This window comes from Petromyzon marinus, chromosome 54 (genome assembly GCF_048934315.1).
Source record: "Petromyzon marinus isolate PM22_M1 ecotype Great Lakes invasive population chromosome 54, UKy_Petmar_22M1.pri1.0, whole genome shotgun sequence".
In the NCBI taxonomy this organism is placed as follows: domain Eukaryota; kingdom Metazoa; phylum Chordata; class Hyperoartia; order Petromyzontiformes; family Petromyzontidae; genus Petromyzon; species Petromyzon marinus.
This window is the reverse complement of record NC_133720.1, coordinates 4,511,485-4,744,783: the sequence shown is the minus strand read 5'-3', so window position 1 is coordinate 4,744,783 and position 233,299 is coordinate 4,511,485. Positions and strand designations below refer to the sequence as shown.

Genomic DNA, 233,299 nt, shown 5'->3' with positions numbered 1-233,299 from the left:
TTATTTATTTATAAATAGCCTTGATGTTTGGTCATTTAGTAGGTTGTTGAGCTCCAGTTTTATCCCGTCTATTTATTTTAAGATTTCTGCGGAAGGTGAGGTCTTAAAGTTTATGTGAAGCCTGGTCAGTCTCCTCCAATTGCTGCTGTCTTTCCTGGATTTTCGTTTGTATGCGGGACCCTTCTCTATCAAGTCCCCTGAAGTATCCCCTTAGAGCATCCCACAATATCTGGGGGTAAGAAGGAGGTGTCGGGGCCATATTATTTTCAAAGAAATCCTCAAGTTCCCTGATGAACGGATCTTCCTCCAGGAGTCGTCTGTCCAAAAACCAGAGGCAGTTCTCGATCTCGTCCGGATTCAAGACGAGTTGCATTATCACTAAGGCGTGATCAAAGAGTTTCACGTATAAGATCGTGGTGAGGTGTGTTTATAAAGGTCTGAAAATGAGAAAATAATCTCGAGTGTCTTGTGTGCCCTGGAGATGTGAGTGAAGTCCCTTTCCATTGGGTGAAGGCTAACTTTGTTGTCTTTTCTAAATATCTCAACCTCCTTTCATTCAACCTTTGAGAACCTCTTTGAACCTATTCAAATAATCAGTGAGGCCCATAATTGAGTTACTCAGCAGGCAATGGGGCCTCTCTTCAATCAGATACCAAACTGTAATAACGTTACCCATGATGCAATGTCAGCAACCTTTGATTACTTTACTTTCAATACAAATTAATTTTTGCGTAACGTTCTTTTATATTTTGAAGGGTTTGTCTGTTATTTAACATCTACTAATGGGTAATGGCATACACCAATGTAAGACTGTTCACCTGGAAACATTCTTAATTTTAGGTCAGGGCCCTTGTGGTGTCTAATTCAGTCCAACTATTTTTTTTCTGTCTCTCTATACACGACCAGCGTCCAATGGAGTATATGATAAACAGTTTTAAACATAAACTAAGTGGTTGACATTAACACATATTTACCAAGGTAACTGAGGTAATATCTGATAGCTGCTGTTCTCTTGAAATCATTGCCAAAGTCTTGTCAATAAAAACAAGACAACACTTATTATTCCAAAAAAGTTAAACTTGTTTTGTTTCATGAAACTGCAAATTAAATGTACCACGTGTCACAACCGAAATTAATAATTGTAAAGTGACTGGTGGATATAACTGCGGGTGTGTCCAGAGCAATCTCACACGCACTTCAAGTTTTAAGATTCGAGAGACTTTAATCACGTAGCCCTCCCAACAATACCCAGCAGCCAAAAAATTAAATAGTTTTACCAACAATACTTATAAACAACAATAATCAAGAGTGCCACAACAACACATTTCAAGTGGAGTGTATATTATCCCCAGTATATTTCCCCCCCGCTCTGACAGTGTCTTCCCACCGGTATGCGAGTATATTTTCCCCTTAAAGCAGCACAACCAAATCAGACGGTACACATTTCTCAACGAAAAATCGGAGCCTCGATGGACCCTCAGGGGGACGTGTAGCGACCCAAAAAGAGAACGCTTCCGTTGCGGTTGTCACGAATGAGGAAGACGAATGGGTGATCGGCGCAAAATGTAAAGGGTGGCTGCGTGGGCATGGCACACATCAGCATTACGGATATTGTGGTGGCGGCAGCCGCCTCGGTCCCTTCTTCATTCACTTCGACAAAGGCGCGATGGGCCACGTGCGAAACGAACAGGTCACGGTTTCCGTCCATGCCTGACAAATCGGCAGTGAGCGGCGAGAAGAGGTCTCCCATGCCGAGGCTCGACAGTGGCTCGTTGAGGGTGTAGCTTTGCTCCAGGCGGAAGCGTGGGAGGTGCAGCAAAACGTCCCCAGAGCGCATCGTCGTGGGCGATGTCCACGTTTGAAGGTTCAGAAGGTTCAGCTCCCTCTCCAGCTGGTCCGTTAATTGCGAGAACAACGAAAAGACGCGATTAAAGCACAAGTGACCACCAAGCGGACAATGCCCAGGTGAACCATTAGGGAGAAGGCAACAACTCCTGTGCTCACACACGAAACTGGAATGTGAATGTGCAGCCCTGCAGCATTGCTTGCTCCTACCACTGGTGGAAGAAGGGCCTGCACTGTGTAGTTATGTTGACCTTCTTTCTCATTGTACATAGCCAACCGTGCTAATACAAAGAATAATAGACTGCAATTATAGTGTACGACACGTGATGTCAGTCAGCATGTTATTGTTGTAAGTTAATACAATAAATATATAGGTTCATTGGTATACTATTATACAATGCAATTGGTGGCTTTCAAGGATTCAATACATTGAGAACTGATGCCATCAGCATACTAATGTGAGTACACTTGAATTAAAACGTCTTCAACACGTGGATATTCTATTGGACATGTTAGAATGTGCAAATGTGTAACGTGAAATACCTTTTCCAAACCAGTAGTTTCATCTTCGATGGCAGCTGGCAGCAGAATAATCATGCTTAGTTCATTTCCCACATATGGAAGCTCAAGCACTTTTAAATTCATGTGCGGGACAAATCCATGTCTAAATTTTTTCTCTTGGAACATCATCTGCACTGGCTTCGTCTCTCGCTGTGCAAGAAAAATGAAACATCACTGGTTATTCCCCATTGTGCATACAGAACTCCTCTTATCCAAGGCCCCCCCCCCCACCCCCCTTATCCGCGACTCCTATTATATGCGTCAGCTGTAGGGTTTGTGAATTTTTTAGATTATCCTCAGGGCCCTATTCCCATTGTTTGTCATTATCCGCAACTTTTTCCCACGCCTTCACCACCATGCACAATTTATCCCGCACTGTGTGCGGACGCACGTGGTTGCAGTTACCTTGCTAAGGTAAAACGTTGTCTGGGCGGTATTTTGAAGGTTGAATGGTGTGGTCCACTTCCCTTTGAAGTAAACAGCATTCACGACAACGAGCCGGGTCGTGGAGCCCACAGTGCCCTCGGCCAAGATATCTTTTATTTTGCCTAGAAGAGAAAAAACACGTAGAATTCAGTTAAATAGAAATACGTAAAAAAACTCATTCAGTATCAAGATTTTTAATCAGTGCAGTTTTGCAATGGGGCTATTTGGACACTTCCATTGAGGTATATCATATGCGGGAAGAGATGGAATACTGCATACATGTCAACCGCTTATCAGTGCCTACCTCATTACAGACCAATTCAGACCTTATTGGTCACCCCGTGCCCTTATAAATCTCAACGTTCACCCTACAAAGTCCCTTCACCAAGGGAGAAACAAAAAAAATTACATTTTAAAAAAAATTTTCCCCGTACAAGAATACGGGTAAACCGTGTTTGGTTGACAGGCATGATACTACACCTGGAGAAAACCCACCCACGTGCAAAGGAATAATATTCAGAGGTCTGCATAGGCAAGTGGAGACCCCATGTACTGCACCATGCTGCCACCTCCCGTATTGTCTCAACATGTGAAAAAACAAATACTTTACCCTGAGACAAGAGAAAATATATCATTCACCTTCAGTGTTTCCTTCGACCCACGAGTTGATTTCCTTCCGTACATCATTAAATGCTCCGGTGAAGTCCACAGCAGCCAACTCGGCCTCATAAAACTTCTCAGTCATATCTAGAAACTCCTAAAGCAGAGAGCCATGGGCAACACGTTATACATTTTCCAGCAATAAAACATGCCAAATGTTTAAGTTTAAAATCGAGAGTGAAAACGTATTTCTTTACAACTGCTTTGTGCTTAGTTTGTTGTCCTTCCCCCGCACACTCCGATTAGCACGGTTGGCTACGTACGGTGCGAAAGAAGGGCAACATACGTACATACATCACATTTTTCTACATTGGCTTAAACATTCCCCTTTCCGATCACCTTGAGGAAGCCGAAGGTCTTCTCGCCGTAGAGACGGTTGGCAAGGCGAAGGACGCAGCCCGCTCCGGGAGATTTCAAAGTGCCGAGCAGGCTCTTGAAGGCTTCGTGAACATCGCTCACTCCTTCATAGCAAAGCACCTACGACACATTTAGCACAGGAAAAACAAGATGCACATATGTAATATTTTCACGCCTTCCTGTAAGAGTCCAACGCATGGACTTCGCCCCATGGCTCACAGCAGCCTGTGCAGAGGCTGCGTGTGGCTGTGACGGGCATTCTGATGAGCAGGCAAGTATTGAGTCACACCAAAAGCGATTGGATGTGGATTGTTGTGATTCAAGGTCTTGAAATGATGCATGAGAGTATCATTGCCTGCACTTTTATGTTGTTGTTGTTGTTGAATGTGTCCAGGTTTTTCACCCCACTCAAGAATTGTTTTTATCGTAAAAGGGAGCTGACATCGTGCTGCTCACAGCAGACATCGCAGCTATCGCGATTTTCACCTGAAGACGAACGCTTGTGTTGCGTTCGAAACGTCGCCATTTATTTAATTTAATTTCTACGCCTACGCGACTTTACCGAAAGAACCAAAAAGTATCGTAAAGTATCTCCGCCGTCAGGCAGCCAAAGGCCTATTTCGGCTTGTTATTTTAAATGAGCATGCTGCGTAAAGTGTACGGTCATCTGTGAATGATTGCTTCGTATCGTGACTGCAAGACGAGAGGAAATGTTGAGTTTCGGCAGCTATCAAATGTGGCTGTGTCACAAGCGGCGGCGTGGTGTGGTTGGCATGGGCCCTGGGAGGGCCGCAACTCTTGGGGGGGAGGGGGGGGGCCCAGTCGGTCACAAGGGGAGCTCGAATCAACAAATAAACAAGTGAGAATCGTTAAGAATTTTGTTTTCATTAATTTTTTTAATCCATACAAAAATTACTTGCGGTCTACAACGGACCAAGCCCAATAAACGCATCTGGCTTTCATATCAATAGAGCAGCAGCATCAAGCAGAGCAATCCACTCCCATCGAGAAAATCCTACACCGGTGGGGCCTGCATGAAAACAAGACGCACATTAATATTCTTAGTTCTTTCGGTAAAGTCACGTTGAAGGGAAACAATAAAATAATAAAATATATATAAAACAATAAAAATTCTCACGACGTTTCGACCATAACACAAACGGTCGTCATCAGGTGTTTTGTGTTATGGTCGAAACGTCGTGAGAATTTTTATTTTTTATATATATTTTATTATTTTATTGTTTCCCTTCAACGTGACTTTACCGAAAGAACTAAGAATATGAATTACTGCAGTCACGAAAGCTTTAAATCAAAATTTAAGACGCACATTACTTAATTGTCAGTATTGTTACCTTTAAATATTTTTGTATTAATACCTGTCAATTTGAGACTGTCTTTCCTCTATAAACCCAAAACGGTAAAGCGTTAATGCCGACGTTATTGTACACGGGTTAAAAAAAAAAACATCCTTTATTTCAGTAAGAGCGAGTCGAGATAAAGGAGTGGGGGGGGGGGCACAGTCGTAACTTGCGTTGCCCCCCCTATCGAATTAGGTCGTTGCGTCTCTGGTGCAAGGAATGCAATCAAGGCCCCTACCGGCCTTTCGTCTCATTGCAGCTCAGCACGTGGGCACCACCAGCCCGTGGGCCCTGGTGCAGTTGCAACGCCTGCACACTGGATAGCAATGCCTGCACACTGGATAGCAACGCCTGCACACTGGATAGCAATGCCTGCACACTGGATAGCAACGCCTGCACACTGGATAGCAATGCCTGCACACTGGATAGCAACGCCTGCACACTGGATAGCAATGCCTGCACACTGGATAGCAATGCCTGCACACTGGATAGCAACGCCTGCACACTGGATAGCAACGCCTGCACTCTGGATAGCAACGCCTGCACACTGGATAGCAACGCCTGCACACTGGATAGCAACGCCTGCACACTGGATAGCAACGCCTGCACACTGGATAGCAACGCCTGCACACTGGATAGCAACGCCTGCACACTGGATAGCAACGCCTGCACACTGGATAGCAACGCCTGCACACTGGATAGCAACGCCTGCACACTGGATAGCAACGCCTGCACACTGGATAGCAATGCCTGCACACTGGATAGCAACGCCTGCACACTGGATAGCAACGCCTGCACACTGGATAGCAACGCCTGCACACTGGATAGCAACGCCTGCACACTGGATAGCAATGCCTGCACACTGGATAGCAATGCCTGCACACTGGATAGCAATGCCTGCACACTGGATAGCAATGCCTGCACACTGGATAGCAATGCCTGCACACTGGATAGCAATGCCTGCACACTGGATAGCAACGCCTGCACACTGGATAGCAATGCCTGCACGCTGGATAGCTATGCCTGCACACTGGATAGCAATGCCTGCACACTGGATAGCAATGCCTGCACACTGGATAGCAATGCCTGCACACTTTGGATAGCAATGCCTGCACGCTGGATAGCTATGCCTGCACACTGGATATCAATGCCTGCACACTGGATAGCAATGCCTGCACACTGGATAGCAACGCCTGCACACTGGATAGCAACGCCTGCACCCTGGATAGCAATGCCTGCACAGTGGATAGCAATGCCACTGGCACGGCCACTTTCCATTTTTTTAATCAAGTATCATTGCGGAGCTGGTTAATGCAACACCGTTGCAATTGATGAATGGGATTGGGATATTCATTGGCAGCTGTGGGGCTAAAGAGAAGGCGTCCAGAGGTTTGGAGTCTGTGAGCTTCACGAGTATCGTGGTAGCAATTCACACAATAGGATATGTACTCGTTTTATTGGAGTATTAAAATGTGGACCTGCAAGATACATGCCGTGTACTCGTTTTCTTGAACAGGCAACCTTTGGACGTGACCATCCATCCTTCCAAGCCAGCTAGCCAGTCAGCAAAAATGTAATTGATATCGGAGCCCTGTCGCTCTCCACTTATCTCTTGCATTCTCTGTCCTGTATATCGCGATTTGTCGCTGCATCTTTGTTTACATCCGTTTATCAATTCCTCTCTCCATGCTTCACTGTATCTCACCCACTTCCCTCCCACGATCTCTCTCCCCCGTTTACTCTCTCACCTGTCACCTCTCACCGTCGCTCTCCTTATTCCCACCTCTCTCTCTTTCCCGTCTCAATGTCTCTTGCCTCTCACTAACCCTCTCTCTCCCGCTGCTCGTCACGTTCCATCGCTGTCCCCTTTCCGTTTTGCTCTTCCTTTCCTCTCCATTTCATGCCCTTTCCCTCTCTCCCCAGCACTCTCTGTCTCTTCCTCTCCGCTCCATCTCCTTGACTTCACCTCCCCCCTCTGTATGGTAAGCATGAGTGTGATAGTGAGAGTACGATGATGATGATGATATGATTTCGCATGATAAGAGTATGCCGCGCATTTGTGTGCGGAAACTCGTCCGTGGTGGGGTGAGGCGTGACACGAGTCCACAAGACGTCACCACGCACGAGCAATCGTGAGCGCGGCAGCCAGGCAGACAGGAATCCACTCAGGTTATCCGGCCAAACAAAACAATGTTAATTGTAAAATGTTGTGTGTTTTACTCTCCAACACACCGGGGTGCTGAACTAGTAACTCATTGGCATGTTTTGTTTACGTGACAAGCCTCACTAATTGGCTGTGTGTCGGGTGGTGGCGGGTTTAACGACACATGTATATGTTTACGCGATGAAACACCGAATAAAAAACCCCGTCTATTATGGACCGAAACCCCTAATTTTTTTTTTCACCGTCATAGAGTGCCGTGAAATGTTTAGCTAGACCTTGGGGGGCCGTCCATACATGACGTCACGCGATTTTGGACGATTTTTTTTACCCCCCCTCGTCACAAAAAGTCAGACCCCCCTCAAATATGACGTCACAAAGCTCTGCCCCCCCCCCAAACCATTTTTCCATTTTGAAAATAAAACATGCTTCAAATCGCTTTAAACTATTGTCATTGTAGTGCGTATTTAAACGTGGCGCTGCACTCTGATGTTGTAGGAGTGTTGTTATAACAATTAGTGTTGTTATATTTATTTAAAGTTGCGCATTTTGATGTGACGTCACATTTCTCAAACCCCCCCCCCCCCCCTCGTCACACATCGTCACAAATGTCTGACCCCCCCCCCCCCCCAGGTGCGTGACGTCATTTATGGATGGCCCCTTGTGTAAAGTGCAGTGTACATGTTCTGTAGAGTGGGGTGCGGTTGCACGCATCATAAAGCAATGCTGACACTCCCCACCATGAGCAGTGCCTCAAACGTGGCCTGCGGAATGCAGAGCAGCGAAATCGGTTCGCTGGTCTTTCATAATAATCCATCATAAAGGTTTTTGGGTTAGATCGCGTCATTTATAGGTTTCGTAACCCTCCACCACCCGGGCACGGCCAATCAGCAAAAAAAGTGTCACGTTGACAAAAGACAAAATAGTTCACTACTTTAGCCCCACGCCGGTGTGTGTGGAAGAGTGAATCCACAACATTTACAGTTTTTGAGTACGACGTTTCGCTGGCAATTACATCTCCCAGCATCATCATTGGGCAATTCGCCAGAATGGTGAAGCCCTCTCCACTTGCTCCCGGTCTTAAATAGAGCAGCAGCAGCAGCAGCAAGGTGACGTCATAATTTAATTAGTCTGCGTGCGTTTATTGAGAATGATCGAAGCCGCATCATGAATTGGCATTGGCAAAATATACAACGGACTATTTAAATTCATGTTATGGGTTACACAACAAAAAAACTGCTTTTGTCTTAGACGTTTCGTCGAAACAAATGTTGTCATTTTCTGTTGTTGTTTTTTTTAATCAAATGCCAGCGAAGCCCTTGGGATATGCGTTAAGGGTGTAACGGGAGAAATTGCGTTCGACGATTGTGGCATCACTTCTAAAAAATAAAAGCATGAATACTCTGCCCTGATTGATAACACGACGACGTTCTGGGCAACGTGCCTTCCGTCGCAGCACACAGCATGCTACTGTACTATTTTAATCGTTCGAAATGTGTGTCCCCGTCGAGTACATCTCGTCAGTGTACCAGCAACTCAACAGCCGTGCACTCAAACATTCGCGAATGAAACGCCGACAAAATAAACTGCACAGGTGGTCCAGATGTCTCGTGACCCCTCGATTGATGCGGGGTGGGGTTTTTTTGTCTCCCCCCTTTTGCACATCCATTTCTGTCTTAAATAAACCTTACTTTTAAAACGACACGTTTTAAAAGTTTTAAAACGACACGTTTTAAAAGTAAGATTTATTTAAGTTTTAGAGAATTAATTGGGAGGGGAGGGGCGGGGTGGGGTGGGTCACAAGACATATGGACCCCCCCCCCCCCCTGTACAGTACACGTTCAAGTCGTGGCACATGCTGTCGGGCTGGATTCGTGAGCGATTTTTATTTGCTGCTGCTGCTGCTGTTTATTTGTTGTTGTTGTCGTTGTTACCTTGGACATTTGCTCAGACGTTTGTCCCTTGGCGCCGAGCAGCACCATGGCCAGCGCCGCGGAGATGCTGAGCGGCGAGAAGAAGACATTGCCACCGACCTCCCGTGCACCCAGAGTCTTGAAGACGTCGATGGCGAACTCTGCGTTGGCGGCCACCACATTCTCCATCGCTGCCTCGGGGTCTCGCCCTCGAAGACTTTCACGTGAACGGAGAGACAAGAGAGGGAGAGAGAAAGAGAGAGAGGCAGTCCGTCAGGATGAACTCGTTTCTCTGCTCTGGGTTTGTTTGGCTGGACAACGCCTTTAAGTTGGTCGCCCTTCCTGCTACCACCACCACCACTCAGGGCGTTCGTCGAGTGTGGGGAGGGTGGTGGGGGTGGGTAGGGGAGGGTGGTGGGGTGGGTGGGGGGTGGGGAGGGTGGGGGGTGGGGAGGGTGGTGGGTAGGGGGAAGAGGGGAGGGAGGGTGGGGTGGGTAGGGAAAGGTAGGGGGAGGGAGGGAGGGTGGGGTGGTGGGTGGGTGGGTTGGGTTGGGGTGTGGGTAGGGTGGGGGGGTGTAGGTTAGTGTGGGGGGAGGGTGGGGGGCGTGAGTGGATCGACACAGCACGGCGTAAATGTCATTGGTGGGGAGTCTTCATGAGGTTGCTGAGCCAATGGCAGTGGAATTACTGCGCCGAATGACTTCTTATCAGGTGCTGCTGGGTAGGCTCCAGCTCGTTGTTGCTGGCACGTTTTGTTTAGCACCGTACGTAGCCAACTGTGCTAATTGGAGGTGCGGGGGAAGGACAACAAGCTAAACACACAAAAGCAGTTCTAAAGAAATTAGTTTTCAGTCCAGATTATCTAAAGGTGCATAGTTCCAGTGGCTTCCAAATATTGGAAGGAAGAGCGTTCCAGACGGCCGCAGAAACGCACCTGAAACCTCGAGATGCGGTGACCACCGACTGCGTGATGATGGTTTGTGCTCCTTGACAGAATGCAGCTGCTTGATTCCTTACGCCCACACAATTTCGCAAGCACACGTGTCATTCCCCCGCACCTCTGATTAGCAGGGTTCACTTATCATCACGCCTGCTCGTCTTTCTTGTGTTTTTGCACTGCCCATACCAGTCAAGTATCGAGTGGACTAATGATATCCCTCCTGCTCAACTTTGAAGGCTCTCTCAATGGGCTCTCCCCAGAATATTTATGGGAATCGATGTCCATGTTCATACTCCGGCGAGGTCGCTGATATCTTCAGATGGCCGTCTTCTGAGTACTCCCGGGGTCACGGCTCATTTCCTGGGGTGATCGGGATTTTTTTTTTGCCAGTGCAGCTCCCAGGCCAGTGTTCTCTAATTTTCAGATGAGGGGCCGGCGGCACTTTCGCGAATGAGGCATCACCAGCGTGAGAGCCGCCATACATTATTTGAAACCATTGTTGGGTTTGACAGCAGCACGATGATGATGATGATGGGGAGGGGGTGAGTGTCACGTGTTGTGTATTGTTAGGGGCTGCACTTCAGGGGTCGCGCTAAAGGCCACCAGGGGCTGCCAGTGGCCCGGGGGCATTGCGATGAAGAACGCTGTCCCAGACTGTGGTAACAACACAATCAAGAGTCGTTAAGACCTCGTTCAGTTTGTCTTTCAAACCCGCCTCTTTAAATGAGCCTATACCTCCTAGTTCTGGCCGTTTACCCTGCAGGTTCTGTTGATTTCCTGCTTTCCGTACACGGTGGCACATTGACATCTGCTATATTAGCACCCAGCATTTTTAGATCTAAAGAATCAGATGCGATATGATGTACAGTACATTGCGGTTAGCGTGGGGAGGTGGTGGAACATTCCGCACGGATGCCTTTGCGTGACTCAACCGCACAAATATTTTTTTTTTTATGGAATCGAGTATTCACGAAACTTTCGAGCAGCTTTAGATGCTACGGACTTTGTAGCAAGCGATGGAAGGAAGCCAGCCACACAGGCACATTAAGAAGATGGCAGTGACGATGATAAATCAGTTAAAAGACAATGAACATTGTTGAAAATCGTGACTGCAACGATGATTGCATGACGATGGCATGTGCGTATGTATGCTGAACTTCTTTCGCGCCGTACGTAGCCAATCGTGCTAATTGGAGGTGCGGTGATGCCTCGATTTGTCTTTCTGGATTGCTGACAATATCATTTCGCGTACTTTTGTTCACGTTACAACTTTGTTTTACTGTGTCGGGTGGAGCAGGGTGTACGACAACAATTGGCTTTACACTTAGGGGCCGTCCATAAATGACGTCACGCACCTAGGGGGGGGTCAGACATTTGTGACGATGTGTGATTAGGGGGGGGGGTTGAGAAATGTGACGTCACATCAAAATGCGCAACGTTAAATAAATATAGACAACACGTTCTACTTAATTAAATAGACTTTTTGATAAATGTTTTCTCCTACAACATCAGAGTGCAGCGCCACATTAAATACGCACTACAATGACAATAATTTAAAGCGATTTGAAGCATGTTTTATTTTGGGGGAGGGGGCAGAGCTTTGTGACGTCATATTTGAGGGGGGGGGGTCTGACTTTTTGTGACGCCGTGTGACGAAGGGGGGGGGGGTCAAAAATCGTCCAAAATCGCGTGACGTCATTTATGGACGGTCCCTTACACAACCTAAAAAAAAAACATCGATTCTGAATCATGATCATGTAGACATTGCTATCACCACCGTTGCTGTTGCTAGTGTTGCTCCTTTTGCTGATGATGGTGAAGGTGATGATGACGCAGAAGGGGCACGTGTTTCAAGAGGACCTCACCGAACACAAGTTTGTATTTTTCTTCCCCCAGATGGTGGCTGAAGAGGCCGGGATAGGAACGTGGAGTTGGCGGTGGTCGAGGCAGCAACAAAGAGAACTGATTCAATGGACCTCCCTTGCCACTATCGAAGTATAAGAATAGGTTTTACCCTTTCTGCCAATAAAACGGGTGTTAGGAATCATGTCTGGAAGGAATCATGTCTGCATTAACCACATATACTTGTGGCGAACATGCTGTTCGCCACAAGTATATATTGTGCTTCATAATAAAGGTTTTTGGGTTAGATCGCGTAAGTATAAATGTGTCGGGATTTGCCCGATGATGCTGGATGTAATTACCAGCAAAACGTCCTACTACTCAAATTGTAAATGTTGTGTATTTACTCTCAAACACACCAGTGGGCTGAAGTAGTAACTAATTGGCGTTTTGTTTACGTGACAAATCCCTTTACTAATTGGCTGTGTCGGGTGGTGGAGGGTTACGACACATTTATACTTACACGATCTCACCCAAAAAACATGTATTATTAATAATAATATTGGTCGCGAAGGCCTACGTGTTAAACATATATTGTGCTGTTCGCCTTTTGGCATCCTCTGGTCTAACACTGTTTGAGACTAGGCTCTAAAGAAAGCTGTCCTCTGGTGTGGATCGATCAATATAAAAGACAATGCCATATATTATCAGAAAATGTTGTTTTGCATGTTCACCACAAGTACGCGTTGTTAATGCAGACAGGATTCCTTGCAAAAGGTTTATGTTTGGTGTTTTAACATTTTAACGCCGCCTGTTCTATTGCCAGAAAGGGTAAAACCGAATTATTATGAGAGCTCAGCTGAACGTGTCTCAGCTAAGCGCGTGACCGCCCTCTGCTGCCTACCGTGGACATTTTCACGTTTGAATGTATTAAATTTGTGGGGGAATTTTGTGTTCTTATATTGCACCCAGTTTAGTGTATTGGTGTTTGTGTCAGTGAGAGTTGGTATTACGCTTGTTCATCCAGGGAAGCGTCAATTGAGTCGAAACACTTCAGGGTGCCACAGTGGCTAGGAGATGTTGACTACATCGCCTGGCATACACGAGGTCGTGGGTTCGATCTCGAACCTGACGCCTGCTGCTGCTGTAGTTTTGGAGTTTGCGTGTTCACCCCGTGGTCACGTGGATTGTTCTCCGGGTCCTCCGGCCCCCCCCCCCCCCCCACACACATTTAGAATCAACATCACACATTTAGAGCATTTGGCTGCTATTTCCACACAATGATGATGATGAGCCACTTCGTTGGGCTATCATTTGTGGCCAGGCCTTTTTTTTTAAAAGGCTACATAGCTCAGTGGGTCTTACCTGGTAAAATAAAAAAAATAGTTCAATAGTCAGATGGGTCCTCCCCCCCGCCTCACACATCACCTGAAATAAGTTAGCAGGACGGATGGGTCGGCTGACCGAGGCTAAGGAGCAGTGTGACTCTGCATGAGTCACAGGAGTCACAGGAGTGACTCATGCAGCCAGCTATGGCTGCAAAGTTTGGTCGTACATGTTATGTATATCGTTTATTGTTAAATTTCAATCACAGTTCCTATGATCACTGTTACATTGTTTTTATAGCTTTATTTTGGTGATTTTGAAAACGTTTTGGTATAGCCATGTTTGTTTGTTGTAGTACAGAGTTAGACAGATAACTTTAATTTACATTGTATTATGGTTGTTATTGTTTGACTTGCATTCGCTGGGTTTTTTTGCACACAGCGTTGAAATACGGTGGGTTTTTTTTCTGGAAGACCTTTGCTGTTTTTTCCTGGATTTTTCTGTTGCGTGTAGTCACTGATGATCGTCCTGATGACGATCGCTTGTGCTGTGATCGAAACGTCTACGTGACTTTACCGAAAGACCAAAGGAACATAAATTCCTGCAGCCACGAAAGCTTTAAGTCAAGAAAAAACAATGCTCATTTAAGTCCCCTCTTATATATATATGGGTTGGTTCATGGGCGGAGTTTGCGGGGGGGGGGGGGGGCACGGGGGGGGGGTGCAACGCCCCGGCCCCAAACTGGACACCAATATCATCCATAGCAGGTTTATTTTTGGTTAGATCGCGTAAATATGTAAACTAGTAAGTGTTGTCACGTAAACAGAACGTGGTCAATTCGTTACTCGCACAGCACGCCGGTGTGTTGGGGAGCAAAGCCACAACATTTACAATCTGTACTCTTTGGTTATTTCGGTAAAGTCACGTAGACAGCAGTTCTCCTGCTGCGTTTGTCTCACCTGATGACGGATGCTTGTGTTGCGATCGAAACGTCGTGATCTATTAATGTTCTACCTACGTGACTTTACCGAAAGAACCAAAGAGTATGGATTCCTGCAGTCACGAAAGCTTCAAATCAAGATTTACAATCTGAGCACGACACATATAAACGCGATCTAACCCACCCCCCCCCCCCCTCCGCTAGATTATGGAAAATAAGTCAATGCAATAGTTTAACAGTTTAACAAATATCACGCGAGTTAATAGAGCACCGCCACAACCTCACAGCTCGAGTTGGTGTCTGGTGGCATCGCAGAGATGAAGGGGGCCACTTCACTCCACCCGGCGAATGCCACCGCATGTGCCAGCTGTTTGGCGTGCAGGGGAGATGTCTGCAGCAGCAGCAGCAGGGCTCTATTGTTATCCTCTAATGCCCTCAAAGAAGAAGGAGAAGGATCCCCGCCCCCCGTGTAGCATCAACAGACTGTTGGGGCAAGTGGCGTTAGCGAGCAGCGCCTCTTAAGGACGGCACGACACACGAAAGGGGTGGATGGCCAGCACCACGCCCGGCCGCCGATGTTTCACACAACGCACCGGGTACTCAATTTTACGCCTGAGTCGACCCATATGAAGCCCAGGACGGGTTTCAGATGATCGTCACTGGCGTTGGCGTAAGCGGGAATGGAACTCTGGAGGGGGAGTCGAACTCTGGTGGCCCCAGGCGCAGCACGCTAGCCGCTGCCCTACCGCTCCCTCCCCCAAATTGCAAATTCGCTCGCTTGCCTGCGAATTCCCCCTTGGGGTGCAGAGAATCATTTCCACCGGATTATAGACCTCGTGATAATTCCTACAGTCCCATGATGGTGATGAGAATAACGACGGTGGCGGTGGTGGTGGTGGCGGCGGCTCTTGGACCTGGGGAAAAGAGGCTCAATCACACGCGTCCCGACAAAGGTTTGACTGCGCGTCAAAGACGGACAACCTCACAGACACCTCGGGAGGGGGGGTCCCACACTTCTCCCAGGCTCTGCAATAGATTCCACCCCACCACCAGCCACCTCGACCGCCCCCAACCCAACCCAGCCGCCGCCTCCCCCCCCCCCCACACACACCTGATCAGACCTCCCCACCGCCCCCCTCCCTTCACCATGGCTCCATAAAACACCAGCACCACCAACCCCCCCCCCCCCCCCAATTGCACGCGAGAATCCGAGAGGCAGCGCCCTTGCGCAAAAAAAACTGCCCGCCACTCGCCAGCCGTCCGGCATCGCAGTGTTTGTCGCCAGTGCAGGGACATCTCTCCCTCCTCCCCCCGAGCGCACACTGGTAAGTGACGTTCAGAAAACTCGCGGCTCCAAACAACGTAAGTATGTATATATATAACACGGAGTAGGCGCGACCAATGTCATCCGTTATATAGGGTTTTTATTTTTTCTCATGGGGTTCGATCGCGTAAATAACAATGTGTCTTTAAACCCGCCACCACCCGACACAGCCAATTAGTAATGTTTGTCACGTATACAAAATATGCCAATTCGGTACTGGTACAGCACACGGATGTGTTGTAAATGTTGTGGATTTACTCTCCAACACATGTTCTGTTAACGTGACAAACCTTGCAAATTGGCTGTGTCGGGTGGTGGCTGGTTTAACGACACATTTATATTTACGTGATCTCACCCAAAAAAACTTCTATTATGGACGTGAGTATGTATATAGTAGTGTGGCTTTCGCGACCGATATTATTATCCGTAATGTTTAATTTTTGTTGTTGGGGTTAGATCGCGTACATTTTTTGACGTGTCGTTACTCCTGCACCACCACCACGTGCCAGACACAGCCTAATTAGTAATGGTTCGTCACGTAAACAAAACGTGCCAATTCGTTGCTCCATCAGAACCACCACCACCCCGTTTGTGTCGTGAGAGTAAACCCACAACATTTGCAATTCAAGCACCGTGGCGTTCCGCTGGCGATTGCGACAGCCGACTTCGTCAGGCGGTTCGCCAGAATTGGTGAGAAAAAAGCCCCCTTGATTGTGGGACAAACTCGCTTTTCGGCTGCGGCATGCAGACATCACCAGAGTCGGTTTCGTTTAGTATCTCTCCCTATCAGCAGGCATTCTTTTTAGCTACTGCAGTTGCATTGCGAGGATGATGATGATGGAGGATGAGGATCAGGAGGAGCGGTGGGTCAGTGGTTAGCGCGCCGTAACATGAAGTGCAGTCCGCCAGAGTTGGTTCGAGTCCAGGGTCACGGCTCTAACAGTGGCCAATTAGATCTGAAATAATAGAACACAGCAGGAAAATGTGAATTATAGGAATTGGCAAATGATATAAAAAGTTTAAAAACTAAGCAGGCCAATGTTATTTATACGGCTTAGCAGACTACATAAAACTACAGTACAGTATATCCCCTTTGGTAATGTCTTTGAAAACTATACATGTGTATATTTTAATCATGTATCGTTATGAACTTACAATTGCGGGGTAGCACCCGTGGCACGTGCACATGCATAAGTTGCCGTGTACCATTGTTTGCGTTGTGTATGAATGGGCATGCGTGTCTTACTCATTGTATGAATGGGCATGCGTGTCTTACTCATTGTATGAATGGGCATGGCGTGTCTTACTGATTGTATGAATGGGCATGCGTGTCTTACTGATTGTATGAATGGGCATGCGTGTCTTACTGATTGTATGAATGGGCATTCGTGTCTTACTGATTGTATGAATGGGCATGCGTGTCTTACTGATTGTATGAATGGGCATGCGTGTCTTACTCATTGTATGAATGGGCATGCGTGTCTTACTCATTGTATGAATGGGCATGCGTGTCTTACTGATTGTATGAATGGGCATGGTGTGTCTTACTCATTGTATGAATGGGCATGCGTGTCTTACTGATTGTATGAATGGGCATGCGTGTCTTACTCATTGTATGAATGGGCATGCGTGTCTTACTCATTGTATGAATGGGCATGCGTGTCTTACTGATTGTATGAATGGGCATGGTGTGTCTTACTCATTGTATGAATGGGCATGCGTGTCTTACTGATTGTATGAATGGGCATGCGTGTCTTACTGATGCATGAATGGGCATGCGTGTCTTACTGATTGTATGAATGGACATGCGTGTCTTATTCAAAGTACGAATGGGCATGCGTGTCTTACTAATTGTATGAATGGGCATGGTGTGTCTTACTCAAAGTATGAATGGGCATGGTGTGTCTTACTCAAAGTATGAATGGGCATGCGTGTCTTACTCATTGTATGAATGGGCATGGTGTGTCTTACTCATTGTATCAATGGGCATGCGTGTCTTACTCATTGCATGAATGGGCATGGTGTGTCTTACTCATTGTATGAATGGGCATGCGTGTCTTACTCATTGTATGAATGGGCATGGTGTGTCTTACTCATTGTATGAATGGGCATGCATGTCTTACTGATTGTATGAATGGGCATGCGTGTCTTACTCATTGTATGAATGGGCATGGTGTGTCTTACTCAAAGTATGAATGGGCATGGTGTGTCTTACTCAAAGTATGAATGGGCATGGTGTGTCTTACTCAAAGTATGAATGGGCATGCGTGTCTTACTCATTGTATGAATGGGCATGGTGTGTCTTACTCAAAGTATGAATGGGCATGGTGTGTCTTACTCAAAGTATGAATGGGCATGCGTGTCTTACTCATTGTATGAATGGGCATGGTGTGTCTTACTCATTGTATCAATGGGCATGCGTGTCTTACTCATTGTATGAATGGGCATGGTGTGTCTTACTCATTGTATCAATGGGCATGCGTGTCTTACTCATTGTATGAATGGGCATGCGTGTCTTACTCATTGTATGAATGGGCATGCGTGTCTTACTCATCTTATGAATGGGCATGGTGTGTCTTACTCATTGTATCAATGGGCATGCATGTCTTACTCATTGTGCGTGTCTTACTCATTGGAGCCACAGTGCAGGGACGAAATATTCGCGTTGCAGGCTCGCTTCGTTTGAAGCACGTCACGGCAGCGGTAAGGAATGCGGTAACAGTGATCGAGGACATTGAAGAGCGTTATCTAGTGAAGCTGTTGCCGTTGCGTTTGACAGAGACGCCCAGGCACAACAAAAAAAAACACTCAACACATTCGTCAACGACACTGCCTTCAATTATATTTATATCCTGTAATAGGTGACGTTTCGGGCAATGACCCTTCTTCACATCACATGCAGACCCGTTGGCCCCGTAACGTCACCTGTTGTACACATGTGCTTGCTGTATTTTCCTTTCAAGGCAGTGTTGTTGACGAACCTTTTGAGTGTTATATTCTTGGTTCTTTCGGTAAAGTCACGTTGAAGGGAAACAATAAAAAAAATATATAAAACAATATATAAAACAATTGTTTTATATATAAAGTCACGTTGAAGGGAAACAATAAAATAATAAAATATATAAAACAATATATAAAACAATTGTTATATATATTTTATTATTTTATTGTTTCCCTTCAACGTCACTTTACCGAAAGAACCAAGAATATGAATCACTGCAGTCACGAAAGCTTTTGAGTGTTGTTGCGTTTGTACATATTAGGAGTCTGAAGAGTGACGCTTCGCCTGGTCTTCAGGAACATTTTACAGCAATGTAATGGTTGTTATGCACTTCTTTTTGAACGGAAGATGAAAGACGTGAGCCGCAGCTGCACGGTTGTGGCCACGCAAACTAAAATTACGGCCCGTTTAGTAAACCCACAGTGGTCGGAGGAGGAGAAGGAACAGCGACACGACGCGAACTCTCTCACTCTGCTCAAGCCCTCTCCTCGTCGTGGCCAGCAGCAGGCCTTGGGCATCGGCACGTAGCTCCTGAACCACATTGCCGTACACGCAAGGGATAGAGATACATCGAGACACATAAAGACACAGAGAGATACATAGAGACCCAGAGATGTATGCAGACCAACAGAGACCCATAGGGGCACGTTAGGGACACGCGATCGTGGATCCATGCAACCCAAACTAAGGACCATAAAGTAAACCCACTGTCGTCTCAATGTGAGCAGCTACAACATGGGAGGACCTTTCTTGGCAGTAATATGTTAAGAGACCGAACGGATATATTTATTTTTATTTGTTATTTTTAATCTATTTTCTCTGTAATGATATTTTTTTCTTGTTATGTGTATATGTCCCCCCCCCCCCCACCCGTTAATTATGCATTAATTGTTTTAGTTTTGATTTGCTAAGTGTAGGTTTTGTTTTTGTATCGTCTGTGTCACGGACTGGCGAATTGATACTCTTTGGTTCCGTTCGGAACCAAAGAGTATGGATCCTTGCAGTCACGAAAGCTTCAAATCTAGAATTGGCGAATTGATGTCGCAGCGTTGTGGGATGGCAATTGCATGAATGACGCTAAATAAAATGTCATTATTATTCTTATTATCATTACCATGCGCACGGCGAGCGGAGAAGGCGATCTCGCGCGATCTGACCCGGCGACCCCCGCTTGCTTGCGGGTGACATTGGCGGCGCAAGCCTCCCACGTTGTCGAAACCGATCAGCGTCGAAACGCGTTTTCCTCGTGCTCGTCGAGACGCGCCACATCGACGGACGTGGCACGCGCCGCGGTGCCACAAGACTCCCCCCCCCCCCCCCCCTCGAGCGTCTTCGAAGCTTCGTTTGACCTCCCGTCGGGAACGTCGCCGTTCGCGACCTCCGTCAGGGCCACGCTCGCGATCGACGGCTGCGTTGGAAGCGGGGGAGGTCTACGGCCCGCGACTCTGTCGGCAGCGTGGGGTCGTTCAGATGGCGCCGACTCACGGCCCTGCAGTTGGCGGGTTCAATGTTCTACGCCGGCGTTTCTTCAATCATTTTCAGAGTTGGGGTGGTGGTGGGGGTGGAGGGGGGGGGGGACCACTTTCGCCGATAAGACATCGTCAGTGAGTGAGGGTCGCCACGCATCGTTTGACACCATTGGGGGTTTGATGGCAGGACGATAATGATGATGATGGGAAGGGCGGAGAGGGGGGGGGGGGTTCTCACTCTCTGTTTATTGTCGGCGGCTCCCCGCACGTCAGGGGGCGCATTAAAAGGACACGGGGGGTGGGGGTTGGGGTGGTGGGGGGGGGCAGGTGAAGAACCCCTCGCTCATGCGAACAGCGGCCCTTTCTCCAGAGACGCGGGGATCAAACAAACAATGCGGCACACTGCTACTGGGTGGCTGCACGAGGTCACAACGCTTGGCGCGACGCACCCCCTACCCCCCCCCCCACCACTTCGATCTTCTTCACCGCAGTCGCCTCCTGTCCGACCTCGACGGGACGTCTTTTCCCGATACTCCGCACCGAGGCCACCGCTTCTGGCGCCTGCCGTTGGCGACAGTGCGAGGGAGTGTCGCTGCGGTGGTGCAGGGCCCATCCCAGGAGATGTTCCGACGCGGTGCGCTTCGACTGACAGGCGCATTGGTCGGCTGTGTAGAAGCCCTCTCCTGCCCCCTTCCCCCCGCCCCCTTCACCCCCCTCCACACCCCCCCCCCCCCCCGCTCTCTTCCCCCCCCGCCCCCTCCCCATGATTTCCAGAGAGAGTTGCGTCTGCCGAGAGCCACTCACTCCACGCTCGTGTCGAGGCTCCGCCGTGTGAGCCCTTTGGATTTGGAGCCAGACGCGAGCTCCTCCGCTGGGGGGGGGAGCGATTCCTCGCCGGCTCCAATTCAGCGTGACGCTTGATCGCTTGATTGGTTGTGTGGCACGTGGAGGTTGACGGTGTGGCCGGACAGCCAATTACCCGCTCACCACAGTGGAGGCTGACATCGAAGGTGGTGCCCCTGCAATTGTGGAAGAAGAAGAAGAAGACACAATCACGGAACTTGACCGCGGAAAGACCACGACTAAGAGGGAGCGCGCTAGGGAACCCCGTTATCAAGGGTATATTGGCCTACTCTTCCACGCTGAGCAGAAGACGTCTTTGTAAGAGGTGGGAGTACCCACAGTTTAATCAACCACTTTAACAAACCTGAGCGATTGACGTCTAACTCTTTTGACACCGCGAGATGTTAACTACCTCTCCTGGTATACAGGAAGGTCGTGGGTTCGATCCCGACCCTGACGCCTGCTGCTGCTGTGTATTTGGAGTTTACGGCGTCTCTCTCTCGTCCGAGTTTTCCCCTCCACATTTAGAAACACGCGTTTAGAGCATTTGGCCGCTATAAATGTCCACGTGATAAGCCGCTTAGTCGAGCTACCATTCGTGGCCAGGTCGCTTCCGCAAAAAAAAGTGCTCTATAGCTCAGTGGACCTTACCTGCTAAAATAATAGGAGTAGATTTAAGAAGCTTTCACCATCCTTTCAACTTGAAGAGCAAATGAAGAGCAACGTGAATGAAACGACTCACCTCGTCACGACTGGATTGTCACGATTCGGATTCTAATTATAATCAATCGATTTTTGTCTCATTTTCACCGTCTCTTGTGTATTGTTTACATGCTCTTGTCTCTCTCCGTGGGCTGATCGAATCATGCGCTTAGAGCATTTGGGTGCTGTGAATTCCCACATGATAAGGCTACTTCGTTGGGCCGTAATTTGTGGCCAGGTGGCTTTTGAAAACGAGCTAAGTAGCTCAGTGAACGTTCCCACTTCACCATCCCCGAGTGCCGGGTTCATCGCACGGCGTGCGAGCCACTGTGTGCCGCCCCTCCATCCCACTGTGCACGGAATGCTGTACATGAGACGTATAACTCGGCTCTTCTGTCAAGGTATTTGGTCCAAAAAGGGACATCCGATAGGCGCGGTTGGCTAACGTACGGTGCGAAAGAAGTTCAACGTAGTACTTCACCCCAGTGTCATAATCAAGGGAGTCAAGAAGCAAGCCTTCGGTGGCAGGAGGCTCGAGACACCGTGTTAGTGAATGTCAATGAGTAGAATTCGCAACGCCCTTGCAGCCTCCCAATGCGTCGTGCAATTCGGTGACTTAATATTTGGAAGCGACCTGCCGACTCACGTGAGACGAACCCGAGAGAGACAGATGATTTCTACGACTTGCCAAGTGCCTGTGCTTTTCCAAGGGAGATTTGGGGGTTTTCAATCAGCTGTCGGTCCCAATCCGATTTTCACCGGCAAGCGATACATCAATTGGAATCGTCAGTTCATCCCCCGCCCCCCCTACAATCTGGTGATTGCGCTGCCACTCTGCAGGAAAGCCTCGATAGGAAATGCATGGGTGTGACACTGGTGTGAGGTTTGTTTTTTTCCAATCAATTGAGATTTCCTCAAAAATAAAGTCGGTAACTTTGTGGCCCTCATTCACGTGTTGTTTAGTGCATGAAACAAACTCTATAGTCGCTCCTTTTCAGAAGCGACCTGGTCGCAAATGATAGCCAAACGAAGTGGCTTATCATCGTGTGGACATTTATGGCAGCCGAACAGTCTAAACGCGCGTTTCTAAATGTGGAGGGAAACCCCGGAAGAACTGGAGAAAAATCCACGCGACCACGGGGAGAGAGAGAGACACGCAAACTCCAAATATACAGCAGCAGGCGTCAGGGTCGTGATCGAACGAACGACCTCCTGCATGCCAGGCGAGGTAGTTAACATCTCCTAGCCACCGTGATGATAATGATGATGAGAGAGAGAGACACGCAAACTCCAAATATACAGCAGCAGGCGTCAGGGTCGTGATTGAACGAACGACCTCCTGCATACCAGGCGAGGTAGTTAACATCTCGCCACGTGTAAATCTGAGTCCTTGGCGACACAACGGGCGATTCTGTTTTTTGCCTCTTTTCATCAGTTTTATAAAACGCAAACATTGGCAAGATACATCTTTTGACGAATTTGCTGGTGAAATATGCCATTGTTACGCGGAAAATCCCATTTGCCCAGCCAACAGCCAGCCAGAACAGTCGAGGAATAAACTATTTGATTAGTCATAAATAATACATGGTGGGTTAGATTGCATAAGTATAAATGTGTCGTAACCCTCCACCACCCAACACAGCCAGTAAGGTTTGTCACGTAAACAACGCGCCAATTAGTTGCAACTTCACCCCACCGGTGTTGTTGGAGAGTAAATCCACAACATTTACAATTTGAGTAGTACGACGTTTCGCTGGTAATTACATCAACCAACATCATCGGGCGATTTGCCATAAAAGTGACGCCATCCACCTGCTTCCGGTCTTAAATAAAGCAAGGTGACGTCATCACTGAACCCATCAGGTGCAGAGGTCAGAGAAGGAGAGGGGGGTATTGTAATTATATGATAGATTAGCAATGAGTTAATTAGTACGTGTTTCCCCTATGAGGAATTGTAATTGTAAGATGTATTTCTTAATAATACGCTTCCAGGCCGCACTAAGCCTGTAGCTGTCCGGGCGGTTACAATTATTAGTATTTATCTCAATTTCAATGGCTTGTCGAAATAGTCTCGGCCAGTAATAATTAGTTTACCACAACACTGCAACGTTATCAACATAAATTGAGTGTCCTTGTTGGCAAGCCTATTCTGCCGCTGCCGACAGTTGTGTTTGAGAGTATTTAATGTCTTTACTCTTTGGTTATTTCGGTAAAGTCACGTAGGTAGAAAAATAAATATTTATTCGGTGTTCTTTTAGTCTTACGCTGATGTCACGTCCCGTCTGTCCAATATAGCATCTGCCACACAAGAAATTGCCAGCGAAACGTCGTATTCAAATTGTAAATGTTGTGGATTTACTCTCCAACACACCGGTGGGCTGAAGTAGTAACTAATTGGCGCGTTGTTTACGTGACAAACCTTACCGGCTGTGTTGGGTGGTAGAGGGTTACGATGCATTAATACTTACACGATCTAACCCAACAACCTTTATTATGAATAATATTGGTCGCGTAAGCCTGTGTGTTAAACCATTTGAATAGTAGTAGTATGAGTCTATATGTGTGTTTAACAATGTTTTAATGTACGAGCAAAATCTGTATGAAAGTAAAATGCTTTACCGCTTTTGTTATTCAGGGAACGATATTGAATTTAACATCTTTAATACATCAGTGGGATATGCTACTTCCATAACCTCTGAGCAGCATATCAAAAGCAATTGGGGATATGATTTACATGTGTCACATCTCATCGGGGGGGGGGGGGGGGGGGAATGAGAGTCTTTGTTTATATAAATCATATAAATCAAGAAAAGTAAAGCGGTCAAGGCACACTTCTCGTGAGACGTGAACGGAAATTGGTTGCGAATGAGATACCAGTTATTCTGGATTTACCGACGTGAAAGAGCTCAGACAAGTGGCGGCGCGCCGAGTGAACAGCGGGGACAACTAAAACTCAATTGAGATTGTAATTTGGATAACAGAATTGAGAGGCGATCGAGTCGAATGCCTCTGAGAAATTCACTGCAACATCCTGGATGCACGCCGGGTTCTGGGTCTCCCCTAGGTCGGCTCAGCCTGAAACGAGTAACTGGCGCGGTGTGATAAAACATTGACACGAGGGAGACGAAGCGAGGCCGGGCGTGGTGTTGGCCGCCCCACGACCTCATGTGCCGTGCCGGTCTTCATAGGCGCTTGCTAACAGCACTTGCCCCAACAGTCTGTTACAGGACATACGGGGGGATGTCTCTGTGTTGTGGCCTGCAGCGTGATGGTTGAACGCAGCGTGATGGTTAAACGCACGCACTGTGATGGTTAAACGCACGCACTGTGATGGTTAAACGCACGCACTGTGATGGTTGAACGCAGCGTGATGGTTGAACGCAGCGTGATGGATGAGACGACAAAAGAGAGTGTCTGGTAGACCGAGTCCTTGACATGGGTAGAGGAATTCACGCGTGACGCTCACGGGAGCAGTCACTAAGGTAGTAGCCACAGAAGGGTGACACGGAAGCTTCTGACCACCGGTGAGCAAAGTGACTTTGATTAACCAATGGCTGCTTCCCGTTGAATTCTATCAAGTCAAGGACGGAACACATTCTCCTGCGGAGGGAGCTGGTAGGAACGTTGGGTTGCTCGGTCAATGGCCAGGGTCAACGGCGGCACCACGTGGTGTATTCCGCAAATATGCCCGACTGTGAGGGCGGGCACAAGCCGGCGTGAGTAGGTTAAACGTTGAGTTTTATAAGGGCACCACGGGGTGACCAGCCCCTCCCCACCCAGCCCCACCCCACCCAGCCCCACCCCTCCCACCCCCCACCCAGCCCCCCACCCTCCCCTCCCCACCCAGCCCCCCACCCTCCCCTCCCCACCCAGCCCCTCCCTACCCTCCCCTCTCCACCCAGCCCCACCCCTCCCACGTGGACAGACATCCACAGACATACACAATTAATCCCCTGCCTCCTGTGAATTAATCCCGGTTGGGCTTCCAGTCCACTACGTTTCCTACCAGTATTATCCTCGTAGCAAAAGAAGCTACATATGTCACGGGCTCCACACTTTCAAGGGCCCCGCTGCTAAATGCTTTCAAGCTATCAATTCCAGTTCAGTGATTCTGCACTTGCTCTATTACTAAAGTACTACACTGCCTTCAACTTTTATGAACGACTGGGTGTTTAAGGTCAGAGATTTGTATTATCTGGCTGTATAGCAAATGAAAAAATACAATTACTTTACTATGCAAGTTAAACATTTGTGTTTTAATATTTACGTGTTTTTTTAATTATTATTTAGGGCCCTTTTATAACATATGCTACAGGTCCCGCACTACCTTAATCCAGCACTTATCAAGTACCTACACTGGTCATGCTATTCGGTCAACAGCAATGCCCCTTGTGTAACAAGTAAAACATATATAACAGTCGTAGTTTCTGAGCTGAGATCATGGTTCTACATCGCAAAGGTAGCAGCGACTAAGTTCGATACGTTAGAAAAGGGGAAACTGGGGGCCTTACCTGGCAAAAAAGAAAATAACATTGTTGTAGTAAGTGAGTTAGAATGAACAAATGCGTTAGCTGAGACCGACAACTATGAAAGTAGTGTAGGAGGTCAGACAGGGAGTCAAAGATTGATGGTGAGTAGTAGTAGCAAATAAGCACAGCTAAGAGCCCACTTCAGTGTTATCTCGTGTTAAAGAGAAACGGTCTATCAAATTCCTTTATGATAACTTTTTTTTCTTTCTATATTTTAAAAAGAAATCTAATTTAGCACCATTGGTTATTGCCCAAATTTGAGAATTGAGATAAATGCCATCACACACAATCGCCGCGTATATTCCAGCAGGTTTTTCTCCGCACGGCCCGTAATCTCTGCCACTTATACCCGGCAGTGGCAGTAATGGCACACAGTCCCCTCCACCTGTAATGCTGTACACCAGCCGGGCCATTTATACGTCTCGCTTGTCCGTATGACTTCCACATTCATCCACCTCTGCCACACAATTTAAACATTGCTGCGAGCGACAATGCATTCGCAGTCTCGCGCTTTATTCTTTTACGTATTTATTTATTGGCAGAAAATGTATTTCGCCAGATTTACGACATTCATCCCACGAAGGCGTAGGCAGTAGCCAATGTATGTAGTATGTTGAACTTCTTTCGCACCGTACGTAGCCGACCGTGCTAATCGGAGGTGCGGGGGAAGGACAACAAGCTAAGCACCAACAGCAGTTCTCGAGAAATGAGTGTTTAATGTAGATGATTTTAAAGTGCAACGCTCCAGCTGAGTGGTGTCAGCGGTGAGTGATATCATCCTAACATCGGAAGAGCGTTCCAGACGGTCGCAGAAGCGCATCTGAAAGCGCGCGATGCGGTGACCCGTCTTTGTTCGATGGCCCAGCCAAAAGCCGCCGCTGTGAGGATGACCGGAGTTCCTTGACGAGATCAGCGAGGTATTGTGGTTCATTTGTGGCGAGCACTTTGTGTGTAATGAGTGGGACCTTAGTATAATGTACAATATTTGTCGGCGACCGGAAGCCAAGGCATCTTGAGAGAGTTAAAATGGCTTTGTCCACACGTGTCACACGACGTTCTGGCCACTTGCAACCCACGATCCTGTTTCAAATGAGTGCGTAACTACACGTTCAAAACTGTGCAGTAATACCGCGGATGGGTATCCAAATGTATTCAACGCATAGGCTTGTCACGTGAACAACCGCGACAATGTTGGAGTTATATCATTCTTTGGAATTCGCCGTAGAGTTATCGGTCATTTTAAAAACAACGGTTACGTGGGCCAGACAATCAAATGCAACTGAAAAGCGTTATGGAGAGTTTAGGGAGTTGTTTTTGTTAATAGTATATATATTCATGTTTTATTTCATAGTAGTTTTTTTTAAATTCACACTTAAATGCACGTTTTTGTTTTTTTCCCCACAGAATTTTGCGAGCAGAGTCGCAATGTCCCTCCGGAACTCCTGGCCATTCATATTCATCTCAACGTTCCTTCTGGTGTGTGGCACAGTGTCAAGTCTACCCTACGTCCGTACGTATTCACACCCCGCCGTACGCATTCACACTCACGCACGCGTGCGTGCGAATGTGTCCACACGCACAAACGTGAAACGACCAGAGCCGGAAGACCTCAGGCCTCTTCGGACGCTGTTGCCCGGGCGGACGCATCGACAGATCACGCCAGAGTCCCTGCGCGCGATCGTCGGCGGCCTCCCACGGGGCAGGAGGCGCAACCCGAGCCTGACGTGGTCACGCGCGATCTCAGGGGCCGATCTTCCACACCACGGCATTGGCTTGCATTCAGCGTGGCGGCGAGGGCGGGACAGGGTTGCCTGGTGGCGGCTCTTGGGGACTGCTACGCGCCCCGAGGGGCAATGCACGTGATGATGATGATGACACGCACAAAGACAAAGGTCCCCCGTGTAGCCTTTAATAGACTGTTGGGACAAGTGCTGTTCGCGAGTTGCACCCACGAATGCCAGCACGGCACACGAGGGGGTGTGGGGTGGGTGGGCGACCAACACCACGCCCGACCGCCTTTGTCTCCCCAGTGCTGATGTTTGCACGCCGCACCAGGTACTCATTTGAGGCCGAGTCGACATACCGGGAGGCCCAGGATCGGGGCAAACATTCGCCACTGTTATTGGTCGTAAGCGGGAATCGAACTCGGGGTCGCATTGAGGACATTGGGGAGGTTTTTGATAATTTGAATAATTTTTCGAGATTGCTGAATTCATACCTTTATGCATAACGATCGATGAGTTTCAAATCATCGGAGTTGTTTCAGGCAATGTGGATCATTGTAAAACCTGTTTCATAGTCAATGTAATTTTGTATTGCATGAACAACTTACACACGTCACATCCTGCTGAATATACTAAAGTTGTTTGTGAGTATCGTTCTTCAAATAGCCGGTGATTGGGCCCAAAACGTGATTGAAGTTAATTTCTTTTGGCGATGTTGGGTGGTGGAGGGTCTTGCGACACATATCTGGCCACATCGTTACGTGGCCTAACGCAAAGATAATTAAATGAATCATGCTGGGAAAATCGATGCTTGTCCATCCATCAGTATATATATCTTTCGCCCACCAATGGCATTTGTACGTTTGTATGTTGAAATTATTTTACACTGCATGTAGCCAACTGTGCTAATTGGAGGTGCGGGGAAGGACAACACATTAAACAACATTTCACAGAGTCGCTCGTAGGGAAAGGAGCAGAGGAGAGTCTTGAGCCTGGAATTGGAGATGGGCAGGGGAGTGGACAGCACACATGGCTGGGGTAGGAAATTGACCTTCGTATATTGGTTGTGCCCACTGCTGTACGCCCACTGAAGTCGTTCTGTAGGTCAGCGCTCTTCACTCATTTTCAGAATGGGTGACCACTTTCGCCGAAAGGACATCGCCAGTGTGAGGACCCGCCACGCATTTTTAACCATTTGGGGTTCGACAGCAGCACGCAGATGACGATGGGAGGATGTTGTCACCGTTTGTGTTTTATCGGGGGTGGGGGGGCACTAAAGGCCACCAGGGGCTGCCCGTGACCCGCGGGGGCCTTGCAATGAAGAGTCACTCTGCTCAGGCTCCGCAGACGGCTGCGATGTCATCACAGTCTTGCGCTCGCCCGTCAGGACGCTGTTCTCCGTGCGTGTCTGCCGCTCGCAGATGGAGGGCAGCAGCAGCAGCAAGGCTGCTGTAAGCTGCTGCCCCCGTTGCTGCCCCCGCTGCTGCCCCGTACCGTGCAGGCTCTGTGCCGGGAGCTCTCCTTTTTGCTCTCTCCAGGGCACTGCCGGCGCTCGCCAAGGGCAGCCCGGTTCGGAAAACGCGGTGAGCTCAGTCTCAGTCTCCCTGTGTGGTGTACACGTGGCTCTCTTTCAGTCTCAGTCTCCCTGTGTGGTGTACACGTGGCTCTCTTTCAGTCTCAGTCTCCCTGTGTGGTGTACACGTGGCTCTCTCTCAGTCTCAGTGTCAGTCTCCCTGTGTGGTGTACACGTGGCTCTCTCTCAGTCTCAGTCTCCCTGTGTGGTGTACACGTGGCTCTCTCTCAGTCTCAGTGTCAGTCTCCCTGTGTGGTGTACACGTGGCTCTCTCTCAGTCTCAGTCTCCCTGTGTGGTGTACACGTGGCTCTCTTTCAGTCTCAGTCTCCCTGTGTGGTGTACACGTGGCTCTCTTTCAGTCTCAGTCTCCCTGTGTGGTGTACACGTGGCTCTCTCTCAGTCTCAGTCTCCCTGTGTGGTGTACACGTGGCTCTCTTTCAGTCTCAGTCTCCCTGTGTGGTGTACACGTGGCTCTCTCTCAGTCTCAGTCTCCCTGTGTGGTGTACACGTGGCTCTCTCTCAGTCTCAGTCTCAGTCTCCCTGTGTGGTGTACACGTGGCTCTCTTTCAGTCTCCCTGTGCGATGTCCACGTGGCTCCCTGTGTGGTGTACACGTGGCTCTCTCTCAGTCTCAGTCTCAGCCTCCCTGTGTGGTGTACACGTGGCTCTCTCTGTCTCAGTCTCCCTGTGTGGTGTACACGTGGCTCTCTCTCAGTCTCCCTGTGTGGTGTACATGTGGCTCTCTCTCAGTCTCAGCCTCCCTGTGTGGTGTACACGTGGCTCTCTCTCAGTCTCCCTGTGCGATGTCCACGTGGCTCCCTGTGCTAGATGAAGCTAGTTGTAGATGAAGCCAGTTAGTTGCAAGCTCGTTGTAAATTACTGGCGAAACGTCGTACTCAGATTGTAAATGTTGTGGCTTGGCTCTCCAACACACCGGTTAGTGCTGTACTAGTGACGAATTGGCCACGTTCTGTTTACGTGACAACCCTCACTAGTTCGCTGTGTCGGGTGGTGGCGTGTTGTAACGACACATTTATATATTTACGCGATATAACCCAAAGACCTCTATTATGGATGATATTGGTCGCGAAAGCCTCCTACGTGTGAAACTAATAATCATGTTGATCCAGCCAAACACACCACACTTAGGCATACGGTGGAAGCGCATGCCGGCCACATGGAACTTAGTCCATGGTGTTCTCGTGTTTTTGTTTGCAATTGTGAGTTCCTCACACATTTCAGCCTGGGTCAATTCCTCGTAGATTTCAGGCAGCCAGCCTAAACATGTTAAGCTAGCATAGCTACATACCAGGTGAGATAGTTAACTATTAAAAAAAAAACTATTTTTTTTTATTTTACGAAGATAGGGGCCATCCATTGAGTAGGTACGCAAAAATCTGTCAAAACTTGACCCCTCCACCCGTCCCTGTACGCACGCGGACTTTTTACACCACCCTCAACCTGCGTACGTACGCCTGACGCACCCCCCCCCCCCCCCCCCGAATCCTATAGAACGGCCGATATTTAATCCACGCAGAAACGATCAAGGATTAATAATATGAACGTGTTTAAGCAAACAGATAGTCCACCGCCGGACTATCTAGCTCATTTGAAGGCAAATGTAGACAAATTATTATCGAGGCTTCACCCCCCCCCACCCGTTTCCTATGCGTACATTGTCAGTAGACCCCCCCCCCCCTATACGCACGCGTACGAATTTGGGTTAACTCCCCCTCCCCCCTCCATGCGGACGTACTCAATGTATGGCCTCCTTAAGCCCCACGGAGCTATGTAGCTCTTTTTCAGAAGCGACCTGGCTATCAATAAATGATAGCTCAACGAAGTGGCTCATCATCACGTGGACATTTATAGCAGGCAAATACTCTAAAGGCGTGTTTCTAAATGTGGGGGGGGGGGGGGGGGGGGGGAACCGGAGGACCCCGATACATCAGGGCCTCAAGGGGAGAACATGCAGTAGGCGTCAGGATCGGGATCGAATCCACGACCTCCTGTATACCAGGCGAGGTAATTAACATCTCCTAACCACCGTGGCGTCCCTGCCAAATCGTCCAAATGTAGGTTTTTCATTTTATTTTTTCTCGCAGGGAGATTTAATTTCCACGTAATAAGTGTTTTTTTTTAGGTTTTATATATTTTTTAAGAATGAAGTATAACGATTTCTCCTGGCCTTTGTTTCAGGTCAGCCGCACTTCCCAAGATTTGGATGAAGATGGGACTTCTCCGCACACTGTCCTGGGTACTCACACGGCTTAGAAAATCAAAATACTCGGGACCACTGCGTCACTCTTACAATGCGTTTTTTTGGAGGGGAGAACAAATACAAATACGTACATGTGAGTCTATTGATAATGACTTTATTTTTATAGTTGGTACAGTCAGTAAAGTCTGTCCAATGGCAGTGTGATTTTAAGACATCTGATATGGCATCTAGCACTTCATAAGTGGACTGCTCCTGTAAATATTACAAATAAAAACCTGGAAAATAAATTCACCAACTTGGCATTCGTGGCCATATCGAGCATGTTAGAAGAGCTGTCGCAAGTTGATTGTTGCGTGGTGACATATCTGAATAAAATCCTTTGAACGTCCGGTTGACGTGTTAAGAACAATTACAACAAAATTAACTTGTTTTTTTTCTTTCTTTCTTATGTAGATATATTTTCATTTGAAAATGTGTCGGGCATGGCTGACTGCAAAACGTCTTAATAAAGCATTGCAAGTGCAACACAAGTTTGAAATTGGAAACCTCAAGCTTCGACTGTCCCAAGAAGGGCATTATTGCAGCTTTCATCAGGGGAATGAACAATATATAAAGTAACAATAAATAATGTGCTTGTATAGTGGCCCCTGTTTTAAAAAAAAATTGTCTTATTAAAGAATATACTTGGCTTGAGAATGAAATTGCCTCTGATGATGCCAATGGTGATGCCAATGACGTTGATGATTATCTCCGCCGCCTGCGTTTTGGGATTACCTTCACTTGCGAGTTTATCCAAGATCAATGTGATTGGCCATCGATGCCTTAATAGGCAAACAAACGGAGCACATTTGTCAACAGCACTGCCTTTAAAGAAGACGCAAATAATAAAATGTCTCGATAAATACATGTGTACCATCTCAAAAGGCAGTGACCGGGTCGAGTGGAGGAGGCATCCGAGAATGGTGACCTGATTAAGGATGTCCCGCTGCCTGCCGTGTGGAGCAGCCACAGCTGATGTTAGGATGAGGAAATCTCTTGACAGTGCCAATGCCCTCTCCTCGTTGCGCTCGCAATGCTCCTCGCAACCAATCGGCGCTTGTTTGTAAACACACGTGTACATGTGGTTTAAACAAAAAAAAACAACCCTACCACAAGCCCATGCGTTCATTGCCATTTTAAGGATCGAGAGTTGATGATGTGTTGTCTCTCTCTCTTAACCAATCAGGCATAGGCAGAGTTTGACTTCTATAGTTGGGGGGGGGGGGGGGGCACCGCCCGTGCCCCCCCCCTCCCCTCCAAACTCTGCCCTAGCAAACAGACAGACCGCATCGCGACGTGATGCTGCACTCCCGCTACTTTTCATTTTACTGCAATGTTCAGACTTTACCCAGGCAACGTCCACCATAAAAGCTCAAGAAACGTTTTGTTAAAAAAAAAATATGTTTTTTATTCGTGTCACGGAGCGTAAAGCGGGGTTATTCCACGCCAAACCAATCAAAAACGAGGGTTAAATTGACCTCGTCTTCATAGATGTATTTTTGTGATACTTGAGTCTGAGTTTTGTGTGTTGGTGGCAGGGTTACCACCCAAACGTGAGGGCAATCTGACCTCCTTGTTCCCCAGATACAGGCCATCATCAATGTTTCACCTGTGCAACTTCGCTCGATGGCCTCGTAGGCATTGTAAACCTACCTGGCGGTTCACATAGTCTGGTGTCATTTTTGCATGAAGCTGTGTGAGGAACGAGGATCATAACTCCCAAAGTAATGGAGTGTCACATTTTAAAACTTAAGAGAGATTATTGCCATGTGGTATACGCTATGTTTGCATTTTGAAGAAAATCTGAGATAGTCTTTTGAGCACATTTTTGCCTACCATTCTCTTTGTTGTTGATAGAATGAGAATGATGCATATATGATGAACTTCTTTCGCACAGTACGTAGCCAACCGCGATAATCGGAGGTGCGATAATGCTAAACATAGCGACGGATCAACAGCTTTAAAAGGACACCAGACTCACTTTACTTAATCAACCATGAGGGAAGATACAATCCATGCAAGGTCACCAAGTTGCTTTTGTGAGGTCAAGTTTCCGTGACCTATATCTGGGGAACGGCAGTTCGGATTGACCTAACGTATGGGTCGTAGCCTTCTTTGGCAGATCCAAAGCTGCCCACTATATTAAACCAAAATTGGGGTTTTGGTCAAATATATATTCTTGATTAATTTTGCACGGAATAACCCAACAGAGAGAAGACAAAGCTCACGATAGCGGGAAGGATACTGTGCATCTCAAAAATGTAAACAATTCAGAAATGTAATCGTATGCTGATATGACCTTTAAAGTTATTAAAACGGCGAGAATATATACGGTTAACTTCTGAAACGAATAAAGGCAAAGCATCCGTTGTCATGTACGGGGACCATATGAGTCCACAATATTTGTGCTGCGATGGCCCAAAAATCCATGCCCAGGGGCATGGGTTTGAATCCACAGTTTGCTGTCCAGCAAATTGATGTGAACTGGTGATGGGGCAATCACAAGGGATGTTACGGAACGAAAATAAAAAAAACCCGCATGTGATTGTGAAAATTGTGATTAATTTGCTTGCTTTCAGATTATACGTTATTAAAAGGCATGTGACAATTCGTGCATTTGTAGATTAAACGCTGATTATTACGCTTACAATAGATCGAATCATGTGCATCAGAAATGATTGTTCCCGATTCGCGCCAATTAAATTTTGCATTTCAGCCAATTACGTGAACAACACTTTGTAAACAAGACAATGTATACAATATGCAAATGAGACATAGGCGGATTTTAAAACGTCCCAAGATTGGGGTCAAAGGATTGGGGGGGGGTCCCAAAATTCTCAAGCTTTTTAAATCGGGCCTTACAAATAAACTTAACATTTTATAACTGTGTTTTTTAAAACAGGTAAAGCCCACTGAACTCCTAGCTCTTTTTCAGAGGCGATATGGCCACGTCATGATAGCTCATCATCGAAGTCGTTTATACATCATTATCAACACACGTGGGACATTTATAGCAGGAGGAGCTAAATCATCTCCACGAGCTTTGTTAATATAAATGCGGATGGAGTCGGGCCAAAAACGGAGGAACGCGGAGGTGAAAAAATCCACGTGACCACCACGTGGAGAGAGAGAGAGCACACGCGGACTCCAAATATACAACAGCAGGCATCGCCAGGGTCCAGGATCGAACCCACGGCCCTCCTTGCATAGCAGGCTAGGGAGATAACATCACCTCGTCACTGAGGCGCCAACAATAATAATACAACATTCAACGTCTTTATTCTGGTAAGCATCAACATAATACCAGTGTTTGGGGTCTCCCACCGCCCTCCCCCACAGCAATTAGGGGCCGTCCATAAATGACGTCACGCACCTGGGGGGGGGGGGGGGTTGAGAAATGTGACGTCACATCAAAATGCGCAACGTTAAATAAATAAAGACAACACGTTCTACTTAATTAAATAGACTTTTTAATAAATGTTTTCTGCTACAACATCGGAGTGCAGCACCACATTAAATACGCACTACAATGACAATAGTTTAAAGCGATTTGAAGCATGTTTTATTTGGAGGGGGGGGGGGGTGCAGAGCTTTGTGACGTCATATTTGAGGGGGGGGGTCTGACTTTTTGTGACGCGGTGACGAGGGGGGGGGGTCAAAAATCGTCCAAAATCGCGTGACGTCATTTATGGACGGCCCCTTAGATCAGCGTAGTAGTAGTAAATCGTGATGGGCCAAGTTCCATTGTGCACCCACCTCTTCAAGGCTTTGCTCTGTAGATCAGCGGTGACCGCCCGCCTGCCCCCCCCCCCACCCCACCGGTTGGGAGGTTGAGGTTAGGGGTCAAGTTCACAGCGCCTGGGCCACTTTACAAAGACGGCTTGCGGCCACGCGCGCGCCCTGGAAGCACGCCGCCTGCCTAGACCCCCTCCTACCCACCCCAGAAAGGCAAAGCCACGAGGCTTGCGAGCGGTGGCGATGCGTGACCGACAGTCGACGTTCACAGCCGTAAGTCACGGGGGGCACGCGCGCACCGCACCTCCGGTGAGCACGGTTGGCTGCGTACGGTGCAAAAGAAGTTCAACGCACATACACTATACACTACTGTGCACTACGCTATACACTACCGTATACTGCACTATACACTACGTGATACAATACCGCACACTACACTATACTAGATTGAAAACCAATTTCTTGAAAACTACTTTTTTTTTAGTTTGTTGTCCTTCCCCCGCACCTCCGATAAGCACGGGCGACTACGTACGGTGCGAAAGAAGTTCAACGTACTTACGTCCATCTCGGGGAGAAATGGTCTCGCCTCGTGCGCGGCGAGGCTCGCGCGAAAGCTGGCTGGCGGACAGAGATTCGAGGAAAGTCGGAGATTCGTTATTCTGTAATGGACCTCGCGAAATTGGTCACCTGACACGTTGTAATACCTGGAGAGCAGAAGCCGTGACCGTATTATTCACGAACTTGCCGTCCGCGATTTTGGCCATCGGCGAATCACATCTGCAACTCCGCACGACTGCTGCATCGAGAGAGAGAAAGTGACGAGATAAAGTGGTGAGAGATAAAGTGATGAGATAAAATTGCACGAAATAAAGTGATGAGAGTGATGAAAGAGAATGTGATGAATAAGAAAGTGATGTGAGATGAGAAAGTAACGAGAGATAAAGTGATGGGATAAAGTGGAGAGATGAAGTGAGGAGACAAAGAGATGAGAGATAGATAACTTCTTGAAGCTTTAGAAACATCTGCAGACGTTGAACGTACGATATAGAATTTATTTACGTATTTAATGCAATTCATTACAAGATTATCGTCGGCCAATATCATTATCCTCGAAATTTGCCTATTCACGAGCATCTCCGGAACGTATCCCTCGCGAATAACGAGGGAATGCTGTATACATCGGCGATTGCGGTCAATAAACCCTCTACAATTCATTCGGATGCGTACGGGTTAAGGCAAGAGACTGGTCAGGAGGTTCAGAAGCAGCATGCGACATTCGCCCGAGTACAAGGTGTTACCCTTCTTTAGCTGCACGCACCATTTGTGGGTTTACCCACGCAACGTACACCTTGGAACAAGCCATCCAAAACACTTCACACCTTGGCGAATTGTGCGCTACCGTCGCTCGTCAACGGAGACGTTGCTTCAATTTTGCTGAAAATTAAAACGACAAAGAAAATGACCATTGGCATTGGCCAAGATGAGAATCTGGCGTTTTTAAATTTGATGCGCAGCTCACAATTATGTGGAATCCACTAATCTACATTTACTGTGTATCGTCATGGCACAGCGAAGAGCATAGGTCGTGCACTGGCCAGCAATCCCAGTCCAGTCACGGCACCTGGGTCTGTCCCGTACCCTAGGACACCACAGTGGCGAGACGTTAACTCCCTCGCCCGGTATACAGGAGTGTGTGGGTTCGATCCCAACTCTGACGCCTATGTATTTGGAGTTTGCGTGTCTCTTCCCCGTGGTTGCGTGGATTTTTCTCCGGATCCTCCGGTTTTCCCCTCCACATTTAGAATCAACACGCATTTAGTATGTTAGGATGCTATACATTTCCACATGATAAGCCACGTCGTTGAGCTATCATTTGTGACCAGGTCGCTTCTTAATAGCTGCATAGCTCAGTGGGCTTTAGCTGGTAAAATAGTTTAGTTAGTATCTGTCAGCAGTGAGCATTCCACACTGGGTTTTAAGGCGCACCTAGCCTTGGCACAATCTTCGTAGGGACGTTGCCGCCCCTGAGAAGAGGATTGATGACTGATGATCATGGTGATTATCAAGAGTAATCAATCCTCACAATACACTGACGGAGCTTTTAACAACCCAAACACTGGACTTGTCACAAGTGTTATTGGCACACTACAAATATGCGGTTAGTGTCAAAGTTGGTATACGCTTTGCTGAAAGTTCACGAATACTGAGCACAGCTTGACAATAAGAACGTGCTCAGCTACTGTTTGCCAGCCCTGGGCAATTTGCGGAAATTCCATTTTCCCATGGCCAGCCTATCCGAAGGACAATCACTGTTGACTTCGCCACAACGTGTTGCTTATTTTATCAACCCGAGAGGGATGATGATGGCGTTCTCGATTATCCACTTAACCAGGATTGCGAGCCCCCCACCCTCCCGCCGGGCTGCCTGGGGTGGGGGGCATCGTAGACCCCCCCCACCCACCGATGGACCTGGGTGGTTAAATTATGCCGGGTCCCAGAAATTGAAGCAACAGAGCAGAGTCATTGAAGGTTTACGTGACCAATGGACCACACTCTTCACGCAAGACTGGCAAAGAATACAGAAGAATGGCACAGAGGTACGTATTTACCACAACACTGCACACATCCCGGCCAGTGCTAATTTACCATGACCATACTTCACCACGCTCGTCAATGGGGGGGGGGGGATGTTCGAGCCGAGTACAGAGATAGAGGGCGGTGAGGATGGCACCATGGCCTGGGCCACCAAGAGATCTAAGCTACAAAATAAATCGGCAGATATTACATCTACTTCACAGATCACACACATGGCAGGACAGCATATCGTTTTAATGCTACAAATAGCACTCCCATCACAAAAAATTATAGCCACATGCTGTTTAGGCATTTTGCTTCTTCCATCAGAGGGCTTTTGGGTTACATCGCGTAAATGTGTTGTTAAACCCGCCACCACCCGACACAGGCAATTAGTAAGGTTCGTCACGTAAAGAAAACGTGCCACTTCCTTACTCGTACAGCACACCGGTGTGTTGGAGAGTAAACCCACAAAATGTACAATTTGAGCATTGGATTTACTGTCCAACACAGCGGAGTTGCTATATTAATAAATAATTGCGATGTTTTGTATACATGACAAAGCTTACAAATTGGCTGTGTCGGGTGCTGGTGGGTTTAAACGACACATTATATATTTACGCGAACCACAAAAAAAACCTAGATTATGGACGATATTGGTCGCGAAAGCCCACATACTTGTTAAATGTTGCTTCCCTAATTCACCACACGAATTATTTCACTGCGTAAATCCCAATTGCGTTAAAGGGCAGATCATGTTTAAAATCGGTGCACGCGACGTCCATCGCATCACTTCCAAAGCTCCCCGTGGTGACGAGGGCTCGTGCCGGTCCCGGTCGTAAGCACAACGCGGTGAAATTTGGTTTGGATTAATTGTACAGTGAACGCAACAACGTTCTTTATTTCACAGTGAGCGTCCCAAAAACAAATAACATTCTTAGTTTAGAAAGGGATACATAGAAATCCATTAATACAACTTAATTTGTGCAAATTTTGGGAGAACGTGAGAATGTTTATGAACTCTATCCACAGAAAATAATTTAGTCCAACGGCCTTACAATCTGCTTTCTAGATCAACACGTCTCAGCAGCATTTTGCCTAAGCAGGGAAAACTCTAGTCAGTTTGTATATATTCTGATTCTCATCAACAGTTAGGTTTGTTCAATAAATACTGCTGGATTGGCCAGGTTTTTTGATGCAGCAGCCTATAACGTCTGCTACATAATTTGGCAATTTCTGCTGCAAAGCATTGGGTCCTAGGGCCTACAAGCCAGTGACTAAAAGTTTCTTCAAAGTGAACGGATTCCTATCTGCTTATTACTAAAAAGCATGTTGGAATATGGAAACTGTTTTTTCTATAGAACTAATTTAGTTGCGAGGTATCGTTCAGATGCGATTCTTGGAATGACATTCCACGTGCTCTTTTAATGTCCAACTTGAAAGCAGGCAATGTGCATTGATAATTTCACTCGTAAATTATGATCAGTCGTCGGAATTAAGCAAACGCCAGGCTCTGATGCAAATGTTTTCAGGTGGTGGCAGGTATCAAGGAAAGGAAATTGAAAAATGTTATTAAAAAATTACATAATTCAGCACATGCCATACCTTCGATTGTTGAAACGTAGCATGTCATACCAATGTAATTGCTGTAACAGTGAACTATTACAGCAAAAGCAAATATACATGTTTTAATTCAGCAGTAATTACCTTAGCACAATGCAATGGAGGAAATTTTAAGATACAGGAATGTGAGTATCGTCTCGTAAAATTACTTACAAACAGTACTAAACCACAAGTATTACACTGAGTTACACAATCCAGTTCGAATGCCCAAAGTATTGGCAAAGCACGCTTTGCCAATATTTTTCTAAACGTTAATTCCGTGTTAATCTGGTAATAGCGATTGTGGATTATATAGGGTTACTTTTCCTTATTTTATTTCAATTACGTGCGATCAACAAAAAAACATTCATCCTGATAATAGAGTGATAAATGGTCACCCTAACAGCTTAGCTTAATCCTGATCATCTGATTCAATTTGAGAGGGGGGGGGGGAATCATTAACGTTCATTGAAAGAACAGCCTGCAAATTATTTTAGATTAGTTTTCTCGCAGCTATTTGTAACGCTTTAAAATTAGTTTTTAATAAATTCATGCAATTGTCAATGTATCCGCCGCTTGACGCGCGAGTCAAATACACACTGCTCATCTAAAAATACGGTGACGTACAGACTACATGGCAAAACCAACTCCACGACACTTTCTGTAAAAATGGCGAGAAACTCGTTAAGACAAAGAGACAATGTGTGGTGCAGGCTGGAAACAAGAGTAATGTTACATGCACGAGGTGTGATTTTACAGGCAGAACAAAAACATTCACAATAAAACATGGACAAAAAAACATTTCCATTACGATAAGATACCAAAGTAACGAGAACCACGCACGAGAGGACACGCACTCTGGCAAAGGTCCTGCTGACGGCAGCATCCAAATTACCTTCAATTTTGAAATGTGCGAGTCCGACTAATCAACCGCGTACTTTATTTTTTGCAAAAACAAAACAGCAAACGGGATGATGCACGACAACAGCTCGGTATATACGAGTGAAATTATTTTCGACGTGAACGCTGTAATGCGAAGGGGGTTTTTCAATCTATTTGGGACAAATTTCAATACTACAGCATACAAACTGGCCATGCCTTGCGCTTGGGACTCTGTGGCGATTCTTCACGTGGGCCCGATTCTGAATATCTAACGGGAAAAGCTCGTTCCACACGAGCTTTGGGTCCCCCATCGGTGATGCACGTTGCAACACCGGAGAATCGTTCAGGCCGTTTGAGGTTCAGGACAACGTGCGCACGCCCGCCGCTGTTATTGCACACACTCCGGCACCCGTCGCCCCCCCCCCCCCCCCCCGCCCGTAATGATCGTCGGCCTCTCATCGCTGCGACTCGGTCGAAGTCAAAAAGAGCCTCCCGTGCCTGTCGAAGACCCGCCGCTCCCCGGCGTGCGTGCCGCACTCCCATGCCCTGGCCAGCTCCGCGCGGTCGTCCTTGCCCAGCGCCGCGCTGCACAGGCGCAGCTCCCCCAGGAGGCCCGCGGCCTCGTCCAGCTCTCGCAGACGCCCCCCGAGCGGCCCGGCCACGTGGCACCCTGGGGGCGCGGCCAGAGAAGACAGCGGAAGCGGCGGCGGCAGTGGCGCAGCGACGACGATGAGCGACAACGCACGTGGGGCACGTGGGGCACGCGGGGCACGAGGGCGGCGAACGATGGCCCCCCGCGCAACCCGTGTCGTGATCAGACTCGCGGGAATAATGATCACAATTTGTATTTCGTGAGGCGCATTTCACCCTGGGGCACGGCCAGAGGCGACAGCAGAAGCGGTGCAGGCAGCGACGATGAGCGACAACGCACGCGGGGCCCGAGGGCGGCGAACGATGGCCCCCACCGCAACCCGTGTCGTGATCAGACTCGCGGGAATAATGTTCACAATCATAATGATTTGCATTTGTCGAGCGGCGCATTTCATCCATTTCAGAACCCAATGTGCCACCGTGTATGGAAATCCGAGAAATATAGAGAATCAGGGTAAATGGGCACAACTAGCGGGGAGGTGAAGGCCAGTTTAAAGAGATACCAGTAAGTTTGCAAGACAGATATGTAACGATTCTGATTTGTCTGATGAGCAAAAGGGTTCCCAAGCTCGGGAGCTGCACCGGCAAAAAGCCCCCCACCACCCCAGGGAATGAGTCTTGACCTCCAGGGTACTCAGAAGAAGGCGATCTGAAGATCTCAGGGACCCCGTTGGAGTGTATAAATGGATCAGTTCCTGCAAATATTGTGGGGTTAAACCATCGAGTGCCTTGTGTAATTTTCCAAATGACAAGTCCACTGAAATTAAGAGGCAACAAATCACGTCGCTTGCAAAAGTTAACAGAGAATCGGTGAGAGTGTTCAAGGCACTGCAAGGTAGGTTTTAGCCGTTACGCTGTTTATAACTTCTTCGGGAACCGAATCAGTTCCTTGCGATCGCGAAAAAACATCAGAGCAATAAAGTACCAAGGCCTTACCCCTTAATAATACTCACCATTGGTTTCAGATATAATTGTGTCAATTGAAACTTGTAAGTGGAACAAGCGGATAGAAAAGTGACATTTCAACTTGCGATTGTTTAACACAATTGAAATACTGTATCTCAATAAAGTAATTACATATTACCTGTATCTCATATTCAGTTGTCGGAAAAATGACACTCAATAATGTCCCGGCCGCTTTAATACAAGAAGGCAAATGTTTGGACAGTGTGAAAATATAATATGACCTAAGCCCAATTTGTATCTTCGTAAGATTACATTTAATTGACGGGCAGCAACACCGTGCATAATGCGGCGTGGAAAATGTGACAAGGTGTGTTAAAACTGGATGATTAAATATTGACGTTGCATTAGTGCGGTTCTTCCTTCCACGTGGCCGCATGAGAAACACGATGAAGGCCTGCTTAACTCGAATGCCCATCAAACCCCACGATATCGCTTGAAATATTTGGAAAACCTTGATGTGGGTCTTTTTTTCCCCTTACCAATCACTGACTGTATGAATACGTGAACAAATTACGAAAATTTTTGTCTCAATTTGGAGACGCGGTTACACACTTTCGTTGCAAATTTGGGCCAGTTTCGCCCTCTTTCGTAATTCGGATGCTCTCATTAAATCGGTTTGCGCTCAACAGAGGCGGCGTTATATACCAAGCTCACAACGCCGTACGGAGAGGGCTAAAGGCAAAAAACCACGCGACACAACCTTCAAACCGATCAAAATGTGACTGTTGCACAAAAACCACGGTCACCACGGTTTGTGGAAAATATCTCCCGCATTGAGTACACCCGTGCCCATCGGTCTCACACGTAAACTATTGCTACTCTTTCCCGCAGCCGACCCCGATCGTCGGGATGCCCCTCAAGATGACTCCACCTCGACACCAGCAGCCTTGGGGACTCATGGAGTTCTTATTCCGGGTAGCGATGCGCTCTGGGGGTCCACACTTTAAAAAGTCGTCTTGAAAAAAAAAGCGTACGTTTGAGCAAAAAGAAATAGAAACAATGTTGTGGATAGTACTGCTGTTTCATCTTAAAAGTGCACATTGCAGAGAGCAAAAATATTTTCTTTGACTAAACAGTGGGGATGATAAACGATTCAAATGTTTTCAGATTGCCAGATGTACTTGGAATATGTATAGCTGAAGGGTACATTAAGTGCGTAAATGCAATAAGTATCGGTCTCAGGAGTGTGTTTACTGGTCTAAACCAAGTGTATTTCAAGTATAAAATGCCTCTTATCCATCATTTTATTTGCTCACAAAGCTAGTTGCTCGCAGGGACCAAAACTGCCTCGATTTGTTAATCGCAGATTCCTATAGATTTACTAATACGTTTTGGGACTGACAAAACATCATCAGAATTGGAGGAATCTGATGAGCAATGAAGCTCTTTTTCACAGATGTCCAGTAGGGGCGGGTCAGAAAGTTACACCAACAAACAATACAAAAAAAATACAGGAGTGCAAAGTATGGGAAAGGTAAACAAATCACTAAAAATATATTTTAAAAATGTATATAAAATGTTTTATAAATAAATTATTTTATTTTCTAAACTAAATTATTTTACAAAAATATTATTTCTATTTTATCAGGTAAAGCAAACTGAGCTATTACAGTGAGGGAAAAAAAGTATTTGATCCCCTGCTGATTTTGTATGTTTGCCCACTGACAAAGAAATGATCAGTCTATAATTTTAATGGTAGGTTTATTTGAACAGTGAGAGACAGAATAATAACAACAAAAATCCAGAAAAACGCATGTCAAAAATGGTATAAATTGATTTGCATTTTAATGAGGGAAATAAGTATTTGACCCCTCTGCAAAATATGACATAGTACTTGGTGGCAAAACCCTTGTTGGCAATCACAGAGGTCAGACGTTTCTTGTAGTTGGCCACCAGGTTTGCACACATCTCAGGAGGGTTTTGTCCTACTCCTCTTTGCAGATCTTCTCCAAGTCATTAAGGTTTCGAGGCTGACGTTTGGCAACTCGAACCTTCAGCTCCCTCCACAGATTGTCTATGGGATTAAGGTCTGGAGACTGGCTAGGCCACTCAAGGACCTTAATGTGCTTCTTCTTGAGCCACTCCTTTGTTGCCTTGGCCGTGTGTTTTGGGTCATTGTCATGCTGGAATACCCATCCACGACCCATTTTCATTGCCCTGGCTGAGGGAAGGAGGTTCTCACTCAAGATTTGACGGTACATGGCCCCGTCCATCGTCCCTTTGATGCGGTGAAGTTGTCCTGTCCCCTTAGCAGAAAAACACCCCCAAAGCATAATGTTTCGACCTCCATGTTTGACGGTAGGGATGGTGTTCTTGGGGTCATAGGCAGCATTCCTACTCCTCCAAACACGGCGAGTTGAGTTGATTCCAAAGAGCTCCATTTTGGTCTCATCTGACCACAACACTTTCCCCCAGTTGTCCTCTGAATCATTCAGATGTTCATTGGCAAACTTCAGACGGGCATGTATATGTGCTTTCTTGAGCAGGGGGACCTTGCGGGCGCTGCAGGATTTCAGTCCTTCACGGCGTAGTGTGTTACCAATTGTTTTCTTGGTGACTATGGTCCCAGCTGCCTTGAGATCATTGACAAGATCCTCCCGTGTAGTTCTGGGCTGATTCCTCACCGTTCTCATGATCATTGCAACTCCACGAGGTGAGATCTTGCATGGAGCCCCAGGCCGAGGGAGATTGACAGTTCTTTTGTGTTTCTTCCATTTGCGAATAATCGCACCAACTGTTGTCACCTTCTCACCAAGCTGCTTGGCAATGGTCTTGTAGCCCATTCTAGCCTTGTGTAGGTCTACAATCTTGTCCCTGACATCCTTGGAGAGCTCTTTGGTCGTGGCCATGGTGGAGAGTTTGGAATCTAATTGACTGAGTGCTTCTGTGGACAGGTGTCTTTTATACAGGTAACAAGCTGAGATTAGGAGCACTCCCTTTAAGAGTGTGCTCCTAATCTCAGCTCGTTACCTGTATAAAAGACACCTGGGAGCCAGAAATCTTTCTGATTCAGAGGGGGTCAAATACTTATTTTCCTCATTAAAATGCAAATCAATTTCTAACATTTTTGACATGCGTTTTTCTGGATTTTGTTGTTGTTATTCTGTCTCTCACTGCAGCTTATTTTTCAGACGCGACCTGACCGCAAATGATAGCTCAACGAAGTGGCCAATTGCGTAACGAAGTGGCTTATCACGTGATAATAATACTAAGGAACTACATCGACCACAGGGTAAACAAGCAAAACAAAACGATGAATCATCATTCCAAAAAGTCACCGTGACCATGGCGCTTATCTCATGTTTACAGCGCTGAGCCAGTGGTGGAAATTCCCCATTCTGATGGCGGGGTCTGAGTCCATCCAAAGGAGAACCACTGTTGACTTCCCCCCCCCCAGTTACATCGCCTGTGGGGTCACGTGTGGAAGATAAAAAGCTCACGGAGCCACTGTACATTGCTGGTCATCAATAGGGTATCTCCTGTGTAGAGCCCAGACGTCGCTGCAATAAGGATGAAGGCGATGCTCTCCGGGCACAAAACACGGCTTGAATTTCTTGCAATGCATGAGGAGTGCCTTATATTAAAATGTTCTCTCATTCATTCCCATATCCGCCCACGTTTTGATAACAGAAGCTAATTTCCACTGAAAAGAGTATTTATTTATGAATGGGGGGGGGGGGGGGGGGAGAAGGAAAGAAACCTATTTCACCATTTTCTCATCAATTTGTAATTAAAAATAAACACAAACTCTTGAGCGTTTTGTCTCAAAAAGCAATGCCCCCCTATTTGCCAATTCCTCTTGTCAGACAATCCCGACGTCAAAACTGCCCGAATTTTTTTGTTTTCAACAAAAATCAATTCATGTCCGCCATCTAAACCGGGGGGGGGGGGTGTCACGTACTTACATTTTTCGGCCAAATTGAGCCACGTCCTGTAAAAAATGTGCCCTTTGTAACGTGGCTTTATTTCGGAACCTCGAAAAGCTTTGTTAATGTATGCAATTGTGCACAAAGAGGTTTTGTCAAAACACAAACATGGAATTGATACACAGAATCAGAATATTTATACTGGAGGAATCCGATGAACTATGAAGCTCTTTTTCACAGATGTCCAGGTATGGCATCGCCCAGGAAATGGATCAGGTTACATAACTAAGGTCACGCAATTGTGAGCCAACGTTCTTGGTTTTGTGATAAAGATCTGTAGTCCAGATTGATAAGCTAATCCATACTCTCAGGTTCTTTCTAGCTAATCCAATTTAATCCGTTTATGTTACAGTTTTGCTCACGATGCAATATCTGCCGAAACGAAAAACTGTTCACGTCAACTCGAAATCATGCAAAGTCCACTGTGCTCAGATGCTCCAGTGTTCGAGGCACCACACTCTAAAGGCAAGGTTTCAAGTTGATTTAGTTTGACCGGGTGAGAAATCAAGAGACCAGGACAAGCCTCGTTTTCAAGGGTGACCTGGGGCATTCGTCTGACAGTAAAGGGGAGGGGGGGGGGGGCGATGATTTCTGCGCATAATCCCAATATAAACATTCGCGGGTGAATTTTGCATTGGGAAGATGTGGACACTGACGCCGGCACACTATGGCTTGCTCTTGTGAATGACGTCACGGGGATATTTTCAACGTCCACTGTGAAGCTGACGCCGTGTAGAACAGTCACGGCTGTTACACAGGCGCAGTATTAACCAGGGCAGCCGCCAAAATTCGCACCGTGAAACTCTGCGATTTAGCAGCGAAGACGCTACTGTTAGGCCGCATCAACCACCCTTGATCTCGAGCAATGACATGACGTAAGTTGTAATGATACGTCAATTCGCTGATAAATACTGAGACTTAAGCTCAAGACACTGGCAACGAATCACGGAGCAAAAATCGATGGCAATTGATTTGTGTCACATTGCCCCTACAGATACTAAAGGGCATAACAATTCACCACAACGTAAAAAAAAACAATCTACTGATGTCAATCAATCGTTGTGCTCAAGGACTGTTGCAAAAACACCAGAGCCTACTATATAATTGTCTGTTGTAAAGTGGCATTCATGATTAAAGTTGTTATTTTATTTTGTACAAAAAAATCCAATAATTATCCAACTGAATGTTTATCGTTGTCGAATGGGAGATTATTGTCCTATTTTAAAAACAACATAAGAGCTTGTGAATGAAATATATTTTAACAAAAACAGTAAAGTTAGAAGAAAAAATTACGTGTACAGCACCTATTAAATTAACCAGTGATGTGATGAGATAAAAAATTTGCAATTTACTGAATATAATGGCAGAAATACAAAAATTACATCCATCAAATAGGCTAAGCAACAATACGAACACAAAAATTACTACTTATTAAAAAAAAACATTTCCAGCGTATATGCGACACCTACAATTCTCATTCGCTTCCTTTAATCTTCCAACCTCTACGGATGTACTATCCGATGATAAAAAAAAACATTTTTTAGAACCGCATTGATTGTCATCAACTTGACTGCACAGCGCGTGGCTATTTCACTGACAGTAAATTAAAGGCACGCAAATGTTATGTGTGTGCATGCGCGTGTTCCCCTACGTGCGTGTGACTTTTAATAAAGTGACGCGTGTTTGCACATGATGATTTGTGTCGGTGTCCGTGAATACAGAGTTGTGCATTTACCCGTGTGTAAAAACCGGTCTCTGTACGAGGCTCGCATTTCGAGGGCCCGTTGTAAATTCAGTTTCTAAGAATGCACGGGATTCCGTGAGTTGGTGCTGTCAATAAAAAAGCATAGATTCCTGCTATATTCTCAACCGATACGGAGTCTCCCTGTAATTATTTAATTATAATGTCATGCCAACGTGATGACCAATCACGGCAGAGCATATACTAAAACTAAATTAACAAACTTTACAAATTTTAATTTATTTTACCACGTAAGACCCACTGAGCTACATAGCTCTTTTTCACAAATGATTGCCCAACGAAGTGGCTTAATCGAGTGGATATTCATAGCAGCCAATTGCCCTAACAGCATCTTTTAAAATGTGGAGGGAAGAGCCGGAGAACCCGGAGAAAAATCCACGCTACCACGGGGAGAGAGAACATGCCAAACTCCAAATGCACAGGCGTCAGCGTCGGGGTCGAACCCGTAACCCCCTGTATACCAGAGGTTAGCTCACATCTCGAAACTGTGGCACCCTCTATGCAGTCACGGCACAGCGGCTTCGCACGCAGTGTTATTAAACTCGTTCACGCAAGTTCAATCCCCTCTAATGGCTAACGGCGACGGCGAGTGATACATCTTCAACCGGCCCGCGGGCACCTCCGTTGCCAGCCTGCTCTGACCGGCGTGGTGAATTATGGCCAAAACAACCGCCGTGACCAAAACACCTGGGGAGGCCTTCACCCAGTACGGGATTGTTAAATGGCTAGGCGGTGCAACGAACGGCCACTTGGCAGATCGGTGAATATTACCCCGCCACGAGTTAACTATTTGATAAACCCACTAATTTCAAACGATTACGACACAAATTGCTCATATCTAAATAACTATATATGTCTTCTTTGGTTCTTTCGGTAAAGTCACGTAGAATGAGAATAAAATAATAAATTGATAAAATAAAATAACACAATAATATTCTCACGACGTTTCGGCCACAACACAAGCGGCCTTCATCAGGTGAAGGGACGAGACTGTCTGGTAGGACAGCGCTGTCCTACCAGACAGTCTCGTCCCTTCTGTCTGGTAGGACAGCGCTGTCCTACTAGACAGTCTCGTCCCTTCACCTGATGAAGGCCGCTTGTGTTGTGGCCGAAACGTCGTGAGAATTTTATTGTGTTATTTTATTATTTTATTCTCATTCTACGTGACTTTACCGAAAGAACCAAAGAAGATGAATCCTTGCAGTCACAAAAGCTTTAAATCGAAACTATATATGTGTTGGGACCGCTAAAGTTACGCTACGGCAGGCGGTACACGGGCAAGCGAAACACCTTGCTCTGCGCTCACGGACTATTCGTCTTTGAGTGTGTGTGTGTGTGTACGTCGGTAGACTAGTTTTGCGTGCATCTGCATACCGGTGAGGTTGAGGAATTCGAGCCCCTTAGCCCGCTCACGTAACGCTCCCAGGAGGATGTCGAGCCCGCAGCAGGTGACGTCCGGGTTTCCAGACAGGTCCAGCCAGGTGAGAGACTTGTTCTGCACCAATGTCCTGTAGGGAATGGACCGAGGGTGAGTAAAAGTAAAAAAAAGCAAAGCAACAGGGGCCAAACCACCTTACAGTCGCACAGCGCGCATTCGTACAGCGCCTAAACGTTGCCGCATCCCTGTACGGCTATCTCTCGTTTTACGCGGGGGTTGTGTTGTTGAATAATGGCGCGTAGCGCAAAAGACACGTACAGTAAGCATAATTTCCCCACAAAAAGTAAAGGTAATGGTTGGGGTTCGGGAGAGCAAGCTATCGAACCTCATTCTTACTTGATTTGGAACTTTGTGCCTATGTGTGTGTCTCTCTGTCTCTCTCTCTGCTTATGTGTCTGTCTGTGTGTCTCCGTGTCTGTGTTTTGTCTCTCTCTCAAATTTAGCAATCTTTGGAAGAACGTTAATCAACCAGGTAGAGTGTTGACTGTTATGTTAACCGACTCTCTGTGTTGTATTGCATTGTATTTCTAAGTTTACTCGGTTTGTTTTCTCTTTCATTTGTACCTGATGATGATTGCTTGTGTTGCAATCGAAACGTCGTATGCTATTATTTAATTTATGTTTTCTTTCTATGTGACTTTACCGAAGGAACCAAAGAGTAACCCATTCTTACGTCTACATATTTCACCGGTTACAGTACACATTTACAATACTACCACACACGTATTAAAGACAGTAACAGCCTATTTGAAGGAAGAAAATGAAAAAAATTCAGCAAAAGAAAAATATTTCGAATGCGTAGTGAGATGTATATTGGGAAGACAAATGTGTGCACAAGACAAAGGTCACGTGGACAAGATCTTCAAAATGTTGTGCGAGAATGAGCAGCTGATGTTGTGGTTGTTGTACTGCTGCACCTCGGGTAGCATCGCGACTGAACTTTGTAGCCTGACTAACCTACATCAGTCATAGAACGTTCATCACAAAATTAATTGTAAATTAATCTATCGCGCTCTTTCTAAATCACGTTACTCCGCTGGTGAGCCAGCGGAGTTAAAATGGTGGGGGAGGGGAGGGGGCATTGAAAAGCAAAACCTCTTCTACAAATTAATATAAATATAATTTACATGTGTTATTATTTTATTAATGATCTATGGGGGGGCTGCTGCCATACCTGGCCTGCTCCCCCGGTCTCTGGGGGGCTGTTGCCATCTCCGGCCATTTTGCGGAGTAAAAAAGTTCAAATAAACGTCAGAGCCTTCATTGAAAAGATCAATTCGGAGGTAAGACTTCGGCTATGACACGAACAAACTTTTGCGCACGCAAACGACTTGGTTTTGAAACGGGCAAAAGCGCACGTTCTTAAGCAACGGTGAAAGAGCGAACATGTACAGCGACGCGCCAACGTTCCGCGGAGAAGGCTGGCACCCAGGGCGCGAGAACTCGACATTTCTGTTTTTAAACGTCGTGATAATTTTTATTGTTTTATATATATTTTATTATTTTGTTGTTTCCCTTCAACGTGACTTTACCGAAAGAACTAAGAATATGAATTACTGCAGTCACGAAAGCTTTAAATCAAAATTTCTGTTTTTGCGAAATAATGTCGTAATTTTACGTTTTATAATTACATGGGGTACAAAACAACATTTTCAAATGGAAATACGAAAACTCGTGGAAAGTAGGTTAAGTTATGCGACATTTTCAGAGGCTGCCAGGTGGCAAAGAGGTCATGGCGCTGAGCTGGCAAAGCTGAGGTCGTGGTTTCGAATCCAGGCAGCCACCCGCAATTAAACTGGGTTCTCGAGTGTTGTGAGTTGGAGGTCTCTGCCTGGTTACCAATGACCGTCCAATAAACCATCATTTAAAATGTTGTTCTGAAATTAATTTGGATACATTCCACCTCCGAGAACTACAATCAACTGTTTGGTCTTTTATGCGATAAACATTACTCTCGTGCAGTGAGGGTAGGTAAGTGATGATCCTAGGTGAGGACCAGACGTTAATTTCAAGGGATTTCAGAAGTGCTTCTTTGATATATGCTTCTGTGGGCCATTTTCTAATGTAGAAAGGGGAGGGGGGGGGTTGTACAGCTCTGCACGAGTTTCCAAGTGGATTCCCCGCCTTACAGAGTTAGACTGATAACTTTAATCTAAATTGTCTTATGGTTGTTATTGTTTGATTGCATCCCACTGTGATATTTGCCCTGGATTCTTCTGTTGCGCGTAGTCACTTTAAGATGTTTTCTTGTTCACGTTTTTGTTTGTTGCGGTTGCACCCGATTCAAGAGCCGCATGGCTCACAGGGCTATACCTAATACATGAAACTGAACTGATGACATTACTTCGATGACGCAATCGTGATACGACTGGGGAAAAGACTGACAAGACTTCCGTGTACAATTTTCACACACTGGCTAAAAAGACTCAACGGAGATAATTGCCACCCTTAACCAAGTTCGCCAAGCTCTAAAACACTCAACGTTTATATCGCCGATGAGTGAAGCTGATCTTCGCCTTGGTGTAATTTCAATGCCGAGTGGATCGGCCTTGAAATTGTCCACATTGCCGAGCCAATAGCCGAGAGAGATTCGTGTGTCCATATTAGCAAACAAACATCCTTCCCCTTTGTCAACAAAGCGTATTGTGGAGAAACCTGTCTGTACTTTTTTTTGCTAGACATAAGCTTCCCTCTTGTTTATATATAATTTGTTGAGGAAGTCCATCATCAGCATCATCAACCGGAACGTACTTATAAGATTAATTAGAAACGCTACACGCGCATGTTAGCACTCTATATTAGCAAATACTTGACCTTTCTCGGAATATAATTGTCATCTTCACGTCTATCAAATTCACCCGTACACTCATCGTGTGCGCCATCGTCACTAAAAGCACTCCGCTCCCTTTGTATTGCGGAGGGAAGATGACGCCATACACAGTCACGGGTGTGCATGGATAACGCAGATGCGTTACCCATGGTGCCAAATGCCTAATGCCTTTTCTACGAATGCCTGAGAGCCCAAACGTTCGAACACGGGTGCTCGCAACGGCCGGCGCCAATGCACCACAGCTTGCTTGGCAATGTGCTTCTTTTGTTTACAGACATCATGGAGGTCGCATTAAAATCGTACATTACCATCATTTAGAGCGTTGTAAGTGCATTGCAAGGCACAGGCACTGCCCCAAAAGTACACAGAAACGTTTACGAACGCAGCCACTGGTGCGCCATCACGAAACAAGATAATTACTAAATCCGGCAAAATGTTGGGATTGTGGTCTGGGGTATGGAGACCGAACGGATTTATTTATTTTAAATCTTGATTTGAAGCTTTCGTGACTGCAGGAATCCATACTCTTAAGATTCTTTCGGTAAAGTCACGTCGGTATAAAATAAAATAAATCACGACGTTTCGGGCGCAACACAAGCGTCCATCATCAGGTGGGAAAGCGTGGCCTGCTGCTGATGCAGACTGTTTAAATGTTCGAAATGGGTGGCTACAATAGCTACGCTCATTTCAAACCTTTAAACAGTCTGCATCAGCAGCAGACCAAGCTTTCCCACCTGATGATGGACGCTTGTGTTGAGCCCGAAACGTCGTGATTTATTTTATTTTATACCTACTACGTGACTTTACCGAAAGAACCAAAGAGTAATTATTTTCATTTATTTTCTCTGTGATTATTTTTTAGTTTTTTATTTGCTAAGTAGCGAGGTTTGTTTTTGTATTATCTCTGTGTACGGAACTGGATCATTGATGTGCAGCATTGTGGGATGCAATTGCATGACGCTATAGAAAATTGAATGATTATTACATCAATTGCTGGTGTGCTCTTAACCACTGTTGACTTCTGGAAAAAAAACAGTAATCATTTCATTGACTGCGAACCACTGACAGATTGAATTCACCCCCCAGCCAAGATGTAAACATCACACTTTTCCAAATGATTTTTGCCTTACGCCATCAAACAACAGCACAAGCAAGAAGGATACAACTGTACAATGTTTACAATGTTCAACACGCAACATTTTAAGTGGACTCAATGAGCTAATGTTGCGACCCTTTTAACATTAAACATAGATGTTATCTTATTCTTAGTTTTTTCGGTAAAGTCACGTTGAAGAGAAACAACAAAATAATAAAATATATATAAAACAATAAAAAAATTCTCACGACGTTTCGACCATAACTCAAACGGTCATCTTCAGGTGTGTTGGTTTGCATAAATTTATTTTTAAACGGCGCATTTATTTATTTATAAAAAAACGTTAGCGCCACGCGCAGCGATTTGGCAGTTTACCCAGGACTAGTCCATCTATATTCTGAAAAGAGGAGGGGGGAGACGATTTTTTTTATAATGTATGCTGTCTGAAAGCCACTGTAAGCGTGAACAATCAATTAAGAACTGAAATGGTTTATCAAATCTTTCCAATGATTGCTAAGATAGAATCCATCTTCTCGGTTGAAATTGTCTCTGTGCTTGTATATGTGGATAGCCTAGACAATTTCAACCGAGAAGATGGATTCTATCTTAGCAATCATTGGAAAGATTTGATAAACCATTTCAGTTCTTAATTGATTGTTCACGCTTACAGTGGCTTTCAGACAGCATACATTATAAAAAATTTCGTCTCCCCCCTCCTCTTTTCAGAATATAGATAGTCCTGGGTAAACTGCCAAATCGCTGCGCGTGGCGCTAACGTTTTTTTATAAATAAATAAATGCGCCGTTTAAAAATAAATTTATGCAAACCAACACACCTGAAGATGACCGTTTGAGTTATGGTCGAAACGTCGTGAGAATTTTTTTATTGTTTTATATATATTTTATTATTTTGTTGTTTCTCTTCAACGTGACTTTACCGAAAAAACTAAGAATATGAATTACTGCAGTCACGAAAGCTTTAAATCTAAAAATAGATGTTATCTGTTTAAGAGTTAGGAATATATTATTACTATCGTGTTCGTACATTTATAAAATATATGGTGACATGTGACCAATGTGTAAATGGCAGTGCCGAAAAGCATTTGCTTTATCGGTTCCATAAGAAAAACGCAATATGCCATGCGCAGACGCTGCAACGCAACAAACTCGTGCACTCCCCGTCTTCAAGCTCACGCTCACCGACTGAGTTCCCGGAGCGAGGCATCGTTGAGGTTGTTGGAGGAGATGTCCAGGTGAGTTAATGCACACGACTCCTAGGTGAGATAATACCAACGTTGACATCCATTCATTTGTATAACGGCTGCTTAACGCTAATTAATTAAGAAATACGGTTTCCCAAAAAGCACTGCGTCATGTTGTGGCAAATAACACTTCTTTATAATAAAATGTATAAAAAAAGCAGAGCGATCCATATCTGTTTTCGACGTGGGCCAGGTGGCTGATTTATGCCAAAATTCTCACCATTGATTAGCATTTAATCAATACATTGGCACGTATGAATACCGTCTTTGTCATCGTGACAATTCTGTCAGGGTGGTGGAGGGATAATGGCAAGAAATTTGTCATAAACCTATCCACGTGGCCCATGCCAAAAAACGATGTGGATCATTGAATTGACGACGGTAAAGTCAAAAAGCAGCATACCATTGGTGCCTGCACAGTGCCAGCTATGACGTACGGATCGGAGACAATGGACGTTAACGAAGAGAATGGAGCAAAAGCTGAAACATCTGCAAATAAGTATGGAGAGATCTACGGTTGGAATTGATTGTTGACATACGAGTACAACAGTGACCCCACATATCTGTTTAATGTTCTTGTACGTGTCCTAAACATAACCTAACCGAGCCGACTTGCCGCTACACGGAATCTATCAATATTTTTTTTTTATTTGCTAAACTTTATTTTGTTTGTTTTGCTTTTGCCATTTTGGTGGCCCACCCAGGTCACCGACGCGAATCAGTGTATCCTTAAACTCGAGAGTTCTGACCTGGTCAAACAAAACTAACTTGTAAGAATTGTTTTCACCCTTTCTGGCAATATAACAGGTGTTAAGACCTTCTTGGTTCTTTCGGTAAAGTCACGCAGAAGATGAATCCCTGCAGTCACCGAGGTGACGACGGTAAAGTCAAAAAGCAGCATACCATTGGTGACTGCAGGTGTTAAGATGTTAAAACTCCAAACAGAAACCCCTTGTAGGGAATCATGTCTGCACTAACCACACGTGCTGCTTGGTGAACATGCAAAAAGAACATGCTCTGGTAGTATATGGGCACTGTCTTTGAAACTGATTGGTCCACACCAGAAACAGCTTTCTTTAGAGCATATTATGGATATTGACACATTTAATAAAACACTGCAGAGACACGAAGAGAACATACAAAACACCACTCAAGCTCAACACCGAATACTCACTTTCAGATTAAGCCACTAACCTTCAAAATATAAAAAATATATATTTTTATTGAGCAGCAGGGCAACGTGGGAAAGTAACTTCAGGTTCACCCTCATATGGGGACCTGCACTCCACTAGGATCCTGCTATCCTCCTGCCACTGATCGTGGCTCGTGATGGATAAACTTGGAACGTCCAGGGGTGGAATGTAAAGAAATATGATTTCCCCCTTTTCGTTTGGATTTCATAGCAGCAGCAGCACCTTGGGACAACTCTTTTTAAAGGCCGGATGCCAGCATTATTTCATTATTATTAGGAGCATTGATTTCCGTCACGGGATTAACAATTGCAACAGGAACTCTCGCAGTGAATATTGTATCACGCCTCTTGTTTGCAAACTCGACATTCAGTCATGCAGCAAATGTTTCGCCAAGTTCATGCGGTGGTAACAAAGCGTATGGAGTTTGTTTTTGTTGCTCTTGCCGCTGGAATATAATCAATTGTTATTTTTGTTTCTTTGTGCTAAACATGTTGAATACACAGCATTCATTATTAAGGGTAATGGGCGAACCTGTTCGAAATGATGGTAGAATGTTTTTCTCCTTCAAAAACTCACGGGATTACGCTCAAATGAATACAGTCACATGTGAGCGAACATCTATTTTTCACATTATTGCCTCTGGTAGATACTGGATTATGCAATAGGTTAGACCTTGAGAATGAGGCACCGCTGGGAGGGCCCATGGGAGATACAGGATAAAGGGACTTAAGATTCAAGAATGGCACCTTTTGATGGATATTTTATTAGCTGTTAAATTACACGCCAACTTTTGGACAAATCTGACCCATGCTGATATCGAGCGGTGGTGTTTTTATATGTAAAACATTGCCCAACATGTCATACCTGTCGACCGATTTGTTTGTTGAATACAAATTCAAATGCATTTTAAAATGAAAAGAATACGAAATAATACAATTCTTTAAACAAATCACACGAAAGCAGGGCAATATGTGCCATTGAATGTATTCCTTTACGTCAGCGCATACATCTGCAATATGGCCACGAAACTGAGAAAAAGTCAAACAAAAAATAGTGAGTGGTTGCCTGCTCATATGAGCATTGAGGCATTGGTGCTGACTTCCTGTTTCCAGCCCTGAGCTAGCGGTGGAAATTCAACGATCGCCGAGCCACAGGCATGTGGCTCAAGCGGTCGAGTTTAATAATGCTGCAGCTCAACGCCGTGTGTTAACATCACGTTGGGGTGCAGTACGTGCATCGCTATTTGTGCACTTCATTTACATTATTTACGGGCAGTGGCGGTCTAATTTCTCTATGAATTGCGCTGTTGCTTTAACAATCCAAATGAGATTTATCTATTTATTTTTGCTAAGAACACCACTGGTAATTTATGAAAATAACACAAATTGTATGTTAGCCTCCTGTGGGACTCCAGGTTATGCACGCTACATACAGTTTGTGAATACCAGAGGGACAAAGATGGCAATGTGTTTATGAACTGCACTTGCCCAACAGCAGTGTAAGGACTCTTTGTTTTTGCTATTCGTATACATACTTTCACTGAAGAGTCCAACAAAACCTTACATTTCATAAATTGAATATTAATGTATTTCAGGAATAATTGTTTTTTTCCAAAGAGTGGTTGGACACAAATGCAAACCTCTCCAGCTCAAGGGGTAATTGCTGAAATATCCAATAGCGGACTCAAGTCGTATTCTGTTCTAAGTCACCGTTATGAAAGGTGGTGAGGTTTTGGCTTTTGCAAGCCGGGTAAGGCTCTGCATGGAATGACTCACAATTTAATTTTCAGTGGCTTCACATCGCATTCTGCAGGTGTGGTGTTTGATTACCTGCCCCCTGCACACCCACCCCACCCCCACGGCGATTAGATGGATTGTCACGATCCACAGCTGTGATGTGATTCAAGAATTAATTTGTATATTTGTGTCATTTTATATCCCTTCTCGCATTTTGTGCACTTTTGTTGTTTGCTCTCCGTCCGGTGAGAAGTGAAACGCCAGCGTATCGCTCGAGTTTAATTTGCCAAAAAGAACGTTTCAAAAACATGATTTCCTTTCACATGAAAGCGGGTGCATGTATCGTGGGAATCAATATTGGTTGATGAATCAATGCATAGTGTTAACCCCTACTGGATTTCCACATTCCACTCAATTAATTCTAATTGACAAATATGAACAACTTAAGTGAGGAGAGGGGGGGGGTAGCAATTCTTCAGTTGCTTTGGGATAATTAACCTATGACAAACGTGCACTAAAAATACAATTTCAAGCTTAACACGTTAATATAATTTATCTGCGGTTCATGCACTTGTGCAGAGAAATGTATATTATTATTATGGTTGAGTAATACTGAGTCTTGTGACCACCACAACCAACTTCAATGAGTTGTTGTTGATGATGATAACAATGAGTGTGGGTTGTATACACGCTGACGATCCAAGCATTTACAGGCAGCATTGTGCTGGGTCTCCACATCATTGCTGTGGAAATTCCAAACCCGATGCGCTGCAGTGGTCAGAAGATGACAGTGAAGCAAAATTAGTTCGTGTCCTGTCTGTGTTAAGATTGAGACGGGAAAACATGGAGAGAGCTAATTGTAGCTTATGTCCCATAGGGGATGAATAGGAGCAGGTAAGTGACTATTACCTATTGTTAGGTGTGGGATTTAAAGTGTTGTCTCAGTTAATAACATAGATTAATCTCTAGATTTGGTTAATTTCTTAATAGCCCAGGAACAATCATAATAACAATTGGATACAAATATTTATCAAAGTACTGATGTTCTACGCATTTCCACCAGTCACTGGAACACACCGCCCAATCGCCAGATTAATCCGCAGATGTAAACAGTCAATAAGTACTAGAACAGATGGCAGGATTTCATGTGCAACAGTCAAATGCTATGGACCGCTGAATACGAATTTCCTAGACATTGTTTATTATTCATGTCATTGCCCGACTTAAAACCGCAGCCATAGTAAAATATGTTTTCTTACAATTACTGAACCAACTGGTTTATTCATACAAATGTATTTATGAAAAGAGTAGAGCAAGGCTAGCCAGGATGGGCAGAGACATGGCCCCGCTTTTCACCCAGGCAAGCAGAGAGCCCAGACTTATTTTTTTTACTTATCCTGAAAACAACAAATGACATATTTAAAAATGCATAAGTTAAACAAAAAAAAATCCGAATACACATTTTTATATCAGGCAATGGCACATGGCACTCCATCAAAGGACAGCTTCAGAAATAAAGTTACGCAAGACATTTTTGGAAATCACATATGCGAAGCTGCAATTCGGTGCAGCTTCAGAAATATAATTACGATAAATGCCTTAGGATTTGCCAAGGCTCTAAAGGGAGGAATATTCCCTGTCGTAAATTCCCAATCAGTTTGAGCATGCCCATCTCATTATCATCAAGCCAACAAAGACCTTTGTCAAGAAACCATACGGCTATGTGGTGACGCTCGACGTGCTCATAACTAATCCATCGATATCATCCCTTGCAGACTAATACGTGAAAAAAGGATTGTTTCCTGCTATATCAATACAGTCGCAGCAGATATTTATATGATCAATAATGATGAGGAATAATACCATTGCTATTTATACGTGCATGTTTATTACAATAATCACAATTTTTAGCGCATGTTCAATCCACTGCTCGATGGAAGCCTCTGTACATCGTGTCTTTCATTTAGGTTATATGGTCATACATCATCATGCTATTCACTGTGAATCGGTGAAGATAAAAAAAGTATTTTTTTTTATTGGTTGAAGTTTCAATAATCTTTTGATTGAAGGGAAGCAAGCCAACAGGAAAAAACACTTGGGGTTTGTTCGGAGGGTTGAGAGATTGCTTCTACCCGATCAGAGCCAAGATCCTACCTGCTTTGACCCTCTTAGAATAAATTTCGTGAAAGGTAGTCCCACCTACTCACTTGTAGTGGCATGTTCACAATGCGCAGGTCACTTAACGTGTTTTCTTGTATGTATGTTGAACTCCTTTCGCACCGTACATAGCCAAACGTGCTCATCGGAGGTGCAGGGGGAAGGACAACAAACTAAACACAAAAAGCGGTTCTAAAAAAATAAATTTTAAATCTATATTTAAAAGTCCATAGCTCGAGTGGCTTCCGAATATCGGAAGAGCGTTACAGACGGCCGCAGAATGGCATCTGAAAGCGCGCGATGCAGTGACTGCCTTTGTTCGATGGTTAGCCAAAAGCTGCTGCGAGGATGACCGGAGTTTGTGTGACGATTAATATGCGCCTTGACGAAACCTTTTTCATAAGCAACCCAGTGTGAAAGACTCGCCTCTACTCTATTGCCCATTCTCTTCCTCTTCTCTCCCCTCCACTCCTTCCTGTCTCTCCCCTTCCCCTTTCGTGCTCCCCAAGTACCCCTCCATCTCTGTCAACACATTTCAATCGCACGCACCCACTGCCAACCGCACACCATTCCATTGCGCGTCGTCGTTTTTGCAAGCTGCGGTCAAAGAGACCCGAGTTGAGGGGCGCCCTACTACGTGAAACGCAAACGAGGTTGGGTGAAGCAGCGCAACGCGTGGCCACCTGGTGAAGGATCTTGCAGATGGGATCGAGGGCAAGGCGGTCGCCGGGGCCGACCGTCACGGCGGACACCTCGAGCCGAGCGAGGCGCTGGCTCGGCGCGCTCCGCACGAACAGATCGACGCCGCTCGAGCCCAGCGCGTTGTGGGACAACACCACGCTCCGGAGTCGATTCACACCTAGCGAGGCATGAAATAAAAACAAAATCAACATTTTTTGCACGGGGAGATTTTTTTGTTTGTTTGCCATTGCACGCAGACGGGAGTTTAAAACAAGCGGTTTTCCTTTCTTAAATGGGCCGCAGCAATGCAAACATTACTTCCGCATTTCGGAATCTTTATTTATACTGAAGGAGGAATCCTATGGGCTCTTTTTCACAGATGTCCAGTCGGGGGGGGGGGTCAGAATGTTACAACAACGAACAATGCAAAAACACGATGGGAGTGCAAGCTAAAGGAAATGTTAACATTTTCATTTCCAGGTAAGTATTTACTGAGATAAAAGTCTCTTTTGAGAGACCGTGGTTGAACACAAAGATAACTTACAAAACAAAAGTATTTTCATTTAAAGCTTTCGTGACTGCACGGATTCATATTCTTGGTTCTTTCGGTAAAGTCACGTAGAAGGGAAACAATAACATTTTCTTGCTGTGGTTTTCACACCTGATGATGATTGCTTGTGTTGCAGTTGAAACGTGAGAATTGTATCGTTTTATATTGTTATTATTTTATTCTTCTTTGGTTCTTTCGGTAAAGTCACGTAGAATGAGAATAAAATAATAAATTGATAAAATAAAATAACACAATAATATTCTCATGACGTTTCGGCCACAACACAAGCGGCCTTCATCAGGTGAAGGGACGAGACTGTCTGGTAGGACAGCGCTTGTGTTGTGGAAGAAACGTCATGAGAATATTATCGTGTTATTTTATTTTATCAATTTATTATTTTATTCTCATTCTACGTGACTTTACCGAAAGAACCAAAGAAGATGAATCCTTGCAGTCACGAAAGCTTTAAATCGAAATGTTATTTTATTGTTTCCCTTCTACGTTATTTTACCGAAAGAACCAAGAATGAAAAAAAACCCACCAAAATTGCAAATGCTTTGTACATTTACCAACTTATTCCCGGAATTCCATAAAAGAGCGGAGCAAAATTCTACATGAATCACACCCGAGGACTCACAATATTGTGCAGTGGAAGCCTGACTCTGCTAATGAGACATTGAATGTCCAAACTGGTTCAAAAGTTCGCTTCTATCGAACCAAGGTTGTCGAAAAAGATGCACTCCCAGAAAGCTGTGTGGCTAAAGATATGTGTGAAGACGTTATTTTTTTTACGTGTACAAACAGCAATATGTGAAGGAGGTCTACTTACTATCTGCTTATTTATTTTGCATTGACACAAGTGACAAAAATGTGGTTTATGCCTTGTGAAGAAAAATTTACCGGTGCTAATTTCCTTCTAAAGTGCCAAATGGATGAAACCAGAAAAAAGAAAAAAAAACCCGTCAAGACTGAGAATGATGGATTGAAAGACTTTTGGCCCTGGGATTTAAACATAATGTGGAATGTAAAATTAGGTCGAAGCCCCCTTTAGATTATAATTGGAGTGAATGTATATAAAATGTCAAAGTAATCAATAGGTGGCATGAAAGTTAATGAGATGATCTGTGTGCAGATGGCTGCAAGGCTGTAACAGCTGCCTCTTACGACGAAAGAGGCATGGTGACAACCGTCGCCACATTCGCAACACAAAGCTGGTAAAGGCCAAACAATCGAACGGTGAAAGAAAAATTACCCGCAAATTACTCGATGGGGATTGCACACAGCATCATCGCCCCCTCCTCCTCCTCCTTACTGCAAGAAACCTGGCAGTAACCCTCGTGCAAAAAAAAAAGTTTTGAGATTCAGCGAGGCTTTCCTGGCTAAACAAGCGGGACAAGAACAACAGAGGCTTGTGACCTGCGCAGTGTGTGCCATGCCCTTCAGGAGTTGTGTTTGTAAGCCGGCCGCTTGGTGTTTATTTTCACAAGATTTTCCACAACCTTGCCCAATTCAAGAACCGCATTTTTGTTGTCCTTCCCCCACACCTCCGAAGAGCACGGTTGGCTACGTACGGTGCCAGAGAAGACGTTTAACATACATACATACAATATAAGGATATTATCAGAGCATGTTTGTTCGCATGTTTTGCTACAAGTATGTGCGGTTAATGCAGACGTGATGCCTTTCAAAAGATATATATTTGGTGTTTGAACATCTTAACACCTGTTTTATTGCCAGAAAGGCTAAAACCTATTCTTATTTTTTCATCATGTTTGATACTGGCAAAAAGGTCCCATAGGTATACATACATACATGCCCCCCTATCTGTGACGCCTTTGATTTGCAGCCGTTTTGGGCCAATGGGCCACTCGGCATTTTAGGGGGGAGGGGGGGGTTATCCTGTGGCCCAGCAATCGTTAAAACGTGACTCATGACCCCCCCCCCCCCCCATACTCAATGGCTGAATTCATTAGGTCCCCTATCTCAGCACTGGAGCACCTGAGCTATAAGCTCCGAGACAAGGAAGAAGAACACAGCACGTGCATGGGGTCCATTCCTAAACCTTAGAACAGTCTTAAATACCTGAGCCCAGAACGGCAATGACCTGGCCAACCATCCCCCTTCTCCAAAGAAAATCCCTCCCCCCGCCCCATGCCTGCTCTGACGAGTCCGGTGTGCCTGATGCCATCGATGCCCCTGGCAATGTCGCCCAGAATGTCAGAATGTTGCAATGTACGATTTGAGGGAGGATGTGGAATAAAAAGATTTTATATATATATAAAAAAAACACGACTCACCATGCAGCGCGTTCTCCAGCAGGCCGCGGTGATGCTGCACCAGGTGCGCCGTGAAGCCGCACGCTTGCAGGCGGAGAGAGGTGAGCGAGGGGCAACAGGAGAGCAGCTCAGCGAGTGGCTGGCAGCTCCCGTCTCCCAGCGGGTTCAGGGACAGGTCGAGCTCCTCCAGGCTCTGCGGAGCAGCGCACGCGGATGGTAACAGGACAAAACGAGAGCTTTCATTTTGAGAGAGCGAGAGAGTGCCTCTCCATGCTCAAATGTGCATCAGAGCAGCACTTGTCTCTCTTGGTGGGTCTTACTCCCCGCGGTGGTCGCTTCGTTGAGCAATCATTTGTGGTAGCCAAGTCGCTTCTGAAAAAAGAGCTGTATAGCTCATTGGGCCTTACCTGGTAAAAAAAAATACAGTTACATTTTTGCTTCACACCACCACCCCTTGCCAGCCTCCTGTATACTCCTCCCACATAATACTATCCTTCCTATTGCCCGCATCTCAGGTGCTTGGCGCAGCGCAGCAATGTAGCTATATCGAGAGCGCAATTGTACCAACTTCCAACTGCGCTCTCGACAGCTACACCACTGTGCTTGACGCAAGCACAGCGGTGTAGCTGCCATCTAAAGCAGCGGAGTGGTGTAGCAAACGAGCACAGTGGTGCAGTAGCGATCGAGCACGGTGGTGAAGCCATCGAAAGTGTAGTTGGTGCTAACTGCAATGTGGTCCAAACGCCAGTGGCCCAAATGTCCAGCTACGAAGAAGGGGTGGACACTGAACAGAGGAACCCATTTCATTCTTTGCACAAGGGCCCACTGCCAACCGCACTACGCTTACCTCCGGGTCACTTGCCCATGCCCATTGGCTTTCCCATCTTAAAATGTGGGTTCCGTGGTAAGATTAGAGAAATACGAAGCCAAAGTTAAACGATTGCATTGCACTGGCACACTTCACATTTTACGGCGTCGACCATTTGATTTGTCTGAGAAAAGCACGTTAAATAATCTACAGATACTAATTACGATAACGCTACGTTTCAATGACATTCATAATCCTCCTTTCTTTCTGCATGACGTTCTAAATTTAGCATGCTGTATGACAAACCAATAGGTTATTCCCGTCTGCCATGGTTTTCATTAACAATGTGAATAACCTATTAGCCTATCCATAAATATACTGTTTATATCGAACATTACCAATTAAGATGTATGGATTTCATTCATAATATAACACCTATGACGTTAGACGTAAATACGCAGATGCAAACGGCCATGACCCTCCAAAAGTATGAATATAGATTCGTGAATGTTGTCACGTGTATACTACTCGGTAGTTTTCTGCGCCTATGGCTGCTCTTGATATTGACTTCATGAGTCTTGGGCATTAACAAATTAATGCTAAAGGTACCTTTTTTCTGGTTCCTGCTGTAAATGGTTAGAACAATGGACCTGTAATCCAGAGGTCATCAGTTCAATCCCCCAGCACGGCAGTTGAAACAAACGGTGCATTATTATTTTTTTGTATCCTCCCCGCCTCTGTTCACCCAGCAGTATAAATGGGAACACCCAAATTCACAATATTAATAACCTATTCGTTTGTTGTCCTTCCACCGCGCCTCCGATTAGCCGGTCGGTTACATCCGGTGCGAAAGAAGTTCAACATAGACATACGTAAGTAAGTGCGTGCCATTCAGCATGTACAAAAAAAGGCACGTGTAAAAAAAAAAAAAAGACACGAGCGAGCGAGCGAGCGAGCACCTGAAACGCGAGCACTCCTCCTACGACCTCCTGCGAGCCCAGGGCCTCCGCGAGCCGGCGCAGGCCCTCGTGGGTGACGGCGTTCGAGGAGAGGTCGAGACGGGCGAGTGCGGGTAAGGTGGACGCGGCGGCAGCCAGCTCGCCCAGCAGGTCGTCGCCCACGCGGTTCGAGGGCAGCGCGAGCTCCCGGACGGACGGCTGCAGCTTGAGGGCTCGGAGCACTGGCAGCAGCTTCTCGAAGCCCAGCGCCAGCGGGGGCAGCCGGAAAGCGCCCCCCCGTGCCTCCGTGTCCTGGGCTTCCAGCGCACGCTGCACCCGCTGGTCTACCGCTGCACATAATGACAAAGACCCCCCCCCCACACACCCACCGCCACGTATATAGCCTTTAACGTAATGTTGGGGTGAGTGTTGTCGGGGAGATGCACCCTGTGAAGGCCGGAATGGTAGACGAGGGGGTGGGTGTCCAGCACCAAACATCATATCTTTGCCATTCACGATTTGTAAACAATACCCATACATTCAAGGTGCCTTATCGGAAGCAGTTAATATGGAATGTATCTGATGTTTCATCAGGCTGATTAATAAATACGATGCAGGCCTACTAACGATATCAGCCTTAATTTATGTCATCACAATAAGACCATTGTTAGCCTCTTGAAAACATTTATAATTTGTCACACTCAGATTTATTAACCTTGAGGCAGCTGTCATCATCATCATCCAAACTAGCCATTCTCACTCAACCTCTCAATCGCCTCCAACAACATTGTGAACATAGCCCCACACATCTCTACGACAGTTTAAATAACGGGCAGTCAAACGCACATTTGCGACGTCTCGGGCACATTAACGATGATGAACATTAATACTCAACGAGAACGCGATTTGTCAGGGCATATATACCGCGCTAGCACCGGAATGATTCCATGCCCTGGCGATTCGGTGCATTGCACCGATGTGAGGAGTTGGGGGAGAGAGTCGGCGCTCGAATCAAAATCGCTTCTCCCATTGGAGTCAATGAGAGCGAATGTTTTTAATGGTTCATTTTATGACACTGTTAATCATGACAAATGAACAATGCGAAATAAACTAGATTGCCCTGCCGTTGCATTTGCGACAAAAAAGAATGTTACCATTGTTGTTCAACTTCTTTGGCACTGTACGTCGCCAACCATTCTAATCGGAGGTGCGGAGAAAGGACAACAAACTAAACACTAAAATTATAAAAACAAGAATAGATTTTTACCCTTTCTGGAAATAAAACAGGTGTTAAGATGTTCAAACACCAAATAGAAACATTTTGTGCAAGGCATCGGGTCTGCATTAGCCACGCATACTCGTGGCAAAACATGTAAACATGCTCTGATAATATATGCAGTGAAGGATTTGTTTCATGTCCATAAAAAAAACCACTGAGCATAAGATCACATGCACAGCCAGAGCACTTACCCTGCCCGAGGCTGTCGCAGGCCTTGCGGTATCGTTCAGAGAGAGGCGGCAGGTCCCACGATAGCACATCTGCTAGGACCTACACCGCACATCAACAGTGCACGCGTTACATACTCCTAGAAGGAATGACAGCCATCTATGAAAATAGTAAATTTCCAATGCCCAAAATCCAAAGGGACTTTGTAAAGCAGTGGTGTCCAACCACAAACAAAAGAACCTAACCTAATTTGTCATAATAACGCTGCCGTATAACAGATATGTATTATGTAAAGAACATGTGGGGGAGTGGTGGTGCAGTGATGGGCGCATTGCGCTACCAACCCGGCGACCCAAGCTCATTACCAATAACAGTGGTGAATATCTGAACTCGTCCTGCGTCTTCCCTAGGTGGACTCAGCCATAAATGAGTTCCTGGTGAAGTATGCAATAAGCACTGGGGAGACAAAGACGGCTGGCTGTAGTGTTAGCCACACATTTCCTCGTGTGCCGTGCTAGCCTTAATAGGTGCTCACTAACAACACTTGTCCCAACAGTATATTAAAGGCTATATGGAGGTTCTTTGTATTTTTGTCTTTATTTTCCTGGGATTAATTACCATTGCCAGGGAAAGGAATTGAACTGTCACACATTTCGTACCTGCGATTAGCACGGTCTGCTACGTACAGTGCGAAACAAGTTCTACACGCATACATTCCTGCGGCGGATAAGTCTGAGAAATAACGGTGCGGACAGCTCACGTTCTCTCGATCTATAGCGGAGAGAGTGAGAGCTGCTCAATTCGGTTCTTGGAGAAGTATACGCGATGCGAGATGTCAGATATCGAGCAAGACAACATGCGGTACAACCCAAATACAGAGGAGCTAATAAAGGAGAGGCTGACAGTTCAACTTGGTTGAAATCCACAAAAAACCTTTCTCTAGATTGTATTGTCCGGTTGGTCTGCCAATTTCCCTCATTCACCCCCTATATTCTTGGAAAAAGGTGTTGGCAAATTACCAGCTTACCTCTTCATTCTTGGAACAATTGGTGAAATACGAGATTAGCTCTTCATGATTGGAACACGATGTTAATAATGACGAGAATACCTCTTCATTGTTGGAACAAGGTGTTGCAATGACCATATTACCTCTTCATTATTGAAGAGGTAATCTAGTCTAGATTACCTCTTCATTACTGTAGCCAACTTTGCTACTTCTTCAATAATCTAGTCTAAGATTACCTCTTCATTATTGAAGCGGTAATCTAGTCCATTACACTTTTAAATCTAGATTGAAAACTAGTCTCTTTAGAACGGCTCTCTGTGTTTGGTTTGTTGTCCGCACCTCCGATTAGCACGGTTGGCTACGCACGGTGGTGCCAAACAAGCACGTACGTACAAGAACGGCGAGATTACCTCTTCGTTATTGAACAGAGTGTTGGTGATGAGATCCTCCGTGGAGAGCTGGGCACCCTCCTGCTTCAGCTGCAGCCGCGGCCTAAGCCCCGACTCCGAGTAGTAGCGAGTGCTCGCCTGCTCCGCGAGCCACGCCACTGTACGCACTGACTGCTCGCTGCGGCGAAACCACACGGAAACTATAAAACTAAAAAAATATATATATATAATTTTTTTTGGCATTTTACCAGGTGTAAGGCCTGCACTGACCTATATAGAGCTCTTTTTCAGAAGCTCACATGGCCATCGCAAACGATAGGTCAACGAAGTGGCTTATTGTCATCACGTATACATTTTATTGCATCGGCCAAATACTCTTGAACGCGCGACGTTAATTCTAGATGTGGGGGGAAAAACCGGAGGACCCGGAGAAAAATCCACGCAACCACGGGGAGAGAGAGAGAGAGAGACAGACACACGGAAACTCCAAATACACAACAGGTGTCAGGGTCGGAACCGAATCCACAACATCCTCAATACCTGGCGAGGTAGTTAACATATCGCCACGGTGGCGCCCCCACTAACGCACGAATGGGTTGGATGAATGCTCGTGTACCTGTAAGGAAGGGGAATGAGGAAAACCTTGTCCTGAACTCTAACACGTATCCTCATTGGTGGCATGGTACATCCCACGTAGGATGGCGGAATTGCCTGGGACTGAACCATCAGTGCTGGTGCCTGAAAGTTGATATCACAAGCACACAAAGCACATGTTTTTTTAAAATTTCATATCAACCGTTCATTGTTGCAAGTTTCACTGCTTAAAACACATTTGTAATTACAGCATTCCTCGTTATTCACGATCTTGCAGTCCGCAATTTCGGCTAACTACTGCATCGAGAGAGAGCGAGAAAGTGATGAGATAAAGTGATAATGTGCAGCATCATCATCATCATTTAAGGTACATTCATTTATAATTGATTATCTAATACTTTCATATTTAATTTTATTCACTTTGTTTACGATAATAATTTTTTGTTGTGTTATGATAATTATCACATATTTAATAGCTTATTAATGTATTTATTTAAGGTAATTCATTAAAGAAGATAGGTTTTTGACTTAAAACTTTCGTGACTGCAGGAATTCATATTCTTGGTTCTTTCGCTAAAGTCACGTAGATAGAAAACAAAAAACAAAAAAAAATACAAATAAAATACAAAATAATACCTTGAAAATAATAAAAGCAAAAAAACCCACAATAAAAATAGTAAAATAAATGTAAAAATTAAAATAAATAGAAAATACTAAAACTAGCCTTTTGCCCGTCCAAGGACAGGTATATTTCAGTAAATCTGAAACTTGCAAGCGAAAAGCAGACCGCGACGTGATATTCATTGCATCCATTCGTGTGCAAATTGTAAGGCCGCGGTGACACAGACCTATTTCATTTAAAGGTCATATAATCCCTTGTTCATCACGACGTCCTTTTTACTTTGATGTCTCAACAGCGTTACGGAGATCGCGTGACGTGAGGGTTCTGCCTTTGTAGTGAGGGTTGTAAGTTGACGCTGAGGAGGGGGGGGAGGCGCCCCGCCCCCCCATGTGGAGTGACATCACCCGCTAATTATTATTGAAGGGGGGTGCTACATGTGGAGTGACGTCACCCGTTCATGATTATTAATGAGGGGGGGGGGGTCCATGTGTAGGACGTCACCTGTTCATGAGTATTAATGAGGGGGGCTGGCCGACGTAGAGTGACGTCACGCGCGGGACACACAGACAGTCTTGGCTCATTATAGTAGTAAATACGCAAACAATACGCAAAAATACAATATTTTTAAAATGTCATACTTTGATACTGGGAAAAAAGGTCCCGTTTTGTAGCTGCTCACCCAGAGCTATAAGTGCTCTGATAGGGCACTGTCATTGTGCTGTTCCCCTTTTGGCGTTCTGTGGTCTGACACTGGTGAGACGAGGATCAAAAAAAGGCTGTCTCTGGTGTAGACCAGTCAGTTTCAAGACAATGAATATATTATGAGAGCATGTTTGTTTTCATGTTTACCACAAGTACGTGTGGTTAATGCAGACATGATTCCTTGCAAAAGGATTCTATTCAGTGTTTGAACATCTGAACACCTGCCAACAGAGCAGTATCACTAAGTAATTTGTTCAACTGAATGCTGATCAACTCTGGCAACAAAGTTATATCTATATAGTTTGCTTCAAATGTAATTAATCAACCTAAAACAATTAAACCATCACGCTTAGCATCTGCTACGTGAAGGCATTGTTTGTAATCTGAAAGGCTGCAGTCTACCATTGTTATTTTTGACTTAAAGCTTTCACGACTGCAGGAATTCATATTCTTTGGGTCTTTCGGTAAAGTCACGTAGAAAAAATAATAAAAAACATTATTTTTGATTTTTTTATAAAAAAAAATTTCTATCTACGTGACTTTAAAAAATAAAATGTTATTTCTATCTACGTGACTTTACCGAAATACCCAAAGAATATAATTGTTATTTTACCAAGTAAGGTCCACTGAGCAACACAGCTCTTTTTAAGAAGCGACCTGGCCACAAATGAAGTGGCTTATCACATCGACATGTATAGCAGTCAAATACTCTAAACACACGTTTTCTAAATGTGGAGGGAAAAACCGGAACACCCGGAGAAAAATCCACGCGACCACGGGGAGAACATGCAAACGACAAATGTACAGGCGTCAGGGTCAGGGCAAAACCCACGACCTCCTGCATACCAGGCTAGGGAGTTAACATCTCACCACGGCGGCGTCATGTGCAATGCTGCGTGCTGTAAGAAAATCATTCATTAGCATGTTTGGCTACGTACGGTGCGAAAGAAGTTCAACATTACGGACATACACGTGTACATTCTGCAGAGGCACTGCACGTTCGTCAACGCCGCGCATTCTCACCGGGTGCGGGTGGGGTGCGAGCGAGGTGCCGGCTGCCTGCCGCTCCTCGCACGTCAACTCGCGGTTGAACGCGAGATCCGTTTCGGATCCAGGAGATGAGCACCTCTCGCTGTCAGAGTCATCACGAATCTGCAGGTTCAATAAACCCCAAGATGCATTTTGGCGAGGCGAAACATTTGTGGAGCAGCACAATGACGAGTCAGAAATAAGAGCAAGGGTCTTTATACCTAACAGACATTAAACAACGGAATGCAGACAGAACCATGAGCATGTTCTTGTCAAGCAAAATCAAAATCTACAGATATATGTGTAATAGCTTTTTCGGGTGTTCTTTTTACCAATCTGTATTTTTGGACATTTTAATAATCTAGATTGAAAGCACATTTCTTGAAAAGTACTTTTTGTGTTTAGTTTGTTGTCCTTCCCCCGCACCTCCGATTGGTGCGGTTGGCTATGTACGGTGCAAAAGTTCAACATACATCCGTACATTTCGATACAAGAAAATACATTGGTGACCTTCGCATTGTGAACGTGCCACTGCAAGTGAGTAGGTGGGACTAGCCTTAACGAAATGCATTCTAAAAGGGTCAAAGCCGAAAGGCTCTTGGCTCTGAGCTGGTAGAAGTAATATCTCAACATCGAGGGATCTCTCAACGTACATACATCTATGGCTTTTGATCATCCCCTTGGTCACTAATCCTCTGGGTGCCACTCTCTCAGGCCTGTCTTGGTAACCTACCCACCTCTATCCTACAGATCAGCCTCAAACATCACTGAACCTCTTTTTGCATGCATATGCAATGCTTTCATGTCACATTCTATTCCAAACTTTTAAGTGTTTATATAATCCTGCTAATGAATTCAGAGCATCCTCTGCATGCAATTAAGAGTGCAAAGGTCAGACTATCGCTGTGGCTGCTTTGTTATTCTGCTGCTTTCTGGCCCACATGGTGGCAAAGAATGCTTCTGCCTCAAAAATGCAACTCTTGGCACTGCCCTTATAGTGGTTTTTAAGTGGATCAAAACCTGTACTGTTTACACAATATAACTCTTGACTTTTCTCTACCTACTGCATTATTCAACACTGTAATATAATCACGCAGACTCCTCTTCTAGCTCCACATTCTCACTTCCGACTGAACAGAGGTGGGCCACCCTGCAAGAATCTATTTGATTTCTACAATTCCACGATGGACACGCTCATGAGTAGGACGATTAGAGCGATGCAGAAATCCTCTGCAGATTCTTCTGTAGATGTTTTAATTCTGTTAATATATATACCCCTCTACGTGAGCGAGCACAATGTGTATTTATAGCGACGAGGGTAAGCACGCAACCACGGCACTTTGACTGACTGGTATCGCGGGTCGCTTCAGCCCAAGTGGTCCTTCCCCGGTAACAAATAAACGTAAGTTTTAGTTAATTAAAAAAATATATATACCTGGTTGTGCGTGCGTCCCACCACTCTGCGCTCCACCAGGTGCGTCAGACGCTGCTGCCTGGGCGGCCTGCGGCTCTGCCGGGGCCTGGCGGCGGAGCTCCCGGGGCGGCCTCCTCCGCCACCGCCGGCGAGGCCGCCAGCGGCGCTCCGCGGGGGACTCCGGCCCCCGCCGCCGCCCCCGCGGCACAAGGGCGGCTCGGTGCGCGCCCGCTTGTGCGGCGGCCGCTGCTGTTGCCCCAGGTCGTCGATCAGCCACTCGGAGTCCGACACGTAACGCTCTGCCGCGATGAGCGCCGGGCTGGGAGACGCCGCCGTCGGAACTGTGTCGCCGTACTGCGTGGAGCTCGCCGCGGGATGTCCCATGAGGAGCCTGCAAACGACAATCGCCGGCCACGGTCAATACCCACTGCTGGATGAATGCCTCTCCAAGCCGATTTCATCGCTCCGAGGGCGTCGCAACGGACACGTTCCATTTCTTGGTTGCCGCTCCATTATCACTGTCGGCCATCGCCTTTTCTAGCTAAGTGTCCTGTCCGAGCCCTCTGACTTTGTTCACACGTTAGAATGTTGTCATTCGCCTGCATATGTTCTCTAATCCGCGTATTATAACGGCAAACAGCCATTCCAATAAAACCTTTATGAAGATGTTATAAACATGTCTTAACTTCAACCATGACTATATTTCACAAAACAACTGCACTTCATAAATTTTAAATTAGCTGCAGTGACCTAGCCGTTGTTGTTATTATTATAATGCTGTAATAATGTCCAATTTATACTCACGCCCAGCATTTGTCCAGTGAGGCGCTAACACAAGTCGGAAAAGTTTTATATGAAGGACAAAAAAAAGCACAAGTGACAGGCACACGGTGATGAATATGGTAATTGTGGTAGCATTAATACAACAAAAGCACATCTTCTGCTGTACAAAAAAAACTAAGAAGATAATGTTTAACACAACCGGCCCAAAAGCAACAACTATGAAACATTATTTCATGTTCAGAAAATGCAGAACTGCTTGATAATATGGGTGTAAAAAAGGTAATATTTGGGGATTAGGCCTTATAATATGTTGTGCGTAAACTGAATAATCTGAGTGACAAAGCACAAATACGAAGAAATTGATGGGTTGATGAAAAAAATTGAAGATAATTCACTTCCATAACACTGAATATAGAAAAAGGATTTTATTTTTTTGCACATTAATAATCAGTCATCACATTCTTGATCCCAAGGGACCTCGATATAACTGAGGGAAAATGTATTTCAAAATGGAATGTGAGATGATTTGTCCATTCTTCGAATGTACACGCAGTTAATATTTATGGACCTACCTACACGATACGTACCCACATATACTGATCAAGACAACTCATTACTGCTTATGTCAATTTGTGATGAGGTGCAATCATTTCAAGTAAAACGTATTTTTTGATTTGCCTTTGGCCTTTGGCGACAGTGACCAAGCGATAGGAATCATTGATGTCTCTTATCAGGCACCAGTGTGCCCAGATGTCTGTGAATCTCAACGGCGAATTGATTACAGCTGACACAATATAAAAACCCTCCAATAGTAACTGTACCAACAGGCTCTACAATGCACCTACTAAAATTCAGGTCCGCACTCCTAACGTTCAAAAGGTTATTTTCACACTCACATTTTATTTCTGCAAGCTGTGTTTACGATTTACATTTCTATTAGGTATCGTATGATGACAGTCAAAGTATGCATACTCCAAATATTGCATTTCTGTAAAAGCCATAGCAGCAGAGTGAATGAGAAATCCACAAAACAATCAATGGGCATTTCCAGTGAGATGATGGGACCTTTATACAATTCAAAGCCAAATTGGCTCTCTGATCAAATGAGGAAATGCAATTCTTGCTTGGCAGCCCACAGCCAGTGGCAGAAATGTCATTAATCCTATGACAGGGGGGCAGTCTCTACACATGATAACCACTGTTGACTGCTGATAAATTGGTTCTTATTTTAGCGACCCCAGAGAAATGATAGGCCGAGTTATCTCCTAACAGGGCTTTGAAGTTGAAACCTCTAAAGGTCTTGCTGGGACAGCGCGGTGCCAACAGAGTATGTGTATTTTATGACTCTTATTTTGGAACAATGCTCACCTACGTTACCAGAAACACAGTCTCAGAAAAAAGGGAGGAAGGTTAAAAGTACAGGCGGCAGAAATTTGGCCATTTAAGAACCACTGCGGGAAAACCTAGAAGGGACCGAGTGAAAATGTTGAGAAGTGCTGGCAATTGAAGAAAATCTATATATAGGAGGGGATATATTGATGAAAAGGTATGGGCAGGTATGGGGTGGTCGCCCTGGTTATTGCTGTGGGTATACTAATATATTATTAAAAAGTTTTGCTAGCTGGCTGGCTGGCTGGTACGCAGCTAGGAAAGCATGCGGTGGTGACGTCAGCACGTACATATGCGTGGTGACATCACACGCATCCCGCAGCGCTCTTTCTCTCTTCTTGCTCCCCTTCACTGGAACAAACTTCCCCTCCACATGAAGCAGTCACCTTCGCTCACTAGTTTCCACTCCTCACTCACAACTCACTTATTCTTCTCTCGCTCACCCCACAACCTCCTTAATCTCCCCCTCATAACCACCACCACCACCATTCCTGTTCCCTCTTGATAATCTATCTCTGTGGCTATCACTCATTTCCCATCTACCTAATTGATTCATAATCATTTACGCTCATATATTTTGCTTTAACCGAATTCACGCATCACAGATTCGTCCATTTGCGTTCTCTCAATTATTTTATTCACCTCATCTCCGCCGTTACATTCATACGCACCGTTGTCAATTCTCTGTAAAGTGCCTTAACCAAGGCGCTTTATAAATTACGTTAAGATAAGATCACGCCCCCCCCCCCAACCCACTCTCCACTGGTTCCTGCACAAATGGGCGGGAAGTGCTCGCATTGACCACAAAATACACACCGTCTGCTTCACAGTGGAAGAAAAATAATATCCTGTGGCGTCATTCGCAAGAGCAGGCCATTCGGGTGCTGGCGTCAGGGTAAAAAAAGTGCCACATTTGAAAACTTACCCGCAAATTACTCCATTGGGATTATATCGTACATACCAAACATCGCTCCCAACCACGAGACATATGGCTGGACCCTCCCGAAAAATAGTCGTAAGACACGGCGGGGCTTCCCCGGGATAATCAATTGTAAAAAATAATTAATACAATCTGTGGAATTTTCAGCGAAAAAAATACCGAGAGGCTCAGAAAATGGGAGTGAAATTTTATATTTTAAGAGGTAATTCTGAAAATGAAATATGTAGCTGTATAAACAACGATAATAAAAATAATGCCCCCGTAATTGTCCTGGAAAGTCTTGACGTTGATGCCTGGGCAATTTCATAAGTGTTTTGTTCTATAACATGCAACTGGGGCGACGTGGTGCCAAAATGTTATCTCCCTCTCCTGCGATGCGGGAAGTCGTGGGTTGGAACCCGGACCCTGACGATGCCTTTTGTACATTTGGAGTCCGTGTGTTCTCTCTCTCTCCCGTGGTGATCGAGTGTTTTTTTTCTGGGTTCCTCTGGTTTTGCCCAACATACATTTAGATGATTTTGCTGCTTCTGTAAATTCATGACGTGTGGCCGGTTTGCCTCTGAAAAATATCTCAGAGTTCAGTTAGCTTTACCTGATAAAATATTGTATTTTTTATCTTCAGAAATTATGTCTGTCTAAAATAAAAATGTTTTTTTACCTGATTACTATTCATGTTAATGAAGTACAATTTGTTACTAAATAAATAAAGAATACGTATATAACAGTAAACATTCTATGTTGTGGATTTGTAAACATTCTATGTTGTGGATTTGCTCTCCAATACACCAATGTGCTGTACTGGTAACGAATTGGCATGTTCTGTTTACGTGACAAACCTTACTAAATGGCTGTGTCGGTCGGTGGCGGGCTTAACGACACATTTATATTTACGCGATCCAACCCAAAAAAACCTATATTATGGATTCTATTATTGTAAAATAAAAATGTTTTTCACATAGTCAAGCATAAAAGAAAATGGAAATAAAACTTGCATGACTATGTATTTTGATGAAGTGTTGCCATATCACTTCAGTAAATTATTATCAATAACACAACGAAAAAAGGGGGCCTTCAAAGTGTGATAATGCAAGCACTATTCAATCAGTCCATTTAAAATCCATCAGTCTACTTTATTGAGGCCCAGCATCAGAGACCAACCTCAAAAGTGACACTTTAGCATCAACAAAAAACAACGGTTTTGAATAAATTTTTTGTTCAATCGCCAGCCACGCGAAGAGTAAAATTTATCCCATGCGCTGCCAGATACCTCCTGCTACGAGACAGGCAGCTAAAAAAAAAGCCGACGTCAATTTCCACCTCATTGTTACCCCACCTACAGAGAGGGAAAAAGTATTTGATCCCCTGCTGATTTTGTACGTTTGCCCACTAACAAAGAAATGATCAGTCTATAATTTAAATGGTAGGTTTATTTGAACAATGAGAGACAGAATAACAACAACAAAATCCAGAAAAACGCACGTCAAAAATGTTATAAATTGATTTGCATTTTAATGAGGGAAATAAGTATTTGACCCCTCTGCAAAACATGACTTAGTACTTGGTGGAAAAATCCTTGTTGGCAATCACAGAGGTCAGACGTTTCTTGTAGCTGGCCACCAGGTTTGCACACATCTCAGGAGGGATTTTGTTCCAATCCTCTTTGCAGATCTTCTCCAAGTCATTAAGGTTTCGAGGCTGACGTTTGGCAACTTGAACCTTCAGCTCCCTCCACAGATTGTCTATGGGATTAAGGTCTGGAGACTGGCTAGGCCACTCCAGGACCTTAATATGCTTCTTCTTGAGCCACTTCTTTGTTGCCTTGGCCTTGTGTTTTGGGTCATTGTCATGCTGGAATACCCATCCACGAACCATTTGCAATGCCCTGGCCGAGGGAAGGAGGTTCTCACCCAAGATTTGACGGTACATGGCCCCGTCCATCGTCCCTTTGATGCGGTGAAGTTGTCCTGTCCCCTTAGCAGAAAAACACCCCCAAAGCATAATGTTTCCACCTTCATGTTTGACTGTGGGGATGGTGTTCTTGGGGTCATAGGCAGCATTCTTCCTCCTCCTCCTCCAAACACGGCGAGTTGAGTTGATGCCAAAGAGCTCCATTTTGGTCTCATCTGACCACAACACTTTCACCCAGTTGTCCTCTGAATCATTCAGATGTTCATTGGCAAACTTCAGACAGGCATGTATATGTGCTTTCTTGAGCAGGGGGACCTTGCGGGCGCTGCAGGATTTCAGTCCTTCATGGCGTAGTGTGTTACCAATTGTTTTCTTGGTGACTATGGTCCCAGCTGCCAGGGAGATTGACAGTTCTTGTGTTTCTTCCATTTGCAAATAATCACACCAACTGTTGTCACCTTATTCTTAGTTTTTTCGGTAAAGTCACGTTGAAGGGAAACAACGTGACTTTACCGAAAAAACTAAGAATATGTTGTCACCTTCTCACCAAGCTGCTTGGCAATGGTCTTGTAGCCCATTCCAGCCTTGTGTAGGTCTACAATCTTGTCCCTGACATCCTTGGAGAGCTCTTTGGTCTTGGCCATGGTGGAGAGTTTGGAATCTGATTGATTGATTGCTTCTGTGGACAGGTGTCTTTTATACAGGTAACAAGCTGAGATTAGGATCACTCCCTTTAAGAGTGTGCTCCTAATCTCAGCTCGTTACCTGTATAAAAGACACCTGGGAGCCAGAAATCTTTCTGATTGAGAGGGGGTCAAATACGTATTTCCCTCATTAAAATGCAAATCAATGTATAACATTTTTGACATGCGTTTTTCTGGATTTTTTTGTTGTTATTCTGTCTCTCACTGTTCAAATAAACCTACCATTAAAATTATAGACTGATCATTTCTTTGTCAGTGGGCAAACGTACAAAATCAGCAGGGGATCAAATACTTTTTCCCTCACTGTATCTACGCTGCTGCATTTCATCTATCTTGTATTTCTGGATATTTATTTACACTGGAGGAATCCGATGAGCTATAAAGCTCTTTTCCACAGATGTCCAGTGGCGTTATGCCTTGCACAGAATGAACCGTCGTCACACCTTTATTTCAAGTCTGACACTAAAAAACATGACACGCGTGAAACTGTGAGATGATGAAAAAAAGAATAATCATTCAGTATTACGTGAAAATCCTTTTTTTTTAAGTTTTAAGTTTTCGTAGCAGGCTCATCAATTAAACCCCTGCTGCAACCAAATAAGCCCCTTTCTTCGGCCCCTTGGGAAATCCCTATCGCCAAGCACCAGCACCAGCCGTTTCTTTAGGCACGTTTAATTCGTCTTTTGAGAAGATGATGTGCGGAGAGGAGTTACAGGAGCAGTTATTGTCGAAACAAAAATTCGTTCCGGAGCTTGTGGGACGGTGTACATGGATGAGTAATACTCCATTGCTGTGAAATACAGGCCACGAAGGCTCATTTAACCTCTGAACAATCCCCCTCCGTATTGCTCGGTTATTTATGGTGCAGTGTCCAAGGATGCAACGGCGAGACAATGAGCAACAAAGCAAGCCACCTTTTCAGATGCCGCTGGGGAAAGAAAGTAAGTAAATGGGTCCCGCGACATACAAAATGCCCAAAAGAATGTGTGTTGTCAGCGTAACCAATCACCTGGAAAACGAATTAACCAAACGCGAAGAACAATTGCATGCACTTTGCAAGGATTTTCACAGGAGATTGTTCCCAATGTTCCTATCCGTAATCTATTATTTCACAGCCTTCCAGACCAAGCGCCCCCGCCCCCCCCCCCCCCCCGCCTCTTGAGTTTAAGTAAAATCGCAGGGAAATGGGGTTTTTCGGGGATATCGACTCAAGCTGGGGAACTCACTCCCCAAAATGTCGTTTAGTTTTACATATACTGTACATGCAGCGTCGTCGTTCATGCAAATTGCAGCTCACGATCGCCAGAGGAACCACAGGAGGCAGCTGGAAGGCAGCGAAGAGCCAGCGCTGCCAACAGTTGTGCAGAGTCGATGGTCTCGGACACGTCACCAATTTCTCCACATAAATGCCCATCGGATTATGTATGTTGAACTTCTTTTGCACCATACGTACCAAGCGGTGCTAATCTGTGGGGTCCTGGGTGTCTCCATGGGTGTCTCCATGGGTGTCTCTATGGGTCCGGGTGTCTGTGGGTCTCTGTGTATGTACTATGTTGAACTTTTTTCGCAACGTACGTAGCCAGCCAACCGCGCAAATCGTGTCAGAATTTATTTCTTCTAGGAATAATCAGCACAATTTAGACCAAACACAAGCTGATGATGGACAAGTTTACCGAGTGATCGATTAATTATTTTGCATAATTCAATAGCATTTTTTTGTAAACTACTTCATTTAAAAAGTTGTCCATGAAGATTTTTTAACACACTGCAAAAACATAGAAAATTACACTTTTGCCATCTTTGTCTTATGGAATGCACGTTACATCTGGAATTTGTGTTGTAGTTTCGTAATTAACAACATTAATCAACGTACCGCATTAACGTACCATGCGCGCACCGGACGATTGACGTGGGGTAGTAGCGCGGGAACACACCCCACTCTAAGCGCCTCTTACCGGTTCCTCGTGCTGCCCAGATCCCTGATTGCCTCGCGGTACGCAGACGCTCCACATTTAGGCGCGTCCACGCTTCGCGCTTCCTCCCGAAACGCCGGCGGCACCGCCACCTTGTCGTCACCATCCTCGCTGTCGGTGGCCGAGAGCTCGTCACCGTCTCCTCCGTTGCGTAGGTTCGTGCCTCTAAGTGACCGCCGCAAGTTGTCGCCACTCCGCGACCTGGAACCATCACACACCAGCCATGCCACGGTGGAGAGATGTTGTTAACCACCTCGCCTGGTGTACACGAGGTCGTGGATTCGATTTTGTATGAAAAAGTTTTTCTTTTTTAATAAAGGTGCATAAAATGTGAAACTCAAATGAGCTCCTCTATTTAATGAAATATTCTATAAATACATGGTCTGGAGGAAGATGTATTCAGCATTCCAATAATTGACATCTCAATGCAAATTCTACTCGAGTCGAATCCAAACCGTAGACTTCTATTCACATCCCCCTTACTCCGAGTGGTACAGCGATTTATTTCTACTGCACATTACAATACATAAATTCTCATTCATCGGAAGAGTAACATTTTATGTACAAATGAATACGTTATCATCTTCAACACCATTATATATACAGTGAGGGGAAAAAGTCATTGATCCCCTGCTGATTTTGAACGTTTGCCCACTGACAAATTATCAGTCTATCATTTTAATGGTATGTTTATTTGAACAGTGAGAGACAGAATAACAACAAGAAAATCCGGAAAAACGCATGTCAAAAATGTTATAAATTGATTTGCATTTTAATGAGGGAAATACGTATTTGACCCCCTCTCAATCAGAAAGATTTCTGGTTCCCAGGTGTCTTTTATACAGGTAACGAGCTGAGATTAGGAGCACACTCTTAAAGGGAGTGCTCCTAATCTCCCTTTAAGAGTGTGCTCCTAATCTCAGCTTGTTACCTGTATAAAGGACACCTGTCCACAGAAGCAATCAATCAATCAGATTCCAAACTCTCCACCATGGCCAAGACGAAAGAGCTCTCCAAGGATGTCAGGGACAAGATTGTAGACCTACACAAGGCTGGAATGGGCTACAAGACCATTGCCAAGCAGCTTGGTGAGAAGGTGACAACAGTTGGTGCGATTATTCGCAAATGGAAGAAACACAAAAGAACTGTCAATCTCTTTCGGCCTGGGGCTCCATGCAAGATCTCACCTCGTGGAGTTGCAATGATCATGAAAACGGTGAGGAATCAGCCCAGAACTACACGGGAGGATCTTGTCAATGATCTCAAGGCAGCTGGGACCATAGTCACCAAAATGGAGCTCTTTGGCATCAACTCAACTCGCCGTGTTTGGAGGGGGAATGCTGCCTATGACCCCAAGAACACCATCCCCACCGTCAAACATGGAGGTGGAAACATTATGCTTTGGGGGTGTTTTTCTGCTAAGGGGACAGGACAACTTCACCGCATCAAAGGGACGATGGACGGGGCCATGTACCGTCAAATCTTGGGTGAGAACCTGCTTCCCTCAGCCAGGGCATTGAAAATGGGTCGTGGATGGGTATTCCAGCATGACAATGACCCAAAACACAAGGCCAAGGCAACAAAGGAGTGGCTCATGAAGAAGCATATTAAGGTCCTGGAGTGGCCTAGCCAGTCTCCAGACCTTAATCCCATAGAAAATCTGTGGAGGGAGCTGAAGGTTCGAGTTGCCAAACGTCTGCCTCGAAACCTTAATGACTTGGAGAAGATCTGCAAAGAGGAGTGGGACAAAATCCCTCCTGAGATGTGTGCAAACCTGGTGGCCAACTACAAGAAACGTCTGACCTCTGTGATTGCCAACAAGGATTTTTCCACCAAGTACTAAGTCATGTTTTGCAGAGGGGTCAAATACTTATTTCCCTCATTACAATGCAAATCAATTGATAATATTTTTGACGTGCGTTTTTCTGTATTATTTTGTTGTTATTCTGTCTCTCACTGTTCAAATAAACCTACCAATAAAATTTTAGACTGATCATTTCTTTGTCAGTGGGCAAACGTACAAAATCAGCAGGGGATCAAATACTTTTTTCCCTCATTGTATGTACAGTAAAACCTTGGATTGCGAGCATAATTCTTTCCGGAAACGTGTTTGTAATCCAAAGCACTCGTATATCAAAGCACTCGTATATCAGTTGTGATCACGTCACGCTCGGCAGACAAAGCGTATACGTACTACTCGTATTGCAAGACCTCGCTCGTTAACCAAATTAATATTTATTTAAAAAATTTGCTCGTCTTGCAAAACACTTGCAGACCAAGTTACTCGCAATCCAAGGTTTTACTGTATGTTGAAATTATTTTGCACTGTACGTAGCCCAACCGTGCTAATCGGAAGTTCGGGGGAAGGACAACAAACCTAAACACAAAAATCAGTTGTAAAGAAATGAGTTTTCAATCTAGATGATTTAAAAGCACATAGCTCCCAGTAGCTTCAAAATATCGGAAGGAAGAGCGTTCCATAGAGCCGCAGACGCGTAACTGAAAGCACGCGATGCAGTGACCAGCTTTGTTCGATGGTTATCCAAAAAGCCGCTGTGAGAAATAGATAGAAACAATAGATATAGAAAAACAATATTCCTTAACAAGGCCAGATTGGTTTGTTCTTCAAGTCACGAGCTTCTCCCTCATCATTTCAACAGCGTTGTTGTTGTTGTCGTTAAACCTGGGCCTCTCATCTGGTTCTGAAGCGAAGGGAGATGACTGATTAAACCAATCTCTTGACCATTTCACTACGATCCTCCTCTGCGTCAAGCAGCAACTCGCCAATAAATCATTGGCCCGCCGGGGTAATGAAGTCGAGTGTGTCTACCGCGTGACGAATGAGTCGGCGGGGGTGGGGGGCGAGTACGAGGAGCTGGGTCAGAATGGGAGGCTGGGATTGGGATCACCTGGACATTGTGGGACCAGGGGAACACTGTGGCGCCTTGGTTAGGCGTGTACCATACACGCATCACAACAAAGGCGGTCACCGGCATCGCGCACTTTCAGATGCGCTTCTGCGGCCATCTGGAATGCTTTTCCGTCCCATATTAGGAAGCCACTGGGAACTATGCATTTTAAAATATCAATTGGAAACTCATTTATATAATCAACGACATTTTTTGCAGTGGCCCTAATACATAGCATTTCAATATTAATTTCATTATTACCACAATTTGTTTACTCAGAAATACCTAATTGAGTCTCGTGACTCGTTTTCAGGAGGGTCCTGCCAAGTTTCCGCAATTGACTACGATGGTTGCTATGTGTGAGCACGATGGCTGCTATGTACAAGCACGATGGATGCTATGTATTTCCATCCTTGCAGCGGCTTTTGAATAGCCATCGAACAAAGACGGTCACCGCATCGCGCGCTTTCAGATGCGCTTCTGCGGCCGTCTGGAACGCTCTTCCTTTCGACATGAGGAAACCACTGGAGCTATGCACTTTTAAATCTAGATTGAAACCTCAATTGTTTCGCACTGCTTTCTGTGTTTAGTTTGTTGTCCTTCCCCCACGATGTACGGTGCAAAAGAACTTCAACACATTCCATTCCCAAACACAAGGCACTCGCAGTGCCTTCCTGACGCGATCGCAGCACAACGAGCGCAAATCTACGGTTGCTGTGAGTCACGCCGGTGCCTCGTAATGCATTGCACGCGCGTGCGCGCCACGGAGATCGTTTATTGCGGGCAATCCCCATGGCATGGCAGGCTGCGTGCACGGCCTGGCAAGGCGCGTGCCGCTTGACGCAAAGTTAACGTCACCCCGGAGCGGTTCAATCCCGCGGTCTGAAAGCGAGCTTTCTGAGCGTAAGCATGCATCTAGATTGGGCAGAGAATACAGGCGAGAGATAAGGCAGGGAGTGAGCCCTAGTTCCGAAATACTTTATTTATGTATTTATTTTATTTACGAGGAGATCCCGCCACCCCCCCACCACCTCCACCACCGTCACATTCTGTGTGAGACCAGTGCAGACGTCACCGAGTTAAGCTCAAAGGTGCCGTGGTTCTGGTAATTATAGGCTGTGCATCATTGACGAAATACAATTTGTAATTTAGCCCTTTGCCAAGTATCACTGCTGAAGTCTTTTCCACACCTGTAATTACGACAATGACGCCTCTTGTGCACAACTCTGTTTCTAGATGCCACCGCAGACCAGAGTGTGAAGCAAACAGCCACGCTCCCCAGTGCTTAAAAAGCTCCATGACTGTGACGTAATCAAGAGAGAAAGGTTTCTAAATATTACTTCAATGTTCAATTAAATGTAATTCTCACATTTTGAAGACATTATATGCATCGCGATGGAAAGATGTTTTCTCCCTGACCTGGTATACTGGAGGTCGTGGGTTCGATCCTGAACCCGAAGCCAGGATATTTAGAGTTTGCATGTTCTCCCCGTGGTCGTGTGGATTTTTCTTTGGGTCCTCCGATTTTTCCCTCCATATTTATAAAAAAACATCAAGCGTTTAAGAGTATTTTACTGCGATAAATTTCCACGTGATAAGCCGCTTCGTTGACTTATCATTTGTGACCACTTTGCATCTGAAAAGAGCAGTATAGCTCAAGTGGGCCTTACTTAGTTTAACACATAGGCTTTTGCGAACAATATAATCCATAATACAGGTTTTTTTGGGTGAGATCGCGAAAATATGAGTGTCGTTAATCCAGCCACCACCCAACACAGCCAATTATTAAGGTTTGTCACGTAAATAGAACATGCCAATTCGTTACTAGTACAGCACACCGGTGTGTTGGAGAGTCAAGCCACAACATTTACAATCCGAGTACGAAATTTCGCCAGTAATTACACCTAGCTTCATCAGGCAAGAGCCAGATTTGTGGAGAAGTCCTCCTGTTTCATTCCTTAAATAGAGGGGTAGATGTGATGACAACACTTGTACGCTCTTATTGTGCCAAGTGGGGGGGGGGAGGGGATTAATGACTGCCTTACTTGCTAAAATAAAAAAAAATGTTTTTAGTTTAAATGCCTCAGAGCCACCTCTGACCTTGATCTGTGATGAGTCCTAGGATGATTCGGGGCTGGTTTGGAGAATTCGGGAGCAGCGTGCAAGGGAAGGCCAGCGCTGCGGCCGTCTGCTCCTGCCTTCCGTGCTTTGGGTGCTCTCTCCTGACGACGCTGAGCCGCGGGGAGCTCCTCCTGCTCCTCCTCCGTGTCGAACAGAGAATCGCCGAGGCCACCCCAAACGGCAGCGGGCTGCGCCGCGGTGCTTGCTGAACACACACAAACATCGATGGGGGAAAAAAAAAGGAATGGCTTTTACCCTTTCTGGCAATAAAACAACATGCTCTGATAATTATGCACTGTCTCTGAAACCGATTGGCCTACACCAGAGACAGCTTTCTTGATGGCGTAGTCTCACCTGTGTTGAGACCAGAGAACGCCAAAAGGCGAGCAGTACAAAGACGATGCAAGTATCAGAAAACGTATTATTCGGGTCGAGCAGTTAAATCTGCGGGACCTTTTTGGTAGTGTCCAAGATGATGAAAAGATAATAGGTTTTACCCTTTCTGGAAAACATCGATGCGCATTCAGCGACGAGCATTCGCGAATGCGGGGGCGGCGACATGACCTCGCGGCAGCGCTTTCGACGCTTGTTGCAGGGGTTCGTGGTTCAAATCCAGCAGCCAACCTGGTTAATACTGCGGGTGCATTAACCGTAAGAATACATGTCGTGTGCTTCAGAGTGGACGTTAAAGATACGATGGCGTCATGAGCAAGCGTAGGCCGTTGTGTGCCAGTGTCACGGCCCAAATTTGAAAAAATTGCCCGCAAATTACTCAATTTGGGATGACGTATGTATGTTAAACTTCTTTTGCACCGTACGTAGCCAACCGTGCTAATCGGGAGGTGCGGGGGAAGGACAACAAACTAAACACAGAAAGCAGCGCGAAACAATTGCGTTTTCAATCTAGATTTAAAAGTGCATAGCTCCAGTGGTTTCCTAACATCGAAAGGAAGAGCGTTCCAGACGGCCGCAGAAGCGCATCTGAAAGCGCGCGATGCGGTGACCGTCTTTGTTCAATGGCTATCCAAAAGCCGCTGTAAGGATGGAAATACATAGCATCCATCGTGCTTATACATAGCATAACCATCGTGCTCAGATATAGCAACCATCATAGTCTATTTAGGAAACTTGGCAGGACCCTCCTGAAAACGAGTCACGAGACTCAATTAGGTATTTCTGAGTAAAGAAAATTGTGGAAATAACGAAATTAATATTGAAATACTATGTATTAGGGCCACAGCACAAAATGTCTTTGACTATATAATTACTTTCTTTAAAGGCAGTGTTGTTGACAAGTGTGTTGAGTTTTTTTGTTGTTTACAAATGAAAGTGCTGGTCATACCATAATAAAATAGCGAATATAACATACCTGTTAACGCATACAGTTTACCCATATTCTTGAACAGGGAAATTTAGTTTTCAGGTCAATACAGCGTACAGCCTTTTCAATACAGGCAAAAAAATGTGGCTATGTTTGTGTTTGTAAGATGAACGTTCATATATATACGGGCACAGCGTGACCAATAAGGTCTAAATTGGTCTGTAATAAGGTAGACACTGATAAGCAATACAACTTCCACTCAAATAAATAACATCAATGACTTAAAACACATTTTTTTTGTCATACAAGCATCATTACCCACGTGACTAATAATGATGATGTGCATTTATATAGCATCTAAATACAAAAAAACGTCTCTGGACATAATGAATAGCAATATTCACATTACGACTTTCATTTGCAGCATTCACAAACTTGCTTTAAACAAGGTTACTTTCGACGCCACTGAAAGTGACGTATCATTCAATACAACACGGGTTTTTTTTTTGAAGAATCGCAATGAGACAGCACCTCGGGATTGTGCAAACAGAAGGGTACATGCACATAGAGGGGACCCGGAAGAGAGGAGGATGCTACTTCAGAAGAGTGAACAGGGTGGTATGATGGGGCTATAGGGCAAATAAATCAGCCGATCACAGCATGCAACGTTTTAAATGAATACACTCAATAGTTAACAGGCAGAGGCTTGAAGAGGGAATGGTTTCTCTGCAGTGTGGACAGAATCAGTTTTTATAATTAAGGAATCCAATGAGCGACAAAGCTCTTTTTCACAGATGTCCAGTAAAACTCCGCCTATCCTATACGGACGTTGTGCGCTATTCTAACGTTGCAAAGGAATATCAAAGAAGAGGCTTGGACCTTCCAACACAACGTCTTTCACGGGCAACCCCGTCGCACGAATGCAATTTGTATTCTGCGCAAAGTCTGAATTTCAGGAGCAGCCTCTCTATTCAGTCAGGACAACCATGCAGCATGGGCTGCCTGGCCCTTTCCTATAATAGTGTAATGATGTCATGACACTAGCAGGAAGAGAAGATAATTTGGGATTTAAAATAGCAACGTTGAATAATTAAAAATAATGCTAATTATATACCCAAGAAAGCCTCATTGGCGCTTTAGGACAATTTTTTTCAGGAAGGTCCAGCATTGAAATGTTGGGAAATTCCATAAATTAGCGTTTGGCATATGCAAGGAAAAACCCAGAGTGCACGCGAAGGTACCCACGCCAGATCGCAGCCCACAGCCCCAAGTCTACAACAACGTTGTAGTTATCATCACTGTTCAGCTCCTGAGATCCCACGAGATCACCCCTGGATCAGAGGAGATCCAGGGGTGCCCTGGTGGCTGAGATGTTAACTACATCGCCTGGTATACAGGAGATCGTAGGTTCGATCCCAACCCTGACGCCCGTTGTATATTTTGAGTTTGCATGTTCTCAACGTGGATTTTTTTCCGGGTCCTCCAGCTTTTTCCCTCCACTTTCAGAAACATGCGTTTAGAATATTTGGGTGATATAAATTTTCACATGATAAGCCACTTTGTTCAGCCATCATTTGTGAGAGCCAGCTCACTTCTGAAAAAGAGATATATAGCTCAGTGGGCCTTACCAGATAATATAAATAGTTAGTTTAGTTTTAGTTTATTTACTGTAATTTGATTGTAAAATGTAAACCACGTTAAACGAAACAGGCCAATTAAAAAATGTTAAATATTTTTTTCACTCGGTTAACACACTGCACTTGCGATGAAGAGGTCACCGGTTTTGACCTCCTGGCTGCGGCAGTTGAAACCGCGAGCGAGTTTCCTGAATGTCCAAAATCTCTGACGAAGACATCTGGGAAGCGTGGGGTGCCGCGGTGGAGAGATGTTAACTCCCTCGCTTCGTGTGCAGGAGGTTGCGGCTTCGATTCCGACCCTGACATATTTGAAGTTTCCATGTTTCCCCCGTGGCTACGTGGATTTTTCTCCGGGTCCTCCGGTTTTTCCCTCCACGTTCAGAAACATGCCTCGAGAGAATTCGGCTGCTATAAATTTCCACGTGATAAGCCACTTCGTTGTGGCTATCACTTGTGGCCAGGTAGCTTCTGACAAAGCAAAGAGCTATATAGCTCAGTGGGCCTTACCTGGAAAAAAAAAAGTTTCGTTTAGGTCTCAAATTAGCCTCTGGCGGGGCTCTCAAGGGCCCTCCCGAGTGGAGTGGCACGAGCGAGGAATTGCAAGGGCTGTGCCTTTACCGAACATTCTGCTTTCAGCCGCACGTAAAACAAATTCGCACCTAACACTATGCGAAGAAAAAAATGTACATTACCGAACAGAAGATGACGATTACAAACGCAACACCAACGATGAACCATGCAGCCATGTGTTTGTATTATTTCTGTTTACCATTTTGCAATTGTGCATATATATATCGGAAATTGCACACTGAAGGAAAACGTGCAAATTAATTTAAATACGAAAAAATTACATGTCAATGAATTCAGCATGCAAAGAGATCAGTTCGAGAAAAAAACTATCGGGAGAAGATGCAAAACAGCTTGGGTGGTGAAAGGATATTTGACCAAGTTGTGTCCCTGGTGTGGAAAAAAAGGCCGATTGCAAGGCCTTCATAAGGAGCAATTGAGTGTTGTCATCCTCCACAGCTGTCCAGTGACACCTTGCATTGGTAACATTCCCAATAAAAATGTAGGTGTGTGATGGCATGATGCCAAAAAGCTAAATTTCAATACTATTGGGAGAAAGGAGCAAACAAACATTATTATGGCAGTGGTAAGGAGAAGAGAAAAAAAAAAACTATTGCCAGAACATGTGTGCGAGTAGAATGGGAAGATAGCGAAGAGAAATAAAGGAGATGGAAGCGTAGCTGAACAAGGGATAAACATCGGGCGCCTTGGAAATTCCGCACGTGCCGACGCATGCATTGAGCACTGTGTTCCGAGCACATCGCAGGTGGTGCTCTTCGGTCAGATAAAAAAGGGAGACATTTCCAAGGTAGGTAACAAAGATGCTCTGCCACAGACAATAAAGAGTTGCCACGTCGACCCGAGCAACTGGGAGAACGTCGCAGCAGGTAGCTTTGTCACGAGCGGCAAAGATACCGGGAAGGACCGTCCCACGTGCGACAAAAGAAAACGCCACAAGCACGATTGCCGAAGGCAAGACAACCAGATCACGCTCGACTTCACGCTTGCCGGCCGCCAATACGCACATCAGAGAATCCACCGATAAAGGCAGCCACCACCGTGACAGAAAGAGTCGTCGATACTGACGGAGATTAAAGTATGTGTGATGGCACAGACAGGAGGAATCTTGACCCGCGCGCCTCTCCAGTAGAGATACGTGGGAGACAACGAGGTAAGGAAGCAGACTTTGCCCGACTACCGTCGCGCGCAAATGGGGGCAGACCTCCCGAATACCAACTGTTTTGTTGCCAGTGATAAAAAACTGACGATGATAATTGGGTCACTGGACTTCTGTCATCGCATTCCTTGGTGTGTACACGTACAGCTGTCTGTCTGGAGATGTGGGCATCCCCACGCTGTGCGGGTCGTGGGGGTCATTTGGGCGAACACAAGTGCAGTACAACAATGGATGTTGCTGCACTGCCCTCTTCTGCCCACCACGTAACCCCACAGCCTACAACACCTGTTATGCATGGTGGTTACCCATCCAAGCACCATCCAGGATCAGCCCCTAAATGCCTTCAGAAACCGAGCGAGATTCGGTGCATTTTAAGCGATTTGGTCACGCCTTATCACTGCCTGCTAAACGATTATATTCATCGCCGGGGATTGCAAATGTTTACGTGCAGTGACCCTGCAGAAACGGGGGATGTTTTTTCATTCTACATCACAGTTGATTATGCATTCGTCTCAGGGGGGATCTGAGGTCCTGGCGTGAACGCGATGTTCTTTATGGAGCATCCTGTAAAAAAAAGGTGCTGAGCAAATAAAGCAGTGAAAGGAGGGGTGCCACGGTGGCTAGATGTTAACTACCTCGCCTGGTCTACAGGAGGTCGTGCGTTCGATCCCGACCCTGACGCCTGCTGTGTATTTGGAGTTTGCTTGTTCTCTCCGTGGTCGCGTGGATTTTCCTCTGGGCCCTCTGGTTTTTCCCTCCACATTTAGAATCGCCGTGTGCTTAAAGTATTTGGCTGATATACATTTCCACATGAATAAGCCACTTAGTTGATATACCATTTGTGACCAGGTTAGTTCTGAAAATGAGTTATATAGCTCAGTGGGCCTTACCTGGTGAAATCAAAATAGTTTAGTTTTTAGTTGAGACAAGGGGGAGGAATGGAAGGGTATTTATGTTGAACTTCTTTCACACCATACGTAGATAACCGTTCAATTCTGATTCAACTGCGATGTGATGGACACGTATGTGCGTATGTATGTTGAACTTTTTTCACACCGTGCGTAGCCAATCGTGCTAATCGGAGGTGCAGGTAAGGACACCAAACTAAACACAAAAAGCAATTCTGACGATATGAGTTTTCAATCTAGATTTAAAAATGCATAGCTCCAGTGATTTAACAATATCAGAAGGGCATTCCAGGCGGCCGCAGAAGCGCATTTGAAAGCGCTCGACGCGGTGACCTTCTTTGTTCGATGACAAGCCAAAAGCCGCTGCTGGCTAGCGAGGATGACCGGAGTTCCACGTGATAGTTTGTGCTCCTCGACGAGATCAGCAAGGTATTGCGGTTCGTATGCATGCATGTCGAACTTCTTCCGCACCGTACGAAGCCAACCGCGCTGATCGGGGGTGCGGTTCAAGGGAGAACGGGATGAACGCGCCCGCGCACACACACCTCTCCTGGCCGCGTCGGTCAGCAAGCGGTCCATATCCCGGCAAGTGTCGCGGGTCTCCCGATCCAAGTGTCGCCCGTACTCCTTGCACCACTCGCGCAGGGAATCCAACGGCGTGCCGCCCTGGAGGTTACGGGGAAGGGGGGGGGGGGGGCACACCAAAGAGCGGCGGCGGTGGGGGCCGGTGTCTCTTCGTGCGTTCGTTCGTTTGACAAGAGGGCCTCGCCAGAACGAGAGCTTGCAAGTGACGGACTAGTCGTTGTCAACAGTGTGTCCCCAAGTTAATGTGTTGTGCCTTGGTAAAATAAAAAAAAATACTCACTGACTTATGGGCGACGAAGCAGAGCCTATGCCTAAAGCTTTGTCCGTTATATATCCCTGTTATACCTTTCAAGGCCACAGTATTACTGACGAATTTGTTGAGGTTTTTTGTGTTTTTAGTTTTCCTGTGTCGACGTCCACAGGACTTTATCTTAATTTTCAACATTTAGTAATTTGATGGAGGGGTGTGATATCGATTCATTGATTGACATCAATAATTTTTTTCACGGCAATATCGCTTAAGCTCACGATAAATCCACAGGATTGCGTGACAATCGACGTCTTTCAATATACATACACACACAGCGGGATGAATATACAACGGGAGTTCCAACAGGTGAACCCTCCAGCCACGAGAGGTCACTGCGCTCATCGCAACGTTAAATCAAATTGCGACTCTTAATGGACACCAACGAGCATGGAAAGCGGTGCTCATCTCCAATAGGAGGCTGCAGGCAGATTCCTGTGAGGGGTATCAGACTGGACAATGCTGAGCTGAGCCGACCCCCCTGACCTGGTTTTGAAGTCATGTCAGGACCACTGCCAACAATGTCAGCTGGCAGATTTAATACGAAGATAAACCGTTTTGTATTTTATTTTGCCAGGTAAGGCCCACTGAGCTATACAGCCCTATAACACCTCACTTGTCACACAGGTCATTACGAGACAATCTTAACGCAGTTTGAATTGCGCGGTACGTTAAAAATCAATTCATGCAAAGACATTCAGTAATACATTTAGTCGCGTCTATACACCCTCAAGGCAATAGACATTTTGGCTACCCAACCCACAGATACTTCACCATCAATAACCGAGAACGTCACTCGTTATTAATTCCTCCACCCATGCTGAGGACTCGGGTCTACCAGTTCTCATCTTCCCTCCCATAGCTATACAAAAAAAAACACAATGTACCTAGTATTGGCTAAACATCCTGAGGCTAAAACTTGACCCGCAAATCGCTCAAATCAGGATGACGCGTCGCAATCATTGCCCCCTACTGTGAAAACTCGGCAGGACCTTCAAACAAAAAATAAGTCTTGAGACTCGGTGACGCTTTGCTTTCCTGTGTAGTTCAAGCGTTTCAAAACATCCTCCAAACACACTGGAGCCACGGTGTTTCCCAAAACAAGTCAAGAGCCACGAAAGCAGCAGCTCAGAAAACCGGTTGACCACATCCTTTCAGATGTTTTTGACAACAGTGCCACCTACAGCCTGACTGGTGGCGGGGTGGGGGGGGGTCTTCTCTCGTATGGCACTGGTGACGCCGATTCTGAGCCGTAACTGAGGGTTACGAGCCGGACCACAGCACTTCCACACCTGGACGGCCCTGTACTCGCACCATTATCTAGACGCAAAATGTGCAGTGAATCTCAGAATGAGCTACTTAACGCAATGGCCTCTGCGCTGACACCAGTGAAGCACACGAAGCGGGCTGGGGAACACTCATTTAAAAACGCTACTCGTGAAATCTATTAAATTATTGCCTTCCTGGACGTTGAGAGCTGGCGACCATGCTGATGATGGTGCAATCAAAATCTCCACAAACCTAAACATCAAATCGTATCATCAGAGTGAACACAAACATCTTCGAATCGAGTTTGAACGCAAACAAGTCTGGTTCCACTTTTGTGAGATGCAGCGACTCCAGCATAGCTCCGCAGATTTAAAATGACAAATGTCGAACTCGTGGATTTCCAGCACTCTGATCTTCTGATAAAACATGCACACCACGTGCTAAGGTTTCAAAGCGAGACATCAATCCACAACATCAAACCACATGAACATGTTACAAGCACAAGGCACATAGATCCATTCCTGCAAAAATCGGGCCACCCTGAGCCTTCTTCTCTATCTCATTGTCATGTAGCAAAAACAAATTACTAACAACATTCATAATTAGTTACTTTTGGTTTAGATTGTCGTGTCGGTACACATTTTTTTTAGCTTTCTTCTCCGGCACCTGACAGAGCCAATCAAATCAAGTTGTCACATCATGGGCAAATGTGCCAATTGATTTGGTTTTCCAGCAGCCAAGAAGAATGTTGAAACGTAAGAAAACACGTTCACAGCAGCTCAGCGCTCGTGTGAATTAGCTCCATGTTCCGCTGGAAATCGGCATTATAACTACACAATCTTAACCCAAAAGCTAAATTTTGTTTTCTTGCTGTGGTTTTCCCACCTGATGTTGATTGCTTGTGTTGCAATCGAAACGTCGTGATTTGTTTTATTTTAATTTTTTTCTAACTACGTGACTTTACCGAAAGAACCAAAGAGTATGGATTACTGCAGTCACGAAAGCTTCAAATCAAGATTTAACGAATAATGAATCGTATTTGTAGCCATGAAAGCCAACGTATACAATTAGATTATTAACAAATAATTACATTTTGTTTTTAAAGCGTTTTGACATCCCATTGCAATTTGAATGCCTGCTCTCCATGCTGTATGGGTCGTGGTAGTTGTGTGACCATACTTCACCACGCTGGCCAGTGCATGTTGGTGATGGGGAACCCTAGTAACAGTTTTAAATACCACACGCCACTGATGTCAGCCATGGTCTGAAATCGAACCTAGGTCGGCAAGTTCGTAGTTCAGTGGTTCAATTGCAAAAATGTGCGTTTATATTGTATAGACTAAACTGTGATAATACCTATCAGCTTCAATACGGGGGGGGGGAGGAAAGGTACACTGCTTGATAACAAGCATTGGACACTCTAGCGCCACGGGAAAAAAAAAACATCTTGTGCTTTGTTAGAACACAAAAGTCAAAAATGTATACAACACGAGCTGCAACTTGGAGATTCCTGATGGTACCAGCAGAGAATTCTCAAAATAATTTCAATGCCATTTCCATAAAATGAAGTTGAAGTCATCTGGTTTGTCTATGTTGCTCCCTCATTCACTTATTGCATTGCACTGCAAAGACATTTCCAAAGGTGGAACAATCTGTCCTTTCCACTTTTTGAAATGGTACCAGCATTTTTGTTCCATCGATTTATGCCAACATGGATACCCTGCTCACAACTACTCATCTACGCAACAAAACACTAGATTTCCAATTATATTACTTGTTGACGGCAGAATACGTGATTTTGAGACAATGGAGGGGCATCGTGTACCCATTGTGTGCGTGAACAAACCACTGCTGGAAATTTTTATCCAGATGGCCAACCGGCTAACATTATTGTGTTGTTTTCTTATTTTTATCCATTCTAAAACACTCGTCTGCCGAGCATTACTTATCTTTTACACCAACAGCGCATAACACTTTTTTTTTACAATCGTTGTCAAGTTGGACAAGTCATGGAAGTCGCATTACAACTAAGTTTACAACATGCTCTGTGCGAATTGATCAATTCATTAACATCTTACAATGTATATGCTCTTATGGTCTTTTGAAATAAACCAACAAAAGACATGCACTTACATTTACAAGCTCACAGAGAAACACGTTACACGGAGCCTCTGAATCCTCATTATTACAACCATCTTGATCTTCAAAATATTGGTTTTGCACCTGCCATAATCACGTACATATTTACGGTGGTACTTCGTTGAAGGCACTTTCAAGCAAATTCATCATATAAACGAATTTAGATATGCCAAAATAACACGCGTGTATCGCATAGGTTTAACAAAGTAAAAAAAAAATCTGTGTTAAAAAAAAACCACGTGAAATTTAATTCCATTCAGACATATCCTTAATTGTTTAACACTATGCCACTCAGCCGGCATGTAACATAACATACATTTAAAATTAATTGCTTTGCTCAACATCACAAATAATTTGAAAGAATGAATTGTTTTTAACATATAGAAATGATATGTATACACGTCATGTTTAGGTTAAGTGACCCCCGAATCGTGACCTCCTAATCGTGACGATTAATTAAATAACTTAAAAGGCTTGAAACAATACAAACAGCTACTTCATTACGTGCTAAATGAGAAACACATGAAGGTGTGCAAAGTGCTCCGACACGCAATCGTTGAGCGAGTACATTAAATCTACATGACCAATTCACGCGGCTCCAGCTGGACTACTTATTAATAAATAAAATGTACACTTCCCATAAACCACAACAAGGCCTTCTGGGAGTGCATAATTTCAGCAAAAAATGATTCAACACAAGCAAACCGTTTATGGTTTCGACATGCACTGTCTCATCAGCAGTGTGACGCCTGCTTGAACCAATGCTGGTGAACGGCCAGATATGATATAGTCAACAATCTGGAGGTTCATCTTTGACGATCAACGTAATAGCGGTCCTGACCTACCGTAAAAGTTCTCTACTACTGAAACTTTTCGCTGCTTTATTGTCATAACTTCTTTGTGCAATAGTAGTTATGACAAATCTCGGCTTATGAAATTGTGCAAGGCCGAATGCTCCAGCACTAATGCTCCAGCCCTGCAGCGTGTGCAGCACTCCGACTGGCACAGTTGGCTACGGTATGGTGCGGAAGAAGTTCGACAACAACACCCGTCATTCGCCACTAAGCGGCGGTGACATCACCACGGCGCCTGTGCCAGGCCAGGTGCACTTTGAGGCCAAGTGTCGAAGGCTCCCTGGCAGGAGTTCACGGGACACACCCGGATGCCATGGGTTGATTGACCGAGATGACCGTAGATGCACCAGCCGTGCCACCTACCGTGCCAACCTGCTGCATTTTAGCCACCCGGCGCTCCGCTCATTGTTGAGCGTCGCTTCTCTGCCCTCCGTTGTTGCTGGAGGGCGACTGCCTCCAAATGACCAGTAACTTCCTTCACGAGCCTCCCTCCATACGTCAACATGCACACGTACATGCACAAGCACAGCCACCACGAGCCCTCCCTCGTGGCCACTGTGTGCACCGTCCTCCTCCCCTACCGCTTTGTTCTTGACGGTGACGGAGGCACCGCGCTGCAGGAGCAGCTTTGCGATGCCGAAGTTTCCGGCTACGATGGCGTCGTGCAGTGGCGTGATGCCGTCGCACTTGGGTCCTCCGGGATCACTGATCAGTGCGCCATGATCAAGCAGATACTCCACTATGTCTGCAAGAGAGAGGAGCGTAAACACAAAGTAAAAAAATACAAATACCTCCCCCATTTAGCCTTAACAGACCTGTAGGGGCAAGTGATCTTAGCGAGCACCTATGAAGGCCGGCACGGCACACGAGGGGGTGGGTGGCCAGCAGCACACCCGGCCGCCTTTGTCGTGGCGATGTTTACACATCAGGTACTAATTTGAGAGCAAGTCAAGCGAGGGGAGACCCGGGACCGGTTCAGATAATCGTTACTGTATTGGCCGTGAGTGGGAATCAAACCCGGATTGCCGGGTTCGTTGCGCAGTGCGCTAACCGCTACGTTACCGCTCCCCAGAACAGGCATACACAAACATACACACCAACAGGCATGTGCCGAGCTGATTGGCCATCTGGTAAGAGCCTCTTCACAACACTTCGGAGACGAATATTTCTCCCTCCACCTACTCTGATGGCTTCATTATAAGTTACCCAAAGCATAAAGCATTCCTCTTCGGAGTGTGTGTTGTCAGGAACGCCACTCTTGGCTATCAGGGCAGATTAACTCACACATTGTCAGCTACATCTCACCGAATTATAATTTAAAAAATAAAAGTCAATATTTGCGGCCCTTTGTTAATCCACTGCTGAATGAAGCCTTCTCCACTTCGCATCGGTTAAAGGGGGTTGTGTGACTATACTTAGTCATATTTCATCAGCACAGGATGGCGAAGGGGAGGGTCCAAGACCGAGTTCAGATATCACTTGCCACTGATGTGAGCTGTGGTTGGGAAATGAACAGAGGCTGCCAAGCTTATGGCCCAGTGCGCTAACCCCGGCGTCACCACTCTCCAAACCAGTTACAAATGACGTGAATCATTCACATACAGTACAACACTAATTTCGAATTGTACCACTTCGTTATGACAGAATGTCAGAGGGGTGGCAGAGTGGTGGCACGATGGTTAGCGCTGTGAACACAGTGACGTACGTTAGATTCTCGGCCATGGCTAATATCAGTGGCGAGTGATATTGGAACTGTTTCAGCAAGTTTTTTTATTATGTTTATATTTACTTATTCCATATGAATCCTAATCGTGCTAATGACATTATGCTATGAGTTGAAGAATCCATTCACAAAATTTTAAGAGCTGTGTGTCAGAAGAGACGTAAATTTCATATTACACACTGTTCCAAGATGCATTGTCAAGTATCAGAATTTTTACTTATCCTGGAGAAACCTGATGAGCAATGCAGCTTTTTTTCACAGATACAGTGAGGGAAAAAAGTATTTAATCCCCTGCTGATTTTGTACGTTTGCCCACTGACAAAGCAATGATCAATCTATAATTTGAATGGTAGGTTTATTTGAACAGTGAGAGACAGAATAATAACAAAAATCCAGAAAAACGCATGTCAAAAATGGTATAAATTGATTTGCATATTAATGAGGGAAATAAGTATTTGACCCCTCTGCAAAACATGACTTAGTACTTGGTGGCAAAACCCTTGTTGGCAATCACAGAGGTCAGACGTTTCTTGTAGTTGGCCACCAGGTTTGCACACATCTCAGGAGGGAATTTGTCCCACTCCTCTCTGCAGATCTTCTCCAAGTCATTAAGGTTTCGAGGCTGACGTTTGGCAACTCGAACCTTCAGCCCCCTCCACAGATTTTATATGGGATTAAGGTCTGGAGACTGGCTAGGCCACTCCAGGACCTTAATGTGCTTCTTCTTGAGCCACTCCTTTGTTGCCTTGGCCGTGTGTTTTGGGTCATTGTCATGCTGGAATACCCATCCACGACCCATTTTCAATGCCCTGGCTGATAGAAGGAGGTTCTCACCCAAGATTTGACGGTACATGGCCCCGTCCATCGTCCCTTTGATGCGGTGAAGTTGTACTGTCCCCTTAGCAGAAAAACACCCCCAAAGAATAATGTTTCCACCTCCATGTTTGACGGTGGGGATGGTGTTCTTGGGGTCATAGGCAGCATTCCACCCCCTCCAAACACATCGAGTTGAGTTGATGCCAAAGAGCTCCATTTTGGTCTCATCTGACCACAACACTTTCACCCAGTTGTCCTCTGAATCATTCAGATGTTCATTGGCAAACCTCAGACGGGCATGTATATGTGCTTTCTTGAGCAGGGGGAGCTTGTGTGCGCTGCAGGATTTCAGTCCTTCATGGCGTAGTGTGTTACCAATTGTTTTCTTGGTGACTATGGTCCCAGCTGCCTTGAGATCATTGACAAGATCCTCCCGTGTAGTTCTGGGCTGATTCCTCACCGTTCTCATGATCATTGCAACTCCACGAGGTGAGATCTTGCATGGAGCCCCAGGCCGAGGGAGACTGACAGTTCTTTTGTGTTTCTTCCATTTGTGAATAATCGCACCAACTGTTGTCACCTTCTCACCAAGCTGCTTGGCAATGGTCTTGTAGCCCATTCCAGCCTTGTATAGGTCTACAATCTTGTCCCTGACATCCTTGGAGAGCTCTTTGGTCTTGGCCATGGTGGAGAGTTTGGAATATGATTGATTGCTTCTGTGGACAGGTGTCTTTTATACAGGTAACAAGCTGAGATTAGGAGCACTCCCTTTAAGAGTGTGCTCCTAATCTCAGTTCGTTACCTGTATAAAAGATACCTGGGAGCCAGAAACCTTTCTGATTGAGAGGGGGTCAAATACTTATTTCCCTCATTAAAATGCAAATCAATTTATAACATTTTTGACATGCGTTTTTCTGGATTTTTTGTCGTTATTCTGTCTCTCACTGTTCAAATAAACCTACCATTAAATTATAGAATGATCATTTCTTTGTCAGTGGGCAAACGTACAAAATCAACAGGGGATCAAATACTTTTTTCCCTCACTGTATTCCAGCAAAAGTAGATCTGAAAATATATTTAGAATTGCAGCCACTGGGTGACGAGTCTGGGAGGATCAACTCCCCTACACTTGAGAACCCAGTTCGATCATGTGTGGCCACGCCGATTCGAACCCAGGTTTTCAACAGTGCCAGCTCGGTTGTCTTTGGCCTCTGAGGCAGCAGGCCCACCTTACGAGTTTCTGGCTCCCAACACCCACCTTGGTGGTTGTGGTTGCACGCTTCGTGAAGAGGCAGCCAGCCACAGTAGTCTCTGGGGTTTGGAGGGTGACCCTGCAAAGACAAAGATCCCCCGTGTAGCATTGACAGACTGTTGGGACAAGTGCTGTTAGTGAGTAGCACCAATTAAGGCCGGCACGGCACACGAGGGGGGTGGGGTAGCCAACACCACGCCCGCCACCTTTGTCTCCCCAGTGGCGATGTTTACTACACACTGCACCAGGTACTCGTTTGAAGCTGAGTTGACACTGGTGTTGGCTGTGAGCGGGAATCGAACTCGGGTCGCCGGGTTTGTAGTGCTCACACACACATATATATACATACACACACACCTGTCGTGAAGTAAAAAAAAATCTCACGCAATTTAAAATAAACATAGGAAACGTATGAACAAAAAGGTAATCAGTTATTTTCTTAAACGTATATATTTAATTGGTTTTTTACTTCCCACGTGTGGTGACACATCTGTCAGGCAGTGAGTTGGAGGTGGAGTTGGTGGATCATGCTAGAAGGATGCGAGTGGAAGAAAGCTACCTGCGAGGGCAGTGAGGTGTCTGCAGGCAGTACAACAAGTAGGTTTCTAACCGCGATCTATAGAACATTTTAGAGTTCTTCCCTTGTACGTGAGTTCTCATAAAATCTCCGGTTTCCCCCCAAACACCAAAATAAGCAAAACAGAATTGAACAATTGTCCCAACCAGCACCCTTCTAAAGAACTGTGCAACATCCTGAGGATTTCATGGGTAAAGAAAGATTATAACGTTAATATCATTGCATTATTGAAACATGAGCGTGATATTATCGTGTCAACTGTAAATGCCTACGACTTAAGTTCACGAAAATAGTCTCAAGAGAAAAAACACGTAACGTTTCTTTAATCACCAAAGTTCTTAAATGATTGAAATGACAATCATTTACCCAGAAAATTATCAATGTGTCTCAAGACATATTTCAGGAGAACTGATGCATTTGTACGTTTGGCCAATTCCATTCTTGAGCGTTGGGCATGTGGAAATGTGTTATTCATATATACAAATATTCATAAATATTTTATAGATTTAAAACTCATTTTTTTATAACTGCTTATTGTGTTTCGTTTGTCGTCCTTCCCCCGAACCTCCGATTAGGATGGCTGGCCACGAACGGTGCGAAAAAATAACTTTAACACACACACATATCCCATAGACTCCCACCTTCTCAATGAGGATTTTCACAAGCCTGAGGTTACCCTCAATACAGGCTCGGTGCAGTGCAGTCTCCCCTTTCTCGTTGCGTTTATTCCACTGTGCGCACACACACACAGACAAGAACAGACACATATGTACATACAAAAGACAAGGATACCCTGTATAGCCTTAACAGACTGGAGGCGCAAGAGCTGTTGGTTAGTAAGTGGGGCCTATGAAGGCTGGCATGGCACGTGAGGCGGTGGGTGGCCAGCACCATGCCCGGCTGCCTTTGTCTCCCCAGTCGCGATGTTTACACACCGTACCAGGTACTCGTTTTGAGGCTGAGTCGACCTAGGGGATGCCCAGAACCGGTTCAGATAATCGTCACTGGTGTTGACTGTGAGCGGGAATCAAACTCGGGTCACCGGGTTCATAGCATACACACACACGCACATAGATGCGGCGAGTGAACCGCTATCGATTTATTTTCCTTCCCAATTTTATCCAATTGCACCATCATTGTATCATGTCATGAGCGCTTTGTGTTGGAGAATGGCCCGCACGAGACAATATCCAATAACATACTTTGAATGGCCCTTTCAAATGACCACACCAGAGAAGACCACTTCCCCACCAGGTGCCCTGCTCTATAGACGACAAAGATAGTCATCGCACACAAAGTGCTAGACAACAAATGAACCACAATGCAGGGAGACTCCTCTACTCACGAACATTCGACTTACGAACTTTCAGAGATACGAACAAACCTGTCCGTATGTCCAGTTGCCTGTTCGGACCGAGAGGCGTAAGGTCAACTGCCGCATAATAGATGGCGGTGGTGGCGTCTACAACTGCAGAATGTGAAGAACCAGTGGAATCTACAGGAGATTATACACATTTGAAAGCCATTCCCCGTGTTTAGTGTACATGCCGTAGAACAGCAGTCCCCAACCTTTTTGGCACCAGGGACCGGTTTCGTGGGAAACAATTTTTTTATGGACCGGGGGGGGTTTCATCATTGGGCCTTTCCTCCTTTTCAAAGAAGCTCTCCAGCGACGTTTGTTTTTTACTCATTTTGGCTGGGGTTAGCTTGTGGGCTTACCAACACCACGTGATTAAGACAAGTGCGCAGTGCAAGAAAAGAGGCGCGGACGGAAGTGGCAAATAATAAAATAATGGGGGCGGGCTACGTGCGGACTCACCGCTCTCACCTCCTGCTGTGCGGCCCGGTTCCTAACAGGCCACGGACCGGTACCGGTCCGCGGCCCGGGGGTTGGGGACCCCTACCGTAGAACATGTTTGGAATCGACAGGAGTAAAGTTGGACGCAAGAACAAATCGACTTACGAACAAACCTCTGGAACCTAACTCGTTCGTAAGTAGAGGAGTCCCTGTACCTTAATGATCTCATCAAGGGCATAAACCATCATCGGGCAAACTCCGGTTATCCGTGCAGCAGCGGCTTTTGGCTCAGCCATCGAACAAAGACGGCCACCACATCTGAAACGTTATTCCTTCCAATATATTCGGAAGCCACTGGAGCTGTGCACTTTTAAATCTAGATCGAAAACTCATTATTTAGAACTGCTTTTTGCGTTTAGTTTTCTTGTCCCTTCCCCCGCACCTCCAATTAGCACGATTGGCTACGCACGGTGTGAAAAAAAGTTCAACATACATACGCACATACGTGTCCATCACATCGCAGTTGAATCAGAATTGAACGAGGCTTCTTTATTCTCAGACCCGGATAATTTGACGAATTGTGTATATCCAAACATAAGGCCTTTGTGCAGTAATTGATGACTCGGACTTGCTCCATTTGAGGACCAGGATAAATCATGCCGTGTGCTCCGCTGATTCAAACCAAAGGGTGTCAGTGTTCTCACTTCGCTGAACAAAGCATCTTGTTGACTCCTGCGTCACCTGTTCAACGTGACTAGAACCGAATGTTACGTACCCCTATGATAGGCATTATTGCGCAACTCTCAACATAGGAAGAGTTGTGCAATAACGGCATTACAATGATGTACTCCTTCTGTTTTTTTTGTATTGTTGGTTGTTGCAACTTGCCCGACCCACCCCATACTGGACATCTGTGAAAAAGAGATTCATAGCCCATCGGATTCCTCCAGGATAAATAATTATTCTCATAACGAGAGTTTGATGGTGAAGGGGTTAAGCTTCAAGTAGTTTGTGTGAAAAGTTCTTGCAGTTTGTTAACTCCTCCGCATTTCGACTAACTTAATACATCTGTGAAATACTGAACATCAGTCAAACAAAGATCTTTATAGCTCATCGGATTCCTCTAGTATAAGTAAATATTGTGATTCTGAAGTTCAAGCTGTTAGGATTGCTGATTAAAATCGCTGGGAAACCAACAGTAAAATAACTTGCGCTCATGTTTTATGCACTTTTCTCATTGCACGTTTTTATTTACGGATGAGACAAATAACACAGTAAACGAACGCTGTCACCCACAAAGTTGTGGATAAAGCATCTCGAATTAGCACGGCGGGTTACGTACGCTGCGAGATCAACATACATACATACATACAACAAACCCAGAATCAATAAATTAACGACGAATTAAGGACCGTAGGTGTAACTGACCTGGGCAGATTTGCGCTTGCCAGACACCACCTTATCATATCCCTCCAAGTCCTCTTCTTCTTCTGCAAAGGAAGGTGGATGAAGAGAGTCAAAGCGAGTTCCTGCTCAAATGAGTACAGAGGCGGTGCACTCATCTATTCATAATTAAGGTTTTTTGGGTTATATTGCATATAAATGTCATAACCCACAACCCGACAGCCAGTAAAGTTCGTCACGTAAACAATGCACCAATTAGTTACTACTTCAGCCCACCGGTGTGTTGGAGAGTAAATCCACAACATTTACAATTTGAATATTGTTTATAGTCCAGAGCCAGCGGTGGAAATTTCACTTTCCTATGGTGGGTGGCAGACTCTTATCCATAGGACAACCACTGTTGAAATCCTCACAAAGTTCTGTTAAGTTTGTGAACCCGGGAGTGATTATAATTACTTGCCGAGTAAACCCCAATTCAGGATTTGACTGTGGCCTAGAAGACCTGAAGCTTCGTGCGGAGCGACATACTAGGTAGCTTCTACACAGCATTACGCAACCAATGAAAAGATAATGCCGCTCGACTCATTCGAAACGAGACCTCTGCTGTCAAACCGGAGCCGGTCATGAGCACACTGCCCTGGTATGGGAAACTCTCCAATCTCTCCACAACTGCCCCATCTCCGATTGGGAGTTGTGGGGGTGGAGTGTCCGATGGTACAAAATACCCAGGCAGGTGCTTAGTTTTGGTTCAGCAGCAGCGCCTCCAACTCCTCTGAGTGAGCAGCAATTACCAGATCATCGGCATACATAACATGGTTGAGCAACAGGGAGCCATCTCTTGACCGCACCCAGGCGTCGATCAGCCTCCCATTGTATCTGTACCAGATGGAAATTCCTCCGGTACAGCTATTGAAGGCTTCACGAACTACGTGGTCAAAATAGATGTTAAATAATGTGGGAGCCAGAGGACATCCCTGTCGCACCCCAAGGTGAACAGGCAATGGCTCCGACTCCTGCTCACGTAGTTTTACCCGGACCCGCTTACCATCATGAAGGTCCTTAATGATCGTGAGCAGAGGGTCAGGGATTCCAAAAGCACGAAGAACAATCCAGAGCCCAGGCCTACTGATAGTATCATAGGCCTTGACCAGGTCAATAAAGCAGAGATGTAGGTCTCGTTAGAATTCCCTACACCTCTGCTGTAGCAGACGGACAGAAAATATGGCATCTGTGCAGGACCGCCCTTTCCTGAAACCGCATTGGGGCGCCGCAAGCCTCTCCTCAGTGTGCCTGGCAAGGCGATGTTGAATAATCCTTCCCAGGACCTTTTCCAGCACACTGAGGAATGAGATGCCCCTGTAGTTGTTACAGTTCTAGCTTTGAAGCTTTCGTGACTGCAAGGATCCATACTCTTTGGTTCTATTCGGTAAAGTCACGTAGGTGTCAAAGCACCTTAATTCCTCTCACACAGCTTAAAGGTGCACTGCCGCGTGCTACACCTTTCATCATGCTAAGTCCGCCAATCAAATGCTAATTTTTTTATGCTAATTCCTTTGTCGAGGCACCTTAATCCCTCTCACACAGCTTAACGGTCGCAGTCTGAGCTTGGCTCTGTTTCACTCCAGCGCAGTCTTCGAGACAGGCTGGTCCTTCACCTGATGAAGGCCGCTTGTGTTGTGGCCGAAACGTCGTGATTTTTGTTGTTTTATTTTTTTACCTACGTGACTTTACCGAATAGAACCAAAGAGTTGTTAGTCTTAAACAGGGGGACCACCAGGTCATCCTTCCAATCCTGCGGAACCCGTCCAGTGGTCCAGACTGTTGTTATGATGTCACGTAAGATAGTTTGTGCACAAACGCCATCCTCCCTCAGCATTTCGCTTGGGAAATCATCTCTGTCCAGTGCCTTTCCTGGTCTCAGACACTGGATCGCCTTCAGTACTTCGTCAACAGATGACACCTCAGCCAGCCACTCACAGGGGGTGACTTCTTCTTCCAATATTTGAGGCACCGCAGCCTCAGCAGGGTCATCCCCACTTTGTGCCACGATGCTTTCCAGGCCAAGGGATTTCCCCTCCCCCAGGAACTCACAGAAATGCTCACCAAATCTGCAAACCTGTTCCTGGGGGTCGGAGATTGGATCACCGTTCTTTCCCCTTATGATGGTAATAGGTGTGGCGCTGCAGGTTACTATTTTGATGGAGTTAAAGAGCAATTTGTGAACGCGGACCATTGAGGCAGACTTCATCTCCTCAGCAACCCAGGACCACCACCCATCCTTGCAGCGCCTCACGGCTCTCCGAACCTCCAAGCGAAGGCTGCGGTAAGCATCCTCATTCTCTGACGTGGGATGCTGTAGACGACGAGAGTGGGCCTGTCGCTTTTTCTCAGCCAGCCTGAACACCTCCTCTGTCAGCCAGGGTCTCTGGGGAGGTCTGGACCGTGTACCCAAAGCAGCCATTGAAGCTGCATGAGCCACAGTCCTAAAACTCGCCCATTTCCCCTCGACATCAGGATGAGTGGGGGACGATGCCAAACCCAGCCACAAGCAATGATGAAATCCTCGCTTGCAACTTTCATCAGCTCGCTGAGACCATGCCACTATGGGTTTGAATGGGGTCCTGGGTGTATACCCACCACCGGAGTGGAAGACGGGCAGACACATCTTGCAGATGACAAGTCGATGGTCAGTGGGCAGATCAGCTCCATGGTAGGTCCTGGTGTCAAGGACATGGGGCCACATCCGCTGTTCCGTCACTATGTAGTCCAGTAGATGTTCTTTCTTGGACCCGGCATGCATCCATGATGTTGTGTGGATGCGCCGATGCCAGAATAGCATGTTGGTAATTACAAGCCCATGGGCTGCACAAAAATCCAGCCTCCTACCGTTGTTATTGAGCTGATCTGGCCCATGCCTTCCAATCACTCCAAAGCAGGTGCCAGCATCATGACCAACTCGGGCATTGAAGACACCCAACAAGATTACTCTATCCCGAGGGGCCACTTTAGCTAGCACTTGTGACAGGAGGTCAAAAAAGGCATCTGACTCATCGGCCTTGCCTGCATCCCTCCACTGATGTTTGTCTTCGGTGGGGGCATAAGTAACCACGACCACTCTGGTTGATGGGACGGCAAGCCCAAAGAAGCCAGGGGCTTACAGCTTCTCACACCTCACCGCCATGTTCCCACGCCCCCTTCATTCTTTTGTTCAGAAGAGCCACTCCCTGTTGTTTGGCAGTCTCCTGCCGAGTAGAGGACTGTCCACCTATCATTGTGGCAGGAGCCAGAGCCGGTCCACCGGACCTCCTGAATACCACAGAGATCCAGGCGGTACAGGTGAAGCTCCCGACAGAGGAGTGGCAGCCTCTCCTCCGCAGTGAGCATTCGAACATTCCCCGTGGCCACCCGTAGTGGTTTGTTGTTGTTTTTGGAGGAGCCTCTGGCATAAGTTTAATTAAAGTTGTGGTAATTAATTGAAGGTGGAGGGGTTAAAGCAGTCCCTAGCACCCATCCAGAGCCCCCATTTGGCCGCTGTGATGGTTACAAACGCCATGCGGGGAATGGCCAATCTAAATTGGCCCTCCCCCCCACGGCATTGCCCACCACGGCGTTGCCGTCCGGCACCAACGAGGAGCAAGGGGGTTTTAAATTTTGATTTAAAGCTTTCGTGACTGCAGTAATTCATATTCTTAGTTCTTTCGGTAAAGTCACGTTGAAGGGAAACAACAAAATAATAATATATATAAAACAATAAAAATTCTCACGACGTTTCGACCAGAACACAAAAGAGATCCCACCAACAGCCTCGTCACACAAACCAACAAAATAATTTCTGATTCAACCGCATTAATTGATCAATCTAAACAGTTTTCGTTGAAACCTTCTGCTGCCAGGCCACCAAGATTATACGGCTTACCAAAAATACATAAAGTAGATACACCCCTTCATCCCATCGTCTCTACTATCAACTCCCCCACCTACAAACTAGCTCGTTTTTTGTCTGAAATCCTGCGTCCTTTCACTGGAAAAACCATCTCTGTGGTACAAAATGCTACTCACCTGGTATCGACAATCAAGGGTATTTCCCTGTCCCCAGACGACCTGCTTGTCAGTTTTGATGTAGTTTCCTTATTCACCAAGGTTCCTGTACCTGACACCATTGCAATCATTGAAGACTTGGTTCATCAAGGACTAAACACTGAGGTACCCCCCCTGGTGAGACACTGTTTAACCAATACATATTTCACTTGGAATGGAACTTTCTACAAACAAACTGAGGGCACCGCAATGGGCTCCCCCCTTTCTCCGGTTATAGCTAACATTTTCATGGAGAAATTTGAGACTGACGCCATCCAGACTGCCACTCTGCGCCCAACCTTATGGAAGAGGTACGTGGATGACACTTTTGTCATCTGGCCACATGGCCGGCCTGCTCTAGACCAATTCTTCGACCACATCAATTCCATACACCCAGCCATCAGATTTACCATGGAAGTCGAAATAGATGGCAAGCTACCTTTTTTGGATGTCCTAATTAAAAAGAGACCTGATGGTTCAATGAGCCACTCTGTCTACAGGAAAGCTACCCATACGGATGCTTATCTGAAACCGGATTCCCACCACCATCCATCACAGAAGAATTCTCTCATCAAGACTCTGTATCATAGAGCCCAATGCATATCCGACCAGGAACACATAGGCAGTGAACTCAAGCACGTACACCAAGCTCTTAAGGCTAATGGTTACTCCGACTATACAATCCGCAAAGCTATCACTCAAACCATGAAGAAGGACCCTCTTGAGGAGCCTTTCAAAACCATCACTTTACCCTACATTGCGGGGATCACAAAAAAGATCTCCAAAATCTTGAATAAACACAAGATCCAGGTCCGTTTCAACACATTACATAAAATCCGTGATCTGGTTCCGTCTGTAAAAGATATGATTCCGGACATACAATACCCTGGTGTCTACAAACTAAGTTGCCTCTGTGGTAGTAGTTACATTGGAGAAACCAAACGCCATGTCTCGGACCGCATTCGTGAACACAAAGCAGACCTTAAACACGGTAGGACCAACACCTCGGCCGTGGCAGATCATTGTTATAATTCAGTAGGCTCACATGCCATTGACTTTTCCAAGACAGAGGTTTTTTGTAAGCCATCTGGCTACCATGAGAGATTCGTTCATGAGGCTATCCACATATACAAGCACAGAGACAATTTCAACTGAGAAGATGGATTCTATCTTAGCAATCATTGGAAAGATTTGATAAACCATTTCAGGTCTTAATTGATTGTTCACGCTTACAGTGGCTTTCAGACAGCATACATAAAAAAAAAATCGTCTCCCCCCTCCTTTCAGAATATAGATGGACTAGTCCTAAATAAACTGCCAAATCGCTGCGCGTGGCGCTAACGTTTTTTTATAAATAAATAAATGCACCGTTTAAAAATACATTTATGCAAACCAACACACCTGAAGATGACCGCTTGTGTTATGGTCGAAACGTCGTGAGAATTTTTATTGTTTTATATATATTATTTTGTTGTTTCCCTTCAACGTGACTTTACCGAAAGAACTAAGAATATGAATAGGTAGGGGGTTGTTTTTGCCAGACAGTGGTATAATAACACGCGAGCACACGAGCACGTGGCGCGCGAATTCGTAGTCGCTCGAGAGTAAGACCGCGGGTAGACAGGACGCAGCGTGTGCACGCGCGTCTGCAGCACGCACCCGACTCGGAGAGGTCCACGTCGCTCTCGGCAATCGGCTCCGAGTTTTCGGCCTCCTCCGCCGAGTCGCTGTCGGCGTCGCTCTCCGAGGCCGCGCCGTCGCCGTGCCCTTCCCCCAGCTGGCGCAGCTCGGCTGCTGCTGCCGCCGCTGCTCCCGCTGCTCCGCTCTCGTCGCTGCCAAACTTCTCTTGTGCCGCCAGCAGCAGCTTCAACACCTTCACCTGCCGACAGCACGGACGTCGCATCACGATGTGCTGCGCGCGTAATGACTCGCTCCCCCCTCGTCGTTCAACGGATCGTAACTCTCGAACCGGACCGCAGTTAAGCTTTTCTTGCATCCACGCTTGCACGCATTCGCAGTGCCTCCTTACTCAGAACCAGAATATTGAATTATGCTGGAGGAATCCTGGGCTCGCTAGAACCCGAACGCAACCCACACAATCCCTTACGCGGCTCGCCTGGCTTCCCGTGTCAGTGCGGTACAAAATTACAAAGAATGTGTATGTATGTTGAACTTCTTTCACACCGTACGTAGCCAACCGTGCTAATAGAATGTGGGCACTCCTCGAGGAGGGCAAACGGAGGCTTCAGGGCAACACACAATGGTGACTGGATCCAGCATTGATTATAACGGTAGCGCTGGTGATGATGAGGTGGTTACGATTGTGGTGGTGACAGTCGATACGATAGCATTTAACGAGATACAGTGGGGTCCCTCGGTTTATGATGCCATCGATTAATTATATTTAGATTAACGATCCGCTTCCAGTAGGGTACCATTGTCTCTATTAACAACACATTTTCGCTTAACGATATGTTTACATTATCACGCGGCCGCTAATTTCGGCGAATCGGAGCGCTCCTAAGTGGATTCAGCAGACATCAGCCAATCAGCGACGCCCTTTTATGAGCGTTTTGAGAATAATTTTCTCCAACCCCAACTCTGCCATCAACCCCTTAAGCCATCCATCTTCTTAGCCTAAGGTAAGAATTTTTATATTAGGCTCTATTTACGTGCATTTTTATGCTCTATTTATGCATCATTTATCCATATTTCTATTAATATTCTTTACTATGTTATTATAACGTCTATTTATAAATTTAACATTTAAAATATTCTAAACTATGTTTTTCGGGTGATCAAAGTCAACTTCCGATCATCTTGGAACAAAATTAAGCCTTTAACGTGTATTTCCTACATTCGATTAACGAAAATTCTATCAACGATGGTTTATCGGGGAACCAATTAATATAGTTAACCAAGGGACCACTGTCGTTGTGATATAAATTTTTCCCACGTGACGTTGGTGCTTTTTTAGCTCACGAGTGAGGCGTGCGATAGAACTTTACCTGCAGCTTGCGTAGGCCATCCTTTTTGGCCGAATTCAAGGCACAGTGGTAGCATGCAGCCACGTCAGCAAACGACCGACCCATCTCTTCCCGGACATTAGCGATGTTCAGCCAGGTCTCACACTCCTGAGCAGAGAGACAAAGATGCCTTTTTTTTTACACGGACACAAAACCAATTTGTAGAATGCATTTAGGAAATGTAGTTAATACAGAGTCGATCATTGATGATCCAGTGGCTTTGGGGCGGGGGGGTGGGAGAAGGCGCCGGAATTAAAAAAATGCCGGATTATAATTATAATGATTATAATCACTACATCATCATTATTTAATATAGCTTATTTTGCAAATTCTTGCATGACATTATATTTTTAGGTGTTGTTATATGTTTTTTTACATTTGTTTACTATGTGAAATTGGCAGAAATATACAAATAAACAAAAATAAATATCCTCCTGTAAATAGTGTATTTACTCAGTTTAACACGTAGGCTTTCGCGACCAATATTATTCATAATCAAGGTTTTTGGGTTAGATCGCGTTTATATATAAATGTGTCGTAACCCTATTTACTGTCCTGTACGTACCACTCCAATCTCGAAGACTCTGCATCCGGTGATGTATATACGTGCAGTATTTTCATTGTTTAAGTTGTATGCAGTGTATGATATACTGTACATAACATTTAATTTGATACCGAATTCAAGCATAGCTACTTTTTGTTTGTCACACACATGGTGCTGCCGATCGCCGGACTAAGTTACAGCCTTGGCAGCGGTTTCGCCGGATCAATCCGGGACTGCCGGATAATGTTAGAAGCTGGATTTTGGAAGCTGGATAATCTTGGAAGCTGGATAATGTTGGAAATCGGATAATGTTTTAAGCCGGATAATGTTGGAAGCCGGATGTTGGAAATCGGATAATGTTGGAAGCTGGATAATGTTGGAAGCTGGATAATGTTGGAAGCTGGATAATGTTGGAAGCCCGATAATGTTGGAAGCCGGATAATTGCGTGGCGCCGGAAAATCGATGATCAACTGTACTGCTGAGTCTTGTTTGATAACATCCTCAATGACTGAAATTCTGATCAAGGTCAATATTACAAATGAGACTATCCTGGTCTGTTGCGTTCTCACCTGGTTAAACAAATAATCGACATGGTTTCCCTGCTGTGGATGATACCTTACTTGGTAGACGTGTAACAATTCACCACATCCCAAACGAAGACCGGCGATTTGATAAACTGTCAAGATTTGTTGTCACGATTCAATAATATAATAAATTATTTTGTCTCATAGTAAGAGGTTTTTACCCTTTTAGCTGGCACAAATACTGACACCTTTATACAAGGGATCATGTTTGCAATAACCACAACACAAGCAGTCAAAAATGCAAACAAAAAGAAACAACTCTGATAATGATATGCACTGTCCTTGAATTTGATTGATCCACACCCGAGACGGCTTTTCTTAGAGCCAAGTCTCCACTGGTGTTGGACCAGATGATACCATAAGGCGTACAACTCAAAAACAGCACACTCTCACAGTATTGAGAGCTCGGGGTAAGCCTTTACATTATGAGACCTCCTTTGCCAGTAACAAGATATAGTAATAGGTTTTTACCCTTTTAGCTGGCACAAATACTGACACCTTTATACAAGGGATCATGTTTGCAATAACCACAACACAAGCAGTCAAAAATGCAAACAAAAATAAACAACTCTGATAATGATATGCACTGTCCTTTAATTTGATTGGTCCACACCCGAGATGGCTTTTCTTAGAGCCAAGTCTCCACTGGTGTTGGACCAGATGACACTCATTCATAATATCACATCACATTTTCTTTGTCTATTATGCACTGCATCAGCTTCAGAGTGCATTGGCATACAAGTTAAATACAAGTCTCCCCATGCATTCAATATGGGTGTTTGAGCTAGAACTGAAGTTTGTATTGGTGTATGGGTCTGAGAGTTTGACATTTATAAAGCAACTGGAAAAGGAGCTTCTGGCCTCTGAGCAGAGGTGCATGCAGAGGATGCTTAGACTTTGATGGCAGGGAAACATAAGCTAGCAATGGATTTTGGCTGAAAGCAAAGCGTATACATAATCACGAGGTTTCAGTGACAAGCTGGGGCTCGTGTTTACAATGGGCAAGGGTAATTTACTGAAACAGGCACTGCAGTGACACCCAGTGGTCAGAGAACGGGAATAAGCCGGACGGTGGGATAATTGCCAGAGCAGTCTTACGGAGGTTATTGATCTGTGAACCTGCTGCAATTTCTGACAGCACATTGATGGCGATATGTGGTGTTAAAATGGCATTGATCCCTTGATCTTGGTATGAAATCCACCAACCGTGCAATGTTCACATAGCTATTGGCTCCGTTCAAAGTTTATAGATCTGGCTGGCAAAAATGAGCACCTTTTATACTCGGAAAATATACATAATATGAATCAACAATTCAATGAAAAGGTGACGCATTGCATTAGCCGTGGTGTTTGTAATTCATTGTTTGACATAAACTTATATAATTTTGTCTGGTTTTGCAAATGCCAATGTGAATTATTACTAAGATTTTGCAGTCAGTGTAGGTTTTTACAGTCGTTCTGTATAGCTCTTTGATATTCATAATAAAGGTTTTTGGGTTAGATCGCGTTATTTATAAATGTGTCGTAAAGCAACACTGCTGAAAGCGATCAGATTCTTAAAACAATTAAAATTCCATATACCTCAGGAGTAACTGACAAATTAGCCCGTGTTTTGCAAAAGCAAAACATTACAGTAAGATTTGGTACAGTACACAAAATTCAAAAACTAGTATCTTGCACTAAAGACGAATTACCTAAATTATCAACAGAAGGTGTATATCGGATTAATTGTTTATGTGGCAGATGTTACATTGGACAGACGGGACGTAACATCAGCATAAGACTAAAAGAACACCAAAGAAATATTAAATTATCTCAAACACAACTGTCGGCAGTGGCAGAACATGCTTGTCAACAAGGACACTCAATTGATTTTGATAACGTTGAAGTGTTGTGTAAAACTAATTATTACTGGCAAAGACTAATTAGAGAATCCATTGAAATTGAGAGAAACAGAAATAACTTTAATCGTTCTGATAGCTATAGGCTTAGTGCGGCTTGGAAGCGTATTATTAAATAATACATATTACAATTCCTTATAGGGGAAACATATTAATCAACGGATTACTAATGTAGCATATAACACATTGCAACTAATTACTAATCTACAACTCATTACTAATCATAACCATTGACTGATTACTAATCGATTATATAATTACAAAACCCCCCCTCCGCCTCAAATCACTGCACCTGAAATGAGTTAAATGATGACGTCACCCTGCTGCTCTATTTAAGACCGGGAGCAAGTGAGGGCTTTACAATTCAGGCGAATTGCCCGATGATGCTGGATGTAATTACCAGCGAAACGTCGTATTCAAACTGTAAATGTTGTGGATGCACTCTTCAACACACGGGTGGGCTAAAGTAGTGAACTAATTGTCTTTTGTCAACGTGACACTTTTTTTTGCTGATTGGCCGTGTCGGGTGTTGGAAGGTTACGACACATTTATAAATAACGCGATCTAACCCAAAAAACCTTTATTATGAATAATACTGGTCGCGAAAGCCTACGTGTTAAGCTCTTTGATACTTTGTAGCATGTGAAATAAGCAGCTCACATTCTCCCCTCCAATACACAGTGAGAGAACTCGAGCCGCTCAATGTAGCTCCTTGAAGAAGCTCCCACAGCGAGTGGAGCAAGCGCATCGGACATCTTAAGGAATAATACTGCGCGGTGTACAGCCCAACAGCACATCACAGAGCGATGCCAATTACCGACCGGGGTGCACTTGAAGATTTATTTTATTTACTTACCACTTAAATTTCTCGTGCAATTCGTTGCGCAACGGTTGCACTTCACTTTGCTCGGTCGGCGTTAGTCGCCGAGGTCGCGACGGGCGTCTTCTCTCATTCCTATTGCTCGATGCCCCCCCTCTCTACCGTTCCCGTTCCGCTGGTGCCAAATTTATTGAGGGCGATATTGGCACGTGCAATCGCTCTTAAAACGACGCCGTACCTCCTGGGCGTTGCCCCCGCGCAGCTGCAGCTCTTGCAGGAAGTGCTGCTCGGCCTGGGAGAACTCCTTCAAGTCGACGTAAGTCGTCGCCAAGGACACGTGGATGACAGCTCGCTCACACGCGGGCTTCTCCAATCTCTCCGCGTACTCCAGCTGCAACACAGTTCAACAAAAGTTCGACCCCAACCAGTGACCCCGCCCGCCGGCCGAGACCTCACTTTTCGTATTGTTTGTTGTTGTACATAACATCTGGCAGATCACCAGCATTGATTCAGGCAAGCTTGACTCTGCTGATGAGCCGCTGAATGTTGAAACCAGTCCAGAGTTGTTGCTTGTTCTGAATCAATGCTGCTGAAATTATGCACTCCAAAGAAATACGTTTTATAAATTTACAGTGTATGGAGAGACGGATACATGAAGGAGACACTGCTTATTCATGTTGTTATTCATATTCTACACAAAGACGCCAGTGATCGTTTTGAGTTATGCAGCGGATGAAGTGCAGGGGTGCCACAGTAGTGAGATGTTAACTACCTCTCTTGGTATACAGGAATACAGGAGGTCGTGGGTTTGATCCTGATCCTGACCCTGACACCTGCTATATATTTAGAGTGTGCATGTTTCTCGCCCCGTGGTCGCGTGGAATTTTCTCCCGGTCCCCCGGTTTTTCCCTCCACACTCAGAAGCAACGTGCCGTTTAGAGTATTTGGCTGCGGTAAATTTCCACGTGATAAAACACTTCGCTGAGCTATCATTTGTGGCCAGGTTGCATCTGAAAAATAGCTATACAGCTGGTAAAACAAAAAACGAAATACGAACCCCAACATTGGCCGCAAACGCGTTACCTGATTGGTGTAGCACGCGAGGGCTTTGAGGTAGTTGGGGATCTTGCTGTAGAGGTCGCCCAGTTGTTCACACAGCTGCATGTTGCCCAAGAGGTCACTCTCCGGCAGCTCCGACAAGCCCTCCTCAAGGTGGATCCCCTTTATCGCTTCACACGGCCAGCACGCAACAATGAAAACTAATTTCTTGGGAAATGCTTTTTGTGTTCAAGTTCACTGTCCTTCCCCCGCTCCTGCGATTAGCACAGCTGGCTACGTACAGTGCGAAAGAAGTTCAACATAGATACAACAATGTACGGTGCGAAAAAAGTACGGTGCAAAAGAAGTTCAACATACATACGTAGTTTTATGTATGGTGCGAAAGAAGTTCAACATAGAACTATGTATGTTGAACTTCTTTCGCACCGTACTTCTTTCGCACTGTACATTGTTGAATGTATGTTGAACTTTCTATCGCACCGTACGCAGCGAACCGCGCTAAACGGAGGTGCGAAATGTGCCCCGATTGCAAGCATACTGCACACTCTGCATGCTGTAGTATTCCTACACACCAGGATTCGTTACAAAGTCCAGTATTAAAATTATGTCATCAAGGTCAAGAGGTCATCATGGCCAATGCCAGTGATGCCGCCACACCTCATCATCACTTTCTTTCTATATAAGGTTAACCAACGCCTGATGCTTCGAGGTCACCTTGCAGTTTAAACAATTCTGGATGTTGGTCTTTGTATTGGTCACCAGTCTCTGGGTGCCACTCCCATGCCTGTTTTGGTAAACTGCCCTCCTCTATGCTACACACATCCCATCCATCACAACCTCCTCTCCCTCATTACTTCTACAACACTTTCTAGCTGCCATCTTGTCAGGACCCCCCTGGGGAAAAGAGATTCAACTCTCAAGCATCTGTAACAGTTAAATCAAGACTACCTATCATAAAGCACATTAAACATATATCAGGATCATCGTGTTGGGTAAAAAATACTGCCTACCGAAATGTAAACTCTCAAATATCAAATATCCTCACCGGTTTTGAGATTCTGCACCAGCTTGGTATAATCGGGAGACTGCATAGGGCCCAGCTTGTAGGCCTTCCGTAGCGAGCGCTTGGCCGCCACGAAGTCTCCCAGATGCAACATGATCTGTCATTCAAGGGAAACAACGGCTAGTGTGAACACAGTACAACTGCTTTTTGTGTGTAGTTTGGTTTCGTCCCTTGATGGGCTCTCAGAAGCAGTTCAGTACTATCTGCTTCTGCAGGCCATTTCACTGACACACAGGGTTGCACTCCCCTACAAGACTTGCACATGGAAACATTACCCCCAATTACATAACCCCAAATAGCACAGCTAGAATACAACTTGGCAAAGGGGCGGGGGGGGGAAATAATCTATAGATATAATGTATACATCAGAAAATATTTAATTTCTATGTATGTTGAACTTCTTTCGCACCTACGTAGCCCACCGTGCTAATCTGTGGGTCACTGCAGGTCTCTATGGGTGTCTCTATGGGTGCCTCTATGGGTGTCTCTATGAGTGTCTCTATGGGTCTGGGGTTCTGTAGCTCTCTGTGAGCCATTTTAGGTCTATGGGTGTCTCTATGGGTCTGTGCGTTTGTGGGTCTCTGTGTATGTATGTATGTAGAACTTCTTTTGCACCGTACGTAGCCAACCGTGCTAATTCGGAGGTGCGAAGTCTGGGTCAGGTACTACTCAGCTGACCTGCCCAATAGCAGCGTAGGCTTCGGTCTCCATGCTGCGGTTGCGTGCGCGCTGAGCCCAGTCACGCGCCGCTTCCAAGTGGCGCAGTGCCCTTGAGAGCTCGTTGCCGCGGAAGTGCAGGTTCCCCAGGATGAAGTTAGCACGGTATAAGTCCTCCGTGAGGTTGTTCTTCCTGCAAGGGTGGTGGCACAAAAAAATACAGGCGTGCCGCATTGGAACAGTGGGTCTGGATCTCAGAAACAAGTGGCGAGCGTGCTAACGCTAGGCGACATCATTATCCAAGTTAAGTAATATTATGCCGATTAATGTAATGTTACTACTTAAAACCCTACATGCAGATGTTCAGAGATTTCCTAACAATTTTATATCTTTGACAATACCAAAAAAATGTTTTTACGTGTCGTGGTTTTATCGGTAGTATTGTAGAGATGAACTAACAAAACTCACACCCTTCGCCATTGATACTGCCTTCAAATAATGACATTTAATATGCTTATGATTTGGAAAATGACGCTTATGCCAACTCGTTTTAAACAAGTAATAGTCTTCTGCTCCAAAGAAGGACTTGTGGGAAAAGCTAGACTAGTATTTTTTGGTTATTATTTTCAGTGAAAAATTTGGTGAGTTTTATTAGCTTGTGTTTGTACACCACTGACGATGTAGTCCCTTATTTTGTATTGCTATTGGGAGAATGGTCTATTGTCACACCAAATTTATAGGTGTGAAAAGATCCACACAGCACAGATAACATTCTAAAGCAGGGAGGGTTGAATGAGTTCATGAGTTTTGGCAGACTGAAAATCAATTATTCTGATTAACACTGACCGATATAGCTTTGGAAATACTGGTAGCAAGAGGTGTGAGAGTCTTCTTTGTTTAAGGGACTACACTGACGCAGTGAGTAGCTCAGGCTCATAAATTAAAGTAGCTTTTGTATCAAGCCACTGAAAGGCTTGCATCAATATCTTGGGTCTGGCAACAATTCCAGCAATGAGCCCTCAATATTGTAGCTGGTGTTCGATGTACTACAGAGCAGTGTACATGTAAATCACCATTATATATATTTACTTTTTACTAAGACTCTTATACATATTTAATACCAGGACATGGATGTTAATTTTATATCTAGATTGTAGTTTGTCAGATATATAGCGGGATTAAAGCTTGTGAAATGTAACAGTTGCTAGAAGTTTTTACAGGCACATTGGGAGGCTTTGTGAATGTTTATGAAAGTTACGGAGGAATTTCCAGCTTCACCAAGTGGTAAAGGTCACCCTTAATAACCACCTAAAGTGTATTTTGTCAAGCAAGGCCTAGGTTTTAATTTTTACCGTTGTATTTTAAATCCAGCCAAGTACACGGAGTGGGTAGGGCCTACGTCTCGCGGTTGTAAAATTCCAAGTTCAGTCAGGGTCCCTCCAGGCATGATAAAAAAATATGCACCACTTGATGGGGAATTGACAGTGGTTGTCTTATGGCAAGACTCACTGCCACCATAGGAAAAGTGAATTTTTTTACTAAAACACAGTCTTTACAAGTTTTTTTTTATAATGATCCACGACTCACTCTGCCAAGAAGATGCTCTTGCGAAAGAATTTCTGACTGCGGGCAGCATCTTGACGGTGGTCGTACACCAAGCCGAGGTTGAGGAAGAGCCGTGCCCTCATCTCATTCAGCTCCTTCCATGGCAATTCAACTGCGCGCACGTGCACGTGGAAAGACGGAGACAAGAATGCAATATCACGTACGCGCACGTCAAGCTACCAGACGTTAAAGTGTGGAACGATCCGTACATCTGTTAATTAAAGTTGCCAATGAAGCTGTACCATTGAGATGGAACAAACCGGAAGGAAAACACTAAGGAGTAGGCAAACAAAAATAGACATTTTCAAATCGAAAAGCAATCCTGAATCGTGACAATTTAACAAACTGCTGGGGAATTTAATCGTTAAATGTTTATAAGTTCTGAATTTTTTTTACTAAACCTGCATATATCTAATCAGACTGTTCCACTGAAATTAGTGGGTTTTTGGCATTTAACAAACTCTTTAGTAGGTTTCAATCAACGAACAAAACATTCAGGTCATTAATTTTTCCTTTGTATTGTTCCAAACACTGTCATTTACTTTGTTCTGTTAAGTTGCATTGCATTGCATCTCATTTAATGTACCGTGCTTCAATCTAGGTTGTCATGAAACATGTGCTAAACATTGTGGCACCAAACCCTATCTGTCAATCAAGGTAAGCACATTTTTTTTTTAAAACAAGACAGTCAACACCAGCAAATGTGCTGGGGTACCTTCAAGTTGCTGATCCACAATTTTCAAGCTCGCTAGGAAGGCCTCCTCAGCTTTCTGTAGAGCTTCAGTATTCTCAGGATCCGTGTCACAGTAGAAAAGGTAGGTGCGCCCGATGGTGGCCAAGGCTCGCTGTTCCTCTACCCTGTTTCCCATCGAGCGAGACAGTTCCAGGTGCTTTTGCTGGTGCTGTGGCGACACACGAGCGACAGGAGACAGTGCAAACGGTGACCGAGGAGTCAATAGCCTTCATGAAACGATGGTAAGCTTGTACATGGCTGTCCACAGAGTGCAACACACTTCATCCATGGACGTTACATGGCTCTATACTCTTTGGTTCTTTTGGTAAAGTCACGTGGGTATAAAATGAAATAAATTAAATCACGACGTTTCGGGCGCAACACATGTTCCCGTCATCAGGTGGAACAACCACAGCAAGAAACAACTGCTAAAGTGGGTAGAAGGGCTCCCGTAATACGAGGTTATATAGGTAGGAGGGGGAGGGGCCAGGGAGGAGAGGGGGGCGAAGTGGAGTGCTGTCAGATGAAGAGCAGCTAGAAAGGAAGAGAGGGGGGAGGAGGAAAGTATATTTCTGATGACAGACGCTTGTGCTGCGCCAAAAACGTCGTGATTTAATTTATTTTATACCTACATGACTTTACCGAAAGAACCAAAGAGTATGGATCCCTGCAGTCACGAAAACTTCAAATCTAGATTGTTACATGGCTCTGTTACCAGCCCCGAATGATGGAACTGTTTCTTAAACCACAGGGGCAGCCCCTGCAATTGCTTGCCAACGCCACAACTGATGGAAGAGCCTCCACGAGAAACCCCTTTAGACTGCGCCTATAAAGGATATTTTGGCCTACTCTTCCTTGCTGGCCAGACGTTCTGAAAGTGGTCGGATTACACGCACTTTACACCACCACATGCAATCTGCCAAGCGACTAACTGTGGTCAAGCATTTATACCGCTGGATATGGGGATTTTTGTAATTGTCTGATCTTTTTTAATCTGCCATGCCAGGTTATTGAACCGGCGACCTCTGGATTGCAAGCCCAGTGCGCTACACCGCAGCGGCGTACTCCATTGTCTGTAGAAAATGTCTTTCCCCATAAGTGATTAGTTAACTTTGTAAAAACGATTAAGCCACTTGAAGACAGTGGTCAGTCGCACAAAGAAAACGTACATGAAAAATTCCCTTAGATTCCTTTCCTGTGGATTTCCACTGAAGGTGGTTTATGCTTGAGAATAGATTTCTCCAGATACGTCTGGATTTACTTTATCTCCTGGCCGCCTCCAAGCGTTTTAGATGTCTCTATGTATTAGCTCACATCCAAACAATACGATATGAAATACCTGATCAAATAACTATTGCCATGAAATTTGACAATCCTTCTTTAAAATATTGTACTCTTGAGCAAAAAATGCATCCTTTGTTGGGAGAGTAGCAGCCCTATCTTAGGCCCTGGAATTTCAAATAACTCTCATACCATGCAACAAGGCTTTAACACAAACTTAAGAGTGTTCTGTAATTTACGAGAAACCTCACAAGTTGTTGTCCCCACGTGTCACACCATTGGTGATATTTCACAAGCAAGCAATTTGGTGATAACAACCAACGCCAGCCAGAAAATATCTTCTCGGAGACCAATGTCCCTCGGCACTCAAATAAAATGGCTCGTGGCAATTGGTCCACACACCCCAAGCCTGCCCAATATCGCATATATGCACCAATGAGAATATTTCAATTGGAAGCTGCCACTGCACAATTGGACTTTTGTAGAGACGACGGAACACTTATTCATGCCTGTACGCGGCCTCACCTTTAGGGCTCGGCTATAGTTTTCCAACATTGCCCAACTTTCGCCGATCTTGCGGTTGGCGACAGCTGTCCCGATAACATCATTAAGAGCTTCGGAGAGCTGCAGTTCCTGTTGGTGCTCTTCGATGGCCTCCTTGTAATGTCCTGAAGGCAAGGTTATAGACGACAAACAATCAACACAACTCGGTTTAACTGCTCGACCAATCAAAGAGATGGTTGTTTAACTCAACTCATGAACAGTGATAACTAGAACATCTGGGGCCTCGATACAAACCAAGTCCATCAGCGGTATCGGCTCAGAGTCTATGACACAACCATTATGAGACCTCAGAGCCACCCTCCCTGCTGTTACACAAATGTTTTGCTCATACCTGACAATCTCTGTCTGTATCTCATTTCAAATGTCCAGTTTCTAGATTGCATTACCATTTCTCTCCGGGTTACAATACCATGTGACACGTATGTCCAGCTCGAGCTGTGACCAGACTCCTATTCAGGTGTTCTTCCTGTGGATAGACTGGCTTCCTATAGGATTGTCGAATTTACATCGCTGGTTCAGGGCCTCTGATAGAAATGAGCACCATCTCATATTTGTTTCAGCTCCCTGTGTACTGATGACCAGAAGGACAAAAAGCGGGTGCACTCTTAGAATCCATTTAGAAAAAGCAACTTATATTTTGCTGGAGCAAAGTCAATATTTGGTGCACCTCGACTCTATGGAATTCAAAATGAGTAAATGTGTTAATCATAAAACACAAGGAATACAAATCATGCATAGGCAGTGATTCTGTAATGCTTTCAAGAATGTGTTTGTCCTCAGAAGTTACAGCATCAAATTAGCGGTTACCTTCCGAAAAGCAAAAACAAGACGTCACAGAGCACCTGATGTGTGACATCACTGCCTTGAGTGACTGCGGTTACCCAGCTCAGCCTACTTATTGATGATGTTCTGTTAGCCTATCTCGTCCGGGAGCTTTTTTTTTAAATGCAAAGGTCGGTGGTTTACCCTTCTAAAGGTCTGATATATCAAACATCCTCACGTTAAATAAAAACATTTCTTGGTGTATTATTTGTGCACTGCTTGACTCACAATCAGATTATAGCAAGTTCAAATCCTAATAAGAGGACAACTCAGCACCTCATTTCTCAATGTCACTTCACACACTTTGTGGGAGGTCAGTGACAGTAATCCTCTGGACAGGCTAGTCGCTGCCGTGTAAAAGCGCAATCCTAAACCGTTGGAAGGCCACCAATGGAAATACGCGCAGACGATAATAATACAAATCATAACGTGTTGTCGTCATTGAGAAGTGAAATGCATTAAACTACAAACTGACACAATTCCGTACCATGGCTGGCCAGCAAATCCCCAATCAGATTGCAGATGGTAGCCTCCTCTCGAAGGTTATTGGCCTTCTGAGCTTTTGCCTTGTCCTTCTGCAGTGCTGTCAAGTACACAAACCAAACATAAGTCATCTTTTAAGGTAATAATCAGGTATGCGAGTAACACATTTAAAAAAAATAATAATGTATTTCACTCTTACCATCACTGCACTGGTAACTTTCAAATGCAAGTCTTTTTTTAAGGTAACAGTAAAGACAAGATAGTCATTTGGATTTTGAAATGGGCGTGGAGTAAATGGGAGATCTTTTTGACTTGAGCGCGTGACAGATTGTGCAATTGGCGGTTCACAAATGGTCACTTCTGAACCCAGCATGGCCCACATCCCAATCGGGGAGGACAACCAAACCCATCACCAACACATACCGGGCGTAGTGCCGTGCCTTCATAAAGTGCTCGGCGCACGGCACTTGTTCCAGACGTCCGATAAGACTATAAGGGGATCTTCTTTGTGTTTATATATATATTTTTTTAAAACTCATCAAAGGGTGTATAAGTTGTGCGTGTGCAAATTCTCGTGTCTCCACGCACCTTTCACTTCCTTTTCCCAGGATGGAGACATCGCGACCCGGCAACGCGGGCAGGAGATACTCGGCGGGGTGGGTGGCACAGAGAGAGATAGAGAGATAGGTAGACACGAGATGCGGGCGACTCCGCCAGAGTCTTGGTGGGAAAGGGGGGGGGATCCTTGAGCGTCCGAGAGACGGGAGACTCAGGGACACATGGGCACGGGAAGGCAAAAAGACGAGGAGACACCTGGGAGACCGAGTTGGAGACACTAAGAGGAGTGCACGGGCACTCGGATAGCCTTAACAGACTGTTGGGGCAATTGATGTTAGCGAGCGCCGCCTATGAAGGCCGGCACGAGAGGGGTGGGTGGCCAGCACCACGTCCTGACTAGGGGAGACTCAAAACGCGACACTGAGAGACACACGGAGACACAAATTAACACCGAAACAGTGAGACTCGGGACGCTCAAGAGACACGGTTAGGCTCGAAGACAGACGCGGTGAGACTGAAGAGACACGGGCAGTCGGAGACACGTAGAGACAAGATCCTCCCATATAACCTTTAACAGACTGTAGGGGCAAGTGCTGGTAGTAACACCTATGAAAGCCGGAACGGTACACGAGGGGGTGGGTGGCCAGCACCACACCCGACCGCCTTTGTCTCCCCAGTGGCGATGTTTACACACCAATGCACCAGGCACTTATTTGAGGCTGAGTCGACCTAGGGGGTGGGGGGTGTCCGGGAGCGGTTCAGGTAATCGTCACTGGATATTGGTGGCCGTGAGCGGGAATCTAACCCGGGTCGCCGGGTTCGTAGCGCGGTGTGCTAACCACTCCACACTACCGCTCTCCACGTAGAGACAGAGGACACTGTGAGACACGCAGACAGAGAGAGAGACACGCACAGACAGAGATAAAGAGACACTCAGAGACAAACAGAAAGACGCAGACAGAGACACGCAGAGGCAGAGACACACACAGAGACAAACAGAGAGAGACACGCAGAGACAAACACAGAGAGACAAACAGAAAGACAGAGACACACAGAGAGAGACAAACAGAGACAGACACACAGAGACAGACAGAGATAAACAGACACACAGAGAGACACACAGAGATACATAGAGAGAAGAGACACACAGAGAGACACACACAGAGAGACAAACACAGAGAGACAAACACAGAGAGACAAACACAGAGAGACACACACAGAGACACACACACAGAGACACACACACAGAGACAAACACAGAGAGACAAACACAGAGACACACACAGAGAGAGACACACACAGAGAGACACACACAGAGAGACAAACACAGAGAGACACAGAGAGACAAACACAGAGACACACACAGAGAGAGACACACAGAGAGACACACAGAGACAAACACAGAGACAAACACAGAGAGACAAACACAAACACAGGGAGACAGACGGCCAAGGCGACCCCGCGAGAGGCGGGCTGCTCTTCTCACGTGCGAGTTTCGCGGCAAAACCGCAGCGCGCGGGGCATTGTGGTTCCGAAGCGGCTACGGGTCGCGTCCCGGGACACGACAACAGCAACAACAAAAGGCGAAGTCGAAAATGTCTTGAGCACGAGCGCCACCCCCCACGAAACTCAACTTGCTACAAAGACAAAGATCCCCCGTATAGCCTGAACAAACTGTTGGGGCAAGTGCTGTTAGCGAGCACCTATGAAGGGCGGCACGGCACTTAAAAGGAGGGTGGGGTGGCCAGCAACCACGCCCGCCCGCCTTTGTCTCCCCAGTGGCGATGTTTACTACACACCGCACCAGGTACTCATGTTGAGGCTGAGTCGACCTAGAGGAGGCCCGGGACCGGTATCAGATAATCGTCACAGGCGTTGGCCGTGAGCGGGAATCGAACCCGGGTCGCCAGGTTCGTAGCGCAGCGTAGCGCTAACCACTGCACCACCGCTCCCCACACAGCTGGGCAATCCCCACAGAGAGGTTTCATATACTCCATTGGAAACCTCATTTTCCAGTAACAAAATATGATAATTGTTTTTTTTTACTCTTTTATCTGGCAACAAAACTGACACCTTTTTTCATACTCTTTGGTTGTTTCGGTAAAGTCACGTAGGTAGAAAAAATCAAATAAATCACGACGTTTCGGGCGCAACACAAGCGTCCGTCATCAGGTGGGAAAGCTTGTTATTAGTTGACTAGCTCGCCTGGTATACAGGAGGTCGTGGGTTCGATCTCGATCCTGACGCTTGCTGCTGCATATTTGGAGTTTGCGTGTCTCTCTCATCATCATCACGGTGGCTAGGAGATGTTAACTAGCTCGCCTGGTGTACAGGAGGTCGTGGGTTCGATCTAGACTGACGGTGCCTGCTGCTGCTGCTGTATATTTGGAGTTTGCGGTGTCTCTCTCTCTCTCTGTCCCCGCGGTCGCGTGGATTTTTCTCCGGGTCCTCTGGTTTTCCCCCTCTCCACGTTAAGAATCAACACCACGCGTTTAACAGGGTTTGTCCGGCATACATTTCTACACGGCGATTATAAAAAAAAAGCCACTTCGTTGAGCCATCAATTTGTGATAGCCAGGTCGCTTCTGACAAAAAACGAGTTATAAAGCGGCTCAGTGGGGGCCTTAACCTGGTAAAATAAAACAAATAGTTTCATACATGTTCCTGGTTCTTTCGGTAAAGTCACGTAGAAGGGAAACAATAAAATATAAAAAATATAAAACAAAATTCTCACGACGTTTCGACTGCAACACAAGCAATCATCATCAGGTGTGAAAACCACAGCAATAATTTTTTCTTCAAATGTTCTTGCTGTGGTTTTCATACCTGATGATGATTGCTTGCGTTGCAGTCGAAACGTCGTGATAATTTAATTGTTTTATATTTGTATTATTTTATTGTTTCCCTTCTACGTGACTTTACCGAAAGAACCAGGAACATGTATGAAACTATTTGTTTTATTTTACCAGGTTAAGGCCCCCACTGAGCCGCTTTATAACTCGTTTTTTTTTGTCAGAAGCGACCTGGCTATCACAAATTGATGGCTCAACGAAGTGGCTTTTTTTTAATCATCGCCGTGTAGAAATGTATGCCGGACAAACCCTGTTAAACGCGTGATGTTGATTCTTAACGTGGAGAGGGGGAAAACCGGAGGACCCGGAGAAAAATCCACGCGACCGCGGGGACAGAGAGAGAGAGACACCGCAAACTCCAAATATACAGCAGCAGGCACCGTCAGTCTAGATCGAACCCACGACCTTCTGTACACCAGGCGAGGTCGTCAACTATTAACACTTTATTTTTATTTGACCAGATAAAGCCCACTTGAGCTATATAGCTCGAAACGTCGTGAGAATATTATTGTGTTATTTTATTTTATCAATTTATTATTTTATTCTCATTCTACGTGACTTTACCGAAAGAACCAAAGAAGATATAGCTCGTTTTCAGAAGTGACCTGCCCACGAATGATAGCCCAACGAAAGTGGCTTATCGTGTTGAAATGTACAGCAGACAAATACTATAAGGGGCCGTCCATAAATGACGTCACGCACCTAGGGGGGGGGTCAGACATTTGTGACGATGTGTGACGAGGGGAGGGGCGTTGAGAAATGTGACGTCACATCAAAATGCGCAACTTTAAATAAATATAGACAACACGTTCTACTTAATTAAATATACTTTAAATTTTGATTTAAAGCTTTCGTGACTGCAGTGATTCATATTCTTGGTTCTTTCGGTAAAGTTACGTTGAAGGGAAACAATAAAATAATACAAATATATATAAAACAATAAAATTCTCACGACGTGAGAAATGTTCTTGCCGTTGGTTTTCACACCTGATAATGACTGCTTGTGTTGCAGTCGAAACGTCGTGAGAATTTTATTGTTTTGTATTTATTTTATTGTTTCCCTTCAACGTGACTTTACCGAAAGAACCAAGAATATAAATATACTTTTTTAATAAATGTTTTCTCCTACAACATCAGAGTGCAGCGGCACATTAAATACGAGTTTTTTGACGTCATATTTGAGGAGGGGTCTGACTTTTTGTGACGCCGTGTGACGAAGGGGGCGGGGTGTGCTCAAAAATCGTCCAAAATCGCGTGACGTCATTTATGGACGGCCCCTAAACGTGTGATGTTCATTCTAAATCTCTAGGGAAGAACTGGAGGACCCGGAAAAAAAATACACGCGACCGCATGACGAGAGAGAAAACATGAAGACTCCAAATATTCAGCAGGCGTCAGGGTCGGGGTCGAATCCACGACCTCCTGTATACCTCGCGAGGTAGTTAACATCTCCTAGCCACCTTGGCATAGCCCCGTAGTACTTCATCCGCTGTATAACTCAAAACGATCACTGGCGTCTTTGTGCTCAATACAAATAACGACGTAAATACGATAAGCAGTGTCTCCTTCACGCATCCGTCTCTCCATATACCGTAAATATTAAAAAAACGTATTTATTGGGAGTGCGTAATTTCAGCAGCATCGATTCAGGACAAGCGATACCTCTGGGAGCCAGGCTTGCTTGAACCACTGCTGGCCAAGTGTCAGTTGTTACAGGCAAGGAATCCCCTCTCTCGTGTAAGAAATACATTTGTTTTATTTTGATTTAAAGCTTTCGTGACTGCAGTAATTCATATTCTTAGCTCTTTTGGTAAAGTCACGTTGAAGGGAAGCAATTAAATAATAAAATATATATAAAACAATAAAAATTCTCACGACGTTTCGACCATAACACAAACGGTCACACCTGACACACCTGATGACGACCGTTTGTGTTATGGTCGAAACGTCGTGAGAATTTTTTTTGTTTTATATATATTTTATTGTTTCCCTTCAACGTGACTTTACCGAAAGAGCTAAGAATATGAAATACATTTATATCAACATTATTTTATGTGGAGACGGATGTGGACGAGACATTTATGATATACTGTACCATAATGTATCGAGTGTGAGTTTGTGACTTTTTCCGGAATACATTTTAAAGCCCATTTATTGAGCGCATAATATTCGTGTTTGGCCAAAAGGCGAACAGCCTTGTTCACCACAAGCACTGTGTGTGGTTAATGCAGACATGATTCTCTGCAAAAGGTTTCTGTTTGGTTTTTGAATATCTTAACAGTTCCTGTTTTATTTCCAGAAAGGATAACGCCTAATCTTATACTTTGATACTGGCAAGAAAGGTCTCATGTTGAAGAGCGGTGTCTACCGTGCAACAGAGGAGGTCAGTGAGATTGGGTTTTTCAAAAGGTCAAGTCACTAAAGCATTGTCGGGAAGAATATCAGGTAAAAAAACATAATTCGAAATGTTTCTTTAATTGCTTTGTGTCGTTTTTGGTTAAACAAAAAATGTGTTCCGTATTGTACACTTACCACTCGTACTCTGAATGTATAGCTAGGGGACTCTGTACCAACGTGTTATAGCTTCTAATTATGGTTGTGACGTTGTTTTTGATACAAATAAAAAAATTCGTATTAATGTATGTCTATTTATTTCTTACTGAGAGCGGGTTAGATGTTACGACTGCATACAAGTAACTGCTTAGCTTCCGAAATCAGTCAACTTGGAAGAGTAGGCCAAAAATACCGTCGAGAGGGCGTCTCTGGAAGCTCCATCCAGTGGAGGCCTTTTGCCCAGCAGTGGCGTGAGCAAGAGATGTTGCCTCCCTCGCCTGGTATGCAGGAGGTCGTGGGTTCGGTCACGATTTGGTCATTTATAGCAGTGAAGTCTATGGGAGCCAGGGTAGAATTCGGTATCGCTTGAGGTAGCCAATATTTATGGATACCCGTTTCCCTTGTTTAGGGATAATCGATGGATTGTGCAAACGTTCCTATATATATAAACGCTTATTGCATAACCCCTTTTGTTGGCTATTTAAATATGTTGATTACAGCTCAAGTGTTGGCCAGTGTGGGGGGCTAATGCCCCCCTCCCCACTCCCCATTAGGTGGGGGCTGATCTCCCACTCCCCATTAGGTGGGGGCTGATCTCCCCCTCCCCACTCCCCACTGGCTGATCTCCCCCTCCCCACTCCCCGCGAGCGGGTGGGGTGCGACGTCTGCCCCCTCCACCCCCGCCCCCGACCGGGTGACCGACCCCCGCACCAGCGCCCTCTCTGACTGACATAACTAGCGGCTGGCAGACCCCGCCTAGGGGTTAATTACGCGCGCGCCCTCCCCCCCTCCCCACTCGCGCGGATTACGTAATAGTTTAACTCGCCGCTCGCGGCTGTTTAGAGTTAATTAATTATTTCCACTAAGCCGTCAACAAGCCGAAGGTGCTCGGAATCAATTAATTAATCTCTGCGCGCTACGCTCGCTGGGCGGCCAAGCGGCCCCCTATTTAATTTATTTATTTGTTTGTGTGTGCGCGCGCGTGGTGCATATGCTGATTAAAGTCACCCACACACCGTCGTGCGCCGATCGCTGTCCCACCGCTCTTCACACACACACATGCACCACGCGTCAAACATCAGTCTGTGCTAAGATTTATTTCCTGGAGCGAATAGGGACCCTTGTTTTTCCCCCTCCAGCCAGCACCCTTCGGACAGCGCCTAACCTCCTATCACCTGGTCGTCGCAGAGCGCGTCTATCCCCCAAGCTCGAGCTGACTGCGAGCTGGGCTGAATTGGCCCCCTCACCACGTACTGACCCACCTTTCCAGCTGCACGATGGGGGTTGGGGAAGATGCCCGCCTCGGAGACTTTGCCTGGGCAATCGTTTTCAGCTGCACCCTGCAGGCGTCCCACGGATGCTGAGGGCGGCTGGTATTCTCTCCCGCTCCAGAAGAACTCTGATCCAATTTGCCCTCCTTCCCCCTTTATGTTAATCCACAGTTAAATGATGTCACCCTGCGCATCCAATCGAATCTTTTTCAGCCGTTTTGAGCGCTCTGGCCGTTGGGGGGGGGGGGGGGGTCACGTCATCCCCCCCCCCTTTCCATTGTCTCTGTACCTGCGTTCCCCGCCGCTGACTCACCGATAATCCCCTCGGTCCCTCCCTCTTAAATCCTCCTATATGCCTAGGGGCTTTTCCCTCCAACCCCACTGTTTACACTGCCGCAGAGTAATTGCCTTGGGGTACCCCCCCCCCCCCACCCCGTGTTGTGTATGCGTCATCGCGGCCGGCCTATAAAGCTCTATGCCCCCTTTTTGGGGGGGCCGCCATGCAATCCGGTCTGGGGGGCTCAGCCAATTTCCTGGTCCGGGGAAACCGTGGAACGTTCTTGTTAATGGGGTCCTCGAGTGAAAACCCATCGTACCAGGTGATCCCTTCTCGAGACCCTACGGGGGTGCATGTGAGTGTTTAGTGGGGCATGCGTGCGTTTGTGGGGGGGGGGGGTGCAAGGAGAGGGTAGCGCCGGCCGAGCTGCTCCGCTGTGGTGGCACCACACCATGTCAGACGGCACCATCAGAGTACGGTACAACATTTGGTTTGGGTTCATATGGACTCGCAGGCGTCCAGATATTAAGTATATATTTAAGACGTTAACCAAAAATTATTTGATGATCCGGCTGCATTGGTAGTGTTGCATAAGCAAAAACATTCATGAAAATCAACACATTCGTCAATATGACAACCTTTGCTATCAAGAAACGTCATTGTCCGAAACGCCGCCTGTTATACGTTATTTCCTTTAAAGGCCACAGTGTTATACTGGTAGGAACCTCCTGGTTACACCACCAGCCCACAGGGGATTATTGTGTCCGTCCGTCGTGCATACAAAAATGGGAGGGGTGGGGCTGGGTGGAGAGGGAAGGGTGGGGAGGGGCTGGGTGGGGAGGGAGGGGATGGGTGGGGAGGGGAGGGTGGGGAGAGGCTGGGTGGGGAGGGTGGGGAGGGTGGGGCTGGGTGGGGGGTGGGAGGGGTGGGGCTGGGTGGGGAGGAGCTGGTCACCCCGTGGTGCCCTTATAAAACTCAACGTTTAACCTACTCACGCCGGCTTGTTCCCGCCCTCACAGTCCAGTATATTTGCGGAATACACCACGTGGTGCCGCCGTTGACCCTGGCCATTGACCGAGCAACCCAACGTTCCTACCAGCTCCCTCCGCAGGAATGTGTTTTACGATCGTGTTGAGTTTGTCTGTTTTTTTTACGTGCAAGGGGCGGGGGGGGGCTTACCGCACCCGTGGCTGGTCGACGTGGAGGAGACAATGTTGATGCGCCGAGACTTAACCATTAGGGGGCGACTTTGCACGCGAGTTTCACATTCTACAGAACGTCAACAGCAGGCCCATGCGCACATCTTTATACAATCAAATGGAAAATGTAAGACTCAAATGCCACCAGGAAAGCTACTGTGGTTATGCAGCCAAAAACTGTTGACCAATATAGTAAACCCACTGTGGTCTGCGCTCCTTAAATGGACAAGGAACAGCAAAACTACACGAATTCTCTCTCCTCTGAAGCCCTCTCGCCGTGGCCAGCAGACCTCGATATTGGCACCTAGCTCCTGAACATCCTGGATTGCCAAAATTCATCCGCCGAGAATCCACCAACTGACGATCCAGTCGCCAATTATATTCTTCCCTTTGTGCCATCTCGTTTGCATTGCGTGTCGTCGCAAGAAATAGAATTCATCCGCCGAGAATCTAGCAGCTGATGATCGAGTCACCAATTCAAATTCTTCACTTTCCCTTTATGCCGTCTCGTGTGTGTTGTGTGCCGGTCTCGACCGTTTCCTTTGCAGTGCCAATTTCTGTTGCGTTCCCAAAGGCAATCGTTACTGTGCATTGGCTTTGAACACATCGCATGGGATTTGCATGATTCGCAAAGTAATACATTGCAACGTATGCTAAGAAGAGCCACTGGCCAAAACGTCACGTATTATATCTTCTATACTGGACTGTATTTTTATTTTAAGGCAGCGTTGTTGACAAACGTGAGTTAGTTTGCTGTGTTTGTGCACCACAGCCAACGCAGCGTCAACAAATAATCCGTATGCTTTTTTTCTCTTTTACTAGACCTTGTTTTTAAAATATAATTTCCTGTGCTTGTGTTTGCATTGTCTTCTCTTATCAGTATCTTTCTCAAGAGCATTAGCTGCCTACCCCGTTTCATTTCCACTTTTCCACCATCATCGTTTTCCCAATAACTTTAGCTATTTCGGTACTTGTTCTCAGTAGGTTTATCTCACTATACTCCATCACAAGGCCGTAGCCATGGAGTCAACATTGGGAGGGACCAAATCTTCCAGGGGGTCCCAACCCAGAAGAACGTCTAAATTTGAAAACTCATTTCCTGCCCAAAATATGTAAAAATTCACTAACACATGGGATGGACTTTTATTTTTTTACAATGTCTAATAGTGTATTGCATTACATTGCTCTGTTTTTACTTTTTTACCATTTCTTGTTTCATTGTATGTAATGTTTGAGATTAGGGATTAATAAAGCACAACCATAACCACAATCATATAAACAGAAATCTGTGCATTGATTTATTTGAAGACAAGTCTAGATATTGTGGCCAAGGTTGAGCAAATTGTTGTTTTTATTTACATAGCATAGCAATTATTTTATCCTTTGTTATTTTTAATAGCAACATATTAGTGGGGGGGGGGGGCATTTTGAGCATATTTCAATATATTATAATATATTATAATTACGGCCTTGCTCTATCACAATACCGTGGTACGTTTTTTTTTTAATCGGTGTCTGCTTATCGTTGTTGAACAGTGGTGATTCGGTACTTTTCCACTAAGGGGCCGCCCATAAATGACGTCATGCACCTAGGGGGGGGAGGTTAGACATTTGTGGCGATGTGTGACGAGGCGGGGGGGGGGTTAATTAAATAGACTTTTAAATAAATGGTTTCTCCTACAACATCAGAGTGCAGCGCCACATTAAATACGCACTACAATGGCAATAGTTTAAAGCGATTTGAAGCATGTTTTATTTTGGGGGGGGGGGGCAGAGCTTTGTGACGTCATATTTGAGGGGGGGGGTCTGACTTTTTGTGACGCCGTGTGACGAGGGGGGGGGCATTCAAAAATCGTCCAAAATCGCGTGACGTCATTTATGGACGACCCCTAAACGTGTGATGTTCATTCTAAATCTCTAGGGAAGAACTGGAGGACCCGGAAATGTTTTGATTTCCCGTCAATGACGAGGAAAACCCCCGTAATTATTATTGGCATTAGCCAAGCTTATGGGCCCCCATAATGTGGAATTGGCATTTTCCAGAGGCAAGACTGCGCAGCAGTGTGAGCGTTGGCGACTTATATTATGCTGATGAGTCCTAACGAGGACAAACTCGTTCCACAATCATTGGCTATCACTTACCGCTGCTCTCAGTCGGTCACATTTGCTCATTTATCGTGATGGTGGCCGAAGACTCGAAACCCACAATGCACGTCGCTGAGCCCAATAACATTTGCCACCCCCCTTTCTGAAATACGAACATGATTAAGAAGCGTTTGCTCAAGTAAATCTGAGTGCACAGAGGCCATTGCAACAAGTTAACACTGTTTCTTGTTATTACAATGCACCAGTGCTAGGCTGGAGTTTGCTTCATTCACTCAAGGCAGCATTTACACAAATGCCCAATTGTTCCAGAACACGTGCTACTAATTTACATGCAACTCCAACTACTTTGCATGTTGCCGTGGTGTAATCGTACACCAGACTTGCAATGCAGGGGGTGCCGGTTCGCAATCCATCTCCCGGCAATTGAAACAATGGGGCAAGTCTCTTAAATGTACTCCCCACCCCCTACCCCCCGACCCGACCGCCTTTGTCTTCCCTGCAGTCTAAATGGGTGCACCACAGTCGATGGACAGGTTACATGTGGTGAGGTAGAGTGGGGAGAACTCCAAGCTCGTCCAAGACGTCTGGTCAACTTGGAAGGGTAGGCCAAAAACACCGTAGAGAGTTCTATTCAGTGGAGGCCTTTTGCCCAGCAGTGGCGTGAACAAGAGATGTTAACTCCCTCGCCTGGTATGCAGGAGGACGTGGGTTCGACCTCGAACCCTAACGCCTCCTGTATATTTGGAGTTTGCGTGTCTCTCTCTCATCATCACCACTGTGGCTAGGAGATGTTAACTACCTCGCCTGGTATACAGGAAGTCGTGGGTTCGATCCCGAACCCTGACGCCTGCTGCTGTATATTTGGAGTTTGCGTGTCTCTCTCTCATCATCATCAGGGTGGCTAGGAGATGTTAACTCCCTCGCCTGGTATGCAGGAGGACGTGGGTTCGACCCCGAACCCTAACGCCTGCTGTATATTTGGAGTTTGCGTGTCTCTCTCTCATCATCATCACGGTGGCTAGGAGATGTTAACTACCTCGCTTGGTACGCAGGAGGTCGTCGGTTCGACCAGAACCGTGATGCCTGCTGTATATTTGGAGTTTGCGTGTCTCTGAGCTATCATTTGCGATGGCCAGGTCGCTTCTGAAAAAGAGCTACATACAGTGAGGGAAAAAAGTATTTGATCCTCTGCTGATTTTGTACGTTTGCCCACTGACAAAGAAACGACCAGTCTATAATTTTAATGGTAGGTTCATTTGAACAGTGAGAGACAGAATAACAACAACAAAATCCAGAAAAACGCATGTCAAAAATGTTATAAATTGATTTGCATTTTAATGAGGGAAATAAGAATTTGACCCCTCTGCAAAACATGACAGTACTTGGTGGCAAAAACCTTGTTGGCAATCACAGAGGTCAGACGTTTCTTGTAGTTTGCCACCAGGTTTGCACACATCTCAGGAGGGATTTCGTCCCACTCCTCTTTGCAAATCTTCTCCAAGTCATTAAGGTTTCGAGGCTGACGTTTGGCAACTCGAACCTTCAGCTCCCTCCACAGATTTTCTATGGGATTAAGGTCTGGAGACTGGCTAGGCCACTCCAGGACCTTAATGTGCTTCTTCTTGAGCCACTCCTTTGTTGCCTTGGCCGTGTGTTTTGGGTCATTGTCATGCTGGAATACCCATCCACGATCCATTTTCAATGCCCTGGCTGAGGGAAGGAGGTTCTCACCCAAGATTTGACGGTACACGGCCCAGTTCATCGTCCCTTTGATACGGTGAAGTTGTCCTTTCCCCTTAGCAGAAAAAACACCCCCAAAGCATAATGTTTCCACCTCCATGTTTGAAGGTGGGGATGGTGTTCTTGGGGTCATAGGCAGCATTCCACCTCCTCCAAACACGGCGAGTTGAGTTGATGCCAAAGAGCTCCATTTTGGTCTCATCTGACCACAACACTTTCACCCAGTTGTCCTCTGAATCATTCAGATGTTCATTGGCAAACTTCAGACGGGCATGTATATGTGCTTTCTTGAGCAGGGGGACCTTGCGGGCGCTGCAGGATTTCAGTCCTTCACGGCGTAGTGTGTTACCAATTGTTTTCTTGGTGACTATGGTCCCAACTGCCTTGAGATCATTGACAAGATCCTCCCGTGCAGTTCTAGGCTGATTCCTCACCGTTCTCATGATCATTGCAACTCCACGAGGTGAGATCTTGCATGTAGCCCCAGGCCGTGTTGTGGTCAGATGAGACCAAAATGGAGCTCATTGGCATCAACTCAACTCGCCGTGTTTAGAGGAGGTGGAATGCTGCCTATGACCCAAAGAACACCATCCCCACCGTCAAACATGGAGGTGGAAACATTATGCTTTGGGGGTGTTTTTCTGCTAAGGGGACAGGACAACTTCATCGCATCAAAGGAACGATGGACGGGGCCATGTACCGTCAAATCTTGGGTGAGAACCTCCTTCCCTCAGCCAGGGCATTGAAAATAAATCGTGGATGGGTATTTCAGCATGACAATGACCCAAAACACACGGCCAAGGCAACAAAGGAGTGGCTCAAGAAGAAGCACATTAAGGTCCTGGAGTGGCCTCGCCAGTCTCCAGACCTTAATCCCAAAGAAAATCTGTGGAGGGAGCTGAAGGTTCGAGTTGCCAAACGTCAGCCTCGAAACCTTAATGACTTGGAGAAGATTTGCAAAGAGGAGTGGGACAAAATCCCTCCTGAGATGTGTGCAAACCTAGTGGCAAACTACAAGAAACGTCTGACCTCTGTGATTGCCAACAAGGGTTTTGCGACCAAGTACTAAGTCATGTTTTGCAGAGGGGTCAAATACTTATTTCCCTCATTAAAATGCAAATCAATTTATAACATTTTTGACATGCGTTTTTCTGGATTTTTTTATTGTTATTCTGTCTCTCACTGTTCAAATAAACCTACTATTAAAATTATAGACTGATCATTTCTTTGTCAGTGGGCAAACGTACAAAATCAGAAGGGGATCAAATACTTTTTTCCCTCACTGTAGCTAGTGGGCCTTACCTGGTAAAATAAAAAAAATGGTTTAATAGTTTAAGTGAATAGTTTTAGAACGTAAATTTAGAAAGTGTACTGTAAAGGATCGTTTAAAATATTACTTTGCGTGTTGAGTGCGTTAATTTTTAAAATTTGAGATTATGCCTTTTCACATACAGTAAATGATTTTCTTCCTCAGCACAACTCGAAAGACACACTATAATTTAATACAAGATAATCATTTCTCAATGCGTTTCAAATTAGTCTGAGTGTTGAAATGTAAGATGCGATTTTCTATTATCCACGAACTCCATGAAATACAGTACATCAGTCTTATGGTAACTTTATTCAAAACACTACCTTCATGATTAAATGCAGTAATGATGTAACATCAGGCAATTTAATGGCAGCTTAAGCGACTACAATGCCAACCGCAATAGCCACGAGGAAAATGTTATCAAACATCACGGAATATAACATTGGCACGGGATACAAAACATAATGGAAAAGTTGCAAGCAAGTTTTCATATTTAGTCAACAATACATATGCATTATAAGTATTACAGGTTATCAACGTTACAGCAAACATCTCCGTTTTGAAGTACAGGGCAAAATGCTCCTTTACATCCTGTAAGACCTGCTGTGTACCTTGGCCGAGAGAAAAATAAAGTTTGAATAGCGTTGAAAAGCCAGATGTGACCTGAGAAGAAAGATACACTGTGATGCCCCATATGACACAGTATGTAAAGAAGAAGACTGCTTTAATCTTGATTCTGAAGCTTTCGTGACTGCAGGAATCCATACTCTTTGGTTCTTTCGGTAAAGTCACGTAGTAGGTGTAAAATAAAATAAATCACGACGTTTCGGGCGCAACACAAGCGTCCATCGTCAGGTGGGAAAGCGTGGTCCTGCTGCTGAGGCAGACTGTTTTAAAAGGTTTTGCCTTTGCCTAAAAGCATAGCAATATCGAGCCACTTTCACCAACATCTTTGCCGAAGCCTTCGCAGTGTCGTTAATTGTAACTAAAGTATTTCTCAAGAGAAAAAACACACTTCAGGTGGAACTTTGCATTCGTGGGTAAACTCATTTTATTATTTTCATTATTATTATTATTTTTCTACCTACGTGACTTTACCGAAAGAACCAAAGAGTATGGATCGTTGCAGTCACGAAAACTTCAAATCTATAATCATTCCTATCTTACATTTCTATTTTGTCGCAGCAAGTATGAAAATACCGTGTTTCTTACTTGCTTCATGTAATTCAGTGGGTGTCGGTAAGCTAGTTAGGCGAGAATACAACGTAAGTTTACCATTTTTAGTTGGCACTGCCATGCTAAGTCGCACGGGCATTTAAACTGAGTGTTCAGTCGGCACTGCTGTGCAAGGTCAGTCTTGTGAGAGAAAAAAAACATCGACCTGAGTAAACTGGTAAGTGAAAAGTCGCTGCTCATTGGATCTGTATGAAACAACTCCCACCGTTAACATGCCCATACCCGATGCAAAGGAATTAGTAAAAAGCATATTTACATATTTATTGTGTATGCTGTCAACTTTCGCGATGCATTAGTATCTAGTACAAAAGAAAGGTTGCCCTGTTAGACGTGTGTCGCAGAGCTCCAGCATTATCGCAATTAACTCGATCACGTGCACGACCTGGGCGATTATTATTTTCCCATAGCGGTAACAGAAAATTACAGGCATTAAACAGACGATGATTGTGAACTTTGAACTTCCACCAGGGGGCAATAACAAGGTTTGAGACTTTTTATATAACGTAAAAAACACGAAACAAAAACTCAGCACTTTTTTGTGTTTAAATTGGTTACAATTTACACGTCGGTTACTCCATATTCAACAAACAACACTTCAGTGCTCTCGGTGAATTGTGCTCTCAACTAATTTCTATCCCTCTACAATTCTGCGAGTGTGTGTGTGCGTGCGTGCACGCGTGGGAGAGGTGGGACTTGCATGGATATTACATACACAGTTCCAGCAATTGTAAAGACACACACACACACAAACCCAAAATATGCATCCATGAGTGGTACAATGTCAAGACAAAATGCAGTTAAGGAAAAGTGGAGTTGTGAGAGTCGTAGTTGTGATTTGTTGCCTGGGAATTGAAGATAATAAGGGCTACATTTTTGAAGGCGGTGGGAGCTACAGACTAGTTGGTTGCAACTAATTTGATGGAGGAAGCAGCAAAGAGGCAATTATAGAGCGCGGGACGGGTGGTTGTGGACTGTGGTTGGTACGCAAAGCTGTCTCGTGTTGCTTAAATTATCTTCCGTCAATGGCCTGCACAAAGTTGCCCCCTTGTTGAAATGTCGTATGCGCACTTTTCGGAACAAAACTGTGGTGGACACACGTGTGTATACCCTCTAAGTGCGCGGGAAAGTGAAGATTAATGACAGGAAAACATTGTGTATGAAACCCCTCAAAAGCGTGTTTTTGTTCTGTGAATATTAAGGAGCATTAGGCCACGACAATAATTAATGTACATCAGATAAAAGGTAAAAATCAAACGGTCAAAATATTACATTTCAGTAATTTTGCAACAAAATCCTACTTGTATTTAGAAACTGCATGCAAGTTCTATAGGTCTTTCAACACACAGCCAAAACACCAGGGTCCCAGACACATGTCACCTACTGTGATATATAACAAGAGTAAAAAAAATTTCCACGACTTGGAAACGCAGGTCAGAACAGCTCCCCTTTTACAGGAAAAAATTACGTCAAAGTCATAAAGCATCCATGGTCTAAAACAACGACGAGTTACAACGATAAGGCAGGCGATCAACTGCTGTATACATATGACTACAAGGTAAGGCCAAACAATGCATCACACTGCACAGGACTCAAATATCGTTAAGTTTTGCTTCCAACGTTTTACCGCAGTTTATTGCTAACCGTGGATTGCATGTTGAACTAAACAATTTCCACTTCGACACACAACGAAGACGCAAACATGAATTGCTTCAAAGTCACAATAACCACTTGAAAATCTCTTTCCATGGGCCTCCAATAATTCAAACTCATCTTAACGTCGCCAATCGGCTGGGAATACGCGAGGTGACAGGAGAGCCAGTTTAGAAGCAGTGACCTTCACAGTTACACAACGTTATCCCCCCCCTCCCCGTGCCCGCTGCTGGCCAGCGAAGCCGGGCGGTTCGCCTTGTGCCCGAGGCGTCTCGCCGAGCAACGGGAAGGCATCGGGGCGATGGGCACGGCGACGCGTCTTCCCAACCGACGGGAGCGTGCGCGGAGGATCAGTCACCTCTCTGCGTCGACGGACCCAGCTGACTGGCGGGGCCTCTGCCAAACCAAACCGCGTGACTTCATTTGCGGCCGTCACTCAGGACGGCAGCGCGCGGACGGACGTTCAGGTGCGGCGGTCGCTCTGCTGACAAAAGCCGTGTGCATTGGAGTCTCCTCTATAAGTGTAGTTTACAGCGTGGAAATGTGTTCCGTGCCAGTATTCCTAAGTGGTGGCAGGCACGAAATGAACTTGATTGTTTGCTGCTGCTGCTGCTGCTGCGTTGGCAGTGGTGCACATGTACAAATATCTATGCCACCCTTTTTTTTGCCAGTATCAAAATGATGGGGAAAAAACAGAACAGGCTTTACACTAAAACGGCAAGAATGCAGGTGGTGTCAAGATGTTCAAACAGCAAATATACACCCATCACAAGGCATCGAGTCCGCATTAACCACACATGCTTGTAGTAAAACATTGCCTTTGGCTGCAAAGCCAGAAGGAATGATGCAAGCAGTAAACAGCTTGCCTTTAATCAAAAAGCTATATCAATACTCGTTATCGGATTTAGACATCACGCCGTTTAAATATGTGTCCCACAGTTTGAATAAACAGTCGTAGATTTTTGCAACGATTTTTTAAAGATTTTTTTTCATTTAGAGACATTTCAGTGTTTTATTGCTGTAAGTTCTTGCAGCTGACATTGACGGACACTAATTCGGAGGGGAGGATGTCGGAGGAAGATTGACAAAGTCAACGGCTCCTCTGCATCTCTCCTTCAACAGAGCGGTGGCTTTGGTTGATGCCACACGCCAAAACCACCACTTCATGGTATGGAATGGGTGAGCACTCCACCACCTATGTTTAACCATTTATTCTCCCCCAAATATACCGGATAGAATATATTCTCTCGACTGAAATTGCATTTGTTAATGTTCACCTTCTCTCCAAATACTACGATTGCTAAGAATTATTATGGCACGTAGGTTAATATTTGCAGACTATGTCAATAGTAATGCTGTTTTCAGCTATTGGCTCAACAACCATCGAACATAAGGACCAGGATTTGCACCAATATCTTACTTTATAGTTTTATATATATTTTTTTGTAAATTTCAAATTAACCGAAATTAATGTATTTTTACACCTTTAATGGTCGAACCGTCACGATGCAAATAATATTTGTAACTTCAAATAGCCAAGCATTTGAGCTTTTACACACGTCTAAAGTTTTGCACTTTGTATCTGGACGAGATGGTTAATTTTCTCAACTCGTGATTCTACAAACCCAAAATATATTTATTTTTGATTGCGTAATCCAGGATTCCATTGCATTTTTGTAATTGAGCACAATGCACATTTTGCCTTTTAAAACATTCCCAATTCCTTGTTTCAGTAATTTACATACACTTACAATATTAATTAATCACAATGTGACTTATTGCATGAGTAAATCACCAGGGGCATCATCCAGCCCCATTTCATCATCCTCCATAGGATCCCCAAACAGCATCAGGAGTTGTGAGCCCAGGAAATGAATCCCTGGGGGGTGTGTGTATGTATGCGTTTGTTGGATGCAATCTGTCCCATCTCTTGCCACCGATACAACACAGTAATACTAACGGCGGTGACAATCACGGAGCAGAATATCCGTGGGAGGGAAGTGATCCCTGATGAAACTCATGAGACCAACTCCTATCTGATATATTCGTGTAACTATATGACGTACATTTCTTCTAATTGGCCTGTCAAATGCACGTCAGCAAACGTGTTATATTTTTACACTGCGGGCGTACTCGAGCAATTGAGTAAGACATCAAAGGACTGTAATGGTCCAGCTGCTTCCATCGATGTTTTTAGACTTTCCTTTCACGGGGCTACGGGGGGGGGGGGCGGAGGGGGGGGGGGCTGACGTCTGCACGTCACTCGGCTGAGAGGGCGCCGCTTGCGTTCGTGAAACCGCGGGGCAGACACGTATCCGGGGGTCCCCATCGGCTCAGATGCGGGGAGCAGACCGGTCGTTGGTGATGGTCCTGCGCAGCCGCACTCCGCGGCGGATGGAGCTCAGCACGTCTTCGCCCTGGGAGGGCGACGGGGGCGACGGGCACGGAGACACGGGGATGGTCTTCACCCCCAGCGGGCAGCTCGGCTCCGCGGGCGAAATCCCATGGTGGCGGGAAACCTGCGCGCCGCTGTCCACCACGAGCGCCTGCTGATTCTCCGCGCCGCACAGCTCGTCTTTCACTGCGTCGCGTTCCCGCGCCGCGATCCGCCTCGGAGTCTCCGCCGCAGGGACTGGCGAGGTAGGAGAACCGGGGGCGCTGCTTTGAACCGAAAACGCTCCGTCGGATTTGGAAGGCGAGGAGGCGATGCTGGGATCGCCGCAGTCGCTGGCGGTGGAGGAGCCGACGCTGCCGATCACGGGGGACGCGCCTCGCTTGTGCTCCTGCGCGCCGTCGCAGTGGCCGGGGGATCCGCGGCGGTGCTCGGGAGCGAGGGGCGAGCCGTCGCGTCCCGGCGAGCCGGGACGCTGCCCGTGCGACGCTCGCGTCGGCTCAGACGCGCCGCCGCCGCAGCCGCCGCCGCCGCTGCTACCGCTACTGGGAGAGGCGCTGCCGCCGCTCAGCTGCAGGGACTCGTCGCTGCCGGCGTGCGAGGGCGACAGGCTGCCGGGCAGCGTCGGGACGGCGGGGGGCTTCACGGGGACGACCGGCGGGCGGATGGGAATGGGCCCCGCCGCGGACCCCGCTCGCCGGAGCAGGGGCTTGCTGGACGGGTTGCGGCGGATCGTGGCCACCCCGGGGGTGCCGGCCGTCGCGGCGCCGCCACAGTTGGGGATGCCGGCGGTGGAGGCCGGACGCTTGGAGTGGAACATGCGGCGGTAGGACTGGCTCAGGTCGCTGTTGCGAGGGATGGTGCACGACCGGTCAAACTCCACGGCGGGTTCCAGCTCTGCATCACCGTTCACCGAGAGACAGTCAGAATCTGAAACTGCAAGGGGGGAAAAAAGCGCGCGCTCTTAGCTGTTAGTCGTTTTGCACGGTGTTTGTCTAAATGCAGTTGGGCGCCGAGGCTTTTGTGGCCAAAGGGCCGCTAAAAAGTAAACCTCACGCCTCCGACACGTCAGCCAGGTCTGGTCACCGTGAAGCAATAACGCGGCCACCTCGAGTGCACAAGAAGTATTTGTGGGGCCCCTTTGTTTGCGAGGCATCTACTATGATGCATGCAAATATCAAAACACATTTGCACGTTTTGCCACACGCATGTGTAGTTAATTCAGACTTGATGCCTTCTGACGGGTATCTCTTTGGTTTTTTTGAGCATCTTGACACCATCTGTATTCTTGCCGGAAAAAGGCAAAGCCTATTCTTTTCTTTTTCATCATATTGATACTGGCAAAAAAGGGTGCCAGAGATATTTGTACACGTGCACCACTCTCAATGCAGCGGTAGCAGCAAGCAGCTAATAATTAAGTTAATTTCGTGCTAATAACCTCTTAGGAATACTGGCTCAATTAAAATGCCCTTTCCATGGTCCCGTACTAAGATCTTCGGCCTCTCATACCTTGAGAGGGCAGGGTGTCCTCAGAGCACGAGGGGGTGGTGGTCTGTGTGCTGTAGCCGCTCGAACCCTGCATGGAGTCGCGATTGCTCTTCTGACTCTCCAGATGAAGCCCGCGCTTCAGCACCAGGGCCAACTCGCTCGCGCTCACTTCCCCCACCTGTGGCGGCGGGCGGGCGCGGGGCGGACAGGGGAGGACAGGCGGGGACAGGCGGGCGCAAAAGGCCATCACAGAACGGCCACGGGAGAGACGCACAGCAAACACAGCGACACGCTCATGCCGGACACGCAGCGCATGGAGCAGGGCGCGCAGCATGCAGCAACGTCGTCCGGACAGCAGCCGCGGCATCCCGCGCGAACACGCCCGCCGACGAGGGCAGAGCCACATCACCGTCGCCGCACTCCTCCTGTGAGCGCTTCGCCCGGGCCGAGACACCACGCAGTGAAGCCAGCGAGCCGGATTCTTCTCCGTCTCTCCGTCTTCGGTTCGGACTCGGACGCGGGCTTCGTCAGTTGGCTATTGTCAAGGGGGGGCTTCCTTCTGGTGTTAGGAAGCCACTTGAGGTGTGCACTTTGAGATCTAAATTGAAAACTCATTTCTTTTAGAGCTGCTTTTTGTGTTTAGTTTGTCGTCCTTCCCCCCTCACCCCCCCCCCACCTCCGATGAGCATGGCCGGCTACGTAAGGTGTGAAAGAAGTTCTGCATGCATCCATACATGCGTAGAGAACGCTTGCTCAAAATGAGGTCGTAAGCATCAACGGGCCTTGCGTATCTCTGTGGAAAGGATGAAGCCAGCACGGACATCAGCATTTGGGAGTGCGACACGACGGAGCGTCAACAAAAATGTGTAGCTCTGCTGCTCCCCCCCCGTTGCAACGTCTGCTCCATCGCATGCGACCTCGCGATGCACCACACACGGAGGCACGGGGGACTCCCATCCGGTGTCGTGTGTCGTTCACCGGCGTCTCTCCGTAACGCTCCACACGCTCGACGCGTGTGGAGCGTTACGGAGGGCAACTGGAGGCGGGAACAGGCAGCTCTCGCTACGGCGTAGACTTCGCAGCAACAGCAGCAGCAGCAGCGAACCAGAAGAGAGAGCCCCTTGCACGCGGGATCCGAGCTTTTGTTCACGCCTGAAGATGCTAAATGTAAACTCGGTCAAAATGTCGAATGTACATTGTCAAATTGTGGCTTGCCTTTCAACATTCCTGTTTATTTCCCAATAAAACAAAAACATTTCCATATTTGTATGCATGTATGTGTGTTGAACTTCTTTCGCACCATACGTAGCCAACCTCGTGGGGAGCGGTAGTGTAGCGGTTAGCGCGCTGCGCTACGAACCTGGCGACCCGAGTTAGATTCCCGCTCATGGCCAAAATCAGTGACGATTATCTGAAACGGTCCTGGGCCTCCCCTAGGTCGACTCAGCCTCAAATGAGTACCAGGTGCGATGTGTAAACATTGCCACTAGGGAGACAAAGGCGGCCGGGCGTGGTGCTGGCCACCCACCCCCTCGTGTGCCATTCTGGCCTTTATAGGTGCTCGCTAACAGCACTTACCCCAACAGTCTGTTACAGGCTATATGGGGGATCTTTGTCTTTAAACTTCTTTCGCACCATACGTAGCCAACCTTGCCAATCGGAGGTGTGGGGGAAAGGACAAAAGCCTAAACACAAAAAGCAGTTCTAAAGAAATTCGTTTGCTATCGAGTGACAACTTTATTTGATTGGCTCAGTTGGATGATGGAGGATTATAGTTGAATACTTGGCATTATATCTACGCGACGATCTGACCCAAAAGAAACGAATTATGAATCATAATATTGATCGTGAAAAACTATGTTTCAAATGATCTGCAACGTGGTCTCATATCCTATCAAGTGCTTGAACTACCGAAGTATCCCCAGAACTCCACCGATATTGGGGAGAATAAAGCTTTGACTGGCGCAAACTACTAACAAGTAATAAACATTTTGATTTAAAGCTTTCGCGACTGCAGTGATTCATATTCTTGGTTCTGTCGGTAAAGTCACGTTGAAGGGAAACAATAAAATAATAAAATATATATAAAACAATAAAATTCTCACGACGTTTCGACTGTAACACAAACAGCCATCATCACCTGATGATGATCCGGTCCTGGGCCTCCCCTAGGTCGACATCATCACCTGATGATGGCTGTTTGTGTTACAGTCACCTGATGATGGCTATTTGTGTTACAGTCGAAACGTCGTGAGAATTTTATTGGTTTATATATTTTATTATTTTATTGTTTCCCTTCAACGTGACTTTACCGAAAGAACCAAGAATATGAGTAATAAATAAGTGGAAAATGGTTCACAGGAGTTTACAATTTGAGTACTGTGGGTTTACTCTTCAACACACCGGTGTGCTGAAGTAGTAACGAATTGGCACGCTTACTCATTGGCTGTGTCGGGTGGTGGCAGGTTTAACTACACATTTACATATTTACGCGATCTAATACACAAAAAAATCGTTTTTACGGATAACATCGTTCGCGAAACGCGTTAAACTGAGTTTCGTTTTATATATATACAAAAAAAAAAGGCGAGACAAAATGGAAGAAACGCGGCTGCAGGCGGCCACTCAAAACGCACCTTGATGCCGGTGGGCACGTCGATGCTCCGGGGCCTCTGCTGGCCCTCGTCCGGCTGGCAGGCGGCGGCGTCCCCGTCTGCCCCTTTCTCGGCGTCCCCGCATTTCGCCTTGGACTTGTCTCTGCGGCGCTGCAGCGTGTTCACCATCGGCTGGTCGTACGGCCCGGGCTTCGACCAGTCCTGAGCCAACGCGCACGGAACGGCACGAGCGGAGACGGAGGCTTTTCGCGCGCGTTCACACGTGTCGCCGTTCACACGTGTCGCCGTTCAAACGTGTCGCCATTCACACGTGTCATCGTCGACTGCGTTTTGCACACCTCCTGCCAATCTTGGCCATTTGCATTTAAACCAGGGGCGGGGCCAGGGGGCGGTGACAGGGGTGACATTCTGCGTGTAAGTGTACGACACTCGGTCTGGCGAACTCCGTGCAACTGCATTGTCAGAGCGTGTCGCCAACCGATGGCGTCTAGTTCAACAGCCTGACTCGCTAATCATTCTTGAAATTAACATTTGTTGAATGTTACCCCGGGCTGAAATCCTGGCTCTGCCCCTGATTTAAACCCCAACATCAGGCAATGGGGATCTCTTCTAAAGTACTCATCATCATCATCACTCACTCCCCACGTACGGTGATCCGAGTTCTTTTCCCACACCACGGAGAACTACGCTTCCCAAATAAGAGTAAGGTTGATTCGTTCATCACGAGGCATTCTTTTTTCCCCCCACAGTCATTTAAGCATGTAAACATGTACGCATTATATATTCGCTACGAGCCTAAAACATTGGCCGTTGTGTCTATATATATATTTTTTTCTTTTTAGGCCACACACATAGTTTCTGTTGTTTTTGTTGTTGTTTGTTAATTGTGCTTGCGCAAGTGCAGCGGCGGAAACGCCAAATAATTTACGTAAAACACAATCAGACCACTGTGACGTAAAGTGGAGGCACGTGTGAGACCGCATATATCCGCCGTGTAAGACCACATTTACTCCGCTTTTCACTCCAAGGGGGAAAAGGAAAAAAACTAAAATCTCCGTTTCAATAAACTGGGCGATAAGTGCGCCGTTGAATCTTTGCCCAGTTCAAAATTACAAATGTAAAGCCACACAACGTGACGGTACATATCCCTCTTTAAAGTGTAAATACCGGGGGAATTTATTTTAAGCGGCGCAGGCGAGATTATTCCTGGTATGGCCCCAACCTCGGCCAGATGGTGCGCGCAGGGTACATCATTACCAACATTCTGGCCACTGAACATTACATATTATTTACAGTTAATGACTGCCTCGTTGCATGCAAGCTGGAGACTGTACAACAACGCCCGAGTTAGTTTGGAAATAACAGAGTTGGGTGCCTGGCACAGTCCTAAATGAGACATTTGGGTATCGTGATGACTTTTTCAAATGAGGATCCCAATGAATGTCCCTTATGAGCATTTGGATGCGAGATTATAGATATTCAATGTAATCCAAGGCAACTAAGAACAACCCTGTGTTCAATTCCATAACACCTACCATGTAATGGATATGTGAGCAAAACTGATATTTGCTGACAGTGAAAAAACATTAATAAATCCACTGGGCATTATTTAGTTATATCTTACAAATATATTAATTCTCCATGGCCTCTCGCATAGTTAGCTCATGCGGTATGCACACTATGGGTGGTATGAGTGTAAACAGCAGTGTGTATATATCACAGTGCACAAGTGATCTCAGTCCATAAACCATACTACCAGGGAGGCCGTGGCTATAACCATCAAACCATGGACCACGCTGTGCCGAATATCAAATTGGAGGCAGTGTGTGGGTGAGCAGGTGAGTGTGTGGGTGGGTGAGTGAGCAGGTGGGTAGTTGGTTCAGTGGGGCAGTGGGTGGGTGAGTCGGTGGGTATAGCTGCAATTTATCAACTCTCAGACCAAAACAACTCAATGTCCAAATTGTTTACGCGCAAATCTCTCATAGTTGCTCTTCATTGGCCGTACTAAATCACTGTCGCCACCTGAGTTTGTCCCATTACCTCCGACCGGTGGTGTCTTCAGCGCTCAGCATGGCCTCAACGTGAACCTATCCTGGCACAAAAAGTGCTGTGGCGAAGTCACCACCGCTGAAGCGACAACGGTTTTTTTGTTGCTGTTGATGTTATTGCCACAGAGTGAGCGCGTATTGCCACCATCAGACAGGCGCGGAAATACGAGCACGGCATGTGCCGAAGCACCTGCCGGGTTTCCCGGCGTTCAGGAGCAACGCTCGAATCTCGGAGGCGCCGAACACAACACCATTAATTTGGTATTCATTTCAGGATGGCCGACTAGCCTTGTTTTCAGCTGGATTCATTGGGCGAGGCTACGGAGGGGTCACGCTGTGCCTGTGCCGTTGCACACCTCACATGCGGGGGTGGGGGCATAGAATAAGAAGGGAGGCACGTTATTTACCTTGATAACATCGCCATTTTGTCAATCCACTGCTGGATGAATGGCTCCCCATGCTGTGTCGGGTTCATTGGGGGTTGCTCGACCGCGTTTTCGCCACACTAATCAGTGTGGCTTCCGATATTTGCCACCGATGTTAGCCGTGGATAGGAATCCAATTCAATTTCTTGGATTCAGAGAGCAGTGCGCAATTAACCTTCGTAACTTGCGTTGATTTCACAGCCATACCCTTTTAAATACCGAAGCATATTTATTTGAATAAGTCAGTCCCAGGAAAAAATCCAAGTTTTAAGATACCCTTTTTTTCATTTACCGCAATTCTTTTTTGTAATAATCCAAAGAGGCTCTCGCTTGAATAGAGTACACAGAGTGCTTTGGAGAGCTCAGACCGCAACGTGGCTTTTTGGGTCTAGAGAAACATTTCTCAATGTCCCAGATAAATGTGTCCAACTCCAAAGGCGAGATCTTATCCAGGGTTTACTGCAGAAACGGAACAGCGTGCCAAAGGCAAGGGCTCTGGTTTCTCTCCTCAAGGTACGTGACGACCCCCGCAACAATTCCAAAACTGTGCAAGATAAAGAGGCAAATACCCCGAATTATTGAGCGGCACAGTGTGTGTGGCGCGGTCACACAGAGAAGGTGGACTCTTTGTGTGTCCGTGTGTGGCATGCTCGCGCAGAAAATGTGGACTGTGTGTGGGTGGCACGGTCACACAGAGAAGGTGGACTCTTTGTGTGTCCGTGTGTGGCATGCTCGCGCAGAAAATGTGGACTGTGTGTGGGTGGCACGGTCACACAGAGAAGGTGGACTCTTTGTGTGTCCGTGTGTGGCATGCTCGCGCAGAAAATGTGGACTGTGTGTGGGTGGCACGGTCACACAGAGAAGGTGGACTCTTTGTGTGTCCGTGTGTGGCATGCTCGCGCAGAAAATGTGCACTGTGTGTGGGTGGCACGGTCACACAGAGAAGGTGGACCCGTGTGTGGGTGGCATGGACTGGGAGGCGAACCTTCCAGCTGGGCACGCGCGAGGATGGGGTGAAGCCGGGCAGCATGGGCACGGGGGAGTAGGGAGGGAGGGAGGCGGGCCGCGGGTGGCACGCCCGGGGAGGGGTAGGCGCTGGGTGCAGGGCGCACTCAGCCACGGGGAAAACAAACGGCTGTGGCACGCACACAACGAAAACAGCACACGGACGATGAAGACTCAACAAAAATCGAAAGGAAAACACGAACGACGATGGCGGCACCGTTCAACGTAAATTAAACTCGGCAAAACAAACAAACAAACAAACAAAACCTCGGCACGATGGTTTGAACCTTTCGACACAAACGTAGAAAAATCAGGAATTTCAAGTTTAAAAAAATCTCGTGCAAAATGTTTAAAGGGAAAAAAACGTGAATGTAAGCGTGTGCTGTATACTGTATATTCGGGATTCGACGAATTGTCAAATTTCTAAAATTAAACTCACGATACATCCATCAATTTGTGGACGTAAGAGTGGATCACTCACGATAAATTTCACACGGTTGGTGCATTGCATCACAGAAACCCCACGGACAGCGTAGGTTCTACATGCCAAAACAATAATCTATTCGTAAATATCATATAATCGCGAGAGTTGCTGAATCGTTCACAACCCTGACGTATATACAGTTGAACATCGGGGCTTGAGAGAGTGTGGGGATGGGTAGGGTACGGGTGGGGCAGGTGATGGTGGCAGTAGTGGAGGTGGTGGCGATGGTGGCGACGGTGGTGGCTTTGGAGGCGATGGTCGCGGCTATGGTGGCGGTTGTTGCGATCGTGCTGGTGGTTGCGATTATGGCTCCGTCCGTTTGTCCACGCCATGGCCGGCGAGCGGACAGACGCTCACCTTGTCTGCATGAGGCCCCGTGGAGGAGCTCACCACAGCTGGCGCCGGCGAGCCACAGCTGCTGACGGAGAGACCCGGCTCTGACGCCTCGGAGCTCGCAGAGCCCAGGGACTTCTGCGGCGTTTTAAATCCGAGCAGGCAACAACAACAACAAACAACAACATTGCAACGAGACATGGCGAGACGGGAGGATTGGATTACCGCTCTGGGATTTGGGGCAGAGCAGCGCGGAGCCACTTACCCTGCCTAATGAACCAAGACTGATAACTCTCAGAACACCAAAACACAAACACAGCAGCTATTTTAGACTCGTCGAGCCATGGGCCAGCATGGCCCCAGGCCGGCGGTCTTCCAACCCCCTTGACCGGTGGCGGAGGGAGGCCTTCGTCCAGCGGTGGATCGACTACGGAAACAAATGTGAACCTCGCGGCACTCCAGGGCTGCACACGCTCGAGTCTTTATTCCGTTCCCGCTGTCCCACCCGTTAACCGCGCGCACCACCTGAAGCGCACGGCAGGGCCTGCGGCGGCGCCACGCAGCACCGGGCCCCCGGCTGACCTGGCTGACCTGGCTGACGGCGTCAAGGGGCAGCGGAGAGGGCGGCTTGGAGTAGGCCACGTCCTGGGACATGAAGCCGGAGTCGTGCGAGGAGATGCTGGAGAGGCGCGTGGAGGGCAGCGCGGGGGTGTGCGCGTGCAGGCCATGGTAGCGGTAGTGCGACACCGCCGAGTAGGGGTGCGAGCCGCTCGACTGCGAGTCGCTGCTGTGGATGCTGTTCGAGCTGCAGGGACAGACGCGTGGAGCGGGGGTGCGCTCGATGATCACAAAGTTTGTACGTATGTCGAACTTCTTCTTTCGCACCGTACGTAGCCAACTGTGCTCATCGGAGGTGCGGGGGAAGGACATCATGTTGCAAGGCATCGACACGCTGGCCAAGTACGATTTCTCTGCCTCGTGATACAATCGATCGATGCACACATCTGGGTTGGGGCAGTGAGCCCAGTTCCCGCCGCCCGCTGGGCCCTGACGCGTTGAACTCGGTGACCGACACTTTGTTGGGCTCGCGTAGAGTTGTGATTATAAAACAATAAAATTGAAGCTATCTGCAGCTCGCTCAGAGCCGTCGATGCGTTGCCAGCGGCGGTGCACGACCACGAGCAAAGGAAACGACTCGACACACTCGTCAACACTGTGCGGCCTTAAAAGGGAAAATCTAAAATAGGCGGCGTTTTCGGCAACGGCCCTTCTCCATGGCACATACCAATCCAAATATATTTTTTTGTCCGCGCTGTGAAGACCGGTCGTTTGCCAGAAACGTCACCTATTTTATATTTCTCCTTGTTCAGGCCACGGCGTTATTGGCACCTCCCATTAGCACGGTTGGCTACGTACGGTGCAGAAAAAAGTTCAACGTACGTACGTGCGTGCGTACATTGGCGACCGGGTTGAGTCTCTCTTTTTTTATTTTTTTAAAGAAATTACCGTTTGGCGGATGGCGTCCCGGGACCGCTGCACTTGCCCGTGGCCGGGTGAACACTCGGGTGGTCCACACGCCACTCTAATCTCCCTTAAGACGTTTTCACGACGTAAAAAAAGCGAAGCAGATGAGCCAGCACAGAGGGGTGACCCCACGGCGGCTGCATCACCGTGCAAATCTATCGGAGCAGGAGCGCGACCGATGCTTTTTTTTTGCCGCTGCAACACGACCAGTGCGCCGACAACTAGGGTTATTAAAAACGTATTTTTTTTTTTTAATCTCATGCAGTTACTATTCCTTCTCGAATGAATACACGACTGATGATTTGATGGAAAAAAAAAACACAAAAACAAATCTACAGCAGCAGCGCTTGAGTCATGGTTTACCCTCGAACAAATATTGCGATAACATGTGAATCAGGGGCCCCATCACAGAAGCACCGAGATTCACAATCTCGCGTTCGTACACTTTGTTTTGTCTTTATCCACAGCTTTATTCTGACCGTGCTATTTGGCATCGTGTCATTAGGTGAAGAATCAATTTTGTACCCTTCGCAGGGCAGTGCAACCCTCTCGGTCACCCTTTTGCGAATGAGAATCATTGTAAGATGGAAAGTAACCTAGGTAGGTGGAGCGTTTAAAAGGTTAACCATGAATAACCCCACGCGAGAATACATTGCCAGACGACTGGGTCCAGTGTTTGTGCTTGTGGCCAACTTATCTGAAATTTAAAAAAACACACCCTAAACCGACTCATCCCGCGATGCTAGAGTTGCCACGATGAAAGTCGTTGACCCCTTGCAATAAACAAAGATCCCACCCCCCCCCCCCCCACCCCCGTGTAGCCTCAACAGACTTTTGGGGCAAGCGCCGCTAGTGAGCACCTATGAAGGCCGGCACGGCACACACACGAGAGCGTGGGTGGCCAGCAACCACGCCCGGCCGCCTTTGCCTCCCGAGTGGCGACCTTCACATGCCGCACCACGTGCTCGTTTGAGGCCGAGTCGACCTAGGGGAGAGACCCCCGGGGACCGGCTCGCACGTTGGCCCGCGATTGCGAATCGATCTCGGGGCCGCCGGGTTAGGGGCGCGGCGCGCCAAACTGCTGCAGGGCCGCTCCCTGACGGCGTGGGGCCGTCGAGGACGTGCTACGGAGAGCCTGGCTCCCGCGGGAGAAGGCAGTGCAGCTGGCTCAACAACAAGAACAAAAAAGAAAGCGCAGTCAAGCACCCCGCCGCACGTGTCACCTGCACATGCTGGACTTCCGAGAGCCGGAGCTGCTGGGGGACGACGGTGGCGTCTGGTAGCTCCAGCTGTAGTCCGAGCCCTTCAGGTCCAAAATCACCTACGCCGTCCCGCGGGGAACAATTTGGAAGTGCGATTACAAGGAGGAAATCGATTATTGGGTTCATCGCCGGGCGAAGGCGGCTGTGCACGTGGCTGGCCGTCGTGCAGCGCCGGGGGGGGGTGGAGGCAGCGACGAGGGTTGGCGGATGATGATGATGGTGATGATGGTGATGGTGATGATGATGGTGATGATGGTGATGGTGATGATGGTGATGGTGATATGTCAAACCCCCTTCCCGTGGGCGTCGTCGAGGGGGTGCCAGTAGCCTGCTTTTGTAAGAGAAGGCGGTACGGCAAATGTGTACTCCACCTGTTCCATCTGCATGGGATAGAGCGTTGCCCCCTCGCACGCGTGGTTTTCCTCCAGGTGTTGACAGTATTCCCCCGTCATCCGCGAGGGATACGCTCTCCGGAGGTGCTCGTGAAGAGCAAATTTCGCGGATAATGATATTGGGTTAGGGGGGCAGGGGGGGAGTGGATGGGGGGAGAGGGGGAGTGGATGCGGGGGGAGTGGAGGGGGGAGTGGATGGGGGGGGGGATGAGGGGAGGGTGTGTATGTGGATATGAGTTGAGTGGATGGGGGGGAGTGGATGTGGGGGGGGGGGGTAATGGGCACAGCCTGCCGTGCCGCGTGCCTGTTCGCTGGCAGGGGGCAGGCGGTGTGGATCCACGGTGAGCTTGGCCAGGTCGTCCACGATGGTCTGCAAGTGCGTGATCTCCTCCAACATGGCCAGCTCCTCGTCCTGCACGCGCAGGAGAATCGCGTGGCGCGTTCATCCCCGGCGGTGGTAGCAGTACCCCCACTGCTCAATCTCAACTGGCATTTTGTTTGTTTTTATTTATAATTAAAAACATTTTTAATTTTAATTTAGTTTTTCTTTCTTTCTATCTATGTGACTTTACCGAAAGAACCAAGAGTATGGGATTTTACAGTTGGTTTGTTTTACTCTGATTTATATTTGCTTTGTTGCTGTTGTTGTTGTTGGGGTGTTAACTCCTTCGCCAGGTATGCAGCAGATTGTGGGTTCGATTCCGAACCTGACACCTGCTGTATATTTGGAGTTTGTGTGCCTCTCTTGCCGTGGTCGCGTGGATTTTTCTCCGGGTCCTCCGGTTTTTCCCCTCCACATCTTAGAATCAACATCACGCGTTGAGAGTATTTAGCTGCTATACATTTCCACGTGATAAGCCAATTTTGTCCATGTATCATTTGTGACAGGCAGGTCGCTTCTGAAAGAAGAGCTATATAGCTCAGTGGGGTCTTACCTGGTAAAATAAAATAAAAATATTAAGTTAGTTAAATGAGACTCATTCTGCTCTCACGCCCGATAAGACAAAATGAACGTGAACCCGATTTAAAGCTTTCGTGACTGCAATGATTCATCTTCTTTGGTTCTTTCGGTAAAGTCACGTAGAATGAGAATAAAATAATAAATTGATAAAATAAAATAACACAATAATATTCTCACGACGTTTCGGCCACAACACAAGCGGCCTTCATCAGGTGAAGGGACGAGACTGTCTGGTAGGACAGCGCTGGAGTGAAAGAGCCACGTTCAGATCACGTCTCTGCGGATGTGTATGCTTTAACTTTTAACATAGCTATTTCTGTGACCAGTCACAAGCTAATCACTCAGCCATTTCAATGCTAAATTATATGCTAATTCCTTTGTCAAGGCGCTTTGTTTCCTCTCACACAGCTTAAAGGTCGTGATCTGAACGTGGCTCTTTCACTCCAGCGCTGTCCTACCAGACAGTCTCGTCCCTTCACCTGATGAAGGCCGCTTGTGTTGTGGCCGAAACGTCGTGAGATTATTATTGTGTTATTTTATTTTATCAATTTATTATTTTATTCTCATTCTACGTGACTTTACCGAAAGAACCAAAGAAGATGAACGTGAACCCGTTCGTGCCGTTTCTTACACACCCATATCTCACAAGATGAGGGCGTTTTTAAAACACGCGTATTGGGCCTGAACTAACATCTACTGTTTTATTTTTAGAAAAACGCTGCAATGTTATGGTGATTACAGAGCAGCTTACTTTACTGCCACATTTAAACGAGCTATACAAATTGTTAACGTAGATTTTTTTGGGGGGGTTTATTTTTTTTGTTCAACGTTTAGGAACGGTGGTGAATACTCGGGACCGAGGATAAGTGCACTTGCCGTGCGCCGGTGGCAACAAAAAATCAATGTGGATATTCAAATTGTGGGACGGTTGCCTCTGTATCCGCGATTCAGGATGGAGGGAGGAGGAGTGTTACGCCAAAACCATGACCTGAGACCAATTGCAGAATTGCGATCCGCAATCCCACAATTCATGGCCCATGGGTCAGAGCAGAAATTGGCATCACACCTAAGGTATAAAAAACTCCATTCGCAACGATTTCTTTACACTGGATAACGCCACTAATTTCATACGGCTATCGCACAATTAAACTGTTACTGGCCACATAAAAAAAATTGGAACGAGCGGTCGCCGACGAGTGAAATATCTCGTCCGGGCTCGTGGACTATTGTGACTAATCTCAAAGCCGAGATGAGCGTTCTATCCTTCACAGCCGACCCCCAAAACCTTCCCACTGGAGTGAGGGCTGAGTCCACAATTCAAACGGATTTACCCATGCATCAATCTTCGCAATGGCTTAGCGGATAATGCGGCGTGCATCTGGGATCCAGCTTAACGCGAAGGGGAGGGAGAAAGAAAAAAATCGAGCCGTCGTGCAACGGAAATGTGCAGCTCAGCGACCGATGCTTCCACCCCCCTTCGTGGCTGCGCCGTGATCGGTGCAGGCAGCGCAGGCAGTAGCGGTGGCGGTAGCGCAGGCTTCGTCGCAGGCAACGATGAAGGCAGGAGAACGCAACCCCCTCCTGCAGCCGTGCGCTTTTAAATCTAAATTGAAAACTCACTTATCGTTCGTGGCCAGGTGGCTTCTGAAAAAGAGCTGTGTAGCTCAGTTGGCCTTACCCGGTACAATAAATAGTTGTAGTATTTGCGTTTTCCGTTTCGCCCGCCGGACAAAGTTATAACTGAAATGAACTTAAGCAACACAAAATGTAGAAACGCAGTGTAAAAAAAAAAAATCAAATTTTCATCGTTTTGTAAGTAAACGATAAGACATTCCTGCAACGGAACGGATCCAAGGCAGACAGCCTGGGGGGGTTTCTTCCTCCTCCGCCTGCCGAGAGTGCCAGTCCACCGCCCTCATAACCACGCCGTGCCACACACGGTGCCAACATTGCTCCCCCCCCCCGCCCCAACACCCCTCGCCCCCCCCGCACCCCCTAAATCAAAACCCCTTCCTCGGCGGATAAATTCCGGTGACGACGTTCGTACGCGGGTACGGCGCGCGGCGCGTCGAACTTCTTTCGCGCCGCACGTCGCCCGGCCGCGCCGACCCGGGGGCGGACGCGGCTTTTACACCGACACCACCTCCCGTCCCGGGGGGCCTTACCACGACGGGCCGCAGCATGCACGCGAAGGAACAGAATCGCGTTCGCTCCTCGATGAGGGCCCGGCGCACCGCCTGCTTCTCCGTCTCCTCCAGCAGCAGGTACATGTCCGTCACGTCCTGCAGGGCGTGCTCCAGCTGCGGCTGGATCTCGCCCTTGCCTGCGGCACGGGGGGGGGGGGGGGGAGCGGACGGCAGAGGGGCTCGCAACGCTTGCCCGCCGAAGCCTACGATTGTTTGTTCACCCGGGGCATGGGGGAGGGGAGGGGAGGGGGGGAACGGAGCCTTCGCGAGCTCGGCCCCTGAAAATCTGGAAGTCCCTGCCTGCCTGCCTGCCACCGGACATACAGAACGTGCTGAGCGTGTCAATTCCATGGTCTGTGCAAGGCGCACCGATTCAGACTTGCCTTCCCATAAAATCAAACGTAAAAGAAAAGTATCCTTATTTTTCATGTATTTTATTTATTTGTTATTTTTCTACTCACCTTTCCCATGCGATTCATTGCGCACGGTTGCACTTTATTTTACGTGCAATTGCAATTTACTTTGGTCAGTCGGTGTAAACCGCTGAGGTCAGGACGGGTGTCTTCTCTCATTCCTGTTGCTTTATGCCCCCCCTCCCCCCGTACCGTTCCCGTCTAGTGCACTGGTGCTGACTTTATTGAGGGCAATATTGGCACGCAAAGTCAAAATTGATTGATTGACGGACGCCACGGTCACAAACACCGTCGCACTGAAGCAGTGACGGCGACACCGCCGGCACGGTGACAGCATGGTGACGGCATGGTGCCGCCGATACTGCCGGCGTGGTGATGGCACGGTGATGGCACACAAATGTGTGACAGTCGACGTTTTTTTAAAATGTATTTTCAATTAAAAAAATTCACCTCGGAAAATATCCCTCGGGACGATGAATCTCATTTCCAGGGCGTTGATTGTCACCTGCGCACACACAAAGACTAAGATCCCCCGTGTAGCCTGAACAGACTGGTGGGACAAGTGCTGTTAGTGAGCAGCGCCTATGAAGGCCGGCACGGCACACGAGGGGGCGGGTGGCCAAGACCACGCCCGGCCGCCTTTGTCTCCCCAGTGGCGATGTCTACACATCGCACGAGGTACTCATTTGAGGCTGAGTCCACCTAGGAGAGGCCCAGGACCGGTTCAAATAACTGTCACTGGTGTCGGCCGTGAGCGGGAATCGAACTTGGGCGGCCAGGTTCGTAGCGCAGCGCGCGAAGCGTTTCGCTACCGCTCCCCACGCACGCACGCACGCGTACCAAAACGCGTAATACGAGCGACGAGCTAACGTTACATTCGTGGTGACGAAGCAAAACAAAATCGCGAGCGGGAGACAACAAAAAAGTGAGACGGTGGTCAAAAACAAGAAAAACATGGCAAACGGATTCATTCTCAAATCGATCCGCACGCCTGAATCGTGACAAGTCATCGCGCGTGCCCTGCAACTTGTTCTTGTGTCAAAAGCCCCTCTCCAAGGGCCCCGGGACTGTGCCGCTAAGCAGGGTTCCGAGCGGAGCACAAAAGAGGCCCCCCGCGGGATCTAATTCCTGGCCATTCTCACCGCTGGGACCTGGGGCGTGTCTGATCCTAGCCATGGTGCTCGCTCGGTTTATTCAGCCTAAAGCCATGCGGTATGGTCACTTGGGGGGGGGGGGGGGGAAGAAAACAAAAAAGGTATGGCTGACCACATCATACTTTGCTTATAATAATTGCCATGGGGGAGTGGGTGGGCTGTTGATTGACCATACTTCCCCACGCTGGTCGATGGGTTCGTGAAGAACAGAGCTCGCCCGCGCGCCCGCCCGCCCGCCCGCCCCCGGACTGCCCCAACCACGGTTCAGATATCACCCGCCAAGTTCGGTAGCCTTGGCCGGGAATCCAACTCGCGCAAGAAGCTGCGAAGCGCAGTTGCAAAAAACAACTGCTGCGACAGTGCCCCGCTCTCCAATGCTGTTTGCTTGAATGCTCTTGCAAAATAATGCGTAACTGTACTCGCTGTTACTTTGACGCGTAAATTAACCTTGCCCACAGGTCGTGAATAGCAAAGAAAGAGCACAATGTGTTCATTGTGTAACTAACACAAGCTTCCATTCACGAATCGCGCGCGCGCGCACACACACACATATACACGCGCGCACAAAGACAAATATTCTACGGATAGCCTTAACGGACTGTTGGGGCAAGTGCTGTTTGCGAGCACCTATGAAGGCCGGCAAGGCACACGAGGTTGTGGGTGGCCAACACCACGCCCGGCCGCCTTTGTCTCCCCAGTGGTGATGATTTTACACACCGCACCAGGTACTCATTTGAGGCTGAGTCAACCTAAGGGAGACCAAGGACCGGTTCAGACAATCGTCACTGGGATGAGTGGGAATCGAACCCGGGTAGCCAGATTCGTAGCGCAGCGCGCTGACCGTTACACTACCGCTCCCCACATACGCGCACACACAACAACAACCGCCATTCGCCACTAAGTGCCAGGCTATGTGCACCCTGAGGCCACACACACACATGCACGCACACATGCGCCTTGCATTCGTGCTTCAACATCATCGCAGCCAATTTACGGTATGACGCGTTTTCTTTGGAATTTCCACGCCGAGGGAATCAAAATCTTTCGTAGTATTGTATATAAAAACATAAAATAGGGCGGAATTACCATTTATATAAAAGCGTAAAGAGCTCGAGTGTTCGGGAAAACTGCAAGGTGGTTTGTTAGTCGAAAGCGAATGGCATTCGAGGCCACGCGGTGCCTCGAGCTACAGCTTGCTACGCGACAACATGGTCTACAAATCCCTTCGTGGTCTCGCTCCACCATATCTCGCCACGCTTGACTACTTCCACGCGTTGCCTTCTCGCCCTCTACATTCTCAATATCTGCTGTCTGTCTCTCTCTCTGTTCCTTCTTCTCCGTAGCTCTGTCTCTCTCTTCTTGCCTCCCTGGAATAAACTTCCCCTTCCACATTAAGCAGTCACCTTTGCTCACTGGTTACCACTCTGCACTCTAGCTCACCCCACGACTCCCCCTCATAACCGCGACCACTGCTGCTTTTCCCTCTTCATATTCTCATTATATGGCGATCACTCATTAAGCCCGTCCACTCAATCCAATCATCACAATTCACTGTCACGAATTTAGCTTTCGCCAAATTCACGCAACATCACATATCCTCTCTCCCCCATTGCTTCCTCTCATCTATTTTATCCACCTCATCGACCACCATTACCATTCATACGTTCTACCGTCCGTTCATTCTGTGTGAAGCGCCTCGCGTAAGGCGCCTATGTGCATTATTTCAAGGTAAGATTTTTCGGCGGATGCAAGGGCATTTGCGAACTACGCAAAAATGAACCCCCCGAAGGGCCCCAGGCAGTTCAATTCCCGGCACGGCCGTCATCGGCAGCGAACGACGGCCGAAGCTGTCCCAGGGCCCCCTTCCATCAACATCAACCTTGCACTGACCCAGCGTGGTGAAGTATGGATAAACAACCGGCTGTGACCAAAGATGGCGAGGGGCAGCGAGTTTACGACAACAACAAAGATGGCCGTAAAATGAATTCTGGGGGGTTGTTTTTTTTTTGGTCACTTTCCCAGTAAACATTCCCAACGTCGCATGTTGCTTGCGGTCGGAACCCGTTCACCCGTTCACGTCGGTGTGCCCCCAGCGTCCCCGCGTTGACTGCGAGGACACGCGAGGACACGCGAGACGCGATTCTTAAGAGCGTTAGGCATCACCGACGCTCCGTCGAGCCACAAACAAAGATCGTGGAAAGTTGGGCCCCCCTCCCTTCCCCCCTCCAGCCCAGTGGCGGCGTCCAACGCGTAATTTACGCCGGAGTTCGTCCACTGCCCTTGTTAAGGCATTCCTGCTACGCCCGTGAAAGAACGTTTACAGCCCTTTCTAAAAAGGCACCAACTTGGCTCGGCTGCTTCCCCCCCCCCACCTCCCTCTCTCCCCCCCCTCCCATCGCCTCCCATCGCTTCCCGGTCGGCACTGTTGGTACAGCTTCCCACTGGGAGCAAACTTGATCTGAGGAAACAGCTCGGCGGTGGCGTAGCCATGGGGGGGGGGGGGTCTTGTGTGGAGGGTGGAGGAGATGGGGAGGGAGGAGGTGGGGGGGCTGCCGCTCTGAAGAGGCTCCTCCACAGCGGCGACGACACCGATGAATCGGGGGGGGGGGGGGGTAACGGCACTCGCACCGCCGCTCCGTCCGGCGGCGCCGAACCTCGGCGCGTTTTCTTCGTCGCCGTGCAGAGTCACCAATTGCAGCGGCGGCGGCGGCACGAGGCCGGCGGACTAATTGGCGTCAGTTGGCGGCAAGGGGTTGGCGGTGCGCAGTGGCAACACTCGTGCCCCGCAGCGCGACTCCAGTAGACGCGGAACGTCGGGCCGAACTGTTCGAACCTCGTGCCGACGGAGCAACGTCGCAACGTTTAATGGGAGTGTTCTGGATTCGATCGCACGCTTTGCTGCCGCTCAGCGTGTGACTTTGTATGCTCTCCCACTGTTCTGGGTGGCTTTTTTTCGGGGTTCTCCAGTTTCCTGGCATAGCTACAAAAAAAAAACCACCAACGTGCATTCTCAAACTGGTCTTGGGCCTAGCCTTCCAGTGCTGAAGATTCACACCGCGGCGACAACAGCAGCAGCGGCGGCGGCGGCGGCAACTTGTGTGTGCGTGTTTATGTTGGACTTCTTTCGCGCCGTACGTAGCCAACCGTGCTCATCGGCGGTGCAGGGGGACGGACAACAAACTAAACACGCACAAAAAGCAGCGTTTGAAGAAGTGAGTTTCGCAATCTACACGGAAACGTGCGTGGCTTCCAGTGGCTTCCTAATATCGACATCACTGCAGACGCCTGGCAGGATCCTCCTGAGAAGAAAATTGTCCTCGGCTTTCCTGGGTAACACGACTGTGATGAACAAGTGCTTGCCGAGGACAACTACCGGTGGCTTCGAGCGGATTGTCACTCGCTCAACGACCTCAGGAGGGATGATGGGGCCGAGCCATCTGCCAAAAAAGGATTTGTCCTCGCAAGTTAAGAAAATAAATGTTGCTTTCATTGGCATTATGATGACGTCTATTTTTCCTGCGACATGTTGTTCATGCTATGTTCGCCAGGGAACCGGTGTTTTTGTTGATGAAGCCCGATTCAAGAGCTTCTTAGCTCACAGGGTACCTCAAAATAAACCAATAACTGAAAGACGGATTATCACTTAAGCGCATCGCGAAGCAGTTATCGTTTCAAATAAACTCTTGTGTGCGAAAATCAATCGCGCACGAGTAATGCCGACCCTACACAGGTTATATTTCTCATCGTACAGTTTTGGGAAATGACGTCGACAAGACTGCATAAAACACAAATGAGAAATAACACGAATGAGCCGATTAAGGAAACACATGCATACACACACGAAAGCTACTCTTCAATCGAATTGCAATTAATGCTCATCAAATGTACATTTATCGCAGCAAAAATAATCTTGACGCATGTTCCTAAATGCGGAGGGGAAAACCGGAGGATCCGGAGAAAAAAAAAATCCACACGACCACGGGGAGAGAGAGAGAGACACGCAATCTCCAAATATACAGCAGCAGCAGGCGTCAGGGTCGGGATCCAACCCACGACCTCCTGCATACCAGGCGAGTCGGTTAACATCTCCGAGCCACCGTGGCCGCCACCACCACAACAACCACCGTGCCCTGGCTGAGAAGAACAGAATGTGTTCGTAGAGGCTTGTCCACAGCTCTCCCGGGGTAGACATACATTAACTCTGGGCTGACACGGGTCACCGGTGCGCCGCTGAACTGTGAACTGCGCGCGCTGCCACTCGCATCGCAATGCCCAAACGCTGTCAGTGTGGTTTACTGTTATGCACGCCGATGCGGTGACTGTAAAAGTCAATTTAAAAACATTTTCAATTCAATTAAAGAGCCCCGCTCACCCCCCCCCCCCCCCGCCGCCTTCCATGGCCGCAGACGGGCTTTGCTCATCCGAGGTGCGCAACAACAGGGGCTTCTTTTCGAACGCGTTCAGACGCGTCGGTCGACGAACGCTTCGCGCGGCTAATACACGGCCAAGCCGCTCGACGCCGTTAAACAGCCGCGGAGCAACGGGCTTTCAGGGCTGTGACATCGGACCGCGGGCGAGGACGTTGCGTTTCATTGCCCACGGCGGAGGAGACGTCCTATTAACGGACGGTAAACATTACGAACAAGACGGGCACAGAGACGACGAGGAGTTGAATTGCCACGTCTATACTGTAAATCTAAATCAGGGGCACCGTGGTGGCGAGATGTTAACTACCGAGCCTGGTATGCAGGTGGTCGTGGGTTCGATCCAGACCCTGACGACGCCTGCTGTATAGTTGGAGTTTGCGTGTCTCTCTCTCTCCCTCTCCCCGTGATCATGTGGATTTTTCTCCGGGTCCTCCGGTTTTTGCCCTCCCCGTTTAGAATGAGCGTGCGTTCAGAGTATTCGCCTGCTGTAAATACCCACGCGATAAGCCACTTCGTTGAGCTATCATTTGGAGATGACCAGGTCGCTTCTGAAAAAGAACCATATCGCAGCTCAGTGGGCATTACCTGTTTAAAAAAAAATGTTTTTAATACAACAAAAGTAAAATGCCCTGTTAATTTTTTTTTTAAACAGGTCATTTTACTTTAGGTTTAGCATTCCCAACACTGCATCTGTTCCCTCTCCCCGCCGTCTCCTGTGAGAACAGACGCTGTCCAGTAGGGGGCACGGGGGGCGGGGTGGGGGGTCAGTGAGAGACAACAACAAACAATACAACAACAAAACAATACAACAACAAAACAATACAACAACAAAGCAATACAACAACAAAACAATACAACAACAAAACAATACAACAACAAACAATACAACAACAAACAATACAACAACAAACAATACAACAACAAAACAATACAACAACAACAACTGATAGGAGTGCAAAAATAGAGAAAAAGTGAACGGAGTCACTAAAAATGTAAACACAAATACGAAGCGTATACGAGGACAAATTGTCCATCGGTTGCTGCCGATTTTCCAACACCAAATGGCAAGCTTGGGGCAAGGCAGCAAAACAACAACAACAACAGTCCCAGACCACACCAAGACAACAACGTACAGTAGTCCATAAATTCAATTGCACAGTGACCAGTCACAAACAATCAGCATCCTGTGGGTATTATAGTAGCACAAAATGCTACTTTATTTGCCTTAAATATATATGATTGAATAAAGTAATTTGAAAGTAATAATGTAGAGTCATTTGTAAACCCACTGTTGGATGGAAGGGCTCCCCCCCCCCCCATGCTATGTCGGTCATGGGTGTCGTTTAACCATACTTCACCACGCTGGTCAGCGCGATTGGTTAAGGAGGGGGTGGGGGCGGTGGGCAGTGAGGGTGGTTAGGGCCAGGACCGGTTTCAAATAGCAACTCGCCACTGATGTCAGCTGTGGCTAGGGAATGAAACTCAGGTCCCGTCGGGCTTTTGCGGCAAGTTGTGCAAATCGGCGCACGCTGCCGCTCCACACGATTCAGGTGACCTGAGGTAAGAATTTGAGCAACCGCGTTAAGAGGCTTACTCCGGCTCCCACTTCAGCAGTTTGCGAGCACAAACATCAAACATGCATTTGGCAGCTCAATTTTTTTTGTTTGTTAAGAAGGTAGCAACTTTAATCCCACGAATATTGCAGGTTATCAACATGCAGGCAGCTGGCAAAGTTCCGTGAACGTTTCTGGCCCAGTGGGATCTCGTGTTTTTCCTCGCAGCTGGCCACTACGGCTTTGCCTCTCCATAACCAGCAGGTGTTAATAATAATCCCTACAGATGCTCGCCAACATCCCCAAGTCAGCCGGCAGAAGCAGCAGCAGCAGTGGCAGTGATAAAGAGCCGGTGTCCATTCACTGTCAGCGCACCAGCAAGGAAGCCCGAGGGACTACCGAATTCGAGAAATGCGTAGCCGGTTGGCGCGAGGTTTATAGAAAAAAAACCCGGAATTTAAGGCCAAAAAAACCCCAACCTTTTCAAATATGATAATTGTTCTTTTACCCTTTAGTCTGGCAACAAAACTGACACCTTTTTTTACGAGGAGTCATGTTTGCATTGACCACAATACCTGCGGTCGGAATGCAAACAAAAAACATAACTCTGATAATGTATTGGCACTGTCCTTGAAATTGATTGGTCCACACCCGAGACAGCTTTCCTTAGAGCCCAGTTTCGCATGATGTTGGACCAGATGACGCAGGGTGGGTTTCCCGTTCACCGCTGAACGTCGGAAAGGGCAAGCGGTTCAGCGTTCATTTCAATTTAGAGAGGCGTGGTAGCGCTGTTGTTTTTTAAAGGCGCAACTACTCACCGCAGAGAACCGTAGCGTAATGACCGCCGCAACTCTACGTCAGCCGGCGCCAAACCGTGCCACGCGCCCTCCCCGCGCGGCCTTGTTTGGGAGCCTCGTCTCCGATAAGTTCATTTAATTTTATTCTGACGATTCCATTCCGAATCCATTCCGATGACGTACACGCGTGTGCACACACACGCGTGTACGTCATGTCGTGGGAACGGAACCAGTATGGGAGAGGGTTAAACTCCACGGAATTTCACCTGCGTGGTAGAGGCAGCATTGGTGCATGGTCGGCAGGTGGCACTGACATTATCCAGAAACCCAATTTTCAGCATGGGATAACACGAGCTGTATTGTATGCGTTAATTTCACACGGACAGTTGGGACGAATGTGAGGCCAGATTGGCTGGATAAAAAAAAAATTCAGAAAAAATCCTTCGTGTACAATGATGATGAAGATTTTGAACCAGCCCGTGTCATCGTTTAACCAAGAATGGGCCATCGTGTTGGCTATGTTTATAAAATCTAAATCGCACATTTAGAAATAACCAGCAAAAGAAGCCAAACTTGAGGCATCCCAAAGTAACCACGGTTAGGACTTTCCTGGGTCAATAAAATTACATAAAACAAAATATATCCAATCATACGGCGGGGGGGGGGGGAGGTCAACTAACCATCGCAATACCATGAGTTATAATTCGCTCGTCCCTTTGGGGGATGGATAACTTTTGCACCATTGAGGCAAACCAAAGTGGGAGTGGTTCCCTAATTGGCATCTCGGTCCTCGCTTTAAAATCACACGTAATTTTGATTTAAAGCTTTCGTGACTGCAGGGATTCATATTCTTGGTTCTTTCGGTAAAGCAACGTAGAAGGGAAACAATAAATTAATAAAAATATAAAACAATAAAATTCTCACGACGTTTCGACTGCAACACAAGCAATCATGATGGTTTTCACACCTGATCATGATTGCTTGCGTTGCAGTCGAAACGTCGTGATAATTTTATTGTTTTATATTTTTATTATTTTATTGTTTCCCTTCTACGTGGTGACTTTACCGAAAGAACCAAGAATATAAAAATCACACGGAATGTCCACTGCTGGCTTGATCACCGATGGACACAAGTCCCCGCCCGACACTCGTGTGACGCGCGGGGACCTTTTTTCAGCCGGATTATTTTACTTTCTATGCCGTTACGAGGCTCTTTGAAATGACAATGCACGACGCGATCTCTCGTGGCTCAACGTAAAATGGCTTGGTTTAACCCCGGGGATGGATGTGTTCAGCGACGGACGACGCTCGGCACGCCGTGTTTTAACGCTCCGTAAAAACACCCCGCAAGAGGTCTCTCTCCCCTTTGCTCCCCAAATCCGCTGGCCCAACATCGGTGGCCGCTCTCTAAAATGGTGCGAGCCTATGGGTCTCTACGCGAGCCTATGGGTGTCTATGCGAGTCTGTGTGTGTCTATGCGAGTCTATGCGAGTCTATGGGTGTCTATGCAAGTCTATGGGTGTCTATGCGAGCCTATGGGTGTCTATGCGAGTCTATGGGTGTCTATGCGAGCCTATGGGTGTCTATGCGAGCCTATGGGTGTCTATGCGAGCCTATGGGTGTCTATGCGAGTCTATGGGTGTCTATGCAAGTCTATGGGTGTCTATGCAAGTCTATGGTTGTTTATGCGAGCCTATGGGGCTCCATGCAAGCCTATGGGTGTCTATGCAATTCTATGGGTGTCTATGCGAGCCTATGGGTGTCTATGCAAATCTATGGGTGTCTATGCGAGCCTATGGGTGTCTATGTGAGCCTATGGGTGTCTACGCGAGCCTATGGGTGTCTATGCAAGTCTATGGGTGTCTATGGGTGTCTACGTGAGCCTATGGGTGTCTACGTGAGCCTATGGGTGTCTACGCGAGCCCGTGTGATGCTATGGGTTGGTGCCCACTCTTTTGAGCCCCTACGTCCCCCACACCCTCTGGAACTCCCTCCCCCCACCCGCCCCCCCCAAGACAACCCCCACCCGGAGCGTTTCCCCTTTCTGCTTTCAAGTCGCTCCTAGAAAGCAACAGTCACTTTAAAGCACCCCCCCCCCCCAACCCCCAGTCCCCCTCCCCCCTTTTGTTTTCTCTCTCTCCCTCTCTCTCTCTCGCTCTCTCTCATTATCAAAGCCACCAAACCCACGGTAGGAGAGTCCGGGGGAAACGCGGCCGAGGTGTGCGGCTGCAGGGCCGCGGCAGCTGCAGGCGACTTCGTCTCCAGCTGCTCAAGGCAAAAGCCGAGTGAAGCGGCTGTGGTTCTGCCCGGGGGACGAAGCGGAAGTCGTTGTGGTGGCCCCAATAAAAAAAATAACGGCATCTTTATTCAACATTATTTTTTATATATATGTATATATACACACAAACACACACACACATTTTTTTTCCCGATACTGCTGCGGAGGCAGTGGTGCACAATTAACAAACTAAAAAAAATATATATAAGGTTGACGTTTCTGGCAATGGTCCCGATTCATGTCGTGCTACGTTAAGGGCAGTGTGTTTCTGGCGAATGTGTTGACCGTCAACATTCTCGATCGGTTTCAGACTCGCACGGCCGGCTACGTACGGCGCGAAAGAAGTTCACCGTGGGCACGTACGTACACCGCTTCTTGCATTTCTTTGATCTGAAATGTGTAAGGCCTAGAACACAAACCACGAGCCCGTCTGCCTGCCAAGGACGTTTAGGAATAACTACGGGAGCACTAGTGAGCGCGCGTCGCCAGCCGTTGACAACCGCTTACCTTTCTTCACTTTCTTTTGTAACTTCATGGTGTCGAGGGACTTCTTTTTAATTTCTTGTCTCACCCTCTTGAAATCTACCGCGGGGGAGATGCGACATTAGTGAGAACGTTCAATCGGCCCGTTCGCCTCGCCACGCGACGCACAACGCTGCCGTTGATTCTGAGCGAGCGAGGGCCAAGCCACAGCTAGGCCCACGGAGTGGCCAAATATTCAAACGTCCAAGTAGAGTTCAAGACACACTGTACACAGTTGTTTCAAATATATACGTGCAAAATGTTTACATTTAAATCTCGCTCAGTCGACGCGTTTTTTTTTTTTCAAAAGCATTCACGTTCGTTAAATTCGGCTCACACACCACGCCGGTGATCAAACTCTGACCAATATGAGCCGCCGATAATATCTCTCTTTGGCACCTTTCGCATGATCTTTGTCCAGCTGATTGGTGGATTTTTTCCAGTCCTCAAGTCGTTCTTGCAAGGGGTTGATCAGACTGTCGAGCAATGCCCTGAAGAGAGAAGGTGCACACGGCTGGGTTAATTGAGAGGTGCAGCTTTTAGCGTTGACTGGCAATTGTGAACCGGGCGGTGGGGGTGGCTACGCACGTGGCCTTTGATCCTGCACCAAGGGTTGGTGGATCACCGCACACACATGTTGCAAAACTCCCTTCCCGTGGACGTCGAGGTGCCACAACCCTCAGCTCGCCAGGAAAGGGCGGTACGGCAAACGTGGACTCCCACCTGCTCCGTCTCTACGGGATAGAGCGTTGCCCCTCGCACGTATCGCTCTTCTTCTGTTGCTCCGGTTTCCTCCCACATTAAGCACTCATTCATTGGCTGAAGTCATCTTCATACGAAGGGGTACTGCAGAGCTTGGCCTGACCGTCTGCCTTTCCCATCCGTCCGCGGTTCCTCCTCGCGCCTCTGAGTCGTCCCTCTCTCCGAGAGCGAGCGAGCACCGTGCGGCGGTGGCGACGCATCACGATTTGAAATTTAACTCAAACACGTCTGCGTCGAGCAGTCCGGATGGACAGGCTGCGCACGCGGTTCGTTACAAATGCTTTGCCTTCCACTCCAATAAAGAAAAAAAAACTACGATTGCGTCAGTCACTGCTGATTGATCTACCTAAACGAACTGTGGTAGAGCATTATAATATACTGCGAGCAGTACAGAGGCAGGGAGGGGGGGAGGGGTTAAAAAAAAATGTCCCAATTTCCTCGCAAGGAGATGGAACCGAACCAGAGACCCTCTGGATCGCAAAGTCCAGTGGTTCGTGTGGCAGCTCCCTTCGTTTCTCGGTTGGTTAAAAAGGTAAAAAAAAACCGGCACGCTTATTGCTGTACATTTATGTGTTTTTGTAGTGCACAATGGTGCACTTACCAGCATCCGTCTACTCTCCCTGCATTCTCTGTCTCTCTTCCTAATAACACCACTGGAAAGATGCAGGAGGAGCCCCAATCTTCCATCACCACCATTAACTCAGCTTCATGTGAAAGCCTCACACTAAGGCCTCTCTGTGTTCAGCCTCAATGCCTGAAGCTTGCCAAAAGCTGCAAGAAAAAAAAAGTACAGTCCTTTGTGTCGATCCACTAGCTGGGATGAAAGTCGCCCCTCACACCGTCGCCGGATCGTCGAAGTCTGCTTGACCATACTTCACCACGCTGGTTCAGTGCGGATTGGTGAATGGGCGAGGGCCCAGAGGAGCGGTTGATGATGTTAGCTGCGGCCGCGAATGGAAATCTGCGAGCCGTGTGTCTCGGACCGTGGCACATGACCCACCGCGTCGCCGCTCCACTGCCCTAAGAGCCGTGAGCGCTCCGGCAAAAATTCTCAGCGTATGCACGAGGCATGTCTCCCAGGTGACGAATGACTCGTTGTTTTTTTTTTGTGTGTCGTGCTCCGAGTCGAGATTTTTTTTTAAAAAGAAGGGGGTGGTGTTTAAAAACAAAAAAATCTTGTTAAATGAAGGAAAGAGCTAAAAATATAATGACCGTGAGAAATCGAGCTGATTGTTTCGGTAGCAGCTGAGTGTGTGCTGCCGAGGGCATGTTAAGCCAATTTCATCGCGCTATCTATTGTGATAGCCAGGTCGCTTCTAAGAAGCTAATAAAAGCTCAGTGGGCTTCACCTGGTGAATTTTAAATAGTTTGTAGTCTACTAACTGTACTACCCGGCTTCGCCCGGGACTTGGATCCACCACGCCCAGCCGCCTTTGTCTCCCCAGTGGCGATGTTCACACAGCAGAGCAATTACTCGTTTGGTGGCTGAGTCGACCTAGGGGAGGCCCAGGACCGGTTAAAATAATCGTCACCGGTGGTGGCCGTGAGCGGGAATCGAACTCGGGTCGCCGGGGTTCGTAGCGCAGCGTAGGGCTGACCGCTACACTACAATGCGTTACGCTTCCACGTGCGAGGGTCACGTGACAGATTGACGTCACAGTTCACTTGCCGTGCAAAAAAGATATGCATTATTGAGCTCCCCCCCCCCCCACCCAAAAAAAAACAAAAGTGGATTTTAAGAATGTTTGCATGGTGTACAGTCTGGAAAGTACCTTTTATATATATGGAGATAACCATCTGAGCGCACCTTCCGATATCATTTTAAAAAATTTCGGCTTGTATTTTTTTTGCGTGATTTGCTTACCTCTCCTATACTTTGCAATCCCGTCGTGTTTTCGTATCGTTTGTCGTTGTAAAGTTCTGAACTCCGTGCCCCTAATGGACATCTGTGACAAAAAGAGCTTCATAGCTCATTGCATTCCTCCTCCAGTACAAAAAAAAACACATTCTGATTCCGACGATTGCTTCACAGCACCAAAACACGGGCCTGAGGTCAGCTGATGTCCCTTGGCGGAGTGGAGTCGTTCGTTTGGCATTGTGCTCGATGCACATTTGAACTTGGGTTTTTATCATGATCATTGAACAATTTGACATTAGATGGATCCTATAATTACTAAACACCGATGATATCTAATTATACCTTGGCCAATATAACCGACTGCACTTACATTCAAACGTAAATGCCGCTGTGTAGAAAGGAGGTGCCCTCCCTCCCCATCAGCTGAGGGTGCCATCTCTTCACCCTCATTCTATTTTGTCTTGAACGGCGGTGATTATTTTTGGCATGCGGAAATGCTCACGTGTATAAGTGCTTTGTGATTCTTTTTTTTTGCATCAATGGCGCTGTATTAACAAAACATCAATTCATATCTATGGGACCTTTTTTTGCCAGCATCAAAATGATGCATTTTTTTTGGGAAAAGGCTGTACCCTCTCTGAAAATATAACAGGGGGTGTTAAGATGTTCAAACACCGAAATAGATATACCTATAGCAAGGCATCGAGTCTGCATTAACCACACATGCTTGTGGCAAAACATGCAAACAGACATGCTCTGATAATATCGCTTTAAATGGACATTTACACAAAGGCTTTCATAATCAGGTATGCATGTGATCATTATGTTCCGATATGAAAAATAATAGGGTTTTACCCTTTCTGGCGTATAAAACAGGTCTTAAGATGTTCAAACACCCAAACAGATACCTTTTGCAGAAAGGGTAAAACATATTCTTATTTTTCATACATTGATACTGGCAAAAAAAAGGTATCCCATGATTTTGTAGCTGCTCACTCCGAGCAATAAGTGCTCTGATAGTGGCATCGTCTTTGTGCTGTTCACCTTTTGGCGTTCTCTGGTCTGACACTGGTGAGACTAGGCCCTAACAGCTGTCTCTGGAGTAGGCCAATCAGTTTCAAAGACAATGCCATATATTGTCAGAGCGTGTTTGTTTGCATGTTCACCACAAGTACGTAATGCAGTTACTTGATTCCTTGCAAAAGGTATCTATTTGTGTTTGAACATCTTAACACCTCCTGTTTTCATTACCAAAAAGGCTAAAACCTATTCTTATGTTTAATACTCTGATACTGCCAAAATAAAACCAAACAGAAGCTGCCATTAAATATGTGGCGACAACGGAGCTCTCTAAAAAATAAAATAAAAATGTAAACTTACACGGAGAACTGGCGAAGCTTGAATTCGATGCTTTTGTGCCTCATGCACATCCGGGTGAACGCCGAGCCGATCTCCCGCGTTGCCCCTGAAACAGAGAAGAGCCCGCACGAACAGTTGGAGGCATTGTGTCACCCGAACACCGCGATTCTTAGAGACCACGGGTCAAGTTCGAACGCAAACACGAACGCGTAAGCGAGGGCTCACTGAATCCATTACTTCGACCAAAGCTGCGTGTCGAAATCCAGAAACGGTGCCGGTGTAGATCCTTGGCCCATCTAGTCAACAGAAGGTTAACGTAATCTGAAGCGTACAAGAATACCCCTCTCGTATGGAAGCATGCCAAGGTTAATAATGTTGAAGCTTTACCGCATAATGTGAAACCCAACAGGGGGCGCGTGCAATAGTACACACACGCGCGCGCACGCACACCGCCAGTAGATCCAATTATCAGCCGTTAAGGAAGTGTCAAACTTGCAGCCTTTTTAAATGTCATGCCCGCTGTGCCCAACTACTGTTAAAGTGTCTCGTACAAACTATCTCCCACTTGAGACGCATTTTCTGACACACAAGGTGTATGCGCTGCTGTGCGAGAGTGGTTGCAACGAACACTCCGCTGTCACGGTGTCCCCACGTGACTCCACTGTCTCAGTGTCCCCACGTGACTCCACTGTCTCAGTGTCCCCACGTCACTCTGTTGTCTCAGTGTCCCCACGTCACTCCGCTGTCTCAGTGTCCCCACGTCACTCCACTGTTTCAGTGTCCCCACGTCACTCCGCTGTCTCGGTGTCCCCACGTGACTCCACTGTCTCAGTGTCCCCACGTCACTCCGCTGTCTCGGTGTCCCCACGTCACTCCGCTGTCTCAGTGTCCCCACGTCACTCCACTGTCTCAGTGTCCCCACGTCACTCCGCTGTCTCAGTGTCCCCACGTCACTCCGCTGTCACGGTGTCCCCACGTCACTCCACTGTCTCAGTGTCCCCACGTGACTCCGCTGTCTCAATGTCCCCACGTCACTCTGTTGTCTCAGTGTCCCCACGTCACTCTGCTGTCTCAGTGTCCCCACGTCACTCCGCTGTCTCAGTGTCCCCACGTCACTCCGCTGTCACGGTGTCCCCACGTGACTCCACTGTCTCAGTGTCCCCACGTCACTCCGCTGTCTCAGTGTCCCCACGTCACTCCACTGTTTCAGTGTCTCCACGTCACTCCGCTGTCTCGGTGTCCCCACGTCACTCCACTGTTTCAGTGTCTCCACGTCACTCCGCTGTCTCAGTGTCCCCACGTCACTCCACTGTTTCAGTGTCCCCACGTCACTCCGCTGTCTCAGTGTCCCCACGTCACTCCACTGTTTCAGTGTCCCCACGTCACTCCGCTGTCTCAGTGTCCCCACGTCACTCCGCTGTCACGGTGTCCCCATGTCACTCCGCTGTCACGGTGTCCCCACGTCACTCCGCTGTCTCAGTGTCCCCACGTCACTCCGCTGTCTCGGTGTCCCCACGTGACTCCACTGTCTCAGTGTCCCCACGTGTCTCCGCTGTCTCAGTGTCCCCACGTCACTCCGCTGTCTCAGTGTCCCCACGTCACTCCGCTGTCTCGGTGTCCCCACGTCACTCCGCTGTCTCAGTGTCCCCACGTCACTCCGCTGTCACGGTGTCCCCACGTCACTCCGCTGTCACGGTGTCCCCATGTCACTCCGCTGTCACGGTGTCCCCATATCACTCCGCTGTCTCAGTGTCTCCACATCACTCCGCTGTCTCAGTGTCCCCACGTCACTCCGCTGTCTCAGTGTCCCCACGTCACTCCACTGTTTCAGTGTCCCCACGTCACTCTGTTGTCTCAGTGTCCCCACGTCACTCCGCTGTCTCAGTGTCCCCACGTCACTCCACTGTTTCAGTGTCCCCACGTCACTCTGTTGTCTCAGTGTCTCCACGTCACTCCGCTGTCTCAGTGTCCCCACGTCACTCCACTGTCTCAGTGTCCCCACGTCACTCCGCTGTCTCAGTGTCCCCACGTCACTCCGCTGTCACGGTGTCCCCATGTCACTCCACTGTTTCAGTGTCCCCACGTCACTCCGCTGTCTCGGTGTCCCCACGTCACTCCGCTGTCTCAGTGTCCCCACGTCACTCCGCTGTCTCAGTGTCCCCACGTCACTCCACTGTTTCAGTGTCCCCACGTCACTCTGTTGTCTCAGTGTCCCCACGTCACTCTGTTGTCTCAGTGTCTCCACGTGACTCTGCATGCCACGTCAAGGACGCACTGTGATGTGAGGTGACCCACGAGTGCTTCGCCCATGAAGAGATTTCCGTGCGGAGAGCTGAATATCGAACGCTCGTGAAGTGACGACCCCCCCACCCAACCCCCCAGCAAGAAGTTAAAAGGGAATAGGCAGAAATTGCTGCGAGTTTCAAACAACGAACAATAAAATACCAAAACATCAGCGGTTCCTGAAGAACTGCATTGTGGTCCCCTTGCCCGTAAGGTCACCGTCAAAATAAATTTGAGCAAACGTGACCTGGACTGACAGGGCAGCAGCAGCAGTGAAACGGAGACAAACTGTGGACCGGTTTTCGCTCCATTGTTGGGACGCATCAGTAGAGCGGATATCCAACGCTCACCGTAACCGCCGTGCCGCTGCCTTTCCAGTTCCCACTGCGAGCGTCGTTCTCACAGTGCCCTGTGCACACATTGCGGAGTGGTGTGACCCACTGGGAAGCGCCATCTCCTCACCAAATATTGCCTTGAGGCAATATTGACGTGGGCCTCGGCACAATGACTTGTAGGCTTTGCAAGTCACCCAAGGCACCCAAGCCAAATGAAAAAAATATTTATGCATGCTGGAGGAATCCGATGAGCTATAAAGCTCTTTTCCACAGATGTCCAGTAAAGGCGGGTAAGAACGTCACAACGACAAACAGTACAAAAACACGAGAGTAGTGCAAGAAAAGTAAACAAATCACCCAAAAACATACAAATAAAAATAAACCATCCCCATCCTACCAGGCAAAGCCCACTGAGGTATTAACTTATTTTTTTAGAAGCAACCTGGCCACAAATGATAGCTCAACAAAGTAGCACATCAAGTGGAAATGTATCGCAGCCAAATACTCTAAACGCGTGATGTTGATTCTAAATGTGGAGGGAAAAACCGGAGGACCCGGAGAAAAATCCACGCGGCCAGAGCGAGAGAGACACGCAAACTACAAATATACAGCAGGCGTCAGGGCCGGGATCGTTTCCACGACCTCCTGCATAGCAGGCGAAGTAGTCAACATCTCTCCACCGCGACGCCCAAGATCTGTTACCAGTAATTAAAAGCCAGATTACTCAGACGTCCGCTTAATGCGGCGTTACCCGTTGAGACACCATCGATCGACACCCACACACAGGTCAACCACTCAGCCGCGGCGTTAACCGTCGGTCGGGCCGGGAGCTTCTCACTTCGAACGGAGCCTCTTTGGCACGGATCCGTCACCGTACAGACGACTGCTGTGTACGTCCAACGGCAGCATCGCGTTCTCCCATGCGGCAGAAGCTTGCCACGTTGGGTGGGTGGTGGTGGGGGGGGAGATCGTGCCGAAGCTTGCTGAGTGTTCAAGACTTCACTACATCCTCGAATGGTTTGCACGCGGACATGAGCGACAACTGCTCTGTCCTCCGAGCAAGATAGAGACCAGGGTTACAGCTCGATTCACAAATCCGTGCATGCACGTATGCACGCTGAACTTCTATCGCACCGTACGTAGCCAACCGTGCTAATCGGAGGTGCGGGAAGGGGGGGGGGGACAATAAACAAAAAAAGGAGTTGTAAAGAGATGAGTTTCCAATCGAGATTTTTAAAGTGCAAAGCTCCAGCGGCTGTCTAATACGATGCGAGCCATGTTTTGGGAATTTGATTCAGATCGCTGGGTTCACAGCGCTGCATTCTTACCACTCTGCCATAGCCCGAGTATAAAACTATTTTTTCAAATAATCTTCCCGACAAATCATCCTTTCGGTGGGACCTCCCCTGTATGGTTTGGGGCAGTGAGCCCGTCCCCCATCTTTCTATATATCCCCCCGTCCCATGCGTTTCATAACTGGTTTGGCTTACGTTGACGGCGCGTGTACAGTACACGCACGTCACAATGCGGTGTAGCGGGCCCGCCGCACTGCCTCGATAGAAATATTTTAAAAATAATATTTTGACAAAAATTATTCCCGAAAACCCAATTGTTTCGCTTCCTTGAGGCCTCCTCGTTAACCGAGGGCCGCACCATCAGCGGGGAAGGGACCCCCGGCCAAAGCCCTTAAACATTAAGGGGATCAACCGCCTCGTCATTGCGCCTGTGCCGGGCTCAGGGTTAACTATGTAAAACCCCGTGAAAGATCAAAACGCTCAATAAAATGCGGGGGGGGGGGGGGTGGGGGGGAGTCGGGAGGCCCCCCCCCCCCGCCACGCGATTCGACTGCCGTTTGTCCAAAACGAGGGCTTTCGCCGCGAGCGTTCCGGGAAACTGCTCGCCGCCATCGTCGTTTTTGGAAATATCGCCCAGGCTGTTGGCACGAGCTTCCTTTTAAACAGCCAGGGCGGAGAGCATTTGAGAGATGACTTCTCCTTTGCAAGGGATACGAACGAAAAAAAAGTACAAATCTCAGTTATGAACCTGTGCATATATATTCGCCAGAAAGAAGCTAGCGATGACTGCGAGTTATGCATTATTAGAATTTTGCGTAGAAATAAGGACCCCCCCCCCCCCCCCCCGTAGCGTAACATCTCGTGGTGGCGAGATGTTGACTACCTCGCCTGCTATGCAGGAGGTCGTGGAAACGATCCCGACCCTGACGCCTGCTGTATATTTGGAGTTTGCGTGTCTCTCTCCTTGTGGTCGTGTGGATTTTTCTCCGGGTCCTCCGGTTTCTCCCTCCACATTAAGAATCATGTGTTTAAGAGCATTTGGCTGCAATACATTTTCACATGATGGGCAACTTTATTGGGCTATTATTTGTGGCCAGGTCACTTCTGAAAAAGAGCTACATAGCTCGGTGGGCCTTACCTGGTAAAATAAAAATAAAAAGTTTTAGTAAAGAGAGGATCCCTGCCAGTAAGACTGGCAGATCACCAGCATTGATTCAAGGAAGCCTGACTGAACATCAGGGCCGATGAGACACGGAATGTCAAAACTGGTCCAGAGGTTTGCTTGTATTGATATCAAAGCCGCTGAAACGAATCACTCCGGGAAGGCTGTGCGGCTGATGGGTTGTGTTAGAAACACCTTTAATTTTGATTTAAAGCTTTTGTTACTGCATTGATTCATATTCTCGGTTGTTTCGGAAAAGTACACGTAGAAGGGAAACAATAAAATAATAAAAATATAAAACAATAAAAATTCTCACGACGTTTCGACTGAAACACAAGCAATCATCATCTTGTTGTGGTTTTCACACCTGATGATGATTGCTTGTGTTGCAGTCGAAACGTCGTGAGAATTTTTATTGCTTTATATTTTTATTATTTCATTGTTTCCCTTCTACGTGACTTTACCGAAAGAACCAGAATACCTTTAATTTTATTACGTGGATAGAGAGATCTATGCGAAGGAGGCATACTGTTTATTTTCTCAGTTATAAGCCCGTTGTAAACGTCAAACACATTACGTGCTGTGGTGCATTATGGGTACACCCCTACACATACAGAACTCTGTTCTGCGTCTCCGCATGTGAATACAATGGTCTGGAAAGCCAATGGGCCCATGTAAGAACAAATGATGTCGAAACTTTCCAGACAAAAAAAGTAGTTTAAGTAATTTCTTAGTTTTCACTCATAATGCTCCACAAAAAAACGCATCACGAGTTTGTACAAAATATATATTTACTTTTTGCATTCAAAACGGTCCAAACTTTTAGGTGCAGCGCTCTTACCAAAAACATGGCATCTGGTAACCCAACAGCATTTGTTTGACAAGCCCGACTGATGATAAAGCCCAGCACATCGAAACCGGCCCGGATTGTTCTTGCTGGCTAACATTGATCTCGAGAACCAAAAAGAATTTCGCTTCTTTACTTGTTTAATAAAAAAAAAAGTGGAAACTTCAACTCAAGCAGCGACATCTCCCAGTGACCGCAAATAAAGTTCTGAATGTCGGGAAAAGTCACGTGACCCCGCCCTCTCCCGCGTGGCCAGCATCCACGGTCTTCAGAGGGATCGATACGCTCGAAACGTTCACGTTGCTCCTTACTAGGCAAGGGAGCAGCTGCAGTCACAGCGAGTGCTCCTCAATGCCGCGCTATGAAGGTTGCGCTGAAAACCCTCCGGGGTTTGCACCTCCTCCTCGGCGGACGACGCTTTTGTGCGTGCGTACGTACGTACGCACGTGGTCAACCGTGCCAATCGGTGAAGTGGCCCAACTAGGACCTCGGGTTTTGTTAGCATCTCGGGAATCCGTGTGTTTTTTTTCGCCAGGTCAACGGCGTCGAGGCTCGTTGCCGTACACGGAGGTTGAAAAGTAACAAAAACACATATGAGTGGGTATGAAGTTTAATTTGAAGCTTTCGTGACTCGACTGCAGGAATCCATACACTTTGGTTCTTTCGGTAAAGTCACGTAGGTATAAAATAAAAATAAAAACAAATCACGACGTTTCGATTGCAACACAAGCAATCATCATCAGGTGGGAAAACCACAGCAGGAAAACATTTTTCTGGTTTTCCCACCTGATGATGATGATTGCTTGCGTTGCAATCGAAACGTCGCGATTTGTTTTTATTTTATTTCTAACGACGTGACTTTACCGAAAGAACCAAAGAGTATGAGTAGTGGGCATGAAGTGTGGTGTGAGCAAGTTCCAGTCGGAATGCAGAAGTTGACAGGTCGCACACCCAACAATAACGACGGCGACGACCGCGGCCTGGATGTTGTGGACAGGCCTTAATGAAATGTTGACTCTGCACACAGTCGCACTAAGGTCACGCTGAACGAAGCAGCTCCCTCTGGTTTGACCTCGGCCCATTACTTCACGCCTCCGATCAGCACGGTTGCCTACGTACGGTGGTGCGAAAGAAGTTAAAAAAAATAGTATACACGTAAATACTCCCACCTACACATACCTGTCGACCCATATCGTTTACCCGTGTTCTTGTACATGGAAATTGAGTTTAAAAATGTGTTTTGTTCATTTGTTTGTGTTTCTCCCTTGTGATGGTACTTTGATGAACGTTGAGATTTATAACGGGCACGGGGTGACCAATAAGTGTCTGATTTGGTCTGTAATAAGGTAGGGCACTGATAAGGGGTTGACAGGTATGGCTAGGAAAGAATGTTAAACAGAGTACACACGTACAGGTATGTTCTATGTACCGTTTCTGTAGCAATTCTGTCGAAAGGCGTTTGCTTCACACAGCAGAGAGTTGTCACTCTTCCGGTGTATTTTTTTATTTTTTTACCCAGGTCTCACGTGCAGGAGAGTCAAACCCATCTCAATGGGCCACTGCCCGGTTACGAAAGCTTCATATTCCTACCTGGTTATATTCCAACCTGGTCACCTGGTTACCATCGAACGTAAACAATTTTGGTTCCGAGCTGAAGTGCTCTATCACAGTTGTGGGGGGGGGGGGGCGCGAGCAACCGTTTGTCAGACACGGATATCAGATGACCGACGTCAAAAAATGCCCCCCCCCCCGCCCCCCTTGAAACGGTTGAGGCACTGTAGGAGCGGTTGAATGATGCTTCAAGCGGGGATGAACGATGCTCAGTTTCTTTCAAGTTTCATTTATTCGGTATAGCCCTGTGAGCCGTTCGGCTCTTGAATCGGGTGCAACCGCAACAAACAAAAAACATGAACAAGAAAACATCTTGAAGTGACTACTGTACGCGCAAACAGAAAAATCCAGGAGAAAACAGCAAAGTCTTCCAGAAAAAGCACACAGCGTATTAACGCTGTGTGCTTAAATCCAAGTGGGATGGAAAGTCAAACAATAACAACCATAAGACAATTTAGATTACATTTACCAGTCTAACTCTGTGTACTACAACAAACAAACATGGCTAAACCAAAACGTTTTCAAAATCACCAAAATAAAGCGATAAAAGCAATGTAACAGTGGTCATAGGAACTGTGACTGAAATTTTACAACAAACGATATGCACATAACATGTACTACCAAACTTCGCAGCCATACATGGCTGAATGAGTCACTCCATAACAACGATGCTATAGTCGCCTGGTGGTTGCCGAAGTTCTGGAATTGGCGTTTGTTTCGTCCATCGCGAAGTCTCGATCAGACTGGCATCGTCGGTTTGGTCCGCAATTACGTTTTGGGCGATACAATCCCGAGGATATATTTTGTTAAATTGCACACGGGCAGCCTATAGAGGCTGACAAAAGACAAAGATCCCACGTATAGACTTAACAGGCTGTTGGGGCAAGTGCTGTTAGCGAGCACCTATGAAGACCAGCAGGGCACACGAAGGGGTGGGTGGCCAGCACGACGCCCGGCCGCCTTTGTCTCCCTAGTGGTAATGATGTTACACACCGCGCCAGATACTCATTTGAGGCTGAGTCGACCTAGGGGAGGCCCAGGACCGGTTCAGATAATCGTCACTGGTGGTGGTGGTCGTGAGCGGGAATCGAACTCAGGTCGCCGGGTTCGTAGTGCAAGCGCGCTAACCGTTACCCCACCACTCCCCACACAGAGGCTCACACGCACACACAAGACGCAAACACTGTGCAAAGCAATGGGCGGCTTCGTTATCCAGTAAAGAGTGACCTTAGTGTCACTGTGTGCGGAGTCAACATTCCATTAAGGCTTGTCCACACATCCAGGCCTTCGTTGTTGCTGTTGTTGGGTCTGCGACCTGCCAGCTTCTGCATTCCGGCTGGAATTTGCTTACACTGCATCAACACCAAACTTCATGCCCACTCATTATTATTTTACGTTGCAATGTCCGTATATAGCATGAGCCTTGAAGCTGTTTGCATTGCCTTTGGACCAAATACGATATCTACAAACACAAGATAATTGAGTTTGACACAGGTGCCCAAATTGGTCGGTCGACTTCGCGATTTTACGATTCTAAATAAGTTTAACGTGCTTCCAAACGAAAAACGACATCGAAACGATGTCCTGTTTTACACATGCTGGTGCTTATTTTGGTGTGCAATTCTAAAAATGTTGATATGTTAGGCATGATTGTGTCATGTATTAGGTACGGTTTTGTCGATAAAATTCACAATTTCAACTCGTAACGTGCACAGTATACGCGCGCGCGAGAGAGAGAATGACTCGGAGGTACGAGGAACCACAGACAACAGTAGTTTAAACTCTGCGGTCCCCTACGTATCAAGATGTTTTCAGCCAATTTACGAGTGTTTACACGTGGGTGAAAACTGGAGCAGACGAACAACATGTCAACTGCGAAGCCCCGTTCGCATGTAGAGTACGTATGTAGAGTACGTACATAGAGTACGTACATAGAGTACGTACGTACATAGAGTACGTACATAAAGTACGTACATAGAGTACGTATGTACAGTATGTCGAAACTTCTTCAGCACCGTGCGGCACGTAGCCAACCACGCCTGATTCATCCCCGCTGGTCTCCAGATAACATCCTGCAACAGTGATAACGGTGAAACGCCGTACGGACGAATCCGCCACAGGTGAACGTCACGCACTTTGTACCGCGTGCACACTGAACACGGGCACCACACACACACACCCCGAGGTACGCAACACCACAGTAGGTAAGAGGCCCTGATGTTCAGCATTGAGCATGTGACAACTGACCCACCAACCACAGTGATTTCAGGGTCATGGTTCGATACAGGCACTCCTCTATTTACGAACGGGTTACGTTGCAGAGGTCTGTTCGTAAGTCAATTTGTTCGTAAGTCCAACTTTACTCCTGTCGATTCCAAACGTGTTGTACGGCATGTACACTCAACACGGGGAATTGGTTTTAAAAGTTGTATCATCTCCTGCAGATGTAAATGCTAATGGTTCTTCATGTTCTGCAGATGTAGATGCCACTGGTTCTTCGTGTTCTGCAGATGTAGATGCCACTGGTTCTTCATGTTCTGCAGATGTAGATGCCACTGGTTTTTCATGTTCTGCAGATGTAGATGCCACTGGTTCTTCATGTTCTGTAGATGTAGATGCCACTGGTTCTTCACGTTCTACAGATGTAGATGCCATTGGTTCTTCACGTTCTGCAGATGTAGATGCCACTGGTTCTTCACGTTCTGCAGATGTAGATGCCACTGGTTCTTCATGTTCTGTAGATGTAGATGCCACTGGTTCTTCACGTTCTACAGATGTAGATGCCAGTCGTTCTTCACGTTCTGCAGATGCAGATGCCACTGGTTCTTCATGTTCTGTAGATGTAGATGCCACTGGTTCTTCACGTTCTACAGATGTAGATGCCATTGGTTCTTCACGTTCTACAGATGTAGATGCCACTGGTTCTTCATGTTCTGTTGATGTAGATGCCACTGGTTCTTCATGTTCTGCAGATGTAGATGCCACTGGTTCTTCATGTTCTGCAGATGTAGATGCCACTGGTTCTTCATGTTCTGCAGATGTAGATGCCACTGGTTCTTCATGTTCTGCAGATGTAGATGCCACTGGTTCTTCATGTTCTGCAGATGTAGATGCCACTGGTTCTTCATGTTCTGCAGATGTAGATGCCACTGGTTCTTCATGTTCTGCAGATGTAGATTCCACTGGTTCTTCATGTTCTGCAGATGTAGATGCCACTGGTTCTTCATGTTCTGCAGATGTAGATGCCACTGGTTCTTCATGTTCTGTAGATGTAGATGCCACTGGTTCTTCATGTTCTGTAGATGTAGATGCCACTGGTTCTTCATGTTCTGCAGATGTAGATGCCACTGGTTCTTCATGTTCTGCAGATGTAGATGCCACTGGTTCTTCATGTTCTGCAGATGTAGATGCCACTGGTTCTTCATGTTCTGCAGATGTAGATGCCACTGGTTCTTCATGTTCTGCAGATGTAGATGCCACTGGTTCTTCATGTTCTGTAGATGTAGATGCCACTGGTTCTTCATGTTCTGCAGATGTAGATGCCACTGGTTCTTCATGTTCTGCAGATGTAGATGCCACTGGTTCTTCACGTTCTGCAGATGTAGATGCTAATTCCCTTTAGTGCTCGTGTTTCCTCTCTACTCTCTTGACAAACTCGGTCCGAACAGGCAACTGGACACACGGAGAGGTTTGTTCGTATCTCTGAAAGTTCGCAAGTCGAATGTTCGTAAGTAGAGGAATCCCTGTACAAGATTCAATTATTCTCTCTCTCTCTCTGTGTATCCCCGTCTCGTTCGTATTGTTTCCAGGTTTTTAGTCTCTCTAAATAGCTTTTTGAATTGCTCCATAGGCCCGCCAGCAACATTAGCAAACGATGAGCGTAGATAGCAAATTAATGACCATGTCCAAAACCAATGAGTGTGGTGGAAAGTAAATCTTGTAATCCGTTGCTCCAAGGACAATTTGATATGCGCATCATCGGATGCCACACGTTAAAAATCGATGCAGCAAACCGTTCTCACAAGGCTATCGAGCACGTGTCCACCATAACAGCGTACGATATTTAACGCGCAGGCTTTCGCGACCAATATTATCCGTAATAATTGGCACGTTTTGTTTGCTTGACGAACCTCAGTGATTGGCCGTGTCGGTGGTGTCGGGTTTAACGACGAATTTACATTTACTCGATCTAACCTGAAAGAAAAAAAAAACCTCTATTATGGAGCATGAGATTTGAGTCTATTGTCACCAGAGCCAGGACATTCCTGCCCTCCCCCAAAAAAAAAAACACAAGCACGTGGAGGATCGACGCATCCACCCACAGCAGTGGCAGAGCGGTTTAGCTCATCGCACTGCAAGCGAACGAGCCGCAGTTCGATTCCCAGCCAAGGATACCGGAGGTGGCGTGAGTGGCGACACGTGGAACTGTTCCTCGACGCACCCCCTTCGCCAAGCCGCACTTATCAACGTGGCTAAGGGGTCGTCCATAAATGACGTCACGCGATTTTTGACGATTTTTGACCCCCCCCACCCCGCACCAATCGTCACACGGCGTCACAAAAAGTCAGACCCCCCCCCCTCAAATATGACGTCACAAAGCTCTGCCCACCCCCCCTCCTAAAAAATATATAAAACATGCTTCAAATCGCTTTAAACTGTTGTCATTGTAGTGCGTATTTTATGTGGCGCTGCACTCTGATGTTGTAGGAGAAAATATTTCTTAAAAAGTCTATTTAATTAAGTAGAACGTGATGTCTATATTTATTTAAAGTTGCACGTTTTGATGTGACGTCACATTTCTCAAACCCCCCCCCCATCGTCACAAATGTCTGACCCCCCCCCCCCCCCAGGTGCGTGACGTCATTTATGGACGGTCCTTAAGTTGCGATCAAATAACTCGTCCCACTCCCCCCCAATCAAAAGACGTGCTGTGATGTGGTGGGGTGATGTGGTGCGGTGCAGGGTGGGGTACGTAGATGTTTAAAAAAATAGTATTTATATAATTATCTACAATAATAGTTTTGCATACCCAATGACACAGCCATTTAAAACATTTTGGGCAAAGCACCCTCCCCTCCCCCCCCACTCTGCCCCCCCCCCCCGCGATCCCATTCTTGTCGGGTCATGAAATTAACTTTCAATGTTTTACCATCAGCTTACACAAAGTAGCTGAACTAAACAACAACATGTTTGATTTATTTTCGTTTAAACAAAAAAAACTTGCGAACCGTACTGAGAAGACCGTGCGGACACTCGTCGGCGTGGCCCAACAAAATAAAACGAAACCGACCCAACGGGTTACTTATTTTCAAAAGGTGGAAATAAAGCTTCGGTCGAAAAGGAGTTATCCATGCGCCCTTCGAATCGCTGCCAGGGAATGCGAATGCAGCGGTGCTTCGTCTGGACTCTGGGATCATGTTGAACTGCGAGCACAGGCCTGCCGCTGCTGCTGCTGCGTGAACACAAAGCCGCTCGTTGTTCCGTGCAGGAGCTGTTTTGTGTCGCTCTTTTTTCACCGGCGAGGATTTTAAACTTCGTGCTAGAGCTTGCCGTTTGCACGTTTGTCCGTCGGTCGGGTCAGTCGAGTTTTATTTTTCCGGGTAAAGCCCCCCCCCCCCCCCGTACGATGGGGGCAACAGCGGCTTAGCGAGCGTGCGACATGGGAAGGGAGGGTTTACAGGGGCTGCGTTGAGAGGCTGATGTTGATTGTAGCCAGCACGTTACATGGGGAAGGGGAGGGTTTACAGGGGCTGCGTTGAGAGGCTGATGTTGATTGTAGCCAGCACGTTACATGGGGAAGGGGAGGGTTTACAGGGGCTGCATTGAGAGGCTGATGTTGATTGTAGCCAGCACGTTACATGGGGAAGGGAGGGTTGACAGGGGCTGCGCGTATACAACGCTATGATAACACGTGAAAATTACAAGACGCCACAGGGGTAAGAATAATGAATTAACGTATTGATAAAGCCCATCTTTGCTCCGATCGGTTCGGTGGTAATGTTTGCTGAACACAATTTAGCGAGTTATTCTGCGACAAATAAACGTGACAGTGTACGCGGTGGAACTGCCATCGCGTTTTTTTTTAAATGAAAATTCGTGGCTGCTACTTTGGTAAACGCAAAGAATCAGCAAACATGGGTCCAATGACGCATTTGCTTCAGCGATTCGCATTGATTGTGAAGCTCAGGAGAAGCTCACTGCATGGTGCCGCGGGATAATCTCTGGCCTTCGCGGTGTACGTATGTGCTGTACGTCGAACCTCTTTCGCACCGTACGTAGCCAACCGCGATAATCGGAGGTGCGCGCGCGGGGGAAGGACGACAATGACAAATGGTTCTCGTAGAGTTCCCCGCGACTGGTTGCGCGAAGACGCTTTAAAACCGGTGAAGTTGTGCCAACTCGGGCGGAAAAATCTTCATTTGGCGATGCTGCGTTGGCAGTCGTGCGGAAATAACAAAAACAATTCAACACGTTCGTCAATATTCACCGTGGTCTTAAAAGGCAATATATAATTGGCAACGTTTTAAGCAGTGGCCCTTAAGCATTGCATGCGAGTGCACGTATCAGCTCTGGGCTCGTGGGCTACATGTCCTGCATAATCATGAAACTGGGTTTAATTTATTCGGAGGTGCGCATTGCTTCTTAAGCTCAGGATAAGCTGGCCGAGAATCAATGTCCTTCGTGGCGTACACACAATGGGTTCACGTGACCACTCCGGCCACTCGAGAGGGCCGCTTTCACCGCAAAAAAACGAAGGTATACACGATTCTTCAATCGAATCGCTATCCCCCCCCCACCAACCGCACCCCCCCCCTCGCCTCCCCTTCCCTCCACCCACCCCCCCAATCGTGACAGTCGAACGGATCGTGAAAGGGGGCGAATTGCTCGACCTCTCATCGGTCGGTCGGTCGACCGTTCAATCATTCCGCCGAGCTCCGTAAAAAACAAGCGGGAAGATTCGATGGCCATGGGCCCCGCTCCACCAGCCCCCCCCCCCCGCGTGGGAATGTTGGGGTTGCCAATGGAGACGAGCACCACCCCCAATTGTTGAGTTGAGCAGCAAGACCCCGGCCCCAGACTTCTGCCGTCACCGACCAGGCAACAATTGCCACTGGGGCGGACATCCCTCGCGCACGTGCTAAAAATATATATAATAAAAAAATAATGATACAAAACGCCGATAAGCTCTGCTTAAGCGCAAAGGTTCACCGATAACAGGGAGCCATTCTGCAACGTGGTAAATGATAATAGGAAGAATATATTTTTGTCTTTACCAGGTAAAGCCCACTGAGCTATATAGCCTCTTTTGCAGAAGCGACCTGGCCACAAATGATAGCCCAACGAAGTGGTTTGTCACGTGTCGAATCGCATGTTGATTCTAAATATGAAGGGTTAACACCCGGAGGACCCGGATAAAAATCCACGCGACCACGGCGAGAACACACAAAGACCAAATATACAGGCGTCAGGGTCGGGATCGAACCCACGACCTACTGTATACCAGGCGAGGTAGTTAACATCTCGTGGATAATTCATTCAGAACAGGAGCGTGGATAATTAATGAGCTGAGAATCAGCTTCAGGTTATATACATCACAAACACACGTGACATGGTGTGCTGCAACAACTACTCGTTCTCGAAATGTAATAGCCGAGACACTGCATCCGTACGTCAGTTGAAACCCTATATGTGTGCACAAGTTTCCGTGCGTGAAGTGCAGTTTTTGCATGCGACGTGGTATACGATACAACCGATGCATGGCGTCTTGCTCATGTCAACATGATTTTGAATAATTTTCAGCGGGGTGCACGGTCAGTTTTAAATCGCACGGCATAAACGCATCGGCACCGACGGGACTTGCACTCCAAGCTATTTCGCCTACCGATGAATTGAACGACAGCATGGAGTGTAATCTTAAAGCAAAAACCTTTTTCAACTAAACCTTTCGACAGCCTGCTTGATGCACAATGGAATCCCTCTTTATCTGGGAAGGCAGAGAAGCTAATTTATCATATCGGAAGGTGCGCTCAGATGGTTATAGACCATAAACTATATATTTTTTTATTTTACCAGGTAAGGCCCTCTTTTTCAAAAGCGACCTGGCCACAAACGACAGCTCAACGGAGTGGCTTTTCGAGTGGAAATTTATAGCAGCAGCCAAATACTCTGCACACGTGATGTTGATTCTAAATGGAGGGAAAAACCGGAGGACCCGGAGAAAAATCCGCACGACCACGGCAAGAAAGAACATGCAAACTCCAAATATACAGCAGGCGTCAGGGTCGGGATCGAATCCGCAACCTCCTGCGTACCAACCGAGGGAGTTAACATCCCCGAGTCACCGTGATGATGAGACACGCAAACTCCAAATACACAGCAGGCATCAGGGTCGGGATCGAACCCACGACCTCCTGCGTACCAGGCACGGGAGTTAACATCTCCTAGCCACCGCGGTGCCCTTGACGACCGGCCCACATCCAAACCGCAGCAGCCCCCCAGGTGACCAGCGCACACAGAGCCACGCTCATCTCACGCACGCGCCAACCAACTCGGGAGTTTAACAAGGCCGATGCCTGCTATTAATGCAGGGGTTCATCAGGACACGGTGGACGCTCAACTCGCGCTCATCCCCCCCCCCCCCTCCGCACGTGGTATTTCCACGGCGCCGCGTAGAGCAGTGGCTTCCCCGCTTGTCTGGGACGAGCGGGCCCCACCGTCGAGAACTTGGACTTTTTGTCTCTCAGCCGGCCACGCACCGATGACATCACGCTTCGAAATCGCAACGCCGTTGCCGCAAAGCCGTTCGTTGGAAGAGCAATGACCACAGCGGTTAAACCTGCGCTTCTCTACTGACTAATGTGAGCGGAAACTCGGTGCAATGGGCAGCAGGGACGCGCTCTTTTGTAAATTGACAAATTCGAAGCGTCTGCAGAAATTCCCACGGAGCACTTCCCACGGCCTTGCGGAGCACTTCCCGGTTGTGAGCCCGCATTGTCGTCCACGGCATCACGAGTCACTTGGTCCCCGAGGGTCCGTGCTCCCAAGAGATCCAGTCCCACACACTGCCGGCTGGATGGTCGGTTGCATTAAAACATTTTAGGCAAATATCGTTGATCTTACCTTACGCCGATTTAAATGGCGCTCTAATTAAAAGTGTCTCCACGCTATTGGGTACAGGGAGCGGAGGAGGATCCTGTTCTGGCCGGAGGATCCTACAGTTTGGATGGACATTTTTTTAGTTGTTGATATTCCCCCCCCCCCACACCCTCCATCTGTCACACGAGACAAATGGGCAGGGAGGCGAGTCGAGTGGCCCTCTTGGCCCAAGTGTCAGACGGCTCGAGCAGAGGGAGGGCCCACTCGGCTGTGCTTATCACAAAGCACGCTGCGCTCGTGATAAGCAGAACGCTTAAAAGACCGTGGCATGTTACCCCGCTCAGGAAATATCAGAGTGCAGCTTTCACTGGGACATCTCCTCTCTCGCTCTCTCGAAGATTTACAAGATGAGACGAGAGCTAACCCCTCTATTTCCTTCATGCAAGTAAAATAAAAGCAGGCTTCATCACCTACACTCTGTTACTCATTAAATGCGGGGACCGCCCTGATGGTATGGTCTCTAATAAAGTGCACTTCAGAATCAGAATTGTATTCATACTGGTGGAATCCGATGAGCTATAAAGCTCTTTTTTCACAGATGTCCAGTAGGGGTGGGTCTGAACGTTACAAAAAAAACAATACAACACGATAGGAGTGCAAAGTATAGGAAAAGGATAGCAAATCACTTTTAAAATATACAAATAAAACTAAACTATTCTTATTTTACCAGGTAAAGCCACAACAAATTGCACAGTTCACAGAATCACACTCTGGGATGGATGCCTTATCCATGGTCATGATTTTTAACCGTCACAAGTTAGGATTTTTTTTCGCTCTCCTCCCTCTCAAGTCACATCACGAGCGAATCCTCGGGGCTCCGCAGGCGCCAGCCCAGTAAGCACGGAACGTTGGGCCAACATTCAGCCAACGTTGATCCAACGGTTTCAACCAGACGCCAACGTTGGCTCAACGTTGACCCAACGTTGGCATGCTTCCTGGGAATGCATCTCCGGTTAAACACAAATAAAACTTGAATCAGTTAATAGGAGAGAAGTTTCACTGTCAGATTTTTTTTAATCAGTTAATGGGAGAAAAGTTTCACTGTCAGACTTTTTTTAAAGCATTTCAAACATCCTTTAAACAAAGAACAATAAATAATGACGAAAACTAATACTGTGTTCAATCGTCCACCTCCAACTGACTTCAAAACAGCTGTTCAACAGACCCTGCGCTTCTGCAGGCTGGCATGGGAGGCGGCCAGATAAACAATTATTATAATCGCAAAAATATACACTCCTTTTCCGGAGACGTGATTGCCAAATTATACTTTGTAAAAACAAGTGTTATTCTATCTCAACTTAATCAACGTTCTAATCACGTGACTTTTGTTTTGCTCTCATTCATCTTGGGCCCTACGCTGCATCTTTCTTTAATTATATTCTTAAATAGTTTTTTCCCCCCCGTAATTAGTTTCCACCACTCGCCACGATGACCACGGGCATCGGCAAAATCTGAGATGCTCAAACATTTTTTGGAGAGCCAGTCACGTGCCGCTCTTCTCTAGAGCCAGTCACGTGCCAGTCTCCAGAGCCGGTCACGTGCCGTTCTCCAGAGCCAGTCACGTGCTGTTCTCTAGAGCCAGTCACGTGCCGTTCTCCAGAGCCAGTCACGTGCCACTCTTCTTTGGTGCCGGTCACGTGCCGTTCTCTAGAGCCAGTCACGTGCCGTTCTCCAGAGCCGGTCACGTGCCGTTCTCCAGAGCCAGTCACGTGCTGTTCTCTAGAGCCAGTCACGTGCCGTTCTCCAGAGCCAGTCACGTGCCACTCTTCTTCTGTGCCGGTCACGTGCCGTTCTCTAGAGTCAGTCACGTGCCACTCTTCTCTGGAGCCGGTCACGTGCCGCTCTCTAGAGCCGGTCACGTGCCGCTTTTCTCTAGAGCCGGTTACGTGCCGTTCTCCAAAGCCGGTCACGTGCCGCTCTCCAGAGCCAGTCACGTGCCGCTCTCTAGAGCCAGTCACGTGCCGCTCTCCTCCAGAGCCGGTCACGTGCCGCTTTTCTCTAGAGCCGGTCACGTGCCGCTTTTCTCTAGAGCCGGTCACGTGCCATTCTCCAAAGCCGGTCACGTGCCGCTCTCGAGAGCCAGTCACGTGCCGTCACGTTCTTCGTACACGTTACCGTTGTGTACGACAAAGTTGGGGGATGAAACGCGTTTTGAAGGAGCTTGTTAGGATCGTTCCAGCACGAGACAGCGACGGCTTTGGACGAACTTGATCCAGCAGTGGATATATCATGGCTGACAAGAATGAGGACGACGATGATGATGATAAACTGTACAGTGGTTCTGCAAGATCGTGATTCACTGCACTGGAAATGTTTTCGCACGGCAGCTAAAATAGTGCAATTGATAAAAATGAAAAAAACTACAAAGTTAGGTTTACAACGGTTGATAAGGGACCAAGAGGAGCATGCATTATTCAGACGTTTCATTTATTAATGTAGTCCGTTTGATGAACAAACCAATGAGTAACCATGAGCAGGTGAGAGTGTATCCACCGAGACTCAGTGCTTGCCATGGTCATCACGGAACAGTGTAAAAACACAGACTACAAAGACTGCACACAGATATATTAAAGCGCTATTTATTGGCTTAATTTGCAAATGAATTAAGTAAGAAAATGCAAACCAAATGATATTTTTTGTTGTCAGAAAGAAATCGAGGTTGCAATTAAGACGCGGAATTATAATTACAAAAAAAATCTGAATCTTTAAACTGGAGGAATCCGATGAGCTATAAAGCTCTTTTTCACAGACGACCCGATGCTCTTTTTTTTAAGAGGCCCATGCATTGGGATGTTTGGCCAATCACATTCATTCGTCACGCGATTTTGGACGATTTTCGACCCCGCCCCCCGTCGTCACACGGCGTCACAAAAAGTCAGCCCCCCCCCCCCTCAAATATGACGTCACAAAGCTCTGCCCCCCTGACACAAAAAAATATATAAAACATGATTCAAATCGCTTTAAACTATTGTCATTGTAGCGCGTATTTAATGTGGCGCTGCACTCTGACGTTGTAGGAGAAAACATTTATTAAAAAGTCTATTTAATTAAGTAGAACGCGTTGTCTATATTTATTTAAAGTTGCGCATTTTGCTGTGACGTCACATTTCTCAACCCCCCCTCCCCCCCTTCGTCACAGATCGTCACAAGTACGTTTTATTTGGGGGGGGGGGGCAGAGCTTTGTGACGTCATATTTGAGGGGGGGGTCTTGACTTTTTGTGACGTCGTGTGACGAAGGGGGTGGGGGGTCAAGAATCTTCCAAAATAGCGTGACGTCATTTATGGACGGCCCCTAAGTCAATGCAAGTAACAGTATTATTTTAATAATAATAATAAATAATATACAGCAAACACGTACCTATATATATTTCCACAAAACAAATATGCAATGATCAATACTGTATACTACGTATACAAAGCGTCTTTACTCAGGCGCTTTACAGAGAATTATCTCCGGTACATATGAATGGTAATGCTGAAGATGGAGGTGACCCGTACTGTACACAGTAAACACTCTGGCATGTCTGTACCGTCGCACAAACATCCGTCAACAAACACTGGTGCGTCTGTTAAACTGCGAGCAAGTATTGGGGATGGGCGGCATTGCGGAGGCATGGCCAGACTGCTCAGAACGGTTTTTTTCTAATTCATAGCTCACGGGGGTATACAAAGCAGCGAACGCGAAGGCCGCTTCAGGAGGAACCGACGTTGTTTCACAGCGTCACTTCTACAGCACGCATTTGCACCGCGAGAGAACTACAGCAGTCCTTCGTTTGCAAGGCCCTCGGGCCCCCGGTGGCCTTTAGTCCGGTCCCTTGGCGTGAGATTCCCCCCCCCCCCGGCGATACGCAACACGTGACAACACCCCCTCCAAATCATCATCATCATCGTCGTCGTGCTGCTGCTGTCAGACCCCAACACTGGTGATGTCTCGTGGGCGAAAGTGCCCCCCTCCCCACCCCCGACACCACTGAAAATTAGCAGAGAACGCCTATCTACGCTAAATAGTGTGCTGCGTTTTCCTGAAATGAATTGCCCTACTGCACTGTCGCACACCTGCAGACTTTGTTATTTGTGGTGTAAACCACATCCATTGATTCGCAGCCTTTGAGAGCTGAAGGCATACTCTTTGTTTCTTTCGGTAAAGTCACGTAAGTAAAAATAAAAATAGGGTTAATCTAATTTTGATTTAAAGCTTTCGTGACTGCAGGGATTCATATTCTTGGTTCTTTCGGTAAAGTCACGTGGAAGGGAAACAATAAAATAGTAAAAAATATAAAACAATAAAATTCTCACGACGTTTCGACTGCAACACAAGCAATCATCATCAGGTGTGAAAACCACAGCAAGGAAATTTGCTGTGGTTTTCACACCTGAAAATTTGCTGTGGTTTTCACACCTGATGATGATTGCTTGCGTTGCAGTCGAAACGTCGTGAGAATTTTATTGTTTTATATTTTTATTATTTTACTGTTTCCCTTCTACGTGACTTTACCGAAAGAACCAAGCATATAAATTTAATCAAATCACGACGTTTCGGAGCCACGACTTGCTGTGCTAACTACACCTGATGACGGAGGGTTGTGTTGCCTCCGAAACGTCGTGATTTGATTAACTGTATTTTTATTTTAACTTACGTGCCTTTACCGACAAAAAACCCAAAAGAGTACGGATCATTGCAGTCACGAAAACTTCAAATCTAGCCGAAGGCATTTTCACAGGGCCCCAGCATCCGTGCCTCTCGACGTTGTCAGGGGACGTCACACCCCCAACGTGAAATCCCGCAACCTCAAAATCTCACGTCCACTCGGCAAGCATTCCCCATGGGGCACGGACGTAGTGGTCCTCTGAAGCCAGCAGCTGGAGATCCAACTTATCATTTGTCACTCAATTCATATCCATAGGCAAGCAGAGGAAGACAAACTAAACTATTTCTTTGTTTTCACCGGGTAAGGCTCACTTAGCAATGTAGCTCTTTTTTCAGAAGCAACCTGGCTATCGCAAACGATAAGCCCAACGAAGTGGCTTTTGTTGCGTGGAAGTGTGTAGCAGCCAAAATACTCTCTAAACGCGTGACGTTGATTCTAAATGTGGAGGGGAAAAACCCGGAGGACCCGGAGAAAGATCCACATGACCTGGGGGAGCACACGCAAACTCAAAATATACAGCAGGCGTCAAGGTCTAGATCGAGCCTACAACCTCCTGCATACCGGACGAGGGAGTTAACATATTGTAGATAAGTCATTAACATATCGTGGTACCCAAAAACCTCATAGTTTAAAACACATTTTACATAAGGGGCCATCCATAAATGACGTCACGCGATATTGGACGATTTTTGACCCCCTCCCCCCTCGTCACACGGCGTCACAAAAAGTCAGACCCCCCTCAAATGTGACGTCACAAAGCTCTGCCCCCCCCCCCCCCGAACTATATTTCCATTTTGAAAATAAAACATGCTTCAAATCGCTTTAAACTATTGTCATTGTAGTGCGTATTATTTAATGTGGCGCTGCACTCCGATGTTGTAGGAGGAAACATTTATTAAAAAGTCTATTTAATTAAGCAGAACGTGTTGTCTATATTTATTTAAAGTTGCGCATTTTGATGTGACGTCACATTTCTCACCACCCCCCCCCCTCACATCGTCACAAATGTCTGACCCCTCCCCAACCCTAGGTGCGTGACGTCATTTATGGACGGCCCCTAAGACGTCCATAGAAATGGGCACAACAATGTGCAGTGTTGACAACGGCTTGTCACGTGCCAACTAAACATTTACCTAAAGACTTTTTTTTGGGGGGGGGGGAGGAGGGGGTGTGACTGCGCTATTTCTGTCACTTCGAGCGTGCGTAAACGCCGCTGTTTCCCTTGGCGTTGCGGCCGCCCCTAGTTTGGGGAGTGAGGTCCGTGCTGTGCAGTGCACGCCCCGAGGAGGCCGTCCGTGTCGGGGGAGATGTTTGCTCAGGTGGGGCGGCGGGGAGTCCCGCAGGCTCACGGCAAACATCGCCCTCGTGGGTGGCCACGTGGCCCTTGGTTTCCGCGTCTGAGCAAAAAGCCGGGAGCCCCCTTCTGAGGATCCCCGTCACACGCCGACGGAAGGATGGTCGCGACACGTAACCACGAGCCCTCATTCTTCTCCTTCTTCCTCTTCTTGCTCTTCTTCTTCTTCTGCTTCCGCTTATTCATCTTCCTCTTCTTCTGCTTCCTCTTAGTCATCTTCCTCTTCTTCTCCTTCCTCTTATTCATCTTCCTCTTCTTCTGCTTCCTCTTCATTTTCTTCTTTTTCCTCTTATTCCTCCTCTTCGTTTTCCTCTTCTTCTTTTTCCTCTTCCTCTTCTGCTTCCTCTTCTTCTTCTTCTTTCGTACGGCTGATGCAGATGCAGAGCAACGACTACAATTTCACATTCAGGTGGTCGAGCGAGACAACTGCGTCAGGAGCAGCGGAGTCGTATCGTCGCCGCGATGTCTCCTCCGTATTGACGGATTGGAAGGTTGACCGTATGGGTCCCAGAGGTCTTATCGGGTTTCTACATCTGCCATAATTCATGCAGTGGATGCGGTTTAGGGTGGTTGTGTCCATGGTGTTCCACTCGTCAGTTGTGTCCATGGTGTTCCACTCAATCTTGATTTGAAAAACTCATGTAGGTGTTCCACTCGTCAGTTATCACCCGAGGTGTCATCACCCCATCGGTTACAATCTCGTTTCGTGGACAACAGCGAATCATGTGCTTACCATTTGAAATGAGTGGGGTTATTGGCGAGGTGTTAACTCCCTCGTCTTGGTATGCAGGAAGGTCGTGGGTTCGATCCCTACCCTGACGCCTGCTGTATATTTGGAGTTTGCGTATCTCTCTCTCTCCCCGTGGTCAGGTGGATTTTTCTCCGGGTCCTCCGGTTTTCCCTCAAGGTCTAGAATCGACATGCTTTCAGAGTAATTTGGCTGATTTAAATTTCCACGTGATAAGCCACTTCGTTGAGCTCTCATCAGTGGTGTGAAAAAAATCAATATTGCTCAGTTGTAAAATAAATAAAAAATATTTATAGTAAAAACTCATGTAGGACAGGGGCAGAACATACAATCTCCGCGCAGAAAGTTTCCCGAGTCGGGGAATCGAACCCATGGCATTATTGCTGTGAGACACCCTTAAGATTCATCTATCGGCTATTGCATACAACCTTGCATAAAGGTTTTTTTTGGGGGGTTAGAGTTCATGAGTATAACGGTGTCGTTAACCCGCCACCACCAGACACAGCCAACCAGTAAGGTTTGTCACGTAAACAAAACGTGCCAATTAGTTACTACTTCAGCCCGTCAGTGTGTTGGAGAGTAAATCCACAACATTTATCGGGCAAAATCGCCCGCTTATGCTGGGTGTAATAATTACCAGCGAAACGTCACTTAACTCAAATTGTAAATATTCTGGATTAACTCTCCAACACACCGGTGGGCTGAACTAGTTACTAATGAATTGGCCACATTTTCTTTACATGACGAACCTGACTGGTTGGCTGTGCCGGGTGCTCGCGTGTTAACGACACACTGATACTTGCGCGACCTAACCCAAAGAAACCCTTTACTATGAATAATATTGGTCGCGAAAGCCTACGGACAACCTCGCGCGTTTACTGGCTTCTTTATAGAGATGAACCGAGTGGTCACCCTCCCTGCTCAACGGGACAGAAGCCTCTCTAAGCATACGAGCTCTGTCAGCAATCACACGAACCCACACCCCATGCGCTGGTGGCAGCAGCAACGCATTGAAGTACGGAATGTAGTAATAATAACATTTTAAAAACGGATTTTTTAACAAACGTGATTCCCTGCGCATGTGTCATGAGCCAACGAATCAATGCATCGTTACGGACCTAATCGATATAATAAGCAACGTGTGCTTGGTGTCCATTTTCCAAACCAATGCACTTCTGCATCTCTGGAACACTTGAGTTACTTGTCTACACGTGAGAGAATTTAATTCGAAAGCGTAAGATAATGCAATGTTACTTAATTCTCCCTTTCGTCATCTAAAATTATGTTTCATCGTTTACTTAAATGGTAGTGTTCCTGCAAATGCTAGGGCTTTTATTTTTTTATTTTTTTATTCTCGTGAATGTGTCTGAAACGGGCGTTGCGATGAAACACCCCCACAGCCTCGGCCAAAACGGGCCTGCAGGGCGTTTAACAAACGATTCACATTGCAGGCAAATGACCCCCCTCCGTCCCCCAACCCCACTGCACGCCACGTCAGACCCCATGCGCGCCACCGACAGGAGTAACGTGCAACACGAGTCGCCGTCGCCAGAGCGAGCCGGACACTATTTTCGTTGCTGTTAACCGAGGGCCTCGGGACACTGAACCCACGTCCCAGTTTAGCACGCACTCCGCACGCACTGCGAACACCGGCGACACGAATTCGATGGCCACTCACGGCCATCAACACCGGTGACGATTATCTGCACCGGTACTGCGCCTCTCCCTTGTGCGGTGTGTGCTAACATCGCCACTCGGGAGACAAAGGCGGCCGGGTGTGGTGTTGGCCACCTACCACCTCTTGTACTGTCCCCGTCTTCATAGATGCTACTCACTAAAAGTACTTTCCCCAACAGTCAAAGCTATTTGGGGGATCTATGTCTATGTAATTCCGAGGCTAAAGTACCATCAACATAGGGCAGACCTCCGCCCCTCACGCCTCCAACCCACTCCCGTAGTATCACATGGCAGCCGTCACGTGATGACCCTGTTATAGGGTTACCTGGGGTGTGAATACAGTTGCGTCTTGGGGTTAAATAAGAAAAAATGTGAAAAAACCGTAGTGGTAGTAAAGCAGCGAGGTAAACATTGCAGATCCCATTGGCACCGAGAAAGAGAAAACTTCACAACGTCCGTCCTTAGCCAGGCCTCAGAACAGGATTTCCTTGGACGGCCACACCAGACAAATAAATGGAAGCCATGAATATAAATGTGTCGTTAAAACCGCCACCACCCGACACAGCCGACTAGTAAGGGTTGTCATGTAAACAGAACGTGGCCAATTCGTTACTAGTACAGCACACCGGTGTGTTGGAGAGCAAATCCACAACATTTACAATCTGAGTACGACGTTTTTCGCCAGTAATTACAACCTGCTTCATCAGGCGACAGCCAGATTCGTGGAGAAATCCTCCTGTTTCGTTCCTCAAAGTAAATGGAATCCTCGATGAAACGGGCGACCGAGAGGAGGTTTTTTTTTTTTCTTGAGCCGATCTAAAAGAGAAAGATGATGTTTCCTGGGAAAACATGAACCGCGGAAAGCCGCACACTGCCTGGAGAAGAGGGTGCCTTGAGGCACGGTCCCAGGATAGGCCAGGCCGAGTTCAGCAGAGAAGAGCTGGGAATGACGACGCCGTTGCTTGGACGGGGGCGGAGGGGGGGGGGGTTAAGCGTGGGACTGCTTCGCAAGAACCGCCGCGGGCAGGAGGCCTGTCCATCTCGCGGCCAATCCTCGGATTGAGGAAGGCCAGAAACACAACGGATCCAACGCACTTGGGAGACGGCCAGGGGAAACCTCCATCGATGGTGATAATCATCATCATCATGGCGAGCACTTGGGCAGTGTGCCTTCTTCAGAACAGTGAGGAGCAGAGAGAGAGAGAGACTCATTTACTTATTTTTGGGATGACTCAACGAACACTGCAGTGCCTTAGAAACGCTGAGAGATGACAAATGGACAGTTAATGACGAAACGTAATTTGTCCGACTCTGTCAGTCGCAGCACTTAGTTGAGTAATTTGTCATACAGTCAAGGAAAGAATAGGGGACCGATGCGAGTGGATGACATGACCTCTGACCTTGGTCAAAAATAACCACGAGTGTAAAATTTAAACCACGCTCATCTTGTCGGGGTTTTCCGCGCAAGGCGTTTTATTGAGGATTTTATCACGGTAATATCAGTAACCCTCTCTGTAGGACGGGCTGAAAGCAACTCGTCAATTGATATTTAACGGAAAAATTGATTCGATTCCGGAATCAATTTTTTTTGTTTCTTAACGATGTGGCGACTTCAGAAGCCTCCGCGTGAACCCATGACGTAACAAATTACGCACTCGTAGATACGCGACTTGGTGGCATTTTATTGCGAGCTCAGAGATCCAGCTGCAGTATTCTGCACACGGGCGCGAAAGCACAACGCCGTGTGGGCACGCGGTGGTCGCGACATCGCAGATTTCCACCGCAAAGAACGATTTGCATTGCGTATGCAGGGCACGAGGCGCGAGGAATATCCCTGACACGTGCGGGAATCGACGTTGACGTTGCCTCATTAAACGGTGCTTGCATTCGACGTTCTCAGCACACAAAGGCAAAGGCCCCCCGTGTAGCCTGTAACAGACCGGTGCGGCAAGTGCTGCGAGTAGCACCTATGAAGGCCCGGCATGGCACACAAAGGGGGTGGGTGGCCGACACCACGCCCGGCCGGCCGGCTTTTGTCTCCCCAGCGCCGATGTTTACACGTGTTTTACACATCGCACACAGGTACTCGTTTGAGGCCGAGCCGACCTACGGGAAGCCCAGGAGCGGTTCGGACGATCGTCACCGGCGTTGGCGGCCGTGAGCGGGAATCAAACTTGGGTGCGACGGGTTCGTACCGTAGCGCGCTAACCACTGCGCCACCGCTCCCCCAACACAAAGACGAAGATCCCCCCCGTATAGCCTCAGCAGACTGTTGGGGCGAGTGCTGTTAGCAAACACACAAACAAACCCCCAATTTGTTAGTTATATTAAATGTTGCTCGAAGCCAGTTTAACAGATTACCGTACCGCTCCCGAAATCATAATTGCGTGAAAATTAGGGAGTAGTTTTGACAAATTGCTCTCCAAGAGCGAGACTATAATAATAATTGCTGTATAGATTCCCATCTCACCGATGCAGAACAATGAGGAGAACGCCGAGGTCAATCCCCTGTTTTATTTATAAGCTGTTCACAGCCCGATGGGCGACAACATCTGGCAAAAAAATGGAATCCGGGACACGAGAAACAGAGCCCCTATCGCCCTAATCGCTCGAGCCAGACTTTTCAGACCTTACCTTTTATTAATTTATATTTAGTGACTAGCTTACCTTTTTAAAAAATATATATTTTTTGCACTCCTATCGTTTTTTTGTTATTGTAAGTTGCTGACCACCTTGTCCCATACTGCACATCTGTGAAAAAGAGCTTCATAGCTCATCGGATTTCTCCTGAAGACCACAAAGATTCTGATTCTGACCTTCTGTCATGTCTTTTGGTCTTGCCCAAAGGTTCAAACCTTGTGCCAGGATATTTCCCAATGTCTGCAAGACGTATTACGTATGTATGTTGAACGCCTTTCACACCGCACGTAGCCAACTGCGCTAATCGCAGGGACATCGGGCCGAGGAAAGCAATTAGGCCCAGTAATGCATCACTGAGTTATGCTAATTATGGGTTAACTTGTCCTCCGTTCCTCTATTAAAGCCTCATCTCTTCTCAGTCGCCCATTCTCTTCCTCTTACCCTCACTCCGCCACTCCTCCCCGTCCCTCCCCTGTAGCCCATTCGGGATCCCTAAGTACCGCTCTGTTGCGGTAACTCATTCCTCAATACCTTGTAGCATGCCCCCTGTCAACTACCTCATTCCATTCTGTGTCATCGTTTTGTAAGCTCTCTAAATATGCAATTAGATTAGATACATACCCATAATGCAATGTGCCAGCAACATTTTCTAATTTTACTTTTCATACAGAATAAGTGTTATTAACACACGTTTGATTATAATCATTATTGGAGGGTGTTTGTCTATTTCTCAATGTCTACTGATCAGTAACTATTAGGTAACTAACTATTCGGTAACTAAATACGAACAGGTAGCTATTCATAATACAGGTTTTTTTGGGTTAGAGTGTGTAAATATAAATGTGTCGTTAAACCCACCACCACCCGACACAGCCAATCAGTAAGGTTTGCCACGCAAACAGAACGTGTTGGAGAGCAAACCCCCCAAAAAAACCTGTGCTATGGATGATATTGGTCGCGAAAGCATTCCACGTGTTAAACAGGTATGCAAATTAATAAACTGTTCATGTGGAAACAATTTTAAATTATGTCATTTTCATCAGGCCCCACGGTGCAGAGTGCAGTCCCCTCAACCCTCAACCCACTCCATCTGTCGTGGCCTCTCCATCCACGTGCCATGAAGAAAAGGGGGACATTGCCCCCCTTAAAAACCTCATCCGTTATACAACCGTTTTCCTCTTTCAGGGCCCACGGTGTTAATGACCAACGCGTCGAGTTGCTTTGGCTTTTCAGGGAAAACGCGCGCTCACATCTCTCCGTACGTGCCCTGGAGGGGGAGAGGGGAAGGGGGGGGGGTGGTGAAGGGGAGGGGTTAGTGGGAGGGGGGGGGCATTTGTCCCCCGATTGATTTGAGCCTCCCGCTGTGCACCGCTGTCAATCGTCGCCGCCGGCGTGCTCAAGTCTCTTGAGGAGCGGAGACAGAGGAAGAAGACTCGCGAACCGTCGTCCAATGTCGAGCGCCGCCCGAATCTGATGCACGGAGAAAAAAATCCATTCGTGGAACTCCGCAAGGGTAGAGAGGTGGGGGGTGGGGGCCGTGGCGGTGGGGGGCTCCATCACAAGGGGCCCACCCCCCCCCCCCCCAAGCCGCCGCCGTTCACGGTTCGTCGCAAGATGTCGTCTCCCGCGTCGACTCAATTTCTGCCCGCGACCACCCCCCCCCCCCCCGCTACCCAAATGTACACTCACACTGCCTGTCGCCTCTCTTCCTCCCTCATTTCCGTCTCTTCCAAGGCTTCCTTTTCTCTTTCGTTTCCCCGGTCTCTCCATTGTTGTCCAGATCACAGCCCGGGGGGGGCGGGGGGGGGCAGCGGGGGGGGGGTTACGACGGTCGCCCAGACCCCCCCCCCCTCCACACACTTCTGTGCTTTCCGGTGATTGTTGCGTTTAAAAATTTAAACGAAGTCCCTTTAACTGCACGCTTTTAAAACGTGTTCAAAAGTAGTAAGTTGCGGCGTGGTGACGCGATGTTCAGCCACCTCGTGCGGTATACAGGAGCTTGCGAGTTCCATCCCGACCCTTACGTATGCACGTGCGTATGTTGAGGGGCCGTACATAAATGACGTCACGCGATTTTGGAGGATTTTTGACCCGCCCCCCCCACCCCATCGTCACACGGCGTCACTAAAAGTCAGACACCCCCCCTCAAATATGACGTCACAAAGCTCTGCCCCCCCCCCCAAAAAAAAACATGCTTCAAATCGCTTTAAACTATTGTCATTGTAGTGCGTATTTAATGATATAGCAGAAAACTAAAAAAAGTATTTTTAATTAAGTAGAAAGTTGTGCATTTGGATGTGAAGTCACATTTCTCAACCTCCCCCCCCCCTGTCACACATCATCACAAATGTCTGACCCCAACCCCCTAGGTGCGTGACGTAAATTATGGACGGCCCCTGAAGTTCTTTCACACCGTACGTAGCCAACCGTGCTAATCGGCGATGCCGGCTGTATATTTGGAGTTTGCGCGTCTCTCTCTCTCTTTCTCTCTCCACGTGGTCACGTGGATTTTTTCCTCTCCACGTTCAGGATCGACGTCACGCCTTTCGAGCAATTTGGCTGCTGCTATATAAATATCCGCGTGGTGATGAGCGCCACCGAGTCGAGCTATCGTTTGTGACGGCCAGGTCGATCCCGAAAGAGAGCCATGTAGCTTACCCGGTAGAATATAAACAAGTTTTAGCCCAACAACCGCACCTCAAGTTTCATTTATCAGGTACGAGGGGGTGGGTGGGTGGCAGCAGCACGCCCGGCCGCCTTTGTCTCCCCCGTGGCGATGTTCACACACCACAGCAGTTACTCGTTTGAGGCTGAGTCGACCTAGGGGAGGCCCAGAAGCGGTTGAAATAAGCGTCACCGGTGGTGGCCGTGAGCGGGAATCGAACTCGGGTCGCCGGGTTCGTAGCGCAGCGCGCTAACCACTACACTACAATGCGTTACGCTTCCACATGCGCGGGTCACGTGACAGATTTGACGTCACAGCTCACTTGGCGTGCAAAGATAAACATTATTGAGCTCCCGCCCCCCCCCCCCCAAAAAAAAAACAAAAGTGTATTTTTTTAATGTTTGCATGGTGTACAGTCTGGAAAGTACCCACATGGCAAATTTCCAGTTTGTTTCATGTCGGGAAGTACGCTAAACATTTTGAACAGACACACATATTCACAACTTTGCCTTTTATATATATGGAGAGAGCCCTGTGAGCCATGCGGGCGCAACCGCAACAAACTAAATATGAACAGAGAAACATCTTAAAGCGACGACGCGCAACAGGAACACCCTGGGATAAAGCAGCAAATCTTCCAGAAATAACATACACCGTATTACAACGCCGTGTGCAAAAATCCCAGCCACTCGCTTAATTTCTACATTAATCCTTTACGTCGCACCTACGATTGTTGTTGTTTTGAATCAAACATCACCCGGCGGTGCAATTTTATCTGGGTCATCAAGTCCAGTATTTTGAAATGTAAAATCGCCGTCTCGGTCCCTATACATGGTGAGATATCTTGGTCTGGAGCATAAGAGGGGGGGGGGGGGGTGGCGGGAGAGTCCCGCAGGCTATGATTAGACGGTGAGGAATGTACATGGGGAGGGGGTCTTATGGGCGTTCGCATCGTTGCGAGCGGAATTCGGTTAGAACTGGGGGGGGGGGGGTGGTGGTGGTTGTGGGGGGCTGCATTGTTCCGTTAAGCCAAAGGAACTGTCTCAGGGTTGAGGAAATCCAACAAGTGAAGAACTTTGGAAAATAAGTCATGGCCAATTCACGTTGCTGCCGTAAACAAAAACCTCTCTCCCACCATTGAAACGTTCGCGGCCACTGGCCAGGATTGAAGTCAGGCGACCGGATTAATAAATAAATAAACGAATCGAAAACTCTACACGTTCGTACACAAAAGTGTGTGTGTGTGGCTTTAAAAGCAGGAAAACTATATATAGTGGGCGACATTCCGGGGAATAACCCATTCCCGTGCCGTTGTCGTTGACGAATTTGATGCATTGTTGTTGTTGAATGTGCTTATGCACCACAGCCAATGCAGCAGCAGCAGCAGCACCATCATCAAGAAAGCATATGTTTACCAGAGTCATAGTTGCAGCGTTCTAACCACACCGCTCTACCCCACTCCTCCCTACGTAAAAATGCGCTACGTACACGTGAATTACAAAACGCCGATTCTTATGCACGTGCGCAACTGAACGTGGGCATCTAGTGTCGGAGAATCGATGTTAATCGGCAATTTGATGGATTGTAACAAACGTCTGGCTGGCGCTGATAACAGAATGAGATTTGGTCAGCATTTTCTGAAAACCTTTGCTCAGGCCTAAAAAATTTATTTTTTGTGTCCGAATTACTGTAAATCCTGTTGAGTATCTGTGCTTCTGCTGAGGTGGCCAAGTTCAGGGGAACTGAGCTGGCACCGTTGAGATATTGGGTTTGAATTTAGGTGGCCGCTTGTGATTTAAGCGAGGTTTCCGTAGAGTATTCAGAATGGGAATCTTTATATGTAACTGGAGGAATCCGATGAGCTGTGAAGCTCTTTTTCACAGATGTCCAGTAGGAGCACGGGGTCAGAAAAATTACAGCAACAAACTATAAAAAAAACACGATGGGAGTGCAAAGTATAGGAAATGTAAGGAAATTACACGCAAAAAATAGAAATAAATCTCAACCATTTTTATTTTACAAGGTAAAGCCCACTGACAAATTAGCTTCTTTTTCAGAAGCGACCTGGCCACAAATGATAGCTCAGCGAAGTGGCTTGTCACGTGGACATTTATAGCAGTCAAATACTCTAAATGCGTATTGACTCTACATGTGGAGGGAAAAATTGGAGAACCTGGAGAAAAAAATCCACGCAACCACTGGTAGAGAGACACCGCAAACTCCAAATATACAGCAGGCGTCAGGGTCTGGATCGAACCCACGACCTATATACCAGGCAAGGTAATTAACATCTCCTAGCCACCGTGATGACGATGAGAGAGACACCGCAAACTCCAAATATACAGCAGGCGTCAGGGTCTGGATCGAACCCACGACCTCCTGTATACCAGGCGAGGTAGTTAACATCTCCTAGCCACCGTGATGACGATGAGAGAGACACCGCAAACTCCAAATATACAGCAGGCGTCAGGGTCTGGATCGAACCCACGACCTCCTGTATACCAGGCGAGGTAGTTAACATCTCCTAGCCACCGTGATGACGATGAGAAAGACACTGCAAAATCCCAATATACAGCAGGCGTCAGGGTCTGGATCGAACCCACGACCTTCTGAAAAGCAGTATTGAGCTCACCAAAAAAAATACCCCAACCAACATGTTACATCCATAACAGAGGTTTTTGTGTTCGATTGTGTAAATATATAATGCGTCGTTAATCCCACCACCACGCGATACACCCGATTAGTAAGTTTTGTCACGCAAACAAAACGTGCCAATTTGTTACTAGTGTAGTGGCCTTATTGACGACGGAGACTTATTCTTTGGAGGCAACACGTATTTATTACAGACACTTCACTGTACAGTGGCTAATCTGTTACTTGAAGAGGTAACGGCCTCTTCACCCGTACTCTATAGAGGGAACGTTACCCGAGCCTTAGCCCACGCCGGCTCCCTGGTTCCCTCTATCCTGGTCCTCTCTCAGGAGGCTGTCTGACCTGGCCCAGCTCCGGCGCAGGTCCCGATCACCAGCCACACGAGTCCGGCCCTCAGAAGGACATTGGGCCTCGGGGCTCCGATGCCGCACCCCCTGGCTTGCTTTGCCCGGCCCTCAAGAGGACGGCGGGCCAAAGGAGTTCCAGGGTCTGGCTAGTCGATCATCTTTCTTCAACTGGCTCTTCATCTTGCTTGAGTCGAACTGCCCTCTCAGCTCTCCGGGTCCCACCTTTTATACTGTCCCTCACCGAGGGGTGGGGCTGGGAGGGATCACAGCGTCCCCCACAGCCCCACAGGGTGGTGGCCGTAGCGGACGTGTTTGTGTGGCCACCGTTACACAACCGCGTGTCACCCTCCCGTAACACCTCTACACTAGTACAGCACATCGGTGTGTTGGAGAGTAAACCCACAACATTTGCAATTCGAGTACGACATTTCGCCAGTAATCACAATCAGCATCATGAGGCGACAGCCAGAGTTGTGGAGAAATCCTCCTGTTTCAGTCTCAAATAGAAGGGTAAATGTGACGTCGTCCCTTGTTAGCCAATCAGGTGCGAAGGGCCAGAAGGGGGGGGGGGGGGAGGGGTTAATGTCTGCATGTACATTACATTTTGTTTCCACTGACATTTCGCGAAAGTTTATCTCTGACAGTTAAATATATCGCATTGATCACGTAGCAAAGTGCGTGGGGAAGTGCGCCCCCGACTGTGTAAAGGATACACGGGGCCACATGAATGAATTATTGAGGAATTGGAAGCCTTGCGATATATCCTGTTATGGCACGTGGGGCCGCACTGCTCTGCAAGTTCTGATCAGTTTCTTAGTGTCAGGGCATTAAGCCAAGAGCAATCATTGGCATGACTTTGGTGCAAAAGACAAAAGCAAATTTCTATTTATATAATTCCACAATATATTGGTTGCACTGTAACTGTCTTTTGTTGTATGTATGTTGATGTATGTACACTAAAACCTTGGATTGCGAGCATAATTCGTTCCGGAAACGTGTTTGTGATCCAAAGCACTCGTATATCAAAGCACTCGTATATCAGTTGTGATCATGTGACGCTCGGCAGACAAAGCGTATACGTACTACTACTCGTATTGCAAGACCTCGCTCGTTTATCAAATTAATATGTATTTAAAAATGTTGCTCCTCTTGCAAAACACTCGCAGACCAAGTTACTCGCAATCCAAGGTTTTACTGGATGTTGAACTTCTTTCACACCGTAACTAAGTAGCCAACAGCGCCAATCGGAGGCGCGGGGGAAAGTCAACAAACCAAACACAAAAAGCAGTTCAAAAATAAATTAGTTTTCAATCCAGATGATTTTAAATTGCATAGCTCCAGTGGCTTCCTAATATCGGAAGGAAGAGCGTTCCAGACGGCCGAAGAAGCGCATCTGAAAAGCGCCGCGCGATGCGGTGACCACCGTCTTCGTTGACCTTGCTTCCACAATATTTCGTACTTTGTATTTCTGGGAGCGGAAATGCGGTGGTTCTGGGAGTTTTGGATTGTCACAGCTTTCCCCCTTTGCGCATTGCGGGACGAGAATTTGTGGCGACGACTGGGTTATTAAACCGAGCTCGACAGGCATGGAGACAAAGCAGCCAGTTTGAGAACTAAGAGGCGACCGTGCTATCTTTATGCGTCACGTTTCATCAGCCTTTGCTTCATGGGTACGCATAGAATAGGGTTTAGAACATACAAAGACAGCTCCACACAAAAAGGCAAGCATCGCCACGTAAGGATCGTAGTTAACGCAGGCACATTTTTTTTTTAAAGCTGTGATTTTTTTAAATGCAATAACTTTAGACGTGCAATTCCACCACACTATGCCTTCTGCAATCGCTTTTAATTGTGTTTATCTACGACCGTGTGTTCGCGTGTTATTTGACGATACAGAGATCGGCGAGTATTGATTGCCTGTTTCGTGTAACAACCGTGAAGAATAAAGCCACCAGGTGAATTCCAAGTGACGATACAAACTGAAAAGTGATGAACTAGCACTGGCCGACGCATTTGCGTGGAATGTAACTTCACCGTGCCGGGTCATGCCCAGACATCGGCTTTAATTATAATTCGATGGGGAACCCACCTTGCGGAAGGTTCTACACCAATGACATGCCAGTCGCTCATTGTCGAAGACTTTGTGGCTCCCATAGCTTTGTATTGGACGTTATGGTTTTGACATTTCTGGGGCAAAATAGTTGTTAAGTCGGAAGGCGGGAATGTCCTCGCCAAGAGAGACATTTGTTTTTACCTTAATTTCTATCCAACGGGCCGCTTTGGTGATACAGAGCGTGACGGACAGACGCTAGCGAAATATCTGTATACATATTGACTTAAAGCTTTCGTGACTGCAGGAATTCATGTTCTTTGGGTCTTTTGGTAAAGTCACGTAGATAGGTTCGAAGAAAATAACAAAAAAATAACAAAAAACTTCGACGTTTCGATCGCAACACAAGCGATCGTCATCAGGAGGATGACGATCGCTTGTGTTGTGATCGAAACTTTACCGAAAGACCCAAAGAATATATGGATACATATATGCAAACAGCGGCTGCGTTTTAAATGAGGGATCAATCGATTCACTCATCTGGCGATTTCTCTGCTGTCATAAATTCATGGCCTTGATTCTACTTTACAAATCGATTCGTTGGGGGGTATTTTTTCGAAATATATAAATGCGGTGAATCGAGCGGCCACGCGTGGGAACGCAGGAGACACGTGTGAACCCATCGTATAAAATATACCCAAGTAAAAAAACAACAACAAACCCCCCACCACCACCCCCCCCCCCCCCCCCACAACTGATTCTTGCACAGACGATCCGATGTTCGCGCCGGGCCACTCGCGAAGACTCACCGCGAGAGTTGGTGGCCAGGTCCGCGATTTTCTGGAACGCGTCCAGGAACGTTGCAGCAGCCACCACAGTCGTTCTGAGTACGAACGCACACAGCAAAGGTGACTTACGGCAGGCATCCAGGGCATGCGTACGCTTCGCGTCGCTCTGTATATGCGCACAGAGAGCGCGACACAAACGGTGCACTGCACATTCTACGGAGGATTACATACCTTAAGCGGCAGAGCAGAGGCGCGGTGCTTATCTCACTATGCTGTTATTCATCATTAGAATTGTTTTGCTTGTTTACCCAGAAAAGCCTCACCGAGCCTCGTATGTTAAGATTCTTTCGCACCGTGCGTAGCCAAAGCGGAGAGTCTCGGCTCATCTCAGGAGGGGGTCCTGCCAAAGTGTTTTTTTTTTGCAGGAGGGTGGCTAGACGATCACCAATTAAGCAGCCGGCGAGAATGTTCGTTCAAATTCGCCACATTTGTGACCGCGACGCCGACCTGACACACACACACAAATGGTCCACTCTTGCACGAACCACCTATCGGAATATTCAACCATAACACAGGTTTGAATTTTTGGGTTAGATCGCGCAAATACATATTGCCGTGTCGTTAAACCCGCCACCACCCGACACAGCCAATTAGTAAGGTTTGTTTACGTAAACACAAAAAATTCCAATCCGTTACTACGTTGGCACGTATTTTTTTTTTACGGTGGATAAACGCAAAGCATTAACCAGGCGGGGGTGGGGGCGGCGGCCTGCAGAGGTTCGAACTGCAAACAACTGCGCCAAAGCCACGAGCATACTGCCAGTCTTGACCCGTGTGACATTTGTTGGGATTCCCGGGGCGAAGGCTGACGTCGGTGTATATATATACGCGCGTGTGTGTGCGTGTGTGTAGAACTGGCCTTCATAGGTGCCACTCGCTAACAGCACTTGTCCCAACAGTCTGTTAAGGCTATGCGGGGGATCTTTGTAGAACTTCTTTTGCACCGCGCGTGACCAACCGTGCCAATCGGGGGCAGCGCGGGGGAAGGCCAGCTGGTTGGTAGCGTGGAGAAGTGTGGAGAAGTTATGGCCACAAAGTAACCGACACGGAACGGGGCGGGGGGGGGCTGGAAGGCGTTACTGACGCCAGAGCCGCGCGTTCTTCCCTTTAGTGCAGGTCTCTTTGGCAGCTTCAGGTATTGAGGCCGAGCACCGGAGAGGCATTCACGCGAGGGGATGCAGCGACTCTCCCTCGGTGACGTTACCGCCACACGGCGTGACGCCGACACGGTTCCCTTTATTGTTTTGTAATTTAACGGTGGCAAAAGTGCGAGGCGGGGGAGGGGAGGGGGGGGTTGCGCCGACGAAAAGGCGGCCACAAAGCGGAGGGGGGAGACGTACCGGAGCTGGGAGTGAAATTTTGTCGCTTTGTTGGTAAAGTCCTCCCAGACGGGATAGCTGCTCTGAAAACGACAAAAGAGAAGCAGCAACAACAGCACGCAGAGTCGTCAAGGCGGTTTTTTTTTAAATTAAAACACGACGAAGAAAAAAACCAAAACGTCCTCCGCAAAACAACCCTCGCGTCACGGTTTAATGTAAAATCTCTCTGCCGGGCGGATATTGTTCAAGGTTTGGCCCCCACTTTCGGCTCTTACAACAACAACAACAACAAGCGTAAAAGCTCCAAGAATGTGTTTTTCAAGAGAGAAAGAGAGAGAGAGAAAATAAGCGCGATTGTGATCTCTTGGGGTCACGGCTCGCACGTCACGTGACGCCGTGGGCACTTTGCGTGTGTAACGCGCACGGTCAGAGCAGTCAGAATATTTATTTATATTGGAGGAATCCGATGAAGCCATGAAGCTCTTTTTCACAGGTGCCCAGTAGGGGCACGCAGTGAGAACGTCACAACAACAAACAGTGCGGAAACACGACAGCAGTGCAAAGTAAAAGGTAAACAAATGACCCAAACACGTACAAATAAAACACTAAACCATCCACATCCTACCAGGCAAAGCCCACTGAGGTAGTAACTCATTGTTTTAGATGTGCTGGGCACAATACGGTAAAAACTAATTGAGGCCAATGCATATTTACAGTAAAACCTTGGATTGCGAGTAACTTGGTCTGCGAGTGTTTTGCGAGACGAGCAAAATTTTTTCATAAATATTAATTTGATAAACGAGCGAGGTCTTGCAATGCGAGTAGTACGTATACGCTTTGTTCTGCCGAGCGTCACGTGATCACAACTGACATACGAGCGCTTTGATATACGAGTGCTTTGGATTACAAACACGTTTCCGGAACGAATTATGCTCGCAATCCAAGGTTTTACTGTATTTACTTTGAGCAGCAGCAGCAGCAGAGTGAGACGCAATCGTCTCCCGTGAGTTCGGTGGTCTTGAAAATAAAGTTGTGTTCCACCCTGTCATGCGTGGCACGGCCACGTGACAGGCAGGGCAAAACTGGGTCGTAGCTGGCAGTGGCCACTGAAAACTGGCGGCATCCCACTGTGGTTGGAACAGCTGGGTCAATGTTAACCCAACGTTGGCCCGGACAACATTCCATGTTCGCTCTTGTCTCAGTACATCTCTCTCTCTCTCGTGTCTAGATGTCTCGACCGCTATCTACATTGGGGTACCACGGTATCGAGATGTTTACTACATCGCGTGGTATGCAGGAGGTCGTGGGTTCAAACCGGACCCCTGAAGGCTGCTGCTGTATATTTGGAGTTTGCGTGTCTCTCTCTTTCTCTCTCTCTCTCCCTGTGGTCGCGTGGATTTTTCTCCGGGTCCTCTGGTATTTTCCCTCCACATTTAGAATCAACATCACCACGCGTTTAGAGCATTTGGCTGCTTAGAAATGTTGGAACACGTTCATAAACTCACGCTCAAATTACCAAGGGCATTGATGGAAATCAATGAGTTGTTCATTGCACATTGTTAATGGTAATACGAGATTATATTAACGGAGCTGGTAGGCTAACTTAATGATATTGCCAAAATATAATTTCCTTGTGAAGGCACTTGACTATTTTCACAAAATCCCTGAACCGATTTCTATAAATTAGTTCGAAAAACATAACCACCAACCTGCACTGAGCAGCGTGGTAAAGTATGGTCAATAAAACCCCTATAACCTACACAGCATGGACAGGCCTTCAAGTTACTATTCATTAGTGTAGTCATAAAAAAAATAAAGGGGTAGGGGCAGGGGGGGAGTGGTGGTGCACGGGTGAGCACACTGCGCTCGCCATTGCTCATTTATTATTCCCTAAAATATCCTGGGAGATTTTCACCAACACTCTCCGAATCCCGACGTGCCAGTCGCCTCGTGACTTCCATTTCGTCGGGCCGACCCCGAGTACCGTCAGTTCCGCACCGGCGTTAAAAACGCGGCAAAAAGCGGCCGCCCGTTTTTGGAGTTTGTACGTGTCCAAAAATGGTCACGCGACCACCACCTCCGTAACGATCCTGCGGGCCAGCTTATTTACACCGCGCGGGTGAGGTCACGAGGCGCGCGAGGGGAGCAGGGGCGCACGGGGCGGCTGGTGGTTGCCTTGCGCTTCCCCGGCAGAGGGGACGGCTCCTCGACGGCTGTGAACGTTGAACGTCGCCGCGCAAATGTTGGGTGCAACGTGGACCCAACGGTTTCGACCTGGATGGGCGCCGTCCACCGGAGGTGAGATGTTATCTCCCTCGCTGGTTGTGCAAGGAGATCGCCGGTTCGATCCCGACTACGGACAATGCCTGCTCGGAGTCTGCCTTCCCCGTGGTCGCGTGAATTTTTCTCCGGGAGTTTTTGGTTTTTGCCTCCACATCTACAATCCACGTGCGCATAGATTAATTGACTGCTGTACGTTTTCCGTTGAGCTATCATTTGCAGCCAGGATGCTTCTGAAAAATAGCTACAGTACATAGCTCAAAAAAAGTTAAACTTTAGTTTAGGCATGCCAACTGGAATTGAGGTCTGGGTTTAGTGGTGGTGCTAGAACATTGGAGGGGGAAGGGGGGGGGGCTAAGCAGATATCATGTTTGCAAGATCTATAAACTCCTCGTGAAATGACAGATTAGATGGAAATGTGGTGAGGTGAGAGCAATCAAACTCAACTTAAAACTAAACTCTTTTTTTTATTTTACCAGGCAAGCCCCACTGGGCTACAGACCTCTCTTTTCGCCACAAACGATAGCTCAACAAAGTGGCTGATCATCGTCGTGTGGATATTTATAGCGGCAGCCAAAATGCTTCCACACGCTACACCGTCAGCTACGCCGTCACGCAAAAACACTGCACTGCAGCACGCGGTGGTGGGTCGGGGCAGGTAATTGGTCAGGGCAGATATGTGGCGTTGCACTTTAATTGCAAAAAAATAATTGGAAGGGGCCGGATGATTGCGTCGGCAACTTGGACGGCAGCTGGCAATGCGTGAAGAGATCCCTGCTGAGAAACCAACAAACCGTGCTAACCCGCGCTCTTATTTCTGAAATCAATTAAATGTTTTTTTTTTATATAAACACGCTGTCAAAAGTAATCACGTAATTAGATTGTTATATTGGAAACACCGAGTAATCACTGATCAGAGACTTGATTTGCTTTGAAACGGTAACCCTTTGAGCGGCGTTCGCCGAGAGTGAACGCAGAGCTGAAAGCCACGGGTGAGATCGAGGGACAAAGGGGGTCCGAAACGGTGACGCTCATTATCACGCAAGGGCCCTTTCGTCAATCCGCGCGGTGACACTGGACCACGCCGGCCAGCGTGTTTCCGTGAAGGTGGGTAGCATTCGTGCGGCACACAGGAGCACGGAAGTAAAGTACGACAATGGATTTCGCTGCATTGCCCCCTCCGCTGCCTACCGCGTAGCCCCGTGGACACCGGGGGGGGTATTTAGAATGCAGTGCAGTGCGTCGGATTTCAAATGTGCGGACTCTCAAGCTGCCGTACATTGCAAACAACCCGAGACGAAAAAGCGTGCGACGTTCGGCAGAATGGCCTGTGACGTGCCGCGTGATGGACACTCGGCGAGGTTCCCTCTCGTCAGGTCAGGCGTGGTGCTTGCTGTATGGGTGCCACGGTGGCTATGCGATGTTAACTACCTCGCCTGGTGTGCAGGAGGTTGTGGGTTCGATCCCGACCCTGACGATGCCTGCTGAATATTTTGAGTTTGCGTGTCTCTCTCTCTCTCTGCCCGTGGTTGTGTGGATTCGTTTGGCTGCCATTAATTTCCACGTGACGATAAGCCGCTTCGTTGAGCGATCATTTTTTGATCGCTAGGTCGCTTCTGAAAAAGAGCGACATAGCTCAGTGGGCCTTACCTGCTAAAATAAAAACATAGTTTAGTACGTTTCACTGGTCAACTGAACCACGTCTTGGCTGCTCCTGCCCCACTACAGTATTCACGGGTCTCTTTGAACAGTCGATAGGCAACTGGGTGACCTCAAAAATGCCATCGAGTTTACTCACGGCCCAGTGTATACTAAGCCCACCCCAAGTTGCTCTGAAAAACCAAGTAAGCGCGGTCATGATGGCCCAGGAACAATAAAGGCTTTTTCAGCGCTAGCATCAGAATAAAAAAAATGGGACGATTGGCCTAAAGCCAGACTTAATTGTTGTCTTAACAAAGCGGACAATAAGTCTCCTTCACATATCCCACCACGTAAAAACTAAAAATACACTTCAACCACAGGGCCTTCAGGCAGTGATTAACTTCAGCAGCATTTATTCAATAATAAGTAAACCCTGCACCCGTTTCGACACACATTGTCTCATCAGCAGAGTGAGGCTTTGATTGACGCAATTCTGGGTGAACTGCCCGATGTTATTGGTAAGGATCCTCTCTTTTAAGATATGGGTCCCCAGTTCGATGCCAAATTATATATATACACACCATACATAACACAACATAATTGTTCCGCGTCGTTATGGATAATATGTGACAAAAATCTATTCTGTCGCTTGTATTCTCTACAAACGCGCTCATTATTTTACGTTAATCGCGTTTTGGTCAACCCTTAGAAATCAGAGCAGGACAGTCTAAAGTGACACGAGTGCATAAATAATATCGCCATCCTCGTTCGTCTGCCAGAAAGCAGCATCCCCTTTCTCCACAATCCGGATTGCTCGTTCAGGCTCCGTCTGGATTTGTTGGATTTTAAACAAAAAATAATTTTGTAAATAATCGTGGGGCTCAAAATGTATCGATGCAACCCAGGCCACTCCTTGAAAAAAAGTAGAGGGGGCAATGTCATCTCCCCCGCGTCTCGATCGTATTTATTTCATTTGCTGGTTTGAATAAAAAAGGAGATTTGACCAAGGCACCGCAGAGATGCAAATGCCGCAGCAGTTAGCGATGCATGCATAATTCATCGCAGCGGTAAAACATCATTTTGGTCCAAGGTGATGGAATGTTGACCGGTAACAAAAATTTACGTCTCTCATTTAAAAAACCAATCCGGATTTGTGTCTAAAATATATGCGGAGAACACGAGATGGATAAACGGAGCGAGCTACATTTTATGAAATGATAACATGCGCTCCCTTACACGACACTCTAAACAGTGCTCGATAAGATTTTTCGAAACACTGATGAAAAAATGTATGGGTATAATAATTTCACTCCAACCGCCCTTCGCCCCTCCCACCACGATTCAATGGTATTGTGGGGATTCGGCTTCCAGTGGCTGGAAGGATAAGGTCGAAACACATGACCAAAAGCTATAGGGATACACACGAAATTAAAAACGTCAGATCTTACACGCGTGATTTGATGCACGTATGGAGAGCTTGAGAATCAGGACAGCCGCTCCTGAAGGCGTCATTCATTTGGTTCGACGTGCTGGTGTAAGTAAATGAAACCCAGTTCCGTGATGATACGCCACATACGTAGTCCGTGAGCCCACAGCTGATATTTCACTTGCGTGCATTAACATGCAATGATTAAGTTCCACCGCCACAACACGTTACCAGTTATAGATATATATTTATATTTCCTTATAAGACCACAGTGAATATTGACGAACGTGTTGAGTTTTAGTTATTTCTGCACCACTGCCAACGCAGCATTTCCAAATGAATCATTTGGCGGGACCCTGAGGTCCCGCAAAAATCAGGTCAATAATTATTATTATTTTTCTTCAGTTCGCCCCACTACGTGATCCCGACAGCAACGCGCCGCCCGCCCAGACTCACGCCAACAAGCGCCAGCAGCAGCAGCAGGCGGTGATCAACACGATGGGCGCCACCCCACCGGCCAAACGCAAGCCCCGGGGGGCGTCCGCCGCAGTCGCGCGCGGCGACGACGCCCTCCGGTCAGCCGTCGATCCTCAGCTTCTTTGCCAAGGCGAGCCCCGCCCTCCAGGCAGTGAATTTAACGTGTTTATGTAATTTTTCAACTTTTTACGAAACTTTAGTGCCCCGAGTAGCTCTCGACGAGGCCAATCGATTGACCACTAGTTTTGTTGTTGTCGGTAAGGCAGCAAGACTCGTGTAGCCACGCGGTTTTTCCCACCCCGGGGCAGTGATGGGACCCCGGGGGTCCCGCCAATTGCTTCAAATGAAGATTTTTTTTCCCCGCTTGTCGGTACCACCCGAGTTGGCACAACTTCACCGGTTTTAAAACGTCTTCGCGCAGCCAGTCGCGGGGAACTCTACGAGAACCATTTGTCATTGTCGTCGTCGTCCCAGCCACGGGGGCACCTCCGCCGATTAGCACGGTTGGCTACGTACGGTGCGAAAGAAGTGTTAACATACGCACAGGCAGTTGAGAATAGTGGCGTTATGAATAGTACACTCTTATTGGCCGTATAAGCAGCTCGGTTTGTTTAGCATGTTTAAATGCTATGCTGTGAGCGTGAATGCGACGGCGCTTTGAGTGGCAGATCTGCGGCCAAAAAAACACAGCACGACGAGGATGATGGTGATGATGATGATGATCGGGGATGTTTTCACATTCGCATATTGTTGTAGAGGGAAGGAGGGAGGCGGGCGGGCGGGCGGGCGGGCGGGCGGGGGATGGGTGGTTCGGCACGTCAGGGGCCGGCACTGAAGGCCACCAGGGGCCACCAGTGGCCCGCGGGCCTCTGCGGTGAAGAGACGCTGCTCTCGGGCGGCACTAACTTCTCCGTTGGACCCCGTGGCCTTCGAGGAAGCATTCCATTGCCAAATGCCGCCGACCGGAGCCAACCCACTGCGGGCCCCCCCCCCCCGACCATCCAAAAACCGAGCCTGTGGCTATGACGGCCATGGGGCAGATCTGGCAATAGTTTAGAGATTTTTAAATCCCCCGGTGAACGCAAGCGCCGGTCAGGCGCTGCGGCAAGGCACGCGGAGAACGCAGCCCCAGCCAACAGCTGCCCCCTCCACCCCCCCCCCCCCACCACCCCCCCACCCCAGCAGCTTGGCGGTTCGGGGCAGGGCTCGGAGCAGCTGTGCTCTCTGCACATTCCGTCTGTGGGCCCTAAACCCTGAGTGGGGTGGTGAGCGGATGGGGGGGGGTCCAGGCAAAGCCCCCCCCTCCAAACCCATTCCCCATTTCCATCCGATCCAGCAGTGACAGAAAAAACATCACGAACGATAATAAACTTTTCATTTTTATTTTACCAGGCAAGGGACCCACTGAGCTGGCTATCATAAATGGTAGCACGTGGAAAATGTACAGCGGGCAAATACTCTTAACCGCGTGATGTTGATTCTGAAACGTGGAGGGAAAAACCGGAGGACCCGGAGGGGAAAAAAATCCACACGACCACAGGGAGAGAGAGACACGCAAACTCCAAATATACAGCAGCAGGCATCGTCAGGGTCGGGATCGAACACATGGCCTCCTTCATACCAGGCGAGGTAGTTAACATCTCATAGCCACCGTGGCACATCACAGGGCAATAACGCTGTACAGTAAAACTGAATGTTGCTTATAAGGACGGTTCATACGTGTGATTGTGAGGGATTGTGAGGGATTGTGAGGGGTTGATTGTGAGGGATTGCGTGTGATTGTGAGGGATTGTGAGGAATTGCGTGTGATTGTGAGGGATTGTGAGGAATTGTAAGGGATTGTGAGGAATTGCGTGTGATTGTGAGTAATTGTGAGGGATTGCGTGTGATTGTGAGGGGTTGCGTGTGACTGTGAGGGATTGCGTGTGATTGTGAGGGATTGTGAGGGATTGCGTGGGATTGTGAGGGATTATGAGGGATTGTGAGGGATTGCGTGTTATTGTGAGGGATTGCGAGGGGTTGCGTGTGATTGTGAGGGATTGTGAGGGATTGTGAGGGATTGCGTGTTATTGTGAGGGATTGCGAGGGGTTGCGTGTGATTGTGAGGGATTGCGTGTGATTGTGAGGGATTGCGTGTGATTGTGAGGGATTGTGAGGGATTGCGAGGGATTGCGTGTGATTGCGAGGGATTGTGAGGGATTGCGTGTGATTGTGAGGGGTTGCGTGTGATTGTGAGGGATTGCGTGTGATTGTGAGGGATTGTGAGGGATTGTGAAGGGTTGCGTGTGATTGCGAGGGATTGCGTGTGATTGCGAGGGAATGTGAGGGGTTGCGTGTGATTGCGAGGGATTGTGAGGGATTGCGAGGGATTGTGAGGGATTGCGTGTGATTGTGAGGGATTGTGAGGGATTGCATGGGATTGCGTGTGATTGTAAGGGATTGCGTGTTATTGCGTGTGATTGTGAGGGATTGTGAGGGATTGTGAGGGATTGTGAGGGATTGTGAGGGATTGCGTGGGACAAGCTGCGTCACTGACGTTGGTGTACACAAACCCCCTCACGATTACATCCCGCACCCTCCGATTAGCACGCTTGGCTACGTGCGGTGCGAAAGAAGTTCAACGTGCGTGCATCACCACATCTTCGGTCGTCATCGGCTGCCCAAGGTGCAGCAAATGATCGTTTCAAACGGTCCTCGTCTTAGCGGATTAAAGGAACATGCCCAGTGGGCTTAAGTACGAAAACGAAAACAAAAATGAGCGGGCGAGCAAGAAAGCTGAGATTGTCTTGTGAGCTTTAACTTTTAAATGTCTCCACGGCGACGAAGAAAGACGTGCTGCGTGTGCGTGTAAGTGTGCGTGTATGTGTGCATGTGTGTATGTATGTGTGTGTATTTGTGTAGTGGGGAGCGGTGGTGTAGCGGTTAGCGCTACGCTGCGCTATGAACCTGGCGACCCGGGTTCAATTCCCGCTCACGGCCAACACCAGTGACGATTATCTGAAGCGGTCCCGGGCCTCCCCTAGGTCGACTCAGTCTCAAATGAGTAACTGGTGCGGTGTGTAGTAAACATCGCCACTAGGGAGACAAAGGCGGTCGGGCGTGGTGCTGGCCACCCCCCCCCCCTCGTGTGCCGTTCCAGCCTTCATAGGTGCTCGCTAACAGCACTTGCCCCTACAGTCTGTTAAGGCTACACGGGGGATCTTTGTCTTTGTTTTTTTTTGTTCAGTTTAACACGTAGGCTTTCGCGACCAATATTATTCATAATAAAGGTTTTTGGGTTAGCTCGCGTTATGTATAAATGTGTCGTAACCCTCCACCACCCGACACGGCCAAACAGTAAAAAAAAGTGTCACGTTTACAAAGGACAAATAGTTCACTACTTTAGCCCACCGGTGTGTTGAAGAGTGATTCAACATCATTTAAAATTTGAGTACGACGTTTCGCTGGCAATTACATCCAGCATCATCGGGCAATTCGCCAGAATGGTAAAGCCCTCGCTTGCTCCCGGTCTTAAATAGACCAGCAGGGTGACGTCATCATTTAACTCATATCAGGTGCAGTGATTAGAGGCTGAGGGGGGGGGGAGTATTGTAATTATATAATCGATTGGTAATCAGTCAATGGTTATGATTAGTAATGAGTTGTACATTAGTAATTAGTTGTAATATTGTTCGTTTGAATTTTTGTCGACTTTAAATAACGTGTGCTCTCGTCTTTTGTTCTTTATTATTTACAGGACTGCACGAATGGCGAGGTGTTCCGTGTAGTTAGTGGGACTTGTCTGGACTTGCTTGAACCGGAGTGTTATACAGAAATAACTTGATTATTAAAAAAGATATATATATACACGTGTGTACCCCTCCGATGTACGTTTCGAAATCTAATCCTGATGACGACCGCTTGTGTTGCGATCGAAACGTCGTTTTCTTTGTTATTCTCTTTGAACTTATCTACGTGACTTTACCGAAGGACCCAAAGATTATGAATTCCTGCAGTCAACGAAAGCTTTCAGTCAGGATACAATTGTCAAATCCCTGAAATCGCAAAGATATTGGGGTTGTCTTTTTTTTTTACATCGCAGAAACCTGCGTGTGATACTGTGGGGTAGGGGGATTATCTTTGGGTTTAGTTTTCTCTTGGCATCATTTACAGATTTCATTATTGTGAGTGTTGGTTGTATGTGGGGGGGGGGGGGGGGGGGGGGTGGAATTTGCAATGTGTGAATGGCAGAAGGCGGAGAAAGGTTACAACTACCCAGGTGAGACCTGAGAAAAGTCCTACATTAATAAAGTGTAATAAATTAATGAATTCCAAAAGATTATTATAATTCCACCGTGCATTAATGTCAATGCATTGTCGGCTTGAACGTGTGTTACAATACATTTCAACAACCCGATGTGATTTCTTAGAAATTAATACAAAGGCCCGATGCGTCCTGACTTTTGGGCCACCCTGTATCCTCGATATAAACCATAATGCACACAGACACAAAACGTATCCTATGATGTACAGTGAGGGAAAAAAGTATTTGATCCCCTGCTGATTTTGTACGTTTGCCCACTGACGAAGAAATGATCAGTCTATCATTTTAATGGTAGGTTAATTTGAACAGTGAGAGACAGAATAACAACAAAATAATCCAGAAAAACGCATGTCAAAATGTTATAAATTGATTTGCATTTTAATGAGGGAAATAAGTATTTGACTCCTCTGCAAAACATGACTTAGTACTTGGTGGCAAAACCGTTGTTGGGAATCACAGAGGTCAGACGTTTCTTGTAGTTGGCCACCAGGTTTGCACACATCTCAGGAGGGATTTTGTCCCACTCCTCTTTGCAGATCTTCTCCAAGTCATTAAGGTTTCGAGGCTGACGTTTGTCAGTGGGCAAACGTACAAAATCAGCAGGGGATCAAATGCTTATTTCCCTCACTGTAGCTGCTCAACCCGAGCTATAAATTATCTGATACGTGCATTGTCTTTGTGCTGTTCGCCTTTCATCGTTCTCTGGTCTGACATTGGTGAGACTAAGGCACTAGGCCATAAAGAAGAGTGCCTCTGATGTAGGGCAATCAACAGTTTCAAAGAGAATGCCATATACCATCAGAGCATTTGTATCTGCATGTTCACCACAAAGTACGCATGGTTAATGCAGACTTGATGTCTTGCACACGGTATCTATGTGGTCTTTAAACATCTTAACACCTCCTGTTTTTACACATTCTCTTTGGGTCTTTCGGTAAAGTCGCGTAGATAGAAAAAATGATCAATAAAAATCACGACGTTTCGATCGCGACATGAGCAATCGTCTTCAGGTGAAAAAAATACAGGAGAACTGCTGAGGCAGGATAAATCTACGTGACTTTACCGATAGATCCAAAGAATATGAATTCCTGCAGTCACGAAAGCTTTAAGTCAAGATTTACCCTCCTGTTTTATTACCAGAAAGGGTAGAACCTCTTCTTTTTTGTCATGCGCACAGACTGTTTAAACCTGCTCCAGCTAGGCGGCGCTGTGGTAGTACAGGAACTCTACTTACAAACATTCGACTTACGAACTTTTAGAGATGCGAACAAACCCGGTCCGTATGTCAAATTGCCCGTTTGGACCGGGGGTCGTAAGTTCAACCGCCGCGCAATAGATGGCGGTGATGGCATCTCCGTCTGCAGAACGTGAAGAACCAGTGGCATCTACATCTACAGAACGTGAAGAACCAGTGGCATCTACATCTACAGAACGTGAAGAACCAGTGGCATCTACATCTACAGAATGTGAAGAACCAGTGGCATCTACATCTGCAGAACGTGAAGAACCAGTGGCATCTCCGTCTGCAGAACGTGAAGAACCAGTGGCATCTACATCTACAGAACGTGAAGAACCAGTGGCATCTACATCTACAGAACGTGAAGAACCAGTGGCATCTACGTCTGCAGGAGTTTATACAACTTTTAAAGCCATTCCCCGTGTTCAGCGTACATGCTGTACAACGCGTTTGGAATCGACGGGAGTAAAGTTGGACTTACGAACACACCTCTGGATCCTAGCTCGTCTGTAAGTACAGAAGTCCATGTATATCCACTTTGTCTCACAATTAGGAAATGAAACATGAGCGAAGGCCCCGGGGCCGGCCTAGGACACGCTGGTGGGACTACGTCGCTCGGCTGGCCTGGGAACGCCTGGGAATTCCCTAGGAAGAGCTAGAGCCTGTGTATAGCAGTGCATAGTGTAGTAGTGTATCGTAGTGTAGTGTACAGTGTAGTGTATAGTGAAGTAGTGTATAGTAGTGTATTAGTGTATGGTAATGTAGTGCTGGAGTCTGTCGCCAGGGAAAGCGAGGCCTGGATCGCCACGACTCAACGCGCTGCTTCTACCGCGGCGGCCCTCACCAGGACAAGCGGACTGAGAAACGAACGGACACCGATTATACTGTGTAGGAACCTCCTGGTTACACCACCAGCCCACAGGGGATTGTTGTGTCCGTCCGTCCGTCGTGCATCCAAAAATGGGAGGGGTGGGGCTGGGTGGAGAGGGGAGGGTGGGGAGGGAGGGGCTGAGTGGGGAGGGGCTGGGTGGGTAGGGAGGGGCTGGGAGGGGAGGGGCTGGTCACCCCGTGGTGCCCTTATAAAACTCAACGTTTAACCTACTCACGCCGGCTTGTGCCCGCCCTCACAGTCGGGCATATTTGCGGAATACACCACGTGGTGCCGCCGTTGACCCTGGCCATTGACCGAGCAACCCAACGTTCCTACCAGCTCCCTCCGCAGGAATGTGTTAGTTTGGCCAATGTGCTTGATGCTGTTGCTGCTGCGTTGGCAGTGGTGCGCAAGCAACAATACAAAAACAACGAATGTTCAACACGCTCGTCAACAAAACACGTGACTCTGCCTACCATCACCGAGGTGGCGGATAAAATAGGCACCACGTTGTGGGAAGTACCCTCACGGATATATCAAGGATAGGCCCCCGGTCCCTGTAATAAATGTGGAATTCACCGTCACTCACTCAGACACTACAAATGGAGAACAGCGCAGCGCTAAGCCCACGGGTGCCTGGCACAACCTGCACACGTTTCGTGTAACTCCGATAGGTTGTATTTATAATGTGAGGGGAAATACTAAAACTGGAAAAGAAATAACCGGGCACATGGCCCAATTAAAATGGACTTGTGCACAAATAATAACGATTCTGCGTCGTTTCATCAAGGCTCTGTGTCGATTTAATTTGTCCAGGTGGAAAAGGCGGCTAATCGATTCCTCTAACATATGAGCACTTGCCTAAGGATTTTCCACTTAAGGATTTTTTTACAATCAGTGGCCGGGTAGCACACGTGGCAGCCGGCTCCGGCCACGCCAACCGAGTGCCCTTGGTTCGAATCCAAGTTGAAGCTACGCCCGAGATTAGACAGGGGTTCTCGCTCAAGCGTTGGGAGTTCATGGACTCATCCCGGTCACCGATGACATCAAAGACGAGGAACCCCCGTGTAGCCTGTAACAGACTGTAGGGGCAAGTGCTGTTTAGCGAACAGCGCCTATGAAGGCCGGAACGGTACACGAGGGGGTGGGGTGGCCAGCACCACGCCCGACCGCCTTTTTCTCCCCCAGTGGCAATGTTTACACACCACCACACGAGGTACTCATTTAAGGCTGAGTCGACCTAGGGGAGGCTCAGGACCAGTTAAAATAATCGTCACTGGTGTTGGCCGTGAGCGGGAATCGAACTCGGGTTGGCGGGTTTGTACCTCAGCTCGCTAACAGCTGCACCACCGCTCCCCAACCAATGACATCACACACAAAAAACCCAACCGGAATTTACATATTCTTGGTTCTTTCGGTAAAGTCACGTAGAAGGGAAACAATAAAATAATAATATAAAAACAAATTTTGTTGTGTTTTCACACCTGATGATGATTGCTTGTGTTGCAGTCGAAACGTCGTGAGAATTTAATTGTTTTATATTTTTATTATTTTATTGTTTCCCTTCTACGTGACTTTTACCGAAAGAACCAAGAATATGAATCCCTGCGGTCACGAAAGCTTTAAATCGAAATTTACATGTTTTTTTTTTCTTCACGAGATTTTGTTAAATGTAAGTTCTGAGAATTTTTTTAAAAATCCCATTGGTTCTGACTGTCATGCGACAGGCACAACGGTCACAGGGTGAGCGGCGGGGCTGTGCGTGTGGCAAAGTAGCTCGACTCAGCCTCAAATGAGTACCTGGTGCGGTGTGTAGTAAACATCGCCACTAGGGAGACAAAGGCGGTCGGGCGTGGTGCTGGCCACCCACCCCCTCGTGTACCATTCCGGCCTTCATAGGTGCTCGCTAACAGCACTTGCCCCTATAGTCTGTAAATGCTATACTGGGGATCTTTATCTTTGTGGCAAGCTACCCCCCCCCCTCTCTCTGCTGCGTGAAGATAGAAAAATACACAACGTATCCGTCATTAAACACTGTGACCTTAAAAGGCAACACAAAATATATGGATATCATTGGTGGCATTGTTGGCCAATATCTCTTCATAGAAAGTAAATGATGCAGGGCCATTGCCAGAAACGTCGCCGATTGTACATCTATCCTTTTAAGGCCACAGTCTTATTGACAAAGGTGTTGATTTTTTTTGTGTAAATTGTACTTTGTGCTCATGCACCACTGCCAATGTAGCAGCATCGCCGGATAATTTGCGTGTGGACAAGGTCACTTGAAAATATTTAATAATAATTGGAACTTTTTGACACAAGTTTTTCCTAAAAATCAACGTGCCGATGTTCTTCGGCATGCAGGATCACACTGTCCTGCAAGACTTGGAAGAGGTTAGTCTTCTTGTGACGTGACACTGATCTCACAATTGTAGTAAATACCTTAACAAGAATTTACTGTTGGCTTATATTGGTCGCGAAAGGCGACGTGTGAAACGGATTGTATTTTGGTAGAGCGACCCTCCTATACTCTGTGGCATTTCAGGGCGCCGTACACCGCATATCCCATTGCTGAAAACAAAGCCCTCTGTCTACATCACACACACGCGTGCACATCGCGTGCTCGTGAGAGCAAAACAAAATTTATCGTGCTTACAGAACGGCAAGGAACTGGATCTGCTTTGCACAATCAAGGACTTGAATCTACGCGTGGTCCCAGGTAAGGTAAGGCCCATTGAGATGTACAGCTCTTTTTGAGAAGCGACCTGGCCACAATTGATAGTTCAACGACGTAGATTATCACGTGGAAATGCATTGCTGCCGCATACTCTAAGCGCGTGATGTTGATTCGAATTGTGGAGGGGAAAAACCAGAGGACCTGGAGAAAAAAAATCCACGCGACTGTGGGGAGAACATCCAAATCTCAAAAAAAATACACAGTCATCGTCAGGGTTGGGATCGAACCCACGACCTCCCCGTATACCAAGCGAGGTCGTTAACATCTCGGCACCGTGTCGCCACGTCTGCTGGCCACCACCACACCGGTGCTACAGGAACGCACGGAGGAGGGATCAGGCTACGTGCGTGACCACGGCCACGGATGTAAACGCCCGGCTCTTTGCACGCGCCGAATAAAGCTGCTGGCCGGACTCGCGGAAACCGCCGTGCGTATTGGTGACAGCTCACGCATTCGTCGCGCGCGGCGTGTCCTCGAGCACAGGAGGGGATGTTTCGGGCAGGGCATTCATGATGCACGGGCACCTCGACGCGCAGAGACTTCATTTTGTCAAAAATACAGCGCGTTTCAAAAAAAAAAATGTGAACACACAATCTGGTCGTTGGAGTACATCGAAATGGTGAACATATTTTAAAAAAAACACAGGACCTGTGCACAATTTGACGGTGCGTAAAGAGCAGGCGGTCGGTACCCATGGTATACACATGACTCGCCTGCTGTTGTATAGGAAACGTTGGGTCAAAGTTGCATGTCTAGCTTGGAGGCGTCATACAATGACGGGACATTGCAGTGCAGTACAAATAGAACATAAATGAAAACTCAGTGCGGCAAACGGAAGACTCCAATTGTGCTAGTGCCAGTAACGGACCGGCACGTTCTGTTTACGTGCCAAACCTCACTGATTGGCCGCGTCGGGTGGTGGTGGGTTTAACGACACAACTCCGCTACTCCAGACCGCCTAAAAAAATGGTCAAATGCAAGCAGCTCCTCTACAATAACATCACCATCATCAAGCCCGTATGATGCAGCAGGGTGCAGCGGCATTAACTGACCCCAACAGACCGGGACGTTCATGTTGGAGACTGGCCTGCCGCAGGACTGATTGCAACGCTGCTATTTGGGGGTCTGTGTGTTTTTGTCCAGTCGCTGTTTCCCTTCGACTGTGAGGTTTACACACACACACACTCATAAAGAAGATACCCCCCCCCCCCAATCCTCCGTATAGCCTGAAGATGTTTTTGGGACAAGTTTCAATATTTGTGAGCACCTACGAAGGCCTGCCACGGTATACGATGGGGTGGGGTCGTCAGCCAGCACCACGCCCGGCCGCCTTTGTATCCCTCGTGGCGATGTCTACGCACTGCACCAGGTACTCATTTGAGGCCGAGTCGACCTAGGGGGGAGGTCCAGGACCGGGTCGGACAATCGTCACTGGGTGTTGATGGCGGTGAGCGGGAATCGAACTCGGGTCGCCGGGTTCGTAGCGCTTCCCACACACAAACAACAAAAAAGCTCCCCCGTGTAGCCTTAACAGACTGTTGGGGCAAGTGCTGTGGGCGAGCAGCACCTACGAAGGCAAGGACGAGGGGGGTGGGTGGCCAACACCACGCGCGGCCGCCTTTGTCTCCCTAGTGGCGATGTTTACGCACCGCGACAGGCAATCATTTGAGGCTGAGTCGACCTAGGGGGGAGGCCCAGGAGCGGCTCAGGTAAGCGTCACTGCTGTCAGTGCCCGTGAGCGGCAATTGATCTCGGATCGCCGGGTTCGTAGCGCAGCAACGCGCTCAGCCGCCACACCACCGCTCCCACCCCAACACTCGCACACAGACGCACAACAACACTGAGACATGCTGCTCCTGCTGCTCCTGCTGGTGATGATGAGCAGCGAGCAATCGACGACACACACCGCAAACACACCGCAGACACACACCACAGACACACACCGCAGACACACACACTGCGAATACACCGCAGACACACACATCACAGACGCACACACCACAGTCGACACACCACAGATACACACACCACAGATACACACACACCGCAGACGACACACCACAGACACACACACACACACACTGCAAACACACCGCAGACACACACATCACAGACACACACACCGCAGACACACACCACAGTCGACACACACACACATCACAGACACACCACAGATACACACACCGCAAACACACCGCAGACACACACACACCCCACAGACAGACACACTGCAGACACAAACACCACACACACACACACACTGACACACACCACAGACACACACACACCACAGATACACACACACCACAGACACACACACTGACACACACCACAGACACACACACACCACACACACACCACAGACACACGCACACTGACATACACACCACAGACACACACACACCACAGACAGACACAAACACCACAGACACACACTGACACACACACCACAGACACATACACCACAGACACACACTGACACACACCACAGACACACACACCACAGACACACACACCCATCACACACACACCACAGACACACGCACACTGACACACACACCACAGACACACACACACACACCACAGACACACACACTGACACACACACAGACACACACACCACAGACACACACACCACAGACACACACACAGACACACACGAGGTGCGGGGTTCCTTCTCTCGTGCATCTTAAAGCGGAACGAATCAAAACACCGATACCGATCACCACCACCACCATCATCAACGCCCCCCCCACCCAATCACAAGCACCGTGACGACAGGCGGACGATGCCACGCCGCTGATGACGGCCACAGCAGAGCAGAGTCGCTGGGACCCAACAAGAGCCCCGTGGAGGGCGGATTAATGGGAACGGGGCTGATGGTGGAGGGGGGGGGGGGTAGAGGGGGGGGGGTAGAGGGGGGGGTGGGGGGGTGGTGGACTGGGGGGGTGGACTGGGGTGTGGAGGGGGGGTGGACGGGGGGTGTAGAGACAGGCTGGGCTCGAGGCTGCGTAGTCCACGCAGACATTGGGGGATGATTCGTGGGCATGGATGGGTGGTGGTGATGGTGGAGACGCAGCGATGGGATGCAGGGGGGGGGGGGGCGAGGGGAGGTCTGTGGGTGAGAGACCGGCTAAGAGGGGCTGGGGGTTGGGGATGATGCGGAGTGGGGGGGGGGGAGCACGGTGGTGATAACGGAGAGATGTGGGGGGGAGAGACGTGGGGGGGGAGAGACGTGGGGGGCAGCAGAGAGACGGAGACGTGAGGAGGATGGAGACGGAGACGTGAGGAGGATGGAGAAAGGAGAAGAGGGGAGGGAACGCGTCAATGACGAAGGGAGAGGCTGGGATGAAGGTGGGGGGGGGGACGATTGCGATGCACGGAGCGGACAGAGAAGAGGGTGGGGGGCACGGCGGTGGGCACAAGAGGGCGCGTGGAGGGGGGCACGGGGGGGGGAGAGGGAGAGGCTGGAGCAAGGATGAGGACGAGGGGGGGGACGTTCGGGATGGAGCTGCAGCGGCTGGGTAGGAGCGCGGGCGACGCGTTGACGGACGAACCACGGACGAACGACGAGGCGGCGGGGAGAGACAAAGGCGCGCGGGAGGCAGGTGTGAGTGGGGGGGGTGCTGCTGCCCCGTGTCGTCACCTTCATGTCGTTCACGATGCTCTGGAAGAGTCCGCCGAGCGCGTTACACTCCCGCTCCAGAGCCGTCTCCATGACTCCCCCCTCTCCTCCTCCTCCCTCTTCAACCCTCGTTTTTAACAACAAATCTCCACCGCCACCGCCGCCGGTCTCTCCCCTCGTCGTTCCGAGGGCCCTCAGCTCCGCGCGGCTCTCTTCATGTAGCCCGCGGTCTCAGCTCAGCCACGGGGAGCAGGCGGAGGGAGCGCAGAGACACAGACAGAGAGGCGGAGGACGGACAGCGAATGCGGAGAGTTCCCTCTGCTGACCAGCTCCACCTCCTCCTCCTCCACCTCCTCCTCCTCTCGCTCGACACTCCCCGCCCCCTCTCCTCCTCCGTCTCCACCCACCACGCACCCTGCCTGACGCTCCCCGCTCCCCGCTCTCTCTCTCTCCCGCGTCTCGGCTCCCTTCTCTCACCCTGCGCCTTTCTCTTTTTTATTTTTGCGATCAGAGGAAACAAGAAGATGCCCGGTGTAGTCGGCACTTTGCTTCGTTCATCATTTCGGGGTTTTTTTTCAACGCTTTGCTTTATGTGCACCCCACCCCATCCCACACTCTCTCTCTCTCCCCGTGTGCGTGTCGCGTTCTCTCGCTGCGTGTCGCGTTCTCTCTCCTCCTCGTCTCCTCCTCCTGCACGCAGCGCAGCCACTGCCCTCTCTCAACCACGCCAGGGACGACGCCCCCGGCCACAAATCACACGCAGCACCCGCCCCTAACCACACGACCACAACACCCGCACCTAACCACACGACCACAGGACCCGCACCTAACCACACGACCACAACACCCGCCCCTAACCACACGACCACAGGACCCGCACCTAACCACACGACCACAACACCCGCACCTAACCACAACACCCGCCCCTAACCACACGACCACAACACCCGCCCCTAACCACACGACCACAACACCCGCCCCTAACCACACGACCACAGCACCCGCCCCTAACCACACGGCCACAACACCCGCCCCTAACCACACGGCCACAGCACCCGCCCCTAACCACACGGCCACAGCACCCGCCCCTAACCACACGACCACAACACCCGCCCCTAACCACACGACCACAACACCCGCCCCTAACCACACGGCCACAACACCCGCCCCTAACCACACGACCACACCACCCGCCCCTAACCACACGGCCACAACACCCGCCCCTAACCACACGACCACAACACCCGCCCCTAACCACACGACCACACCACCCGCCCCTAACCACACGACCACAACACCCGCCCCTAACCACACGGCCACAGCACCCGCCCCTAACCACACGGCCACAACACCCGCACCTAACCACACGACCACAACACCCGCCCCTAACCACACGGCCACAGCACCCGCCCCTAACCACACGGCCACAGCACCCGCCCCTAACCACACGACCACACCACCCGCCCCTAACCACACAACCACAGCACCCGCCCCTAACCACACAACCACAGCACCCGCCCCTAACCACACAACCGCATCTCACAACACCACCCCTAACCACACCTCCCACCACCATATCACATCTATAACTGGACCTGTAACCACACCAAGTTACACACATAATTGTCATTGTTTTTAGAGTTCTCTATTATTGGAACATTTGAATTGTGGTCCGAACGGATTTGGGTTATTTACTATTTCCTGCGACCAAATAACCGAGAATGCGCCCGGTGTGAAAAAGCTAAGCAGCTCTGAGCCTGGCTAGTGCTTGGATGGGAGACCATCAACGTGCACAGGCAGGTTGCTGTAGGGCTCAGGGCCTACGTGATGGGCAGCAGATGAGGGCAGTGCAGGAGGAACAACAACAACAACCGCCATTCGCCACTAAGTGGCGGTGACGTCACCACGACGCTTGTGCCAGGCTATGTGCACCCTGAGGCCACGTGAAGTGTCGAACGCCCGCTGGCAGGAGGTCACGGGGCAGACCCAGGTGCCACGGGTCGACTGGCTGAGATGACTGGCTGATGCACCACCTGTGCCCCCTACTGTGCCAACCCGCTGTGCTTTATCCACCCGGCGCTCCGCTCGTTGTTCTGAGCGTCGCTCCCCCTCCCCCCACACACATGTTTGTGTATTGTACGGTAAAGTCACGTAGAAAGAAAATAAATTCAGTAATATTATTTATTTAAATTTATTTCTACGTGACTTTACCGAAAGAACCAAAGAGTAATTCCTTGCGATCACGAAAGCTTCAAATTAAGTTTATTGTATGGTACTTCTATGTGTTCCCACATCTATGCTACCCCAACTTCAGAAAACCCCACACTTGACCGGCAAAGTGAAGTATGGTCGAATAACCCACCCACGACCCTCATTGGGGGGGGGGGGGGGTCCAGCCCAGCGTTGACATGTTCGCTGGGTATGGATTAAAAGAGGTGCACATAATTCGTGGCGTTTTGGGAGGTGCACGGGAGTCCATTGGGGTATTGCATGTACATTGTAGAAATGTTTGAAGCCTTAAACATATTCCACATTTTTAATCGCTGGGGCTTGGTAAGAACTGGGTAATAAACAGCGTGTGTATACAACATGCATTTACAGTAAACCATTCAACATCCAGATGAATCAAGCACAATAAACAGGCTTCCGCTCAAATTCATTCCTATAAATGTGATAGTATTTTATTTTTTTAATTAAAATATATATGGAGGCAGTGCCGGATTAAGCTAGTGCGGGGCCTGTAGCATATGTTATAAAGGGGCCCAAATAAAAAAAAAACACGTAAATATATAACAATGTTTAAATTTCATAGTAAAGTAATTGTATTTTTTTCATTTGATATACAGCCAGATAATACGACAAATCGCTAACCTTAAACACCCAGTCGTTCATTAACATTGAAGGAAAACTGCTCTAGAGGAGTTGTACACCCCGAGCTGCCACTGCTATTCATTGGCGTAAAATAAAATAAAATGTTTCGCTCCGGTTGACGCTGCAAAGTATTATCTGTATTTTGATTTAGCGTGCTGATCTTGGAAAATGTGATACTCCGACCGATGCTTCTGTTGTTGTGGAGTAACTCATGCAGCAGCTATGGCTCTAGGATTTGGTGTTACATGTTATTTAATGTAGTTTATTGTAAAAATTCGGTCACAGTCCTTGTGATCACTGTTACGTTGCAATTATGGCTTTATTTTTTGGTGATTTGGAAAACGTTTTTTGGTTTGGACATGTTTGTTTTTTTGTAGTACGGAGTTAAACTGATGGCCTTAATCTAAGTTTTTTTGTGGTTGTTGTTGTTTGACTTGCATCCCACTGGGATTTTTTGCACACAGCGTTGGTGTACGGTGCTTTTTTCAGGAATATTTTTGCTGGTTTTTTTCCATGTATTTTCTGTTTGCACAGTCACATAGTCACTTTAAGATGTTCTTCTTGTTCGTGTTTTTGTTTTTTTGTTTGTTGTGCTTGCACCCGATTCAAGAGCCGAATGGCTCACAGGGCTATACCAAAATAAACTGCAACTGAACTGAACTATAGTAATCGAGCAAGTGCAGAATCACTGAACCGGAATTGATAGCTCGCAAGCATTTAGCGCGGGGCCCTTGAAAGTGCGGGGCCTTTAACATATGTAGCTACTTGTGCTACTAGGATAATCCGGCACTGTATGGAGGTTAAGCTTAAAAATTGACCTTAAAATGTGATGGTGAGGAATGCCGAGCGGGAAAGAGGGGCTGTGGTTATTGGGGGCCCGTGGTTATTGGGGGCCCGTGGTTATTGGGGGCCCGTGGTTATTGGGGGCCCGTGGTTATTGGGGGCCCGTGGCGGCTCTCCCTCTTCTGCGATTGACTCAAATCCTGCTCATCATGCGGGCGGAGGGGAGCCATCGCCCTGGGTAACGGCCCAACGTTTCTCAGCGATGTCAGAGGCGACAGAGATGCCACTTCCATGGGGATTTAATCATGAAGACCTGCTCAGTCTTCATCACGGGGTGATAGGTGGTGGGGCAAATGTCATCGTAATGTTTTAAGGCTTTAAAAAACTACTACACGTTTAAAAATATATGTTGGAGGCATACCCCCCCCCCCATCCTCCATGGCTTGCCGAATTGGTCTGTGAGGTTTGAAAACTCATCTTGTATGGATATTAGGAAGCAACTGGAGCTATGCACTTTTAAATAATCTAGGTTGAAAACGAATTCCTTTAGAACTGCTTTTTTGTGTTTAGTTTGTTGTCCTTCCCAACGCACCTACAATTGGCGTGGTTGGCTACGTACGTTGTAAAAAAGAAGCTCAACATACCCACGTAAACATGCATACGACAAAAGCCTCGTTACGGTGCACCGAAGTCATTCCAATTTCTTTGGAACTGTTTTTTTTTCGCGTGCGCTTAGTGACGTGTTGTCCTTCCCAGGATGCGCGCACCTCCGACGAGCACGATTGGCTACGCGCGGCGTTTTCGCGAGAAGCTACAAAACGCAGCGACGTTCACGTTGTTTATCCATCGTGTTCGCCTACGGCCTTACGCAATCTTCAGCTGGACAATCCCTCGCGGCACGTTGTTTATTTTGTGGTTTATTCCCTTTTTCGGGTGTCAATTGACACGAAGCAAAACACCTTAAGGCGCTCGTTTGGGGCACGTCCATAAATGACGTCACGCGGTTTTGGACGATCTGTGACTCCCCCCCCCCCTTCGTCACACGGCGTCATAAAAAGTCAGACCCCCCCCCCCTCAAATATGACGTCACAAAGCTCTGCCCCCCCCAAAAAATATATATATAAAACATGCTTCAAATCGCTCTAAACTATTGTCATTGTAGCGCGTATTTAATGTGGCGCTGCACTCTGATGTTGCAGGAGAAAACATTTATGAAAAAGTCTATTTAATTCAGTAGAACGTGTTGTCTATATTTAGACATTTAATGTGGCGCTGCACTCTGATGTTGCAGGAGATAACATTTATTAAAAAGTCTATTTAATTCAGTAGAACGTGTTGTCTATATTTATTTAAAGTTACGCATTTTGATGTGACGTCACATTTCTCAAACCTCCCCATCGTCACAAATGTCTGACCCCCCCCCCCCAGGTGCGTGACGTCATTTATGGACGGCCCTTTACGTAGCCGGGGACCGGTGACTACACGTGGCCGGCTATAGCCCAGCACTGTCGAGGCAGCGGCGAGGGGTTGGTGAATCGCCGCACGCACCGATTGTTGCGGAACTCCCTCCTCCCCCCGTGGTTGTCGCGGAGATGCCATACTCTGGCTCGCCAGGAGAGGGCAGTACTGCAAGTGGACCAATCGCCATCTGTTTCCCTCCGTATGGGGGTAGAGCGCTGCCTCTTCGCGCAACGCGTGGGGGTCTTCTCCGGGTGCTCTGGTTTGCTCCCCACTCGCGGCACAAAGGGGGTAGTGAGGGGAGAGGAATTGGTGTGGTGGGGTATGGTGGGGTATGTGCTGGGAGGGATGAGAGGTGAGGTTGGTGAGTTGGAGGGAGTGTGGTGGTGAGAAGGCTGATGGGTCGCGTCATTTTTGGGGGGAGTCACTTTGTGGACCATGTCTGGCAGGATGGTTCAGTTTTATTTGTATGAGTTTGGGTGATTTATTTACATTTACTATACTTTACACTCCTACCGTGTTTCTGTCGTGTTTGTTGTAACGTTCTTACCCGCTCCTACTGGACATTCATAAAAAAGAGCTTTACAGCTCATCGGATTCCTCCTGTGTGTCTGTGTGTGTTTGTGTGTGTCTGAGGAGCGGTGGTGTAGCGGTTATCA

At 47.3% G+C, this 233,299-nt stretch overlaps 3 protein-coding genes across 9 annotated transcripts; all 3 read right to left on the bottom strand.

The window, feature by feature from the left end:
• Positions 1–1,202: 1,202 nt before the first annotated feature.
• LOC116954046 (leukocyte elastase inhibitor-like) lies at positions 1,203–9,614 on the bottom strand. Its single transcript, XM_032974446.2, has 6 exons — positions 9,303–9,614; positions 3,832–3,969; positions 3,472–3,589; positions 2,812–2,954; positions 2,389–2,556; positions 1,203–1,891 (listed from the first exon to the last, which is right to left on the bottom strand). The coding sequence occupies exons 1-6, from the start codon at positions 9,468–9,470 to the stop codon at positions 1,478–1,480; spliced, it is 1,149 nt and encodes a 382-aa protein (XP_032830337.2). The 5' UTR covers positions 9,471–9,614; the 3' UTR covers positions 1,203–1,477.
• Positions 9,615–20,901: 11,287 nt separating this feature from the next.
• On the bottom strand, positions 20,902–124,965 carry TONSL (tonsoku like, DNA repair protein). Of its 2 annotated transcripts, none has more exons than XM_076052101.1 (29): positions 122,889–124,965; positions 122,305–122,400; positions 120,957–121,099; positions 119,133–119,319; positions 118,400–118,529; positions 116,834–117,005; positions 116,138–116,252; positions 115,117–115,262; positions 114,272–114,424; positions 110,166–110,291; positions 108,817–109,036; positions 103,105–103,166; positions 100,520–100,609; positions 99,308–99,380; positions 96,092–96,255; positions 90,902–91,022; positions 84,726–84,951; positions 79,699–79,917; positions 72,041–72,410; positions 70,600–70,728; positions 68,275–68,396; positions 67,680–67,836; positions 66,287–66,365; positions 64,838–65,166; positions 63,092–63,263; positions 60,247–60,422; positions 54,416–54,489; positions 49,227–49,360; positions 20,902–21,142 (listed from the first exon to the last, which is right to left on the bottom strand). In XM_076052101.1, exons 1-29 carry the CDS (start codon positions 122,917–122,919, stop codon positions 21,099–21,101), a joined length of 4,260 nt encoding a protein of 1,419 aa, XP_075908216.1. In that variant the 5' UTR covers positions 122,920–124,965; the 3' UTR covers positions 20,902–21,098. The 2 variants fall into 2 exon arrangements, with proteins under 2 accessions (XP_075908216.1, XP_032830321.2); XM_032974430.2 differs by lacking the exon at positions 20,902–21,142 and adding an exon at positions 38,298–41,217.
• An 11,493-nt stretch (positions 124,966–136,458) lies between these two features.
• LOC116954145 (protein MTSS 2-like) lies at positions 136,459–228,217 on the bottom strand. 6 transcript variants are annotated; one of them, XM_032974608.2, is made up of 15 exons: positions 227,550–228,217; positions 208,953–209,014; positions 207,574–207,647; positions 171,314–171,398; positions 167,713–167,804; positions 167,299–167,373; positions 156,149–156,306; positions 153,327–153,434; positions 152,592–152,689; positions 150,427–150,649; positions 149,869–149,982; positions 149,008–149,157; positions 145,571–145,750; positions 142,956–143,112; positions 136,459–142,382 (listed from the first exon to the last, which is right to left on the bottom strand). In XM_032974608.2, the coding sequence occupies exons 1-15, from the start codon at positions 227,619–227,621 to the stop codon at positions 141,388–141,390; spliced, it is 2,643 nt and encodes an 880-aa protein (XP_032830499.2). In that variant the 5' UTR covers positions 227,622–228,217; the 3' UTR covers positions 136,459–141,387. The 6 variants fall into 6 exon arrangements, with proteins under 6 accessions (XP_032830499.2, XP_032830502.2, XP_032830501.2 ...); XM_032974611.2 differs by having other exon boundaries at positions 136,459–142,343; positions 227,550–228,216; XM_032974610.2 differs by having other exon boundaries at positions 150,436–150,649; positions 227,550–228,216.
• Positions 228,218–233,299: the final 5,082 nt, after the last annotated feature.

Bases quoted from the DNA above. Each gene is read 5' to 3' on its own strand.
- LOC116954145 (XM_032974608.2), bottom strand. From the start codon at position 227,621: ATGGAGACGGCTCTGGAGCGGGAGTGTAACGCGCTCGGCGGACTCTTC. The intron at 152,690-153,326 runs GCACGCGGCACG...GGGACGGCGTAG, and splicing joins TGCCCCCTGCCAGCGAACAG to GTGATTTTGGACCTGAAGGG. The intron at 142,383-142,955 runs GTATGAGAGGCC...CCCCCCTTGCAG, and splicing joins GGACACCCTGCCCTCTCAAG to TTTCAGATTCTGACTGTCTC.
- LOC116954046 (XM_032974446.2), bottom strand. From the start codon at position 9,470: ATGGAGAATGTGGTGGCCGCCAACGCAGAGTTCGCCATCGACGTCTTC. The intron at 2,955-3,471 runs GTGAATGATATA...TTTCTCTTCTAG, and splicing joins GGTCGAAGGAAACACTGAAG to GCAAAATAAAAGATATCTTG. The intron at 1,892-2,388 runs GTATTTCACGTT...TTAACGGACCAG, and splicing joins AAACTACTGGTTTGGAAAAG to CTGGAGAGGGAGCTGAACCT.
- TONSL (XM_032974430.2), bottom strand. From the start codon at position 122,919: ATGTCTCCATCCTGGGAAAAGGAAGTGAAAG. The intron at 110,292-114,271 runs GTACGGCGTCGT...CTCTCTGCTCAG, and splicing joins GCGGGGGCAACGCCCAGGAG to GAGTGTGAGACCTGGCTGAA. The intron at 79,918-84,725 runs GTCAGAGGTGGC...TGATGGTTCCAG, and splicing joins AGGACTCATCACAGATCAAG to GTCGCGGAGTGGCGACAACT.